Below are 288358 nucleotides of genomic sequence, written 5' to 3' on the forward strand. Positions count from 1 at the left end.
TCTGATCACTAAAAACTACAAAATCAAAAACAAACTGACTTTCTACTTGCACTGATCCCGCAGTACAAGTTCTGTGCAATACAATCCGGCCTAGGTATTTCTGTCAGTACCGTTCCATTTAAAGGAGTATTACTGGATACGTATGGTTCCGGCTTAAGAGTCTTCTATACGATTCAATGGAAAAAATTTTTTCTTAATTTTGCGAATAGATTGCTTGTTGCCATAACAGGTCTTATATGACTAACGTGATATTACTTGTTATGTATTACATGGAACTCTATGGAAAATACATTTTAAAACATTACCCGTTCAATTAGTAGAACATTTCATTGCGATTTTTCGAAACTATGAAACAATGTGTCTGGAATTAGATTTAAAAAAATAAATAAGCAAAGGTGTTAAGAACTACTTGTGTATATACGAAGCACGTCGTCTATAACAGTGTAAGGTTATTAAAAAAAACTCGTATATAGAAACGTAATACGCCAGAATCAGTTTAAACAAATATTGTGTTTCAAACGTGTGTATCCTCGGGGGCGGAGCTACGTCACGGACGTTCTACGTTGCTAAGACGCGCACCACTGTACCATGCATTTCTATGGGCTCTGTGCGCGCTGCTGTGGAACGCCGGTGGAGCCGGTGAAAACTGGAGTAAACAACACAAACTCAACTTTGAAGTAATCCTGAACAACCAAATTCAAAAATCTTACACACGTAGGGCTAATCTTGTTACACTGTTCAGGGGACTCTCAACAACCATCGCAAAGTACCGTTTTCTGCGAGTTTTTGGTCTTTGTTTTCACCGCAAGGGTTGCCAGGCGGTAGAAAATGCCCGGATGTCCGCCCCCGAGAATACATCTCATGCGACCCATATGGAACACGACGACACATTATCTGTACTCCGAATTGTTACATATAGCAATGAATACAAGCAAAACAGCTGTGACGTTTTCGTGTTATATTGTGCAACTTTCCTGTAATATTTATTATACCACGCCGAGAAGCAAAGATTTGTTGGGTGAAAATGTAAATAACAAAAAAAATATTCATACCTGTATTTCTGCCAACGAACGTTTCTTCTTGGCTCTCAGACCAGAGTAAACTAACCTAGAGTTTATCGCGTGGTATAAATAGTGTAGGCGCTTCCGTCCTGGGGTCCACTCGCCCAACACGCTATCATTTGTCACGTCATTTTTTACGACTATTTTTACAATCCCTTTCTATTTCTAATGTAGTAAATTGTGTGGTATAGCACTCCTAAGGGACGACGTCAAAGAATCGATGTCAAAAAGTTTCCATCCTACAAAAACTATTTTTTTTAATGAAGTCAAAACAATTTTGGAGTATTTGTGGTTCGTTTTTTTTTTCTATCCAATCATGGACAAAAATAACAGAAAATGAAAAAAACACACCCAAGACGAGAAAATGGTTTAGTCTCACAAAATGTGCATACTGAAATTGTGCAGGTTGACTCTATACTATAATGAGCAACTTTTCAATATTCACGATGTAAAGCCCGTCGTACACTGCCCGACTGGGAACGTCCCACGTCCAAACTCCTCTTCACATGCCCAGTTTAGGCGAGTCGCAGCAGTGTTGAACTTCGTGGACGTACGACTACGAATGCACAGTGTTTAATCAGATTCAAAGATTCATCATGCTAAAACGTCTGAAGTTTTGGATGTGATGAGATGCGACGAGCAGTTTATGCGTGCGTTAGTTAACGACTGCGTCAAACTAGTCCAATGAGATAGCGGGTTTAAAGCAATATTTTCAAACTGTCCATAATAATAGAATTGTAGCGCGAAGGTATACTCGAATAAATACTGACAACAAACGAGTTCATCCACGCATTCTCTCTATAGAAGAGACGTTAAGGGGCGACGTCAAAAGATCGATGTAGGATAAAAAAAACTTAATTCCTTTAGTTTTTTTCAGACTACATTCACCATTAAATACAAATTGATAATCAGACAGTATTATGGCATAGCAGTTGGTTGTTGGGTGGGTGTAAAAAGACTTTACAAATGCACCAATAACAAAGAAAAACAAGCTTTATTTGTACCTTTCATTTAAGAAGTACATTTAATTTACAAACTAAAGTAGGTAGTACAATGAAATTGTCATTACACATTGTACTGCATAATCTCACGTAGTAAATGTCACCATTATCTTTCTTATTTTTTAATACTAATCCAAATTGAATCTGCATAACTTTTTTTTAAAAAAAGTCGTTCAAGAGGAAATAATGAAGGGGAATATACGCATGCGCAAACTACTTTTCTGGGTTCTGCGCATGCTCTAGGTTCATGCCCTGAAATTGACCTCATTTGAAGCACATATTTACACTCGGACCAAATCATTTTCTCGTCTTGTATGTTTTGTTTTTTTTTCATTTTCTGTTGTTTTTTTGTCCATGAGTGGAAAAAAAATACGAACTACAAATACTCCAAGATTATTAGACTTCATTAAAAAATAAAATCGTTTTTGTAGGGTGGAAACTTTTTAAGATCAACCCCCACCCCCAAACTAAAGCACATTGACGTCGATCTTTTGGCGTCGTCCCTGAATGAGACTTCTCCGTGGAACGCCCGTGCATGTTCTCATTCTGTACGTACTGCAGTATTTTGTCGATGCGTTTTGTAAAAGGTGATTTTCCGTTCATTGCAACATCTCGCGTAGTACTGAAAGGTGAGAACCGAAGTCTGCTGCAAACTGAAAACCGAATGATTTGATTTTGAAATCGAATTTTTGTTTTTGTAGTTCAATGTCAAAATCCCGTTATTCAGCGTGATTATGACGTTGGAATACACTTACTCAAGCACAATAGACCATCATCAATGTAAAGCATGGGTATACCAAAACAAATCCCACGCGATGTTTTTACGCCACTACGACCTTTGTTTTTTCCTTGTTTTTACGTTCGATTTCATACTGTCAGCGGAAAATGATCGATAGAATAACACTCAACGTATTGTGAAATAAACATGTATACACGAGGTGCAACATATATTGACGCGCTTTGTATTATTATGACGTTATCACAAGGATACAGACAGTGCGTCTTCGCATCGACCTCCGCTGCGCGTCGGTTGATACTGCCGCTGTACTGTCTTCGTGCATACTTTGAGATATCCTCGTAATAACCTTATTATTATACATATTTTCCTTTCAAGGATACATCATGGGAATGCCGAAATCCAACAAGTTTAGAACGGTATCAGCGAACTTCTTTTTGTGGAGACCGGACAAATCCTGGTGGCAGCCATGTTTGTTTTTGATATTAGATTACGCTTACGCGCGTGATCATTCCATATTGGGAATTCGCATTTCCTTATATGGTAGGATTACGCAAAATTACGGCACGCTGTAACTTATAACGTTACGGTGACAGGCGTATAATAATATAAGATTATTACGAAGATACCTCAAAGTATGCACGAAGACAATACAGCGGCAATATCGACCGACGCGCAGCGGAGGTCGATGCGACAGCGTACCGTCTGAGTGCATACTTTGAGGTATCTTCGTAATAACCTTATTATTATACATCTTTATACATATATTTATTTATTATACATCTTTTCCTACTAAGGTTACATCATGGGAATGCCGAAATCCAAAAAATTTAGAACAGAATCAGCGAACTTCTTTGTGTGAAGTCCAATCAAACCCTGGTGGCAGCCATGTTTGTTTTTATTATTAGAGGACGCTTACGCGCGAGATCATTCCATATTGGGAATTCGCATTTCCTTATATGGTAGGATTACGCAAAATTGCGGCACGCTGTAACTTATAACGTTACGGTGACAGGCGTATAATAATATGATATACGTATTTTCTGTGCCTTTCAACTACATCAATATATCTAATATCAAAATATATTATACTCCAGACAAAGCTAACGTGTAAGCAATAACGATATATTCATGGTTACGGGCACTGCACTCAGACATTCCTACCAGTATGCTGTCAACATTCTATAGCTGTAAAAATATTTTAAAAATAAAACTACGACATTAACACGAATTTCATTTTTACACTTTTTATAAAACGCTATATTTTGTTTGTTTACGCGAGCGTTTTGTAATGTAAATATAACAGTCGGTATGTAATCATGATATTGCAACTAGAACAAGGAATTCTTTATTTATTTAACTTGAATATCTTATTATCTGTACACAGGGTTGACCAAATCTTCGCCATACCCGCTATTCGTATATATATATATATATATATATATATATATATATATATATATATATATATATCTGTTATATTTTTTATAGAAGAACCTTCCCAAATAAAAAAAAATTCTAAAATTTAAAAATATAAGAGGTAGTCACTAAACCATGTACTTTCACACTCAAGCAAGAGAATAGACATGTTGGTGAACTAGCCTTGCACTGTGAGTGTTTTATTGTTTACACTCCAGTCTTTTTCACAAATAAAAAAAAAAAAAAAAAAAGAACTGCAGACCACACTTCTTTATATTTTTTAGTGGGCAAGCCATGTTTCCACATACAAAAATACACATAATATTTCTATTTAATTTATTTTATTTAAAAAAAAAATATTTTAGAAGCATAACAATACAACGACTAGATTTGGTGTCACAGTTTGCTCCCAATTCATACTGGAATATTGCCAGCAATAATTAATAAAGCTTGTTCAGAAAACCATTTATTCCCGACATCATATTCAATGGCTAGTTCTCAGGATCTACAACAGTAAATAAATAAACAGAAATCATTTTGATGCGTGGTTTTTAGATGACACTGCCATATCGCACAGATATTCAACACTACCATATCGAATTTGGATTTGGACCATATCATTTCAAGCTGCAGGGTGTCTAAACAATGACTCAACAAACAATAAACACATCTTCCACCCACCACACAAATTTTAGCCACAATTGAACAACCAAGAAAGCAACAAATATCAGGCTGCATCTTGAAAACAACGAGATACCACATTACAACCAGTCATTACAAACATGAAATCCTCCACCCCTCCCAGTACACCCTACAGCATTAATGGTAGTTTATAAATAAAAAACCCCATGGTATTAACAAACAGTTCAACTCATTTGTTGAGCTCACTACCTAAGGCGCGTTATTTGTTCTATTGTGGAATTTTTTGTGATTCTAACTTATAGTTCATGCGCGTTCTTACGTTCCTATGTTCTACCTGTACGTTATCACACTTGCTTCTATGCTATCGATAAAGAGCCATTGCTCGAAACGTCTAGCTATTTTTAATAGTTATTTAGGACTACGATTACCAAATATTATCTTCAATATAGCATTAATGGTTCCTATACTCATTTGCATCTATGTACAACAAGCTTAGCCAATCGATGCACCTGACTCATCAAACTTTTGACCCAACCACTCATTCTAAATATTGTGGAGTGATTTTCCAAGAAGGACTTGGAAACATTAGTTTGATTTTGTTCTTATTCAAATTTGAAAAGAAAAGGCACAATTAGTTATGCCAATTGACCATTTTCCGTTCACTGCGAGAATCACGCGTTATGCGTGAAATCGAACGTAAAAACAGGACAAACAAAGGTCATAGCGTCGTATCGCGTCAAACATCGCGTGGGATTTGACAAACGCGAAAGTATTTCGGGGATATTTCCATGCTTAATAATGTGCTGTCCACATTTGATGATAGGCAATTTCGAGTAAGTAAGAGTATTCGAAAGCAATATTCCTCTGTCGAAGATCGGCCGGTCAATGTAAGCTGCGAAATAAAGAAATTCTAGTTCAAAATCAAATCGTTCGATTTTTTGCGGCAGACGTTCGACGCGCGTCTTTCATGCATCTCGCGAGATCTCGCAATTGTACGGAAAATCACCTATTATCATCACACCCATTTATATGTGCAATGTACAGCTACAGTGCAACTGTTTACGTAATGTTACTAATAATGGACATATTGCAGGTTTTCGTGTAAGCTGGCATACTAGCGAATTATACCACAGAAACCATATTCATTGTTCAGGACTATACTCTAGCGGCATTATGACAATTTAATGCGATATAACGGAGTATTAACTCAGGCTCGGTCGAAGATAAGCATCTTAACTAAAGCTTTCTCCAAAGACGCACCCAAGCCAGTGAATACTTTTTGACAAGTAGTGTACGGGGGGGGGGGGGGTCGTCACATGCGCATGCGCTAAAAACGCAAAGGTTCATGGGTAACCGCTTGATTGTAAACAATGACACGCTATGGCCATCTCACGCATGCTCAAGTGACGATTCCCCCGCTTTAAACACTAACTGTATATACTTTGTATTTTTGTAAGTAAAATTGTTGTAGGAGCGAGTGACATACCAATATAAGGAATATTGCAGGTACTTTCTCTACGCATGCGCTAGCGTAACTAACAGGCGGTTGAATGCATGACAGAAATTCACGCTGTGGGTCTCAAGTAAACACACCAACTGCACAACATTATACGGTTACTGTATTTATAAATGAGAATGGAAATGAGAACAGGAAAAACGCTCAACGTATTATGAGATAAACATGTATTCACGGTGTGCAATAGATATTGACGCGCTTTGTAATATTATGAGATTATTACGAGGATACCTCAAAGTATGCATGAAGACAGTACAGCGGAGTATCGACGACGTACTGTCTGAGTGCATACTTTGAGATATCCTAGTAATAACTTTATTATCATACATCTTTTCCTTCCAAGGATACATCATGGAAATGCCGAAATCCAAAAAGTTTAGAACAGAATCAGCGAACTTCTTTGTGTGGAGTCCGGTTTGCCTTGTTTGCGTTTGCCTTAAGTTGAGCTTGGCGTTGCGAATTCAAACAAAATCATGATTTCTGCTAGTATTATTATTTCATTTTTTTTAAATTGCGTATGAGAGCGAAAGTCTCTGAAACACTACATTGCATTCAACTTTTTACCAAACATTTTGCATGAATCCGTTATTACATGTTACCGATCATCAGTTTGAGTATTCTTCAAATAAACAGAAATTATGTTATCAACCGGAAACTGAAGGAATGTACCGCGCTCAATTCAGCACGCTGCGTTACCCGCTTGTCGTGAAGCCACTCGACCATCGGAAAATTGGATATTATATAGGTGTTCAAAATAAATTGTTTGCTGTGAACAACGTGCAGTTAACCCAAATTTCCGTCCCGTGGATGATTAATTTATGACACCGTTAACCTGCTGGTATTTTAACACAGAAATATAAGCACGCTATCGTGTACGGGGGCTCGGGTCAACGTGCACAGACACTCCCCGTAGCCGTACGCCGCGTGAGCTAAGGGGTCCCACTCGAAGTTTATCCCTGAGAAAGTCATTGGTGGATGCAACACCTTGAATTCCCCACGTTTGGTCAATATTCCGCAAATATATATTTTTTTGTCTGGGAGGTCAGACATTAATATTGGGAACAATGGATAAGGGTCAGTGTTTGACTGGATTTAGTTAACACTAAATATTAAGGCTTTAATTTGCCGTAGTGTCATTATTTTGAGAATTTTCCAACATGAAATGTGGTTTATTTGACAAAATGCGCTATATTTATCACCCGTACCTGCAAATTTTACGCGCAGTAAGTAAGTAAGTAAGTAAATAAATATATTTGTTACTATGACAAATGATAATATTTATTTAGGAAAGTACATATTTAATATCTCAAAAAAATAGTATATTTCAGAGTAAAAGAAAAAACATAAATGATAAAAATCATATCGCAAAATAATACTAAGTTACAAGAAAAATATCACTTGTAAATTTGTGGGTGTTGCTGTATTTTTGGTTACTGAAATAGCTTAATAATTGGTCATTACAGTTTTGAAATTGTTATCATCTGGCATTTTGGCAAAATTGATATGTTTAGTCCTTTTTTCTAAACAGAACACATCTCTGTTGATTGTTGTTTTCAATTTCATTTTATTACGTTGCTCAAGGTCCACACACAACTGGGGTTCTGGGAAATGCGTGACGTGCCATCGCTTCTTACCCGAAATTCACATAGTTGTTCACGCAACCCTTCATGTTCATTCAATGTCAAATAAATAATCTAAATGTAAACGCTGTTTTAAATATTCCATAATTTCTTATTTTATTTGGTTATTTAGTGGTCTACATTTTTGTTTTCATTACTCATTTCATTTCATTGCTATATAAATGATACCGTGACGTCAGCGTTCTTGTTTAATATTTTACTTGTGTGTTTGAGATCTGTATTGATGTTAAAAATTGTTCCCTTTTACATGTCATATATATTCGAAGAATGTCAGATCATCCACTGAAGTGCTTATAAGAGTGTTTACTATGTTTCTAACAGAATACACATACACAAAAATCAGAGATTAATTTTTCAATACAAAAATATGATAATTTCATAGAATGTGTACGTATTGGTCATGTTCCAAGTTTACAATATTATATCCCACCGCATTGGTTAGTAGAATGTTTTACTGTAAGTGGCGGGATAGATACGAATACACAGTGATACAACGTGCAATAAAACATAACATAACCATTCAGCGAGGTGATATTCTAATTAAATGGTTGCTAGGGCTATTCAGAGATGTTGCGCTGTCACTAAAACCGCTCCACGTGTTGGTATGAACGACCAATCACATTCTATTTGGTATGAGCCCAAGTTATGTATATATTATGTTGTGATCCTTCATACCCTGCTATATTTACACAAGCTATATTGCTTTAACATTGCGTCCATGGAACTGTTCTAAAATAGCATTTTGTCGTACTGGAAGCTTCCTCGGTAAATAGGCCGTCCTTCATTTCTAGACGCAAATAGTCGAAAGAAGGCGTACATCTGATGTATTTCAAGTTCCATTTTCTGAAACATAGATTTTGTATAAGATGTGTTAAAATTAAATAAATTAAAGTTACAAACATTTAAACGATTCGAAAGATGATATTAAAATACATGTGTGCATAAAATTACATTAAATAAAATGAACATAATGTATAGCAAGGTATACCCTTGTTGTTTAATACTGGTAACCGTTCCGAGAGCGTATATGTTTTAAATACTATTTACTATAACAAGACCATCGTGCTAACTAGATGATATTTTACACGAAACGTAGCGATATGCACGTCATCGGGCTTTGTGTGCTCGTTGAAACAGAATGCATAGGGAACCGAATAGTGCCATAGTATGTGATTTATCGCTGCGATACGAGAATGTCTTATTGGGTAACAAACGATTACTCTAATAGCTCATCGAAATAACAACTGAAATTTAATTTAATTTTGAAAAATAAAATATCGCTAATAAGGGTAATATTTTTCCGATTTCGAAAACTTCAAATGCGCGTTCACATGCTTAGACGTCGCGCGTAAAAGCACATGCTTCGTAAGCGTAGTTCTGTGAAATCAACATTTTGCTGAGGTGTTGACACTTTGAGATGGTCACGTGATAAAAATGTTATGACGTGATAAACTCATAGTATCATAATATATTTCTTTACCTCAAATTTACATACTTGTATCGCCGCGTGCCATTGTGATTGGTCCTATAACGTATCTTACGTAGTTGACATGATTCAAAGAGTGTTATGCTGTCTGCAAATTTAAATTTTGTTTCACGTATGTTTTTCGTGAAGTCACTGTCACGTAGTTTTTCGGGTGCAGCCTTATCACAAATGTACATTGCCCCCTACTGTGCCACGGCAACTGTCACCTATTTGATTTCAACTTTGTTTTACTGTTTTGTATTTAAAGTGCCTGTGAAATGGCTGCTATTTTCACACCTAAAATTATGCATTGATACATAAATATTATTAATTTTAATGTTTCTAAGCATAAATTATTTTTTTAAGTGAAAAAATGCGTTTTAAACTCAGTCTACGGCAACTTTATTTTTGTGTATTTTAAAACGAGGCTCCTCATTAGCTTCTCATTTGCATACAGAAATTCCCCCTGTGACGTCAGCAAGGGAAGTTGCTGGGTAGCTTGCATTGCCGATACGTGTAAATAAGGCAAATTTCTTGTGCTGTTTTCTCGTCTTTGACTAAATTTTCACTTATGTACTTGTTCGTCGAGGAAGAATGGACCATAATGAACACATAGTATCAAGTTTCTTGCATGAGGTTGAGTCAGATGCGAAATATGTCCGGTCTGATGTAGCAATTTTCGTTAGTTTTATTTCAAAATGTATTAAATAAAATGCAGAATAGTTGAACATGTATATAGATTAATGTGTATCATAGATGTTAACAGGGAAAACGTGTTTTTCGGGTCGCCAATTCGTTGTTTTACTTTCATACACTCAAAAAGTTGCTTTGCGCCCTCTAAGTCCATTATGTTACCTAGTTCCCAAGTACTTGATAACACTGTCTGCATAATAATGAAATCATCTCTTGCCAAACAGTGTTTGTAGAATGTGTTCGGTACATACGTGTACGCACATGATATTTTTATTTTGAGTTTCCTCGGAGGAGGGTAGATTATTGGTAACGTACCCTAAAATGTAATAATATTATACTACTTTTTTCAAAGATGCAATACGGACGAACACAACACATTTTTGTCCCATACTACAGACCGAATCAGATTATGATTTACGATAAACTAAAAGTGTTGCGTTTGCAGGACACACAACAGTATTCGTTAAATGAAAAATCAAAAACACTAATACATGTGAGTGCACATGTCTATTAGAGAACTATATTGTTTCATCGAACGAATACTCGGGTGTGAGCTACAAGAACGGTGTTTTCAGTTCGAGTTAATGTAACAGACTCATATTTTGAACTGTTGAGGGTAGTGGTGATACAATCAGGATATTTATTCGTGGAGACATCAGATACAGTGATAATACAGTGAAGTGTAAACTTGGTTTCCAGGCGATGGCTTTACAGCCACGCCTAGAGACAGACCTCCTGTATAACCTCCGCTCCCGTATAACCTCAGCTATAACCTCCTATTTATAAGTGAAACCACGTTATATCGTGACGTCACTACGACGCCTAGCACAAATAAGGAGTGCTAGACAGTCATGGTGACGTTTGACACGGCGTGTATAAAAGTGTTTATATGGTTTCGGCTTTAAACAATACATTAGATATTACATATAGGTGTAGGAATGTGAACATTAAAGTAATAAGCATGGGAAAATTAACACGTATTGACATAGACAATTGAATGCAATTGTCGTGTCATACGTGTATGCGGGTACCACATCAGATTGGTGACATTAACCCATAATTCAAAGTATATGTATCTATCAACATGGAATATCAAACCGAGATAAGACGTTATTTAATCTAGATTAAATAGTGATTAAAAACGGATACCAACAGACGCTACATCAAAGAAAAGACTGTCTCGTGTCTTTAATCAAACAAACACTACTGACAATTATCAGGTTATCGTCCATATTGCCTCTTTATCAGACCATTTTCTGTCGGCTGCGAGATCCCGCGTTATGCGTGAAGTCAAACGTAATAACAGGACAAACACAGCGCTGTAGTGACGTCGAAACATTCATAATGCGCTATATATATTTGATCATCGCAGCGCCATATTCTTTTCGGGAAGATAGGAATTTCGACATTAAAAATCATTCGATTTTTGCGGCAGACGTCCGAACCGCGTCTTTCATCGTGACGCATTACGCGAGATCTCGCAGTAAACGGAAACTGACCTAATCGAGATCAGGCTCATATTTTCACGGCCAGTTTAGTTTAAGATAGAAAATATATAGCGCCTTACGCCATCTTCGCGTCAAGATTCGTTAAGTTGGTCATGTTTGAACCGGATTCGGATGATTCTATTGAGTTAGTTTTGCGCATGTTTGAGTGCTTTGTATAATAGGAACGGTATTTTGTGTCAAAATCTGTCTACAATTATTTGTTTTAATATTAGTCGACACTGTGTATACATTTTAGTTCACTGTCAAACTGTTTTTTTTTTCTTTTTTTGTTGAGAAAAACGGTAAAATAATGTGCGTAAAATTGTAAAAACAAATATCAAATATACCCTATTTTCGCAATATGTATTAGTGCAAAAGATTGAGGTATATTCATGCCACGGGAAACAATCGTAAAACGGCCCAAAGCACGTGTAGATACTACGGAACATGCTGTTTACATTTATATTGTATTTTATTGATTGATTTTCTTCGAATTGAGTACGATGACCCCATAATTTAGTTTCTTCATTCTTGTAACCAGGCATATTAATATGTAAAAATAAAGGAAATGACAATATTTTATAAGCATTTAGATATATGCGTCCATGATGCACATCAAAATGATGCGAAAACTATTATTCATCATGTGGGTGAACTCGTAATACGTCTTTTTCTATGAACGACGACGCGCGCCTTATGATCTGTAGTTTTTCGTCTATAGAAAAAAATAATGTTTTAATGGATTTAGAATATTCTAAATGAAGAACTACTACGAGACCAAATACAGTTGTCGCAATAACGGCATTGCTTACTATGGTACACCATTTTACGTCATCACTTGAGCTTTTCGTCGCTAGAGGGCGCGTATAATAAGAAAAGTCCCTGGTACGTAACTGTTCGCCGAGTACCCTCTCCTCTGTGAATGTGACGGTCTGGTGTCGCCTTTATTTTACAAAACAACGCATGTTCCAACTCCGTGAATTTACATATTATTGCTTTCTCTATCATTAGAGAATGTAATAAATGGAAAGTTTATTTACAAAATTTACTAAATATCTGAAGACAAACTGAATTTGTAAAAGTTACATCATGGAAATCTTTGCTATTCCTTGTTTGTTTTTTGAAATTAATAATTTTGTTAAAATGTCAATGCTAAGAAAATGGATTGAAAACCAAGACAACACAACTTGAAATAATTTCTATTAAGTAACAGTCGGAAAGTAATCATATCATAAGTAACGTGTAATTGTTTTCAATGAGAGAAACGAAATCCATGGGATGAGGGATGAGGTTCTTTTCCGGGGGTCCATTCGTGATCGCCGCCATTGTGACCAGGAAGGAAAGCCCCGCTCCATGCAGTGTCAGTAGATCAGTGATTTGATCAGCTTTATTTCACCACATATTCAATATTTAACCGAAAAATCACAGCCGAGTTATTCATCGCTCGGAGGCAATGATCACAAACCCAACACACACTCGCTGATCACGTTTTCTGGCTCTATTCAACACTTCAGTGTTTTTACGCTTTTGTTTGACGTTCTGGATGATGGTTGCGCCTGGCAAATAGGGCGTAAATGTTTATTCAGGCTATACTAGTACTCTCTTCGCAGTAGATCATTTGTTCAAATCTCGAGCGCGTTCAGATCGCGTGTCGTCTTTTAAAACACACTTCTGATTGGCGTGTAACAGTCGTTTTAGTCAAAGAGAAGTCGACTATATACCGTTTCTTCATCCGATCCACCACTATTTTCAGAAGAACCATCGAGTCGTAAGAATCGTGTTATGTCGAACACGCCATTTCGCGCGCCTGTGGAAGCTACAAATCATATTCGGCAGCAGGTTACGTCAAACGATCACCATCCATACCTTATTTAATAGCTGCCAGACTTAAACTGAAGTTATCACCTAATTTGGCAGACAAGCGAAGCGAGGAATTACTAAAAGAAATCAAATCGTTTTCAGGTCAATGTACTCAGCTGTACCGTCGGGTGTTTGTTCCTGTTGCTCAAGCATAGACTGAAAATATTGAAACCCGCGTCTGGGGCGTATACCCACTTTGGGTTACGTAACACGTGCCTGAGGGGCGTGGTCGTGTTGAGAAACCTACGTGGTCTGCATGCAGATGTTATACCAAACTAGGGGAACATTTCACTGTTCATCAAGATGGCGACTGTATGATGCTTTTCGTCTTTCATTCATAACCTGTGGTGATTCAAACGCAGTATACGATCGCCGATATTATTAGCACTTGTGGAAGCTAGTTGAACAGGTCTGCGTCCGGGAACTATCACATACGCCACCGAGAGGATACGCGATTATCATGGCGTCTGCCACGGAAAGCCCCACCATCAGCGTTACGGTGACGAGCTGCGGGAGTTGTTTCGAGGAAACCCCTCTCCCTCCACCGCCTCCGATGCCCACAGTTGAGGAATCCACCCAAGAGCACGAAATACTCGAAGGTGAGGACCAGTTTTTCGAAAAGGAGGATTTATCTGACAGATTTTCGCACCAGTTCACGATAAGAAAACAGACTTCGTACAGGTACGTCCCTCAATTTTGTTTTACACTTGCGCGATTTGCGCTTAAAAACAGGAAGTTTGCGATGATCATAAATTCGGGCGAAGTCGACTGTCGAGTTTTAAAACGGAAAACAAGCAAACAAAAAGTGAAAAATAAATGACACGGAAAAGCAAGTGTACTTATTATATTGCAGTGATGTTGTCCTGGTCTCAACCGCCTTCACTAACCGATATAAGTGATAGTGTATTGATTTAGGACCAAAACGCCCGATTTTAATAGCACCAATTAGTGTTGTATCTAAATGACCGTTTTCCGCAACAATGAGAACTAAACGCCCTGAGCTCGTTTATACGACGTTTTCTCTTACTTTTTGCTTGTGACAATTTATTTGGGAGTGGGGGAATGGGGGTCGCTTTTTTAATTGAAGGATTTTGATTTCAATATGCGACAGAGCGAGCGTGTGGGCGTTCCAGCTGATCATCATGATAGCGTGAATGGTTCCGACTAAAGCATTAAATATAAACCCTATGCATATGAATGAAGGAGTTCGGTCCCTTCAAATTTAAATCTTATAATAATGGTTATGAAAAAAAAAATCAAATACTACTTGAAAAAAATCAGCAACAACCATGTTACTTCAAGAGCTGGAAAACATAGCGAAATGAATATATGAACCAAAAATTAGCATTTAGTGTTAAATCAGTTTCCATGGTATTCACTAGAGAGGTGAGATAGAGAAATCAATTATTTCTATGTTAAAATCCAGCCCCCATTCTACCCCATCTAAAAGATCTGACTGCTCAATTTGTAATTTATTGTGACAGCTCAGCATAAGTGAAAGTGTGGGATGACGACAGCGAACTGGATCAAAAGAGTTAATGTAGAATGACATTGTCTGTACATCCCATTTGTTTAACTCTATTACGTGAAGGATGAAATTAAACACACAGAGAAAATGAAATTTTGGATAATTATAGAGCGATGTACGTTAACGTTGTTACACCTGAATGCGGGCTTGTGTTAATAATATCAAAGAGTCTGGATGCTTTTCAATTATAAAGGTTCAGTTTACATTCGAGTCTTTGTATGTTGGGAAAAAAGAACGCAGAAGAGAGAGTGGAGTTGTGATTATGGGATTACCTAATTTTCCAAATTCAATTTATTCCAGTTTACTGTGTGAGTGCATTATGAAATGAAATCTTTTTCTTTTCAGTTTGTATATTTAAGTCTCTCCAAATACAAGATTTGTCATACCTGTTCAACAAAGACCTCAGGGTTTTAAGCTTAAATTGTTATTCATAAGTTAAAACGAATAAAAGTATTGGGGTAAAATTGTACTTTTTTAGCTGATTTATGACATGCATTCATCATTCATGGATTTCATATCATACTCCTAATTTTTTTTGTAATTAAAAAATATACAGGTTTTTCATCTGTTAAACGTGAACTTTATATTCAGGGAACTCAGAATGAATGGCTGACTCATCGTACAGAAAACGATTCATATACATATGTGCATTTGGTCTTGGCTATGATTTGATTGACAGTCTTTCAGTTTCCGGCTTTTTATTGAATTTGTAAATTTTCGTTTTTCTCCTAACTAAATATTGTATAGGAAGAATTATTTTCTACTTTAAAAACAATTTTGTTTGTTAAATCCTGGTATTCAAATATTTTCTTTCAGTTTATTATTGTCGATTTGAATGTTCCACATTTTAGTAACCATGGTGATTGATGTCTGCAAAATGTTTTTTTTTTTACTACACTGAAGTGACTTATCTTTTTTAGTACTGCACATAAAAGAAAATTTTCACAAATTTTGTGAAGACTATCGCGAAATATTGTTAACAGTTGAATGGCTTTCAGTGTTATCTTTGTACATGAATGATGTACATAAGCAGAAATTTTCATGATCACTTCCTTTATTTTTTCATAATTTAAATTTTGTATTTAATTTTGGTGTTGATGGGAAAACAGAAAATGCTGTGTTTATGCTCTCATATGTGCTATGTAAATGAATCATAATAGTTTATATGCAATTTAGTCATATTAATCACTTTCATCCTTTTGAATGCCAAAATCAACTTTTCTCATCTTTAACAAAATAAACTTGCATAAATTTTGCCAGAAATGTTGAATGTTACCTGTAGCTAATAAGAACTTATATCATTTGGTCCACAATTAAAAAAGAAATTATTTAAAATTATATAAAAAAAAAAAATGTAAAATGTTGCATCTAAGTTTGGGGTGGAAAAAATTAATGACATTCATGGGGTAAAGGCAAATATTGATCCAAACTGACAAAAATCGATAGTGACTAAAATGATTAATGGAAAGTAGGAAATTCTATTTGGTAGATAGACTCACTGGAAATACAGTTTTTTGTTGATCAAATATTGAAATAAGATTACTAGTTGCTAATTGATTAAATTAATAATAGGATACTGAAATCCAAGTCTCAGTCAACAATTGCTTTTTTTCACAGACGAATTTATTATTCTCAGTAATTTTTTATTTTAATTTTGGTTAAAATATTGTTTTAATCACAATTTATCACCAGAAAAATTTTTTTCAATAAAATTCAAAATTTGGGGGACGTGAGCTTGTTTCTATGGTAACATAAATTTTGTGCAATTTTCCCATATTGTTGTCAGCTGTATTGAATTTGAACTATTGATCTTGTAGGCTCAGATAATTTCAAAATTAACCTGGCATATTTTCAAATATAACAACATATGAAAGAAAATATGTTTTCCATCAACCCAGAGTGCTGGTCATCTGACGTGACGTGTCATATTTGTTATGGGTTCCTTGTAGCATATGCAACTTGTGTAAAGCACATTGTTTACATAAAATTAAAATGAACAATGACCTCTCGTTCTTCAACCGAGTAAATGAGTAATCAATACAACGCACATATCAACATGCGGTAAATAATTGCTTAATGTACTGGAAAGAACCCCAACTTATTCCTAACAATGACTTCTATGCATCTGTAATTTCGTTCTTTTCTTCAGCACTTATTCAACTTACGTGCCTACACTTCATTTCCAAAAATATAAAAAAGAAAAATAACAATCTGAATCAGTGAAAATTCATGACAAAAATGGCCGAAAGTAAAATAGTGTTCTAATTTTTGGTGAGAATTAAGACACATGTCAACTGTGTTCGATTAAAGTACGGTATAGTAGTATGCGTAGTCGTAGATGACTGAATGCTTCCGGGCAACTATTTATTGTGTTCATGTATATTATAGTGATATCAAGTACACCTAGCTATCTTAAAATAAACACCATTAAACTATTTTGATAGCTCCCTATGTCAGTGTTAATAATGTCTTTGATGGTTCTGATGAAGTTTCTTGTTTTTTTGTAAAAGATTTAAGAAGACGTGTTCATGATCCCAAGTGTTATTAAATGGCTGTTTCCATGGCAACTTGTCTTGCCTTCTTCCCTAATTAGGTACATGGCCTGGTTACATAAGTCAAAGTCTAATTTTTGTCGGTAATACTACCTGGGCGTTGTTTGACTTGTTTTCACTTTATAAATGTTACATTGTTGGGTTCAGTGAATCACATTCTATTGAGTCACTGTCGCTTCTGAAAATAATCTAACCATAGTAGAGTGTTTGGAATATTCATATATGGTTCTCTCAGATTGGTAAATAGAAAAATATGCCTTTTGATAAGAGTAATAAATAACTAAACAAACAAAAATATTAATATATACTTATTATGTTTTTTCTGTTGAAATTCTAGGAAACAGTGGCCCCTCACTAAGTCGTGAGTGTTGGAATCCAAAGAAAAGTCGTGATATATCGAGGATTGCGACTTACCAAGGGGTCTCGTGAAAGGCGGGGTTTATGCATTGAAAATAGATAAAAAACACATATACATACATGGGTTTAATTCTAGTATGTTTTAATTAATGGACAATAGAGCTTATGAAAGAGGACCGAACGAGAAGTACGTAAAGTTGCGACTTCATACCCCCGTTGATTCAGGCCGACGTCACCCTTTGTATCTCAGTAATTGATGGCCAGTAGGTGTTAAGTTTTCTCCACCAGCACGTTAATGGCCAATTAAATACACGATGCGACGAAACATTAGTTCTTTTACTTCAAAATTGTTGACAAAACACAATAGAATTGTTGGGAGCCATCCAACTACCCATAACTTTAATAGCCAAAACCGAAACATACTGAGGCATGAATTAGTGAGTGGTCACTGTATTTCAAATTCTAAACGTTTTGAATAATTTTTGCATGACTGATAACCTCCAAAATGGCAAAATGGAGCAGCTGTTCTTGTTTGTTTTTTCCCATGAATAACTTAAACCATCACAGTAATGACTGCCTGATAAATGTTAGTTTGTTGGTTACTACTGATTGTTTTCAAGTGCCACTTGTGGGTATCTAAGTTATGTTGTTGCTATGACTTTGTTTTGAATGTAGTTGTAAATCACTTAGTTTTCAAAATGAGGATTTTTCGCGATTTGATTTTATGATTTTCGGGAAAGTGGAAAAATTTTCACTTTACAAAATTTCACAATTTTCAATGATTGAAAATTACAGGAATTAAAGCTTCTTCCGTGCATTGTCCTAATTTCCTGAAGGTGTACTCACTGATTTGTTACAGATTTTAGAGTTTATTCTAAGTGTGTTTTTATGTGATTTACTCTCAATTCAGATCATTTTTTTTTTTAATTTATGCTGAATTGTTAGAATCCTAGATCTCTTTACAATTGCATGTGGATATTTCAGAGACAAAGTCAAGATATTTTGTGAACTATAAAGCAAATAATATGCTAACCATTCATCTGAATTCTCTGTTACCTGTAAATTACTTTTTTAGCTGGAATTAATTTTCACATGAAAAGACATTTTGGGTAATTTGTGTGATGTTTATTTTCCTTGATATTTGATGAATTGAATGTAAAGTATCGATTAAAAAAAAAGGTATTTTCAATGGATTATATTTTCACCGAGTCATCCTTTCTGAGAAAATTAATTTTAAGTGAAAATAACGTACAGTAAATAGATTTCTATGTTTAAGCACAGATCAAAATGTCATTCATGACTCTGCTGGCAATCACATCATAACATACACATATGTCTCTTATGCATGCATTAATTAATTAATGTATGACACCTCTCAATATTAAACATTTTTTTTTTTTCGTAATATAAATTATATTAAGCATGCTGTGAATAATGAATATGTTCATAAAAAAATAAATGAATCCTTTATCTCTAATGTTTGTGGGATAATATTATGGCGAGCGAACTCCCGAAAGTAACTTGGATCTCTTTATTTGTATATTTCTTTTTTACAGATATGTTGAGATTCTCAATGTCACCGCAACTCCTAATTTTTTATAAATTTAATGAGCGCCCAATATAATATAAACAATGTATACTTTTGTCTGCTCAATCACTCATTATTGCATTGTTTCTAGTTGTACGGTGCCGCAGAAGACCTGTACATACATACGTCAGGGTAATGCCTTAGAGAGTAGCCAGTATGCTGATTATATTGGTAGCATAGGCGTGACATATACGCAGTTGAGACGTGCTTTATCACGGTCCCATCGTACTGGTGCCGAAATATTTGCAGTGCTGTAAAATACTTTTATTGGAATTCAATTTTGCTGATTTTTTTTTTGGATGTTTTGTTTTGAGTGTATTTTCTCTGAATTTTGATGAATAGAATGTAAACCACGGTATATGAAACAAGACATTCGCTGGATTATATTTTTCGCTGAATCACCCCTTAGTGGAAAAGAAACATTTTACAGTACATGTGCTTCAAATGACACCTGTTTATCATGATTATTACCGGTACTTCCTGGTTACTCGTAATTGATTAACGGTGTATTTGTTTTAAATAACCTTTTGACCTTTAACCCCCAAAGTCATTTCCTGTAATCTATCACAAAATCAAATTTAATTTTTTTTTTCATCTTTGTTCTGATCAAGATTTGTAATCGATGGGAAATTATTTCAATTTGGTCTAGAATTAAAGAATTTGCAGGAAAATATTAAAAGTATTGTAGCCATCGAAAACATTGAGTTATAAAAATGACCATGCCCATATTTAGAAATCACACCCAAATTATAACTTGCTTTTTAAAGGGGTTTCTAAATACTGACAACAGACTCTATGATGTCATACTTTACCTACAATCCTTTACTTGAGAATCAAGATGGCTGACTACATAATACTGATGAAAAGTTGAATATCTAGAGAATGAATAGTGATATTAAAAAAACTGTAAATTGCATTCTCCTACATTTGCGGAGCTTTTTTTTTGGGGGGGGGTCATTGTGTTGTTTGGCTTGACTTCCCCTTTACTTAACAGTTAACAGAACTTTGAGTTACGAAAAACATATATTTTTATATTAACATCCACCTTTAGTAACTCAAACTATAATTAACTGTTAACTGAACTTCGAGTTACGGGCAACATAGAATTTTTGTTTTGTTTAACATTCAAATTTAGTAACTCAAGTTTTTATTATCAGTTAACCAAACTTTGAATTATGTAACTCGAATCATTTTTGTAACTTGATGTTTATAACTCAATGTCCGAATCAACTCCAACAATTCATCATTATGCAAAAGTTCTGTATCAATAAACATATTTCCTTCGTTCCTCTTCTGTCCCTCTTGCTAAATTCAAAGGAGAATATGGCCAACCAAAATCTGTACCGATCGTTTTATGTCATGCTTCCGTTGGTCACATGGTTTTGAAGTAAAGCCGATTTTGTAGCTTGCAGTCATTGAACTTGAGGGATTTGAGAGCATATATGTACGTTTAATCTGTCTGCCTAGTGCAAAATTAAAAATTATTTTTTTTTTGTGCTGGCAAAAATTTGTGTTTTTATGTATTTTTGGACAAATTCTTTGTTCATTTTTTTACCTAATGGGTGTAATTTCTCATTGGCTGCTGATCAAGATCAACAATTTTATGGATTTATGATTTGATTTATGACAAAGTTGACAAAAGTTAACCTTGATGTTCGAAGAGATAATACAAAAATGAATGTGCAATAACCCAGTGTATAATAAAAGGTTTCGGTTTATGTGTACAATTTTTTTTTTCTGAATGCCATTTCTGATAATTATCTTTTAAAATTATGATCATAATAGAAGGGCAAAAAAAAAAAAAATGGAACATCGAAATAGTTGTACTGTAAAATACTTTATTTTAGCTGGATTTAATTTTCGCTGAAAATATTTTTTGGGTAATTTGTATGGGATTTATTTTCTCTGATTTTTGACAAGTTGAATGTAAAATATAGGAAGAAAAGTATATTCGCTTGATTTTATTTTCACTGAATCATTCCTTCAGCGAAAATTAATTTCAAGCGAAAAAAAAGTATTCTACAGTATACTGAATCATCAAAATGACCGTAGACACACCTTGAATTTTAATGTTTCACTAGAGAAAAAAAGTATGTCTGGTCCCCAGATAAAAGCAAAATGCTATGTTTGTTAACCTGTCAAGTTTGTTTGACCTATACTTATTATAGTTGTGTTTTGCCGGCGACCCATTGCCCCACTTACAAATATAAATAATTGATACCTGTCCCCAGGTAATGTATGGACACTGATGATTGGAATAGAAAAATGTATGTATTGCAATAATTGTGATTCAGTCCTTTTAATGTAATAGAATTTCTGGCCATGTTTTTGATGAAAGATCAGTCAACTTATTTCTGTCTATATTTTCTCATTCAGTAGCACTAAGTTTGCACTTGCCAGTCAATTCTTATATGCAAGTTGAATCATGGGTAGTCATGTGATGTTTACAGCATATAAACCACGATGCAAAGCGTGTTTTATGCGCCGGATTGATCAAGTGACGACCATGGTTTGACAAATTTGTACAAAGGCAGTCATGAATAGAGTAGTTTCGGCCAGTCAAATTGGCATTATGAATACTGTGGAATACTTTATTTTTGCTGGAATTAATTTTCGCTGAAAAGGCTTTTTGGACGTTTTGCTTGGAATTTATTTTCAGTTTTTTCATGAGTTTAATGTGAAATATAGGAAAAAAAGTATATTCGCTGGATTTTATTTTCACGGAATCATCCTTCAGTGATTATAAGCGAAAATAAATTCCAAGCGAAAATGAAGTATTCTACAGTATTTCTAAATACGATGTAATGGCAGCAACCAACATAGAATCATTTACTTGCTTAGGACTTGCTTCTAGTGTGTTAAATGTACATATTAATTGCTTTGATTCTATTATCCTCTGCACAGACACTTTCTTAATATTTCATATGATTGGGTTTATTTGTTGTAAAATAGAAATATCGTGATGAAGTACCGGGGTACATATAACCGTAGTCGTTAACGTTTTCTAAGGTCTGTGATATAACGTGTGTAAGTGATAATCATGGATTTGGGGAACGTGCGTTTATTAACGATTTCACACATGTATACAAATGGTGGGTCAGACTCTGAGTTGGTTTTAATCCATCATTGAATACTGTGTCTGAAGAGTTAAGCTCAGCATCAGGTATAATCTAGATTAGGTAAGGGGAAAACATCACGAACTGCCAGTCTATCTGAGGTCATTAAAATAAAAGAACGTTGTGTCACATTTTTAAAAAAAAATTTTTTAACAGATTTTTTTCAACAAAATTTCACTTCTAAAAAAAAAAAATTGTGTATGTATGTATGTATGTGTGCATTGATTTTGGAAAACAAATTGAACGGAAATGTGTTGTTGTTATGGGCATAGGTCATGTCTCGGGGCTAATAATGCTCTCAAGATTTAGCAGTCACGTCAGGATTGTAACACTGATGATTCTTGACTTGTACCAGCACGTTTAATCTAGGTAGCTTAAAATAAAATCGTGGAAACTGGAAATTGAAATCGTGAAAGACAGGTGAATGAATACTGCATAAATCAACTCTTAGCAACTGTTTATTTGCTTCAACTCAAGATAAAAAGTTATAACGACCTATACTGGTCAGAGAGAGGAGCGCATTGAGGAAAAAAAAAAGAAAAACAATTTCATAACAGTTTTTGCAGCACGTCTGTTAAATTCATTCACTAATACTCAAAGATGCTGTTAACAACGATATCAATTATAATCTCTTGTTCAATGTTTTTCATCACATTATGCATCATACTCTTTTCACAGGACCTTGAGGGCATTACATATACATATAAATTAATAGTATTCTAAACGAAGAATTATGACCCCGATATAAATAATGGTTAATCCCTAAATAATAATGTCGATGTCCTCAGTTCTGATTACTTACTTCCCTCCTACCTCAGGATGCAATTTACATATGTTGCCGGCCTATTCAAAAGCGGCTACCGAGAAAAAGTTATTTCCGTGCTAGTAACAAATAATGACACAAATTTATTTTGTTGAATATTTTTTTACCATTACCAGGTTTCGCAGACTAATTTAATAGTTTGATTAGATTCAAGTTTATAATAAGGATTATCTGATTTTAATTCCATTGAAAGTTGTAGTTTTTAACCTTTTTACCACCAGACTTTCCCTCCAAAATTAGTCTGCACTTTATCTGATAATCTTCAATAATTCTGGATGTGAACCCTAATTTTGGAGCCAACAGACAAAATTTTAGTCAATTTTCAGTTTATACTTGAAAAAATTTGGCTATTTTTGTCCCAATCTTCTGAAGGAAAGTGCACACCATGCAGGACTATTTTGTGTATTTGTAATGAAATAGGGAACTGGAGGTGAAAAGATTAAGGAGACCATTCTTTGGTAGATTTTATCTTGCTGAAAAAAAAAAGGTAAAATAATGAGCAAAAATAACTGGGACAAATCTGTTATCGAATTGATTTATTCTTAAGTGATTACATTTCAAACCAATATTGTGTATTTTCAATCTGACTTTTGATTTTATCTGTTCAAAAACAAATTATCCATGTGCATTCAGTGTAGTTTCTTTTCTATCATATTATTGTAGATTAGTTTTGAGTACTATATTATTTTCCCACCTGCTTGAATCACCTTTTTCATTGACATATTTAATAATCTGCTCATGGTGCTAATCTACCAACTTATTTTATTATTAACCTTCATAATACAGAGCTCTTTAGATTATTGAAATCATCTTTTGATGCATTCCATCTGCCACATGATGCACAATTTTATTCATTGAAGCGGAACAATGAAACAAAATTGTGCATCATTTCACAATATTCAATGTTTTCCCACGTTTGGATGAACCGTCTAAATAGTTACTATGCGTACCTCCATGACTCTTACGCTTCAAGGAGTTCTGGTTTGGAACATTACCATGAATGTGTTTACACATGTTGTTTGTACATGTATGTTATATACACAATTCAATCAAGCCTATGTTATGTTTCATGATATTATAATTGAAATAAAGGACTGCCCACTACCCTGTCCAATATTTGCATACTTTCCTGTTCATTAATTGCACACTTCCCTGTCCATTATTTGTGCACTTCCCTGTCCATTATTTGCACACTTTCCTGTCCATTATTTGTACACTCCCCTGTCCATTATTTACACACATCCTTGTCTATTATTTGCACATTCTCCTGTCCATTATTTTCACACTCCCCTGTCCAATATTTGCACTCTCTCCTGTTCATTATTTGCACACTCTCCTGTCCATTATTTGCACACTTTCCTGTTCATTATTTGCACACTCTCTGACCATTATTTGCACACTCCCCTGTCCATTATTTACACATTTACACACTCCCCTGTCCATTATTTGCACACTCTCCTGTCCATTATTTACACACTCCTCTTCCATTATTTACACATTTACACACTCCCCTGTCCATTATTTGCACACTCTCCTGTCCATTATTTACAAAATGCACTGTGTGTACCAATAGCGGGTATGCCAGAGTAAGGTTGTTATTATTTTAGCGAAATTCCCTGTTTTAGTCTGGTTGCTCCAGAATAAACCGTCTTCCCCACCTGTTGTATTCACTTAAGTATGTTATCAAGAGTAACAGTGATTTTCACTGGGGTCTTAGGGAGTCACAATGACTTTCACTGGGGTCTTAGGGAGTCACAATGACTTTCACTGGGGTCTTAGGGAGTCACAATGACTTTCACTGGGGTCCTAGTGAATCATAATGACATTCAACTGGGTTCTAGAGATTCACTGACTTACGCTGGAATCTCAAGATTTAACAGTGACTTTCACTGGGGTCTTAGGGAGTCACAATAACTTTCACTGGGGTCTTAGGGAGTCACAATGACTTTCACTTGGGTCTTAAGGAGTCACAATGACTTTTACTGGGGTCTTAGGGAGTCACAATGACTTTCACTGGGGTCTTAGGGAGTCACAATGACTTTCACTAGGGTCTTAGGGAGTCACAATGACTTTCACTGGGGTCTTAGAAAATCAATTTGACAAATAATAAATGGCCTCAACTTATTGAATCGGGAAATGAATATTTTTTCCAAGAAAATCTGTCGATATATATCTATTATATATATATATCGATATATCTATTGATATATTGATGCTTGTATTACTTCAATCCCCTACCATATTTTGTTTATCAGAAGTGCAATGCCGATAAAAGTGCAAACATGCCAAACATCATGCTAATTGTACATTTGCTATAGACACGTCGTCATTTTCGTAAAGCTATAAAATGTATTTTAGTATGGAAAGAAGGAAATAGCGGCCGAATGACTGGTATCGCTATCGAGGGAAGAGAGATTTAAATTACAAATTATTTCATTACTCAATGCTGGCTTTTTGTAATTCAATAAAATGCAATGTAATGCGCTTACCAGCAAAAGGAAACAGCAGCATATACGTTGTACGTATTGTCTTACCGATCTGAGAACGAAATCATTGTTAACTTCTTTGCCCCAAAGCTTTTAACGTTAGATAAGAAAATTAAGAGACTGCCAGAGGAAATGGTAACATGATTGGATCACTGCATATACGGGTAAGGTGAACGGGAAATGACATTTACTACTAGATGTATAATCAAAATACTGAATTGACTCCATGTAAAAAATAAATTTTCGAATTTAGTTTTCTGTAAATTAGGATAGTATGACTTTACTTCCTATTTTACTCGGCATTTGATTAACATCATTTCTATTACAACATCTCTTGCTTAAGTATGTCATTTATATAACTGGCGGGTTTTAAAATAACAGCTGTTGTATATATATATTAAAGCGATAAAATCTGTTGCCGTATAAATCTGTGTGATAAAAAGCCTACAGACTTGATAACATTGTATTATTACTGACTCATTGTCTGAGCTGTGAATGATGTGAATGTTGTACCATGTGATATTGTATTTTTATTTTTGAAAAAAAAAGCACAGAACATGTTTTGTTGTTTCATTTAAATTTGTTATATGTTCATTTTTTTTGTTTGGTATTCATGATTCATGAAACGCAAAATTAGAAAAAAGTACATGCCATTAAGTGCAGTGTTATTGTGTATTTTTAGATATTTTCGTAAATTTAGTTACGTATTTTTGCACTTTCTGTCTTTATTATTGACTATTGTATTTATGATTTTGAGATAATAAATTAAACTGATCTTTTCGGAAGTCTTTTGTGTGATGCTTCTGCGTTCCACCTGTCAATCAATTTTAATAACAAAAGTATTTTTTTTTTCAGACAGATCGCAGTATTATTTAGAAAACAGCCTTCAATTGCAAATTAATTTCATCAAATCTAACATTTGTTTTCCATGCCATAAAACAAAACTTTAAACTGTATGATGGTTGATTTGATAGAGGTAATAATTATTTTTGTCGAAAAAAAATGCAGCTTTTACAGTATCCATTAGACTGGGCACAGTCTTAGTGATTTTTTTTTTTAAAGTTTAAAGAAATAAAAAAATCGTGAATAGGAAGTGTTAATGTGAAATCTCCTGTAACGTTCTCATTCACCCCAAATTTTTTTTTCAAGTTTTTTAGTTATTATAATTTAACTGAAAAAAAATCACCACAGCTGGGCCAGTCTAAGTATCCATAGAAACAAGGATTACTGTAAGTATTAAAAAAACATGATGTGTATTTTTGATTTCACAAGATATTGTCAAATAGCGAAAAAAAAATAATTCAATATCAGGTCACTTTCATTTTCAAAAAATATAACAAGGCTGATGGATAACAGTGATAAAATTTCAGAATATGAAACTGACGTCTGCGAAAAAGAAACCAGAATACCCCAAAAAATCAAGTGACGTTTTGTGAATGAATTATAAAATGAAAATTATATATAAATAAATAAATTTTGTTTAGCATTGATATCAGGTAGTGAAAGTACAATGTACAACTGATTGTCAGATTGAACAGTTTAAAATTAAGATTTCAAGTCTGTGAGTTGTGTCAGGATGTCTCCCCATTATGTTACAATGTATCAGTCTGAATCAGCTTTTAATCAAGGTCAGAGTAGATTGACTGTGATCACATGCCCCGCTTGCTTGACTGAGCATTCCAACACAAGATAATATTTTCTAGTAGTATTTGACTGCAGAGCTTGTCTAGTAAGCTGAGTATCTTAATGCCAAGACCATTTACAATGGAATGTTGATGAGAATTGATACTGACATATCTCGGTACACAAGTAGAACTGTGTTTTTTTCTCATGCACAGATGAGATATGTGTTTTGCCTTGCATCAGTTTAAAGGGACAGTCACTGCAACTTTTTTTATTATTTTCCCCACAATCCAATGCTCTCTTCTAATGGAATTATGAGGAATTATACAATTAAGAGTTTAGACCTGGCTGAGACTAATTACCACCTTCGATACCTTGCAATCACCTAAAAAAATTACGTAATTAAATCTTAGTAATGTCTCAGTTTGTATTGGTTAATCTACGCAACAGTCGATAGCGCCGTATCTTGCGAATGTTTGCCGCTATGACTACTGCCCTTTATTAAAGTTGTGTAATAATGATTGACGTGAGTCTTGATTCAGGCCAAGTCTTTTTGAAAAATGGCCGTAGTGAAAACAAAAAACGTTGTTTTTTTTTAAATATTTTGAGAAATAATTTTGCATGCGTAAAATAAAAAAAAAAAACTTGGTAAAAAGTATATGTGAGTGAATCACTTGGAAATGAACGCGCTTTAGTGGAAAAGTTTATAGATTGAAAGTTTGGAAATAACTTGGATGCTTCCATGGATTCTGTTTTTTGCAAGTGGAATCCAAGTGCAAAACATACCGGTACTTGTACATTGTATACAAGTACTACCGGTACACACAGATTTATCTTTTTCCTCAAGTACCTCTTCATATCAGGTATCCGATGCCAGTCAGCATATGTATTAACATCAATGCAGACTGTTATTCACTTATTTAACAAATACATGTGTGTACTAATTTATTTATATGTAAACTATATAATTTATATATAAACTTGCGATATATCAGCATTCACTGAATGTGAGAGGGGAATTTGTTTGTACATGTATATGTGTTGCTATTTCAAAGTCAACCTCTCGTGCATACATTTCTGTTTTTAAATTGTTTTTTTCCGAAAATGTTGATCAATGTAGCCAATGAGCTCTTATGCTTGTTTGGTCTAAAATAATAGAAAAATGTATGCGAAAATCATAGTGTGCAATAAGAATGATTGATGGAAATTTTAACTATAAATTATTCCCACCTGGTAATGCTAGAATTGTCATTGATGGTAAAAAAACATAGAAAGTTTAACTTTTAAGTTGAAATAACTTTCAAACCTATTACTAGCTACAACCAATTCTTAACCTTTTCACGACCAGTTCCGTCTTTTCATCACAAATTTGCAAAATAGTCTTGTTTTTTTCCTTCAGAAGATTGGGACAAAAATAGCTAAATCTTTTGGGTAAAAACTGAAAAATTACTCAAATTTTGTACGTTGGCTCCAAAATTACGGTTCATATGCAGAAATATTGAAGAATATGAGAAAAAAGTGCAGAAAAATTTGGGAGAGGGAGTCTGGTGGTGAAAGGGTTAAACCTGCTACATACATTCTGTCACACAAACAGCGTATGTGTTCATTGTAGAAATGTACATCATAGCTGATACGTAAAAGCTGCATGTACGTCAAAGTTAATACGAGCATCTGTTTGTTGTTGTTTCATATATGTGTATTAAGTAATAAAAAAAAAGTTTTTCATCTCTGTAACAATATCATACTTATTTCATGGGCTAAAACTCTATGACTCAGGACAGACCACATTTGTTAGAGCTTTTGTGTAGTTTTACAAATATTTTAGTCAAAAAACATTTTAGTTTAACTTAATAAAATGAACCAAGGAGAGATCATTTCAATAACTTTGAAAGACTGAAATCTGATTGGTTAATCTAGATCATATGACTATAATCAATGATCAATTCTCTGAAGTATTCTTATTTTTTCTACTTTCTGACATGCCATTTTTAGATCGCTATGGAATACTGAATCTGATTGGATAATATAGATCACATGACTATAATCAATTCTCTGAAGTATTCTGACTTGCCCTTATTCAAAAAGTACAAATTTGTCTGTGTCCAACACCCACACAGTCTTACATTGTACATTTACATTTTGTATCTCATGAGATTGTCTGAAATCTGACAAGGGGGATGTACCATATTTGTTCTATTAGTAGGGCATACATTTTACATAAATTACAGAGGTGTTTCTCTGGTTAAAATAAATCATACTGCAATATTTGGCTCACATATGGGCTTCTATTAAAAATGAGCTTCTAATAGAGCAAATACTATTACCTGGGTATAATATAATTAGTTTGTGCTCTGCCTACAGGTTTATCTATCCAGCTCATAATCTATTTGAAAAAAATTCAAATTGAAAAAAAAACACTTTTTTTTGTGTACCTCCCATGCCACACTTGAACCTCTTTTCAAAGGAAGTGACACATTTTGACATATTTTCTGTGTCAGAAAAAAGCTTCTTGTTTTAAATTTTTTGTCTAAATTTCAGAAAAAATCAGTTTTCTTGAAAACAAAATCAATGACAGTTTCAGGAATAAATGTATACAACTGACAATCATCAGCGGAAATAAATATCAAAAAATTATTCGAAGCTTATGTGGTTTTAGTTTTTTTGCGACTTTCTTAAAATTAAATTTAATACCCCTTGTCCTTCAGCAGATTGCCATATTTACAAAAGTAATGTGGCATAAAGTTCAAATCTATTTCCTAGGGCATCGGTTTATTCAGGAATATTCACTGCAAAAATTACTAAGACGTATAGTGAATCATTATAATCAACAAGCGGAAATTGAGGTGATTCACTTTCTCTTTCATTCTGTTCAAGCTATTTTCTACAACTTAATCAATTTCAACTGCCAAATAATCTGAATAATTTTTTTTTTTTTTTTGGTAGTTTCTTATTTTTATTTTTTTTACACTGATCTCTTAAAATTATTACTTCATGGATGGTACCGGGTATGTTGTGGGTTTGTTGTACATGTACATTAATTTTTTTTTTTTTTTTTTACTGTGGATGGATTACAGGTTGTTGTAAGACATTCATAATTATTTTTTTTGTTTTCCTGAATTTTTGCATTTGTAAATTTATATCGTTAATCATATTTTTTTAGAGGTCAGTTTAATCAATTACAGGTGAATGTTGTATCTTTTTGAAGGTTTGTGTGGGTATATTTTTGTGGGTGGGTGGAAGATTGTTAAAAGCAACATATATCACTTAAATGAGAATGGAAATGTATTAAAAATAAAATATTCCCTTAGCAACCTACTTTAATACGCACACAACTTCAAATTTAGGGAAGATATCGTGACTATGCAGTCTTTTTTCTCTGAAACGCTTTTTTTTTTATATGGATCATGCAGACACATTTTAATTTATTCATCAAATTAATTCAAAAGATGAATTTCCCTCTACAGAGCATTATCAAAAATAAATACCTTGCAGGTCTACAGCCAAACAAAGAAATTAATTAAACTATCCAACCATAGAATTTGCTCAAGTACATGCTACTATTAATGCAGTAGGGGAACAGCATGAATAAATGTATACGATAATACACCCTTTGTAATGCAGTTTATTAAAAAATAATTCCCCTTTAATGTAATTTTCATCATTATTCGAGAATGAATGGCGCTATATATGGCTTTTCCTGATTTTTTGGCGGCAACTCTGAGTACGTATTAAATAGGGTGTCTAGTTATCTTTATAATGATAAGGCCATGTGAAAAATAAATTATGTTTCTCATTTTTGTATGACTAAATCGTTCATGATTTTTAGAACGTCAACTTTTAAAGCAAAGGTGGAAAAATAAAATGCTAGAATTTAACTGTTAGGACTTAGTTTATTACAGAGCAAACATCATTTGCACGTAAAAAAAAACCTCATGAAAGAGAACAATGAAGTTCAGTGTCCACAGTAACCTCACAGGGAATTAATTATATTTAAGAAAAAATATGAAGTTGCAAAGTATCGGTGTTTCCAGGGTATGGGTCAGTTTTGCATTTTAAATTAATCATTCCTGATATTGACATTTATAAATGACAAGGGTTACAGATTGAAATATCGCCTCGAATAGACTAGACGCGACTGTCAACGTAGTGCAAAGCAGCTGTTGGCAAATGGTGCTTTCCAGTTGTACATGTATCAATGTACCCGTAACGTCTTTGCCGCAAATTTAATAGTCCACCAAATGTAATTGAGATTTTCGTTAAATTCGCTGAATTAGCTGTCAATTTTAGTTTACTAGGATATCCACATGCATCAATCACCTATATAAGGAAAGTTGAAACAAACATAACATTATATTTCATGCTTTGAGTTTTTAATCAAAATATTGTTTCTAATATTTAAATTATTGACTATTAATAATAATATCCATATTAATTATTAACGATATAAATAAATATAAAATGGTAAGCTCCGAAGCACAATCTATGAGCATTCCAGTTCTGCTTGTATGAAAAAAAAAATATATACAACCCAAAAAAAATTTTTTTTTTTACTGATTATCTACTGTAGAATACTTTATTTTCGCTTGGAATTTATTTTCGTTATTTTCGCTGAAAGGATGATTCTGTGAAAATAAAATCCAGCGAATATACTTTTTTTCCTATATTTCACATTAAACTCATCAAAAACCAGCGAAAATTAATTCCATCTTAGAATATACGAGAATAAAGCCAAGTCCCGCAAAACGATTACGTGACTTCAAGATAGACAGGAGCTATAAACCACGGACAGACTTTAATTAGAATGTCTATAAACCGTGTCCTGGTAAAAAAAATGTTTGGAATGTCGAACGCCTTGGTTTCTACCTCCATGTCTACACTAGGTTTAGAACGGGCATCGGTTCCGACATCTGTCATTCAATCAGCCGAGACAGGACAAACATTGATAGTAATTATGGGGATAATGTTCAGTAATTTGAGGGCTGACAACCCAAATAATTAAACCAGCCAATTAATGATGTAACAAAGCGTTGCAGTTGTCAATGAAGGGTAGTCGTACAATCCCAACTCCGGTGTCGACTCAAGTAGTCTTTTGTTTTGCTGGGACAGTCTTCAAAGTTATTCACTCGAGAAACTTCGGCATATTTTGAAAAAGAGGTACAATTAGACCTCAGTTCAAAAAAAAAATAGTCTGAGATATACTCATGTCCACGGCGAATCAGTTTTCTTTGCAAGTTGGGAAAATAGATAAAGCAGACGAGGGTCGATGATTTTCAGTACCGAAGAATAGAATAGAATATTGCTTTATCACAACGTTAAAGAAAATTTGACATTTCTTTTTTGGTTTCTACACATGTAGAAGGTAATAAAGCTAAAAACAAAACAAAAAGTGTGACAAACAAACAAGAAAGAATATGATTTTCAAATTGTTAGTCGATTGGTAACTAAATATTAACGGCTACAACTAAATTTCTTTTTTTCTGAAGCCCAACAAAATAATTATGCAATGTAAGCTCTGACTTTCGTGGTATGTAGTCCGTTTTTACTCGAAAACATTTGATCGAGCTCAGCCAATGATCGTGACTTAATTTTGAAAATGTAATGTCGAATTTTACCTACTTGGCTATGGCATCGTTATTTTTTGGAATAAACCAACATTGTTTCTCTGCTCTCTGTCAAAACATGTTAGCAATGCCTTTTTCACGTAATTGTCTCGATAATCGTCATTGAAAGAAGCAAGCGGCCCTGGGTACAAACGGAACACACAGTCCCACTCCATCAGCATGTCGTGGAACACTGCTAAATTCACAGACTATTTTTTACCATGAAACTATTGGTTTCTCTCAACTTATCCACAGTCACACTTCCATCCTACATTTAGAACGTTCTTGAACGATAACAGAATTTAATAATAGTTAATATTAATTGTATTTTCAGAATTTAACATTAAAACAACCATTTCGACCAGTGGATTGGGCGAGCGGTCGGCGTTTTCAATAAGCGAGCAGTGGTAAAAAGGCGATTAAAATTTGGCCGTTTTCCGGTCGGAAAAGACCGTGCGGCTGGAAGTTAAGCGATAAGTGGTTGATTGAAAAGCGATAAAAAGTTGGGTGAAATGAGTACTATACTTGTATACCAAACATCGCAGCACTACTTATATTTGTAAATGGGATGATAATAAACTTGTTTAGAAAATACTAGTGTATTAAATGTAGTTAAACTTACCTAGTCTTTTATCAATAGATAGTTCACGTAATAACAGTTTCTAACTAAGACCTTGACTGGGCTGGTCTGAAGCGAGATTTTTTTTCTTTCGAAAAAAATAAAACTTGCTTGTTAGCACGGCCAGAAGCACCTAAAATGTCTCACAGATCTACACAAACGGTGACGTACGCGCTCTTTGATTTAGATTTTCTATTTTGATGTACCAACAGTCTGAAAATAAAAAAGTAATATTTATATTGAACAGTCAAATGTATTTGAGCTGGAAACAAATCTGAAATATTTGTTGCTAAAATAGGTTAAATAATAACAATACTATGTGTAGATTTTACGGTTACGTAAACTGTCAATCGTAACATCCAAGTACAGTTACTGGATTGTAAAGCCGGAACTGTATATATAGCCGTCTGCTTGGTACAGCTTTTTAGCACCAAGTTTAGTGATAAAATCAGCAAAAATATTGGTGCGTTATTCTTGTATACATTCACGAAAATGTTGCATATAATCTCACAATAAGTTAAAAACCAAATCAGCATGGCCTTAATGCTATAGGAAAAAATGCAGACGTTTGTACTCACCCTGTAGGAGCCAAGTTTTGACGTTCTAACCCTGCGTATTTACGCGGAACCTGACGTCATTGGCACCTGTCGGCACGTACGCATTGGCGTAAACACGCGCTGTTAAACCTTGTAGCAAACTGAAAACGAGGCATTGACGTCAGAATTTTCGGCATTTTGCGGCAATTCCGAATTCCTTCACGATTTATAGGTCGGTGTACATGTACATTTTGTGATAATGGGTTTTAACCTGGAATCTGATCACCCAGATGTAAAGAAATCGCTGAAATTGATAAAGAGTCCGGGAACAGACTTTGCATGTATTTTTTGGACGATAGATAAGCAGTTTGGTGTGATACCCAGGAAGGATTGTTTGCACCATGAAGACAGTTTAGAGGACCTTCTGTTTGGCGATGCCTTCCAGGCAATGTACGGAAAAGAGAAGTACGATGCGGTTTTTGTAACGCATGGTAAGGTGATTTTTTATATTCTGATTTTAGTTATTACAGTTTTTGTACAACGATAAAAGCCTGAATAATATCTACATCGTTTGTTTTTGTTTTGAATTAGTGGATAGTAATAGTTTTATGCAATCTGTATTATTTCTCGTTTATTTTTAGATAGCAATATAATTATTTGTAGATTATATGTTTGGTAATCTGTTTTACCGTACTAGTCCGACTTAGCACCTATGCTCAACTAAGCGCCCAGCCTACTTTCGGGAAATTTTATTTTGGGATAAAGTTCGTCTTAGCGCCCAACCCTTCTAAATTATGACTGCCTAGACATCGTCTGACTTTTCCGAATACCAGTACCCAAATTTATATAATACAGCGTAAATATCGACTGCTGCCAATGCGAAAACTACATATACCCATCGACGATGACCTGTTAAAATTCCAGTTTACCTTGCAATATTTTTTAATTACAATTTGTTTCTACATCATGCCATTTTTCGTCAAAATCAATTTCAACAGATCGTACTTCGACATCGCTTCTTCGAGGCTTCTTCATTGCCTTACCGAAATGCCTTCGGGAATTCCCGGAGAATTTCGTCGGTACAACCCATCATTCTGATTGGTTAATAACAGACTTGACCTATCAGGTCAACAGACGTTGTTGTAGGTCAAATCTCCTGGGTCAAATCGAGAGTTTGCGTACGATCGAACACATTCGACAACGAGGTGATAAAGAGTTTGCCTTCGACTGTTCTCCCTCAGACTAATAATTTTTACATCGTAAATAACATTGGAATATTAAAATGTGCGTTTTATTGTTACCATTTCTGTTTCTTCATTGTAAAAGTGCTGGGTAAATCAATGACGTCTAAACTAATTTCGAAATTTTATTATTGACTGAACTAAAATTGTCATTTGTTTAATTTTCCGAAAGCGTCATGTAATAGAACGTAATGGCTTATTACGTAATGGTTTATTTATGTATACTCTGAGTATTATTTAATGCAACAATGCCACAAATTCTTACTAAATAATGTCCCCAACTGTGTAATTCTACAACTCAATTATCTCATCATAGTTAAAATGAGACAACTTAGACATGGTTGTGTAAAAAAACAAAAACATTGTCTATGTGTAAAGTTATATATGTATTTTTCTGTTGTTTATTTAATTCATTTCAGTTTAACTGAAAATCTAATACTACAACTGATGTCAATGAGAATTTTAGTACACAAGAACATTTAGTAAATCCTGTTTGCTTTGTCATTAATGTTCAGTGATTTATTTATTTATTTATTTATTTATTTATTTATTTATTTATTTATTTATTTATTTATTTATTTATTTATTTATTTTTTATGTACAGGAAATGCTGTTATAGATCAAGCAAAATATCATATAATTTATCAGATAAATTTGTTTTTTCATCTTCAATATCATTTCTTTTATTTCACACATTAAGTTGTCCCTTTTTATTTTAAAACTTGGACATTGCAAAATAAAATGTTCAAGGGTTTCTTCGACTTTTTTCATAACATGGAAAAATTATGTCATCTTCACTATTATTTTCCCATTTTCTTTTTTCATATGCCAACCCAAGAGTACATGATCTTGCTCTGAATTTTAGCTGTGCTCCTTTAAAGTTATTTATTGACTGAAGATATTTTTAACTTTTCAAGCTAGTTTTGAATTATCTATAATAATTAAGGCTTGATTTTAACTTTATATCTTCTCTCCGCTTGGATTCATCATGGTTCAGAACCAACATGATTCAAACTATTATTACACAATGTATCAGCACTGGTTGTTTTAACAGGCATGAATCGTTAAATCAGCTCATATTTCTATTAATTACCATTTATACTAAGTGAAAAAGTTGGTATACAAAATATATAGTGCTGTATGCTAGATTTGATTTATTTGTCACATACTTGGGTGTTTATTTGAGTACCTGCAGCTTTTGTAACTTTGAGGCTTGTGTTGATATATTTGTTGCAAGCAGACACTTCAGTAAATCATATAAATTATATTCATTAACATTAGGTGCTAGTGAATCAGAACTGGTGAAGTTGGCAAAAAAATTGTCATCAATTAGAATCGTTAGAATCAGTCATGAAACACCAAACTCTGGTAAAAGACAACGCAAAAATAAACAGCGTGCTGATTTTGTGGATGAAGAAGACAGATCTTCTGAAGAGGAAACTGCAGGTAATGATCAGTTTTTATACATTTTCACAAGTAAGTCTGACATTACTTGCCCGTTATGGACTAGTGCGAAATTCTCATTTTTTTTCAGGTAAATTAATTGCCAGCTGCTACAGCGATAGCCATTTTTGAAGCGCATAGTCAAGTCAAATGTACAAACATCAATGTAGCTTTAAAAGTTGTTGCAAAATTATTTAAACTTAAATCCTTTTGAAAGCTTTGTTGCATTGTCCAATCACTGTGTTGATCTGGTTGTCAATCACGCTTTTGAGAACTTACCGACTTTCAAATCAATGGAACTTCTGAAAAGAAATGTATACATATTAACAATTTCCTACAATGTTAGTATATTATCTACGTTGGATATCACTTTAATTCCAAGACAAGGCTTATGGCTTTTATGGTAAAACATATTAAATTGATTTTCTTTTGATTTGTCTTGCACCTTCAGAGTCTCCAAGGAAAAAGAGAAAAAACATTAAGACAACTAGCAAAAATAAAGTTAGCACTAAAACATCTAAAGAAAAAGAAACAAAAGGTAAGATTGCATTTTTGGAATAATAATATTGTACTTTACGATCATTATTCCTCTCTCAAAGACTTAATATTTCCCTAAACGAGCACATGGTGAACCAACATTGTAATTAAGATAATTTTTAGATGTGGGAGGGTGTTCTGCTAGGTGCCCACTCCCTAAAAAAGATTTTCAAAACTTGAGTATCCTGGGTATGGTAACAACATACAGATATACTGGGTACGACAGCTGATTAAATGTTAAATTTATTATTGATGTGTTTTTTTTTCAGTTTTGATATATCTCTACCTTAATTAAGAAAACAACACTATAGTTGTACACTACAGTTTTATGGATTTTCTTGTGGTACATTTTATACAGTGCATGTTGTTTATTGAAAATGCTGTTTTGTTTAGCTTAATTTGTTCAGTTCAGTAGCACAGAATAATACTATGTTTGTAATGATAAAACCTTTTTCGTCACCAGAGTCGAAAGAAGCTAAAGAAAAGAAACAAAGAGCAACTCAAGCCAAAAAACAGGCATCACAAGACCAGGCAAAGGTGATACTTGGTGATCTTATCGATGTACGAACATCAGACCAAAACAGAAGATCCCCACCTAACCAAGATGACAGGTCCCCTCCCAAACATAGTGACAGGACCCCTCTCAACCAGTATGACAAAGCCCATCCAGACCAACAAGACAGTTCCCTTTCCAACCAACATAGCAGGTTTCTCCTCAGCCAACACAACAGGTACTCTTCCAACCAACATGACAGTAGATCCCCCACCCGCCAACATGATAGACCCCCTCCAAACCCATGTGACAGTAGATCCCCCACCTACCAACAGGACAGCCCCCCTCCCAATCAACACAACAGCTACCCTTCCAACCAACATTACAGTAGATCACCCACCCACCTAAATGACAGTCCCCCTCCCAGCCAATACAACAACTACCTTCACAATCAGCATGATGGATCCTTTTCCAACCAACACCACAGATGCCCTACTAACCAACTGATTGCAACCAATGACAGATCTGTCAACCAACATGACAAATCACCACCCCTTGAGGAGTACAGCAGACCACTTTCTGGCCAACATTACATTTCCTATCCTGACCAATGTTACAATTACGCTCCTGACCATCAATTCAGTTCTCTCAATGAACACACCAATACCAGCCCATCTTTCCTAACTCTACTTGGAAATTCTGATGTGTGTGCTGAATGCCTTTTAAAAGACAAACAACTGAAAAGCATGCAAGAAAAGCTTCAGAAAACAGAGATGGACTATCATCATATAAAAATTAAATACCAAGAATTAAAGGCTTCAAAAGGTAAATAAGTGCTTCTTTATGTGCTTGTAATGATTTCATGGTTTTTAGCACATGTCTCCTAAGTTTAATGATCTGAATCTCCCTGATGGCTTTATTGCTCCCTGTTGTAAAGGTATTGAAATATTGTTCATATGTGTGCAATTGTAATATATAAAAAAAAAATATGTTCAATACCATATTCTTTTTCTTTCAGCTTTATATTCATCTACAAGCATCTCTCACACTCCTAAACACTATGTACCAGTGCGTGGTGTACAGATTCCTGCAGCACCACATGTAAGCATATAACATTTTTAGTCTTGGATGAAGATGGTTACTAATAGATTTTGGTTGTTTTCTGTGTGTTTATCCTTCAGAAGCTATATCGCCTAAAGTCTTGTATCTGGTGTGATAGTGACACAGAATTTGAATGGCATACATAATACACACCATATGTATTCCTAATTGTTAGACATCTTGAGTGTCTAAACAATAGAGTGACTACATGTATAACCATCTTAAATGACAACCAGTGCAAAACACATACCATATTTTATACTGTCGTATACATTGTGCTACGCACAAATTATTCTGAAATAAATTTTGAAAGATTGGTTTGTTAGCTAGAATATACAAAAACAACTAACACTTTTAATTTGTATTATATGATTCTTTCAGGAATTTGTAGCCCTAGGGACCGATCCACCATTAGGGTTTGAGAGGCTGGGGAGTACCAATTTATGTGTACAAAGCTTATGGTTATCAACAGTCACATCTAAATGCAGAAACGATTCTCCATCACTTTTTATGAAAAAAATGATAGATGGTTTTTTTCTACCAGAGCAGTTGAGTGGTATGAACAGAACTAAACTGGCGGAAAATATAACCATAGATGCATTGATTAGTAAGTATCTAGATAGATTGGCTATAAAAAATTGGCATTATAATGATTTTTGAAACCTTTTCACATGCAATATCAGGCATATGATACATGTTACAAAACAATTGATTCTTGCATATTTAAATTTTACCATTAGGTTTTCTCTCTTTATTTGTAGAGTATGCCTGTAGTCATCTAAAAATGGCAGATAGGGACATAACTACATTGGTGAACCAGAAGTGTTGCTCCATGAAAAGAGCTCACCTCAACAGCATGAGAGGAAACAACACACAGGAGACCAATTAGTGCCTTTTTTTTTATTTAGTAACTGACTGGTCTTTTTCAATAAAATATTTTTTTGGCAATATATTTATCTTGCAGTTAATTTGTTGTTCACCAAACCCCAGTATACAGCTGGATGCATTTTGACGATGTCAGAATGTACAAGAAAGTTCCCAGTACTTTCTGCATAGTCCTTTTATAAAATCTCATTGCTGCATAAAGCTGAAACCTTCCCGATGCTTTCTCGCATAGTCCTTTCATCAAAATGGTTTGCTGCATAAAGCTGAAACCTTCCCGATACTTTCTCGCATAGTCCCTATTCAAAATAATTTGCTGCATAAAGCTGAAACCTTCCTGATTCTTTCTCGCATAGTCCATTTTTAAAATGGTTTGCTGCATAAAGCAGGAACCTTGCCGCATAAAGCGGGAACCTTCCTGATACTTTCCCGCATAGCTAATTTGCATGCGAAAAAGACACCTATCTGGAAGGTTCCCGATAGCTATCTGGTGCTGAGCAGGTACACTATGCAGGAACCCTTATATTTTTATAAGGGATACTTCTGATACGCTGCTACTTGTATGTATCGATTTTATACTAATTCACTTACGACATACTTTGACATCTTTTTCCCCCAGAAATGACCTTAATTGACAGATTTAGTACTTCATTTACTATGAAATTAGTAGTCAGAATCGATTCAGAATCCTTCAGCGAAAATCACCTCAAGATATTATACTACTACTAGTACTATCGACACAACAAACCCATTCCCTTTATTTTAATAAATATTTATAAATTTTAATTGCGGTTGAATTCAATCAGCCAATCAATGACAATACATTATGTATATGTTCTTCCATCAGCCAATATAAACTTCTCATTTCAGTTTCAATTGTGAAATTCCTAAATAATGATAAAAATAAAGGAAAACAGTTTCAGAAAGAGGGTTTCCTTGTGCTTTACTAACTCTGGTGGCCTTTCAAACTTCTAAATTGGTCAGAACTTTAAAATTCTCATTATTAAAAAAAAAGGGTTTGTTGTCCCAAATGTGTTTTTTAGACTTTTAAATGAACAATCATGGGGAGAATTTAACAAAATTTTGAAGTGTGTTAGTTTCATCCCTTCTCAACTTTGAAGAATTACAAATTTCATACTGTGTTGTATATCGCATCCAAAATCCCAAGAGGCAAAGCATTACGTGTACCTACAGTGGTCAGTGTGCATGGCACGATACACCTTGATTATCATGCGCATACTTCCTGTTTGTCTCTTGCTGAAAAAATGACCAAGCGGGAACACGTATGGTAATTACGTGCCCACGTTGCAACTCTCTTGACAGATGAATAATAGCTCGTCTATTTCTTCTTCTCATAATCGGGTGTTAGCTATACACTTGCCGTTGAAGGTCGATTGATGAATAATTGCTGATTGTTTTAACCACTGTGACTACTGAAAATACTGATGGTGTTTGCCTGCATGGTAGATGAATTCTCATTATACCTGCCATGAAATCTACATGCCATAGGAACAACGCTACTGTAACATACTTTATTTTCGCTCGGAATTAATTTTCGCTGAAGGAATGATTCAGTGAAAATAAAATCCAGCGAATATACCTTTTTTTCTATATTTTACATTCAACTCGTTAAAAAATTAGTGAAATTAAATTCTATACAAAAGACCTAAAATGTCGTTTCAGCGAAAATTAATTCCAGCGAAAATAAAGTATTTCACAGTATCTATATTTACTCACCGCTATAAATTTTTGGGAATTCTTGATTTAACTTTTGAACGCTATTTTTCCAGCCAAATCGTTGGAGCAACATTTTGCCTATTTATGTATATTTTTTTTAAATAATTTTGGATCAAAGGGATATGATACCTGATTGCTTATACTTTTCTTGATCAACATTTTTAGAAAAATATTAAAAAAATAAATAAAAGTGCATTCAGAAATTTTAATCAAGTGCCAGCTTTGAGAAATATTTTTATCAAGTCAAAAATGGAAAGAGAAATTTTAGAAACATATTTCAAAATGTTGGTCCCGAATTATGGCGGGAAAATTATGGCGTTTTAAAGGCGTTTTGTCTTTTATTAGGATGACTTTGATTTGATAACTTCATAGGACTTGTATAAAATACCTCTAAAACATTAACCTTTTCAACACCAGACTTTTACTGCACTTTTTTTCTTAAATTCACCAATATTTCTAGAAATAAACCCTAATTTTGAAGCCAGCAGACAAAATTTAAGTAATTATCAGTTTTTAATCAAAAAATTTGGCTATTTTTGTTCCAATCTTTTGAAGGGAAGTGCAGACTATAAATGGAACTATTTTGTGAATTTGTAATGAAAAGCGAGAACTGCGAGAAAAGATTAACTGCTACAGAATTTGTGACTTGCAAAATTTACAAAAATGTGTCTGTCACGAAACAGTGGTTAGTAGTTCACATAAAAAAAGTTGACTAAATAAATATTGTAACTGTTGTTATCCTAATAACTGTCAGTATTGTATTATCGTCAGCAACTTAATTTCCCTGTAGACAGCATAAAATGATATCATTTATCTTCGTTATAGTTTTTTAATCAGTGTGCGATTACATGGCGGGAAAAGTCCAAACTGATGAGACATGTTCTCGTAAAAAATCATGTGGGTGAAAAATGGTGTTAAATATCACAAACTCAGTAATATACAAATGTACCATACAAAGATTTTTAGAGAACTGAGCCTGAAAGTGAAATTTTTATCTAATTAATATTTTCAATATTATTTCTCCATATGGAATATGTTTTTCGTTATCGTGTGCATCAGTTGAAAACAGCACGACACAAATGCCTGTGTGCATGGATCTTGGAAAGAAAATTGACTGAAAACTGTTTCTTTTTTCCTGGTTCTTGTGTTAATCTGTTTCACCACAAATTCTCTCTTTTCGTCACAAATTCACAAAATAGTCCCATTTACATGTATAGTCTGCACTTTCCTTCAAGAGATTGCAAAAAAAAATAGCTAGTTTTAGGTAAAAATTCAAAAATTAACTCAAATTTCCATTTTCAGAAATATTTCAGATTATAAAAAAAAAATTGCAGACAAATTTTATCAAGAAAGTCTGGAGATAAAAGGGTTAAAAGTGTTACTGTAGAATACTTTATTTTCGCTTGGAATTTATTTTCGCTGAAAGGATGATTCGTGAAAATAAAATCCAGCGAATATACTTTTTTCCCTATATTTCACATTCAACTCGTCAAAAATCAGTGAAAATAAATTCCATACAAAACACCCAAATTGCTTTTTCAGCGAAAATTAATTCCAGCTAAAATAACGAATTTCACAGTATTTTATTTCTCAGCCAGATTTTACTTGAATTTACTTCTCTAAATTTATCCATAATATTTTTTGCCAACATTTGAGTTAATGGGAAGGCAATATTTTACATTTGTTGAAAAAATTATTTTTTCGATAGGTGACAAAAATTGACTTTCGCTTTCACCGTTATTGTGTAAAAGCCAGTGGTTGATATTTGTTCGAGTCCAATGCCTCAAAAACAGCTTGTTTGTTTATTTGATATTTGAATTAAGGAAATAAAATAGTATGTTTAAACAAAGATTTGGAATTGTGACCAACACTTTTTGTACATATTGAAAATAGTGAAAACATAGTAAAACTGTGAATGCCTTGCCTTGATTATAAATTTCTTAAGCCTTCGAAAGCAGTGGAAAAAATTTGTTGATGGGTGAACGAACGCATGAAAAAACATTGTAAACTTAATTTTCGCTGCTAGGAATTTGCATGATTTGAAGAATATTTGACATTTGCAAAGACAAAATTTCATTAAAGTAACTGAAACTTCATGTTACTCATAAGAATTGTTGACATTTTCATAACACTCGCTTAATTCTCAAACATTTGTCTCTTATGAAATCAGGGTGTGGGGAATATACAAGTACTCCACTGAAAGCGGTAGCTCTTCGGAAGGTTGTTGTATGATAACTCAAAATAATTTATGTAAACAGTGTATTGTAGGCCCAGAAACACATAAGTTTTTTTTGTTTTGTTTTTTTTGTGCCGGACGACAGATTTTTGTGTGTGCAAATTGCAAGTGCTAGTGCTGACACATGGTGCATGACAGGGCTGTGCGACCATCTTCCTATCCTGGTGTCAACACATGCACATGCGGACATTAACCAAGATTCTCCCAAAATCGCATTCGTTAGTGAATGAATGTCGGCAAGTGGAATTGGCCTTCCCATTGAGTCTGTGGCACACACTCACCCAGGGTATGGGTCGAACCTTTTGATATTCAGCCTATTAAAGGTAAGATTTGAACTTGGGTCTACCTATCATGTGTCTGATGCGACAACCACTATGCTACCAGTGACCAGAAACACACAAGTTAAAAATGTGTACTTGGCCAAACTCATATCTGAAAAGAAGGATATTTACAAGTTATTCTGGTCAGAGCTAGTTATATTGTCATTTATCGACTAAAATATTATTGTCATCACTACAATTAATGCTGTCATACATTGCTGTTTAAATTCAGCCCCTTGCTAAACACAACTAACTCCCATGTATTGCTAGATGTTCGCTTGGTCGCCCTGGTAACATGAGTAAAATTGTTGTCCTTTAAATTTTTAAAGAGAGGGATCTAATGACTACAGAAAAAATGTGTCTGGTGTGCATCTGACTAATCTCAATCGAAAATAAATGCTTCACATCAAATATTGATTTTGTAATTCATCGATCGTTGAGCTTATTGATTTTGTAATGTAGTTCATCTTCGATCGTCAAAAAAATAATCTCCTATTCCATTCGGTGACAAGATAACATTCTAAGTTGTCGAAAACTACAGAATCTGCTCAGCATTCAGCTATTTAGCTAAAAACTCCTGAAGCGATTATCTTGCAAAATCCATTAATTTATTATAGTATACATATTACTTTAACATGATATTCGATATCAAAACAGGAACAATGACTCTGACTTCACTATGTCGTTGTCAATTGTGCGTTTTTCATGACGTTGTTCCTTGTTTACTGGACATTTTTTTTCAATCATTGCTTTTTCTGTCAGGTGTATCAGTGTATTTGCTTTATGATAAGATTACAAGAAATAGATGTTCTTTGCATCGTACATTGCATGTATAATCGCAACTCCCTCATCAGAACTTTAATCGTTTCAGACTCAGCAAACGATTGAAAACACAATTCTCAGTTTGCAAAATCTAAAATTACCGCAGCTTTTTTAATTTCATGGGTCACTTTTTTTCTATTTTAATAAACAGTTGTTTTAGTAAAATTCCACTTGCATGTTTCCATGGAAACAGACACAAGGATCTCTTTCTATCATTGTGACCTATAACATTCAGCATATTGTTGATATGACATCATTAGATTAGATTCTGATTTTTTAATAATATGCTGAATATACTTGTGCCACTTCAAGCTTTCCGCTTCAAATTATTTAAAAAAAAATCCTTCAACTTAAAAAAAAAATTTATTATAAAAATGCATAATTTGTGTTATGCAACATTTCTATGTAAATTTGAAAATTACATGCAAACATGTTTCTTTGGTCTAAAAATTTAACCTAATAATAAAAAAAAAAAAAAAAAAAAAAAACCTTCCCGTAATTTTAAAGGTCATAGGTCTGTGGTACAATCTGATTAAATTCTGATGTATTATACAACGTGAATTCAATTTATTTTATATATTTTTATGATTTTGTAATTGTTTTATTAATATTACATACATTTTATTTTGTATACCCGCATTCTCGGCTTTCACAGGTAACAACAATTTAAAAAAAAACTGAGCAAATAAATAAAAATTCAAATAAAATAAAGTAAAGAAAGTGTTAGATAAAAAAAAAATGAGAAACAAAAATAAAGCCCAAATTAGGATCTTAATTTCCTCAGATTAGTCTATAGAATAACCCCATTACTACGTGCATCTTGTTGTGATGCCACTTTTTCACCAAAATAGTCCACTTATAGATGTACTTGTTTCTATAAAGGATGTTGAGAAAAATTTAAATACCAGTTGTCGCAATGACGAGATTTTTTTAATAGAATTGATGTAATCATGGAAAACGGTTCACTGCGTGAAATAGTTCGAACGCGTGCCGAAGATTTACACCCCAACTGCATTTCTTCTCGGTTGTTTTTTCGGTGATTTGTTGTCAATTTCCAGTTAGTTTATTGGCTGAATACAAAGCCCTTGAAAAAATATTCCAATGACGAAAAGTTATAAATATGTCTGTCACAACTTTCGTTTATGATTGCTCATTTGTTTGTTCAAAAATATAATGTTTCATGCATGATTAATTACATGAGGTTAAACTCAAATGTTGCATCACTTGAAACAAACTGTATTTTGTTATCACTTTTCTACGAATTTTAAATGTACAAATGAATGACTTTAAGTTTTGTTTTACAGTGACTTTCGTGGAATTATGTAATCACAAACTTCATTATTTAAATGGGTGACCATTGGGCAAATGACCCATCTTCTGATAGATGACTCCCTCCCCCGATAAATGACCTCCACCCTCTGATAAATGACCACTACCCTCTAATAGATGACCAGTAGTCTCTGATAGATGACCACCACCCTCTGATAGATGACCACCACCCTCTGATAGATGACCATCAATCTCTGATATATGACCACTATCCTCTGATTAATGACCACCACCTTCTGATAGATGACTACCACCCTCTGATAGATGACCATTTCCCTCCGATAGATGACCCCCACCCTCTGATAGATGACCACTCCCCTCTGATAGATGACCACTCCTCTCCGATAGATGACCACTACCCTCCGATAGATGACCACTACCCTCCGATAGATGACCACCACTCTCTGATAGATGACCACCACTCTCTGATAGATGACCACTACCCTCTAACAGATGACCAGTAGTCTCTGATAGATGACCACTACCCTCTGATAGATGACCACCACCCTCTGATAGATAACCACTATCTTCTGATAGATGACCACCACCCTCTGATAGATGACCACTACCCTCTAATAGATGACCACCACTCTCTGATAGATGACCACTACCCTCTAATAGATGACCAGTAGTCTCTGATAGATGACCACCACCCTCTGATAGACGACCACCACCCTCTGATAGATGACCACCACCCTCTGATAGATGACCATCAATCTCTGATATATGACCACTACCCTCTGATTAATGACCACCACCTTCTGATAGATGACCACTACCCTCTGATGGATAACCACTTCCCTCCGATAGATGATCACTACCCTCTGATAGATGACCCCCACCCTCCGATAGATGACCACTCCCCTCTGATAGATGACCACTCCCCTCCGATAGATGACCACTACCCTCTGATGACCACTACCCTCTGATAGATGACCACTCCCCTCTGATAGATGACCACTCCCCTCCGATAGATGACCACTACCCTCTGATGACCACTACCCTCTGATAGATGACCACTTCCCTCCGATAGATGATCACTACCCTCTGATAGATGACCCCCACCCTCTGATAGATGACCACTCCCCTCTGATAGATGACCACTCCCCTCCGATAGATGACCACTACCCTCTGATGACCACTACCCTCTGATAGATGACCACTCCCCTCCGATAGATGACCACTACCCTCTGATAGATGACCACCACCCTCAGATAAATGGCCACTACCCTCTGATAGATGACCACTTCCCTCTGATAGATGACCACCACCCTCAGATAAATGGCCACTACCCTCTGATAGATGACCACTACCCTCTGATAGATGACCACTGTCATTTAACAAGTGACCACTGCCCTCCAACCATTTATTACCATATTCTGTTTTTGACTCAAGATAGAAGAAATATTTTCAAGAAAATCTCCAAATGTTTGAGCCAATATTTTGTTGATAGAGAAATTGAGGAAATTAGGACACTAGCACAAGGTGCTAAAATCATGCCATTTTAAATTGAGGCTGTAGTTCTCTGGTATTGCTGCATTCCTTCAGGTCACACTTGACCTTAAATGAAAACAAAATGATCATTGCCAATAAAAATGCAAATAACGTACAGTCATGCATACTTGTATTAATTGTACATTCATTGCCTGCTCACTGCGCGTGGTTAATATGGCTATTAAATTTTACTGCATATCTAAGTCGAATCGAAGTAGAGCTGTTTTGAAGATTTGCGTGCAATGCATTACATGTATTAAAGTAATAATGGTTGTGTCATTTGTTTGTATCCAGCACAACATCCACCCACTCTTATATTAATCTATAAGAATTAAATGACTTCATCTTCTATTACTGAAATTTCGGCAGAATTGAAAATTATATAATATGTAATTTTTTTTCATGTTTTCATTATTATGGGTAAATGCCAATGGAATATCAAAAATAAAAACAAAATTTGGGTCAAAATTCACATTTTTGCACTGGTTGCTATGGTGAAATTATTTTCTTATTTTTCCAAATTTTGCTCAATGTCATGAGATGAAAGGGTGATCCATCATTATTAATATGAAGCATAATATTGTTAAAATATTTAAAAAAAAATTGACATTTAGGTTTGAGTGATAATAGTTCTCCATTTTGGAAAGTTTAAATATATTCTCTTGTATATATGCAATTATAACTTGCTCAGTTTGGCTTGATTACAGTAAATGCCGAATCAAGTACTAAGAATGTCATAAGGCAGCGTACCACTCAACGAACGCTTGTAGCTACAGTGTATATTATGCCAGTAGAATTTACGTCGTTGCAGTGTTTATTGAATAGTTTCTGGCAATGTAAATAATAATGTAGATGCAATGTAAATGATGTACGATGACCAATCACGCATTGTAAAAGTTAAGAATTCACATGCACAGGTTTTTGTCATGTTTAATGTGGCACAGTATTGCTGTATTAGAGTTGAAATAAAATAATTAAAAATAATGAATAATAATAACCTTACCACATAGATATCACAAAGTATGATTTAATGCAGTACATTGAACCTTGAAAGCGTTCAGTGCTGCTGATGAATTAAAACATTATAGATACATTTTAGAACTCTCTTATGATAAATTCTATCATTTTTGATCCTACAAATGTACTTTTTCTCAAATATCATCAGAAAGTTGGCTTTGACTTCCAAAAGGTCAAAGGTCAAATAGGTAATACACACTGACTGTCAACACACTATTTGAATAACAGGTAATAAAATATATCTGATATGATGAGCTGAAAATGAAAGTGATAAAATCTGAAATTGTCATTTCCTTGATTGATTGATTGACGACTGTCATGGGAGCGTGGCCATAATAGGATTTTATCTCTTCGTCAAATGCAATTTAATTTTCGTTGCTATTAATATTTGCCCTTGCTATCAAAACAAACACGTCTTATTGTACATTATAAATATGTTATGTTTTTTTAAGTTAATAGAGCGGGTTTTAGTCGTAAAGTTTTCATGCTTGTTGTCAGCAATTGATTCGTTATTCGGTGTATGCAAATCAATACAATCGTCTACTTTAAATGAAAGTGCTAATATCTCAATTCTCTATTGGACATCGATTTTTATTAAACACCGTTATTTCAAGTCAGATTTCAATTTTGGTGAAGCCTTTTCTCATATTTGAACTTCAAAGAAATCCAATCCGCAAGGTACTGTTTTTCAGATATAGGATATTGATATTTAACCATTCGAGTGCCAGTTATTTTTTTTTCACCCAAAATTCAGTGCAAATATTTTCTCATTTTGTAAAATGTTCACTAAATTTCATCATTATTTTGGCCCATACAGATGGTTTAAGATATTGCTTTTAGTTAGTCCCCGTTCGGACGCAGTCCGAAAACGGGGACTTATGTTTTGCCCTGTGTCCGTGCGTCCGTGCGTCCGTGATCACCTGTATCTCGAACATGCATGGACCGATTAAGTTCAAACTTCACTCATACATCACACATTATATGGGACATATGCACATGCATTTTTTTCATGATCCGATTAACGATAGCCGAATAGCGGCCATTTTAAGGCCGAAAATGCATCAAAATCACACATTTTCACCATTCCGGACCTGGATCTCAGTTATGCATGGACGGATTTTGATGCACGTCACTTTTTTTTTTGGATCGGGTTCGAAATGGCCGTCTGGCAGCCATTTTGTTTTAAAGAATTCAGTTCTGGATCCGTATCTGAGACATGCTTGGATTGATCGAGTTCAAACTTCACACACACAAGGTACATCATGTCACAAATATGTATGTGCATTTGTTCCATGATCTCATTAACGATAGCCAAATGGCGGCCGCTTTAAGGCCGAAAATGCATTGAAATCGCACATTTTCACCATTCCGGACCCGGATCTCAGTTATGCATGGACAGATTTCATTCAAATTTGGTACATACATTAAACATAATAGGACCTTGATGCACGTCATTTTTTTTTTCGGATCAAGTTCGAAATAGTCGACTGGCGGCCATTTTGTTTTAAAGAATTCAGTTCTGGATCCGTATCTGAGACATGCTTGGATTGATAGAGTTCAAACTTCACACACACAAGGTACATCATGTCACAAATATGTATGTGCATTTGTTTCATGATCTCATTAACGATAGCCAAATGGCGGCCGCTTTAAGGCCGAAAATGCATTGAAATCGCACATTTTCACCATTCCGGACCCGTATCTCAGTTATGCATGGATGGATTTTGTTCAAATTTGGTACATACATTAAACATAATAGGACCTTGATGCACGTCTTTTTTTTTTTCGTATCAAGTTCGAAATGGCCGACTGGCGGCCATTTTGTTAAATAATTCAGTTCTGGATCCGTATCCAAGACATGTCTGGATTGATCAAGTTCAAACTTCACACACACATGGTACATCATGTCACAAATAGATATGTGCCTTTGTTTCATGATCTGCTTAACAATAGCGAAATGATGGCCATTTTAAGGCCGAAAATGCATCAAAATCACGTATTTTCACAATTCCAGAACCGGATCTCAGTCATGCATGGATGGATTTTGTTCAGATTTAGCACAATGTGTTGTACATATGCAGGTGCATTTCGGTCATGATCTGCTTTGAATGTATATGTCACTCAAATATGAACGGAACGGGGACGTGTCATTGACAATGACTTGTTTTTTATCAAAAGGTTTGCCATTAGACCATTTTCCGTTCACTGTGAGAATCACGCGTTATGCGTGAAATCGAACGTAAAAAACAGGACAAACAAAGGTCATAGCGTCGTAGTGGCGTCAAACATCGCGTGAGATTCGACAAACGGGAAAGTATTTTGGGGAACATTTCCATGTCAATAATGTGCTGTACACATTTGATGATGGGCAATTTCGATTAAAGTGAGGATATTCGAATGCAATATTCCTCTGTCAAAGATCGGCCAGTCGATGTGCGCTACGAAATAAAGAAATTCGAGTTCAAAATCAAATCGTTCGATTTTTGCGGCAGACGTTCGACGCGCGTCTTTCATGCATCTCGCGAGATCTCGCAGTTGTACGGAAAATCACCTATTCTTATCAACATTTCATTTGAGGAGTAGCAGACTGTACACAATTATTTTGTAGAAGATGCCAACATTCGGTTGGCTGTATTGCATTTATTTGATGAAACTGCTCGCTCAGCAAAACATCCCGATTTTTTTATTGTTTTTAAATTTTCCAAGTTTTGCTCATATCTGAATTCGTGGCTGGTTGCGGTTTAACACAGTTACGTATATGTATTTTATTATTTTCTGTGATTGGCAGTTTTCAATTCTGAAGATGAAAATAGATTTTTAATTATGAACCCCAATTGTATGGGGTTCAACAGAGAAATTACAAATTGTTTCGAAAATCTTTTATCTGTTCTTTGTCATTTATTTAATGGTTTCTTTCTCTCAGCATAATAACAAGTATTGCTGCTTTTAACATGCCTACATTTTTTTACTTTTCAACCACTTTCATTCTTAGCATTCGTTCTTAGCTTCAACAATCTGTATCGTGTCAATTCAGTAATCTTGTCTCGTTAACACGTCATGTAGAATTACGTCACGCAATTCAATCAAATTTAATTGGTCTACGTACATTGTGTTTATACAGACACGCTGTATTGGACTCAAGTAACAATGAATTACCCGTATTTTAAACAGTGCATTCCATGTTCTCTGAGAGCTACTGCAGCTTGTGTGGAAGTAGAATAATTTGCAAGCCTCCCTTCTGACCCCCTAGCTAATACAGAATTATTCCAATTTAAAAAAAAAAATCAGAAATGTCAAATTTTAATCATTATTATATATTTTTGAAAAAAAAATCATTATTAACATGAGGTCATTTGAGGATATCCACGAAGTATGCTCGAAGACAGTACGGCGAGGGTATTGACTGACGCATGGAGGTCGATGCGACTGCATACTGTCGGCATGAGTACATGTTTTTCGATATCTTTATAATAAGCTTATTATTTTTACATCTTCTCGGAATTATGTGTTGAGCTCACAACTGAGCCAAATAGTGAAAGTTTTTTGCTGTGAACTTTTTTTCCCAAAATGTCTGCCATCTTGAAAATACCCTGTAATCTTACAATATGTTGAATTCATATTTCTCAAAGTAGAATGTGACTGGCAAGTTTTTGACAAGTGCATATATAGCAATAGCAATATTTTGTGTCAAAATCTACCTACAATTATTTGTTTTAATAGTATTAGCCAGCAGTATGTAAACTTTTTTCAATTTATTTTGAGAAAAACAGTAAATGAAATATATAAAAATGAAGTGTAGCATTCTACCTTAGTCTGGGATCCATTTGATGGCAAGAAAGTGGCTATGCTATAAATGTGCAAATATATGCTAATGATATGTAAATGGTATTATGAATAAATTAATGATATTCTCTTATGTTCATCTTTTTCAGGCCTCCAGATATAACTTTATAATTTGCAAACACAATAAATTTACGTTATTAAAAAATACATTGGCTAGAGGTCATTCGTGCCTTGTTGACAATAATGGCTATCAATCTCGCTTCATGTCACCGCGCTGACTTTAAAAGCTTTTGGTCAATATTTTTATGGGCTTGACAGGTGCAAAGAAAAAAAAAATTAAAAACATGCATAATATAATCAGTGTTTTCTATTGTATGAGGGGGCTGGAGTGATTCGGAGGGGGGGGGGCACAGGCTGTAATGCATTCCTTTGTGATACATGTAGATTTGATGAATTGAGGACTATTTTTATTACAACAAAGTAATTAAACTACTATTTTGTATCAGATTCCTGCAACTTTATGAAACCTACATGCTTGCTTTTATTTTCCCCTTTTTTCTGTCCCAGAATTTGCAATTGACAGCAATGTGTGGGGATCGTTGTCTATTTCTTGGTGTGTGTGTGTGTGTGTTAATTTCACACATTTTTTGTGTGTACATATTGAAGGGGTAATTTTTTCCCTTTTGTTTAATTATTCAGTGAATTTTAATACTCAGTGTTTACATCACCATGCTTGTTGTACCTTTAAAGTTTTATTCGTGCTTAGGCCAGACTTTTTTTATTCTTTGTTGCCAGGTTTTTATAAAGCAATTTTTTTGAGGAGGACGGAAACAAAATAAAATTAATTATTTTTTTCCATTAGATTTGTGTGATTCTCAAAGAATTGTAAGTGAGATCATTGATCGGAAAGGAGAAATGAAATAAAATGTTATTCCCTTTATAACCTTGTTTCTCATCTGCGCGAGACTTGGATACTTTGATCATGATACTCCCACGAAAATGTAAATTGGATTTGTTATGCGGCAGTCAGTAAAAAAAAAGAAGATAAAAATAATGTTTTTTTGCGCTTACAAGTCGGTGGGCGCCGGAAATTACGCTGAAATAAAATTTTATTTTTATTTCATTTTCGGCTCCTGTTCATTCCGCGGGTTCGCGAAACAAGGGATAATAAAAGTCTCGCCTTACCAGTGCATATGCACTCACTTTAGCGCCAGTTGAGTTGTTGATTTCTTTGCCAGCAGTTTCAGTTTGCGAATTTTAAGGACTCACCAGTCACATTTGCAACTACATACATGATTTGTTGTCATTGTATTTAAACTCCTAAATGACTTTTTTGTCTGAACTACACTTTATAAAATGATGTAATGGAAATTAACTAACAATCCAATATGTAGTTTTATACATATAGTATAGTCTAAGTGTATTGTAGAATGCTTTGTTTTTCCTTGGAATTAATTTTCGCTATTTTCACTGAAGGAGTGGTTCAGTGAAAATAAAATTCAGCGAATATACCTGTTTTCCTATATTTTACATTCAACTCGTCAAAAATCGGTGAAATTAAATTCCATGAACAACACACAAAAAGTCTTTTCAGCGAAAATTAAATCCAGCTAAAATAAAGTATTTTACAGTAATTAAAGCCTGCCAATCAACAAGCAGAGTACACACTGATGTAATTTGATAATACTCTAATCATGATATTCCACTGGCCAATAGAAATCTTTTGTTTCAGTTTGAATTGATATTTAGAAATATTTATCAAAATAAAGGAAATGAGTTTGCTGTGTGGAGAATACTCACTTTAAAATTTGTAAATTTTGTAAAGAGGCAAGAAAACTATACAGTCTGCATGGGATTTATATTTTGCCGGGCTCTAATAGGTGATTTTCCGTACAATTGCGAGATCTCGCAAGATGTATGAAAGACGCGCGTCGAACATCTGCCGCAAAAGTCAAACGATTTGATTTTGAACTAGAATTTCTTTATTTCGTAACTCACACCGACCGGCTGATCTTCGACAGAGGAATATTGCTTTCGAATACCCTTACTTAATCGAAATTGCCTATCATGATATGTGAACAGCACATTATTAAGCATGGAAATGCCCCCTAAAATACTTCGCGTTTGTCGAATCCCACGCGATGTTTGACGCCACTACGACGCTATGACCTTTGTTTGTCCTGTTTTTACGTTCGATTTCACGCACAACGCATGATTCTCGCAGTAAACGGAAAATGGTCTATTTACTTTAAGTAACAGACAATTCCAAAAGTACATGTACCCTACGTTCTCAGACGAATACTGTAAAAATCAATTTGGCAGCAGTTGAAATTTCTCTGGTCTTCTATGACTCAAAATATCAGTGACTGTTTGCCTCAAAAATGATCTTTTCTAACTCCGCTGTCAACTTTGTCGAGCGAAGCTTATCATATGAGTGAATTTCTGTCGGCATCCGTTGTCCGTGTCAACTTTTTACTTTTCCAACTTCTTCTTGGAAACTACAAGTCTGAATGCTTTGATACTTAGTGTATATGTACCTTGGGTGGACCTCTCTCAGATTTGTTCATTTCGTGATGATATCGTCAATTCTCTAATTCTCTAATGGTGAATATTTTTGTCATTTTTGTCATTTTTGGTAAAAAGTGATATTTTCGACTTCTTGTTAAAAACAACAACTCCAATTGCTTTGATAATATACATATTGTTCATTTTCTAATGATATCCTCAGTCAGTTCTTTGATTGAAATGTGTATTGCTAATGGCGGAGCTATCTCAGCCGAGAGGCTGTTTGTTTCAATATGGAGAGACACTTTTACGTTTCTTCAACACAATGAAGCGAAATATTACATTATTTTTATTTGGCAGAAACTAAGATTGAGGACAATAAACTAGATTACATGTCAATGTATATTGCATGCCAGAAGACTTTGATATACAAAATTAGGGGAATTCAATGAAAAAATTCAGAGAAAATGAACCATAATGAAAATAGAACAATCAACATAACGAAATTATAATATGATTGACTGTATATTGTAGCAAAATTTAAAGAAATCAAAATGTACACTGTATTACAGAATAAGGTAGAAATTTCTCTTATTATTAAAAAAAAAATTACCAATACATTGTTCACCAGACCTTGTTTTGAAAAATGGCTAAAAAATGCTAGGCAAGGGTGATTAGAAGATTATTAATATGGCCTGAATTGTGATAGTGTTAATCAGGTCTTGTTGGTTTTGAATAGCACAAGTGAGAAGGCGAGAGGAGTTTATCTCAAATAATGGAATTATACATTCGTAACATACAGAAAATAAAAATGTTGTAATGTTGCTGTACTGTTATGATATATTATGATATTTTATGGAAACATGATGAAATTCATGTTCTTAATTTTTAGCTCAATTTGACTCATGATCTGTAGTCTCGAGTTCAAATCCTACGTTAGGTTGAACATTAACAAAGGTTGTCTCCTCCCCGAGGAAGGAGAAGGCTACGTCTACTGGCCGAGATTCATTCGCAGGTGCTTGTGTTCCACCGGGCCTGGTTAATGCCAAGATATTGCATTATGATAGAAAGATAGTTTCGTAGTCCTGTCATGCCATGCCCAAACTATAATATGGTCTCTGTTTAAAAATGCACTGTATTTTAGCACTGGCACATAAAAAAAAAGTCAGGAGAGACGACATGCAGTGATACATAGTATCCAAAAATGTCACAAAAATATTTAAAAAAAATACATAACCACATGTATGAATGCGATATATATTTTGGAAACTAAAAGATTATTCACTGTAAATTATTTTTTACAATTTGTTTCTCTCTACATTGTAGCGTTACTGAATGATGTTTAAAAAATAAATGTTAACTGATAGTAGCTCGAACAGAATTTGTATTTAAGTTGTTCAATAAAAACAATGTTCGACAATTACATGTATTTGGGAAAACTGACATACTATGCTTAAACAAGTATGTTCCGTTATAAATCCTGTTTTCATTAACGCTTGGATAATGGCCATCTTGTCCGTGTTTTGTTGTAGAATTAGAAGGTAAGAAGCATGAAATTGTATGTGGCATCCACACTTGATTAGATGCCAGGGACCTTCCATGAACTATGTAAAGTCGCATATGCACTGTTGATCGTAGCTGTTATTGAAAACAACGAGTCTGTAATACCTGCAGTGTGTAAAACTTACATAATTATTATATAATTATAACAACAATTTTAAGATTAGGGTATGAAAGATTTGGTTGTCTCATTGTAAAAAAAGTTGGTTCTCTGGTAAATTTGTGAACTTAAAATTCCGTGAATTCAAAACATCAAAATAATAGTAAAATTAAATGTCAGTGAAAAATAAATTGTTTTACGGTACACAATCATAACACTCATATACCCTACATGTACTGGGTATGTGCAGAAATGTAAATGCCAACAAATCTCAAATCTGACAAATGTTATCTCCTTTGCATAATGTTGTGGACAGCCAATGACTATGTTATCTGCTTTATATGAGGTTATTATGAGGATAATGCAAAGTATACACGAAGGCTGTACACTGGAAATATCGGCAGACGCGCAACAGAGGTCGATGGCACCGCGTACTGTCTGAGTAACAACCTTACTATTATACACTTTTTCGTTCCAAGGATACATCATGGGATTACCAAAATTCAAAAAGTTGTTCACAGATTGAGCGAACTTCTTTGTGTGGGGTATGGTCAAAACCTGGGGGCTGCCATGTTTGTGATAACTACGGTATTAGAGGACGCTTATGCACATAATCGTTCCATTTTAGAATTTGCATATGGTAGGATGCAAATACCCAGTGCAATAACGCAAAATTACGACTGGCTGTAACTTATGGCGTGATGGTTACAGATGTATATAATATATAATACTCCTTGAAAATAATGCTTAAAAGACTAGACTATCCTAATAATCTATTACCGGTATACATGTGTACATATATATCTTTTGCTAAATCTGAAAACACGATTCTAATAACACATCAATACCTAATTTGTAACCTGAATCAAAATTTAATGGATTTAATACAAGTCTAATTATTCTGCAATGTGTTTTTTTTTTAACAAATCAAAAGTATGAACAAACAAAGGAGCCCAAGATCAATACGTGCAGTCTCCTGGGCCCATTTCTCTATAATCCTTGTTTTAACAAGAAACAAATCCTGTTCTCAGGAGATTGTCTTTTCACTCATCGGTGTAACCAAATCTAGGTATGTTTTCTTTGGAAATGTGATGGATGTACATTTCCACCCACGCATAATACTTCAATTCTGCAAACATGAATGTCGGAAATGGTTGCTATGGATATGGTAAAAAAAAAAAAAGACATAGATGAAATCCCCAGCTGGATGGGTAGGCAGCTGAATGAGTTTGTCTTAGCGGAGATTATTGCGACTGATGTTACAGACACATTCAATAAAAAAAACCTGAATCTGCGGCTAGAACAAAGCCATGTAATTTAAAATATGTGTTTTATGGGTCTGCGAAGTTAGATATTTTGCTCTCTTTGTGATAAGTTAATTTTAGGGTTTTTGTCTTTTTATAATAATTTTGATAATTATGAATAACATTACAAACATTTTCTCATAGGAAATTAATTATTAATAGATTTATTAGATTTGTTTCATAGTGGTGAAATATTTGTGATAATGTTGCGTTCATAGAATAAACTTTAATAAATGTATTTTTACTTTGTATCGATCAAGATATCAGGACTGTTGCTACATCACAATTGCAAATACTGTATTGCTGAATTTGGTACCCATTATTGTGATCAATCATTTGCATGCTGTTGAATATTCTATATTTTCCAATATTATCAAATCAATTTATTTGTAATAATCATCATAATCGCCATATGTTACAGCGTGTCATAATTAGCTTTCGCAGGGTATTTTTATCCTACCATATAAGGAAATGTGAATTCCAAATATGGAATGATTACCCACATGAGCGTCCTCTAATAATAAAAACAAACATGGCTGCCACAAGGGTTTGACCAGACTCCACACAAAGAAGTTCTAAACTTTTTGGATTTAGGCATACCCATGATGTATCCTCAAACAGTACGTTGTTGCATCAACCTCCACTGCACTTTGGTCAATACTCCCACTGTACTGTCTTCGTGCATACTTTGAGGTATCCTCGTAATAACCTCATATTATTATATACCTTGTATTGCCAGGCCTCATAACGTTAAGGAAAGTGTGTTCGGGACATTGGGGCAATAATTATGCACCATCATAATATTGGCAATTTTTCAATAGGCATAATGCACATTTACGTCTATGTTGTATGAAAAAAAGTTTTTATCGCTGGATATGCAAAATATTCCCAATTATGGATCAAGCATAAAACTATAATGTTTTTGGAATCAGGGTTGTGTTAGAATGGGAAACATAAAAGTAGGTTATAGTGGCCAACTCTGGATTTATTTCCAGGGGTTAAAAAAAAAATTTAAAATCATTGGACATGTTGGTGAATAACAGGACCTGAATTATTGTTTAAAATACAATTTTAATTGTAACAAGATTTAAAAATTCTGAAAGCAATTTTCTGAAGATTAATTAGCAATTTTGGACTATTCCATTTGGTCAGTTAGTAAGACTTGATATCTCTATTCATCTGTCCACATGGACAGACAATTTGTACATTTACCTGTCTCAGCTAAAATCTACATGTACATGTACCTGTCTGGAACAGGTGGACAGCCTTTAATTTTGACAACTTATTTCAGTATATTTCCCAACACCTACCTTCCCTCTTCAATCCCCAACCCAAACCAAAATATAAAATTAAGTTTATGAATAAATAATATAAAAATGTACCCCCTCCTCCTCCTCTCTGTTTTGGGTGCTTACTCAGTCATATACTACAAACTCATCAATTGTGTATGACACAAATCTATAAGATGAATGTACAGTATGTAACTTTCAATTTGATTTCAAATGCGATGAAGATCTGACGTAAAGTTAACTCTCTCATTTTGCGGATGTTTGAAAGCTGTCTTATTCATTGTGCCTAAATCAATTGCATTTCTAAACAGAAATGAGATCAGCGTAAAATGCAAAACACACATATTACTGGCTTTGCGATAAGGACAAGGACACTATATAAACGATCTGAAATGAACATGAATCGGTTCTTTCACAGATTCAATAATTAGCATTAGAAATTCTAGAAATGTACGTTTGTCATGCAATTTTGTGATAATCTTGCAATTCCCGTGAATTCAATTTATGTGAGATCATTGCATGCCAAATGCCTTCATACCCTTATCTATGAATCCTTTGCATGAGAAATATTGTTCAAAACAATTTATATGAAAATTATACTTCAATATATATATCCATCAAACAAAAAACTGTTTAATTGGCAACTGAACTGTTATCATTGTCTCAATTATACAAATTTATGATCAATGACTCTTTATTTCACTCCTTTGACAACTCAGAAATAAGGAATATTGCACACGCCAATACCGCTGAGGGTGGCTCATCATTCGATCACGCTTCGTCTTTCACACCCATGGATCTATTTCACTGCTCTAAAGAGGTGCCGTTATCTGCTGTATCTTGAGAGGTGGATCCATTAGCTTACTTGTTGAGACCTGCTACCGTCACCTGTTTGCTGTAGTAGGTGTGCAGACACCTACGCTAAGTATTTACGATTTAATGACGACACTTGCACGCACATGACTGTACTGTGTAACTTGACTTTGTGATTTGACTATAAAGTCTAGTTCAACCAATCAAATTAGTTGCTACTATCTGACCGTGTTGCAAAAGTTTCAGAGCGTAGAATGTGCGTATTCTTGTGAGCGAACATCATGCATTTTTACTACCTGGCAACCACACCGGGGAAAACAACAGTTGAGAACATGCACTGGGCTATTTGTTGAGACTCTCCAGGAAAAAAAAATGTAACAAGATTACCTCTACATGTGCAACATTTATGAATTCCGTTTGTGCTGTTTTCTCGATTTTACCTTCATTGGCTCTATGACTAACGTTCAACAGCAGCTCACGCAGAGCCCATTGAACATAAAACATTCTGTGATGTAGCTTTGTCTCAAGAATAGATCTATGCTAGGTTATTCCTTGTGCTAGAATTTATGTTTGAGTAAGTAGTTGCAGAAACGACACTTGCACTTCAAACTCAATTTTTTCTCCCATTATTACGGCTATTTGGGTTAGCCTCAGATTCAGATTGCAATGAGATTTCCGGATTCAAGATTTCATGTATATGAGAGTTTATAATACTTGGTATTTACAAAATGGTTCATTGGAGGGAGGGATGGGTCACAAAATTGTGTGATTCAGATTACAATTCATGTTATCAGGAGAACTATTGGTGATAGAGATTGAGCTAAAACTAGAGACCAAGTCCCAGTACCTTGAATGTGTGCATCTTTGAAATGTTTTTACTGAACAGTGACACTGTGTTCGTGGTGGTGAGAATTGAACAAAACCAACATACTTAGAGAATAATCAAACATTTATTTGCTAATCAAATTTGAAACTACATGTATCAATTGATTTTGTTTTGTGTCCAAGAACATTGTATCCTCTAACATGATCAATTTTACAGGGATATTAATAGTCAAGATGGAATCCCAAAAATAAAGTTGAGTCACCTTGGTAACTGCTTATATATCAATAAAAAGTATCCAAGAAAGAATAAAGATTGTATGTGACTGTCGGGAGGCACAAAGTGTCACCGTTATGACACCTAATATTTCATTGTTTTTCATACTAAATTTGTTTATAAATATATATGAATTTCATATTCCTTATTTACAAAGTTCATAACTGTAATTAAGAAGTTTGTGAATATGACTATATCAAGGTGATGATTTTCTGTTGAGTCATTAGTGTGCCAGGGAATGAGCATAACTATACATGTAGTTGTGTTATTGGTAGGCCAGGAAATGAGCATAACTATAGTTGTGTCATTGGTAGGCCAGGGAATGAGTATAACTATAGTTCTGTCATTGGTGGGCCAGGGAATGAACATAACTAGTTGTGTCATTGATAGGCCAGGGAATGAGCAAAACTATAGTTGTGGCATTGGTAGGCCTGGAAACAAGCATAACTGTTGTTGTGTTATTGGTAGGCCAGGGAATGAGAATAACTATAGTTGTGTCATTGTAGGCCAGGGAATGAGCATAACTATACTTTTCAGGAACCTATTGCTGCTTGCAGCTATGTTCAATAATAAGTTTCTTTATTCACGACTCTTGTTTTTAATTTAAAATTTTCATTTTTTTTTTCAAATTACATTTAATTTTTTCTCTAAATTCTGACTATAAAAAAAAATCCAAAGTTGTGATGGTCTGTAATGACCAGAAACATAAATGTCATCTTTTCTAGGCCATATCCTTGGTTTCCGTAAATGTCAGTCCCAGCTGTCGTCATTGCGTGTCAATTCAACTTTAGATAATAACACTTCATGCCATAATGAATATACCTAAAACATTTTATCAGGGTGCATGTTAACATTTACACTGACAATATTTATTTTAAGAATGCACAAGAGTCAGATGTGTGTTTTGTCAAAATCATTGCTAAATAGCCCGGGTGGCAGTTATTATATTTACGTTTTTTTTAGTCTAATCGTCAGTATAGGGCTTTATGTTGATTTGTCTCAAATGTATGTTGCCTATATATTTACTAAAGCTTGGTGAATAAATTATTAAAGTGAGTTACTATTCGGTTGTCCTAATGACAATTTTACTTGTCCTTGTCTACAATGTATATAGGACTGCCTTTAGTGTCAAACTCCGGAGTACTTTTGCATCTCTGTGTACTGATCCATGTACACCTGTATCTCAAAGATGTCTTGACTAATCACGATCCAATTTCACTCGTATATAGCAATTCTTGTCACACATTCGCATTCATTTGGTACGTAGTGATAAAAATGTCTGATCTCTGGCAATAGGTGATTTTCCGTTCAACTGCGAGATCTCGCGAGATGCATAAAAGATGCGCGTCGAACGTCTGCCGCAAAAATCGAACAATTTGATTTTGAACTTGAATTTCTTTATTTCGTAGCTCACATCGACCTGCCGATTTTCGACAAAGGAATATTGCTTTCGAATACCCTCACTTAATCGAAAATATTTACTGAACATTTGTTTAAATTTTTCCACACACTTTAAAAGTAATCCAATCTACATGGATCAGGGCTATTCAGCTTATTCAGATAATAGATCTGTCACGAATAATAGTCCGAAGACTCCAATAATGATCTCAGGGGGCTTCAAAAAAATAACACAATATTTTAACTGACTCCTCTGTCTATTAACCCCTCTCCCTCGAGAATCATATTTTAATTGAAAGATGGATTCCCATTGAAAAAGGTATTTACTCCATCTGAGTACTGGTACATGTACATTGCTAAGGTTCTGTGTATGAAAGCTGACACACACCTTATACTGTTTTTTTTCTCCTCAATGCTGAATGATATGATCTGAAGTAAATTCAATAATTAATTGAGTTGTGTGTACACTGATCATAAAAAAAAAACACCATGCCAAGTAATTGAAGCAATATGCTAGTAAATTATCTTTTCCGCGGTTATAAATGCCGCTTATTCAAAGTACTGCTTTATACTGTTTATAACTATACGCATATAAATCACCATGATGACTTCTGCGATAACACCTGATTTCGGAAACACTGTTCTTCGACTGCATCAGAGTAATTTAACGAGAGTGAAGCGTCGTTAGCGACGTAGATGACCTTCCGTGACTTCCTTTACACAATCTAGATGTGAGTGAACTTTACCAACATTTGTTTCATTGCTCCCAGATTAGTTGTGCTATCAGTGTTCATTTCAATACATCTACACACATGAAAATTTATTACTCATATAGTACCTCTAAGGTTAATAAGGATTATTTTTAATTAAATCTTGTGTTCTTTTCAAAACATCCACATGAGAAATGTATTAGTTGTTCAGAGTCTCCATGACTAATTAGGTTTATTTTAAATGAAAATCTAGACTGACAGACAGGTACATTATTTGTGTTCATATTAAACTTCCACACACAGAAATATATTACTTTTTTCAGAACCTCTATGGTTAATAAGTTTAATGTTCAAATCAAAATCTAGACTGGCCGACAGATCATTTGCGCTAAATTTATGTATCAATCATGTACACATAGAAATATTTGTTTAGGGCCTGTTTGTTTAATATGGTATATTTTTAATCTGTATAATATACCAATGTAGTTACTTTTCACCACCAGACTTTCTCGCCTAAATTATTCTGCACTTTATATTATATAAGAACCCGAATTTTGGAGCCAACAGAAAAAAATTGTGTAATTTTTCAGTTTTTATTCAAAAGATTTGGCTATTTTTAAAGAAATGTGCAGACTATTAACAGGATTATTTTGTGAATTTGTGATGAAAAGAGGCAACTGGTGAAAAAAGGTCAAGGGTCATGTTTTTTTTTGTATATTTTTAATAATTTTAATTCATGTAAAAAATGCAATGCAGACGCAGTTAGAAAATAAAATAAAATTAATCTTTCATAGATATTCATATATTTCTTAATTTCTTAACTGTTCTTCACAAAGAAATATGTTTTATCTTTTCACTGTAGGTGCTATGTACTGCAATCTAACAGATTGATGGTGTTGATAAATAGTTAGCTAAATTCAGTAATGTTTTGCTTGGGGTATCAAATAAAGTTTCCTTGCTTATAGAAAGCAAAATTTCCCTCTTGAAACTAATGATAAGAATTAGAAATGGATAGGGCTGGGTAGAAGCTTGAGTCACTCCTATTTTAATACAGAACTTGAACTTCACTGAGATATAGAAAGCAATGTCTGTGGCGGCCATTAGTATTCCTGATGTTGCCAAGTGCACATAGTATCCCATGACAACCTCATCACATTTGTGGCATATGGAAGTTATTTTCACGAGTGATCACAAATGTCAGGGCAAGGCCACATGGTTCTGTTTTTAATACATGTTCCCAGACTTTATGAAAATTGAAAGGAAAGTTGTAATCACGGCACATACAAAGTACGCGCAAGGGTTGCGACCCACTTCAATTTCTGACCTGTGCTTGGTTAACCAGGTGTTTCATTCTATTAATATGCAGAAATACTTACTGATAACTGCAGTAGACAGAACAATATTCGAGATTTTTTTCAAAATAAAAACAATACTGCGATATTGTAATTCACCTGCATTGCTTATCGAGAAATGACGACCTCAAACATATTTTAATATCGACATCAAAGAATAAACGTTTAGTTTGACAAATGTGATTTGCAAATCATGTAGTCACTAAATAAAATACTAATTTGTATATCGCCAGTGAAAAAATTCCAGTAGGTCAGTGCTTTACAGTCGAGTCACAATTATTATCGCAAACTTATTATTAAAATTCACTATTCTGTAATAAATTTGATATTTAGTTCCCGATGTTCTATAATTTTTAGCTCCGCTGTCGACGAAGTCGAGCGGAGCCAATAGTATTACTGATTGTCCGTCGGCGTCCGTTGTCGCTGTCCGTTGTCGCCGTCGCGGTCGTCAACTTTACATTTTCGACTTTTTCTTAAAAACCACTAACTGTATAGCTGTGAAACTTTCTAGGAAGGTACCTTGGGTGCTTCTCTCTCAGATTTGTTCATTTCGTGTGGATATGTTCAATTGTCTTATTTATAGCAAATATTTTTGTCATTTTTGGTAAAAAGTGATATTTTCGACTTCTTGTTAAAAAACCGCAAGTCCGATTGCTTAGATATTACGTATGTAAGTACTACATGTGGACCTCTCTCAGATTTGTTCATTTCGTGATGATATCTTTAATTCTCTAATTTTGATGAATATTTTTGTCATTTTTGGTAAAAAGTGATATTTTCGACTTGTTGTTAAAAACCGCAAGTCTAATTGCTTTGATATTATATATACTACATAGGCATACAGGTAGACCTCTCTCAGATTTGTTCATTTCGTGATGATTTTGTTCTTCAATTATCTAATTTTAATGAATATTTTTGATAAAAAGTTATAAAACGTCTGATTGCTTTAATACTATACATATTGTTCATTTTCTAATGATATCTTCTGTTCTTTAATTGCAATGTGCATTGATAACAGTGGAGCTATCTCAGCCGACAGGCTGCTAGTTTATATTTATAATGAAGTACTTTAATAAAACGTACATGAAGTTATTCCACAGCATATTACACAAATGGGATTATGTTTTATTTTCTCATTTGCATATCGATAGTGGAAAAAATATTATGTGTTATTATGCATCTGTCACCGTAACGCTATAAGTTACAGCGGTATTTTATGGGGTATTTTCATCCTACTATATTAGGAAATGCGAATACCAAATATGGAATGATTACATATGCGTCCTCTAATAATAAAAACAAGCATGGCTGCCTCCAGGCTTTGACCGGACTCCACACAAAGAAGTTCGCTGATCCTGTTCTAAGCTTTTTGGATTTCGGCATTCTCATGATGTATCCTTGGAATAATGTATAACAATAAAGTTATTACAAGGGTACCTCAAAACATGCACTCAGACAGTACGCCGTCACATCAACCTCTGCTGTGCGTCAGTCGATACTTCCGCTGTACTGTCTTTGTGCACACTTTGAGGTATCCTCGTAATAACCTCATATAATTTCAAGGGTGCAACAAAGTAAACTGCAGTACATATGTATAATGTGTATTCCCTGTAGTGTGACAGACAGTATTCCTCACTCGTTATTTTTGTGCTTTTCTTACAATAGAGTTGTGTGAATGGATTTTGATTAGGATTGACCTATTTTTTGTTGTTGGATCCTTGAACATTCCATTCCTCTGAATGAACTTACCGGTATACATGTTCTTCCAGCTTTGATTAATATTTTGTAAGTGGTTCCACGGTTAGACGGAACCCCTTTGTGCATGCAAGTATTATTTTTCTATTCCGCGTATCCAATGTCACTGTTTTGTATTAACGTTGTTCAGTGTTTATGAATAAAAACTCATATTTATAAAAAAAAAAGTGATATGTATTATCTTCTCTTTATTTGAAGGTATAATCATAAAAATGAATTTAGAACGGCTTTAAGATCATTATATCTATTGATAAAGCTGGCAGACGTAGCAGCTGTGGTTATGCTTGTGTTCATTATATGAACAATTTCTTGTCCTCACTGTTGCTATGGAAACAGTTTGTTATTCTTTAGCCTTTCAGTTATTTGTTGACACCATGTAACATACAGGTGTCATATTCTTTTAACCTTTTCACCACCAGTTCCTTCTTTTCATCACGAATTCACAAAATAGTCCTGTTTATAGTCTGCACTTTCCTTTAGAAGATTGAGACAAAAATAGACAAATTTTTTGTGTAAAAACTGAAAGTTGACTCAAATTATTTCTGTTGGATCCAAAATTAGGGTTCATTTCTAGAGGTATTAAAGAATATTAGAAAAAAGTGCAGACAAATTTGGGTGAGAAACTCTGGTGGCCAAAAGGTAAAATTTTGCAAAAAGTTTATTTTCACAAATTTTGAGTCGGTAATATTTGTAGCGGTTAAAATTTCTCTGTCATCCTACAATACAGAATCTCAGCATCTTTCACAAAATCTTGCCTACACAGATGCCATAAATTCCTGAAAATTTCTTTCAGGTATTAGGGAAATTTGAATATTCATTAATTATTCATTTACTGGATATTAAAACACAATTTTTGATGATGTAAGTGAAAGTTCCTAAATTAAAACACATTTTAACCCTTTTTTTTCTCTGCCAAGTTTGTAAACTTAATACCCAGTGAAATAGTGAAACTGCACATCAGTTCAAAATGTCACAACTTTTTTATTTAGAATTTAAAAAAAAAAAAATCAGTCAAATTATAAATATAATGACAATTTGTCTTAATTACAGTACAAGATGACAACTTTATGGGGGTTCTATTCTATTCTATTCTATTCTATTCTATTCTATTCTATTCTATTCTATTCTATTCTTACAAGATTGTCCTTGATTGGCTACCCAAACCTAACAGTCAGACCAATCAAACACAGGTTTTTTCGACGGATCATGTGAAAAATATGTACTGTATATTGTACTGTATACTATGCTTTGACTCGGCTACAAACCAGTGCTACATGTCAGTTACATGTTTTACATATTTAATAATTAATTCAAATCTTTTTATAGCCTTGGGAGGTCAATTACAGTTTATTTGCATCCTGTATAAAAACACGTCAGTAAATTTAAGTTTCATCTTAAAAAACCATTAATACAATTTACGGTACAGCTTTCACGGAACCTGTTATTATTTTCGTAATTGGGTCTGGCGTTTGCGTCGTGTATTTATTCGTATTTGGGTTGTGTATTTATTCCATTTCGATAAAGGAATTTATCGATTAGTATACGTACAGTCGAACTCATCAAGCTAAAGGGTGCCACCCAATCAATGAACACTTAAAATGTCAGTCCCAGCATGCATCTGAACAAATATTTTACACACCTTGCATTTCAATCAAAAAATATTTTTATTATTATTTTAATGTTGCATGAGAACCATGGGAACAGTCAAACATGACTGTGGTGCTTTCGTCTAAAACATAATTGCATCAATTAAATAAAAAAAAAAAAACTTTTTTTAACCACAGGGTAGAAAATAGGTTAATGGCAACTGGGGAATAATACGTTTGCTGTGTTTCCAATTTCTCGTGTTTGTGTGGTATTAATTTTACTCAAACAATAAACAATTCTAATCGGGCCAGTCAATCAAGAATCAAGTCAGTCAAGAATGATAGCACCGAATATGGCGAGGCTGAATATGACCATGATTGTTATGATTCTTTAACCTTTAAGTAGAAAACAAGACGATAACGAAATCTACACCAACATTTTTTGTTTGTTTTTTATCGCATTTAACTTTACAGTTGGATGGAATAGAACATCATGATTAAGTTCTGTTGTCTGGTGGTGCGTTCTTATGCTGTATTTCATGTAATCGCGTTTACTTTGGCCTGATATGTCAGTAATTTGATTTACTGTCGTTGAAATATGCAGCAGGATTAAATTGAATTTTAACTAAACCATACATGATATGAGTTTGACCCCTTAAGTTGATGCAAATTGGGAGCTCTATATTCGTAGTCAGATTTCACATCTGATGGTCATTGCACTTTCCCGTTGAATTTTGTGGCAATGTATACATGCAGTGTTTCAGTCATTCGATTTTCGAACAGGTGTTCGTTCTCACTGCTGACTGTGCGTGCTAAATATGGCTATGACGTACTTGGACTTCCTCTGACATATGTTGTTGCATATTCTGTATTTGTCATCAGTAAATACAACTTACAATAATTATAACAAAAAATTAAATGGAAATTAATTTTTGGTTTTACAATATTGGAGAAGTATAATGAACCGGTAATTTATTTAATGAAAATGTGAGTGTCTCTTCAATTTGTAATTTAAGCCATTTTTTCAAGCTGTAGTTTTAAAGTGTCATCTTTTATAAATAAAACCACATTATTCAACTTTTTTTCTCATTTTTTGTTTTTGTTTGTAATTTTCATTAAAACTTGTAGTCAATGAGAAATTATGTCTAATTGTTCCAAAATTGATGGAAATTTAAAAAACAACGTGCAGAAAGACATGCAAAATAATGTTTGGTGTGAAATATTTTGAAGTAAATGAAACTGCATTGTGTAACAGATGGTGTTATTCACAGCCTCAAAGTAGCGTATGATAAGTTGTCTAGAACATGAATATTTAATTAGACTTTTAAAAAGGATTTATGAGTGTGGCCTGTGAACATGAATATTTAATAGCATAAGAGGATTTTCAACAATTATCGACTATGACTGATGACATTTAAATCCTGTTTCACACTTCTGAAAAAAAAAGTGTCCACGTGCGTGCGTCAGATGAGTCAGATACACTCAGTATTTATGTTGAATACACACTCCCCCCTTATCCAGATTTTCTCTCAACGCTGTTATCAATGATATAATCAGTATTGATTATCAATCAAAAAGGCTGAGATAAATGATTCTGATAAATTATTAATTTTTAATAGGTATATTGAAATAAGACTTGCAGATTTTGAACGGGACAGTTTTAGACGACGAGAAGTCCAAAATGGCTGACACAAAATTAGTCAAGAATTTTTTGGTTGCAATTTTAAAATATGTGCTATATTCTGTGATAACCTGTGTATGTTTGTATGTAGATATTAATTTCTCTTCCAAGATGGCATTTGTCTCCCATAATATATTATATGCACCTGTTTGCATGCTAGAAGGGGTGTTATGATCATGATTGTGACAGTATTTGACGTCTTGAAGTCAAATTATAGTCAAAATATAATGGTGTAGACATTAAGCCTATGTACCATATTTGTACTATTAGTACCGTTAAATCTGTATTAGAAGCCTCATCTCTAATATAAGTCACAGCCATTCTTTTTGAATAATTGAGAACCAAAAATTCACCATTTCTCATATGTGTAGATGCTCCAATAGAAACCGCATCCCCTCTGTTGCATTGCACCATTTTAAATTAATAAAAACTGCAGCTTCTAATACAGATTCTACAGTTCTACATGTGTTTATCTAAAAAGCACATGTGACTGCGTGATCAAACTGTATGTTCAAAGATCTAGTGTATAATAAATGTATTTATTTTGTTTGAGTACACTTCTGTTAAAGATGCACTGAAGATGAAATTAAAATGATCACCTGACATGTGGGGCTTTTTTCTGTTACCTAGCGATTATCTATATAAATGAGTATCCATCCTGCTGTCTTAAAGTGATTTTCCAGCATATCAGGGACAATGGCTTTGTTTGTCTGTTGGGTCTTGTTGGTTTCACACGTTGTGTGACCTTTCACACAAGGCTCGACTTGAATCTCGAAGGTGTCTTTACCATACATGAGTCGTATCTTATACTGAATGATTAAGCGGGTTTATACGAACCGATTCACATCATCTGAGATAGCACGTACTTCATACATCAGTGGGTTAATTATCGCTGCTTAGATTTATCCGTGAATGTAATTCTGAAGGTGTTTATTTCGTCACTTAATTTCACAAATTGAACTTTACAATCGCCACTTGTTTCAATCAGGACATGTGATGTAATGATTATCGTTGATTTCATTTGGAATTACCATATAGATTAGAAAATATTTCTGCAATATTTTACCATAAATTCCCAGTAATTAGAGTTTCACCTGCTCAGTAATAACATCGATTTTACTTCTTCCATTTTTTTTTCAACTGCAATGAATTTTTTGTTTTGTTTTCATCAAAATCACAGAAAGGGATTGATCAGGTTCGTGTATGATTTAATTTTTCTATTGTGCCTGATTACCATATAAACTTGAAATTCTTTTTTTTATTGTATGTCTGCGTATATCTTGAATGCATTATTCATGAAGCCTTAAAATATAAGGAAATGTGTATTTTTTTTTATTCATTTGGTTTTATGTATCATACTTCAATCTATGTATAGAACCTAAATCTAAGGACCAATTGCCTATTTCCCGCCTTCAATATCTCCAAGAATTGATGCATTTCAATATCCCCCCCCCCCCCATTGTATTTTGAAAAAAAACAACTACAAAACAAGTAAATAAATAGATACTTTGCCGGGTGAATACTATGTTAAACATGCAGTACGTGTGTGACTCGAATTGACGCTTGGGTACTGAATCACCTAGTCACACGTCACGACACGTATTCCCCTCTGATCACCCAGCTTCTGCAGTTGTGTATGTACCTGTGATTCGAGTATAATAAAAAAAAAGTGATGCTCGTGTGTCGCCAATATGGAGCCCAGCTGATACATGCAGCTGGGAGGAAATACTTTTTGTAATCATTACAGATGGTGATTTTACACAATGCCAATCACCGAGATATGAAAGACATAAAATGAAATGTGAATTGTTTGAATTCAAGCGTGTTATGTAACATTATTAATGTCAGGATACGAAATAAAACAGCGTCGTTCATGTCATTCAATTCTGGTGAGATTTCTTAAGCTCTTAAGGTCGTTCGTGGGTGGCAAGTGATAGAGGCGAAGAATTTAAATTAACATGCACAAAATTGTTCCTGTTGATGCAAGTTTTTTTTAACAAACTCTGTTTGAAAATTGCAAAAATGAGCATTTTTTCAATTTATTAATTACTATTCCATAAAATATAAATATTACTCATAATATTACTTCCTAATTATTCACGGTAAGCGTAAATAGTGATACCCGGTACCCATACTATATCTACATAGGATTACACTATAGGATACGAAAAAATATTTTAAGATATGAGGAAACCTTGTCACCATTAAGTAACAAAATGAATCGTAATATTTCTTGAAAAATCTTGTCAATCATTTTGGACGTTTGACTCTGTTTTTATGTGAAAAATAGTTTTATTTTTTTATCCGGGTTAACAAGCAATCATAAATGAAAAACACATTGGCAAGTTATTGAAATTTGAGGATATAAGTATTAATGGGAGTCTAACCATAATTTCACTATAACACATAGTTGCTGAGTATGAACGCTCAGTCTAATTTGCAAAACTTATGAGTAGCCCGTGAGAACTACTGCATTCTATCAAGTATGTCCAAAACTTGACTCTCACATACTTCATTAAAATAGAAGTATAACACATAACCTTGGTTCGTCCATCCTAGTCGTTTAAATATTGGCCTTTTTATTGCTTTAGACACTAGCACTCTCCTCCTAGCATCGCCATTTGCTTTCCTGTCTGAAGTATCATTATAGCTGCTCTGCGTAGCGGAAATTTTCCCCAATGACTCCTAAAACATGTATTGAAACAAGTGCATTAAGCACGAGTTGAAAGTAGGTCAAGTGATCGGGAAAGTGTGCGCAGACGAATATATTGCTTCCCATGATATTCAATACAAATCCAGCTCTTTTATCTTGCTTCTTCCTTTCATTTAATCGTTTAAAATGGATTGGGTTGCATGCGTCGTGATCTGTGCTGCAGTAGTTTATGTGTTCCTGTTTCTCAGACCTACATTGACAGTGTGAGTTTCAATGATGCATGTGTTACGAGATGTTTCTTAGACATACATTGACAAATTAAACTGAAGTTTACCACCAGTTCCCTATTTTTATCACAAATTCACGAAATAGTCCCGTTTATAGTCTGCACTTTCGTTCAGATGATTGTGACAAAAATAGCCAACAATTCTCAAAAATTGATTTTGGGTAATCTTGTTGACTGCTGGGAAGAGAGGTTTTATCAATTACATGTAGTTATTTCATTCTCACACTTGTTAGGTTTATAAAATGTGAATTTTCGTTTAAACCAATTGTCAAATTCTTCAACTGTAGTAAGATATTTTTCAAGGTGACTTTTTCAAAATCTGATTTTCCATTGAATCAATATGAAATACCATGAAGTTGTGTCATGAAAAATCTTTTAGCTTTAGGGGGCACACTTTTCTGCATTAAATCTGTCAAATATACAGTAGATAAAAATGGGTCATTGACTTAAGTTGTTATACTGTAAATTAAACAGACTTTTTGCAATTTAATGGTGTCCGTGACAACAAGTGACATTTTCACTGCTACAAAATTTCACAATTTTAGTTTCTCATGAAAAATTGAAATTAAAATGATTCACGTGAACATGTATCTGCATTAAGACTTTTCTACAGTTCTATTAATGATAATTGAATTTCAATGACCTCGTTAATGACCTCATTAGTCATCCATTGTTTTATGAAGGATGCTTTTAAAGATAAATTATTATAAAAGGATTACGATTCCCCAAAGGTGCTTCAACTGTTACCGGAAACTATTTATTACCAGTGTGTGCCTTTCTGTAGGCGTATCTTTACAACTTGAAAGATGTAACAGTAATAATTTATTCCTAGCTTTTAAAGGAAAAACATCAGACAAAAATTGACAGAACAAAATCTAGACCAAAATATGAACCAAAATTTATACAAGATTATTAATTTCATATTGTTTTCTTAGGGGAAAAGCATTTAAATGAACCTAAGATGGACATAGTTCTTTAAACCTATCTAAACTGAACCTTGTGTAAATGGGGAACCTGTCTAAACTGAACCCTGTAACTGAACCCTGTCTAAACTGAACCCTGTCTAAACTGAACCCTGTAACTGAAACCTGTCTAAACTGAACCCTGTGTAAACTGAACCATGTCTGAACTGAATCGTGTCTAAACTGAACCCTGTAAACTGAACCCTGTAACTGAAACCTGTCTAAACTGAAACTCGTAACTGAACCTGTCTAAACTGAAACCCGTAACTGAAACCTGTCTAAACTGAACCCTGTGTAAACTGAACCGTGTCTGAACTGAATCGTGTCTAAACTGAACCCTGTAACTGAAACCTGTCTAAACTGAACCCTATGTAAACTGAACCCTGTCGAAACTGAACCCTGTAACTGAAACCTGTCTAAACTGAAACTCGTAACTGAACCTGTCTAAACTGAAACCCGTAACTGAAACCTGTCTAAACTGAACCCTGTGTAAACTGAACCGTGTCTGAACTGAATCGTGTCTAAACTGAACCCTGTAACTGAAACCTGTCTAAACTGAACCCTATGTAAACTGAACCCTGTCGAAACTGAACCCTGTAACTGAAACCTGTCTAAACTGAACCGTGTCTGAACTGAACCATGTCTAAACTGAACCCTGTAAACTGAAACCAGTCTAAAATGAAACCCGTAACTGAACCCATAACTGAACCCTGTCTAAACTGAAACCTGTCTAAACTGAACCCTGTAACTGAAACCTGTCTGAACTGAACCCTGTAACTGAAACCTGTCTGAACTGAACCCTGTAACTGAAACCTGTCTAAACGAAACCCTGTGTAATCTAAACCCTGTAACTGAAATCTGTCTAAACTGAACCCTGTAACTGAAACCTGTCTAAACTGAACCCTGTAACTGAACCCTGTAACTGAAACCTGTCTGAACTGAACCCTGTAATTGAAACCTGTCTAAACTGAACCATGTAACTGAAACCTGTCTAAACTGAACCCTGTAACTGAAACCTGTCTAAACTGAACCCTGTAACTGAAACCTGTCTAAACTGAACCCTGTAACTGAACCCTGTAACTGAAACCTGTCTGAACTGAACCCTGTAATTGAAACCTGTCTAAACTGAACCATGTAACTGAAACCTGTCTAAACTGAACCCTGTAACTGAAACCTGTCTGAACTGAACCCTGTAACTGAAACCTGTCTGAACTGAACCCTGTAACTGAAATCTGTCTAAACTGAAACCTGTCTAAACTGAGTCTGTACATGTAGTGAGCTCTATGTAAACCAGAAACCTGTTTGAAATTAACCCTGTTTGAACCTAAACCTTGTATAAAATGAATTCTCCAAAAAAACAAAAAAAAAATTGTCTAAGAATTTGTGATAGAACGCATTGCTGTATCATCTATACTATATTAATAGCCCATGTGCGTTACATAAATAACAGTGGTAAAGTCAATAAGTACATGTATCTCATATTATGCACGTTTTGATTTACCTATATACGATTCTATTAGAGTTGCGCTTCTAATAGAGTAAATACAGTACCATACTTATATGGGTAAGAGCCCATGCCTGGACAAACGCCCACCCCCCACTTTTGACACAATAAAGAAGTTGAGGTCATATCCGGGCACATGCCCAGGGGGTCTTTTTCTACACAAAACAAAAAACAAAAAAAACTATTTTCTATTCGTTGACTGTGGTTGTATTAACAGTTGACTTTCTTGAAGTCTGTCATGATACTTATAAAAATTGTTAATTGCGTAAAACAAGGGGTGAACTCAAAATAGCTGTAACAGCTTTCTGCCTTCAGGGCAGCGCGTTCACCGCTGATTTTTTTCAGAATCATAACAGTCAGCAAGTCTATAAAAATAATTATTAAAGCAGAAACGGTAGTTCTCTTTTTGAAATATGTTGTGGCCCTAAAAAGGGCCGGCCATTTGGTTTGTGCTTCCTTAGAAACGATTCAAGCAAATCGTATAAGGAGAGCAGCTAAGCAAGTGTCGCACTCGTTCGGCTTTAGCGTCGACGACAATGAAAACAATGTTGCAATATTGTAGCCACCCGTACCTGGGAGAATGGTTGAAATCACGTTATTTTGGCTTTATAAATATTTTGTAGCAGCTTGTGAATCCATAACCGGGGCCAGCAATTTTGCAATGTCACGCCGAAGACTGCCAACTTTTTTACCATCTTTTATCACCGCTATTGCATTTATGTCATGAAAACTATTCTTCTGTCGTTGGATAAAAAAAAACTTCCTATTTCAAGTCCACCGCGATATCCATACAGTGAGACATTCCAACCGCCGGAACTTGCTGAATGATAACCGTGATTAATAAGCGTTGAGTCTGATAAGAAAGCAATGTCACGATTTGACCTTTATGATGAAATACTAGTAGTGATGTCATTCTTAGCCAATCAGTAAAGCAGATGCATAAAGATCAAAGATGATTGCTAGACTGTAAACAAAAGCATCGTGTGCAATCACAGCAGAGCGACCCCATTTTTCTTGTCTCTTTATTATGATTAGACATGAATGAAAAGTGCCAAGCTGACAGACTGCGAAATCCGTGGATTAAAAGTCCAAATTGTGTGCGACGATATTGACGAACTTCAGGAATAAGTTGTAGGGATTTTGTTCGACAGCTACAGTGACGCCGACTTGGACTTTGAGGGTTTTGAATTTGACGAAGATGGCAATGAATGTACAAATAAAGATCTGAGAAGTTTTTTCAAACAGCTATGAATTTTTATAATTGTTACTGTGTAAATTTGTAAATTATTATTGATCTTGTATGACGGTTGATTCGTAATTTGTCGAGACCGGAAATCATTTTACGCAGTTTAACCCCTGACATTTTAATTCATTTTAAGTTCACGCGTATTGGGCGTGTTTGTCGGCAGGGAAATCCTAATTCAAATGATTCCTCACTGTCGATTTTTATTATTTCTGGTTTATTTGTCACATTATAAGCAATACATTATTTTTGTTATACTTCTAGTGTTGCTTATTGTTCATTTATTTCGGTTGCATGTTTTCATTTGACGTTCTATTCCTTGCCGCAGTTCATTCTGCGTGTTGTCAATTTTCGTTTTTTTTGCCGGGGATATCCTGGCAAACGCCCACCCCTTCTTTTTGACAATTTTCCATGTTCAGGACCCTGGGCTTATACCCGGATAAATACGGTTGATCTACAATGTTCAGTTGTCTTATCATATTATTCTCGATGCACTCAAATACACATAGCTATTAAAAGTTTTTACAATGTACCAGGTACATATAATTAAAAAAGAAAATTTTTTTCTTTACTTTTTATTCAAACAGTCTTGGCTATAGACTGTTTTATAGAATTGTGAATAGTGGAACATACTCAAAAAACGATTTTAAAATATAGATAACGGGTGCAAACATTCTCTCTTTTGAATGCTTAGCAAGATTTAGCAAGGCTGTACATAAATAATAAAAAAGAAACATGGTGAAAAAAAGAAATGACAGGATCTCCATAATATGCTCTATATTTAACTTTTAACAAAACGATAATGCATTTAAATTGTAACTGTTACAGCCATTTTAATTATGAGCATTAGCAAACTTCTTACTATTAAAGTGAATTGTTATGCAAATTAGCAATTATCTCAGCTTCTTTTTAGTGTACATCTCAGAACTTTTAAAAAAAAATAGCTCCTAGACGCTTTGACCTTTTGTTTTGAAATTTTCACAAATGATTGACAATGTGTTTATCTTCAAAACGCCGTCGGGGCATTGTTTTTGGTTGAACAGTGTTACAACAATCGTACAGACAACTAGCCTGGGTGTTAATTTATGCATAAACTTGAAGTAGTGAAATTTGGGCTGCTGCCCTGCAAAATTGACAACTGGTAGACAGTTTTCAAGACGGCACTTTTTTCATAGTAAACAGATGTACCCATAAACCAATTTTGACAGCAAACGGAAGCATGGTTTAGAAGCTAATTTTTTTTAAATCACTTTTAACAAAAAAGCACATTTTTGTGCATATTTCAAACTACAGTGTCCATAACAAAAAAATACTAACAAAGTTTTAAAATTCATACAGTAAGCTTTCTGAAAATATATAGTTTTGTGGACAAGGGAGGTCATCTTGGGTTCCTAATTAACTAATTAAAATACTTGTCAGGTAAACTGCATCTCTACCTTAAGTAAAATGGCATTATGTTCTCCAAACAGACACATTAAATGACTGTATCATTACTTTTAATTTCTCATATACAAGGTATTCAAGATGGATCAGTACTACATAAAACTAGCCGTCATACTGACGTCTTCGTACTGCAACGGTTTCTTCAAAAGAAATGTGTGAAATTTTATTATATTATTAAAAAAATGCTGAATTTTGATAAAATTTCTTTTCACTGTAAATTGTTGATGTTATACAAATATCAAAACACTCATTTTATTTAGACTTCTATATGCATTTTAAAATTTAAATAACGAACACCTCACTGGTGATATTTGCAAGGCCTTAACAGTGATCATTGTGCTACTCAATTCGTATAAAACAAACAATTGTACAAGTGTCACGTGGGGCCGATAGCGAACATGCAGCTTCTTGACCACCACTGCCTTTATACACGTATGTGTTTGTTAAAATTTAACCAGTGAGCATGCTGTAAACATATACTGAATTATGTATGGCCCAAGTGTATTACTTTTACGGTTGCTATAGTAGCTGGGAGACGTTGACAAAAGTATTTGTGGCATGGGAGACTATAAGTTGAAATAAAACTATGTCTCTAATATGACAACATTATTGTTGCTGCGTGTCCAGCTTTAATGATTTTTTGTCTGACTAGTTTTTTTAATGTTTCTCGCCCACACAGTTTGAGTCCATAAACTGGTCATCCATGAAAAAGTGACAGACAATCTATCAACGATTAGTTTCTAGTTCAATCGATATATTTTGTCATAATTATTAGCCCACTCAATTTTTAATTTTTTTTTTTCAAAGTGACATATATTTGTTATCAATCTTTATTCAAAAAATACATTGGTGTTTGAAATATTTTTTGTTGTTATATTATTAATATTGGCTGATAGTGTTAAATAGTCTACCCATGAGCCTTTGTGTTTTTAGCGCATATTATCAGCACTCAATTCCTGTGCACGTGCAGGTGACAACCCCTCTGTTTTAAATTACTCTAAATTGTTTAGTATCAATACTAGGAAATTCACAATATGAGAATTTAAAAGATAAAATTTGCTTAAGTGACTGACATATAGTACCATGTTGGATGACTACACAGAAATAGTCCTGAATCTTCAATACCTAAACACATAGGGTATGTTGTACTCATGAGTATGTGTTAAATTCTTCAAAACAAAGTTCAAAAAAAGTTTAAAAGAAAGCAAAAAAAAAATTAAAAATTCATTTGAAGAAACTAACAACTTGGCTCATGCATATGATTAATGATATTATTCCATAATATTTCTTTTTTTCGTTCAGCTTGGGAAAATACTCATTAGTGATCAGAGCTGTTACGTCACTCGTATTTTCCCCAGTTAAACAAATCTTAATTTATGTGTAGCTATAAACTGAGAACAGATTTCTCAAGGTTCAGTGAACCAAGTGAATATTAGTCACCAAAGTCAGGTGGAGAATAACGCACAAGAGGGGAGCACTTGTAACTAAGATGTTTAATACTGAACCTGCTAGGCCTGAAACTGAGCCCAAGTCCTTACGAGATGTTCCATAGATTGTATTTTTCTTACCATACATTACCCACAGATGGAAATTGTTGAGTAATAAAGTAATTATTATTGTATCAATATCATTATGCAAATACCAAAACTAAACGTCATAGCCTCAAATCATCCCAATGACCATATTTATTGCATGATAATAATATTGAAGTATGATTATGATAATAATTTATTTTGTATGACTAACACATTTTAATAATTGGCATGATCCTCATTAACAAAAACTTCATTATATTCATCTGTCTGTTTTGTATGTCAGTTTTCAGACTACATCACGGGCGGTACATGTAATCTGGCGCATAATTGAAGTACAAAATCAAAAATTCAGAAAACAGACTGATAGATCATTGATTTGATGTTTTTAATTTTGAATATTGACAATTAATAACACATGAAATAATAATAATGTATAACAAAATATATGGCATTATAGCATACTGTAGAATACTTTATTTTCGCTTGGAATTTATTTTCGCTATTTTCGCTGAAGGGATGATTCCGTGAAAATAAAATCCAGTGAATATACTTTTTTTCCTATATTTCACATTAAACTCATCAGAAATCAGTGAAAATAAATTCCATACAAAACACCCAAAAAGCCTTTTCAGCGAAAATTAATTCCAGCGAAAATAAAGTATTCCACAGTATATGTTCCTGGCCAGAATTAGCATTTTGAATTTTGTGGTCGGCTCAGTGTCCACTCAGCAGTGAAGAAAGACAATATACTCCACACTTGTCATCTGCTTGGCATTGTTAGTTTGTGTGGGTGTCCAGTCGAAGGGAACATTACTTTGCTTTTTTTGTTCGCAAGTACATGTTCAAAATTACAGCATCACGAAATCAGAATCAGAGATGGCTGAAACTTTTTCTCTGGGAACCTCATAACTCTAAGTCAACTTCTATCCCTGTTCACACATTTTGACGCCATTTTTGTCATATTTTTTCAACAATTTTGATAAAGACTTCCAGCCAATAAAGGATTACATCCACTTGATCCAAAGTTACCAAAAAAATGATTGAAAAATACGTAAAAGCAGACTAACATTGACACCGGAATTTTGTCGGGAATAATGAAAGGGGAAAAACTATTTCTGAATTATCATCACCGTTGGGTGCTATGCGAAATTGTCTCGACTAATTAGCATGATACGAAGAGGTCACATTATCTATCTCCCTTCAGATGTCTTACTGTTAAATTCATTAGTGCAAACACCTTTCCTACTGTTTGTGTTACCTCTGTTGCACTGCACATGGACTCTATACACAAGAAGTGTTGATAATATATATGTATATAATTTGCTTTTGTGCAAAGATTGATAGAACCTCTGAAAAAAAGAGAAAATAAATCTATGAATCTCCTTCGCTTGCAACTCTTTGCTAATCTGCTTGATAGCTTGAAATTTCTTTTCATATGAACTGCGTGGGTGAATTTGTCAAATATCGAGTGATTGATGATGTCATTGTTTCCACGGCAACACAATGCTAAGGCGAGGAGTATTCACAGGGTGGACCGTGGTGAAGGTCTGTCGTATGTGGAGGATGTTGCTGGTTGGGGGAATCCTGTGACTTTGTCTTAATGGGTGCAATGCATTGTTCAATGAAGCTGTCAGTTTACAGTCTGCCAATCTCATTTCAAATTATGACACTTTTTTTTCTTCTTCTTTTTAAATTAATGAAATTTATTCATGATTATCATGTATTCATCTTTAATAACACAATACAATTTTAATAAACACTTCATTCACAACAAATCAATTTATTTTTCCTTGAAACCATGCAATATTAGTTGAATAATAACTTAATAAAAAATATTTGTTCATGATTATGAAAACCGTGCTCATAACAAACAACGCAGCCGTTTTATTTGATTCCCAGAATGCATCAGTTGCTCAGAATCCATGATTCTCATAATCCCTTGTTTGCGTAACTACTATAATCTACATGAGTAACTCAGCCAACACCTTGTGCTCTACACAATATTTTGCCAACTTTCCATACAATTATATTTTTGGCAGAACAATCACACCCACACAAACTGAATTAATGACTGATTGAACTTTAAAAAAAATAAAGTCACCAATATAATTACTCAGAAATGAAATTCATAACAGTATATCATAGTCGCTATTTTAGTAGTGTCGCCATGCGAGTATGTAAATGACTGAGATGCATCTGTTGTCAAAATTTAATATTTTAATTATCCAGTATACAGTGAATGCAATTTTGGGATTTGAAGCTTTTTCTACATGTATGTGTGCTTACTTTAAAGATACGCTGATATGCTACATTGGGTATTGACATACTGTAAAATACTTTATTTTAGCTGAAATTAATTTTCGCTGAAAACTCTTTTTGGGTGTTTTGTATGGAATTTATTTGTTTTCTCTGAATCATTCCTTCAGCGAAAATAGTGAAAATAAATTCCAAGCGAAAATAAAGTATTTTACAGTATTCAATTACTTGTACTGAAAATTGTGGGGTGGGTGGAGGATCTTTTGTGAAAAAAAAACAACATGATTTGCTGTGAGTGAAAGGAACAAATTAGAAAAATTATTTGTGGTTGCATTACACAATAAATATTCAGAATCAACTGTGAATACAAGTAATGTTATGCATGAACATTCTTTGCCCCTCTCACCCTTGAGATTTCAAATTTGGTGAATCCCAAATCAAGAGACAAAAAATATTGGTTGACATGCTGCTCAGCATCTTGCGAATCTAATTTGTGTCTGTGACATAAAATTTTCTCCTGTACATTGCACCAACAGTATTTGATGAAATTATTGGTAACGTACACCTGTTTTATATTGACAATTCTGTCATGCTGAAATCTATAGTACATTCAATAACTATCGATTTCAGATACATCAGAATCGGTGAATCTGTTTAGATAATATTGTATGATCTCATCAAAAGAATGTACATTTCATTTTTTAACAATAGACGAGTTCTGATGATCACCTGTCAGTCTTCAATTTACAATACAGAATTTGATATGTTGAAAAAGTCTGTCAACACATAAGCTGCTCTCTGATTGGTCTGATTATTAGGTGTTAGGCTTGGACAGCCAATCAGGTGAAACATTGTAGGTAGTTTTGCATTGAATCATCAGTCTCCCTTTAACCTTTTCACCACAAGCGCCTCTTTTCATCACAAATTCATAAAATAGTCTCGTTTATAGTCTACACTTTCCTTCAGCAGATTGGGACAAAAGTAGCCAAATTTGTTGAGTAAAAACTGTAAATTGACGCAAATTTTATCTATTGGCTCTAAAATTAACGTTCATTTCCAGAAATATTGAAGATTATAAGAAAAAACTGCAGAGAAATTTGGGTGTGAAAATCTGGTGGTGAAAAGGTTAGACATGTGAAAAGAAATCCAAGATTCGTTTTCTGAAAATAGTTTTTGTTATTAAATTACTTGTGTTATTGCTCAGGAACTCACAATACAAAAAAAAAATATTTTAGAAATATGCACTATGCGCAATTGAAGTTTCAGCATAAAATTAACCAAATAATGCATTCACTCATGTGTAAGGTTGTATATTTAGGTAACCAATGGATGTCTAGGTCCAAACTAAACAACGTGTTTCGTGATTGGCTCAGGTGTAACCAATGGGTGGCAGTCTTTAGATTTTAATGATGTATATACTTCAGGTATGTTACCTATTTAATGGCCATGCGATCTTTGTGTTAAGTTAATTGTAAAACAAATCTCCGAAACAGTTTTTAATACAGTCAACCCAATCTGATTAAACTCAGCAATTAAAATCTATTTTTTCTGGTTTTATTTGTTGTTCCACTTTTCAGTTACTATTAATATCTCGGTCACTCCAGAATTGAACCTACATCTCTCGAACAAGCAAACTTAATGTTCACCACGAGAGGGCGGTATCACATGTTCAGATCAGACATGTACTTGATTCTTTTATTTTGATTTTTAAAGTGATCAACTTGTGACAATCTAAATTGTAATCTTTACATTTTTGACCTTCAACTCTTTGACCAGCAAGGTGAAAACTCTTATCACCTTCTCCAAAATAAATTTGCATAATCTTTCTATATCTTTTTACATATTTTGATCAAGACCTGGTGGAAGAAATGTATGTCCAGGTTGTCCAGAATTAATGAGAATTTGTTGTAAAATTTGGAAAATGTCACATTTTTTATTAGAAACTAATCTATCTGAAGTGCAAGGATATTTTTGCGCTGACAAATTTGTTCACATCGTTATCAAGTTTCTTCTGAAGAATGCAAAATGTTTAACATAAAGACAGTCATATTTCAAATGTTAGTCTGCCCTCTGTAGGTCATTTTTGGAAATCCTTTCTTTAGTCTTTCTTATGTTACAGTGTCTCCCGGTTGTTTTTAACCTAATAGCTAATAGCGCCCTCATACAAAAAGTTTGATAAATTCTTCTGTTTTTTTTTTTTTTTGTTAAACACAATTTCACAGTTTCAATGTGATTATCATTTCTTGAATAGTATCTATTCCAGTGCTCTGTTTCACATGTTTCCATTACATTTTAGGTATCTGCACTATTACAAAATAAAATAAATAAATAATGTGGTGTACTTTGCAGGTTGCATAAGTGCTGCAAGATGTGAAAACACTATAACATATGTACCTGAATAACAATGAACAAACAATAAATATACCTTAGGCATTGCAAAAGAAAAAAAAAGTGTTTCTGGTCAACCATTTTTAAAAAAAAATGAGGTGGTGGGACGGGCGATTCAACAGTTCACAAATTTGTCAGGTTTCGTCAATCCATCAACAGAGGGCGCTGTGCAGAGGTGAAATACCACTGGTAGCAAGTGAAAAAAAGAAAATGGGCTGAACTTTTTTTTTTGTGGTGTGCATGCTGACCTGAAACATAACTTTTGCAACACTTTATGTTGTAAAATATTATTATGTTTTATTATCCTCTCGTTTCTCAAATTATTTACTTAGCTAAGTTTATTATTAATTTTATTATATTTTAAACATACACAAAATTAAACATGTAAAATATTCCGCATGATTTCCACAACCAATCCCCAAATGCCAGATTGTTCCATTGCCAGGGAGGTCAACTTGTCTGTGCAGTGATTAGCATATTAGTTTTGAATTCTGAATGTCATGGACTCAAATCGTGTACCAAGCAACAATTGGTGAGTGGGACCTAGTATCATGTTTGACATGGGGCCCCACTAGGCATATGCAAAGCATGTGAATACAATGATGAATTTTTCATTGTTATTTTGGCGAAAAACGTTTTTTATATCACATGCAGGAAAATTATTTTCTGTCTTAATATGCATAAATATCTTGTTCTTTATTACAAAGCAGGCAAGATTGCAGTAAAAGGTATATATTTTCATTTAGAGTTGTGTTCCATGTGCCTCTGATATCTCGAGACTTCAGGTAAAATAATTACAAAATCAATTCTGGGTGTGGATATTACCACAGTTAAAACAATCAGATAATCCTGATATTGTAAAATTCTTTATCGTTGATATTCTCACTGAAGGGGTGATTTAGTGTAAATAAAATCCAGCAAATATACATTTTTTTTTTTCCTATATTTTAAATTCAACTCATCAAAAATCAGTGAAAGTTAATTCCAGCGAAAATAAAATATTTTACAGTAATACTGACAAAGAGCTACTTGTTAGTGGACGTATATGAATTGAATTATAACCTCGCGGTGGGTGGCTACCATTAAAACTGGTTATTATTGGACTCCCTCAACTTTTTTAATGGGATTTTATTTTTATGTTGTTAGACACGCATAACCCAGATAAAAAAAAAGTACAATCACCGAACTACATTTCAAATAAAAAAAATGGTCAAACATTCACGAAAAATGAGATTTTTTAGCAATTTATATTGCAGTGGTTTTTAATAATAAGGTCTTGCTCAATATATCTCATGTGGTGAAGAAGAATTGTATATCGGTATTAATCATAAAAATATATACGTACCAGGAATTATTAGAAAATTTTGATGAATACAATATTCAGTTTTCATGTATAAAGTCACAACTTAGATTCCTATGAAAATCATTCCAAAAATTTACCATTTTTCATATTTTTTTCCGTATTTTACACAGCCATGAGAGTAAAAACACAAAACATGATTAAATAAATATTTCTATTATAATTTTTTAAACAAAAAATAGGGATAAATTGTCTGCATGACTTTGAATGACCTTACCAGTAATTTAGCAATGTTTATGCCAACAATAGAATAATAAACATTATATGTCTTTGCTCCTTATTTGAAGTGATAACAAATCCATGTTGTAAAATGTACATTGTAAAATTTAATAAATCATTTTATTTATTTTTTTTAAATACAAACATCATAACCAGAAACTGGATTTGATACTTAATAATTATTTGAAAAATGACCAGTTTAGACTTGAAGATGATTAATGTGAGAGATTTTTTTTTTAATTGATTTAAATCCTTTTGGATTGTAAATGCAAATTTGATGTATTTTTTAAGCTTATAAATTATTACTAAGTAAAAATGACAACCTAGTTGTTGGGTCAAGCATGTCGTTGGATACATCGCTTAATCTAGCGCTATTTTTAGACACAACTTAACTTCTAAATACATAAAGTACACAAGGAAGTTTGGCACCTGCAGGGTGGGTGTGTTATATTCTCTCAACTTAGGGGGTTCTTTATGTTGACCTAGAGTTCATTATAATGGGTGTAACCCCCTATCAGAGTGTGAATAGACCCAGGAAGTTTCCGACCTTATTTTTTGGAAGACAAAGTTTAAAGTGGTTCTCTGCTGTGTTGTCTGTGCAAATACGGATGGATACCCCGACATAAAGATGAATATTCGGAATGTGAAGCGCTTTGGAAAGTTCAGGTGCGTTCAATTCCAGTTTAAATCTCTGCGACGTGCTGCGAAACATATGATCATTCAACTCCTTCTCTGATAAATCACAGTTAAAAAATTATCAATGTTTGAATGATAGTCTTTAGTGGAAATTTTCAGTTGACCTAAGGAGTATTGCTTAGCATATCAAAGTTTCAACAATATGCACAATGCCTGACCGTCAGTGGTTACACTGGTTCGTGAGTGGTATACTACAGTCAACGAGTTTATCTCTGCTCATGTACATGTTCAGATGTTATCTGTGTGGCTTTTGTTTCGAGAGGGTCACAAATGGGTTACCAGCTTGATAGTAACAATGCTCACACCGAGCACGGCGGTAACAAGCTGATTAGCTTGCATAGTACTGTTACTGTGTCTGTCTCGTCGCCGTGTTCTAAGGTTCCTGGCTTTTATAAAAGCGATTGAGTACAGTATGATCAAGCATGGGGTAAGCCTGACAGACAGACATTTCCGTTAATTGTTATTATAATTGGTTTGAAATGACAACAGTTTGACTTGTATGCTAACCATGGCACTGTAAAGGTGTTAATTATTCACTGGATTTTAATTTTGCTTATTTCGCCGACGGGAAAATGCGCCAAATTAATTAAAGCCCAGTGATTATGTAAAATTTAGCATGCAACACATTATCTAAATGATAAAACCATGAATTTAAAACCTATTGAATATGCCTGAAATGGTAAATCAGCGAAATTTAAACGCAGTGAAAATTAGTCATTTTACAGTACTTTATCAAGATACAGTGTCGACCATTTTATATCAGGGATGAGTGGCACTGCATTACTGTACCTAGCAACAGTTGTCATAATGTCACATAATGTAAATGTGCAACACTTAATGCATTCCAACTTATATTTATCGTTAACTGTGGTACATGTATGTGTTTTTCGAAAAAAAAAAATATAGTAAATCACATTCTTTATTTTTTTCTTTATACATTCTAACATTTAATGTAAGATGAAGAAAAAAAAGATTATGGAGTCATCATATTGAGTTCATCATGCATGTGCTTTTTTTAAAACATCATACATGTGTACGTAAAATGGCATGAAAATAATAGCGTGTTTTGTCATTTACGTTACACATTGCTGCTATGTTGTCATAACAGATCTATGTTTATACATTTTCAGCGTCAAAATGAGTGTTTCATTGTGTGAACTATCGATATAGAAAAAAGTTCTTCAAATGTCATGTTGTTGTTATGGTATTACTTAACAGGTTTAAAACAGAATAAAAGTGAACAAAAAAATGTTAGGTATACAGAATCAATTAAAATGTTGCGACGACCGTCATACTTCGCCATGTTCGCCATTGTTTACATATACTGTAAAATGACTAATTTTCACTGGGTTTAAATTTCACTGATTTACCATTTCAGGCATATTCAGTGGGTTTTAAATTCACGGTTTCGTCATTTAGATAATGTGTTCTATGCTAAATTTTACATATTCACTGTGTTTTAATTTAGCGCATTTTTCCAGTCAGCGAAATAAGCTAAATTATAACACAGTGAATAATTACCCCCTTTACAGTAATTCGAGCATGCACTGTGCGATGACCATAATCTTTTATTTATAAGATTTTGACATGTCGCTGCTACATTCGCTAAAATATGTAAAAACCGCATGACTATAGTATTATTTCACTTTAATGCCTACTCTACATAGCCATGCACCACCATGATATATATATATACATATACAAGTGTTTTCCATGCCAGATTTTGAGCTTTAGAGTAGATTATACTGAATAATTTAATTTAGTCATCAACCCCCAGACACATTATACATAGGTAGCAACCCAAATATGCTGAACGAAATTTTCCCCCTGTTTAGCCACATCTGTAATAGTGTTAATTTTAAACTTAAATTACGTGCATCTGAGATCAGAAAGCTATCTGTGGACTACCTGTATTATATGTGTTCAAAAGGTATGCTTTTTGGAATATCTTCTTGTTTCTGACTTCTTTGTATTTTTGTACATTGTCGCGTTTTGTTCATCTTTTATTTCCCTCTGCCTTATCTTAGCCTTGTATTTAACTCACATTCTAACGCTTTTCTTCGTTCACCGCATCGTAGCAACAATGTAGTGGTAGTGCGTGACTGAGATAGAAGCATGTGTCACTGAATACAAATATATTGTAGAGGTACAAGCACAAATCTTGTAAATTCTTTTGATAAAATATGGCTAAGTTTTATAATATTTTCTTATTGGGGGAATACCAATGCGTAGCTTACTTTATGGTATTTTCATAATAACTTCATATTAAATGAATTACAATTTAAAAATAAATAACAAATTTCATAAAATAAAATGAGTAATAACAACAACAAAAAACAACACAAGTCATAATTCATTTTTTTCCCCATTCAATTGATATAGGAGTCCTCATACTGTAAAAATGCATTAAAAGTTTATTGCATTTTAATAAATAATCCACTAAATTTAAATGCATATAAAATAACAATATACCTAATTGTTTCCATGACAAACTAGTCACTTCAAAATGCAGTGAATATAATTGAGAAAGCGAAATTAAATGTCAGTGAAAATAAATGGTTTTACAGTACATGGAAGTTTATCACAACAAACTTTAATTTCAAATATATAGAAATCAAAGGTCTGCCTTTCATATATTTTTGATTTCAAAATGCCTGAATTATTGTTAACACGATATACTACATGTATGTTCCATAATTTAATCTGCTGACATGATACAGCAATACGATCTCAAAATTCCAATTTCCGTGTTAGTTATTTAAAATTACAGATACCAGTATATTTACCTGTTACTACGATATGTGACTCTGTAAATAATAGTAAACCCCTCCCCGTCAAAGTATGTTGCTTATTATACTCTAGTTGCCAAGTCATATACGAATGATCAATTGTCCACTTGGGAACACGAACATGAAAAAGCTGGACTAAATAAACATAGCAAGCCGGTCACCGGTAGTGGTTGTTTGTGTATGACTGGGCTTGGTTGACACTGGGATAGCACATTTACATTTGTATCATTTTATAAATTAGTGACCTTGAACATGAATATATGTACAGGTTAAAAAAACTTTAACTATAAATTAATACAAGCTCAATCACCGTATTTAATCTATTAGAAGCGCATCTCCAATAAAACTAGAAGCACATATTCGATATATGCTAAATAATATGAAAAAAAATATAAAAAATATTACTAATTCTGTAATTTTTTATTTATGTAAATCATATGCCTTACTAATAGAGCAAATATGTTTACTTTTACAAAGTTTTATCATATTTTTTCTTTGCCATAATTTTTCTGATCAAATATTGGAGGAACATTTTTACATATTTTTCTCTTGCAAGTGATGAAAAAAACATAAAAATAGTAAATGTTAATTCAGACAAGAATTGTCGCTGTTTCCTAATCAAATTGTTTTTTTTGTTTTTATGAATTTTGCTGATTCGTTATCCATTGCAGTATTTTCATAACCCATTATCGTTATAAATTTGATATGTTCTTTCAGATTTCTTTCTTTGATCGCAGTAAAAAAAAATTTTGTTCAATTAATTTATTTATTGAATCAGTATTTGTTCGACAGGAAGTCACAAATTGTTTCCATGCATGTACATACGAACATGTCTAATTTCTGTAGCAAAGTATGTATGTATGGTACACATGTAGCAATAACCAAAACAAAATCGGCAGAACAGATTAGCTTCCACTTCAAGTGTTATGGTGCACACTGCCACAAGAGGCAGTTAACTAGTAATAATTCCAGTATTTTGATTGGTCCATCCCGTTCTAATTATTTGCTGTGTTTCCCTTGATTATGTGACATGAACGCTTACGCTCGTTGTCCTTTCGTATATAGATCAGGGTTTTCTTTTTACTTTCAAAAGTTGCATGAATATACAACTTCTTCTTTTATTATCGCTTTGCACACAAATAGCGAGAAACACCAGAACCATCTCAAATATGAAGTCTCAGCAGGCAGATTGAATGGGCATGGTGTTAGTACAGTAATACAGACTTTTTAACGAAGAACGAAAATTAGAATGTTTTAATATTATGTCACTAATATAGTCAAATAAAGCGAACGCTGGAATCCCGGTCCAGTGGAACAATATGGCCATCACTAGTTACCTGCGTCCTATGTGCAATTTGCAAGTGACGCTGGGAACCAGTTAACAGAGAAGATAACAGTGACACCTAGTGTTCTGGACTGTCACCTGTCATGAAAAACAGATACAAACATTTCAAACTTTTAACTTTGCTGTGAAGCCCATAGTAGTTTAGTGCATAAACAAAATTAATCACGTATGTTTAGTGACATCATTTTGTAAGGAATGCTATCAAAATGTCACAGTCGAATTTTGTATGCAGTGTGCATTAATCGGTTAACATTAAACACAAAAAATCAAAAGTTCCTTTCTAAAGTTGTATTAAATATGCATGAATTCCCTCATTGAGAAACAGTATTCAAACACAAAAAAATCAACTCGAAAATTCTTCCTCAAGTGTGTAACATACAGTTTGGTTTTATTTTGTATACCAATTCATTAACATTACCAGCTAACTTGCTGACTGATTGGCAATCCGCACTTGGAGATCGTTTTGTGATTGTTTTAAATGCGGGCAGTGTGAATTCGTAAATTTTCTCCATAGTCTTTATAGGAGAAATTTCAAATCTCCGTTTGTAAGAAATGAAGCGAATATTTAGGGAATATAATAAAATGACTGCAGCGGCAACTTCATCACATTCCCTCTATAGACTACCTTTAGAGGAAGTATCGGTACTCTCAATTCTCTGTAGAAGCACCTGGAGTGTTATATGTAACTCTATCTGATATGTGACACGTACAGTACAACACTCTATACGTATGAGTAACATGAATTATAGTAAAACGTAGTTATATTTTGTGTGTTTTTCACAGTATTAGTTTAGTGTCTTATTTTGCTATTTGTTTCACGAAACAAGTTGCTGTTCATGGGTGCGGTGGGGACAATAATAATTATTTCATTATTATTTTACAATGACAGATGGCAGGAAAAAACAGGAACAGATCGGCCACCGTCGCCGCAGGTTTCTGCACCTGCGTAATTAATGCGCATATTTTCCTCCATTATTTATTTTATCACGACCGTTGATAATCCATGTCTAAACCTTCGTTATCATAATTAATATTATCTTATTAATATTAATATCAAATAATTAATAAAACTGTTGATTTTTGACATAAACTGGTATTACAAATTACATCAAAAATCATAAAGACAGAATTATTATTACTATATTTTTAGTTCTTTTATTAATAATGACACTTGTGATATTATATGTCGAACATTGCTACCCACTGACCAGATGTCATCGGTCCTCACACAGATGCTACCAACTAATACTTCCTAGTATGAGAAGGCCGTGTTCTAAATACTCCAACTGATGTGGAAATCACAGTATTTCCGGTATAATATAATGCCCTCACATTTATGCAAATTAATCTCTGTGTATTATGTGATTGAATTAATATATGTGATTTTTTCTTTTTTTTTCTAAACAATTAACAATACTGTGGAATACTTTATTTTCGCTGGAATTAATTTTCACTGAAAAGACTTTTTGAGCGTTTTGTATGGAACTTATTTTCACTGATTTTTGATGAATTTAATGTGAAATATAGGAAAAAAAGTATATTCGCTGGATTTTATTTTCACGGAATCATCCATTCAGCGAAAATAGCGAAAATAAATTCCAAGCGAAAATAAAGTATTCTACAGTAACATGTATTAGAACTACATGATTTATTAACTGGAAAATAAAACTTCTCAGAAAGAACATTGGTCCAAATCCTACCAAAAGCTATGCTATGATGGAAACTTAATGTTTTTTTGTTTTTTTTTGGTTTTTTTCATCTGGAAGTTTTATAATGAAATGGTCTTGACAAACTCTCTTGAGCTTCCTTTCTCACTTATTAAGATCATCATGTAATATACCGGTACATGTAATTAATGAATGAATGAATTTTGACAGATTCTGCTTGAATAAAAAATAGCATGATTACCCACTTTTTTTTCATTCTTTTAAGAAGTAAAAAAAAAAGGTATGCTAAATAACTTTTAAACTGACTTGAAGACTGTTGACATGTGCAATTCATGAAAAAATGAATATTGAATGTCGCTGAATTCTGAAACAAAATTTTTGTTGCCCATAGAACTCCTTTGTTTTTAAAATTATTTTGTTCATAAAATGTGAATTGCATTTCTACCAAATATATTAATAATCTCTAGTATGATGTATTTACAAAATTACTTAAAAAATAATATTGTCAGTGTATAATTTCAGGAGTAAGTATAACTACCGGTATTTGTGTTAAAAAAAGTCTCTATGCATCAAGTATCAGTTTAGAGTTGTTGGGCACACAGATTTTAAATCAGTCAAATGATCAGCAAGTTCAAAGTTCAAAATCTGACCTGGATTTTCAAAATCATTAAAGAGTCAGTAATTCTAGATTGGCTGGGGACACAAATATTCTTTTTTTAAAAAAACAAAACAACTTTTTTGTTTTTTTTAAATTAATTCTTGTATACTTTTTGAATCGAGTAAGTGCAATGAATTATTTCTGTGAAAGAAAAATTCAATCAAATATGGAATCACCGAGGTTGTCCAAAGTCTATTTGATTGGCGCCAAGATACACCTTGAAAATATGATAAGATGTTAAATTTGGGACGAGAATGCTATAAATGCATGAATATGCTTGTTAGGTTGGCAGTAGATGTACAACCACGGACATAATAGTGTGTGCATTGCGATGTACATTGCAAGTCTGGAAGGAGACATATGAAATATTTTGTACCACGGCTGTATTAAATTTTAGAATTTTTGTAGTTATATTCTACAGGATATAGTTATAGGATTCTGCCGTAAATTCACCCAGGGCCGTTAAACGGCAGTTCGGGGTTTTAAAAAAATAAAATGGGACTAAGAAACCGCCCAGGGCAATTTTTCGGCAGATTTTTAAGGTATAACATCTTCAATCTTTTCTGATGCCTAAAAGTTTCGCCGTAGTCATTGACACCTATTCAAGAGTATTGATATTTATTGTGACTAGCGTGAATGGGTTAGCTTCGTTTCGACGATGAGCTGTTATCGCTGTAAACAATGTTAAATTATTCTTCAAATGCTCAGTTTATCTGTTGAAAACAACTAATTTTTTATTTAAAAACAAATCATGCCGCTTTCCCATCAAAATCCAAGCCAAAAGATCGTACTACAACATCGGCAAATCTCTTCCGCATTGCGTTCAATAACATTAACATATTTAAATGAGCTATTTTAACACGTTGGCATCATCCATTGTTTTCATTGGTTAATTATTAATTTGACCTATCAGGTCAAAGAACACCATTTCAAGTCGAAACATGGCTGATATTCATTTCTACAGCATCGAATTGATGAAACAAATTGAAATTTATTTGCATTTCATAACAATTCAACGAATTTATTTTTTGTACGTTATTATAATCATTATTAGGTAATAATCAACAATTGTGAAACGCAGCCTGACCGGATTAAGCTACCACAATTATTTGCTACTAAGGAATGCAGTTGTGTTCGTTGTTATTTTAAACTTTAGTTTTAGAATATACTTTCGTTACTAATAAAATGAAACAAATTAATTGTATTTGGCGCACAAGGTTCGTTAATGTGATTTTTTTGGAAGAAGATGCGCCGTCTACTTTTTAATTCAGCTAGAAAAAATGTATACAATTTTAGATTACCTTCTGCTATAGTGTCTTTCGTTTTGGGTGGTCCAACTGCCGGTCTTGAGAATCGTAGGTGGATTTTTCAATGAAAATATAAGCCCCCTAAAAATATTTGATGATAATTTTTTTTTAAATTTGAACCCCAAATAAGGGCCCACCAGCTGTGAAACTGCCCAGGGTGATTTTTCGAATGGGCGAATTTACAGCAGAATCCAGTAGTACATGCTTGGTACAAATTCATAACTGAATTTGAGACAAAATTGACTACAAAGTAACTCTTTCACCACCAGTCCCCTCTTTTCATCACAAATTCCTTCAGAAGGTTGGGACAAAAATAGCAAAATTTTTCAGTAAAAATTGAAAATTGACTCAAATTTTTTCTGTAAGCTCTAAAATTAGGGTTACTTTCCAGAAATATTGAAGAATATATGAAATAAGTTCAGAATAATTTGGTTGAGAAAGTCTGGTGGTTAAAAGGTTAAGCTACATATGGGGACAAATAATTCTTGACTGCACAAAATAAAGTTCCAAATTTCGATAAAGAAAACAGTCAGAATAAATTCATATTAATTATGGCAAACCATACACTAGCACCAGCCTTAGCTGTCTTCTTAAAACACAGCTATGAAACAAAACAGCAACAACTATCAGTGTATTAGGTTACAATTAGTGATTATTTTCTATTCTGTATTCACCATTGTTTTCAATTTTTTTTTTTTATAATTTTTTTTTCAATTTCTTTTTGTAGACCCTTTCTATCGTTTCCTAAGGATTTTTATGCGTTTAATAAATATTTTTATTATTATATTATTATACAATCATACATATAATCACCAAAAAAAATGTAATTAAACACAACTTTCTGATTCACAACAGCCATGTTACAACTTACATGTACTTACATCAGGGTCATTTGATGGTTACAGCACATAAACCACTCTCGTTTGATGTATGCATTTAACAATCACGTGACTATATACATATTCGTGATTTTTGTTTTTTACAGCCATGACTCGTTTGATGGCAGCGTGTTTTAAATTATTACTGTGCAATGCGTCAACCACAGTTGATGCAGACACAACAAACAATTCATTACCCAGCATGCAATATGCATATACAAGAAAATGTCACGCTTATTCTGTTGTTCAGTACAATAATGTTTTTAACATGACTAATACATTCATAGAATGAACTTTAACATTGCGGGAACGTGTTTTGATCAAAGACGCAGAAATGAAACATCTTCAAAGCATATTTTTTTGATTTTGACCTGTTCTTCGTACTCTTACAATTTATTTATTTTTATATCACGTCTAAACCGACTGAATCATAACAAACACGCAGTGCCCTAGTTGTTCGGAAAGTAGGTTGTTTCTCGAAATCGATGATAACATTTATGATGTATTTCAACACCTGCCACTTACTGTAGAATACTTTATTTTAGCTTGGAATTTATTTTCGCTATTTTCGCTGAAGACATGATACCGTGAAAATAAAATCCAGCAAATATACTTTTTTTCCTATATTTTACATTAAACTCATCAAAAATCAGTGAAAATAAATTCCAAGCAAAACGCCCAGAAAGCCTTTTCAGTGAAAATTAATTCCAGCGAAAATAAAGTATTCCACAGTAGTACATTTCAAGTAATTGATCAGCAGCCATGCAATAATACAAAAATACGTCAGTATGTGTGCGTGGGCGACTTTTGAGTGTATACAAGATACACTTGTTTGAAAACATGGTGATGATTTCAATATGGAATATTTTCCTCAAATTGGTGATTAGTCACATTTTTATAGTTTTGTTCAAATATTACAACCACTTAGCCTAGATTTCGCCTCTTGACCGCGATAATTTTTTCCACTAGTATTTTAGTGCAAGATTTTGCACATTTCTACGTAACTCTATTCTTTCTTAATTTTTGACCAAATAGGCATAATTTAGCATTAGCTTTACAAATGTAGGTCTTGCAAAATTTTAACTGAAATGTGGAAAAAAATTATTTTTTGTAGTTTATTTGCGGAGAGGTACTGTAAAATACTTTATTTTAGCTGGATTTAATTTTCACTGAAAAGAATTTTTGTGTGTTTTTCATGGAATTTAATTTCACTGATTTTTGACGAGTTGGATGTAAAATATAGGAAAACATGTATATTCGCTGGATTTTATTTTTCAGCGAAAATAACGAAAATTAATTCCAAGCGAAAATAAAGCACTCTACAGTATTAGAAGACGCTCAAAGCCATCCTATCTTTATTTATAACTACAAAGATCAACAGATAAAAGTATTCACTTACTATAACTTATTCATAAAGGCCTATTAAAGGGAAGCGGTTGACGTTATGTCACATCCAGTTCAAAATGAGACTCATATCGACGTTCTCAATGCATGAAAAATATATTGTTTGTTTACATGAAATTTGAACACTCGTTGCATGATGACCACCACTCTTTAGGTGCCTGGAATCCCCTTGCAAAGGGATGATACAAGGAGGAAGGAATTAATAATCTACTTTTTGTTACGAGGATCTTAAAATGTGTTCTGAGGAGAACACTATGTGAGATTGACAGCTGTTCTTTCTCATTGTAACCTAAGTACATTTTTATACAGCATTTATAATGCTCCGGTAAGAGAATATTAAACTTTACACTGCCAAATAAAAAAAAACAAAAAACAGTCCAACCTACTCATGATTTTAAATTTTTCTCAAAACTGTTGTTTCCAAGCAAGTTGCAGTCTCATCATTATTTCCCCCCAATGTTGCTCAATGTTTGGCATCGTGATGGAGAATTATTTTCCTGAATGAACTTTTCATACTCCCATGTACAATGAATATTAAATTAATATAAAATCATTATAATAAGTGACTATTTTCACATATCAAATGATTTTTCGGAAATTAATCAAATCAAATCAATAACTCTACTACAAAAAAAAATTGTGATACAGAAACGTTGAATACAATGTAAAAATATTTGACATTTTCTTTGTATAAACTTAATGTCTATACATAATAGTTATATTGATGCTCATCAATTTGACAAGTACTTTAATTTGTATATTTTCAATATTTTTTCTGCTATACAGACTTGTGCTGTATTTTTATGTATTTTTCTAAAATTTCTTTTTGGACCAGATACATCTTGTTGGCTGAACATTAAAATTATTCTATGAAAGTGATAAACTTTGACTTTGTGAATGTATATTATGAACAATTTTTACTGCTCAGTGTCCAATTCGCTCTCCTTCATTTCTGAAAGACAGTCATTTCGTTTCACAGAGACGTTTGGTTGAATTTGTAACATGGGACAGCGCCCTCTTCATTTTATGTTATACGTGTACCTGTAGTAGTAAAGAGAGCCCTCTAGAGGTGATTGAAATATTTAATGAATAGGAAAAACAAATGCTTTTACAATGTTTTTAGTTAAAATAAGAATAGGGTCTGATTGTTTTCTTGAATATCTCGTCTTTCAAAGATTAAAAATATTGCATTGTGGAAATTTACTCATCCAGTCATGTCAATTTTATCATTTTATATGATAATTCCTTCAGAATAAGTTTGTGGAATCTTTCGCATTGACGCGAAATTACCACGACTGGTCCGTTCTGCCGCGCACTCTATAGTTGTCACCTCATCACCATGAATATGCAGCAGAATCGGCCAGTCATGGTAATTTTGCGTCAGGCCACGATTTAGAAAAAATATATAAAATTGGCACAGCTGGGCCAGTCTAGGCAACCACCACACTTCAACAATGACACAGTGTCATATAGTATTTTTTGGTTAATTTTAGTACATAATTTTCCATTTTCTACAAATCTTGTTTAAACCTTTTTTTAAAAAATACATGTATATGTGTAGGTTTATTTTGTGAAAGGCAAAAACTTTGGCATCTAAAAGATCAATGGTCAATCGTTGGAAAATTATACTGGGTGCAGAATAAAATTTCTGTTCGTTTATTATTCGCATACTATCGCAGAAAACCGGAATGTGTCATTAAAGGTTACCTGTTTGCTCTGTAGTCTTGTGTCTTTTATTAATATTCATGTCAGCACTTTTAGTATCACATTTTGTTATTATTGCGATAATTTACGATGATTGACGAGGTGATGTCAGCTAAAAAACGCTATTTGCGAACCCATTAATCATGATAAATAATTGCAATAAAAACATATAGTTACACGCTATAATATCCATAATGTACACTTTCAAATAAGGACATGTGACTCAACATTTTCATTGGTTAAGCTCAACACAGATCGAATACAGTTTAATTTTGAACAATGACGTTCGTGCTTAATTGAAAAAAAAAAAAAAAGAGTTATTTTTAACAGTTCAATCATGATATTGAATTTGTGAGTTTCCGGTATACTTAATCTGTTAATATTAACAATATACATTGACCGTTTAACCTGTTCTCTCTCTCTCAACTTTATTTGAAGTACGGTGGTACACCATACTCGCCCTGCGTTGTGTTTCATATGAGGTCCATAGTGACATATGCAATATTTGTAAAATAAAGTTAAAACCTACTCGTATATTTTTTTTATTTTTTTCATTCAAAATTAAATATTGTTGATCATATTATTTGATCAATATCTGCAAGCAGGTTGAGAATCACTGGGTGTGAAAGACTTTCCCTTTTTCAAATGCTAAAATAAATATTATATTATCAAATTATGTTTTTGCTCTAAATTAAATCAACAATAAAAATATTGAAAGACTCAAAAACTGTTAATTTTTCACTACTTTATAATTTGTTAATATTGACATTTGAACGCAAATGCCGATTCTTGTTACAATTCACAAAATAAATCCACCTAATTTTTTTCATATTTAATTTTTTTTAATTTGATCAAAATCTGCAATTAGAATTTATGTTTTTTTTGGTCCGTTTTTAACAAAGAAGAAAAAAAAATTAAAGAAAAAATTATTATGATTGAATCATATACTGAAATTCGCAATTTATTGAGCCATTAATTATTATTAATTATGTATACTTATATTACCAAAACTATTTATAAATTCCTGAATATTAATTTATTAAAATGAATTATGGATGTTGAGAAGAAATCATCATCAAAAGGAATAATTTTTCTTCCTCATATTTTTAGTTATCTTTACCAACTCTCAAGCATAACTAAATAAACTAAAAAAATATAAAACAAGATTTGTTTCAAGTGGACATTCTTTATTGAGATTTACCTTAATAATCTCTATGAAAAGATTATATATTGAGTTTGAAACGTGTTTATTTTTGTTTTGACTAACAAGCTGTGTCAAATTTCCAAAAGTTAGATCTAACCTACATTTGTATGTGGCATTTTATGTCACCAAAAAGCACTCCAGTACGAAAATACTATTTATAGAGATATTTCACAATTACGTTGAGCCCCCCCCCCCCACAAGATTTTCTCAATCAATTTGATTTAAAATTCTGTTTTTATTCTCAAAATCATGTAAATTATGCTTTTGTCAGTATCCCTGACAACTTGATGACTGGCAACTCATTACCAGCGTACAGTCCTTCATCTATTTCAAAATGAAATGATTACATCATTGAGCAATGAATTAATTAAATCATTATTTTTATTAATAGAAATTTACACTAATATATGACCTGTTTGTAAAAGGTGTGCGTAGGCTATTGTATTTCTCCAGCAACTAAACGTTTCATTTTCTTTGTTTTCTTTGGAATATTCAGTCTTCTATTGTCCCACTATACAGTCGTGAATTTCCTCAGTTTGTACAAAAGAGAATTATTTACGTCACTTCTCATCGCATTGAGACATGAAGTAGGAGACACCCCTTTATATGGTGTTGTTTTTTCTTGCAATCGTTTAATGGAGAGACAACGTACATCTCAATGACTGTGTCCCGAGGTAACTGGCCGAACCCCCATGGGATATGTACACTCCAATCGTCGAATATCACCGCCGTATTTCATCATGGCAGCCTCTTTCTCCAAGTCTAGTCTTACGTATTTCCTGGACAGTCGGAAAATGATAAGAAGTTATGGTTACGTGTAAGAGCAATTTTTTTTATTTTTTTTTTATTTTCATAATTTTATTTTCTATACATTTTTTATTATACAGGCATACTCGACGCGTATAAATAGAGATTTAAATGCACGGTGTAATATTCAAATTAACTGTAGAATTTTCCGCCCACGCAGTATGCACTTTACTATTAACACTTTGTCTCCTCCATAGAAAAGCAAAACGAATATTATATAACTGCATCAGCATGCAATATGATGAAGATCTGATTCATTTCATATAAAAAATGCTCAAAAAAAAAATATATTAACTAATTTGTGTACATGTATTTGGAGTGGTGGATGGAGGATGGGGGGTCTTTGAAAGTGGGGTGCACAATGTTTTTATTATTTCATGATTGCATAATGCGTCTATAACATTACAGATCAATCCCTCAGAAGTATGCAAGTTTATGAAATCAATAAACTATTGTGTAAACGTTATACATGCTCAGTCACAACGCTTGGTGACGTGCTTAAAAATATCGGGCAAATATTGATGAAATCTAGGTGATCTAGGTCATGTGACATTATGTACATGTATTAAAACTCGGGTGAAACATAAAACTGGATGATTTACTGGAATTGATGAAATATGATATGAACATTAAGATAAATATGAGAATGGAACTTAAAGTGTTTAATATAAATATTAATATGTAATGTATTTGAGTATTTGTGTGCTTATTTGGTCGTTACTTCTATGCTTGTGAATTTCTGATACTTGCAAGTCAGTTTGAAAAAAAAAATGGTCAACAGTACAAAATTTAACATTGATACAAAAAAGTATAATGCATTCATTTGGTCCAAACTAAATTCTCAAATCATTGCCAAATTTTTTTCAGGCCTTAGTAGATATTTTTTTTCGTAATTTATTCACACACTTCATATACTGATTACAGATTAGTTGAAGTAGATTAACTCAATTTGTATCTGCTCTTCAAATAGAAATACTGTAAAATTGTAGCTGGTGTTTTGTATGGAATTTGTTTTTACTGATTTTAGACAAGTTGAAGGTAAAATATAGGGAAAAAAAGTGTACTCGCTGGATTTTATTTTCACTGAATCATTCCTTCAGCGAAAATTAATTCCAAGTGAAAATTAAGTATTTTACAGTAGAATTTGAGTCTTAATGCTGTACTGTGAAGCATTATTTTAAATTCAACTTGAGTCACTTGAACCAAAAAACACCCATGAAAGCATTTGCAAGTTATCTTGATCAAAACTTATAACGTATGTTGACGTGTATCAACCCTGGAGTTACTTGTGTCTTCAGTAAATTTTATCACACTGATTTGAATTCTATGTCTGGTGTACAATAAATGCAACTATATTACCTAGTATACATCACGGTAACCATGGATACATGTAATGTTTGAATTTCAACCAGATGGATGAAATGTTTGGCAAGAATTTATTAAAGCTTCTTGCATGTGTTACATGGATATCTTCCATATATGAATGAATGAATGAATGAATGAATGATTGATTGATTGATTGATTGATTGAATGAATGAATGAATGTGAATGAATGAATGCGTGAATGAATGAATGATAGAATGATAGTATGAATGCATGAATGAATGAATGATAGAATGAATGCATGAATGAATGAATGAATAAATGAATGATAGAATGAATGATAGAATGAATGATAGAATGAATGTATGAATGAATGATAGAATGAATGTGTGAATGAATGCATGAATGAATGGTAGAATGAATGAATGAATGATTGAATGAATGATAGAATGAATGCATGAATGAATGCATGAATGAATGAATGCATGAATGAATGAATGAATGAATGAATGAATGAATGAATGAATGAATGAATGAATGAATGATTGAATGAATGAGTTAGAAATGTGTTTTTGTATCTCCACCCTATTGATTACCACGGCGGTAATCGATAGGGTGGAGATAACGAAACCATTTAAAATACCAGTAAATAGCTTGACTATTTATACTCTATATTATCATGTTTATACAGAGTTATTAACTACATTGGAAGTTTTGAAATAAATCATTCAACTATTGTTAATATCTGACAATTGAAATAGTTACTACATAGTGTATTTGCATTGTGTATGAAAAAAAGGACATTTTTTTGTTGTATTCAATATGATTTTCAAATTAATATTTTCACCACCAGACTTTCTTGCCCAAATTTTTCTGTATAATTTTTTTACCCTAATTTTGGAGCCAACAGACTAAATTTGGTAAAATTTTCAGTTTTAAGGAAAGAAAGTGTAGACTATAAATTGGACTATTTCGTGAATTTGGGATAAAAGAGGGAACTGGTGATGATAAGGATAATGGTCCAGAATGCACCTAGGGCTGAAGTGTGTCCATTGGTTTATCTCTATTAGGCCACCTTTTTATTTGTCTAAGTTACCATTGATATTATTTGGTCATAAAATGCTTCTCTTTTAAATAAATTTTTATTTTTAAAATTCATGAATTCAGGCTAATTCATTGTACCAGTACTGACATTATACTGTAATCTGCTTTATAATAATCATTTCACCACCAGTTCCCTCTTTTCATCACAAATTCACAAAATAGTCCCGTTTTTTATAGTCTGCACTTTCCTTCAGGGGGATGGGACAAAAATAGCCAATTTCTATAGCCAGTTAAAAACTGAAAATTTACTCAAATTTTACCGATTGGCTTCTAAATTATAGGGTACCTTTTCAGATGTATTGAATATAAAAAAAAAGTACTGGTGAATGTATTTTAAAATAACCAAAGCCTTCTACTTACATCAGAATGAATATAATGTATGTTGTATTTGTAGAAATCATGCAATACATATAATAATGCTGTCATCTACTGTTGAATGCTGGTAATTTATGATATCTGTTGTGTATTAAGACATATGAATCCTAATGAGAAAAATCTGTGTGCTTTTTTTTTTTTTAGTCGTGTCTCTGTATTTGCAGAATTCTGTTGCCCACATCCATGAAACTCCTTTATTTGTTTTTCAGTCTATGCAACCGTGCAAGGTTATATTGACAATCTTGTAAGGTCACATCGACCTATGTTATACATCTGGTGCTATCATCTATTTTTCTTTCTTTTTTCTTCTTGTCTTTATTTGTTTTCTTCTTTTTTTTTCAATTGTAACCCTTTTCATCTCTTCCCAGGGATGTTTACTACCTTATACTAAAACATATTTGAATAACGAATTCCAACTTATGGTCCGATTAGATTTAACATACACCATGAATATTCACTTTTGAGTTATAATTGTTGGTATGTGTTGGTTCTTGGATATTTAAGCTTTGTCGCTCTGTACTTCGTTTAGTAATTCGAACTTCCCAGTTTGCGTAAAAAGGGAGAGTTTTGCAATTTTTACATCAAAAATGCCTTTGCTTCATTATTTGCTAAGGGACAGCCGCTTAGGTATGTGCTCTGTAACTTGCAGCACATGAACCTAAAAACATTAGGTAATCAAACAAAAATGACGTTGTACTAAAGTCCAAAAAGTACGTTCAAGGTCTTAAATTTTTTTTCGTAGCATAAAAACGATTTACTCCCTCGCTTATTGTGACACCCTCAAATCAACCGATTTCCATTCCCCTCAAGAGTCAAAATTGTATGTGCCTCCATTTTTCGCTACAACTGGTATGTGTTATTAAATAAATAAAATCATAATTTCTATGTATTTCTGATGTACATTCGTCATGCGTATTATGTTACGTTGTTTTTTTAAAGGGCGATGGTCGTCATGCGCAGTACGTATTTCACATTGTATTTTACTCGTGTTACATATGTCACTATGGAAATGAAATTGAACACCTGGTGTACGATAAATGCAACTATATTACCTAGGATACATCATGGTAACCATAGATACATGTGTTACATATGTCACTATGGAAATGAAATTGAACACCTGGTGTACGATAAATGCAACTATATTACCAAGGATACATCATGGTAACCATAGATACATGTGTTACATATGTCACTATGGAAATGAAATTGAACACCTGGTGTACGATAAATGCAACTATATTACCTAGGATACATCATGGTAACCATAGATACATGTGTTACATATGTCACTATGGAAATGAAATTGAACACCTGGTGTACGATAAATGCAACTATATTACCTAGGATACATCATGGTAACCATAGATACGTGTGTTACATATGTCACTATGGAAATGAAATTGAACACCTGGTGTACGATAAATGCAACTATATTACCTGGGATACATCATGGTAACCATAGATACATGTGTTACATATGTCACTATGGAAATGAAATTGAACACCTGGTGTACGATAAATGCAACTATATTACCTAGGATACATCATGGTAACCATAGATACATGTGTTACATATGCCACTATGGAAATTAAATTTAACACCACGTGACATGGCGACCATCACTCTTTACCATTATGTATTATGATGACATCAACGTGGTGAAACCGCACTTCAATTTCATCCATTAAAGTTTATCTCTTGGTAAACAATCGTCTGTCTTCCGCTTTGCATATAATTACGTGATAATTGGCTAGTAATGAAAAACATCTCAAAATATAGTACTGTAAAATACTTTTAATTTCGCTTGGAATTGATTTTTGCTATTTTCCTATATTTTACATTCAACTCGTCAAAAATCAGTGAAAATAAATTGCACACAAAACTCCCAAAACGTCTTTTCAGCGAAAATTAATTCCAGCTAAAATAAAGTATTCTAAAGTAACAACTGATGGCGCTGTTACAACCTTGAAAAGAAAAACACTGTATTCAAATTTCAACAACCAAATTCCTATTTTTCAGTCTGAAAAACAACACCAGTAAATTCATTCATTAAATCACAACTAAAAATAAAAAAAATTGAAAAATTGAATGTTATTGTTTTTCCTGACATGCATGCTGTACATGTACGTTGGAATCTATGTATATTTGAAAGGGTAATTTTCTGAGAATGAAACAAAAAAATACGTTGTACCTCACTCATGAAAGCATATATAGATGTAGTTTATTATGAGGATAGAATCAATTTGTCGTAAATCGCTGTATCGACGTGTTTGAAAGTCTTCTTAATTTTTCAATGGCAAAAAACAAACCCAGTACAAACAAACTTTGACAAATCGATATAGAACAAAAAAACACGATACTAACACTAAAACGAGATAAAAATGAGCTGACGTGATCGACATGACCACAAGAAAAAAAAAATTTAGGTGGGTGGGAGCGTGAAAATAACCCGAACAGAAATCACTGGGCACGAACAGCGTGCGATGTGAACAGTACATGTGAACAGTACGAGTGGGCAACAATAACCATGCGCAGTGGAGAAATAAAATAAACCAGCAAATCGTATGCAAATGAAAATTATGCAAATGAATAATTAACAATTGCTTACAAAATACAACTATTTGATAAATGTGCATCATATTTACCAGGTACATCTCATTCAAACATTTGCTTTTGTTTGCAACAGACGCAAAAGCGCAATAGCTTTGTGACGGAAATAGAATTTGTTATGTAGTCACAGTGATTTCCATAAAATTTCATCCCAAGTCAAGTCATCAAATTGTGAACGTATATAACTGTGTACAGTTGACCACAAACCACATGAAAATGTGGAGATGGTCCCTAATTATGGCAACATTGAAGCTAATGAATGTGTATGCTAATCAGCTACATGTATATGAAAGTACAAACCATATGAAAATAAATTGTGGAGATGGTCCCTTAGTATGACAACATTGTAGCTAATGAATGTGTATGCTAATCAGCTACATGTATATGAAAGTACAAACCATATGAAAATAAATTGTGGAGATGGTCCCTTAGTATGGCAACATTGTAGCCAATGAATGCATATGCTAATCAGCTACATGTATATGAAAGTACAAACCATATGAAAATAAATTATGGAGATGGTCCCTTAGTATGACAACATTGTAGCCAATGAATGCATATGCTAATCAGCTACATGTATATGAAAGTACAAACCATATGAAAATAAATTGTGGAGATGGTCCCTTAGTATGGCAACATTGAAGCCAATGAATGCATATGCTAATCAGCTACATGTATATGAAAGTAGAAACCATATGAAAATAAATTGTGGAGATGGTTCCTTAGTATGGCAACATTGTAGCCAATGAATGCATATGCTAATCAGCTACATGTATATGAAAGTACAAACCATATGAAATTGTGGAGATGGTTCCTTAGTATGGCAACATTGTAGCCAATGAATGCATATGCTAATCAGCTACATGTATATGAAAGTACAAACCATATGAAATTGTGGAGATGGTCCCTTAGTATGGCAACATTGTAGCCAATGAATGCATATGCTAATCAGCTACATGTATATGAAAGTACAAACCATATGAAATTATGGAGATGGTCCCTTAGTATGGCAACATTGTAGCCAATGAATGCATATGCTAATCAGCCAAGTATATGTACCGGTACCAACTATTGTCAGTTTTAGACAAATGACTCATTTCCTGTACAATTTAAAAAAAAAAAAAAAACAGTAAAGAGATATACTTGAGAATATTCACATTTTAATGGTTGTTGCTGTTCGTCTGTTTGAGGTTTCGTTAATGACATATTTTCAAGTTTTCTCCTTATATGGAGAGGTTATTTTTAGATTTACAAGAAGACTTGTACGTGTGTACCATAATCATCAAATAGAGTTCAACCACTTGAAAAAGTACAAAAAACTTTTTGTTATTTTCAGTATGATCTACTTAGTGAAAATGCTTCAATCATTCACTGGGTTTTTATTGTGCTATTTTCGTTGATAAGTGAAATCTACTAAATTAAATCTTTGTAAACATAAAATAACATAAAATGACAAATTCATGAAATTAAAAAAAAAAAAAAACAGTAAAAATGCTCAAAACATCAAAATAGTGAAATTAAATGTCAGTTAAAATAAATGATTTTACAGTATATTTGGAGCTAAAAGTCTAAATACCGGTATTAACATTTTTATTTCCTTTTTTTTCTTTCATTACAAATTTATTTTTTGTAGACATATTTTTACTCCACCTTAATTTTTTTTATGCAACATCTTGTTCATTTTATGTATTTTTCTGTAATTACTATATTTTGTTCATGATAAGTCGTGTTTTTTTATGATTCATTATATAATTGACAGAATTTCTGATTTACGTTCACTTCTAACCGAGTGTATGGAGAAAATACAGCTAGTTTATTTTGTGTAAGAAAATAACCAAAGTTAAAATTGACATTCCGAGGGATAACACCGGGAACATCTTATAATTATAAGCTAGTAGCACTACCGCACTATTCGTTATCATAAAAGCACATGTAAGATGAAGTAACCATTAAATGAAAAATAATGTTTTTCTCTTCTTTTTTTTGATTTGATTATATTAAAATTAATCAACAGCCCAACAACATGAATTATTATAATTTATTAAATAATAAAATCATATTCATGCATTAAAAGTTTTATTTGTTTCAACAAAACATCTGAAACCGAAAACGTACATTTCCACCATCCTACCATATGTGAGCGTGCCACGTAGTTCGAAAAAGAAATGTGTGAGGCACAGATTCAAACTGATGTGTGCCTGTACTGAGGAATCATAAATGTATGCTATTATTTAAAACATAGTTTGCTTCATAGATATGGCTAATGCTACCTAAATCTGATCTGATCTCTTAGTAGATCATCACAATCACTGAAATAAATATAATCGATTTTCTGGCAAAAAAGGTTAATTTTGACGAAGTCTATGAAAATGGCTGAATTAGACTTAAGCGCCCTCCATGGTGACATTTGGGAAGAGAATGCTAATTGAAAATTGAATTTCCAAAATGTCAACCAGCATGAGTGCTTCAGAAAAACGAAGGATTTATAAAAAATTGAAAATATTAACGAAATCCTGAGACATCCTCGCTTAGATGTATTCATCTCTATAGTCTAAATTTGTCAAGGTCAATCAAGTTTAAATTAAAATTATGTTAAAATATCACAGACTACATTTATTTAAATGACACTGACAAAATGCTCCACTTGTTCATTTCAACAACCGTCCCTAACTATCCTCATGCATGTACTATTCAGTGAAGATGCGTGCGTGGATGTAACTAGGTCGCGTCCGTATGCAAAGCAATAGAATAAGCTTTAATCTGTGTTTGTACTAGAGTGTTGTCTCAACATAACTGAGTTTACCTAGTTAATCTTTTAAGAGCAAAAAAAAAAAAAAAAAACGCTATTCTCAGTGTAAATGCCGATCGGCAACTACTGTCGGTTATTTCCCCCTGACCTTCAAGGTAATCAGTGCTCTTCTATCGCGAGCTAATGAGACGTCTCTGACAAGTTTAAATTTAAATTGCGGTGATTGAATAGGTGGCCAGTGAAATTGATTCTGTGCATTGCTCATTGCAGGAAAATCGTGAATGTTTATTGGCACAGGTCATTTATATACATGTACTGAAGAAGACATGTTCGGTGCAAAATGAAAGGATATTCATCTTGAATACTGCAAACATGAATGAATTATACATGCATTTGACCTGTCTGACAATGTCTGTTTTTGTTATCTTTAATCTAATAAATGGGTAATAATATAAAAAATTAACAAATAGATTATAAAAAATACATAAAAATATAATAAAATATAGAAATAAAATCTTAGATTATTTGACTCAAGATAATGTGTTGATGTTCCAATATAAATGCATAAAGATATAAATAAAGTATGGAGACTAGTACAAATATTATTTTGATTTGTTGTAATTTCTAGATTTTAGGCAAATTCTGAGAAAAAGAATTCTGTTCTATACAGAAGTGCATTTTGGCAATGTGATTGGTCATGTGGTGTCAATGGGAGAATGTAATTGGTCATGTGGTGTCAATGGGAGAATGTGATTGGTCATGCGGTGTCAATGGGAGAATGTGATTGGTCATGTGGTGTCAATGGGAGAATGTAATTGGTCATGTGGTGTCAATGGGAGAATGTAATTGGTCATGTGGTGTCAATGGGAGAATGTGATTGGTCATGCGGTGTCAATGGGAGAATGTGATTGGTCATGTGGTGTCAATGGGAGAATGTAATTGGTCATGCGGTGTCAATGGGAGAATGTGATTGGTCATGTGGTGTCAATAGGAGAATGTATATCTTATTTAATATGCATATACATGATTCTAATCACTAGATAATATTTATGATACAAAAGGACTGTAAGACTGCTATGCCTTGGACACACCAAGGTGTTTTGCATCTGATTACACAGCATGGGCTCAGTCTGCATTTCTGTGATATTTTCAACACTACATGGAGTTCCTTCTTTTCAAATTCATGAAATAGTTTATAGTCTGCACTTTCCATCAGAAGATTGAGACAAAAATGGCCAATTTTTTTGAGAAAAAACTGAAAATTTACGTAAATTTTATCTGTTGGCCGCAAACTTAGGGTACATTTCTAGAAATATCAAAGAAAATATTGTAGAATATTTTGGGCAAGGAAGTCTTATGATGAAAAGTTTAAGATGTTGATGTTTAAATGGTAAATTTTATAGATATTAATGTTAATGAAAATAAACCATTCAATTTCTAATGCTCAGATTTTTTCATAAGTTGAATACATGAATGGGGTTCATGATGATTTATGAAATAAATTTAGCTAATTTTTTTCAATTTTTGAACATTTTGATAAAGATCCGTTGCTAATGAGAAATTCTCTCCATTTGGTCCAAAATTATCAAACAAAAAATATAAAAATACATAAAAAAGTACAAAATAATGCATCAAAATTTTGGCGGGAAAATTTATGGTGATCAAAATGTTGTACTGAGAGAAAATTCAAAAACATATCTTTTCATGCATTGCTACTCCATCATGATCATGTTGTAGTACAAAAACACTTGTACAGTGTTCATATATCACGTACATTTGATATTCAATCATAATTTAGTATTTTCACTGACATTTTCCATATTTTGTTTTCACAAAATAATAAAAACTACTCAGAACTAGTACACGTGTTTGTATTTTGACGTGATGGTTTTATTGTCACAATAGCGGGAGTGCTATATGCAAATATCGTGTGACAATCGATATGTTGAAACGTAATGTTAATATATGACAAGCTGGGACATATGTGTATGCACAGAGGCTAGGCAATTGGATAATGGTCAAGTGGCAGTTGTATTGGTTGTCATGGTAATTTACATGAAATCTCCCACTCAACATGTGTTGGTTAAAGAATCCTAAATAAAATATACCGCCATCTTGTATTACATATTATTTTTCATGATTAATGTAAAACTAAACGTGGTGTTGAAAATAAAATAATTGTGTTCCCATGGTAACACAACGATTCATGCAGTAACATGTGTGAGCCATATTGTTGCCATGATAACGGCATTGTAATCTAATTTTCATTCGTTGACATCATTCGTAGTGTCAATATTGAATTCTTATTCTTTTCACATACAATAGAAAACACCTTTAATCGTTCTCAATTTTTATCTTTTGTTATTGAACAAAATTAGCAATAATCGAATAATTGAATATGCAAATGAGCTCGTTAATTAAATGAAGTCAAATTTCATCCGCTTCTTGATCAATGCATACCAGATTATGAGAAAAAAAATTGTCTATGCTTTACTATAAATAGTCAGTAAAACTAAAAATCGGGAAATTTTTGTCACAGTGATCTTCACGAAATTATGACTTCATGAAAGATTATTATAATCCACAAAGAGTTAAAATTCCAAGCAGCAAGAAACTACCGGAAATGGTTATATATAGTCTATATAATATTTTTAGTTCTTCTTTTTTTCGCATCTCCACTAAAAAAATGTTCCCAAAATTAAATCATTTTTCTGAAAATGTTATACTACCGTAAAAACTGTATTAGAAGCCGCATCCCAAATAGAAGTCGCACACATTCTTTTTGAATAATTGAGAACCAAAACTTCATCATTTCTCATATGTGTAGATGCTCTAATAGAAGCGACATCCCCTCTGTTGCATTGTACCATTTAAATAGAAGCCGCGGTTTTTAATACAGATTTTACAGCAGTACTGAGTATATGTTATTGTAAATAAATTCTTGTATGAAAATAATTCAGTGTTGATTTCATGTGGCAGTGATGGAGTGCAATGTATATATGTGATGGAGTCGGAAGCAGGCTTTATGCCACATGGAGTCGGAGCCTGAGAAAAACTCCATCAGTCCATCAGGCTCTCAGGTTGTTTTTATTTTGGCACCTGCATGCCTATAATGTGATGAAAATCTTGTCATCATCCTCCCACCATCACCCCCACCCCCATCCTCCCACCATCACCCCATCACCTCAAATCTACTGACCACTGCGTTAAATGTTCCCCTCGCGGATAATAAATCATTTTACCATATTTGCTCTATTAGTAGTGTACGCATTTACGTAAATGACAGGGGTGTCTTATATGTGTATGTATGCATGCATGTATTTTTGTGTTTACACGCGATCTATAGAGATACACTTCTAATGGAGTATGTAGTATATTTCAGTACCACAATTACCTTAAATAATCTTACATATTCATAACTGTTTATGAATATTATAACTGGCACTTGTCTGATATGTGTAAAGTGATCCCTCATATCACTCTTTCATTCAGATAATTTTAACAAAGCTAGGGTGACTAATTTATAATAGTAGCTAGGGGGTCTAATTAATAATGGCTGCCCTTTGGTGTATTTCATTATGGATATTAATATTTCATTAATTTTGTATTCGTGTTGGTATTCAAACAGTTTGTATTCCTAAATCTCCCGACATGATGTTAGATAAAAAAAAAATTGTATTTTTTTTTTTTTTTTAATCTCACACCATCAGGTTCCAGGTGTGCTTGATAATGCTTGTTCAGCGATGTGCATGTGTGCGATCGATGAGATGTGCTTGTTCATTAATTCTCACTGAAATTACCATACTGCAAATATATTCACAAATTCTCAAATTGTGCATTTACTTTTTAATATTTAAATATCAAGTCATAGTGAAAGTGTATTGAATGAATTTTTTTGAAAATAAGACTCTAAGAAAACTAAGCGATTCAAGATGCATTTGGATTAAAATATCACACGACATGAAAACTCGCAAATTAGTTACGAAGCAAGATGGTAATTTCATTTGATATTTGACATTCAAGACGTACTCGAACTTAATAATAACATGACACGAAAAGCTGCAAATAGTCTTTTACCCAAGGCATAGTTTTATGCTGTATTGCAAGTTTATCGGTGTCTCGAGAATTGTTTGCCTGTTGGACTGCATATCAATCAATTCTGTACGATTCGTATAATTTCTGTCACGTAATGTAATTAAAATGAACCGTTGACAAAAAAAAAAATGCTTTTTTATAAATTTAAGAATAAAATTTGCTAATACATGGTTTAAAAGAGAAGATGATTCCATTGTTTTTGTTATTTTCTTGTTGACATGACAACTGGATTATTATGTGATGATGTGCTTGCTGTTTTGCCTTCATCTGTATCTAGAAAGATATGCATCAACGTCTGACACTTTAAATTGGTTGTCGTTAGAAACCCATGCTGAATGATGAAATATCACTAAAATTGGTCTGTACCCCGATTCCTCTGTGAAATATCACTAAAATTTCGTGATTCTCCTCAGACTTGTGCAGTTTGCAAGAAAATTGTCTCATAAAAGTGGAGTGACATAATTCGTAGTAGATATACAACCGTTTTGAAATGCCACGCCATAAACCTATTTAGAAACAATTGGAAACTGTATTAGTTTTGTGGCAAAGTATCATGAAAATGAAGGGAAATCACCAAACTTTCACGAAATTCTGTAAATACTGTAAAAATATTAAGTCCTTGGTAGCACCACGTAAATGATGCAACCAAAAGCGCGAGAGTATGTTCAGTATTGTTCCAACACCTGCTGCAATATGTATACCATATTCACTTTATTAGTTACACAATAAAAAATAGTCATGCACTTTGGATAAATGGTGCGTGGGTATGGTTAAAATAAGTCATATTTTAATAAGCCAGTATACAACTACTAGTATACAATGCATGCAACTATAATAATAATTTTCTATATGTATAATGGTGTGAATATGAAAATATTTTAGTTAGTCGCTCAGAGTGAATCTCTATAAATTCTTCCACATCTGAAGACAATTTGTTAAAACTTGGTTGTATCCGTTATAATGGTACAAAATTATAAAACGGAACGTCTCCAGCCAGACAACTTCACTTGTTGTTGGACGTGTATGTGTTTTATTCAAAACATACTAAGAATGAATATCGCCTAGCTGTGTTTGTTTGCCCTGTCTGTTATCTTACATCTGAACCTACGGTATGCTTAGTAGAAAATTTAGTGTTTACCTAAACTTTGACAAACTACGAACACATTAAAAAAAAATGAAAAGTTTTAAAATAATTTAAATATATGAAGACATAATTAAAATTAAAAGAAAAACAAATTGACATAAATGTGGTGAGGAAAAATTAGGTGATCAAGCAGAAGGTGGTTTCCATAGAAACTGAAGACCTCATAAAAGGAAATTTACGAGTACGAGTGTTATTTTTTTATTTATAATAAAAATTCTGTTAGAAGTTCATATAAGCAGATAAGAAAGGGCAGTGGAAAAATCACCCATATCAATTTTAATATGTAGACTATTACTGATCTCAGATGAGAATCTCGGTGTTTTACGATAGTGTTTTGTTATGATGGGTTTGATATTTGCTGGGTTGTTTTAATTAGACTCACCTTGTGCATTGATTCGACAAAATCAGTCTGTAATTAGTCTGATTTTAGGAACTTTTTTTTTATATATATATATATATATATCCATTATGCACGTTTTTGTATTAAATCACGGTTTATAGTAGTATTTATCTTAGTTATTAGTGGCAAAAGTGGCGTAATTATTTTTTTATCGTTTTTTTTTTTTAGCTTAATCTATGATTAATTGATCATTGAATCTCAGCTTGTTTATCATTTTCTAAATTTGAAAAACTTGTTGCAACTGCCTGATACTTTCAAAGTAGGACATAATCTATCAGAGAAAAAACAAATTGATTGCAATAATTTGGCAGTTTTATCTAAAATCTAATATTTTTTTAATTGCTACATGTATGCTTGCTTTATTATTCTCCAAATCACCTTTAAATTGGCATGGCGGTATTTCAACTATGGATAAACTAGAAAACTATCAAAATTTATCTTGAACCCAAACGATATTTATTTTCCGTGTCTGTCCCCTCTCACAGATGTGTGTTATCGTGTTTTTATAGGAAGCGACGGAGACTGTCCTTCGTGCAATTATTCTGAAATTTAAGACGAATACCATTTTTATACGAATAATTCGTTCATTTTTTGAGGTCATCAGGAAAAAATACATTTCAAGATAATAAGTTTGTGGAATTGATGAAGACGTTTGACAGTAACATACTACCGGTACAATCCATGGCAGCTTATTTGTATCATTCCTTAAAACTAAGATATGAAATTTACAAAAAACATTGATTGACTACCGGTATACAGCATGTTTTATTTATTTGTTTATGTAATCTGAATTTTTGGGCCACATGCCTTAAAATACGCTAAAAAACATAATAGCATATGAAGTATTAACTTTACAACGTGTTGTTATACAAATAAAACATACTGTGGAATACTTTATTTTCGCTGGAATTAATTTTTGCTGAAACGACTTTTTGGGCGTTTTGTATGGAATTTATTAGTCCCCGTTCGACCAAAGTCCGAAAACGGGGACTTATAATTCGGCCTCCATCCGTCTGTGCGTCCATCCGGAGTCATATCTCAGAATCCCTTGGACCGATTCTGTTCATTCTTTGCATGTGCCTAGTACTTTATGTGGGACATATGCACATGCAGTGGTTTAGCGATTCGATTCAAAATGGCCGACTGGCAGCCATCTTGTTTTTTGAAAATGTTATATTTTGGACATGCTTTGTCAGTTTTCATTCAAACTTGGTACATAGATTATACATGTTAGAATACATGTCCATGACGATTTATTTCACAATTTGATCAAAGATGGCTAACTGGCAGCCATCTTGTTTTTTGAAAATGTTGTATTTTGGACATGCTTTGTCAGTTTTCATTCAAATTTAGTACATAGATCATACATGTTAGGATACATGTCCCCGACCGTCCGTGAGTTCCTGAGTCTGTCAGTCCGTCCGTGTGTCTGTCCATCCATGTGTCAGTCTGTCCAGAGTCATATTTCAGAATCCTGTGGACCGATTCCACTCATTCTTTGCATGTGCCTAGTACTTTATGTGGGACATATGCACATGCAGTGGTTTAGCAATTCGATTCAAAATGGCCGACTGGCAGCCATCTTGTTTTTTGAAAATGTTATATTTTGGACATGCTTTGTCAGTTTTCATTCAAACTTGGTACATAGATTATACATGTTAGAATACATGTCCATGACGATTTATTTCACAATTTGATCAAAGATGGCCAACTGGCAGCCATCTTGTTTTTTGAAAATGTTGTATTTTGGACATGCTTTGTCAGTTTTCATTCAAATTTAGTACATAGATCATACATGTTAGGATACATGTCCCCGACCGTCCGTGAGTTCCTGAGTCTGTCAGTCCGTCCGTGTGTCTGTCCATCCATGTGTCAGTCTGTCCAGAGTCATATTTCAGAATCCTGTGGACCGATTCCGCTCATTCTTTGCATGTGCCTAGTACTTTATGTGGGACATATTCACATGCAGTGGTTTAGTGATTCGATTCCAAATGGTCGACTGGCAGCCATCTTGTTTTTTGAAAATGTTGTATTTTGGACATGCTTTGTCAGTTGTCATTCAAACTTGGTACATAGATTATACATGTTAGGATACATGTCCATGACGATTTATTTCGCAATTGGATCAAAGATGCTCGACTGGCAGGCATGTTTTTTTTGTTTTTTTTATGCGGTATCTTGGACGTGCTCTGTTAGTTTTCATTCAAATTTGGCACATACATGCACTTTATACATGTTAGGATGCATGTCCATGACAATTTGTTTCAAAAACTGGTCAAGGATGGCCGATTGACAGCCATCTGACTTTTTGGCCTTACTACTATATTTCCACAGTTTATGTACCCTTTTCATTCGATTTTGGCACATACATCATGCATATCAGTGTGTTTCATAATCAGATCAAAGATGGCCGAATAATGGCTGTTTTTATTTTTGGTCATATTACTACTACACGGAACACATGTTTTGATGTAACTAAACAATCTGTTGTATACGCCACTTGGAACTCAAGTTTCAAGGACACGCTCGCAACAACCCCTCCGCTTTTAATATGATGAGCACTAAGAGAACTTTCAAAAATTTAACGGGGACTGTGTCATTTTCAATGACTTGTTTTCACTGATTTTTGACGAGTTTAATGTGAAATATGGGGGGAAAAAATATTCGCTGGATTTTATTTCCACGGAATCATCCCTTCAGCGAAAATGGCGAAAATAAATTCCAAACGAAAATAAAGTATTCTACAGTTCTAAGTCAGATAATCACCAGTGTGATAAACCCATCTTGTTTCTATCCATCCTGATGTTCTATTTATTTCATAATATCCAGATACTCAATAGACAAGGTAGAAACAGTTTCACTAAGTTTTATTTTATGGTGTGTTGATTAATTATAATAATAATGCTTCGGCACCTGTGGTGTGTGTATAGTCAGACTGAGTTTGGTTTATTTAACGATACATACAGTGAGCAAATGTGGCTCTCATGATAACATGTAAACAAAATGGCGAAATAAATTTTGAATAATTTATTTCTCATATAGATGATGCATGTGATTGAAAGATAGTTATCGGTGTAATTAGTGAAACTGAATATTTGGTAACATGAAACCAATGTACAAGTATCAGATAAAAATTGTGAAGCTATTTTTGAAATTACTGCACAGAAATTTAATTTAAACATGTATTTCGCTGTTAAATGATTATTTTCAGTAACTTAGGGGGGACTTTTACACTTGAATAATTGTGAATTGTGTCTTTAACAGTAATGGTGGTTTATTAGAGTGTTGTTAAAATAGACTTAAAAAAAAGATTTAAAGACATGCAAATTATGTCTGCTGTGCTAAATTTAGATCAAAACTCGGTGATAATTATGCCGCTGAAAATGGCCTGCACATTTAACGGTTTTCTTAATGTGCCTCTCTTGTAATTGTTTTGTCTTTTTCTCGTTTAGTCTGTTACCTAATTAACAACATCGTAAGCACCTAGGGAGTTCCTATCGCTGCATTTTGACTAAGTTGACATATTATTATTAGAAGCACCTTACCTGTCTTTGGTTACCTGCTTGTAATACAGTAACTGACTTCTGAGAACGCTATTGACAAATACGATGATGTGTTCTTGTGTCCATTACGGCGACATCTAAGTGGAGACATCACGGTACAGCAACGATCAGAATCTAAGTCCTCTACTTTGGGTGATCATACTGGGATGCACTGGAGACTTGGTTGCCATGACGCTGATGGCACAGTAATTTGATTTGTGACATTCTTCATAGTTCTGCATTGGCTTCTTCTGCGTTATCAAGTTTTCCAAACAGAAATATATATTTCGTTATTTTGTCCAATCGGCAGCGTGTATCCTCTGGCTATATCTCCTTATCAAAGGTTTGGCACATTTAGATGACTAGTCCTAGCACTCTATTCATTGCCATTTTATACATTTTTGCACTCGGCTCGTTACCTGTGTCTATATTTTCTGATTCTCATTTTCTGTCATTTCACCTTCATCGTGTTTAATCCCCTGCCAGAATACCTGAAGGACATGCAACCTGAGAACTGAAAAATAAAGCAGGTATTTTTTCACTTTTTTTTTTTTTTTAGTCTAATATTGTTATTTTTTTTTCTCTTTTTTAATATTTTTGCTCTGCCTCCATGAATGCCTTTAGATCTTATACTGTAGTTTTCTCAAATCACTGTGTTTGGCCAATTAAAATTCCACCAACAATCAGGGCGGAAATTTTCATTCAGTTGTCATGACGATAGTCATATGACCCTGAGGTTATAGTGATTGGATTTCCTCCATTGGTAGGCTCCCGTACAAATGTTGCTGATCCCGATTCTCTCTCCCGAGATTGCTATCGCTTGATGTGATTGCTGTCTATAAAGTAGTCCAGGTGGTGCTGGAGACGCCCGCTTGCTGAAACAACATTGAAAGGCGCTACAACGAGGGGGATAAATTGACCTCCCATCACAGACAACAGCATTAGAACTGATCGACCATTGCTGATTCATATCCTTTTATGCTGATGTGTGTATTTTAATTTTTTTATTGTTGTCCCCCATGTGTGGCAGGTATACTTGTTCTCAGCAGTAATTGTCGGCTTCAACGACTAGATGTAATTATAGGTAACGTAGTCACTTAAATCATTACCTCGACTGTTTCTAACATATCCAGCTGATGAGAAAATCAGTGTCAATAAATATGATATTTTTAGAAACATAATCTATTTTTATTCACCATAAGGGGATGGACATTTTCCTCGCGTAGATCGTGTCTCATTTATTCTCACTTACACTGAGTTTGACACCATCATCATCATCATAATATTAATAACTGTAAAATTGAAATTCTTTTTTTTTATTTTTTTTAAATAAAATAGCATGTAATATATTTTTATAGCTGTGTGGAAATAGATATCAAATTCCATTTTATTTTTTAAAATGCATTTTTAAAAAAAAATTATTTATTCATGTCTAGTCATACCAACTCAGCTGCAACCGCCAGACCATAGTATTCATAATATTTTTTATACACTGTGAATTTTTTATTGTGTTTTCATAATTTATTCCATAGATTGTAAATAACAAACTTGGCTCAGAATATTTTATCAAATATTTAATTTATATTTAAAAAAAAAAAAATTCCACGTTTGTTTTTATATATACTGGTATATTTATAAAATATGGCATTTAAAAAATGTAGTTACATGTATGTTGTAAATTTCACTAAACTGATCACTAAGGACTTCTTTTCCCAGATTTGTTTTGGGATTTCCATTTTCGTCAGACACAATGTCAGAAATAGGCTGCAAATATTCTAAAATTAAGAAGTAATTATTTAAGTGTTTCCTAGTGTCAAAATTAGTGTCAAATGCAAGTTTTTCTAGAATGTGATGTAAAATTGTGACTAGCATGAATGGGTAAGCCCTGTTTTGACAATGAGTTGTTATAGGCTTCTTCAATTATCAGTTTATCGTTTATTGATTTTTAAGCAACTAGGAAACAAGCTTTTTTGCCTGTGAAATAGCATGGTCCGTTTGCACTACTGTGCTTGATTTCTGCTATGAAAGCAATGTACTCATTAATTTGAAACTGTTTCTAAATATTTATTTACATCATTATAACAATAAAATCAGTATTTTTTGTCATTAATAGAAAATGGCAAAAAACGTTCAAGGGGGAAAGGCCCGGCTGTAAATTTTTGATTGTTAATGACAGATATTTCATAACTACTCAATGTTCGTTTCATCTCACCTGACTCCTAATTTTGAATACTGTTGGCTATATTTTTCCAACCCCTGCCATTGCTTGTGTATTTAGGTCTTTTAAATATAATGGATAGAAATAGCAATAAAAAGAGTGTACCAAATATGACCAAAAATTTGCCCTGTGCACCCACGCAATATTATAACAATAATGAAAGACCCATAGTGCCTTATTGGATGAGAAGTTGATCGGAGGCGAGATTGTATGAGAGCTGCAGGTGGGTACGCTATCATGCGTAGAGTTTTCTTCTGATCCAATATGGCACAGTGGGGGAGTTCATTGTTGTCATGGTATACATTCGCATTTGTTATCGTATATTTTGGCTTGTTTTACAACATAATTCAACTTGTTTGCTAACTCGTACATGAACATATAACTGTGGCACGCACCAAAACCCAAATCACTCTATGCTGAAACACGCAGATGTAATCCGTCGTATCGTGAACAGCTATTTTGATCCACCTGGACATCCCAGTATCCTCGTTACCTCGGGCATGCGCATTCGCATTTTTCTGATTTGGAACGCTTATGCGAGAGCGAGATTGTAACGGGATCTTGGTATCATGTCACCGTAGTTGCAAACCCCAAGTAATGTACCTCTGGTAATACTTTATCATCAGATTATGTATAGCAATATTATAACGCAAATATTGACAATAATGTGATACCCGTTAGTTATAATAATCTATCTGTCTCTCACTGATAACACAAAATAATATAATATATGTTTTTTTGTAAAAATGTGTAAATAATGATTATAAAGCTTTCATTAAAATTAAAATGTTTATTGTTGAATCACTCAACATTATCTACACCGAAAAATAAAATTCTTTCAAGTCGCTGTCTGTTTCAGAACAATTTTGTCGCTATCCGTACATTTTAACAAGCCCAAATACCTCTCAATAGATTCTATATAGTGAACTTTAACAGCATTACGATGGCTGAATGCCACTTTAATCAGAATTCATGATGATATTACAATACCATTTCAGGATTGGTCAATTTGAAATTTAACAGCAATTTTGAGTTTTAAAAAAAGTTTTTATTGTAACATCACCAGGTTTCTGCCATTCACTGTATTTATTTTTTACTGGAATGATAACAGACTTGTAAGGGGTGTTCACAAACTTGTCATTGTCATAAAAGTATGTCGTCTTTGCAGCGAGAAAACCTCGGTCAAACACACCTTAAGTACTTTTCTTCAATTTGGCGCCACGTTGTTACACTTTTATTTTATGGTAGCGCTTATTTGTGGTTAAATTTGGGCGAATTTATAGACTGATATAGACCGATTTTTTTAAATTTGTTAGAAACAAATCTAAATTTTTTGCATTAAAAAGTGTACATCCTACAGTAGTAGCAGTGAGGGAGTTCCGCGATCGCGTCTATCGCTACTAATCAGTAACTGGTAGTCGATCGGCCGGCGCCCAATTCACGATCATTGCGTGCCTGGCGCTTAATTGGGGTGTAAAATACGATTTTTTCGTGGCACTGGCGCCCAATTGAAGGTGGCGCTTAACTGAAGACAAATACGGTACATTTTAGTTATACAGTACCTTGCAAATACTTCAATCAGCATGTTTCCCTTTTGAACCAATCAATGTACTTGTCACACTAATGATCATGGCTCTCATTCTAAAACAAGCATTGATTGGTTATTTCCTTCCATGACATTTACTGTTATGTTTGCTCTATTATTAGTGTGAATACGTAAATCATAAAGGTGTTTATATGATAAAAATAAGTAATATTTTATTGATTCAGTACACAACATGTTTTTTTAGTTAGTTCATGTTTGCTTCCATTGGTACTCATGAATATGCATTAGATTCCACCTACAGGTGATGTTGGTGTATTTTATAAATTACAGTTGTTGAGGAAATGTTCAATGTAGAAATGAAAGCATTCAGTAGTTATCATGTACGCACATGATTTATGTTAATTAATAAACAGTAATTTACCCATAGTTCAATGCTCTGTTCTGGTGGAAAGCATGAATGTGAGTTCTGATCCGGTCGCGACATGCTCTAAATACCGACTTTAATTTCAAGAGTCTTTTCATGTGTTCTAATCATCCCAGTAGTCACTTACCGTAGTAGTTAATTATAGTTTTAGTTTGTGCTGTCTCCTTTTTTTGTTGGCATAGATACTTAATAAATCTTAATACATCTTTGTCTAATGTTGGACTCGTGTCTGGTACCAAAGCGGCATGGCAACCATCAATCTTAAGCTTTAATACTTAAACATCATTCAAAGCATCAACAGTTCTTTTATAAGAAAAAATATAAAACATTTTGAAGTTTGTCATCGACATAAAACAGCACTTTGACAAATGTAACTTGAAAAATAAATAAACATATGAAATGTATAGTTTTTTTTGTAAAAATATATATATAAGGGTGAAATTTGATTTAGTCAACTCTTGTCACGCTTCACGAAATAAATCTATGTGATTTTTTTCAATTTTTTTTTTTAAATTTAATTAGGAACTATAGGCAATAAAAAACGATGTTCATTTTGTTCAAAATTAAAAAGAAACTAATATATAAATAAAACATAAAAAAAGGTTAAAATACTGCACCAGAATTTTGTCTGTATTAATTTAGTCACCCTGTAAAATATTTGTCTTTACTGTAAAATACTTTATTTAGCTGGAATTATTTTTTCGTGGAAAAGACATCATTTTTACTGATTTTTGATGAGTTGAATGTAAAATATAGAAAAAAATGGTTTATTCGATGGATTCATTTTACTATTTCACCTCTTTAGCAAAAATAAATTCCAATTGAAAAAAATAAAGCATTTTATTTACAGTATGTATTTTTGTGATCTTGCAAAACTATATCGTCGGATTGTGTATAAAACGTGATTGCACATCACTGTTCATTTGTTTCGTGCTACGTATTCGGCAGTTCAAATATTTGGTTAAATGATTTTCCCTGCACGAGTCAGTGTAAGCGCACTTTGGTATGATGATACTATTCGTATATCGGTATAATACAATGCTGATTAGTTTGGCGTCAGCTTGGTAGCTCAGGTGAATAATTAAGTCAGTAAGGTCAAATTTTGTCATGACAATGATGAAATTTCAAATCCCTGATTTCAAAATTGTACACCATCTATAAAGTATGTCCTTGCTAAATGTTGGTGTAACATTTTTTTGCACATTTTTTGTTTTTAATTTCAATTTTGAAACCAAATGAACGTAAATATCCAATGCCTGCATGGTCAAAGGGATGTGGGATTCATTGAAAAAAAGAGTTGATTTTGACGCTCTGAAATTTAAGAAGCTTATGTCATGTGATTATTAATGATTTATAAAAAAGAGATCAGTAAACAAAAACTAGAAAAATTACAGTTGTTTATATTCGTTGTGGCATTTGTCAATGAGTAATTTAGGGCTCTGTTCAATAACAAATCTTTCCAAATCTGCGAATTTGACTCACTGCATGGCTTTGAGGGCAATAATATATATGGAGCTGTAAAAAATAAAAAAATCTTTCCAAAACGGCAAATTGGACTTACTTGTACTACTTGGCTATGAGGGCCATCATTTTTATGGAGCTGTAAGTCATGTGACTGTAAATTTCATGTCACATGACCCGGCCACACTAAAAAGCAGGCATTTATACAACAGTTATATTTTGAGTGCTTTATATTACCATCCCCCTCCTACATAGTGTAAAATAAGAGAAATGTTTTTGATTTCCCCTGTGTTTAAAAACGAATTGCATTTTTTTTTACCAACATTGGAAAACTGTCACTCAAAATGAACCTAGAGTTTGCTGTTGGACTGTTCTAAATGTGTACAGACCTCACAAATCACACGTTCTCGGGTTGTCAAAAAATGTCTCTGTATTAATCTAGTGAATTTTCTAGATATGGAGATAACTTCCATTTCAGGAAAAAATTAAATGCTTTGCTGACTTTGCATTGTAATGAAGTCCGGTATGCCGGAACACGCGTGTGCCGTGTAATCTTGTTCATTTATTCAGTCACTATCAATCAACAAGATAAAACAATGATAAAATCTTCCATTTTACGCATGGTAATCAAATTTCTGATTATTGGTATAGATGACACACGAAATATAAAATTTGATTTTAATATCAATATTCGAATGTCCCGTCTTCTGTATAAATGCAATTATGTCTTCAAATTAGCGGTATTGACGACTCACAGTCGGTGTCACTTTTGAAGTCGTATTTGGTTTTGATATTTAATTACAAGTTTGTATATCTACAAGGTCTCAGAGAGTAACTCGCATCCCCTTGCTTTTAATCATTTCTGCAGGTTTTCATTTTTATATGATGATTTACCACATTTTACGAGACACAAATTTTGTGAATCGAGAAAATCGCAAAATGTTCTCAAAGTAATTTTCCAATACATGTTTGATTGTCAAGTAAAACAATGTAATATATACTATACTGTACATTTCTTTACTCAAACTTTTCACTACCAGTTTTCATCACAAATTCACAAAATACCGTAGCCCCTTTATTGTCTGTATTTTTCTTCAGAAAATTGGGGAAAAAATAACCCAATTTATTTATAATAGAAACTGAAAATTTATAAAAATTTTGTCTGTTGGCGCCAAAATTAGGGTTCATATCCAGAAATATGGAAGAATATGAGAAAAAATTTTGGGGAGATAGTCTGGTGATGAAAAGATTCAAATAAAACTGTCATAAAACCATAGACTATTGTTCAGTTCGTAAAACAGAATCAGATTCAGACAACACTTGCTTTGATGATAATATTTTAAACCTTAATGACACGTAAATTATTTTGTAGTGGTGTTTCAGTGATTTTTTTTAAATAAAACCCAAGGTAGCCGAATGCTTTAATCAAACTCTTATAAATGTAATTCACCACAGCGTCTATCGTTATTCCAGTTTGTGTTTATTTAATGTTCCCTAGAATCAAATATTTAATTAATCACATGATGTAAATGCTTATGGCGTCATTTTTCGACATACGTTATTAGCATGTTGACGTTTATTGTCACTGAGCCTATGATAAACAGTTTCTTCGTTAATTAATATAATGTATTTGTACCAAATCTGAATATGAATAAACTTAGTAATTGTGTTCTCAAGTTATAAGCGAAAAGAACAAAAAAATGTATTTTTGATGAACAAAATGGCTGTCAGTCACCCTTTTTAAAAAAAAAATGGAAAAATAATAGATGCCAACAAGTGTTACCCATATTCTAAGTTTGAACCAGCCAGCACAATCATATGAAATATGTTCTTTAATATAAACTTTAATGTTCCTTTACATCAATATCCCAAAATGGATTTGATTGCAATAAAGATATTATTATATAAAAAAAACAAACAAAGTTTTATTCAAGCTTTATGTCGAATATTAAAAATAACATCAGTTTTTAATCATTAAATGAAGACAAATCTGTCTGATAGTACCAATACATTTGTAGGTAAGTTTTCAGTTTCTTGCGGTGGCAGAACCATGTGACTTTGTGAGTTGATATCGTCTATTTGTACCATTAGTGAATCTGGCTTGATAACCCCTTTTGATTTCCAAAGTTGACCTTTGTAACCTTTTAAAAAACACAAAAATATCTTGCATACCGGTACTTTTTTTTTTTTTTTTTTTTTCACAAATTTTGACCAAAACCTTGTAGCCGATGGGAAATTTGGAACATTTGATCTAAAATTATCACCAAAATACATCAAAATAGATAATTGTACGCAATGTAAAATTATGTTCATTTGATCCAAAATTGATAAATGAATAAACAAATACATAAAAAGGGGCCAAATTTTGATCAAATCGTGTAAGCACTGTGATGGTACATGTATGTTCATTGATCTAAAATTGATAATAAAAGGAAAAATATATTAAAATGTGCAAGATTGTTATCAATACCTCCAGGCAAAGTAAAATTGTTTGATCCAAAATTAATAAAATGATAAAAAGATACATAAAAATATGCAAGATTTTAATTAAAACCTTGAGGCAGTTATGTTAATTCTTTTTTATAATTGACATAAGAATGCTATAAAAATTATGACTTTAAAATTACTGTATAAAAACTTTGAAATGATTTTTCACAGGATTTTGATGATTTATTTCTCTTGTTGTAGTTCCTCTATTGAAACATATTGCTCTTGTTTAAAACATTGGTTTATTTTCACCCAAACTTTATTGTACATTTCCCATTTTTACATTCTAAGAGAATAAACTATTTTCGTGTTCATTTTTTTTTTTTTTTGCAATATTTTCATGTCTCTGTTTACCTTGATTGCACTACAGTGTGGGGGTGTAATGTAAAAAGATATAATAAGTGTGGCTTACAGCTATATATTAAATACTTTATATATACCGGTAATAATAGGTGTGTTCTTATTGGGTTTTCAATATGGTACCAGTTCTGTTGTCACACCCGACCACAGTGTCTTCTAACAAGTATTCTATTATTGCATTCAAATTGGATTTTTCGCGATTGGGTTGATTTACTAAAAATAGAACTGCTGCAACCATGTACGTAACTGTGTTCAGTATGCATGCAACATCATTTTTTTTTCTCCAGTCTTCGTTCGTTTTTATTGGTTAAAATTGTTATTTTGGTATTTGTATGTTCATTTGATAGTTTATATATCATGTTGTGTCTAATATATACGCATTTTTTAATATGATTGTGTCTGTTGATGAAGAGTTAAAGTTGATTGGTGGTCAGCATGAAGTCATTGTGATGCTACTCACAAGATCATGCGTGATTGGCTACTCAACCCTAATACTTAGGAGTCAGACCAATCAGAGAGCAGCTTACTTGCTGACAGCATCTGATGTAGTGTTTTGCAATACCATTCATACATCCTTTGAACCACATGGTTTTACAAACTTGACAAAAACTTACCCCCCCCCCCACCCCACAAACTCATGCGTCATTCTACGTAGAGATCACATACTTTACCTTAAGTTGGTAAAACTAGTAAATCTGATTGAACGCATCTAATGCATGCACCTATGGGAAACAAATTAGCAAGATGTAGATACCAAAAATGACAATGGCTAAATCACACTCGGTACTGAACAGAATCTGCTAGTGAAAAGTTGCAAGGCATCCTCACTGTTCGGCTATATGACTGTCGGATTTGTACATGTTTAAATCATGGTCCACAAAATCTCCTATTGGTCAACCCCCAATTGTGTAATATTGTACGTGGATTTGCTCACTAATGGACATGGCTTTAAGGAATCTTGGTCCAAATGTGACATTCTGACCTAGTTGACGTCACTGACAGCATATCACATTACTTGACATATAGCCATTCGTATGATTGAACCTACCCGGCATATCACAAAGGCTCAAACATGGAATATGATTTGGGTGTTAAGTTGCAATATACGTACCGGGTATGTACCAGTATCACTATGCACAGTGAAAAAGAAGACTTTTATTTTTTCCCTGGGATTGGGTTATACATGTATATTACTATGATACATTACATCTACTGCATATAATTCATCTTGTATGAAAATTGAATCCAGTCAATATACATACATGTATTTCCCCTATGATTAACCTTTTCACCACCAGAATTTCTCGCCCAAATTTTTCTGAATTTTTTTCAATATTTCTGGAAACACCCTAATTTTGAAGCCAACAGACAAAATTTCAGCCAATTTTCAGTTTTTACTCTGAAAATTTGGTTATTTTTATCCCAATTTTCTGAAGGAAAGTGCAGAATACTATGGGAGTATTTTGTAAATTTGTGATGAAAAGCTGGTGGTGAAAATTTCACTAAGATAAACTTGTTTCATCCCTTTATGTAACGTCAACAGTGTTCCCGCTAAGCCGATATAAAGTGTCACTGACACACACTGAAATTTGTTGTGACACAGATATTTATGTTTATTTCCTAATGTGCCAATGACGTAACAGAAAATCATACGTTAGTGATCCCGAAAAACCTCTATTAAAAGGTACTGTAAAAGGGTTAATTATTCATTGGGTTTTAAGTTTGCTTATTTCGCTGACTGGAAAAGGCGCTAAATTAAAACCCAGTGAATATATAAAATATAGCATTAGAATACATTATCTAAATGATAAAATTGTGAATTCAAAACCCACTGAATATGCCTGAAATGGTAAATCAACGATATTTAAACCCAGTCATTTTACAGTAGCAACAGGGAAAAAATGAGGTAGTAATTGATTTGTGATTTTCTACCAGTTTCTGAGCATGCTCCTATAAAAACCTATATATCTTCTGAAAGCTTCATTATAGGTCAATGTAGTTGTACATGTGCCGCTGTTGTGCTTTTTTGATTATTCTGACTATTGAATGACTGACTTATAACTGAACAGGATGTTCCTAACGCTGCAGGCTAGATGTTGATGTCTCAGTTTTTCTTTATCTGTCTCATTTCATTATAGCCTTTTCTTGCTAGAACCAAATAACCACAGACAAGCTACTTACAATCCGTTTTCTGTAGCATGAAAATAAAAACTAAGTGTAAAAAACAAGGTCAGTTGCTACAATACTTTTACTCCCCTACAATAACAGACTACTGTAGAATGCTTTATTTTTGCTTGGAATTAATTTTCGCTCTTTTCGCTGAAGAAGTGGCTCAGTGAAAATAAAATCCAGCGAATAAACCCGTTTTCCTATATTTTACATCCAACTTGTCAAAAATCAGTGAAATTAAATTCCATGAAAAAAACACAAAAAGTCTTTTCAGCGAAAATTAAATCTATAAAATATTTTACACTATCTTGTTTTTTTTTAATACAGTATCTGTAAAATACTTTATTTTTGCTTGGAATGAATTTTCGCTGAGGAAATGATTCAGTGAAATTAAAATTCAGCAAATATAATGGTTTTTTTTCTATATTTTACATTCAATTCATCAGAAATCAGTGAAAATAAATTCCATACAAAACACCCTAAAAACTCCTCTCAACAAAAATTTATTCCAGCTAAAATAAGTATTTTACTGTACCTCTTCCCAGCATTCGATCACGAAGATACATGTAGTTTAAATTTAATTCCATTTTAACTCAACTTCCTGACAACATTAATCCTAGGACGCACTGAATATTTCCCCCTCCCTTAAACCAATGATGTGACCCTTTAAAGCAATGTTCAGATACTAATCATATTGTAAAGCTATCGTGTATAAAAATCAACTCATCACACATTCAATCTACTGAATAAAAGGTTGCAGTGTCCTGTCAGTTGGTCTGTTTTATTGACAGGAAATGAATTTTTTTCTTCTTTAATCTCATGAGATATGTGAGTCAGTTCTTCAATGATTGTTCGATCAGATGGACACTTTGTCAGACACAGAAGAAAAACTGAAATTTAATCATTGCATATCTTTGGTTGCTATGGTGTGCAGTGAAATTGAGAAAACTGTTCTGCGCATAAATGAACATTTAGGAGTAAGGTTTCGAGAACACCATGAAAACACTTTGCAGACAGAAACTTCTTTTTCACTATAATGTCAACATTTTGGAGTAATGTGCTGAGAACACAATGTAAACACTTGAACACTTTGCAGACAGAAACTTCTTTTTCACAATAATGTCAACATTTCGGAGTAACGTGCTGAGAAAACAATGAAAACACTTGAACAATTTGCAGACAGAAACTTCTTTTTCACAATAATGTCAACATTTCGGAGTAACGTGCTGAGAAAACAATGAAAACACTTGTACACTTTGCAGACAGAAACTTCTTTTTCACAATAATGTCAACATTTCGGAGTAACGTGCTGAGAAAACAATGAAAACACTTGAACAATTTGCAGACAGAAACTTCTTTTTCACAATAATGTCAACATTTCGGAGTAACGTGCTGAGAAAACAATGAAAACACTTGTACACTTTGCAGACAGAAACTTCTTTTTCACAATAATGTCAACATTTCGGAGTAACGTGCTGAGAAAACAATGAAAACACTTGAACAATTTGCAGACAGAAACTTCTTTTTCACAATAATGTCAACATTTCGGAGTAACGTGCTGAGAAAACAATGAAAACACTTAAACAATTTGCAGACAGAAACTTCTTTTTCACAATAATGTCAACATTTCGGAGTAACGTGCTGAGAAAACAATGAAAACACTTGAACAATTTGCAGACAGAAACTTCTTTTTCACAATAATGTCAACATTTCGGAGTAACGTGCTGAGAAAACAATGAAAACACTTGTACACTTTGCAGACAGAAACTTCTTTTTCACAATAATGTCAACATTTCGGAGTAACGTGCTGAGAAAACAATGAAAACACTTGAACACTTTGCAGACAGAAACTTCTTTTTCACAATAATGTCAACATTTCGGAGTAATGTGCTGAGAACACAATGAAAACACTTGTACACTTTGCAGACAGAAACTTCTTTTTCACAATAATGTCAACATTTCGGAGTAACGTGCTGAGAAAACAATGAAAACACTTGAACAATTTGCAGACAGAAACTTCTTTTTCACTATAATGTCAACATTTCGGAGTAACGTGCTGAGAACACAATGAAAACACTTGAACAATTTGCAGACAGAAACATGTTCAGTGCGATAATGTATATACTTATAATTTATTCATTCATGACGCAACCAACACTATACTGTACAATGTATGTATAGAAAGCCAATTTCTTACATACTGTAGAATACTTAATTTTCGCTATTTTCGCTGAAGGGATGATTCCGTGAAAATAAAATCCAGCGAATATACTTTTTTCCCTATGTTTCACATTAAACTCATCAAAAATCAGTGAAAATAAATTCCATACAAAACGTCCAAAAAATCCTTTTCAGCAAAAATTAATTCCAGCGAAAATAAAGTATTCCACAGTATTCACTCAAACTACAAGTATTCAACACAAATCAAAGCGTAGATTCTTTGCTGATAATGAACAGCTTGCTTCATTGACAAAAAAGAGGACAACTTGCACAGTTTGAATTAATTTGTAAACATGTATTCAACAAGATAAGTCAAAATGACCCAAGACTTGTTTTTTAGCTCCGCTGTCGACTTTGTCGAGCGGAGCTTATCATATGAGTGATTGTCCGTCGTCGTCGTCGTCCGTGTCAACTTTTTACTTTTCCAACTTCTTCTTGGAAACTACAAGTCTGAATGCTTTGATACTTAGTGTATATGTACCTTGGGTGGACCTCTCTCAGATTTGTTCATTTTGTGATATCTTCAATTCTCTAATTTTGGTGAATATTTTTGTAATTTTTGGTAAAAAGTGATATTTTCGACTTCTTGTTAAAAACCAATAGTTCAATTGCTTTGATATTACATATATAGATACTACATGTAGACCTTTCTCAGATTTGTTCATTTTGTGATGATATCTTCAATTCTCTAATTTTGGTGAATATTTTTGTCATTTTTGGTGGAAAGTGATATTTTCGACTTCTTGTTAAAAACTGTAAGTCCGATTGCTTTGATACTATTCATATTGTTCATTTTCTAATGATGTCTTCAGTTCTTTAATTGAAATGTGCATTGCTAACAGCGGAGCTATCTCAGCCGATAGGCTGCTTGTTTAAGTTTTATTTTGAATCAATATTGTTGCAAAATTTTTCCTGTTTAATGGTGACAATCACAAAAAAAGGACAATCTGCAATTTTCATGGCTTAAAGTTCTCATCCTCATATCTGCGAAGAACAATTTTATTGTGTTATAAAAAAAAAACACCTTGTCATTTGGTTGTCAATAAAGTGCTTTTAGAAAATTAGATAGTTTGATCTGATCACCTGATATGGCTTAAAATGTTGTTATCTGCAAATTGTTCATTTGACTTTTCAGATACAGTATTTGCTTTATTGTGTCTTTTATGCTCAAGCTCAGTTTATATAATAATAATATGTGTATATGTTATAGTGTACAATACAATTAATGCCTTATGTATGATTCTATTGGAGTTTTGCTTCTAATTGATCTAGTATGGTAACTATAATGTGGTCTTAATTTAAACACTCATTTGTTTTCAAGATTGCTCACTACATGCACACAGTTTGTATTATAACATCAACAAAAACATGTGTAAAAAAATAATGAGGTTTAATGGTAACTTAAAAAATATATTTTTAGGTTAACACGAAGAATCCAAAGTGGTAGTTCAGTCTGTAAAAAAGCTTTAAAGCATAAATAAACTTATATAGAAAATCATACTTTTAACACCAAAAATGGATCTATATATGTTGTACCATTACCCTTGATAACTATGCCAATGCCTAATCTGGGTATTAGTGTGCTAAGGCCAAATCTACTGTATCCTGGGTGAGTGTGCCAAGGCCAAATCTACTGTACCCAGGGTGAGTGTGCTAAGGCCAAATCTACTGTACCCAGGGTGAGTGTGCCGAGGCCAAATCTACTGTACCCAGGGTGAGTGTGCCAAGACCAAATCTACTGTACCCTGGGTGAGTGTGCCAAGGCCAAATCCACTGTACCCTGGGTGAGTGTGCCAAGGCCAAATCGACTGTACCCTGGGTGAGTGTGCCAAGGCCAAATCAACTGTACCCTGGGTGAGTGTGCCAAGGCCAAATCGACTGTACCCTGGGTGAGTGTGCCAAGGCCAAATCGACTGTACCCTGGGTGAGTGTGCCAAGGCCAAATCCACTGTACCCTGGGTGAGTGTGCCAATGCATAATCCACTGTACCCTGGGTAAGTGTGCCAAGGCCAAATCCTCTGTACCCTGGGTGAGTGTACCAAGGCCAAATCCACTGTACCCTGGGTGAGTGTACCAAGGCAAATCCCCTGTACCCTGGGTGAGTGTGCCAAGGCCAAATCCACTGTACCCTGGGTGAGTGTGCCAAGGCCAAATCCACTGTACCTTAGGTGAGTGTACCAAGGCAAGTCCCCTGTACCCTGGGTGAGTGTGCCAAGGCCAAATCCCCTGTACCCTGGGTGAGTGTGCCAAGGCCAAATCCCCTGTACCCTGGGTGAGTGTGCCAAGGCCTAATCCACTGTACCCTGGGTGAGTGTGCCAAGGCCAAATCCACTGTACCCTTGGTAAGTGTGCCAAGGCCAAATCCACTGTACCCTGGGTGAGTGTGCCAATGCATAATCTCCTGTATCCTGGGTAAGTGTGCCAAGGTCAAATCCACTGTACCCTGGGTAAGTCTGCCGAGGCCAAATCCCCTGTATCCTGGGTGAGTGTACCAAGGCAAATCCCCTGTACCCTGGGTATGTGTACCAAGGCCAAATCCACTGTACCCTGTGTGAGTGTGCCAAGGCCAAATCCACTGTACCCTGGGTGAGTGTACCAAGGCCAAATCCACTGTACCCTGGGTGAGTGTGCCAAGGCCAAATCCACTGTACCCTTGATAAGTGTGCCAAGGCCAAATCCACTGTACCCTGGGTGAGTGTGCCAAGGCCAAATCCACTATACCCTGGGTGAGTGTACCAAGGCCAAATCCACTGTACCCTGGGTAAGTGTGCCAAGGCCAAATCCCCTGTACCCTTGGTAAGTGTGCCAAGGCAAATCCCCTGTACCCTGGGTGAGTGTGCCAAGGCCAAATCCACTGTACCCTGGGTAAGTGTGCCAAGGCCAAATCCACTGTACCCTGGATAAGTGTGCCAAGGCCAAATCCACTGTACCCTGGGTGAGTGTGACAAGGCCAAATCCACTGTACACTTGGTAAGTGTGCTGAGGCCAAATCCACTGTACCCTGGGTGAGTGTGCCAAGGCCAAATCCACTGTACTCTGGATGAGTGTACCAAGGCTAAATCCACTGTACCCTGGATGAGTGTAATGAGACCAAATCCACTGTTTCTTGGGTGAGCGTGTCGATCACAGAGGACACTAATTTTTTTTAAAACAGAGATAAAACTAAGATTTTCACTGCATCAAGAACTACATTTGTCTCCTTATTTGGTGAAAATAATTTACGTTTTTGGAAAAAGTGCATTCCAGACAGACTCCGGGAACTGCCATGTAATATCCAGGTATATGTACTTACTTGTGTACAACCTGTCCTGATTAAAGTAACACAGTCATATCACATGGGATCCATATTGAACTAGACGAGGTACAACGACTATATGGTTCTCTGAACAGACATTATGATTGGTGAAGAAGAGCATTATGTTTATTTTTAAATTATATTTTTAATCATTTTTCCAATAATGCATTCACATTGCTTTTTCGTTAAATAATGTATTTGGCGTCCCTATTGAAAGTAATCAATGTGACGTCAGTGTTGCTGTCATTTCCGAGAAAAGCGTAATTCATCGTAGGTTTTGTAATTTCATCTTATCAAAATAATTCATTACACAGCTATATTTAGATATATTAATGCTTTCATTGACTCTTAATATCTTGATTATGTTCATTGTGCTTCTTGTCATCTTCAGAGAATAATTGAGCTATCATGGAAAGATAAAAATCTCATTATTCGCCTGAAGTTTCATTACTTCGATAATTCTCAGAAGGTTTCCATTTTTGAAATTTGATCTCGGGCAAATTACTTTTCAAAAGCACCAAGTTTTTTTCTTATTTCTCTATTTGAATTGAATCTGTTCCAATTTCCATTTAAAAGCTTTCAGTGGCTATACTTTCCGTAATTTGTGGGAAATCTCACTTGAATTATGCCACAATTCACACAATTGAGTGTGCGTGTTTATTCAAAGAACATTTTTTTTTTTTACGTATTCTCGTGCCTTATTTGGTTCACAATTTTCTTTGATTTTGATGAAAAGTGATTTTAATAATTCAACATTTCTTACTCGTTTAAATGTTAACATTTGCTAATTGTCTTTGATGTGAGTGTTATATAACATACCTGTCTTTTTAAGGCAAGCAATTGCACGCAAGCAATTTACTCACACATTTTGGTTAAGGGAGCTAGAAAAAAAAACGTTTCAAAAAAAAAAAAAAAACTTTTTTTTTTTTAAATCTCACATATTATCTGAAATCACTCACATAGCATAGCTCAATTCTTTTACGAAAATTAAATGTATCTCTCGCATCCAAATACGTGTTGCATAATGACCTTTGCCCTTTAAAGGTGGTTTTCGCGCCATGCATGTACCAGATACAGCTCTCATACGATCAAAACGTTGATAAAATTTATCGCTGTGACAATGCAATGTGCGCACTTTGAATATTGCACAGTTCAAAGTTTACAAAAGGTTTATGTAGGTGAATTACAACCTGCTTCTCTAACCATGTACTATCAGCACTGTGTTCATTTCATTTTCGCACAGACTTGCCACCATATTGTTAGTTGTACGTGGTGGGAAAAGTTTGAAAAGTTTGAAAAAGCAATGTTATTATCAACATAAATGTGTCCCATGTGTTGTGCGACAAAACATGTTTTTGACAGGAACATGATTATGGAACAAGAATTGCCTGAAACATAAATCATTCTTCGTTATTGACTGTTTTGTAAACCTATGAGTTATGAACCTAAATTTTATGTATTTTGTCTATTTTCTCATCCAAAATGGCCACCAGAATTGGTTATACAATTGCTACCATGATTGTATAATACTTATTTCCATAGAAACAATGTCAAATTCCTTTCTCTTAATTGTTATTCGTTTTTGCCATTTATTTGTTGGAACTTTTTACTGAGAAAATTTGAAGAATTTGTACTGCTTTCAAATTTTTTACTACTGATACAAATGTATTTAGCCAGGCCGGTCCTTAAATCGTAAATTTTGAACTTAAAATGCTATGAAAATAGGGAAAGCATGAATGACTGTAAAGTAAATGAATGCCAAATTGTTATCTCATTGAGACAAAAAAATACTGAAAGTAAGTAATTAAAGTTATCACACTGGTCAACTTTGGTGAAAGTCATAAATATTGAGAATGGTGGTAAAATCCATAGTCTTGTCGGTGGTTTAATTTATGAATTTGAATTTGTAGATCAATTTAATATTCTATAAGCAGTCAGTGTACATTAATGGTTTTATGGAGCGACTCGTTGCTAAAAATGTTGTTATTTTAATCATGGAGCTAAAAAAAGTTTAAAGAAGTCCAAAGACAATGTCGCAAAAAAGATTAACAATTTAATTTTAGCATTTAATCCTTTTAATTTTTATTTTGCCTCCTTTTTTAGCTCCATCTATGTTTTAATATAAAAAGCTGAATAGAAAATGATGATACATGATATTATGTTTTTTTTTGCCATGAGGTGATCTCAGTTACCATAATTCTACCAGCAATGGTACACTAATAAACATCGGAACATTAAATAATTCCATCAGAATCATTCAGCCATTTTGTTTTGACTGCTGTGGTACTTTTTCTTATCCCGAATTTCCAAAATCAGGGTTTCAAAAAATTTGTCTTTCTCATTGTGTTCTATGAAATTTTTCTGTAAATACTAATGAAGCAAATACAGTATTATGACTATTGACCACACCTCTGTCATCACGTAAGTGCCTGTGCTACTAATAGAGCAAATACAGTATTATGACTATAGACACACCTCTGTCATTTATGTAAGTGCCTGTTCTACTAATAGAGCAAATACAGTATTATGACTATAGACACATCTCTGTCATTTACGTTAATATCTGTGCTACTAATAAAGTAAATACAGTATTATAACCATCGGTGCATCTCTGACATTTACGTTAGACCATAGACACATTTTTGACTCCCATGTGCGAAGCACAAAATGGGAGTCTTTGCAGTTAGTGTGTCTGTATGTGTGTATGTGTGTATGTGTGTGTGTATGTGTGTATGTGTGTCCGACTGTTCCACTGCTATCTCAAGAACCATACATCGGTTTTTGATGAAACTTGGTGCATAGATGCTCTGGGCCAATGCGCAGATTTGATTAGGTTTTGGTAAAAATCCATGCTCGTTAATTACCTAATTTGCATGATAATTAGCTAATTTTTAGCTGTTCTATGACTGTTCCACTGATATCTAAAGAACCACTCATTGGATTTTGATGAAACTTGGTACATAGATGCTCTGAACATATGCGCAGATTTGATTAATTGTTGGTAAAAATCCGTGCATATTAATTACCTAATTTGCATGATAATTAGCTATTTTTTAGTGGTTCCATGACTGTTCCACTGATATCTAAACAACCACTCATTGGATTTTGATGAAACTTGGTACATAGATGCTCTGAACTAATGCTAGGTTTTGATTAGTTTTTGGTAATAATCCGTGGATACTAATTACCTAATTTGCATAATGATTAGTCAATTTTCGGTTTTTCCACTGATATCTCAAGTACTAATCATCACATTTCAAATGAAACTTGGTACATAGATGTCATACGACACTGCACAGACCTGATAGTTTTTATGGTAATATCAGTACATATTAATTACCTAATTTGCATAATTAATTAATTTTCAGCATTTGATATAAGTAGTTAGCATTACATTTCAAAGAAACTTGGTACTTACATACTCAAGGACTATGCAGAGATTGATTGTTTTCGATAAATATTTGTGCATATTAATCACCTAATTTGCATAATTAGTTAATTTTCAGCTTTTCCATGGGTATCTCAAGTACTAATCATCGCATTTCAATGAAACTTGGTACATAGATCCTTTAGGACTATGCAGAGACCTGATTAGTTTTAGGGTAAATAATTGTACATATTAATTACCTAATTTGCATAATTAATTTTCAGCTTTTCTACTGATATCTAAAGTACTAATCATCACATTTCAATGAATCTAGAATTATGCAGACCCAATTAGTTTCCGGTAAATATTTGTGCATATTAATCGCCTAATTTGCATAATTAACCAACTTTCACACTGATATCTCAGGTACTATACATCACATATCAATGAATGTACATGGATGCTGTAGGACAATAGACAGACCTGAATAATTGTGGGTTACAATCTGTACATATTAATTACCTAATTTACATAATTAACCAATTTTAAGCTTTCACACTGATATCTAAAGTACCGTAAAAACTCCAAAATTTCGACCGGTTTTAAATAATTTGTGTTAGAAATGTGACATGTTTTTAGAGTCAAAATTAAGGTGCATTTTCGGACGGTCGAATTTTTCAGAATAGAAATCAGCAAATGAAAAAATGGGGATGATAGACAGTGTGCTTCATTAGTTTTTAAAAAATGTAATGTCCATCAATTGACGTAAACTTCCTCATGTTTCACGGTAAAAGCAAAGGTCGTGGCCGAGTTGTAACTCAAAATCTAAACAAAGTCATCAATCAGTATTATGACAAGCAAACCAAAACATCAAGACGCGGAGAAGAGGTCAGCACAAAACTAATAGGTCAAAAGACAAAGCTGTCTCGCACTACCTAGGAAAACTTGCGAATGTTCGAAGTACAGGTACCCATTGGACAAAAGATACATGGAAGTTTAGCAAACTATCTCCCCGACCCAGTGCAATGTATCCGGTTAGAATCAAAGCTCACGTGTCCCTTATTTGAGGGACCAAATTCTGCCGTAAATTCGCCCTTGGATTAAAAAATAAAATGGGATTTAAGAAAATAAAATGGGACTTTTAAGGTGTATTTTGGCGTCATTTTTCGGACATTTCAATCAATCCTGCCGGCTAAAATAGAGTCTAAGTTTTACCGTAGTCATTGACGTCTGTCTATTCAAGAGTACACGTGTATGATTTTTATCGTGACTAGCGTGAGCGGGTAAGCTTCCTTTCGAGAATGAGCTGTTATCACTGTGAACAATGTTAAATTATTCTTCAGATGACCAGTTTATTTTTTAAAAACAACTAATTTTTTTATTTAAAAAAAATCATGCCGTTTTCGCATCAAAATCCAAGCCAAAATATCGTACTACAACATCAATCTCTTCCGCATTCAATAACATTAACATATTTAAATAAGCTATGGTAATTTGAACACGTTGGCATCATCCAGCTTTTTGATTGGTTAATTTGACCTATTTGACCTAAGAGAACATGGCGGATATCCTACAGCATTAAACGTTTATACGAGACCGGAATCATTCGCTTACAATGAAACTAAGTTGACTTTTATTTGTATTTCATAACCATTCAACAAATTTATTTTGTGTACATTATTATAATCACTACTGAGTACAGTAATAATCAACAATTCAGAAACGCAGCATGCCGAGATTTTTCTGTTCGTTTTTATTTGAAACTTCGTTTATTTAGAATATATTTTCATTACCAATAAAATAAAAATCTCTCAGTCAATCAGAAACCCGGATTCATGCCTTTGAGGAAGGTCCCGTTTGAACGCTCACATCGTTTTTTTTTTCGTTTGGGGGAAAACTAAAACTGGTCGCAATTTTCGAATAAGAATGAGTCGGCAATTTTTAGTGGAGTCGAAAATTTGAAGGTAAATAAAACACCGAAACCTGGCAAATAAATAGGCGTTCGAATTTTTAGAGGGGTCGAAATTTTGGAGTTTTCACGGTACTAATTATTCCATTTCAATGAAACTTAGTACAAAGATGCTCTAGGACAATGTACAAACCTAATTAGTTTGGGGTAAAAATCTGTTCATATTAATTCCCTAATAAGCATAATAATTCATAATTTTTTGGTTCTAATCACATTTCAATTAAACTTGGAGACATAGATTTTCTGTTACATTGCGCAGACCTCATTAGTTTTACACTCAAATCTGGTCATATTAATTTTCTGATTTGCATAATTAGTTTTCAGCTAAGTAATTTCGAATTATATTTAATGTGTCTCCAATACTCTCAGCACATGGGAGTTCTTTCTAAGCTTTCTTTGATTGTCATTTACGTAAGCATATACGCTACTTATATTTTAGCAAATACGTATTTTGACTCGACACACTTCTTTCATTTACGTAAATACCTGTGCTAAAAATAGAGCAAATGCGATGTACTTGACCATAGACACATTTTTGTCATTTACGTAAGCACATGCGCTACTTACAGTATTATGACGTATGAGATACGTGTACATATCGAACACAACATAATGTAAGGAATAGTGCTTTGAACAATCACTGACTGGAGGAATGAAGAAATAAACAAATAAACTAACTGACAAATATAATTTATAACATTATAACAATTGTATGTCAGTTTAGTGAATATTTTAGATAGAAACATATATTCAAAATGTGATTCTTGAGATTGTCTATGACACTTTGACATGTGAGCAGTGATAACAAGTTATTTTCCTTGATAGACAATTTTCCGTTCACTGCCAAATCTCACGTTATACGTGAAATCACGACAAATAAATGTCAGTTTCATAAAGGTGCCACTACATAGCATAGATTTGACACAAAAGTATTTTGACATAATGTTCACGCTTAATAATGTGCTATGCGAGTCAATTTTAACGCCGTAAGGATATCTCATCGTAAAATTTGTCAACTTTGAACTATAAAAAAAAAATTTTATTCCAAAATCAAATCGTTTGATTTTTGTGGCAGATGGTCAATGTGCGCTTTTCACGTATTACGCAAGGTCCCGCAATAAAAGGAAAATCACCTATTATAATATTTGTTCAGTTTGTAAATGATGAAAGCATGAACTGTTGTGCTTAATTCTTCGATCACCAAAGTCCACTTTTGTCACTTTCAAAAATCTAATTTACATAATTATTTTACCATCTATACATGTAGTTAATCTGAAATTATATCTGTTAACCTTTTCACCACCAGACTTTCTCACCTGAATTTTTCGGCACTTTTTTTCTTATATTCTCATTAAATATTTCCAGCAATGAATCCTAATCTTGGAGCTATCAGACAAAATTTTAGTAAATTTTCAGTTTTTACTAAAAAAAATTGTCTTTTTATCTTTTATCTTATAAAGGAATGTGCAGACAATAAACTGGACTATTTTGTGATAAAAAAAAATGGTGGTGAAAAGGTCAAGTCCAAAATCAACAAAAAAAATACATGTGAAAATACATGAAATCCTTCCACCAGGATTCAGGTGGAAAAAATAGGACGCTCAAAAACTTAACAACATTTACTCAAGATTGAATGGTATTGGCACTGAAAATGGTGTATATTATTCAGAACTCAGAAACTTCACCCCCTCCCCTCTCCATTTGTGAATAAAACATGGTTTTATTTTTTTTAAATATGGCTGTGTTGAGCAATTTCTTTTGCGAACAGCTCATTTAAATATTCAGGACCTGTTGATTTATACATGTAGTACTAAGTTACTGTTTTCATGAACGACCTTTTTTTTTTTTTAAAGAATAACAAAATATAAAGTGGTTGCTTGTTGGATATGTTTTAGGCTGGAGACCCACTTGTGGATGTTAGAGTTGTCCAATTCTATATGTACATGTACATGTAGTTTACAATTGTATATTGCCTTAAACCTTACGCACAGCGTGCAGGTCTGGTTTCGTAAAACATACGCAGCACATTATAAACACATGTACATGTATGTTTTGAAGCATGTTCATATTCTACATTTAATGTATGTACTTCAAGGTCAAACCCCCACCCCCACCCCCCAAACCCCCCGTACCATGCAATCCTTAAGGGACAACATCAAAAGTTCAATGTAGGATAAAAAACTTAATTTCTTTAGTTTTTTCCCAAACCCCCCACCCCCCACTAAAACTTAATTGATAAATATTGGTCATGGCGTCAGACTACATTCACCATTAAATACAAATTGATAATCGGACAGTAGTATTGCATAGTAGTTGGTTGTCGGATGGGTGTAAAAAAATTTTACAAATGCACCTCATTTGAGGCACATATTTACACTCAAACCAAACCATTTTCTCGACTTTGATGTTTTTGTTTTTTTTCATTTTCTGTTATTTCTGTCCATGATTGGATAGAAAAAATATTGAACTGCAAATACTCCAAGATTTTTTTGACTTCATTAAAAAATTAAATCGTTTTTGTAGGATGGAAACTTTTTGAGGTCACCCCCCCCCCCCAACCCCCAAACTACAGCAAATAAGTTTTTTATCCGACATCGATCTTTTAATGTCGTCCCTAAGATATATACATTTCTCATTTTTTTTTTTTTCTTTTTTTTAATTTTGAAATTTTACATATACCTATCTAATGCATAATAACTTTTAATACATAAAATTACAAAAATTGTGAATAAAAAAAACATATAATCACATTTAATTAAAAAACAATAGATCTTCTTTCACATATAAAATTATCATAAATACCTGTGAGCTTGTAATTAAACATGTAAAGAGCTAAGAATTTCTACACACTTTTGTGATGTTTTTTTTAATATTAAAAATATGTATGAATCTGTACTGGTATGTTCATAAGTATATTTAATGTAATTTGTTATCATGACAGGCAGTATGATGCAATTATTATACTTTCTTCTTTGAGAGAATGAGAACACACTGTTAATTTATAAGAGTTATGAATGTGTAGTACACTGCATACAAATGAAACGGAAAAGCCTTTCGAAATAAAAAAAAAAAAAGTAACACAAGGCTTTTAACATATTCTCTCTCTCCTCCCTGCTGTACTATTTTTATCAGTCTGTGCGAGGTTCTCTGCACAGCCTTTGTGTCGGCGTAAATAGCCCATTGTTATATTTACATTGCTGTTCTCCGTGTCCTTTATGTCTATTTTAAATGTAGTTGCGTTAGAAATTTCCTTGACTCAAACATACATTATATATAGATGAGCACGTTTCTACACTGTGAGGAGGAAGCCAGACATCTTGGATTAGACGTTTTTGTATTTGCAATGGTACGATGAGAACTCGTAAAAGCTGTCACTGCTGAAGCAAACGTAGTACATGTGTGCATTTACTTTATAATCTCGGTTTGTGTGCATCCTTTGTGCTCAGGATTACTGCATCTTTTCAGGGCGACACATATATATATATATATATATATAGTCAGCTGTTGTTTTTGTAATCGTTTGCAGTACGTTTGTTTTATAGTACTTCGCTGCATTTAAAACCCAATTGTGGAATGAATTCGCAGACTAAGCGTCATCGTTTGTGAGACTTTTCGTTGGTATTTCTACTGCGAGTATACATATATATCGGAGTAGACGTTAGAAAGCTTCCTGAAATTGGTGTTTATAAAATCGGTGCAGGCACTCAGTCAATGTGGATTATACTACGCAGTAATTACAACAAACGGTGCCACCGCTGATTGAAGGCAGACAACCTAATTCTGGAATATATTCAATGCTTATATCTATCTGAATTTTCATACACGCTAAAAATCAGGTAGCGAGATTTGAAGAGAACTACCGGAAAAATGGATTGTTTATGTTAATGACGGACATCTTTTGAAAATGTGATGATCAAACTAATTTAGATGTAATGAGAACTCTGCTTCATAGAAATGGATGATGTCGATATGATGTATGTAATCGCTGTTCGCTGAAGGATGCGTGACGACCATATAGTCTACAGAAAATAAGAGCTTTCTGCACCTGAACCACCGATTATTTTTGAATATTTTTGTATATTAAGCTAGAAGTGTCTGTGATGGCTCTCTGCTGAGTCAAATATAGACGCATATTGACAAATATTGTAGCGTGTTAACCCTTTGGGACAACAACCTATGATTGGCCAACTCTGTTAGACGTTGATGCATTAATGTACTATTTCATCATGGATTCTCTTCGTATTTGTCATCTCTCTCATTTGTTCACCACCGCAATGCGTTAATTTATGCTGTCTTCATGATATCTGACTAGGAAAAAATACGCTATTACAGAAAGGATCTTGATATTATCAGTTGTATATATATATATATAATTACAATCGTTCAAGTATTTATTCAAAAAAAAATAATGCGTCGGAGTCATTACTACATACGGAAAATGAAGCCCCGGTCGCATTCGCTCGATGTCGGAGCAAGTGGGTGTTCAGGATTCGAACACCTGAGTATTGACAGGGGTGCAGACAGCGATACTGAGGCTGATCAGACCGGAGCTGAAAACTGTAATATTGCGCGGATGCCGCAAAGCTTCAAGTGAGTCAAGTATTCCAATTTACTATCAACATTTTTCGATTTTCCTTAACCAATTTCTTAATCAAATTTTGTCCTTGAATTTATGTTTGTTTTAAATACTAGTGACAGCATTGTTTGTAATGCTACTAAATTAAGATAAACACTTTCTATTTTTCGTCAAAATTTGGGTTTCGAACTCCTACATTAAATGAATGGTTACAGGCCTGGAAAATGTTACAAAATTTTTCAATTGGATAAGTGTTTAAGAATACAGAAATATTACTTCTACTGTTCAATAATTTCCATATTTTTTTTTAAGATCTTGTCTCAAATATTGTAGAAATCACTAACGAATCAGTATGATGATTATCTAAATACAAAAGGTGTAAATAAATGTTAGTACAGAAAATTATTGGTAAAATGTAGCTACTGGGTAATTTCAAACTGTTGAAACCAAATCCTGACTTTGTAAAATTTTTTTTTGTTTTTATTTGATGTATTTGATGCGCTTTTTTCTTAAATTCTTCAATATTTCTGAAAATAAACCCTAATTTTTGAGCCAACAGACACAATTTGAGCCAAATTTTAGTTTTACTCTGAAATATTGGCTATTTTCTGTCCCATAATTATGCATTTTCAAAATAAACATGCAAAAATTATTTTCATATTTTTACAAAAATTTCGATCAAGATTTGTGGACAATGGGACAATATGTCCATTTTGGTTCAAAATTAACAAAGAAATTCTGGAAAAATTACGTAAAAATGTTAATATTGTGGTGCTGATGATGGCATTGACAGGGTTACAGACCTGCGTAACAAAGATGGAGTATTACAAAATTCTTCCTAACTCATCCTTTATTCCCTCATACAACAATCTGGCAAATCACTCTCAATATATCCTATATAATATCGATGCAAGTATTCGTAGAGATAGTATAGAAAACCACTTAATGCAGTGTGTCACCATGGTAACAACATCTTCCAGAAATTCCAGAAGTACATACATTAACAGTCAGCCAATGAAATTGAAACTCTAACTGGATCAGCATTATTGTAGTATTAAATGGCTGTGGTCACTGTGTCGCATACAGTTTAATACGGGACTCATATAATGATGTACACATCACGTGTGAATATACATTGTTCACTTAAAATTTCTGAATACAGTCGCCTTTAAGTTGTTGAAACTGAAATAGCAAACAAGAGTAATTGGCATAATTCTCACAATTATCGGTTGGTATTGCCATAATATGCATCTCAATCAGTAGATTGTTCCAATGTGATTAGATTTACGGAAGTTGCTCAACAGAAATGCATACAGTTAATAATAGAATTATTATCTGAATTTAATCATTAATAATTATTCTTCACTAATTAACTTTAATTTGAGAAATTTGACAAAATAAAGATAATCTTATATGGAAATGATTATTACAAAACACGTAAACAGTGTTTGACGGTTTTTGATTTCATTTTATTTCATTTTCAACCTTCTTCTATTATATTATATAACAATATTAATTCTCTCCTCGAGGCATGTACAATGTATATTTTACATCGTTATTATTCATTTCATTGCCTGCCTTATGTTTTGTGATGATATTACAAGTCAGCGGCGTTGAAAGACGTTCATCAAAACTACAATTTTTATAACGGAATAATATGGCTGGATTCTCTGCATTATAGATTTAATTTTTCCACCTTTTTGTCTTTATGTATAAATGGTACTTTACATGGATCTGTATTGTGAACATCTGTTTTATAGTTTGAAAAAAATCCCCCCCCCCCAAAAAAAATGCTGCGTATTTTATTTCATATTTACACAAAAGTAATAATCTGGATAATGAAATGCACACCTCCATCAGAAATCCAAAGCATAAACAAATTTACTACGCAGATCCTTGCCTTCAACCATTTTTAACATGGTAACTGGTACTGCCATTTCCCAGATGTACCAGAGTTCCAATGAATAGTATTAGGTAGTAATCTCATTAACTGTGTAATTTGGTTTTCATGGCAACATAAATATATACATGATAATAAGTTATATCAGTTGAAGTCAACCAGATGCAAATTAGATGTAAATCCTCTCCAATCAGATTCAAATCATTTCTGATTACTGGGCCAGGGAAGAAGAAATATTGCTTCTAAGTTTTATAATATGAATAATTATTAATAATTTATGGGTTATTACAAGTATATCGACTGATGTATAGTGTAGGTTGATGCGTTACCATACTGCCTGAGTGCATACTTTGCGGTATCCTTGTGATAACATTTTTCTCTGCTTGTAGTAATAAGTTTATGAGAGATAACAACCAGAAATGGAGTGAAGAATGTTTTGCAATGTGTGAACATTTGTAGTCAGTTAAAGGAATCAATTTCCAACATGTGCAGATAGTGCTTCTATGTCTGAAATAAACAAAAAAAAGTTTTCGAGTGTGACTAAAGCATAACATATAATTAACAAATACGGAAGACATTCAAACAAGTGTGTATAAACAATTTTGAACATGTGTGTAATACTTTTGCACACATGTGTGACATTTTCGAACATTTGTGTAACACTTTCCAACACGTCTGTACATAGTTGTCATGAGTTAAAATTTGAAGGCATATGTGCTTGTGTGATGCAACCTTTAACGGCGGAGCTCATTGGTTGTCTACATAAAATGCCCTCAATTAAATTGTCACAGTGGGTTGCAGAAAAGTCACAATGCATTGCAGCAAATCACAGTGGGTTGCAGAAAAGTCACATGGGTCGCAGCATGTCACAATGGGTTGCAGCAAGTCACAGTGGGTTGCAGCAAGTCACAGTGCAGCAAATCACAGCGAGTTGCACCAAGTCACAGTGGGTTGCAGCAAGTAACAGTGGGTTGCAGCATTTCACAGTGAGTCGCATCAAGTCATAGTGGGTTGCATCAAGTCACAGTCAGTTTCTGCAAATCACAGTCAGTTGCAGCATTTCACAGTGGGTTGCATCAAGTCATAGTGGGTTGCAGCATGTCACAGCGAGTTGCAGCATGTCACAGTGGGTTGCAGCAAGTCACAGTGGCTTGCAGCAAGTCATAGTGGGTTGCAGCAAGTCATAGTGGGTTGCAGCAAGTCACAGTGGGTTGCAGCAAGTCACAGCGAGTTGCAGCAAGTCACAGTGGCTTGCAGCAAGTCATAGTGGGTTGCAGCAAGTCATAGTGGGTTGCAGCATGTCACAGTGGGTTGCAGCAAGTCACAGTGGCTTGCAGCAAGTCATAGTGGGTAGCAGCAAGTCATAGTGGGTTGCAGCAAGTCACAGTGGGTTGCAGCATGTCACAGTGGGTTGCAGCATGTCACAGTGAGATGCAGCAGGTCACAGTGAGTTGCAGCAGGTCACAGTGAGTTGCAGCAGGTCACAGTGGGTTGCAGCAGGTCACAGTGGGTTGCAGAAAGTCACAGTGGGTTGCAGCAGGTCACAGCGAGTTGCAGCAAGTCATAGTTGGTTGCAGCAAGTCACAGTGGGTTGCAGCAAGTCATAGTGGGTTGCAGCAAATCACAGTGGGTTGCATCAAGCCACAGAGGGTTGCAGCATGTCACAGTGGGTTGAAGCAAGTCACAGTGGGTTGCATCAAGCCACAGTGGGTTGCATCAAGCCACAGTGGGTTGCAGCATGTCACAGTGGATTGCAGCATGTCACAGTGGGTTGCAGAAAAGTCACAGTGGGTTGCAGCAAGTCGTAGTGGGATGCATCATGTCACATCGAGTTGCAGCATGTCACAATGAGTTGCATCATATCACAGGAGGTTGAAGCAGGCCACAGTGGGATCGCTGCAAGACTTTCTAATGCCTGCTATAACAATTAGAACTCAAAAAAAAAGTAATAACATTAAAATTCATGCGTCTATTTAATAAATGAAAATCCATTTATTAATGTCCATTTATTAATGCAGTGTTGTTGATTAGATTGCGCTCTTGTTGAATAGACCCGAAGGTCAACATTCTCATTTGTTATTGTGTGTATGTAGATTTTTTAGTTTATTTTTAGAGCTGTTGTTGTATATGTACATTTATACCTCAATTCAATAATGAATACCTGTCAGGAAATGTAAAGAAAAAGAGTTGAATGTGGAAATACGTTAAATTAATTGTATTCCCCATAATGCATTGCAAATCATTCAAAGCAAACATCATTCTACATAGAACATAGTATCGTGTGAATCTATATATTAATTTAAATTGTTAATTATCGGGAAATTATGTTTCTAGTGTTGTATATGTACATGTGCTACATTGTATTTAATTCTGTAAGCAATGAAAAAAAAACACTAATATAGATGTACAACTGGTCAAGATCAAATTGTGAAGTAAGCTAGTGATTAAACAGGAGCAAAAAGGCGCTACTACATTATGGTTTCAATTTTCACTTTTAATTAATTTACATAATTATTAAATAAATCTATTGTAACAGTGACTTGAACTTAAAGTGCCTGTGAAATGGCTGCTATTTTCATGCCCAAAATTATCCATTGATACATAAATATTATTAATTTTTATGTTTCTAAGCATAAACTATTTTTGTTACGTGAAAAAATGTGTTTTAAACTCAGTCTACAGCAACTTTATTTTTGTGTATTTTAAAACGAGGCTTCTCATCTGCATACAGAAATTCCCCTTGTGACGTCAGCAGGGGATGTTGCTGGGCAGCTTGCATTGCCGATATGTGTAAATAAGGATACACTCACGACATAAATGTAGTGTAGGTGTGATAAAACAAAATTGTATTTGCTTTATAAAAACAACGCATATATTTTGTAACATTTAGCATGAATATCATGTTAAAAATTGATTATGAATGTTCCCAGCGCAACAGACAAATTTATGTTCACAACGAGATCCAATGCGTGAAAGCGAACATAAAACCATGACCAAACAAGGGTCATAGCATCATAGCTGCATTAAAGCATCTCATAAGGTTCGGCAAACGCAAAATTATTCTTGGGGTTTAGAATAGTAAAATATGAATGTAAATTTGATGTATAGGTACAAAGTAGTCCTACCATATGTAAATGATTCCAATATGTACAGCAAGTGAAACTGATATCCATGTATGTGTTTTTATATTGACAGGAAAGCAATATCTAAGTCCAGCGCTTACAGTACGGAATTACACGGCTTTCCCGGACACCATATTGCTGCCAGTGATTACAGAGAAACAGATAGAGAAATAAAAGCCACGGTAGACTGGAGTGTAAGTGTAGATTAAAAACTGCATTTGTAGGCCTTACATTCTTGTGTCTATTGTATCTTGTATCAGTCTCCTCTATTTCAACTCATCCTCCACCCAATCTTGCCCAAATCCTTCTAATCTCATCACAGTCTCCTCTCCTTTGTATAATCTCATTATTTTAGCCCAACTCCACCCATCGCATTGTATCTAATCTTGTCTCGTCTGCCCCTTGTATCATTTCATCTCATCTTCCCGCATGATCCTGTCTCATCATATCTAATTACCGGTACTCTTGGTCTCCTTTTGTCTAATCTCATCTCATCTTCCGCCCAATTCCATCTCATCGTCTCTAATCGCATCATGGTTTTTTTTCGTCTCATCTCCTGCCCAATCCCGTCCCATTATAAATATTATCACATCTTCCTCCCAATCCCGTCTCATCCTATCTTGGCCTCTTCTTGTCCCATCACTCTAATCTCATCTCAGTCCTTCCCAATCTAGTCCTATCATATCTTATCTCATCTTTTCTTGGATTAGTTATGTTTGTGGAGTCATGTGACGCATTATTTTCATTTTTATAACCAACAGGAAAATGCTCACCCCGGTGACCATGTGTGGATTGACACGAATGCCTCAGGTGACTTCTGCTATGTTGGAGAGCAAGACTGCATGGTCAGTGACCTCAAGGTGAGAAAACAGATAACGGAAACGAATCTGTGTGAATTTGTTTTCCTTCACGAATGATAATAGCATGGATTGTACATCACAGATACATGGAAAGCAATCGCTTTGTTGCCCAATAAGTTTAACTTGTTGCTCTATGATATTTTCCATGTTATTTCTATATGCTAAGGCAATTTTAAACATTTTGGTCTTGATGAGTAGGTGTCATCTCAGCTCTGAAGCCTTGGTGCCCAACGAGTATTTCTCGGTACCATCAATATTCTCTATGTTATTCCCAGGGCTGTTTTATAAATGTTGGTCTTGATGAGTAGGTGTCATCTCAGCTCTGAAGCCTTGATGCCCAACGAGTATTTCTCGGTACCATCAATATTCCCTATGTTATTCCCAGGGCTGTTTTATAAATGTTGGTCTTGATGAGTAGGTGTCATCTCAGCTCTGAAGCCTTGGTGCCCAACGAGTATTTCTCGGTACCATCAATATTTCCTATGTTATTCCCAGGGCGATTTTAAACATTTTGGTCTTGATGAGTAGGTGTCATCTCAACTCTGAAGCCTTGGTGCCCAACGAGTATTTCTCAGTACCATCAATATTTCCTATGTTATTCCCAGGGCTGTTTTGTAAATTTTGAGTTTAAAACAATAACAATAGCAGGTTGCTCTTGTTTCCATAGTAGTATAATAATAATGTATTTCACTATAATGGATGTAAATATCATTTTAAGTTGAAATGCAATAACTTTTATGTAAATCTATACTACTAAAATTTAATAACGTGAGAATAATAATAAAAAATGTTTCTAGTAATACTGGTCCATTTTTGAAACCAATCAGGTTTTATCGTAATTGAAATGAGAAAACAATGTGAATGGAAGACAAAATGTTTTCCAAGATGGATGTTCCATTTTGAAAATGGTTTCACTTTTGGAATTCTCATTTTCTAATCTATCTGGTGATAAGCATAAAAATGAATAAATAATCTGTCATCTGATTATTTCATGTAATTTTATATTTTGCAGAAAAATGGACCGAGAAAAAAATGCTCAGGATGTAGAATCGTGGTGCATACGGCTTGTATGGGGCAGCTCGAAAGAGTGAGTTTGACTCTTTTTTGTTTCACCTTTTCACCACCAGACTTTCTCCCCCCAAATTTTTCTTATATTTTTAATATTTGTGGGAAAAAAACCTAATTTTGGAGCAAACAGTCAAAATTTTAGTCAATATTAAATTTTTACTCAAAAAATTTGGCTATATTTGTTCTAATCTTCTGAAGGAAAGTGCAGACTATAAACAGACTAGCTTGTTAATTAGTCCCTGTTCGGACGAAGTCCGAAAACAGGGACTTATAATTCGGTCTCTGTCCGTGCGTCTGTGCGCCTGTGCGTCCGTCCGGAGTCATATCTCAGAAACCCTTGGACCGATTCTGTTCATCCTTTGCATGTGCCTAGTACTTTATGGGGGACATATTCACATGCAGTGGTTTAGCGTTTCGATTCAAAATGGCCGACTGGCAGCCATCTTGTTTTTTGAAAATGTTGTATTTTGGACATGCTTTGTCAGTTGTCATTCAAACTTGGTACATAGATTATACATGTTAGGATACATGTCCATGATGATTTATTTCGCAATTGGATCAAAGATGGTCGACTGACAGGCATTTTGTTTTTTTTATGCGGTATCTTGGACGTGCTCTGTCAGTTTTCATTCGAATTTGGCACATACATGTACTTTATACATGTTAGGACGCATGTCCATGACAATTTGTTTCAAAATCTGGTCAAGGATGGCCGATTGACAGCCATCTGACCTTTTGGCCTTACTACTATATTCCACAATTTATGTACCATTTTCATTCGTATTTGGCACATACATCATACGTATCAGTGTGTTTCATAATCAGATCAAAGATGGCCGAATAACGTATATGCCACTTGGAACTCAAGTTTCAAGGACACGCTCACAACAACCCCTCCGCTTTAATATGACGAGCACAAAGAGAACTTTCAAAAATTTAACGGGGACTGTGTCATTTTCAATGACTTGTTTTTGATGAAAAACAGAAAACTTGTGGTGAAAAGGTAAACTCATCACAAGATGACGCCATTTTATCCCATTCATTTCAGCTATCCGTCGAGGCTTTGTAAACACAAATGTGCAAAATATATATATATTTAGGATACGAAATATATATATTTTTAGGATACGAAATATATATATTTTTAGGATACGAAATATATATATTTTTAGGATACAAAATATATATATTTTTTTGGATACGAAATATATATATTTTTAGGATACGAAATGTATATATTTTTAGGATACGAAATATATATATTTTTAGGATACAAAATATATATATTTTTAGGATACGAAATATATATATTTTTAGTATGCGAAATATATATATTTTTAGTATGCGAAATATATATATTTTTAGGATACGAAATATATATATTTTTAGGATACAAAATATATATATTTTTAGGATACAAAATCGATATATTTTTAGGATACGAAATATATATATTTTTAGGATACGAAATATATATATTTTTAGGATACGAAATATATATATTTTTAGGATACGAAATATATATATTTTTAGGATGCGAAATATATATATTTTTAGGATACGAAATATATATATTTTTACGATACGAAATATATATATTTTTAGGATACAAAATGTATATATTTTTTAGGATACGAAATGTATATATTTTTAGGATGCAAAATATATATATTTTTAGGATACGAAATGTATATATTTTTAGGATACGAAATCTATATATTTTTCGGATAGGAAATATATATATTTTTAGGATATGAAATATATATATTTTTAGGATGAGAAATAGATATATTTTTAGGATACGAAATATATATATTTTTAGGATACGAAATGTATATATTTTTAGGATGCAAAATATATATATTTTTAGGATACGAAATATATATATTTTTAGGATACGAAATATATATATTTTTAGGATATGAAATATATATATTTTTAGGATACGAAATATATATATTTTTAGGATACGAAATATATATATTTTTAGGATATGAAATATATATATTTTTAGGATACAAAATATATATATTTTTAGGATAAAAAATATATATATTTTTAGGATACGAAATATATATATATTTTTAGGGAAATATATATATTTTTAGGATATGAAATATATATATTTTTAGGATACGACTTCAATAAAGACTATTATTATTATTTTATACACGTATAACTGTATTTGCTCTGGTGTATGTCTTATTTTATGCAAGTTTCCATTGGTGATGCACATCTAATAGAACAAATATGGTAGAGCCAATTATACTGGGAACACAATGTGGGATGTGTATTCATCACAGGTGTAATAATAAAAACGTTATTTCTGAATTTATTCAATAACACTCTAGTATCTCCTGAAGGGATAGAAATGATTACACAGAAATAAGGATAGGAAACGAGAGAAAAAGAATATAAAGCTTTTTCATACCCTAGAGGGTTTGGAAATGATACAATAGAAAAAGAAGAAAAAAATTGTTTATGTTTCTTGGGATTTCCAATGTGTTATACATAACATCAAACATTGTAAAATACTATATTTTTGTTATTTTTGATGAAATGAAAATAAAATCCAGCGAATATACCCTTTTTCCTTTGACTTTAATATAAATCGGGCAAAAAATCTGTGAAAATAAGTCCAATATAAAAATTAGTGCAAATCAGTGAAAATTATTTCCAGCTTGTGTTTTACAGTGTATTAAAGACCATCAAAGGCAAAATTGTGTTTAATATTGAATGTACAAGATACTGTATCACCTACATGTTGAAACAGCTACATACAAATTTGTAGCGAATCTGACTCAATGCATGAGTTAACTGAATTCTAAATTAGCTGAAGTAACATTGTGAGAATATTCTGTATGTGTTAAATTTGCTTCATCTTGAATTAATAGCAAAATTACAGATTAGCTAAATTAGCTAAAATAACAAGCTAACTATAAAAAAGACATGTTTGACTGCAGTATCTATAGAAATATCATGAATATTAATATTCCAGTTCATATTTTTGAGTTATTATCATTATATTTGGTATTATAATGATAGCGTGAATAGCCATGTATTAATATATAAATTATGTTGATTTGGGTCAGTCTACGTCCACACATGGTCGGCATTGACCAGTCTGTTCGAATTCATTCGGTTCATATTACCGGTAGTACCATGTTCCTGTACCAGTCAAACTTCGTTACCGATGTATTAGTGGAGTCGTTTTGGGAAATAAACAGTACTGTTTACTTTAGCTGGAATTAATTTTCGCTGAAAAGACTTTTTTGGGTGTTTTGTATGTTTTTCCTGATTTTTGATGAGTTGAAGGTAAAATATAAGAAAAAAGGTATATTCCCATGATTTTATTTTCACTGAATAATCTCTTATAAATAAGTGAAAAATAGTACGTTACAGTTTACAGATTGTGTATTGTATTGCTATAAAAAGACCTAACCCTTGTCTGTACTTCAGTGATGCTATTCACACAAAAAACAAAATTAATTTTAAACCAATATGAGGTTTAATAATAGTTAACAACTGTCGTCCATTTTTGTTATGGATTACCAATTATTACTGTTCACTACTTTTATTTTCACAATAGAGAAATTTTCACAAATTTCATCAGATCAGAAAAAAAGCAAAATACTTCAGCATTGGGATTTGCATAACAATGCGTGTTCACAAAATTGTTTCTCCTTTAATGACGTCGGTTTATTGTATTCCAAAAAGTCAATAACAATGAAAATTGAATGATTACAGTAAATTTGTAACACTTTGGATAGGTGAATATCTAAAGCAAGATTATCATAAGATCAAATTACTCTGTCTCCTTTGATGGTTGCCATAGTTACTCATCTTCATAGTCTTGAAGGCTTATCCACAGGTTTGTAAGCACTCACTGTCCTAAGTTGTTTGCATTTTATAAACTTCAATCACAATTAAGATAATAAAACTATAATTTTAATTAGTAAAATATATGGATTAATTAACAAATTATTGTTCAGCTTTCGTCAGTTTCAAAATGAGATGAGCTCACATCTCTCTGGCCGTGTATTATATTTGATAACTTTTTTGTGCCATTATTTGAGTGATCAGAGTGTGAATGGGAACTCTAAATCATGTAGTTTTCAGCTAAAACCTGTTGAGTTTGCTTAATTAGTGTTTGATTGTTGTTCATGATATTCCTTTGGATCGCATGGATGAAATTTTCAATGCTATCTAAGACGTCAATTCACGCAGAAATCACACGCACTGCCATATAGCAGGAGAACCATGTTCATCCAGGAGTAAAAATGCCCGATGAACCAAGCCTAATTTACTACAAGCCAAGCATTCAAACACAATCAATACAAACGACTATTTTGATTTTGCGACCGTAAATGTCGATTAGCTGATGTGTGAGTTCAGGTCACAGGAAGTTCTGACGAGAATTCAGATTTGGAAGCCTCTGTCTGCCTCATTTCTGTATACCATAGCTGTGGGACCTGTTAAATAATTTCATATATACATATTATATTTACAATATTACAAATGAAAAAAATAGATTGTGCATTACATTGTAATAATAAAAATAGAATAATACAACTACAGTACCGTAAAATCTGTACTAGAAGCCGCATCCCTAATAGAAGCCGCACCCATTCTTTTTAAAAATTTCAGATCCAAAAATTCACAATTTCTGTTATGTGTAGATGCTCGAATAGAATCCCTCGCATCCCCTCTGTTGCATTGAACCATACAGAAGCTGCGGCTTTTAGTACAGATTTCACAGTAATAATAATTTACTAGGGAGGAGGGTTGACACGTCGCATCTAGATCTATACAGGACTCATAGCAATACAAGACATGTAAAATACATTGTTATATGAAATTTGAACACACGCTGTGCTTGAATATAATCAAATGTACACTTATACCGATAATGCTGTCTTGATAGTTGAACAATTATGCATTCTGTGTACTCGCTTCATGTTCACTGTTCTGCCGTTCTATTTGTTTTCTTAGATCAATTTTAAGTGTAAACCTACATTCCGCGAAGCTGGAATTCGCAACTACAGGGAGGTAAGAAATGAGATTAATTTTATCATTTTGATGTTTAGTTATATACTGTAGAATACTTTATTTTCGCTTGGAATTTATTTTTGCTATTTTCGCTGAAGGGATGATTGCGTGAAAATAAAGTCCAACGAATATACTTTTTTTCCTATATTTCACATTAAACTAGTCAAAAATCAGTGAAAATAAATTCCATACAAAACGCCCAAAAAGCCTTTTCAGAGAGAATTAATTCCAGCGAAAATAAAGTATTCCACAGTACATGTTTATGATAAAAAGCATGTACCTCAGTTATAGTGTCATGGTTTATTGATATGGATCCATGCAAAGTTATGTATATCGGGGTACTCATGTAAAAAAAAAACATTTGTTTTAATACACACAATTTGAACATGTAACACTATAGTCAACTTCGGTAAAAATATGTTGCTATAATTTTTATGAAAAAAAAAATGTTAATAATTTTTCCCCCAGAATTATTCAAACTCTGTAGCAAATAGAAAATTACGTTTGAATAAAAAAAATTTAAAATGCCTAGAAATAAGTTGCACCACAATGCTCCAAGAGTCAATTTAAGTGAAAACTTTTGATAAGGTTTATAAGGTCAGATCCATTGTTTATTAGCTAGATTGAATATTCATAAGGCCAGGTCAAATTATTAATGATTATTATGAATTTGTATTGATATTTCAAATTACACTGTATGGTATAATAACTGATAATGATTACAAACAAACCATTTGAGTTATAAATATTTAAAAATTCAAAATCTTTGAAATTTTTTTTTTTTTTAAATGTTTTTGTGCCAGGCGACAGTTCCGAACATTGAATGTCACTGTTGTCTCTCCTGACTTTTTTTTGTAAGTGCTAATTGCAAGTGCTAGTGCTGACACATAGTGCATTTTGCCGCAGAAGTCATATTCATGTTTGGGACTACATGACAGGGCTGTGTGGCCATTTCCCTATCAAATGACAATTTTAATGCGCTATCCTGGCGTCAACCAGGCCCGGTCGAACACAAGCACCTGCGGACCTTAACCAAGGTTCCCCCAAAGTCGCATTCATTAGTAAATGAATCCCAGCCAGTGGAATTGGCCTTCCCATTGAGTCTGTGGCACACTCACCCAGGGTAGGGGTCGAAATTATTTTACTTTTTCTAATTGAGGGTTGTTGTTGTAGGAGGGAGGGGGGGGGGGGGTATTTAATTCGTCATTTCACTGCAACATGGAGCCACATTGTAACTGATTCAGACTTGCATAGTTGTCATCGCTCACATTCTTACAAAGCTGACGTGATAATTTGATGCATACTCATGTCCACCTGCTTCCATCTACTACCTACTACTATTACTATTACTACTATCTACTAGTAATTGAATTAAAAAAAACTTGCTGTATTAGTTCTGCCGCACTAAATCCTATTCAAATTTAGACTTGACTCTTTGAGTAATTAGTATTCTGCACCAGAGGTATGTCAACATAATTCTGTGTGTGACATAAACACAACATATTAAAACCTGCCACTTAACCTTTTCACCACCAGTTCCGTGTTTTCATCACAAATTCACAAAATAGTACCGTTTATATTCTGCATTTTCTGTCAGAAGATAGCAACAAAAATAGCCAAATTTTTTGAGTAAAAACTTAAAATTTACTAAAATTTTGTCTTTTGGCTCCAAAATTAAGGTTTATTTCCAGAAATGTTGAAGAATATAAGAAAAAGTGTGGGACAGTCTAGTGGTGAAAGGTTAAATTATTATGAGGCAACCTTTCTAAGACTTATTTGTACTAGTCAAACAATTATTCTGTATCATCATCCATTCTACGCGAATTTGGTCGTATTTAATCACAGTTTTAACGATACAGTTGATTTTAGGGATGTAGGATTTCAATATTATAATTAGGCCAAAAAAAAAAACTTATGTTGCCATAAAGTCGAAAAATTGGGTCGTCAGTCGGCCGGATTTTTTTTTTTTTTTTTTTTAATTTATGAAAACTAAGAGTATCTTAAATAGCCAAGGTATATGGACTTCATAGTATTCAGAACATGTCAGAGAAATACAGATCAACCCGACAATCAAAGTCGCCACTTACAGGGACTCTGGGGATCAAACAACGGTCCGGGATCCATCATTTTTAGAGGAAATTTTTTACTGCTGTTTTTAAACCGACCCGATATATAATATTTTGCGGTCGGTCGCTGAGGGCAACAAAACAATTTTGTTTTTTGGCTTATGGCAAACAAGCTCTTATCCCCACTTTTGTAATGATAAAATCTTTGTAATACTGACAAAATGGCCACTTATACTTACTCATCTATAAACCCCTTGCGGTGACCTTGAACTTTTAGGGGGGTAGGGTTTCTGACACCACATCACATTTGATATGGATTCGTAGTAACATATACAACATTATATTGTTTACATGAGATTTGTACACATGCGGCGCAACGTTCACCACCCTTGCACAAATGAATTGTTTCTAATATAGCTAGGTGTATTTTTAATGCTCAGTTCGTATAGGGTTTCGAAATGTCATGTGACAGCACGGGCCTGAAGCCGGTCGACAATAGTTAAACCTGTTATAAGTAAGTTGAGGGGGATGCTATTAATTATGTTAAATGATGAAATGTATACCTAAGGGGTATACCATGCAGACAGACTGAAACCAGTCCCCCCAAGCTGGGAATAATTTTGATTCTATTTATAAATACTTTTCAAGCATATACACCTATAGGGGTTTTCGTCAATCAATCTCGTATGCCGTGGCCAACCTGAACTTTCGATCATATATTTCACTTAGGTCGCAATAGCTTCTGAGCCGATCAACTGCCATCAGGATAACATGAAGAGATAAAAGCAAAATTATTTTTGCAATTCCATTTTAATATAGGTAACATTATTTCTATCGTAAAATATCTATTTTATATGACACAAATTATATTTAATCATGAAAATTTTCCTAACTGTAAAAATATTGCTATCAGACCTGCAATTTCCAGGAAAAAAACAAAAAAAACCTGGGGTCAGTTGGTAAATGGTTAAACTTTTAGAAATTTGTTACCAGTAATTTTTTCAAATTTATCAGTTCAATTTAATATTTATTTGCGAGTTTAATGTTATAGTACTTTGAATTAGCCAGCATGTTCTTATATGCCAGATGTGCACTCTGAATAGAATGCCAAAGCTGCAGCGGTCTCTTTGATCTAAAAATAGGCATCAAATCCGAAAATAATTAAAAAATTTATAAAATAAATTTTTTCAGGTTTACCTACATCTACATGTAAATGTACGTTTAATCATCTTGCATTTTCACGAAAAATAATGGACTTCAGAATCTTTTAAATAGTCACTAATAAAATAAAATCTGTATAAATTGGCTGATTTTGTCAGATTGTATGATGATTTAAACTACCATGATATAAAAAAAAATATGCTCACTGTTCAGGCTGTTTGTTGATTGTTTCCTCCAATTTAAAACAAAATCATAACCAATCAAACACCGTGGCAAAATCAAAATATATTAATAAAACGATATCGTACGACCATATTTAGTGGTGTATGTGGTAGTTTATGAATATTTATGCTTCAAATTAATATGAACCTTTCATCTGCAGTATATATGGGTGTACAGCTGCTGTGGGGATGGTGAGCTGGTGATATCACATTCTATATCTGAACCAACCTGACACTTCTGAATATTCATCTCCTATGATTGTCTGTCCATGTTCATGCGATGTATTCTTATGATATTTGCATAAATATTGCGTTACATAATTATGTTACAGGAAATAACAAACTAACAAAAGAAAGATACTGTATGAGGTAGTGCAAGGGAAATAATAGTTGCCTACATTGTATTTCAGGGTATATATCATTGCACGAATGGTTTTACTATTGACATTACTTTGTCTTTACATTAGCCGTTCCTAATAACCAGCAAATGTGTTAGAAAGTGATATATATACATTTGAGTGTATTATCTATGTCTTCTTTATTTACATAAATAGCCTTGTAAATAATTACTCTGACCTTACTAATAATTAACCTTTCCACCTTGAATAAATATTAACCCAAACGCATGGATATTCAATTCACCTTATGGATAATTGATCTGACCTCATAAACAACTTGGCATGGCCCCATGAATATTCAACCCACCTCATTAATAATTGACCTGACCCCATAAACAGTTTGACCTGGCCTCTTGAATATTCAACCCACCTCATGAATAATTGACCTGACCCCATAAACAATTTGACCTGGCCTCTTGAATATTCAACCCACCTTATGAATAATTAATCTGACCTCATATACAATTTGACCTGGCCCCATGAATATTCAACCCACCTTATGAATAATTAATCTGACCTCATAAACAACTTGACTTGGCCTCATGAATATTCAACCCGCCTCATTAATAATTAATCTGACCCCATAAACAATTTGACCTGGCGCCATGAATATTCAACCCACCTCATAAATAATTGATCTGACCTCATAAACAATTTGACTTGGCCTCATGAATATTCAACCCGCCTCATTAATAATTAATCTGACCTCATAAACAATTTGACCTGGCCTCATGAATATTCAACCCACCTCATAAATAATTGATCTGACCTCATAAACAATTTGACCTGGCCTCATGAATATTCAACCCACCTTTATGAATAATTAATCTGATCTCATAAACAACTTGGCATGGCTCCATGAATATTCAACCCACCTCATGAATAATTGATCTGATCTCATAAACAACTTGATCTGGCCCCATGAATATTTAATTCATAACTTGACATATTGAAAAATATTAACTGAAACTCATGAATATTTAAACCACCTCATGAATATTTAAACAAACCACATGAATAGTGAAACAAACCTCATGAATATTTAAACAAACCTCATGAATAATTCATAACCTGGCCTTATGAATGCTTAATCTGTTTCATGAATAATTGATCTGACCTCATAATCAATTAACCCAAATTAATTAATATTTAACTAATCTCAAGAATAAAATGAAATGTCATGAATAATTAATAATTAGACTTCATAAACAATTAACCTAGTATCATGAATAATTAAACCAACATCATATCATCAAAGTTAGCATTTAATGGTGACACAAATTTTCTTCTCATTTGCATATTTTTGTGAGCAGCAACAGACGATAGTTCGGCATCACTGGGTGCACAGGAGAAGACAAGAAGGCAAATGCAAACAGTGCGGAAAATCATTTCCACAGAAACTTTTTAACACAAAAGAAATTATAGCAATCAGTTGCTCATGGTGCAAGGTTGCAGTAAGTATTTCTGTTATGAAACAATACATTTAATTTCATATTATGTTTGTCATGTCAAGTTATTTTAGTAATGTATGTGATCAGCCTCTTTCCAGGGTCAGTTATTTCATGTCATGTATGTCATCAGCCTCTTCCAAGATATAAGTTATTTCATGTAATGTATGTGATCAGCCTCTTTCCAGAGTCAGTTATTTCATGTCATGTATGTCATCAACCTCTTCCAAGAAATAAGTTATTTCATGTAATGTATGTCATCAGCCTCTTCCAAGAAATAAGTTTTTTCATGTCATGTATGTCATCAGCCCCTTTCCAGGAGTCAGTTATTTCATGTTATGTATTTCATCAGCCTCTTCCAAGGAGTCAGTTATTTCATGTTATCTTTGTCATCAGCCTCTTCCAAGAAATAAGTTTTTTCATGTCATGTATGACACCTGCCTCTTCCCAATAACCTTTGAACGACCTTTTATATGTCACAAAATTTTCTTTTGGCATAATTATTTTTATTAATTATTCAAATTCTTATTTTTTTCAGTATCATAACAAAGTGTCCTGTTTTATGATGCAACAAATAGAAGAGCCCTGTACCATGGGTATTCATGCGGGTGTAATTGTTCCTCCATCTTGGATTATTAGATTACCTAAACAAAAATTGCAGGTAAGTGATAAAACAGAAGAGCCCTGTACCATGAGTATTCATACAGGCATTTTCTTACTAATATTATCTCACCATACATTTATTTATTCTCTTTTATCCTTACAGGGTTCTTTCAAATCGGGTTCACAGCGGAAAAAGAAGAGGCCATCATTTAAAAGACGCTCCATTAAAGACAGTAAACCCAAACCTTTTATAATTAAACCAATTCCGGCACCACAGATGAAACCAATGTTGGTGTTTATCAACCCAAAAAGTGGTGGCAACCATGTAAGTATAGTGGCGCCATCAATGTCGAATATGCAAGATTTTTTTGTTTTTATTACCCATGATGAAAATTCAAGTTTACATAAGTAATGTGACCAAATCAGTTATACACACTAGCATTTATGTAGTAAGTTACGTAGTCTTACAAGATTTAATGAGCTCTTCGAAGTCAAAGACTTTCTATTTTGATTGTAACTAGTAGTAGGCTTCTCATAGTTAAACATTTTAAGGGCTATACCGTTTTCTAAAAAAAAAAAAAAAAAAAATACGCACTTGTTACCCTAGTGGGTCAGTTACAATCCAAGTTTGGGAATGGACATACACACTTTTGCAATTTTTAAAGGCAAAGTTTTCAGGGTGAATCCAAAATGCCCCCTTGATAGAACCATTGTCGATTGGGATCTGTTATGACCTAAAACAAGTTTGATAATCTCAAATTTCTCGAGTACGTCATGTTGTGTTACTATAAAGGGGTTAATTATTCACTTGGTTTTAATTTTGCTGACTGGACATGGAACACATTATCTAAATGATAAAACTAAATATGGCTGAAATGGTAAATCAGTGAAATTTAAACCCAGTGAAAATTAACCATTTTACAGTACATGCTGCACCCCCTGTCATTGTGAAAGCATGTTAACCCAGGGATATGATGTGAAGGGCAAAAAAAAAATAATTGCGGCTCTCTCACTCAGATAGGCACTTGTGTCCTAAAGGTGGATGTTAACATTTTCACCACCAGTTCCCCCTTTTCATCACAAATTCACAAAAAAGTTTTGTTTATAGTCTGCAATTTCCTTCAGAAGATTGTGACAAAAATAACCAAATTTGTTGAGTAGAAACTGAAAATTGACTCAAATTCTGTCTGTTCGTTCCAAAATTAGAGTTCATTTCCAGAAATATTGAAGAATATAAGAAAAAAGTGCAGAATAATTTAGTTAAGAAAGTCTGGTGGTGAAAAGGACAATATGAAAGGCAACTGTGATCTATTAAAGTTCAAAAGTCGTTGTCTATTTCAGGGTGCTAGGCTTCTGACCAAATTTCATTGGTTGTTAAATCCACGGCAAGTGTTTGACCTTTCTCAAGGTGGTCCAAAGGAAGGGTAAGTATGTGGATAATATTGATTTGAAATAGGTCATTATCACCTCATGAATATGCATGAGATTTGACCTTTGACCTGTTTATGCAGGCGGTTGATAAACCAGCTCTATGGAAAGAGCATCGCGTCAGATTGTAGATGTCAGACAAGCTCATACAAGCAAATGTAACTAGGGACACTTCAAAGGTTGCAGGTGATCATGTTAATCCTAAGAATCATAGAAATTAAGTTAAAGCTTTAATTGTGAAGGGTAAAACTAGCTATTTTATTTCAAATATTGACAGCGAAAGTGTAATAAAGACATGTATATATATTTACGTAAGCTCACTCGACCTAATATATGCAAAAATCTTACTTAAAGCAAAGGGGTTATCACCTGCGCATGCGACGAAAACAATGCATGCTAAAATGCAAAGGCTCATGCCCATCTTACGCATACGCTGGTCGCTTTAATAATATTTTTAATATTTGACAATTCGTCAAATACAGGATCATATCTTCACAGAGAAATATATAGGATTGATAATACAAACTTTTACACGTGTGCTAATAGGTTATATTATAATTGTATATTTGGCAGTGAAAACACTAGACCCCAGGGTTTCACTGATTGACCTCTGCTGCATATCGGTCACCATACTGCGCACATACTTTGCTATATTCTAGTGATAACCACATATTAATTTTCAATCTTTGTACAGTCTAGAGATGTATCGCAAGACACCCAACTTGAGGATACTAGCGTGCGGCGGAGACGGCACAGTAGGATGGATTCTTTCAGAGTTGGATGCTTTGAAAATAAAGCCAACACCACCAGTGGCGGTGCTCCCTCTCGGCACCGGCAATGACCTTGCAAGGACCTTAGGATGGGGAGGGGTAAGAAATGTTGAACTTATATTTCTCTGAGCGTATCTTGGATTACTTTACATATGGTAGCGAAAACGATAAAATTCACTCATTTGTAAAAGTGTTTGTTTAAATGTCTTCCGTATCTCGAAAATGTCGAATACATCACATTTGAACACTTTTCTTCATTAACCTTTGATGCAGCAGCAATCTGAAATAGATTCACATCACTAAACACGATGACGAAAACATGAATATTTGTCGCTGGCATTTCAGGACACTAAATTTATACAAACAGGAAAGATGTATAATACAGTAATAAGGTTATCAGGTGATATGCTATGTGTCAGTAGTCAATATGATCACCGTACTGCCTTAATGCGTACTTCGCAGTATTCTCGTAATAATCTCATAATATCTGTTGCAGTTCGATCGACAACAGTTTTATTGTCTCGGTCTTGCATCATATTTTTTTTATATTTCCGAGTCATTTTGTTTTTCAGGTTAGTTTACTCTGAAACAAGTTTCCCACAAGTGATAGCTCCTACTTCCTGTAATGCCTTTATTCTGTCAATATAGTGATAGATGTGAAAAAAACAAACACGTTTACTGTAGGATAACATTTTAACGGCGAGCTTTAACCTTTTCACCCCCAGGCTTTCTCGTCAAAATTTTTCTGCACTTTTTTTGTTATATTCTTCAAAATTTCTAGAAATAAACCCAAATTTTTGAGCCAACAGACAAATATTGAGTCAATTTTCAGTTTTTACTCAAAAAAATTTTGATATTTTTGTCCCAATCTTCTGAAGGAAAGTGCCGACTATAAACAGGACTATTTTATGAGTTTGTGATGAAAAGAGAGAGCCGGTGATGGAAGGGTTAACGTATATTTATTTGTAATAAAATAATAAAATGTCTACTCCATTTGAATATATAGGGATATACCGATGAGCCAATCTCCAAAATATTATGCAGTGCCGAAGAGGGACCTGTTGTGCAATTAGACAGGTTAGATTTATGCATCTATTTTGACACAATCGTGCTGTACATTTTATAAATATTTCATCAAGTGATGTAGTCAATATTTTTTCATTTGCTCTAAAATTAAAAACAAACAAAAAATATCGAAAAATACAAAAAATATGTGCAAAATGTTGTACTCATGTTTCAGTGAAAAAATTTCTGGTTTTCAAAGGGTTGAGAAATTAAATGATAATATTTATTTGTAAATATTAATTTCATGATATCTGTATTTTCACTAAAACAAGCAGTAATGTAGTTCTGTCCTTATATGTCCAATTTAACCATATTTTAGTAACCCAGGTACTTATACAAATACAAGTTTGTATCTGTGTATCTTCCAGTACATTTCACCAAGACGCAGAGTCTGTCATTGGGTAAATTTTGGTTTTACCCATAATGCACCATGATAATATTTTCTGCTAAAGCTTTGGTGCAAACTTTTGCCAAATTATAATTTTTTATTTCTATAATTTTTGATAATTTTGAACCAATTGGACATACATTTCTATTGGCTACAAGTCTTTATCAAAATTTGAGAAAAATTATGAAAAAAATTACATGATGGTGAAAAAAAGTTAACATTGGTACTCAACTGGTTACAGTCTTTCATGGGAAAAATTGGTTTTAACTTTTTTTTATTTAATATGCTATCTGAGAGAATTATACTAATATATGTTACTGGGTATTGCAATAATATAGAGGATTATATTTCATATTGTACACAATACCATATTTGGAGGTAATTTGGTCTGTACTTTGTGTCATATATTTTAACATCTATGTTATGCTGTCTTACAATGCTCTGGTTTCCATGGTAATTTGGTTGTTTAAAAACCGTTTCGTTCTGGACAGAGATGAGTACAACAAATCTACCAACAAATGGATTATATTGTTACGTTAATTTAATGTATTCAGTAATAATTTGCACCAACTATCAGCTGTTTTTTGAATTTTTTTTTTTTTTTTTTTCACTGGAGCATATTCATACAACTACTGTAAAATCTGTATTAGAAGCCGCAGCTTCTATTAAAATGTTACAATGCAACAGACGGGATGCGGCTTCTATTAGAGCATCTACACATATGAGAAATGATGAATTTTTGGTTCTCAAATGTTTAAAAAGAATAGGTGCGACTTATATTAGGGATGCGGCTTCTAATACAGATTTTACGGTATTATATAAGTCTTTTGCTCCACTACTGTACAAATGTATTGTTTCTTAGTTTGTGTCTGAATGCCATTGTTTCTCACTGTTTAAGGCCCTTATACAACTATTTACATGTATTCTTTTGTTTTTTCAAGCTTTCATACAACTGTTTTTTTTTTTGTTTTTTTTTTTCAATGTTTGGCACTATCACACATCTACAAATTCTTCTTTTTTTTTTTTTTCAAGATGGCATCTTCAAGCTGAAAAGAATCCTGATGCTGATACAGAAAGTGACCCAATTGTAGGACAAGAGAATCCACCACTAGATGTTATCAATAACTATTTCAGTCTTGGTGCGGATGCCCATGTAGCGCTTGAATTCCATGTTTCAAGAGGTGAAAATTTAGATTTTTCATTTATTTTGCAAACAGACCTTTCTTTTCACAGTGAGTGATCGCCTACGAGCATTTGGTTCGCGCAAAATTTAACCCCAGGGAGTTAAAAAAAAACTTGTCTCGTTTTTAGTCCTTGTTTGGATGCAGTCTCTGAACAGTGACTTATGGATTGTCCTTTGTGTGTTCATTCATGTATATCTGTGCACATAAAATGATCGCTTTCATTTGGAAAATTGAAACTCGTTGAAAATTCAACATTAAGTACATATTTCTTACAATTCACACAAATGCATGCCAACAATTTGCTCACATAATTGTCTCAAGATCCCTCCAAAACTTAAAAAACTCACAGTGCAGTTTTACGGTTTTATACATTAAAATACATAAACATTGAAATGGTAAATTATGACTTTTTTGTAAACTGTTAAAAACGCGGAAATCTGTCTGGTCTTGCTTTATTTATGGTTACACTTTCCTTAATCACAGCGCCCTCTGTGTCCATACATACAGATTACTTTCTTTAATTAATTAATCACTAATAGCTCAAATTTATATTTCCATTTTTTTTCCAGAGGCCAATCCAGCAAAGTTTGACAGTCGGTTTCGCAATTTAATGTTCTATGCTAAAGCGGGTGGCAAGGATTTTTTAAAAAGAAGCTCCAAAGATCTCACAAAGTATATAACAGTAGAGGTATGTTATTTCTCTACTCCAATAAAAGCAAATCTATTTTAAGGTTGATGCTATTTTCACCTATTAAATAGATTGAAATGTTATCACATTATTTTATTTCAAGACTGCTACTCAATTTAGTTCATTGGAAAATACACCATATCCTTTACAAAATGGTAAAAATGGATATTCTTAAAACTATTTGCATAGTAATCCATGTAAAAGCATTATTTCAAGATAAATAAATAATATTTTCCAAGAAAGCTCATCAAACTTATGCTGTCTGAAAGTAAATTAATTATACTTAATGTACCGGTATTTATTGTCTGTTTTACTTCAGTGTGATGGAATTGATATCACTCAAAAAGTGAAGGACCTCAGAATACATTGTCTACTCTTCCTGAATATTCCCAAGTAAGTGCATATTAATTGCCTAATTTGCATAATAGTAATTTCCAAAAATATCTCAAGTATTAATTTCTCACCTATCATATGAAACTTGGTACAGACAATGTTAATGCTCTCGGGTTCAAGCGACCATCTCACTGTCAAGTTCACTGTCTATCGAGTAACACAAGTGTAGGAGGTTTAATAAGGTATTGGGTTGGGGGCATGTCCTTGTTAATTCATTAGGATATACTTGCTATGCACATGTAGACATCACCAAGACAGATAGAAGTTAATTCTTCTAAACCGAACATTTTTCATTTACTGCGTAATCTTGCATTATGGGGGAAATTGATTGTAAAATCAGAACAAACAAATGTCATAGCATTATGATGACGTCAAATCATCTTGTAGGATTCACCAAATGCAAATGAGTATTTCTATACATATTAATGTATTTATACATTTAATGAAGTAAGATTTCTCATCGTCATATTTTTCTACTGAAAGATTGGCATTTTAACATTGTACTATGAAAAGAAAGTTGAAAATCAAATCGTTTGATTTTTTTGTGGCAGATGTTTGGTTTGTGACTTTAACACAATACACCTATTGTATCTACATGTATTGTATACTGAAATGGGACATGTAGATATAACCTCTGTTGTTTATTAGTTCCTATTGGGATTGACCTGTGCGTGCATGTATATATTCAAACCTATATCTTAGACATGCCTGGACCGATTACATTCAAACTTCACACATACATCATACATAATATCAAACATAGGCAAATCAATTTGTTTCACGATCTGATTCAAGATGGCCGAATGGTGGCCATTTTTGTGCTGAAAAATTATCATAGCATTTCTGGCATTCTGGAACCGAATCTCAATATTTTTTAATATTGCTTTAAAGATATTGATTTAAAGATATTTATCTCTAATTGTCAACTTTATGCATAAATCTAATTTTGTGTTCTAAGGTATAGTGCGGGCACTACGCCATGGGGTAATCCAAGCTCTGCTAGCTATCCTCAGTTTGAGGCTCAGAGACATGACGATGGTTTTCTTGAAGTTCTTGGATTCACACCTTCGCAGATAGTAAGTAATGCTCGTTTATTTCAAATTACATGGATTTTTATTATCATTTCTGTATTTTATTTTATTAAAAAAAAATTATCAAATATTCCAAAATTTTAATCTTATTAATAATAATAATAATAATAATTTATTTAATGAGGGTAACAGACAAGTTAAAAATCATTTATTAAATTTGAACGTTTACACCAGACTCAGAAGCCTTATCAGTTATTGATGTCAATAAAATGCCGTCACTGGACTCCAACGTTTGCACCGCACGCAACGATCTTTAATGTTTTTTTCTCATTATATTATTGCTACCAGCAGGGATAAAATGTACAGCGCTATGCGTCAGTCATACGACCACTGTTCTGCCTTTTTGTATACATTGCGGTATTCTCGTAATAGCTTCATAATATATGTTTTTGTCCATATTGCATCTCCAAAAATACTCAAAACAGGGGCTGAGCTGAGAAGAATATGACTTTGTTCATTTATCTTTTGAAATCATTTCTGCTGAAACCAAAAATAAATTACTTAATTTTTCTTTCAAGGCTTTTAATCAAGTTGGTGGGCATGGAGAAAGACTGTGCCAATGTCGGGAGGTAGTTGTGACAACGTACAAGACGCTACCGTGCCAAGTAGATGGGGAACCATGCAAGTTGGCACCCAGTATTATTAAAATTGCATTACGTAATCAGGCTAATATGATAATGAAGCCAAAGAGAAGAGGTTCTATGCCAATTAGTAATGAGTAAGTGTGTTTGTGATTTATGGATTCTTTTCTCCCATAATGATCTTTGTACATCCTGTTTGTGTATGCTCCCAAAATGTTTTGGTAGTGTTGTGTATCTTGGAGCAAGAGTGTCTTCTATGCTACTGTAAAATACTTTCAAAATGTTTCACTGAAAATGATTTTTTGGTGTTTTGTATGTAGTTCATTTTCACTGATTTTTGATGAGCTGAATGTAAAATACACGAAAAAGGTTACTTCACGTGATTTTATTTTTACTGATTCATAATTTCAGCAAAAACAGCACAAAATGAATATTTTAATTTTGTGTATAGCTCGATATCACACAATACATGCAAGTGAAAATGTAGTGAATAAAATAAAGAACTTTACAGTAGGTAATCCAAAGGGGTATTCTTCCACTGTTTGTACCACACAAGTACAATATCTTCATTTGTTTCAGCATCTGTGTTGATAATATCCAAGTCTACTTGGTTCGTCCTATGTGCAGATGCCAGTAGAGTGGAATATTGACATTATTTGCATAAACTGAAAGAGATTTGAGATTTATTTCATTCAAACTGACCATCTCTCTGCCACTTGACTTGGTGTATTAGAATATGAAAGATGACAATATAACCATAGATACATCTCTGTGATTTAGTGTAGAGCATGTGTCAACAACTGACCAATAATATATGTCTCTATTTGTTCAGCGGTTTGCGGATACATGGTTATTTATCCTACCTATTGAAACAAGTTGGGATAACTTATTAAAACCAGCTACATGCAAATACTTTTTCAGTATTAAATTTAGAAAAAATGTTTTTATTTTAAATTAATTTTGTAATTTCCACAGTTGCTACCTTAACTATAATTGATTGTACCAGTCCAATACACTGTGAACGTTTAATTGGGACAATCGGGTTGAACTATTTTATACCAAACTAAAAATTCAAAAGATATCAAGTTAAGTCAGTAAAGCATTGAAAGACAGCGCCATCAGTAAGAGTTTATTGTAATCTTTTGTTTTTTTAAATATCAACACAGTCTTGTCTCTTTCAGATCATTGGGTTATTCTGACAGGTTACGAGTTCAAGTTAGTCGCATTAGTATGTACGACTATGAGAGACTCAATTATGAGAAAGAAAAACTGAAAAAAGCTTGTAAGTATTGCTTTTTCATCATTTTTCAGATATGAGATTTAATGGGACCCATTCTTTGTTTTTGTTCAATTTTTAAGCAATGTAGTACAGAACCAAACTGAACTACTGTAAATGTATTAATTATTCACTGGGTCAATAAAAATAAATGTTTCCTCATTTGCTACCACAAAAACAATTTTTGCTGTTGTATGACATACTGTAGAATACTTTATTTTTGCTTGGAATTTATTTTCGCTGTTTTCGCTGAAGGGATGATTCTGTGAAAATAAAATCCAGCAAATATACTTTTTTTCCTATATTTCAAATTAAACTCATCAAAAACCAGTGAAAATAAATTCCAAGCAAAACGCCCAAAAAGCTTTTTCAGCGAAAATAAAGTATTCCACAGTATGCAATTATGAATAAATCTGCTGCTAATGGCCCTTCAACCATTATTTCCATTGTCATTGACTTGTAACATTTCATGTTTATTTAATTAGTATCAATTTAGGAATGTTTGATTGAATAAAAACAAAAGTATTGTTAAATTTTGACATTGATGGCGCTGCATTAATTTCTGTCTATTTATCTAATTCATCGTAATTCTTTTTCCAGCTGTTCCATTGGGTATTATCGTCGTCGATAGCGACAGTGATTTAGAAGAAATCCGAGCTCATATAAATCGATTGTTAGAGGTATTCATACTGCAGGATGCTGCATCAGCCAATGGGAACAAAGTCAGTTTATCACCCATGTGGTGCTTTCTAGATTGTAAGTCAACCTCCAATCACAGTGCAGTATAAAGTCACGTGACTCAGGCAGAAAACTACAGGGACTGTAATTAACAGCAGAATACAGTGTCCCATTGATAAATCGTATTCTACTACATATATTATTAAGTTTGCGAGAATTTATTAGTTTAAGTTCTTTTCCATTTACCATAAACTATTTGATTTTGCTGCCCAAAATTTTGAACGTTTTCAGGATTTCATGGCATCAGCAAAAACAATATTCCACAAAATTCACTGGCACATTTTTTCGTAGGATCCTGGAGAAATTGTAACTGCTTTTTGCATTAAAAAGCGTTTGTCTCTTGTGAATTTAAATTGAAGTGGTTTACAGTTTGCACAAAATAAATTGTCTTTTATAGTCATATAGTAATCTATTTCATTAACAATTAATGAATATTTATAGATCGACCAATATTACATAGCTATTTCCCTTCACACCCCCTCACTTGATGTACATGCTTTATTTTTTCATTTTTTTTTACTTTTGCTCTTTTGCTCGATAAATAAAATCTGCTAAAATAAATCTGCGTGAACATGTAAAATAAGTCTGTGAACTTAAAGTGCAGTGGTCGTCATGCAGTATGTGTTTGAATTTCATGTAAATAAACAATGTATTTTACATGCGTTGTATATGTCGCTATGAGTTCCATATCGAACAGGACGCGGCGCGACGACTGTCGCCCTTTAAAACCTAGTGAAATTGCTCAAAGCATCAAATAGGAAAATTAAATTCCCATGAAATTAATTGGTTTTAGAGTACTAATTGGGATTCCAATTCCAATGTGGGTAAATTTTCAGTTTTCATTCAATAATTTGGCTATTTTTATCCCATTCTTCTGAAAGTGCAGACTATAAATGAATTTGTGATGGAAAGGTTAATATCAAGAGAGACAAATTTTCTTTCATGGCAAATTGTTTTTTAGTCACAAATGCCACAGAATCATCAATGAATAAAACTTCCCATAATGCATTGCATATATGTCCAATCACATGCTCAGTGTTGCAAATCATGATGAATTTAACACACACTGCTATAAATAAGTATGGGGAATTTTTTTTTTCATTTTCCAGCTACAACAGCGGATCGCTTCTTCCGAGTTGACAAATCCCAGGAACATCTTCACTACATCACAGATATTTCCTCTGATGATCTGTATGTCTTAGACCCCGAACTCACCATAGCTTCCGCTGTTACCCAAGAATCAATGCCTGATATACTTAATACCGATAGTGCTGCCATTGAGAATGCTGGGAATCTTGTAGCGGTCGGGAACGGGGATGCAAAGTATGTTTTCATTTATTAAAATCAGTTTTAGATTATTAAATAAAATATGATATCGTTTCAGCTGTATGTTTTTTTTTCAAATTTATGTAAACGTATGCTAATCTCTTCTGAGTGTTATTAGTGTGTTTTGTACCTGTTATTAGTGTAATTTTTTAACATACTGACATTGAAATAGACTCAACTCAGATCATAGATTTTAATTAAGCTTTATGAATATAGCGCCCTCTATAGTTCAAATTATTAATTATGGAGGTATTCCAACAATTGCATTTTGGGAATCGATTTTCAATTTTGACCAATCAAATTAAATAATGACACAATTTTTTTGGGAGACATTACGGATATTGCGCTATGATTTATCATGACATGAAAACACTGTTCTTGTAGTACACATCAGAGTATTTATTTGATGAATGTGAAATTTTCTAATAGGCATGTGCACTTAGGGACGACGTCAAAAGATCGATGTCGGATAAAAAACTTAATTCCTTTATTTTTTTCCAAACCCCCCTACCCCCACTGAAACTTAATTGATAAATATTGGTCATGGCGTCAGACTACATTTACCATTAAATACAAATTGATAATCGGACAGTAGTATTGCATAGCAGTTGGTTGTCGGGTGGATGTAAAAAGATTTTACAAATGCACCTCATTTGACGCACAGATTTACACTCGAACCAAACCATTTTCTCGTCTTGGATGTGTTTTTTTTCCTTTTCGGTTATTTCTATCCATGATTGGATAGTAGAAAAAAAACGAACTACAAATACTCCAACATTTTTTTTACTTCATTAAAAAATAAAATCGTTTTTGTAGGATGGAAACTTTTTGAGGTTAAAACCCCCCACCCCCAAACTAAAGGAAATAAGTTTTTTATCCGACATCGATCTTTTGACGTCGTCCCTTATTCTTTTTGAACGTACAGTAACAATCACTACACATGCATATTTGTAGTTTTTTTTCTAACGAATACTGTTGTGTGTTCCACAAACATAATATTTTTAATTCATAATTAATTATAGTCTGATTTGGTATAATAAAAAAAATATATAGGTATTTTCGTCCTTACTTCATCTTCAATAAATTGACACTTTCTGTTCCCGAAATTGTTCACTGTATGCATCCACCTTTGTTCCATGCTTCTATCGATAATTTACACGTGTTGCATTTTATGTACAATGTATGTTGCGTATACCGGTACTAGTGTACGACCTTTGACCCCATAGCAGCCTCTACTCAGTAGGTGGCTTTCTTTGTTTTTATATTTTAAGTATTGAGATTAATGATTGACTGTTTGAACTTTGACCTTTGACACCTTTCTGCTAAGCACCTATTTAGAATTATGTAGGGTTTTTGCTAAGATTTTGATCAGAAAATCTCAATCAAGAAAGCAGGCAGCTAAATTGTATTTTTCCACATGAAGTATTTAGTATAGTAAAGTGAAGTGAACACCTAGTAAATCACTATGGACAAGAGTATCCTCGGGGGCGGAGCTACGTCACGGACGTTCTACGTTGCTAAGACGCGCACCACTGTACCACGTATTTCTATGGGCTTTGTGCGCGCTGCTGTGGAACGCCGGTCGAGCCGGTGAAAATTCGAAAAAACACCACAAACTCAACTTTGAAGTAATCCTGAACAACCAAATTTATATATGTTACACACGTAGGGCTAATCTTGTTACACTGTTCAGAGGAGTCTCAACAGTCATCCCAATGTACCGTTTTCCACGAGTCTTGCGCCTTTGTTTTCACCGCCGCGGGTTGCCAGGCGGTGAAAATGCCCGGATGTCCGCCCCCGAGGATAAGTCTTTGTGATCGCTTTTTAAGAAAACCCCTGACGAGTGTGTGACAAAATGGAACTGGCTAATTTACATAATCTTAAACAGGAAATGACTTCGGTGGCAAAATGCGCTATGTTTCAGCACTAACACTTGCAATTTGCACTTACAAAAAAAAAAAAAAAAAAAAAAAAAAAAATTCGGGAGAGACAACAGTGAGATTCAATGTCCGGAACTGTCGCCTGGCACAAAAACATAAAAAAAAAAAAAAATCTTAATCAGAAATCATTATCACATGTTTTCTCTCAGCATATTTTTTTTATTTTAAGACAGAAGACTCCCTATGTTTCTGTATGCAGAACTAAGTACTCCCTAGCTCTAAGATGTCTTATTTATAACACAATGTGACCTCATATCAATTGTACATGCATCTTGAATATTTAAATTCCTATTTAGTTGCCAGATTAAGACGTGAAATCCATCAAAAGATGTTAGGTGGGCCATATTTTTGGATTAACTACTGACAACTGGACTACATAAAAACAAAGCAAGCCACTGAGTATATGCACAAAAACATTGTTAATTCTGTGTTCCTTTTTCTCTATTTTTCATTGTTCTCTTTCTTGTTCATGCCGTCCGCCATTGTACAGTACTGTGTTGGAAACGATTTGTGAACGCCCCATCACTCTGCCTCTCACGCAGGCGGAGCAATTGCAGATCGCTAGCGCATTATCGTCACTTGCAGACAGGTACAGTATATATCCGTAGCGATGAAATAAAAGCATATCTTTTCTTTTTCTGTCAGTAGTGTGTGCTTCTTAATGGCAGACAATCATATATTGAACTTGTCGGCCATCTTGGATTTATGTTAATTGTATCTACATCGTTTACTTTTTATTCGTTATTTTTTGTATTTTGAAATAATGCTGTCATCAGAATTTGCATTTGCACATTCTAATATTCTTTTTTGTTACTCAGATTTTGGTAGTTACTACACTCACATACAATATATGACACTAAGTGTCATAATTCATGATCGTAGCTACCACGTTATCTCACAGAAAAATAATTTGTCTAGGTCAATGTATCCGGTACTTGTAAAAGTGCTCTGGCATATTAGCAACCTATCAAATTGGTTGCTATGGAGAAATTCATGTTGACTTTGTTGCTTGACTTATTGCCATGAGGTCATTAGGTACAAAATTAACATAATCCATCATGGCTACCCGAACATGACTGCATTGCACGCTTTTTTCCCCCCTATTTCACCATGTAGTGTAGTGTAGTGTGTTTATCTCTCGTTTTTTTTTGTAGGAAATTTAGAACAGAATGATCAGCTGTTTTCTCAGTCACACCATTTTAACCAATGATATTTCATTTTTGAAATATCTTATGATTAAAACCCCCGACCGCTACTTTCCTCAAAAAAAGTCCTTTGACTAACCACTAACCCCTCCCTACACTCACCCTGAAATAATATACATAATCTGTTCATCATACCGTTATTTTTTTTACCATGGTTTTAATATCCTTAGCATTTTTTGTTATCATTTATGTTATGTTTTAATTGGTATGAATCTCTTTCAGTGGTAGTGAGCCCTCGTTGCTGGCTTCACCAGTCACGCCGAGAAGGGAAGTCTCCACGCCGACTGGTATATCTGATACAGCCCATCTTAATCACAGTGACAAAAGTAAGTGCATTTCATCATTTCAAAGGGATGAACCATATTCTGAGCTGTGTCAATTGAGTATCCAAGAGTGACAGGAACTTTAAACAAAATTTAAATTTAAAATTATTCATCCTCAATGATATCAAGTGAAATGTTTAAACTACCAATGCAGTACATGATAAAAGTTTTTGGAAACAAAAGCGTATTTTACACGTATTCTTTTCATTGCCTGAGAGCGATATTAACGCATTAATTATTGATCTTGTTCATTATATTCAGTGCTGATTGATACTTCCAAAAGAGGCGATCTTTTGAAATTTGCAGAGCTCCATAAAACTGGTGCAAACATTTTCGCCACAGACCAGCACGGAATGTCTGCCTTACACCACGCTGCTAGATTTGGGCATAAAGACATTGTCAAGTACATAATTGAACAATGTGAGTACCAACCAATCAGAATAGTGTGATCACGTGATATTTATTGAACAATGGCTATTTGAGTTATCCTCGGCCAATCATGGTTCATCACCACATATACCTTTCCTCTTATATCCCATTCTGTATATCCAAATCTCGAGTATCCTCTGGGTTGAGGTACGTCATAAGACGTTCCTCGTCACAAGACGCGCACTACTGTACCCTGTATTTTCATGGGCTCTGCGCGAGCTGCTGTGGAACGCCAGTCAAAGAGCCGGTGAAAATAGCTAAATTCTTGAATTCTAGTAATCCTGAACAACCAAATTTATATATGTTGCAGATACAGGGGTAATCTTTTTACACGATTCACGGGAGTCTGAACAATCATCCCAAAGTACCATTTTATGAAAGTTTTCGGCCTTTGTTTTCACCATGAGGGTTGTCATGCGCTGATAACGCCCGGATGTCCGCTACTGAGAATACACATCTAAAAGAAGGAAATATAAGATGAGCAAGCTTAGATAGTTTTTCTATGTTTTTAAAAAAATGTTTTGTATACTTCAGGTGATAAATCAATACTGGACCTGGAAGATCGTGAGAGATGTCAGACTGCACTTCATAAAGCAGCCTGGTATCAAAGACGTACTATCTGTCGTATGCTGGTTGCAGCCGGGGCATCATTAACGAAAACCGATTATCAAGGAAACACTCCACGATTACAGGCATTGAGGGCTGAGGACACCGACCTCGCTGCATTCCTTGAAAGTAAATACAATTGTCCTTTTACACCTTTCTAGGTATTGTGAGAAAATTATTGGGTTTGAATTTTTGAATGGAATTGTTGTTTTAAAATTACCTACAATTTTTAAAAAGAAAATTGAGAAAAAGTGTTAACATCAACATATTGGGTAGATTTGCCATGGTTTAATTCAGTGTATTTTTTTTTTTTTTTTTTTTTACAAAAAATGACTTGAATGACGTTAAGAAATGTCTGTTTTCTATCTTTTTTTTTCTTGCTAAGGTCAGGAGCACTATCAGCTGGTCGCGACTGAAGACCAAGAGACCGCTGTATAGCATTAGTGGTTATTGCCATGGCAATTGTGGTTACCATGACAATGGAAATTAAAATAATCAACATGAGAGCAATGAATGGATATGATGATTTGTACATGATTTGAGATATTCTATGAGATATTCCATGATTGTGAAGACGTGAAATATATCCTGAAAATCTTGATAAAATCATCCTTCAAAGCTAATACTGTGTATTTTTCGGAATCGTGATACTCATTTTTACCGAACGTTAGAATTCGTGGGACGTTTGTACTTTGAGGTGATATTTGACTTTTCAGCAACATGTAATCGAACGAACAAACTTAATATTCATTTATACTGAATTTTGGTGAACAGCATCTTTCGGGCTTCACGCTGGCTTGGGAAAAGTCATTTGCTAAGAATGAACACTGCATGTTGGTTTGGACCTGCAAGCTGAATACTTAACCTATGAAGAACTAACCATACATTGTACCACGTACGTTTCATCAGTCGAGACAACGAACATTTTCACGAACCAACAATGTCACTGTACGACACACAATCTGAAAGTAGAATGAGTATTCCAAGATTATCAAGCCCCGGAACATGTGTATTTTATAACAAATGATTTACAAGTGGTGGCTATGACAACCGTCCTTCAATGTGACATTATACACTTTATAGAAGGACCTGGAACATGAATTATGTATGAATACCACAAATGGTCAGCATTCAGAACCAACAAACTCTGCAAACTGGTAAATGAAGGCTCATAACATGAATAATATATTCATGTTTTACCTGAATATTTTATGTATGAACCACTAGGCAACAATTAAAACTTATTTGTTTGTTTTTTTCTATTTACAAAAAAAAAAGTTTATTATCTATAAAGGTATAAATCGATACTATTATAACAAAGATATAGTATATATAAATATTGTATTGTAGTTTCCTATTGCCTAAGAATTGGATGCACTGGATGCATATTTTCAAAGCAAAGGGCTAATTTTTTTTCTTTCATTTTAATTGCGAGACTGTATTCTATGTATACCTGATTGTATAATCTAGTCATGGTGAGGGCGCCCTCAGTGGCAGTATAAAGCCTGGTGTACTGCCACTGAGGGCGTTTTGTGAATACATAACCAGTATTTTGCATTGTAGCAGGAACTATAAGTTGAAAAAAAAAATGCATTCTTCTGAAATCTTCCAAAAGTTTTGTCTGGGAGAAAATGGTTGATACTTCAAGAATTTTTTTTTTTTAAATTCAGAGCATCATATTGGTAACAAATTTGCATGTTTCATTAAAAAAAAAAAAATCGTTTTTTCTATGGAGTTTTAATTCTCATGAACTAACATAAAGGTCAAAATGAAGTGTGTATTTTATGTTCGTTATACATGTTTGAGGTCCTATAGTCTGTATTTTATGTATATTATACATGTTTAAGGTCCTGTGGTTGGTATGCCTAGAACCCTGTATATATATATGCTATCATAAGTATGAATTTCACCTTGTAAGCAATTTGGAAATGCGTACTGGGGGTTGGTACTACCCATATGTTGGTGAACCAGCTTACTAATTTGTTACGTCTAAATGTTCTTTCCATTTATTTCAAAGAAAGTTTTTCTTTGAAACAACTGGCCATTCTTGTTGTCTAATATGCAAATGTGGCTCTGATGGCCAATCAAGTTTTACATAATCAAGGTGGCCAGTCCACCTTGTTATTCCATTAGCCAATGAGAATGCTTATTTCATAGTGGTCATGTGACTATATTAGCCAATCACACCACATCTTTTTCATCAAGCTATCACATTTTTTTGGGAATACAAAATTTGTTGTTATGGTTTTGTTATTTGTGTCATGTGCATGCAACTGCACCAATCAAAAGTGTTCTTACATATTATACATGGGATTTGATCACAGTGTGATGCCATGACCAATCACATTACATTTGATATCTCATATTCTTCTCCTTACAAGGGCTTCCTGTGGTCACATGTCATAATCTGGCCAATTACATTACACTTTGATAGCTAGTACATTCAGTTATATATAGTTGTATATTTTGTTCCTTACAAATTACAAAGTGGTCACATGTGATGCAATGGCCAATCACATTACAGATTACATCTGCAACATTTTTCCTTATAAGGCCATGGGCGAGTATTAAGAATTTTTAAACTTGAGAAAAAAAAAAAATTATGATATTTGTCTAGAAAAGTGGTTGACTCTATTTGCTGTATAATTTATTTTAAAATATTGAGTTTTTGTGCGATATTTTTCAGCGCAATGAATGAGTTTTAGATATCAGATTAGGAAACCCCCAATTATGTAAATTAATTGTGTCAAACATCTGTCTTATGTACAATTTTTTTTTTTTTTTTAAATTGGTGCTTTAAATGAATACGCAATGCTGAAGTATATTCAGCTGTCATATACAGCACGAAATCCATTCGTGCTCTTTCATTTGACTTTGACACTAGTGCATGACATTTTAATGTTTTTGTTTTGCATCACAAAATTTGTATTCCTTGTTTTTGTCTGTTTATCCATATTCCTGGAATCAGGGATCTGGAAAGTCGGTGTCATGTATGCAAAATCTTATTTGAGCTAAAGTTACATAAAACTATTATAATCGGGCTGTATGTATTAGTTGATATAGGTCTCGTAATGTAGAGCAGTGAATTGTTGGACGGCAGTCGTCAATTTCGTCATTTCACTTTACAGGTACGCGATTTCTATGAATCTCTGATTGGTTGAATTCTTTCTAATGAGCAACTTTTACGATAACGAAATAATAAAACTTGATCCATTATGCGACAATGGTTGTGAATTACTTTAGTTGACTCAGTTGTTGGCAGACTTAAAGCAGGAGGGGTGTCACCTGCGGACAGGCGGGAATCGAATCCCAAGTGACGATAACAACACACGCTAAAAAAAAAAATGCAAAGGCTCATGGGTAGACACTTGTTTGTAAAACATGACACGCTATGGCCATCTGACGCATGCGCAGGTGACGACTCCCCCGCTTTCATTTTGTAATTGTGCCTACAGTAAAGTATGAAGTAATTAGTGAAGTATGAATTATTAATCCTTTGAACAAGGAAGTTGAATTTTTTTATTTACGCAAAATACACATGCATCATCTCATTTTCAAAAAAAGGTTATGAAGACCTTAAAAATTGAGTCTATTTGGTAAAAAAATTGATGACAAAATTAGAATATGCAAAATGGTGTACCAAGGGTTAATGTTAAATGTTGATTGAAATATTATTCACACACCTTTAGAACAGTACATGCTTAGCAGCATGTAGTAAAGTATGTTCTAGAAAGTTACTACTAAGGCCAGACTTTTTTTATTTCTTGTTTCTCGAGTTATTATAAGGCAATTTTTTTGAGGAGGGCGGAAAAAAATAAAATTAATTCATTTTTTCCCATTAGATTTGTGTGATTCTCAAAGAATCATAAGTGAGATAATTGATCGGAGAGAAGAAATGAAATAAAATTTTATTCCATGTATAACCTTGTTCCTCATCTGCGCGAGACTTCGGTACTTTGATCATGATACTCCCATGAAAATGCAACTTGGATTTGTTATGCGGCGGGCGGTAAAAAAATTAAGATAAAAATAATATTTTTTTAGTATTTATTTTTGCGCATCCAAGTCGGCGGGCGCGAGAAATTTTGCTGAAATTAAATTTTATTTTTATAAACGACGACCACCGCCCTTTAAAGTATAAGTTATGTGTGTGGAGTTTGTATGTGTGTGATTGTCTTACAAACGTACTGATGACTTTTATTTAACCTTGTACCTACCAAGTGACGACCCTCACTATTTTTCATAATTTATATTAGTATTTAATCAAATTTAAGTCAAATTTGTATAGCTTAGGGCTAATAAAGAGAGAAGGTATGGTTCAGTTTATATTAATATAACTGTACTATACCTACCCCCTTTATTAACCCTAAGCTATCTATGCAAATATTTCTATGTTAAGACACAGGATGTATAATTTTATTTCTACTTTGTTGCATTTTTATTTACTTAAACCATAGACCTTAAAAGACATTTGCGGATTCAGGATTATAACCAGCATAGCACGCAGGAAGTAGCATTTTTCTTTGATGAATACCGCAGTTGCCTGTCCCTGTCTTTTAAAGTCTATGATTAAACTTGAATTCAAATGCAATTCTATATAGAGTCTACATCCAACTATATTAAAAAAGTTAATTCAACTATATTAAAAGTTAATCCAATGCCATGTAATCACAATGACTGTAAGTAGTGTAGGAGTGTGTGTATGTTTGTCCGTTCCACTGATAGCCCAAAATAATTATTGCATTTCAAGTGATACTTGGTGCAGTGAACAGGAAATTTATTTATAGGTTTCTTGTGTGTGTGATATTTTGTTTGATTGTAATTACAACGGTTACCTAAGTTTGGTCACACTTGTTTTATGATCCACGCGTCACCACTGGCTCCGGGATCAAATCAAATCTGTATTGGGGTTGCGCTGTGATATTCGAAATACTACATATTGTAATGCAATTCTGTACGGAATACTGTAAACAAAATGACGAATGTGATGACTTACCCTGACATCAAACCAACAAGTTTGGAGGATGACTATCATTGTTAGAATTACACTACCAGGTTATTTTGTTAGTTATTCATCAAGAAGACGCTTCTTCAGTTTAAATAAATAATTTTATGATGGTGTTTTGACTTTTATGCACTTCCAGTTTTAAATATTTATTGTGTTATTTCTTTTATATGTAAGAAATGACGTATTTTGTGGTTTGTGTTGGTGTATCGTTTACAAAATATAAATTGAAATGCTCCATGAACGAACTGGCTGCTCACACTATCTCTCTCTTATAAAGTCTGGGGTACATCATTAAAGCGCGGTGGTTGTCGTGCAGCATGTGTTTGAATTTCATGTAAATAAACATGTATACGTTACAATGTACACGCGTTGTATACGTCGCTTTGAGTCCCATATCGAACAGGACGCGGCACGACGACTGCCGCCCTTTAACTATTTTCACTAGTCGCTGAGTTTATTTTCAAGTTGTTCGAAACTACGCAATTAACTTCGTAGTATCATGACGGTTTCTGTCGATTCAAGTACCGAAATCGCGGAAAAGTAATTCGCTGAGAATTGTGTGTAACACAGCCAAATACGACATTGCGACCCATGGGCATGGCAAAATCAGCTGCGAAGAGAAGAAAAATGTGATGTGATTTTCTCTAATCTCGGATGGTTCGAGTGTGCAGCTGTATTTTAAAAACGATGAAAACAAAAGTGCACGTAATTCTTGATCACTGGTGGCGCTATTCGTAGGATGTTCCAACAGGCAGCCTAAGTCCATTGTTCGTTCACGGTGATATCTCGTTATGCGCGAACGAACGTCAAAACAGGACGTACGAAGGTCATATCGTCGTATTAACGTCCCCGGGGATTTGACAAATGCGAAACAATTTTGGGGGTATTTTCACTCCTAATAATGTGCTATACACGCCTTTGATGATAGGTAAAGTATCGATAAAGTAAGTTAATATAAACGTAGTATTCCTTTCTGAAAAATACTAGTAGACATTTCTACATTAAACTGCATTATTATTTATACATTCTAAAAAATGGGCAAATCAAACTCAAAAACAAATAATCTCATTTTTGCGGCAGACGTTCGATCCGCGTTTTTAACGAGATTACGCGAGATCTCCGCAACCACCTACTAGTATATTGTTGTCTGATCTTCACAATGCGTATCTCATTGTCTCCGCGGACAAAGCTTCCAAAAACGTAGTGTTTGTATGAAGTCGTATTATTATGAGTTCATTATTATTAAAGAAATTGCGCTTACTGGGTATAATAATTCTATACTAATAAACAAATAGCTTTTCGCAAAAATTCATTCATTAAATAATAAATACAACTATTCTAATCAAGGGAAATGAATGACTTGCCTAGCTTGTACTGGATATTCAAACCCCATAAAACAGCATATAATACTAAATTCATTGCTGGAACATTTAATGGGCGGCAGTCGTCGTGCCGCGTCCTGTTCGATAAGGGACTCATAGCAACGTATACAACGCGTGTAAAATACATTGTTTATTTACATGAAATTCGTACACGCGCTGCGCGACGACCACCGCGCTTTAAATATTCAATCACGAAGTTGGCTATTTTGTCAACTGTCAAAGAGGGACCTCAAAAAATACTGTATATCAATATCACTTTCTTAAAAACAAGACTGATGCAAAACTTTTCGACATTGAAGAGGATATTCTCAGAGTTGGAATTTTTAATTGACAACTTTCTTGCCGAGTTTGGAGAATTTATTTTTCAACAAATTATCGGCCTATCAATTGCAACAAACTGTGCTTCCTTGCTGAAATTAGTTAAAACAAACGGCACAAAAAAGATAATTTTTTTTATATTCAAATATATTGTACTTTGCATCTAAAAGTATAAATTTATTTATTGTATTCAATGATATATCTAGCAGTATTCTAGGCCAAAGACTAGGTGGAATTTGGTAAGAGTGTCATCGAGCAGGAAACTGAGCGACGACCACCGCCCTTTAAAACTATTTCTAGAAGCCACCCCCAGGAAACACGCCCATCGTGTCGCTGATGCAGCATGTACATGTAAACTGTGGGCTTTCTTTCACATTCATTGTTTTCGCGATCATACGCTAAAACAGCCAGAGTACCGACTTTGCCAGCCCACGTGTGTGGTTGAGATGACATACCTGATACGCGGAAACGACTAAGAACTATAGAGGGCGAAAACAAGATGCGTACGCGGCGGTGTTAGCAAACTCCACAGGAAAGTCCCAATGCAATATAGCGAGAGACTTATTGGCGCTATCAAACGATTTAATGTTATGAAAAAGGTTTTCTTCATTTTGTGTAAATCTCGCTTCCCCTGGCACCAATTGATTTATGGCTAGTTATTTTTGTCTAGGTACGTACTGTGGCTAAGTCGGTTGTTGTCTGTTTTCATATTTCATATTACAAAATTATATCGTTGTGATTTCAAAAGAAGTTGTAAATTTTTCTGAAAGGTCTCTTCAACTTGTTATTGGAACATTGATAATGACTTCCCCCGGGGAGGTTGTAAGTTACTCGTACGAATCTCTTTAGTACGCGCAGTAAGATTGTAGGAAATGTTTATTATATAAGTCCACTCAATCATGGAAAATATCCTGATTTTTTTCTCCTGGTCAATAAAGGAATATTGACTTTAAATAATTCAAAAGTGGCTTTTGACGGATATCATCAAGTGTTTTTTTTTAGTGCATAATTTCTTGTTTGAAGAATATCTGCCTAAGGAAAAAATACTAACATTGAGTTCTGCCGAGTGTGATTTTTTTCTACTAGTAGAAATAACATGATTATATTTTGAATAATATTTGACCATTTAAAAAAAAATACCGTATCATAGCCAACAGCAGAATGACATGCCGTGTTAGTATCAAGAAGCTCCATGATTCCACGTAATAAATAATATTGAACGTGATTTGTGGCCAACTTTCATAATGGTGCAAATTACGAGTTGACTTCTTCTTTTGTCTCATCAGATTAACTTATATAGTCTGTATTTGTTGTATCTATAATTTTAATAGATCCTAATTAATCTGAAAATTATGAATGTGGTTTATGATTATTTTAGTAGATGCCTTTGTGGAGCAATTAACCGTAGTATGGTTCTTCTTTGTGATAATAGTTGCGGGCAGTGCGGTTTCACAATGTATTTCACACGGTCGCATAGAACCCACATCAAACACGAAGTGGTTCGCTGACTGTGGTGTTTTAATGTGGAAGATTACTCATAAGTTTTTAAAAATTGTGTCACTGAATCGCAATGGCAATAGGTATATTGTCTCATTTAACAATACAGTGAAATTTTGTGTGTTACATTGACGTTTTTAAAAAAACTTTTCCGTACTTTATGAAGCTAATATTTTTCAAAAATTGCTATTAATTTGTCGAACAATTCCACAGCACACAATGTAAAAGAAAATTTGCATTTTTTCACACGTTTTATAAACCAGATTTTTGAAATAATTCAGGACAACAAAAATTATCCGTCATTAATTATGTATAAATTTGCCACCCTTATAATGTCTTAAAGTACAATTTATTGCAAAGCGAATGAGTATTTTCATTTATAAGTAGCCTTCGACGTCACAATTAGGGATTTTGAAGCTCCAAACTAACTCAGGTTTGTTTATATTTTCGTGCGACTGTGGTGCTTTATTATCTTTTCAGATGGCTCAATGAATTCATCGACAAGTACATTGTGTATCATAACAGTTTTCCTGGAATGATACAGTGTTGTGAACGGATGAGTCTAACCTTTAGTAGGCTTCAGTTCTTTCTAAGGTAAATGATCTAACTATCTGTTTTACAGAAATAATAATTATACACCGGAGAATTTATTTTATTGCCTGTTATTATAATTCACTTTTGTGTTGTTTGCTTTGTTTTTATAGAAACGGGGTTTAAGTTGGCGTTTTTCCAATATTCACCGTCCTATTGTTAATTCTTTGTAAATCACCTTATCCCACGTTAATGAATTACTCGTACCTATAACACCATTTATGAACTTGATAATTGATAGTTTACTATTAGTATGTATATAGGGTATCTATTTTAAGCTTCTGCACTTGAAAGGGTGTATAATTTCACAAAAATAAGTACGTGTTTTATGGCTTTTTTGAAAACTTGAGCTATACTTCAACATGGGTACCAGGTCTGACTTGGAATACCACCCCTGGGAGACTGGGACTCCAATATGAACCTTTGTATTGGCCAAATAACAAGGCTGAAAATAAGAAAGTTAAAAAAAATAAGGAAACAATAAAATTAATGTTGTTAGATGGTTAGGTGCTACTGCCTTTGGTCAAGACAATTAAATACTGGGCAAGAGAGATTGATTGATGAAACCGATTTATTAATCTTCGTGAAATTTGTTTCTTGTTTATCGGCTTCAATGAATAATTTCGTTCTTTGGTGATATGTTTTGCAGGGTATGACTGCATGTAATTGTTCTCATTTTGTTTCGAACCATCTTATGCAGTGGTTCGTTGAAGAAATACCTACAGCTGACAAAATGTCACGAAGGATTCATTTCGCAACTAGTATATCATGTTGTGTTTGTGTCATTTACTGTGTGATATTGGCTGAATGCACTGTGATCATGCGACAAGGTGCAAGGAATTATATGAAGTCACGCCAATTTTATAAAATTACGTCCGTGATTGATACATGAAAAAATACAACGCAATTATGTCTTGCGAATGTAAAGTAATGTCATATACATCTATAAATGATCAACTGGCTTTCAGAACCACACCACTACCCACAAGTCAGTTCGGCGGAAACGGAATTAAAAATTGTCACGTGACTAAAGGTCTGGGGAGGTGTTTCCCAAAATGGCGAGAGAAATCGTTTCCTATTTGTTCCACTTTCTTCCAACTTTACCGGGTTAGAAGCTATTCTCAACGATTCTTCAACTTTCCAGGGAACATACTACGCAATATCTGTGGAACTGTCTTCTGCCTGCTTTATTAATGAGCCGTTTTCATCGAAGTACGTTCACTGTTTTTATTGACCAAATTCGCGTACAGTACGACAAAAGCCTGTACGTTGGGTAATGTCGGTACATCGTGGAGAAGACGAAACCTAATATCGCTCTCCCGGATCGCTCTCTAGTGATTTTTAAATCGATAAAACTGCCGGAACCTCGCAGGATTAAGCGGTAAACTGGAAAATTAGTTTGTACGAGTTTGCCGGGATATGAGGAGACAACTCTGACCTAATAACCACCTCCCTCTTTGCTTGTTGTTTTTGTCGCCAGCTGTGTGTGTCCATTCAAATATGGGTAGGTCGACCTCTTTATTATTGTGTTTTTATTTATCCCGAATCATGTGCGTTACGTCTTAAAGTTGTCGCCTTCCGCTTGAGGTCAGCTAAGTTTACGATGACGTCGGTTTTGTTTGTTTGCTGAAAAGGATGGGCCAAGTAGTCACCCCATTTGTTCATGTATTGTACCATAGAACCGCGGTGAAAGGAGTTTCCTGTTTTTATCACTTCACCCACATCGTGCGTCTGTAGTCGAACTGAAATACCGTATTTTGTTCACTCTTTTGTACCAGGAAAGATTGAAATCGTGTAATTCTAAGAATAGCAGTAAATGATTTTCTTGGTGACCTCATCACGGATAAACTTACCAAATTCAGTTAGTGTTGCTGGCTGTAGTGGTTGCGGTCACACCCAGATTTAAATTATCAAATAAATGAACTTTCAAGAGGACAAGTTTATTTATTTACAGTATAAATCCTCCATTGCAAACATATTTTTCTCACCTTGAAATAAATATGTGGGGCACAATTCTAAAAGTTCCAATAAAATAAGACAATGAATCACTCATCTAGGTGGGATTGGAGGTTGAGAATGGAGGTATTTTCTCATACCAGTAAGTTATATAGAGAAGGTGCATTTGTAGTATCCTCAAATGCAGTTTTATGAATTGTCCATTGTAAATGACCTGGTAACGCATGTTTATTTGTAATTACGCTCATATTTCATTCATAAACCTCAATATTTTTATCTCCTTATTTTTTCAAGAGACACATTAGAGTAAAAGAAAATATGAATGTCTCATGTCTTGTGAGATCACTGGTACACTGTATTTACCAGACATGTTTCCCCAATGTTTTGACTGTTAATGCTTGATTTTCCGTTGCTACCTGTAGGAATTCTCAGGATTTGAGGATTTAATGAGTTTCGCCTTGATTCTTTTTCTCAAGGACCCCTGGTGCAAATTTTCTATTCTGGAATCTTTCAGTGAATTAATTTTAGGTTGTTTTTAGGCATGAACATGCATTTTTTATGTTCTCCTTATACTAGTATGTTATCCATGTACATGTATACCATATGTATACAAGGTCTACTTGTAAATTGTAGATAAATAAAATTTTCATTCTTGACTAATCATCATTTCATGATTTCTTAAAAACTCTGAAAGTAATTTTCTGGGCATTTGCAACTTTGAACTGTGTCCCATTTTGACGGTTTAGTAAAAATTGCATTTTTTTTTTTCATCTGTCCAAAGTGACAGGAAATTTGTTCATTTACCGTTCCCAGCTAAAATCTGCCTGTTTGGGACAGATGGGTACGACTTAACTTTGATCCCTGATAAAGCTAGTTTAACGGTTAATGTCTTCCTCCGACATCTAATAACAACAAACAGATAATATAGTGTAAGATGTGTTCCGTGTTTGCTAAAAATACTTTTCTATTCTCGACCAGCATTGCAATATTTGCTTCCTTGTTCTTATCAATATTGCCATCACCACATTGACAGCTGTGATTCCAGGCTTGTGTGGTACACATTACGCCATTGGATAGCATTTTGAGTGAGACTATAGGAGTACCAATATTGTCAAATAAGAGAACAGTTTACAAAACAGTGTGTGCTCATGTATGTATACAAGTATGGACAGGTCGCTTCGGGTTGCAGGAATCAAATCTTCTGAAACTAAAATCTGCTTACTACACATGCTGACCTATATACAGAGTTAACATGTCTGTTTTCAGTGATCAGGTCAAATATTAGGCGACAAAATAAATAATATTCCATGGACATTACCAATAAGCAAATACATCGTGTGAGTAACATACTATCTAATTCTCATATCACTGCAATAAAACAGTACCATCACATAATATCATGACATTTACCATACAATATCAGTGGTGATATTTTATATTGAAAATGAGTGCCTCATTCTGTGATATAGAGGTTCAAAATAAAACAAATATCTTGTTGTGTAGTAGGGCAACCACTCTGAAAAACTAGATGTCCACATGTAACATGTATTTAACTATTTAATGCTAGTGTCAGGATTTTGTAATTTTCTACAAAATAGACAAGAATAATTGAAGGCCAAATTCATCTTCTTTTCAGACAATTGATTGGATCATGCGATATTTAAACTATATGTTTGTTAATACTATACCGAGCTACGTAATATTGAGTCAGACTTCTGTATTTACTTTGTTTCACTGTGCAACTATTTTTTAAAATTTGGTTGTTCCCATGGCAAACTGGTTGTCCAGACAACTGCCACTTGTCAACTCCTGGTTAATGATTAATGTCCTAGCATATCAACTAATTTGCATAATAATACAATCTAATTTGCATGTGTATTTTGTAACAAAAAAAAAACATTTAAAGGGAAACCGCTCAATCCCTTGGATTGCACCAAGTGCTCATGGGTAATTAACTCCGCTTCTGTCCACTGAGTAAATGAATGCTTATCTTTCCCCCTGTACCGCTAATCCCACAAAACAACAACTGATATAACCATCCTAAGAACAGATTATAATTTGCTTGTTTAAATATAACATAGCAATTGAATTTCAAACAAATACAGAGCAGTCTTCATGTGCCATGATTGAAACATCGCGCGCTCGGTAATTTATACATCGTCAGAAAAATATGACGCGGAACTAATTCAAGTTGATGATGGCCAACAAGAAAAGGCTGCAGTCCACCGGATACACACGACCAGATTGTTGGTAAACGGTTGCGAAGAAAATACGCCGACTCAAGTTTATTTGCCTGTTTCCGTTGCGTCGGACTATTGCCTGTACTGATCTCGTATACAGTAAACCTGAGAACGAAACTTCCTATGCACATTCTGTATACATACTACTCCTCCAGACTACTAATATAACAAGTGTGAAAACACGAAGTCAATGACTTCGGTTTTCATATTTCTGTCACAAATCGGTAAACAGAACGTGTATTTACTATTGCCCTCAAATTTCCATATAATATTGACTAAATGGTAGAGGCGACAATGAAAAAGTTTACTGTATATTATAAGTACAGGTTGAACGTCGGGTTGACTTTACAGTCAAAATCAAATGAGCGGTGAGGGGGAGAAGAGCGTTCTGTCAAAACAACTTTACCGTAGACTCAATTTTAACGACCAATCTGCAGCGTTGTATTTATTATAAATAAAAATCCAAAAATAGAATATAAATACACACATACACTCGATTAAATTTTCTGGACATATATGCGACGCATGAACGAAAACGATCTATTGTAAAAGATATGAATTGGAACTGCCTGTGACGTGTTGTCTAGGCGCCGTTTCGTCCTACAGTCAAATACAGAAACAAAAACTGATATTTTCTTATGCCAAGACCTGGTTGTTCATGCATTTCAAGTATGGCGTATTTACTTCTTGTACTCTGTGGTGTGTGCTGTGGAAACATATGATTTCGCGGTAACACTATACGAAGCAGTCAGGCCAATGTCTTGTTGATATCCGAAACTTGGAACCTCTAACAGAACGGTTATTTCCTGCACGCCTACCAGTATTACACAACTACCATTTGCAGCTCATTGCAGTCTGACACTTTATTCACTGTACCCCTTCCTTTTTCCAGACTGTCTAGAAAGTTATGCAAAAAGTTTCATCCTTAGGAAACACAAGTCTTTGCCGTACGATCAAAAGAAAAATGTTCACATAGTAGTAACCAACATCGTTCTGGCGTTCCTAAAAAAAACACTGCATTGCTTAGTAGCAAATAATCACGGTAGCGCAATCCGACCATGCTACATTTCACAATTATTATTATTACTTGGTAGTGATTATTAATAAAGTACAAAAAGTAAACTCGTTGAATTGTTCTGAAATGCAAGTAAATTTCAATTTAGTTTCATCGATTCCGGTCGCATGCAAATGCTCGACACCTTATAGGTCAAATCGCTAATTAGCCAGTCAAATACTCGGTGATGCCAACGTGTTCAAATTACCAAAACGGAGGAGATTTGCCGATGTTCCAGCTCCATCTTTTACCTCTGGTTTTGATGGGGAAGACAGCACGTTTTTTTTTGAAATCAAAACATTAGTTGTTTTCGATGATAAACTGACCATTTGAAGACTACTGTAGAATACTTTATTTTTGCTTGGAATTTATTTTCGCTATTTTCGCTGAAGGGATGATTCCGTGAAAATAAAATCCAGCGAATATACTTTTTTTCCTATATTTCATATTAAACTCATCAAAAATCAGTGAAAATAAATTCCAAGCAAAACGCCCAAAAAGCCTTTTCAGCGAAAATTAATTCCAGCGAAAATAAAGTAATCCACAGTAATTTAACATTTTTACGGCGATAGCAGCTAATTGTCGAGGCGAAGCTTTTCCCATTCGCGCTAACCACAATAAACATCGTAGTCTTGAATAGGCATCAATGACTACGGTAAAATTCGTAAGATTGTGGGTCAGGAGTGAGTGTTGTTTTGACTTGGGTATTGTGTTTTACATTCCAACAGGAAATTTTTGCGTGTTTTTATTTTCGTGCTTTGGGACTCACCGCGAAATTTGAACCACGCAAATGATTTCTACTTCTACATTTAATTTATTGCAATGGATATCCGAAAGCCCGTAACCTCATGTTATTGACATTGTTTACTGTCTTACATTGTCATGTCCCAGTGTTACTGATGGTTAGACCATGGAGGTGCTTAGACATAGACAAACTACGTAACAATAATGCTGTTTGTAAACCAACAAGCTTTTTAGATTGAATAAACATCTAGGGGATTTACATTTTCGTTTACTCAAACTGTGATTGACAGGAATTTTGCTTACATTAGCCACCATTTTAAACTCGTAATTTTCACTGGTCGCGGCACGTTTCGACCGAAAATAACAACATTTATACATCAAAAGCCCAACCAGACGAGTGTAATCGCTAGCGTACATATTCATGCCTCCGTGGATATGTATTTGGGATCACAGCTTGATCTCCAAACATCGTAAATGGCATATTTCACGGAGCACCCGCTACGATGTTAGCTGCTTGGTTCGGATTAGCATACTAATACGGTGGCCATCTTGACCCTTATTTATAGTATCGGTTCCCATTTAAAGTATACATACCTTCTAATATAAGTTGACATTATTAAGAGTAAAGTCATATTCGTAAAGTGGGGGAGTCGCCACCTCAGAATGCATCAGATGGCCATAGCGTGTCATTTTTTACAAACAAGCATCTATGTGTACCCATGAGCCTTTGCATTTTTAGCATGTGTTGTCGTCGCTCGGGACTCAATTTTCGTGCGTGCGCAGGTGACTATCCTCTCGCTTTAAACTTTTATAATTTCCAAATATTACCTTCATGCAATCTGTTGTTCCAGAAATATTGATTTGAAAAGCACTCCAACTATACATATCAGCTCACTGTGTGGTGTGATTTGCATATTGAAATCTGGTTGCCATGATTTCTTTTATGTTTCCTGAGCTACTGTATACAGTAACTGTAACTGACAGTGGTATACAGTTTTGAGTGAGTGGGAAATTTCAGTCAATATCTTGACTGAATACATGTGTTTTTAACACTCAATTCAGGGCTCACAATTAACAAACAATAGCCCTAGGCAAACATTCTTTAAATTTAGTAGCCCCTATTTTTTGTTAGTACATGTACTGGTAAACTGTCGATATCCTACACTAATTGAGCAAAATATACCGGGTATATTTAATTATTATTTATTATTATTCACACTTTTTTTCATTGGTAGATACATGCACCTACTAAACCCCAAATGCACCTACTAAACTTCAAGGGACTATGTTGTTAATTGCCCTGGTCAATGCTCCATACTGTTTTAACCCCAAACCAACCTTATTGAAAACAAAGTAATAAAAAGGTGAAGCTTGGTATTCCAATTTGGTGACCTCTGACCCCAAGGTCACAAAAATGTAGGTCATTGTGCTAAATTTGTACATATATTTGCTGTTTAAATGGTAGTAACATGACCATAAAATTGCTGTGATACATGTACATATATTGAGATGAAAACAAAAATGGCAAAAAACTTTTTCTCATGCCTGGATTTCTGTTAAAGCTTTACAACATGGCAAAAGTGAATTATATAGGATTTGGTTTCATTGTCGATGAATTACTTGGATGATTTGTAGATGATTAACTTAAAATGTTGCTACATTATACATGAATTTCTTCAGATTTGGCTACATTGTACATGAATTACATCAGATTTCGCTACATTGTACATGCATTACATCAGATTTGGCTACATTGTACATGAATTACATCAGATTTGGCTACATTGTACATGAATTACATGAGATTTGGCTACATTGTACATGAATTACATCAGATTTGGCTACCTTGTACATGAATTACATCAGATTTGGCTACATTGTACATGAATTACATCAGATTTGGCTACATTGTACATGAATTACATCAGATTTGGCTACATTGTACATGAATTACATCAGATTTGGCTACATTGTACATGAATTACATGAGATTTGGCTACATTGTACATGAATTACATCAGATTTGGCTACATTGTACATGAATTACATCAGATTTGGCTACATTGTACATGAATTACAACAGATTTGACTACATTGTACATGAATTACATCATATTTGGCTACATTGTGCATGAATTACATCAGATTTGGCTACATTATACATGAATTACATCAGATTTGGCTACATTGTACATGAATTACATCAGATTTGGCTACATTGTACATGCATTACATCAGATTTGGCTACATTGTACATGAATTACATCAGATTTGGCTACATTGTACATGAATTACATCAGATTTGGCTACATTGTACATGAATTACATCAGATTTGGCTACATTGTACATGAATTACATCAGATTTGGCTACATTGTACATGAATCACATCAGATTTGGCTACATTATACATGAATTACAACAGATTTGACTACATTGTACATGAATTACATCATATTTGGCTACATTGTGCATGAATTACATCAGATTTGGCTACATTATACATGAATTACATCAGATTTGGCTACATTGTACATGAATTACATCAGATTTGGCTACATTGTACATGCATTACATCAGATTTGGCTACATTGTACATGAATTACATCAGATTTCGCTACATTGTACATGAATTACATCAGATTTGGCTACATTGTACATGAATTACATCAGATTTGGCTACATTGTACATGAATCACATCAGATTTGGCTACATTATACATGAATTACAACAGATTTGACTACATTGTACATGAATTACATCATATTTGGCTACATTGTACATGAATTACATCATATTTGGCTACATTAAACATGAATTACATCAGATTTGGCTACATTATACATGAATTACATCAGATTTGGCTACATTGTACATGAATTACATCAGATTTCGCTACATTGTACATGAATTACATCAGATTTCGCTACATTGTACATGAATTACATCAGATTTGGCTACATTGTACATGAATCACATCAGATTTGGCTACATTATACATGAATTACAACAGATTTGACTACATTGTACATGAATTACATCAGATTTCGCTACATTGTACATGAATTACATCAGATTTCGCCACATTGTACATGAATTACATCAGATTTGGCTACATTGTACATGAGTCAGATTTGGCTACATTGTACATGAATTACATCATATTTGGCTACATTGTTCATGAATTACATCATATTTGGCTACATTATACATGAATTACATCAGATTTGGCTACATTATACATGAATTACATCAGATTTGGCTACATTGTACATGAATTACATCAGATTTCGCTACATTGTACATGAGTCAGATTTGGCTACATTGTACATGAATTACATCAGATTCAACTACATTGTACATGAATTACATCAGATTTGGCTACATTATACATGAATCACATCAGATTTGGCTACATTGTACATGAATTACATCAGTTTTGGCTACATTGTACATGAATTACATCAGATTTGGCTACATTGTACATGAATTACATCAGATTTGGCTACATTGTACATGAATTACATCAGATTTGGCTACATTGTACATGAATTACATAAGATTTGGCTACATTGTACATGAATTACATAAGATTTGCCTACATTGTACATGAATTACATCAGATTTGGCTACATTGTACATGAATCACATCAGATTTGGCTACATTATACATGAATTACATCAGATTTGGCTACATTATACATGAATCACATCAGATTTGGCTACATTGTACATGAATTACATCAGATTTGGCTACATTGTACATGAATTACATCAGATTTGGCTACATTGTACATGAATCACATCAGATTTGGCTACATTGTACATGAATTACATCAGATTTCGTTACATTGTACATAAATTACATCAGATTTGGCTACATTGTACATAATTACATCAGATTTCGCTACATTGTACATGAATTACATCAGATTTGGCTACATTGTACATGAATCACATCAGATTTCGCTACATTGTACATGAATTACATCAGATTTGGCTACATTGTACATGAATTACATCAGATTTGGCTACATTGTGCATGAATTACATCAGATTTCGCTACATTGTACATGAGTCAGATTTAACTACATTGTACATGAATTACATCAGATTTGGCTACATTGTACATGAATTACATCAGATTTGGCTACATTGTACATGAATTACATCAGATTTCGCTACATTGTACATGAATTACATCAAATTTCGCTACATTGTACATGAATTACATCAGATTTTGCTACATTGTACATGAGTCAGATTTAACTACATTGTACATGAATTACATCATATTTGGCTACATTGTACATGAATTACATCAGATTTGGCTACATTGTACATGAATTACATGAGATTTGCCTACATTTTCCATGAATTATGTCAGATTTGGCTACATTGTACATGAATTACACAAGATTTGCCTACATTGTACAGTTTGTACATGATCAGATTTAGCCACATTGTAGACAAATTATTTAAAATTTGCTACATAGATGTATTTGCTCTATTAAAAGTGCTTGTGCTAATGTACATGTAAATGACAGAGGTAAGTCCATGATCAAAATAAGACATACATTTGTATTTCAATGGTAAAGCAAATAATGAATGCAATTTCTGGTTTATGTGCATTTTTTCTTGGGATGACCTTCTTAATAGAGCGCATGTGAAAATACTTGCTGTCATGGATAAAACTATTTTGCCCTTAGCAGAAGATTAGAATGACTGAGTGTATACTTTGTCATACCTTACAGGTAACTATTCTGTATGTTTCTATAACACCTTAAAATGTCATATGAGTATTGGCACAGCTCATAACACCTCTCTCTAAATGTACATGTGTTGGGAAAGTGTTTTGGGGATTTTATGATATCAGTTTGTAATCCTATTACCGTGGTTGAATTCAGGCATATCGCTGGCATAATCTTATTACGATGTTATTGACAAAAACAAAGTCTAATGCAGCAAGCACCATATTTAGATGTATGGTTTTTTTTACTCATCAGGATTTTTTGTTCTTATCAATAAGTACACTCTATAAAAATGCTCTAGTTGTAGAAGTGTATGCAGACCATAAATTGTATTTATTGTATAGTGGTTTCATTATAAAATGACTTATTTTGACCATAGACACGACCCTGTTATTTACGTCAGTGCATGTACATGTACAAATGTCATAAAAAGCCAAAGTTTTTTAAGCTACCCATTTTTCTACCTGTCATTTTAGACAAGCACTCCACATTTCAGACAGGTACAATTTAGTTTATTTGACAAATATCGTAAATAATCACCAAAAAGATAGACAAAATGTCTGTTGCAACAGACGAGAGACTATTATCTGTTATGAGCAAAATTTTGCAAGACTTCAAAATCTCATTCACTTGATCAGATAAGTATTCCTTGTCGTAACTGATCAAAATGTATCTGTGAAAGAGATAATGGCTTAAAGTTTGAAAAAAATGGGGGTCATTAGAAAAGTCGGCTGCTATTTTAACATTGAATTAGTCAGTTCTTTAAAACATGGTATTGTAATCAATATCCCATTATGTCGCAAAAAAAGAAAATTTATTAATTAAATAGGAAAAAAAATACCCCTCGATTTCAAATGGTCAACCCATACACATATTTTGTTTCAAGAAATTTGTTTTTATTTGTGAGCAAAGTTTCACTAATCTTTGAAGGTAGGAATACATACTTTTGTGAGGAAGGTTCAAATTCAAGAATATGTATATTATGTTGATCATTATGAGTTCATACTATCATGATACTGAAAATGAAAACAAAATTAGAATCCCCAGACCTTTTATCGAGATACCAAGTTTCATAAAAAATAGCCACATTTTTTTATCAATTTTTTGCTCAGTGAAATAACATAAAACGTCATATATATTATTATTGACATGAATATCGTGAAAACATCTAATTTACAGAGTTTCCAGGGTGATAATAGTTTTTCATTTTATACAATGGGAAGTTCTCTCCCAAAATGCATTGGATGTATGTTTGGTAACATGCTCCGTAGAGCAAAATTTGTATTCGTATTCAGCTGCCTTAACTTTGAATATTCAATTGTTTAAAAGGTCGTCGTCGTTGCGCCACGCATGCGTGAGATATATATTGGTCTCGTATAAACAAAGATGGCGACTTTGACTGTGGCACAGATCAACAAGTACAAAATGAGACGTTACCAAGCTTAAAATTTGGTAATTTTTAGGTGATTGGAAAGTATCGAAGGAGTCACTGGCGGTAATTAGTGCAAGTCGTGCCCAGGTCAAAGCTCATACTTGTGATTTCCATTAGAAGAGCGCATTGGATTGTGGGAAAATCAATGTTTATCAACACAAATGTTGCACATGCTCGGCACGACGACCACCGCCCTTTAAATTTAGTGCATTCACATGTTGCTGTCAGTGAAATAAGCAGAAATAAAACCCAATGAATAATTAAACCCCAGTCAGTATGTCACAAATGTATGAACCGAAAGTACAGATCCATTGAATAAAAGTAAAATTGAGAAAACCTAAAAATAAATTTATGATAATCGTTGCAGCAGAAAAAGAATGGGCCCATTTACTGCAAAAAAGTGTTTAATGACATCACGAGCTGCTGCCTGGATAGTTTAACAACTAATTATTTCTCCGGTCTGTTTTTTTACAGTGCATTAATGTCAATAAAAATGTAACATACTGTAATTCCTAAGGCTTTAATATATAATCACTGTTTTTAATACTCTAGCGGTTGGTTTATCCTATCTCATTAAAGCTTATTTACATGCAAACAGCTCCCAAAACTAAATGTTGATAACCAATAATTGGAATGTTACACCTTTCAAAGGCTAACATGTCTGTTTTGTATTCGCATTAAATTGTGTTCTAAAAGTCCTTTCCCAGGGGGTCTTCGCATGCATTCTCTTCTGTATATTTTCCTCGTAAATTAAGTCCTATTGAGTAACAGTGCATTTTCCTCACTGGCTGTTATATTGGTTTAAAAGCATCTACATTGAAATACAAAACAGTTACTAACTGAAACTGACCGAGGGGTGCATATATATGAAGATTTATATGATGTTATTTATTCTGTTTTTTGACAGGAATGTTTTTATAACCATGGTTGTGTTTGTTTATGTTTTCAGCACCATGGTTGTGTTTGTTTATGTTTTCAAATTGTGCATTTCATTTGTTGTTGTTGTGTTACCAGCGATTAGCGTGGATGCAATTTTGACGGCTGCTCACGTAATACAAGTGAAATAACATTTTACTATTCTTCATCTGTATTGAATGTGGTAATACATGTAATAAGATTTGCCGAACCTGTCTGTAATTTTGTACTTTGATGTCCAAACTTGCTTCAGCGGATTTGCCAGCAGACAGTATATGTTTGTGTGGTATTTCTATGCATATATGCCATGAAAATGGAATGTTGGGTAATTTGTATATTGTGATTTATTCGATTCCTGTGATCAGTTCTCAAGAAAGTGAGAGATGACAATTTGTTTTATTTCAGTGAATTGGACTCAATACATGAAGTATCTTAGTGATACTATTAAAATCAAATTGTCATCCATAGTCGGTTCATAAAATGTACATGTAATATTGCAACTTGGAAGATTCGTTCAAAACATCAAGGTCTGGGTGTACTGTAAAATCTGTATTAGAAGCTGCAGTTTCTATTAAAATGGTACCCGGTACAGTGCAAGAACAGAGGGGATATGGTTTATATTAGAGCATCTACACATATGAGAAATGGTGAATGTTTAGATCTCAATTATTCAAAAAGAATGGGTGCAACTTATATTAGAGATGCGGCTTCTAATACAGATTTTATGGTAGTTCTTGGAATTCACATTCAAGTCAACTGCCATTAAACATTGACTGGTTAAAATATGTTCGCTTTTGTCGTTGACATACCGCTGTCATTTACACATTGACATCTGAAATCCTTCACAGATATCAGAAGTGAATCAGAAAATACACTGTGTGGATAGGCAATGTGTTTAATATTAACTGCATGTGATAGATACATGTACAATGTATAACCAGACTTGAACTTGTGCAAAATAGTGGTTGAGGTTTGTGTCTATTTTGAAGCGCAGCATCGTGGCACTTAGGCAGTTGTCTGCACGGTCTCTGTCACAGGAATTTTGAGCTTCTCAGTAATTCAGAACAAAGGTGGGCCAAATGAAGCCTGAAATATTTCATGCAATTGGCACATATTCTGACTCTTCCAATTTGTAACATAGCCCCAATTAAAGCTTTAGGAATTACCTCTTAATTTTAAGGACACATAGATTGAAGCCTTTCATGATAATTCAAGGCATTTCTGAGCAGGTTCAATGAAAGGTTCACCAAAGACTAGAAAATATCGGTAATAAATCTAATATTGAAGGGTCTTTCAGGAGATATCTAGGTCATCTATTGTTCAACACATTTGACTGTTTCTAAGTCATCTCTCATGCCATTCTTCCATTTCTACATGTGGGTCATCTTGACTGTTTCTACAGTTTAAAGTCATCTATCATATCACCCTATTTGGCTGTTTCCAGATCATCTCTCGTCTGTTTGACTGTTTCTAGGTCATCTTTTATCTATTTTGATTGTGACTATGAACCAATTCTACACAGGCTTAGACATTCGAATAGTTGCAAAAATACTTAGTACATGTGTCATTAATTTTGCAGCATATTGATAACCTATTGCCGAAAGTAAATTTCATTTTGTATTAAACCACAATAGAGAGCTAGTAATTTCAAACATTGAATTATTCTGCGAAAATATTTATCCATCAAATCACAGAAAGGTAAATTTTAAGAAAGCGAAAGATTTATACAGTCTGCAGAAAAACCAGAGTTACAAAAGGCAATTTAAACATCAGAAAAAAATACTGCATAATATATTTGCTACATTACATGAAGAGCATCTAATTTTAAATCTGACAAATTTCATGTTTTTTTCATTTCTTCCAATGTAGTACCGGCTAATAGCCGATGTGGCTTAAACTGTTTTATCTTTCGTGGACACCCAAATATATCTTTTATTGATACATTCAGGAGTTCAATTTATTATGTGATTGGATTGAGACTCTCTCAAAATTACAATATATCACATTTCAATCAAAAAAAATACAGTGTGGCTTTCCTTGAGGCTTGTAAATAAAAAACTGTTTTGTTGTCTCAAACCGCTTGATATACTTTTTTATGACAGATATGTGATGTGTTTAAGTCGTTGTGAAATGTGCGTTTATATATATTTCGTCAAATGCAGGAAATGTGCTGTCACAGGAGGTGCATGTAGACTTTAAAATTGATTGCTGAGTCCAGACATGCATAGTAAATGCCTCCTGTGGAATCCATGTGGTTCTTTATAATGTTGTCATTGTGCACTGTTCACTTACAGGGTAGGTAAAGCCCAGAAAAAAATAATTATCCTTTTGGCTTGATTGTTGAACAATATAACCTGATGTGTCCTTTGCATGAAGGAGATTGTGTGCGTTGTGACATTCCGTCTGGAGCTAATTTAGCAGCTTCCCTGTTTTGTAATCAGTAGGAGTTTTTATTATTTTGTTATTGATTCAAGATGCCGATATATTTAATGTTTTCTGAATTTCAAAACCCATGTGCTTTTGTGCAACATCTTTGGCAGCTGTATTTGATGGCGTTTCTCAGTCGGAAAGCCTTGAATGCGCAGTTCATTTAAGAGTTTGAAAAAAAAATCCAATTCAGTTTCCCTGAAAAAGTTCATTGATTTTTCAGGGTATACTTAGAAGCGAAAATGACGTTGTTGCTCATGGATATGTGCACTGTGCTTCTGATAAAGCGAAAATAATTTTTGTTTCTCAAATATTTTCCAAAACAATTTAAGTTATTATCAATTAAACATACCCCGGTAATAAAAATAAATGTATTATTGTTATTAGAAGTTATTGCTGTTATAATACCCCAAGAAATTCCAGGATGTACAAATGTATGACCTGTAGGGGTCTTGCATATGGCTGTGCTTCATTTTCATTGATCCAATATACATGTAGTACCGGGTAATTTCCCTAATCCCAAATCTGAATTATTTAATACTGCTTGGTTTATATGTAATGTAAATGAGTAAAACTACAGGGGAAATACTTTCTATAATCAAACCTAAAAGGACATATATTAAGTCGTAAAAGGTGATGTGTTGTCATGGTGATCTTGCATTCAACTCAGGAAATGTAAGCGACATCTTTTATTCATTGGATTGGTAATAATTTGTTTTCCTCTTGTGACCCGAGCATAGTGATATATACAAATTTTTTAGTTCTCAGAAATGTCACCCAGATCTACTTTCTACTTGGATCAGTGGTTTGACACTAACTCAGGCTTTAATGAAATGTGTTTAATCACCGCCAGTGATCTTTTTTGCTTTCTGACATCAAATAATATTTTCGTAATCACATGATTTCTACTTTGAATAATTAACCTGTTCAACAAAATTTCGTATTCTCAAAATCTATAGATTGAAAGTGAGTTGAGATTTGATATTTTTTATGGTAGTGTGTGCATTATTCTTTCTGGAAAATATTTTTCACCCAAAACCCCCCTTCAAAAAAAATATATTTACTTGTATTTTCATTACTAATGTAGAAGTGCACATCAACCAAAAATGTTAATTATGATTTCCTATTACCATTAAAATATTATTTATTTGAAACCAAAATTTTCATCTTGAGGTGAATGATGATTTCAGTTTCAACAACACCTGGGGAAGTGTTCTATTTTCTTTGTGTAATGAGGTATTCATATGCAAGGGATTTTTTCACATTTGGCCGAATTTTGTTAGCGGTTGGCTTTATATTACTTCTTATGGATCATTCGGCTGTGACAGATTGGTATTTTTTCCTGATTTGTAGGAATCTGAACAACTTGTTTCTCATGCATGCAATGGAAAATTAGATTTTTTTCTGAAATTAAAGTGTGATGCTCCTCGTGAGTTTGAATATTGTGTTAACAAAACGACGTCAAACATAATGTGTTCGTCGCCTTTTTCATCAATATGTTGTGCCGACATTTTCGTGGAAACAAGTTGAAAGTTTTTGGGACACAAATTATTGTGAGTCTCGATTCAAGAAAAACACTGAGAAATATAAGACTGCTCTTTCTTGAATTCCAAGTATATGGCTACACTACAGTTTGTGTGTGTGACGTTAATTGATAGGTGTAGTCCCATGTGTGGTGTGAAGAAAATAGCCTGTTAGCTGTGATCTGCTGCAGGAAGGGAATATCACATTACTGTGGATGCCAGGAATTCAATTCCCTATTGCATCATTACGATATAACTATGTGCTTGTACAGCTGATGAGTTTCAAGAAGACTATGTTACTATGGCAACCCATTTCATATGATTTATGAAATATCATACGGTTCAAAAATGCTGTTAAAACGAAATTACTTTCAATAAATTTTGCAAGGTTTATAATAAGGTCCTCCCCATATTAAAACTAAAAGCAATATGTAAACTGTCTGTATGGCTCCAAATTGTGAAGAAATTTACTGAAATTTTGACAAAATGTGAACATATTTGCATTGATTTTTTTTTATGGAGGAGAAAAAATCAAAGGGTTAAAACAAACTGGTAGTAAATTTTGTGAATTACCGGTAACCCCCCACTTATTCACTGTATAGTATCAAGGTAATTACTTGCTGAATCTCCTTTAGTGAGTTAGATTAGAAATTGAACTCATGGCAGTTAATTGTAACCAAAACAACTTGGCTCATCATGTAAACCAATAGCCACAGGTTGGGTTTTTAATTCCTTCAATAATTCAGCAAATTTCAGAATTTTACTGAAGTCAATGTGTGTTGGTTGTATCCATCCATAAACAGATTGTGAAAATTATCTAGTGCAAACACTGTACAAATTTGGTCCTATTGAGGGCTCAGACCATTCTGCAAAGATGCTCGTTCTATATTGTACATGTAATACTGGGCCATCACTCCAGGTCTTTTGGCCCCTGTCTTTGGATTGGAGTTTAATGTACAGGTGCATTAGTTTCTGTGTAAAGGAATTTTAGTTGGAAAGATTTAAAGTATGCATGTAATAGATACAGCTACTATTTATTAGACGCCATATGTTGAATTATGGCCAAAGTTTACAATTTGATTTGGTCTGGTAGATTTGTAGGTATGTGTTTCTATCACTCATTCTGAACACTCCTTGTATTGGCTTGTATGTATAAACATGCATGTACCGTAAAACATACAAACTCACCTGAACAAAACAAATTTGTGTTTCTGTGATCTGAAAAAGAAACTGGGTAGGAGGCAGCGATTTTTATTTTAGTGTTTTTATTCTATTTCATGTATCATATGTATGATTATTGACAACATAATCATGGTTCTAACTACAAATGTCAAAAATTATATCTAAGTTAGTTTCAGAATATACGTTTATTTCAATATGTAGAAGGAAGTAATTGAATTTAAAAATTACAGCATTGGTGGAATGACCATAGCTAATTCGCTTAGAGAGAAATAATTTTTGAGTTCATTAACATTAGATTTCAATTTGCGATACCGATAGGTACAATTACCAGAAACATGGAATTTATTTTATTTAGCCTAATTTTGCTCATCTGTGAGTACAATAAGTTATAAACTTGTACATGTAGTAGGCAGCCATAATAATTTTTTAAATAGACTCGGTTGTTTGAACTTTGCGCAGCACTTGTCTCTGAGAATTATCAGAACTTAGAAGAAACTTGGATGTAAAGAACATATCAAGACCCATATCAAACCATCCTATGACGTTTTGAGACTACTTTATTGCATGCATCAGGATATATACTTTTGTAATGGTGTTATATGTCACCTAATCACCTAAGTGTATTGATATGTAAAAAGTAGTGTTGCTGGTGTAACTGAAAATGGCTGAATAAACAGAAAGTTCAACGTGAAAGCTCTCTCTGGTTTCTTTGCTGTTTCGTGTGTACCTGAGTCAACACATCACGCACATTTTAACTTCTTTATGAATTATTGTCAGTCTTTTAAAACATAAAATGTTTGGTTTGTACTACCGGTACTGCAAATCGCTTAATTATTGCTGCTTGGAAATTTTCTAAATTTGATAATTTTATAATATTTAAAAAGTAAAAATGTAGTGGAAGTCACTTAAAGTGGGTAATTGTCCTGCAAATTTTGTGATTATCTCTAATTCATAAAAATTGTTAAACTCTGTCTCTTGAAATAATTAAAGCATAAACTTTCTTAATTTTAAAAATAAATTGATTTGCTGACCCCTCTGTAAAAATCGTTGCATCCAGTAGTGTTTACGTTTCCTGATTGAATGTATTCAATTCAAAGCAAATGCTGCTGGCAGTGTTTCTAGGAATATTCCAAAATAGCAGAGTAATTTAATTTTTATGATTGGCCTTTTTCGGAATTTAGTATGAATGAACATTTTGTGTAGTGCTGAATTTCGATGGACTCAATTCATATGGCCATATCAGCTGTGTTTATTGCCAATGTGATTGATCAGTGACGTGGTGTTTAATTTATCAGTGAATTCAATCAAATCTGAAAATCACTTATGTGCAGTGAATGATCAATTTACTTTTTCGAGGACTTATCGTTTGCGTGAAGGTTGTCTTGACCCTGGCGCAATGTCACTCGCTGAAAAATTATTTCCCTTGCCAAGACATATTAAATAAATACAAATTACAGTTTGTATATGCATTTTGAGTCAATACTAGTAAAGAAAAAAAAAAAGAAATATTGAATTTTTTTTCCCTGAAGTCAAATCGATGAGTTGCCACCTCAGCATGTGGTGTGAGGTATTTTACACGTATTGTACAGTTAGTAAATGAGATGATACACTAAAAAATTGCCAGAGGCATTTTAAATAAATAAAATGAATTTTGAGTCATTACAAGCAAGGTACATGTATATGGGGAAAAGAGACAAATATTGATTCTATTTTTGCCCCAAGGCAAATGATCGGCTTTACATTAGTTTATGATGAGAATTTTTTTATGTGTAAGTACATGTATACCAGCTGTTAGAAAATGTTATGTGATTTTAAAAGCTTTATATATTTTAATCAATAATATCCTTGCATTACGCATTTCATATTCTGTCTCAGCTTTCGAGGAGAAGTCGAAAATACATGTACATTTGTACCATTTTCCACTAAATATGGCAAAAATATTCACATAAAATTGAGAATTGATAATATTGCCACGAAATTAACAAATAAAAATCAAGGTCCATCCACGGTACCTCCATGTAACATATCAAACAATCAGACTGGTAGTTTTCAAAAAGAAGTCAAAAGAGTAATTATTGACAGGTGATGGACTGCGATGTTCACCTACAAAAAACTCTGCTCTGCTCTGTCATAAACGATGACAACACAGCAGAGCATATTAAAATGGTTAGATTTTCTTTTGAAATGTTTAAGCATCACATATACTAATTATATGCAAATTAAACATACTCCATAGAATTCAATTTATCAAGAACACTTGCCAGTTGATAGATGATCTAAAGTGGTTTTGAGTTTATTTGATCAGAATATACATTGTACATGTAACCACCATTGTAACTAGGTCAGTTATTTATAGTTAAATTTTTCGCAGGATTTTATTTATTTTTAGATGTTTGATGTACATGTATGTTGCTCAAGCCGGATGTGGCATTAGGCTTTTGTGTATTGTTTTCTTGTAATTTCCTTTTTCAAAAGGGAGGGGCTCCATCCATTAATTAGGTCATGTAGATGGTTCATTTTGTGGAGGTTACGATGTCTTACATGTAGGTATAGGATTCAGTATCTGTGTGTAGTAGTGTCACCATTGAAACATCATTTTTAATTTTGTTGATTAAGAGTATTTATGGGAGTTGGGATATAAGGTTTAGGGGTTCGTAATATTACTTGGGTTTTGGTTCAGCTAGTATTAAGATTTTCAGTATGAAGTTACATAGATAGGGGAAAATGCATCCTTATGGCATGAAAAAATATTGATTTCTTTTGTCAAAGTTATATAATAGATTCTCTAATTATTAATATGTACACATATCTAATAAGTGGTGTGAATTGTCGAGCCAGTTGATAAAATTGTGAACAAGTTTTTTAGTAAATAACACTGACTGGGAAATACGCCCTTGAGAAGTATCAATGATGAAATATTTATATTGCAATTTTTTGCAATTTTAATTAGTTGTATTTCAATTCATTGGTAATAATTAAAATATATATCAATTTCTTTATTTCATTGCTGAGAGTTATACATTTGTTTTGTACTATAATTTATCTATTTTGGAAAATTATAAACAATATTCAACTGTCCTTCTGCAACATCAATAATATCATTACTTACAGTATGTCACTAAGCAGTATAAAAAAATGCATGATACAAATCCCATTTTATAAATGGTCAAATGTTTCTTTGTCTAAGAAACTAGGGGCATTATCAGAGCAAAGGTCTTATTTAGGAGCTCCTGCCAGAGCCACTGCACAAATCATAAGGACAAATTAACAGCTCCTAAGGATGGTATTCCCAGAATAGCACCAGTTGTTAAAGACACATAAAACTGATTCTCAACAACAATGAAAGGACCAGTTACTGCGATAAACCCCTACTCCCTGCAAAAGTTTCCCACTACGAAATCCACTCACCATGGAAGCCACTCATCACAAAGCTACTAATTTGATTATTAAGAAGTAGTGTTGTACATATAAAATGTGGAGTGTAGTACTGTGGTATATAGTGTAGTGTGGTTTGTATTTGTGTGTGGTTGTGATGTGTTAACTCAGAAACACACAAAACATCAAAGAAACCAGAGAGCTTTCAAGTTTAACTTCTTGTTTATTCCGCCATTTTCAGTTACCCCAGCCGCACTACTTTTTACATATCAATACACTTGGGTGATCAGGTGATATATAACACCATTACAAAAGTATGTATTCTGACGCATACAATAAAGTAGTCCCAAAAACGACACTGGTGTTTAATGTATATAGTTAATACACATGTTGTATGTATCAGGATATTCATAAGAAATCTCATAATGGCAATACCAGTGCTTCCTCAAAGTCTGACATGTTGTTGCATGTTGTCTCTCTGTGAAAATTTGCGTTCGCTAACTGAAACAACATACATTTGTACAGTGTACATGTGTATCCGCTGTGGTTGTTATATAGGTTCCATGGGATGTATACAACATTGTAAAGTACATGTACATTGTAAATGTTTATATTTCTTCTGTGTTGCAACTGTTGCACTTTTACTTAGTGTTATTGTAACCTGAGAATGTTTTCAATGAAGATGAAAACTGAAGACGACTTTTTGCCATGTACTGCGATTTTAACATAACTGTTGCGTACATGTAACACTATTTTTTGGTTTTCATACACCAAAGAATTTTTCCTGGTGGAAAAATAGAATATGTTTTAAATGTAGCCTCAAGTATTTTGGTTGTTCTGTTGTATAAGTATATGAGTAATTGCTTGTCAAATGTACATGTATCATATTTTTTTACAAGTCCACCAAGCTGTGTAAGTGGTGTAAAAATAAAAAAAAAACAGCTGTGTATATACAATTTATATAAATATTATGCTGTGATAGTGCATGTAGCCCCGGTAACTTGATAATAAAAATATCTGTTAAGTTACATCATGAAAAATTCTCAACAGGGAAAATGTAAGCAGTGTTGCAATAAATGGTCCACCTGAGTCTTCATACTCTCTGGAGATCTTAGATCAGGTTACCCATGTTTAGGTAATCTCAGTGCATACCATGTTATGTGTACAGAGTGCAGTTAAGTGCCTCTCACCATGGTCCTCATTTGGTATTTATATTGAAGGAATAATTACACAGTAACTGCACATGTTCTTGTTCTGGGGCATCAGCATGTGCTTATTCTTGTACTGGGTTTTCCGCTAATCCTTGCAGCATGTTGATGAATCTCTCGCCAGTGGCAAATTTCATTTACATGTACAGTGTAGATTTGCCTAAAAAAGTTTATGAAACTTTTACCACCATTGACTAAGTGTAATTTTCAAACAGTTATCCTGAGAAAATGGTACCCATGTAGCATGTGTATAATTTCTTTTTATACCCTGACTGTACAGCTGGTCTAATAATATTAATGTCATAATAAAATAGACAGGCTATCAAGTTCGCAACTGGAATAATATACTCATGAATGACTAAGCGCTATGTGTACACTGTCTGACAAAAAGATGGTACTGTGCATGTATACATTGGATAAAATGTACATTATCATGGTACGTGGTTTGTACACGACTAATAATGTTTATTTTCCCAACGAAATGGACAGGTTATCGAGTTCGCAATTTGAATAATATGCATGTACTCGTGGATGACTAAGAGATACATGCAATGTGTACACTGTCTGACGGAACGATGGTAGTGTGGATAAAATATGTATCCTCGGGGGCGGAGCTACGTCACAGACGTTCCACGTTGCTAAGACGCGCACCACTGTACATGCATTTCTATGGACTCTGTGTGCGCTGCTGTGGAACGCCGATCGAGCCGGTGAAAATTTGAGAAAACGACACAAACTCAACTTTGAAGTAATCCTAAACAACCAAATTTACATATGTTACACACATAGGGATGTCCGCCCCCGAGGATACATGTACCTTATTAGATAGACAATTTTTGTTCGTACATACTTCATGAATATGAATACCGTATTTTCTATATTAGTATATAATGTAGCTCTTACATGTACATGTACGTAAATTATGAATAATATGTTTCTAAATTACAGTTTGACAAATACGGTACATGTATCAATTGTCGTAATATATCGATTGTTTTTACTAGGTGCTGTTGAGCTAGCTAGTTTAAAAAAATTCAAAAACACATCACTATACATGTAGTTGTACTAAATTAAAAGTAGATCATATTTCATAACTAACTTAGCATTTTCTGGATTTCTGCCAAGGTGAACTGATTTTCCCATACGAGAAACTCAAAATTTATTCTGTTTCATTTCAATGTACATTAAGGCAAAACTATTTAGTTTGTAATTGCTAGATTGATTTGTAAGTGTTCCTTATCAGTAGACTAAACCTGCTTTCTGTCCATACATGTATGTTGCAGCAGTTTATATTTAAAAGGCAATGGTTGTTACACAGCGCATGTGCGACATTTGTGTTGATAAACATTGTTTTTCCCACAATCCAATGCGCTCTTCTAATGGAAATCACAAGTACAAGTGTCGACCTGGATGTGGTCGATACTAAACACTGTCAATGATTTCTTCCATAGCTTCCGATCACCAAAGAAAATTGGCTTAATGTATCTGTTTGTACTTGTTGATCTGCGCAAAGTAGCCATCTTTGTTCATACATGCACAACACAACATTGCGCAACAACCACCTCCTTTTAACTTATTGTTCACACCAATTCATACCCTAATCACATACTATTTGGTTGTGGTAAGAAGGCATTGTTTTAACCCCACAGACCTTTTTCATGCGTCTCTCATCTCAGGGTTAAACACCAGCAATCTGACTCTGATCTACATGTATACTAGCTCAGGTCAACACCGGGTTAATCTATTCACACATGTTTTTCAACACTGGGTTAAAACAAACTCTGGGTCAAACCCCTACGTTTTTCTACACAGTAATAGTAACCACATGGTTTGTACAATTTTAATAATGTTGATTTTTTGTTATTAAAGTAATGCACAAAGTATATTCAGTGAATGCTGTCATGTGATAGTACCGGGGGTAATCCCATGATATCACTTTTGTAAAAGTTAAAGGGCGGTAGTCGTTGCGCCGTGCATGTGTGACATTTCCCCACAATCCAATGCACTCTCCTAATAAAATCACAAGTATGAGGTTTGACCTAGGCGTGACTTCTACTAATTACCGCCTGTAACTCCTGCAATACCTTCAAATCATCTAAAAAAATATCTGATTAATAAAGCTTGGTAACGTCTCAGTATGTACTTGTTGATTTCCGCAACAGCCAAAATTGCCATCTTTGTTTATATGAGACCCATATATCTCGCGCATGGGATGGTTGTGGTCATCATGCTGTGCGCTTTTCACATTTTGTGTAGTTGTTTAGGTCATCAAGTTCATTGCCTTCAAGGCCTTCAAAAATTTTGATTCCTGAGTATCTCTTCAGGACTGCAGATTTCAGATACTGATCACTTACAAGATAACGAATGTTTTATCAAGCAAAGTTACACATTATGAAGATTGTCATTTGGTTTGTTGATAAACCTTCAATAATATACACACACACACACTGTAGTTACATGTAGCCTGTTAATCGTGAAATCTGTACTTTGCTCATACATGGGCTGATTCTCTCTTTCTCTTTGCTTGTTTTAGCGGAGGACCTTGACCCAGAAGCTATAGCAAGAGCCAATCGAGAAAGAGCTGAGATTGTCAATCGCTATGATAGGGTGAGTAAACATCATTCATCGATGTCAAATTCAAAGCCAACTGGCCTGTTGATTTGATTGCTACTTTCAGAACTAACATGTATTCACATGTGCAGGCAATCAGTTAGTGCTCAAATAATGTCAAGGCTCATTTTTTTTTCAGAAATCTATGCGGTTACAGGGTGTTACTCAGTTATTTCAGCCGAGAGTACACTGATTAAAACAAATTTGTATTTACAAATTTCAACAGAAAATTGCACTACTTAATCACTAACCTTGAAATGTATTATACATGTACATGTAGCTGTAATTTTCATCATATCTAGGTCCTGTCTTACTAATAAGTCAACTTTTGTCATGTTTTCCAAAACAAACACGTAATTATATTTTGTTAAAAGTTTTAGGCAAAATTTAGGACTGTCTGGTTCAAAATTAACAAAGAAATTTTACAAAAATATAAAAAAATGTTTAAAGTGTGGTACCAACATTTTTGTGGGACAATTGATGGAATTTAAATCGTTAAAGTAACACAGTTGTATTGTACACCTCATACTAATGTAGTTTGATTGCTTACTGTGCCAAGCTTTTTAAACACTAAAAAAATGGCTGGTGAGCTAGTTTTCAAAAATGCAATCATGATTACCGGTATACGTATTTGTGGTTTCAAAAATATTTTCTTTTCCAGATAAAAACAAATGAATCATGTACCACAACTCTAGAGGGTGCTATGATGGCAATTATTTCTTGCAAATAGATAAATTTTTTCATGTGTTGCTGTGTCCTATTTTGTCGCATGTGTTCTTTTTCAGGGTAGGGATGATGGTGCTCCAATTGACCCGTGGGAAGATGCTGGCTTTAGAGTTTATAAAGTTACAGATAGATTTGGCTTTCTGCAGTAAGTACATCCCAGACTTTTATAGCTGAGAGATTTATTCGTAACACCATAACATTTTTGTAAACATTAACTGAAAATATTAATTACACAAACTTTTATTTGTGTTTTTTTTTTTTTTTTTTTTTTTTTGACAGTGAACATGAACTTCCATCTGTTCCTGATGAAGAAGAACAAAAGGTAAGGCCATACAAAATGAGTACTGTAAAATCTATATTAGAAACCGCTGCTTCTATTGTGATTCCATGCAACAGAGGAAATGCGGCTTCTATTAGAGCATCTACACATATGAGAAATGATGAATTTTTGGTAATCAATTATTCAAAAAGAATTGGTGCGACTTCTATTAGGAATGCGGCTTCTATTACAGATTGTACGGTACTTCTCATTCACAGTTCATCATGATGTATTGGCATAGTAATTGTTATTCATTTTTGTAGTTTGTCATGTTTTGTTGAATTTCAGTGATCAAATAACCACTGACACTTCATAATGTGGAGCATAACTAGTAAACTTGATTTGTTTTGATGTGATTTGTGTCCTTGTGTCAGATCAGTCACAGAGATATTATACCTTTTCACTATTTCAGATGAAGACTGTTGAAATGGATCGTCTTCAGAAATGGTTAAAAATGATGAAAGCATGGGACAAGTATTACCCAAGCGAAAAAGTAAGTAATCAAAGATAAAATCGGAAATAAGTGGAAATTATCAAACCTTTTTTTTTTGTGCCAAAACCACTGTAAGAAAACGGTCTCGAAAATGATGGTACATGACCCGCAGTCCATTCAACTACCAAGCCAGTCTTGACTATAAAGGGCGCTATTCTACTAAATCCAGGTGTTATTGAATACCAAAATGTGTCAATGCTCTTGATAATGTTTTTAGCTTTTTCTTAATATCTCAGTTGCAGCGTAGAGTATACAAAGGGATCCCACACTCGATACGAGGTGATATATGGTCTAGGCTACTGGAACTTAAAAAAGTCAAAGACGAACAGGATGGCATATACGAGGTAAGTTATTAGTTACTTTGCCAATATCAGTGGTGATTGTTTGATTGCTTAAACTAGTTTATTAAATTCACTAAAGTCATGTTCGATATGGGTTCCATACAACGCCTCTTTTCGCACTAAATTTGATTATGCCTTGTGCCACAAACACCGCATTTTAAGCGAATTTACCTTTATCACAAGACTAAGCACACTACATGTCTTGTGATTTTTTTAGTCCCCGCTCGAACGCAGTCCGAAAACGGGGACTTATGTTTTGACCTCCGTGCGTGCGTCCGTGCGTGCGTCCGGACCTGTATCTTAGAAATGCCTGGACCAATCACAATCAAACTTCACACATACATCACACATGATATTATACATATGCACGTCAATTTGTTTCACGATCTGATTTAAGATGGCCGAATGGTGGCCATTTTTGTGCTAATAATCATCAAAATCAAGCATTTCCCAGCTGTTTATACCGTTAAAGTCCTATTATAAACCGCGGTTTATATTACAATGTATCAATTTAAAAATTGGGATCAAAAGCTCAAGTTCGGGGTGCGGTTTCTATTACGTACATATTGCAATCACTAAATGGGCGTGGTCATTTTTTGTCCACAACACATGCACAAAACAAACAAGAGTGAAAGGCCTTATTTTGGTTCTAAAATAGGCGTTACGAAATGTTGAAAAATTACAATCAATCAAAAAAAAATTCTATATGATACAAAAAATACTCAGTATTTTTAACGTAATATGCATTTATTTTTTTTAATTTTCTTGGTAACGAAAAGTATATTCTAACAGAAGTTTCAAATAAAAACACGAATGCACTGCTTAGTAGCAAATGATCACATAACGGTAGCTCGATCCGGCCATGCTGCGGGTCACAAGTGAATAACTTACTTGTTTTCGAAGTGTTGATATTGGTGATTATTATTTAGTAGTGATTACAATAACGCACGAAAAATAAGTTCGTTGAATTGTTATAAAATGCAAGTAAAATTCAACTTAGTTTCCCCGTAAGCGAATGATTTCAGTCACATGTAAACAGCCGATACGATATCCGCCATGCTTTTGAATGCTCACGTGACGTATTATTGACCGGATGGGTCAAGTCGCTAATTAACCAATCAAAATGCTGGATGGTGCCCACGTGTCTAAATTACATAGCTCATTTAAATATGTTAATGCAGTTCAGCGACCTCATGGTGAACGCAACACGGAAGAGATTTACCGATAATGTAGTGCGATCTTTTGCCTTTGATTTCCATGGGAAAACGGCATGATTTTTTTTTTAAATCAAGAAATTATTTGTTTTCGAAAGATAAATTGTTCTTCAATGCTCAGTTTAACACTTTTACGGTGATAAAAGCTCATTGTCTAAAACTTACGAAACACAGACGTATTCAGAAAGAGTATTGACAGAGGTCGCCGCCAGAACAAAAGCAGTTTCATTGCCTGTCTGACATCTTATCACCGCTGAACAATAAATAGGTGTGAATATTTTTAGGCATGTTGTCGAAACAAAGAATAGGATTAGGAACAATGCCGTTTTGGAACAGCTGGTTGAAACAATGAAGTCAGTCACGGTCTTGTTGAATTGGGGGTGCGGTTAGTAATAGGTACTTTTCAAGTTTTCAATTTTTGTTAAGAACTCTTTAACCCCGAAGCCGGAATTGGGGGTGCGGTTACTATTACGTATGCGGTTTATATTAGGACTTTAACGGTAGATGGATTTTGTTCAAACCTTGTATATACGTTGGACATTATAGGACCTTGATGCACAACATGTTGTTTTACGATCTGATTTAAGATGGCCGAATGGCGTTCATTTTTGTGCTGAAAAATCCTAAAAATCCAGCATTTCTTGGCTGTTTACAGATGGATTTTGTTCAAACTTTGAGGTATGTAAGGGTGCATAAATACGCCAGTTGCGAGTGGTGGGTTGCGAGTAGCAAGTAGCAAAATGTGTCAGTTGCGAGCGCTCGAAAGTGGCAGTTGCTAGCGCTCGAAAATGGCAGTTGCTAGCGCTCGAAAATGGCAGTTGCTAGCGCTAAAAATAGCAGTTGCTAGTGGCGATTTGTATGTAGTTGCGAGTGCTAGCTACATCGGCATTGTGTGAAATAAAATTAAGTCCGATGTCCTAGCCACTTGTTTTCAAGTTACATGTGTTGAAATGTAGCGAAATTTTGAATGTCTACGAGGCTACACTGAGCCATGGACGTACTAACGTAGCAGTTGCGAGCGAGTCTGGCCGCTAGATCAATCGGAACTATGTGAAATAATAAAAATAAGTCCTCGCCCCCGATGTCTTAGCGGCACATTTTCTTGTTGCGAGTGTTGACATGTATTGGTATTCTAAATCTCTATTCATTGAAATCGACGATTTCTAGACATCTCGACCCTTCGCATCGACGCGACCCTATCTGTGTTTCTTGTTATTGTTTTTTTTTTGTGTATGATTATTGACCATGGTTAATGTATTTCCAATTCATTAATTTGAGTCAAATAAAATTTACTATACTATATAAAATTGAATGTTTAGTTTGATGATTGATAAATACACATAAACAACTTGTCTTTTCCGGTGTTTCTTTTCCCTTGCCATCATATTCAATATACGAAAATAGCACGTGTGTCTGTCCGTTTGAATGAGCGAAAGACGCTGGTGAGACTGTGTCACAACGTGTTCTATATATTTCTAACGCCCGTGGTCGGCGCCTTTGATTGCATTTATTTTGGGTTTTTTATTCGCGAAATATATCACTGGCAGCGATTGTTTTGACATGTATCACAACTGAATGTTCACGCTACCTTTGTTGTGGCTATAGGTGTAGGTGGGTCAAGATGTCCAACGAAAAATGGGTCGAGATTTTTGGGGGTCGAGATGTCCAGTACCCGAAATCGCCGATAGCCCCGACATGCTATAAATCGATTGCCTTTATTCACGGTCAGGCGATTACATGGAAATTCTGAATTGCGTCTTCAAGTATTAAATTGAGGGAATTGTATGTAATTCCTACTTGAACTGAGTCAATATGTTTCGTCTAAATCACGAGGTCGGTTGGGATGGAGGTGAAGCCGACTCCAGGTGTGAAATCCCGGTGTCTCCATTCATCGAGACTTGTGTGACACGCATCTGGTTGTACCATGGAGCTAAATGGTTAAACCAACAATGTAAGCGTTTTGGTAATTGTAAACTCGCAACAATCTTGAGAGGACAAGAAAAAAAATAACTACAGCGAAGTCAGCAAACGGATGGAGTCTCACGAAGGTGTATAAAACACATCTTGAATGTGTGTCCACGCGCAGTCAATGTGAATGTCTTCACAGAATAGAGATAACAGTCCCATGACCTGATCGCCAAGTTGTGGCGCCAGTGTCTATAGGACAGAAACAGACAATGAATAATAAATAAATGCGTTTAGTCCGTGCGATTTGCGTCGATGTGCCAAGTCCAAGTGGGTCGTCGGTAGGATGACAGTAATATCAATGAAATAATGCATGTTTTTTTCCGTGGTTTAATGGAAACTTTAAAGCATTTAATAAGTGTGTGAGAATACACACTTGTTGACAGAAAGCACTTGTCGAATAAATACAATGGGGCGTGGGCGGCTTCAGTTGTTGAAAGAGAATAATTATCGACTGGATACAATAATGTTGTCACAAAATATGTAGGACCTTGATTGAATCACAGTCCCTCTATCCCCGGTCTGGAAACGACTAGCGTTCTTTTGTCTCAAACCGTAGTGCGGGTAAACAAACCGTTCACATGCAGGCCGAGGGAGTCAGGAAGTCAGACAGATTACAATACCTTCAAAAGTTACCGTCATGCAAAGCGATACCTCATTGTATGACTTCACTTTGACTTCAAATTCGGGCAACCACAACGTAAACAAACATGTAAACAAAATTATCACTATGAAATTTGGGTTTTTTGAACCCTGATATGCATCACCACCAGCCTACCAACTCATAAACATCCAGTTCCTGCAATAGAGGGACTGTGATTGAATACAATGACCGGCGAAAAATATATATTGAACGCAATGAAGCGTAATCAAGTCACCCACTGTCGTTGTTTAGAGTATGTCGCTTTTTGACGTTTTACTTCAAGTGTGTCAAAATAATATTCTTTGTTTATATACACTGTACTAATCGGGCTCTGGCAAAACAAAGCATTTCATTACAAAAAGGGCATACATAAAAAAACGCAATGTGGAACGATTGTTTCCCGTTGTGGTAGGTTCACTCCCAACAGCAAAATTATGTGTGATAAATATGCATGTATATAAATTGTATTCAAAAACACCTCGCGTTATTTTTACTGCAACAATTGGAGTTTAATGTTTATTCCTAAAGTTTGATGAGTCGTCAGTCACTTCATGCAAAATTTTGCAGGCGAAGCGCGGGCGGAGATTGACAGCACATCGCGTTTGTTGTTGTTGTGCTGTTTAGAATTAGCTTTTTTCAGCATTTAACCGATTGCCACTTTAACCTTTTGTGAAGGCGTCAACTGTTGACAAACAATAAAGACTCATAGTCATAGCGGCTTCATCAATAATATGCATGCTGGTCCAAGATAAAATGCCGTCGGTCTCGTCGTTTTGCGACCTCAGACCACAATGCGATTAATACCACACCAAGGGACTAACATGGGATCAGTTTTATCTGTTATATTTTCCCGAACATGACACCTACCTACGTTCTGAATGTGTAACAGGGCCGCCTTAAAATTGCATTCCAATGATTCGTCACTTTAACGCAAAATAAGAATGTTAGTGAGAACATGGATGTACTAACAAATATCACTGTTACTTAAAATCAGAGCATTGTATCGTCCGCTGTACATAAAACTCAAACAAAGGTCAATTTGATATTTCGAATGAACCGACGATATGACGCTGTTTACAGTGATTTTGTATTTTTCTCGGTTAAAAAACGGCGATTACGGGAACGAGAGTACAAGTCCGCTTTAAATCCTCGCAACAAGAAAATATGCCGCTAAGACATCGGAGGTGAGGACTTATTTTTATTATTCACACAGTTCTAGCGGCCCGACTCGCTCGCAGCTGCTACGTTTAGTCACCGTCCCTCAACACAGGAGGGACGGTAGTTTAGTGTACGTACCACACACGCACAAATAGCATCGTAGACATGCAGAAATTCATTTCAACACATGTACATGTAACTTGAAAACAAGTGGCTAGGACATCGGACTTAATTTTTTTTCACACAATGCCGATGTAGCTAGCACTCGCAACTACATACAAATCGCCACTAGCAACTGCTATTTTTAGCGCTAGCAACTGCCATTTTCGAGCGCTAGCAACTGCCACTTTCGAGCGCTCGCAACTGACACATTTTGCTACTTGCGACTCGCAACTCACCACTCGCAACTGACGTATTTATGCACCCTTACATACCTCAAACTTTGTATATACATTAGACATTATGGGCCCTTCATGCAAATAATTTTGTTTTTCAGATAAGATTCAAAATGGCCGGCTGAAGGCCATTTTGTTTTAATGAATGTGGTTCTCGTGCCATATCTCTGACTTGTTTTGACTGATTATGTTCAAATTTTAAATATTCATTATACATCATGTCATAGATAAACAGATATATTGGTTCGACGATCATATTCAAAATGGCCGAATGGTGGTCATTTTTGTGCTAAAAAATCATCAAATATCAAGCATTTCTGGCATTTATGGATGGATTTCAGTCAATCTTGGTACATACATTAGACATTACTGGTTCCTGATGCAGGTCATTTTATTTGTCAGATTGGATTCAAAATGACTGACTGGTGGCCATTTTGTTTTAATGATTGGGCTTCTAGAGCCATGTCTCTTAAATGCTTTGACTGATTATGTTCAAATTTTATATATTCGTTATAAATCATGTTATATATATACATGTATTCAAAATGGTTGATTTTAAATGCTGTTCCAGAGCAATATCTCTCAATATGGACAAGTACTTGTTTGACGATCAGATACAAATGTCAATCATTTTAATGTTAAAAAATCATATTTCTGACATGGTTATATTCCAGCTATATTACTATAAACAAAACTATATATCTTAAATTTGATAACTAATGGGGACTGTGCCATGCATGGCTTGTTTCATGTGAAATATCATTGCTGATAGAGTTCTGTAAACATCATTTGTCCAAAGTTTGTGGAGGAAAACAAATCCGACATTATTATAGCTGGATAGGATAGTTTAAAATTGAATGATTAATCACTTAGTGCAATGATATAATTATGATAAAGCCTTTTTTTGAGCGGAAATAGAAAACCATTGACAACAATAACTCAAAATGTTTGTCTGTTATAATTAGACAGTAGGTCTAATTAGCATAAATCAGTAGGCAATCATGAGACGAGGATAAAAAAGTTGTATATTGCTCCTGTTGCTTATTGGTGGAGCTGGTATCATCCACTTGAAGACATCACTCATTCGATCATACATGTATCTTACAAACAAGTTGTATCAGATTAGAGATGTTGCTTTATATTTCTTCTTCTTTCTCAACAGAAAATGAAATCCAGAGCTAGAAAAATGTCGCCAGATATTCGGCAAATAGATCTGGATGTGAACCGGACATATCGTGATCATATCATGTTCAGAGATAGATATGGCGTCAAGTATGTACCATTAAATTTCTGCAACAAACGTTGTTCTTGTTATAAATAAGTAATACAAACATAGCCAGAATAGTTTGAAATCACTGTACTAGATCAAAATTGTATTTATATAGTTGGAAAAAATGGTGTGCAGATTATATTATATTATAAGAACCATCAGTTTATGACATGAAGTAGTTTGCCCTCTGAGATGAGTGATTCTTTCGGGATCTTGAGTGAAATTGGAAGTTGAGTGGCGTCAGCTTGTTGACTGCGAGGAAGAGGTCTGGGAAAAAATATTGAGGTTGTACATGTATGACCACGTAAGAATGCAATTTGTCTACTTGGGTTGGGTCAAGTCTAAATCTGGGTTATCGACAATGGCTGCAAGTTGCGTATGGTTTGCATGAAAATTACCTCTCTTTTCAATCCAAATTACACCATTTATTTTGCATTACTTACATCCACAGTCTCTCTCCTCTCTCATGTTAATTTCAATGAGAAACAGTTTAATCTTTTTTTTCTTGCAAATTTGTATAAATGTATGAATAACTTATATGGAAGGTTCAACATTCATAGTCCATGAAAACCATAGATACATAATTTTCTCACAATTTCACTCAATATTTACATGTAGGAGTTAAGTTCGGGCATATTAATAGTTTTGTCGCTGAAATTGAATATCCTCTGAAAACTACATGAAACCCACTACTGTAGAATACCGTACTTTATTTTCGCTTGGAATTAATTTTCGCTATTTTCGCTGAAGGAATGATTCAGTGAAATTAAAATCCAGCAAATATACCTTTTTTCCTATATTTTACATTCAACTTGTCAAAAATTAGTGAAAATAAATTCCATACAAAACACCCGAAATGTCTTTTCAGCAAATATTAATTCCAGCTAAAATAAAGAATTTTACAGTGTACCATTAACTTACTGTCATTTACTGTATGTCAATTTACCATGCTATAAATGCAATGTAAATATTCACATATTTTGCATTGTTTTCAGACAACAGGCATTGTTTCATGTGTTAGCTGCCTACTCAATGTACAACACGGTAAGTGGAGTGTATGTACAATGATGTGGTGTATTTATTTTAAAGGCGGTGGTCATCGCCCTACGTCCTGCTCGATATGGGACTCATGGTGACGTATACAGCGCGTGTGAAATACATTGTTTGTTTACATGAAATTAAAACACAAGCTGTGCAATAACACCACCTATTAAAAGGAAACCAATACTATAAATAGGGGCAAGATGGTCACCGCAATTAGTATGCTAATCCGAACCAAGCCGATACATCGTGATGGGAGCTCCGGGAAATGTGCCATTTACAATGTTTAGAGATCAAGCTGTGATCTCAAATGAATTTCTACGGGGGCATGAATATGTACGCTAGCGATTACACTCATCTGGTTGGGCTTTTGATGTATAAATGTTGTTGTTTTTGGTCGAAACATGCCGCGACAAGTAAAAATCCTGAGTTTAAAATAGTGGCTAATGTATACAAAATGTCTGTCAATCACAGTTTGAGTAAGGGAGCATAATAAGCGTTCATTTACTTAGTGGACAGAGGCGGAGTTAATCACCCATGAGCATGTGGTGCAATCCATGGGATTGAGCAATTCCCCTTTAAAGACATAAAATGCAATAAAAAATGTCGTAATTAAAAAGCACTACATATTCTCACTTCAATTGAAGTAGACATTGTCGGTTCTTGCGTTCATAGATTAGAATTTTAATTCCTGTAGGAGGTTGGTTACTGCCAAGGGATGAGTCAAATAGCGGCGCTGTTGTTGATGTATTTAAATGAAGAAGACGCATTCTGGGCGCTATCACAGTTATTAACAGATACCAAACATGCTATGCATGGTAAGTAGTTGATATTGTATACCGACTATAGAGGGCCTACTATTTTTAAGATTTCAAAGTGAGGCTATGTGGGTAGCGTATTTACTCTATCACTATTAATACATGTGCTTACATTAATAGAGTGTCTATGGTCAAAGTTGGACATGTGATTAATAATTCATATTTTTGAATAATTCAACATACAGTAAATGTAATTTTTGGTTCATGTCTGCTTTTCTTGGAGACAGCTTCAAATAGAGTAGACGATATGCTAAAATTTCCACCATCACTGAAATGTTGAATATGTTATATTCACCGAGAATAGAACTGACATAACCATGCACCGTTACAGAGTGTGTGAAACAGGTAGATGTGTGTAGTAATCATTAGGGTTAAATATGTAGAGCGCCCTCAGGAGGTATTGCTCACTCCTGCCATAGAGGGCGCAAACATAATACAACATGAGCATATAGATAATGAGTAGGTTTTACCCTTTAATATCAATAAATGTTTTGAAGAAACACATGGAAACTTCTACCAAACTTCTACCAAGTTTAATTTGAGTCCAGCTACCCTATTGCCTCACTATAACGGTATCCAGACATCCCAGAAATGATGGCGCACAACATCTGACTGGAAACAGTCTATCCTGGGGGGCAGAGCTGCGCTACAAGACGTTCCACGTTGCTAAGACGCGCACCACTCTTCCATGTATTTCTCTGAGCTCTGCGTGAGTTACTGAGGAACGCAGAGTGAAGAGCCGGTGAAAATTCGAGAAAACAACAGGAACTCAACTTTGAAGTAATCCTGAACAATCAAATTTATATGCGTTACACACACACGGTAATCTTGTTACACTGTTCAGGGGAGTCTCAACAACCATCCCAAAGTACCGTTTTCTAAGAGTTTTCATCTTGATGGTTGCCATGCGGTGAAAATGCCTGGATGTTCAACCCCCCAGAATTGGCAAATTGGGAAACTACTGTATCACATTTCAAGCCATTTACACAGAAATTTTCACTTTGAATGTTTCTTGCTCTGTTTGGGATACGTTGAAAATTACAAGTTTTGGCTACACCAGAAAATAATTCACAAAGAAAATAGGGTGTTGTATTCATTTAGTACTTCTTAAACATTGAGGGATATACTGTTTGTCCCCTACTTTCTGCACTGTTACTACCTCTACAGGTGCTACTTAGCTTTTTGTTTCTTCAAATAATTATTCCCTTATGATTACGATATATATTTGATAAATAGACATCAGTGGGATAAGACTAACTTGCCTCACGACGGTCTAATCCAACTTGCGTTCCTTGTTGGTGGATGAATAATCCAACGCTTGGCAAATTCTGCTCGCAATGAAGAGCCGACAGACATCAAAGGATCAAAAATATTTACCATGATTTTTTTCCTATGCAGGATTTTTTATTCCCGGTTTCCCAAAGCTGTTAAGATTTCAAGATCATCATGATAAAATATTAAAGAAATTTATTCCTAAAGTCAAGAAACATTTTGTAAGTTGTTTATAATTTTCCTAATATATATATTTAATGAGTATGTTATGTGTTAGACGCAACCTGTTATCATTTTCACATTCACACTGTACATTGAAAGATTAGATTCACTTATTTGTCAAATTATCTGAGCGCTAGAGAATTTAGGTTTTAGGCATGAGAAGGTTGTTTCTCACACATTGAAAACACACTCATAACTCATTTTTGGTGCTTGTAGGAAAACTATTTGTCACGCTCCAGCCATTTACAAAAGGCAAGGCCTGATTTATTGGTTATGGCCACATCTGTCTGGGTCATGCATTTGTTGCTTTCCTGCTGCCCATTGCTGTTCCATTGTACTTATCACACAATTTAATCTCTTCACTGTCTCACCTTCCAAATGTGTAATGAAACTTTGGTAAGCATCTTCTGCTGGAACAGGAAAGCAAGTTTTAGAAAAATGTCTTCACAATAAAAACCAGTAGAAAATCACTACACTGATTTACTCCTCTCTAACCAGTAGATCCCTTGTTTTAATTATTATTATGTATTACTGTTACAGGCCAGGTATGAAATCTATCCTAGTCTCTATACTATGAAGTGGTTCTTTCAGTGTTTTCTGGACAGGGTAAGTTTACTGAACATGAAATTCTACCTCAGCATCGCCTGCTGAAAGTCTCCATAGATACAACGTAGCTGATATATTTCCATCAGTAGGGGGGATGTGTTAACAAAGATCGCATTAGTACATTTGTATTTTACGTAGTGAAGGAATAAACAATCTTAATCTTTGTGACAAATGAGATCTCATCTCTCAGTTATGTAGCAAATAAATAAAAATTCCTGGAGTTTCTGTTGCCTTCCTGAAGGCCGTTATCATTGAACATCTTTTATAGTCTTTGTATGTCTACGTTACTTGTGTATCTACACATATTTACAGGGTTGGGTTGTCTTGGGGTTAGGTTTGAAGTCTGATGGCTTGTAAATCTCATAAACTGCCTCAATTATGAAATTTGAAAAATTAATGATATATGTATGTGTAAAAAGTACTGTACCAGCTACTGTAGAATATTATTATATAATTTCACTGTTTTGTACGTCATTTATTTTCACTGATTTTTGATGACCTGAAAGTGAAACATAGATGGAACAAATTTCACTGGATTTTATTTTCACTGATTTATCCCTTCAAATATATAATCCAAGGGAGAATAAAGTATTTCAAAGTACTTGCTCTGTTTTAATGATGTACTTGTTTTTCATAGGTACCATTTACACTAACGTTACGGACATGGGATATCTATATGCTAGAGGGTCAGAAGATTTTAACTGCCATGTCATATAACATTCTTAAAATGCACAGAAGTAAGTTTAGTTTGATTATATCCTTTGAAGACCTGTTTGGTTTATTCTTGCTCTAGCTTGTGAATTTATAGTTGTTTCATGATCTAATGCCAAATATGTACTATGTGTCAGGTGACACTCGCGTGCTGTGTGTCAGGTGACACTCGCGTGCTTTGGGTCAGGTAACACTTGTGTGCTATGTGTCAGGTGACACTCGTGTGCTATGTGTCAGGCGACACTCGTGTGCTGTGTGTCAGGCGACACTCGTGTACCGCGTGTCAGGCGACACTCGTGTACCGCGTGTCTGGCGACACCCGTGTGCCGTGTGTCAGGTGACGCCCGTGTCTGGTGACACCCATGTCTGGTGACACCTGCGTGCCGTGTGTCAGGTGACACCCATGTTGTGTGTCAGGTGACACTCGTGTGTCGTATGTCAGGTGACACACGTTTGCTATGTGTCAGGTGACACTCGTGTGCCGTGTGTCAGGTGACACTCGTGTGCCGTGTGTCAGGCGACGCCCGTGTCTGGTGACACCCATATCTGGTGACACCCATATCTGGTGACACCTGCGTGCCGTGTGTCAGGTGACACCCGTGTGCTATGTGTCAGGTGACACACGTTTGCTATGTGTCAGGTGACACTCGTGTGCCGTGTGTCAGGTGACACTCGTGTGCCGTGTGTCAGGCGACGCCCGTGTGTCGTGTGTCAGGTGATGCCCGTGTCTGGTGACACCCATGTCTGGTGACACCTGCGTGCCGTGTGTCAGGTGACACCCATGTTGTGTGTCAGGTGACACTCGTGTGCCGTATGTCAGGTGACACACGTGTGCTATGTGTCAGGTGACACTCGTGTGCCGTGTGTCAGGTGACACTCGTGTGCCGTGTGTCAGGCGACGCCCGTGTGTCGTGTGTCAGGCGACGCCCGTGTGTCGTGTGTCAGGTGATGCCCGTGTCTGGTGACATCCATGTCTGGTGACACCTGCGTGCCGTGTGTCAGGTGACACCCATGTTGTGTGTCAGGTGACACTCGTGTGCCGTATGTCAGATGACACTCGTGTGCCGTATGTCAGATGACACTTGTGTGCTATGTGTCAGGTGACACTCGTGTGCCGTGTGTCAGGTGACACTTGTGTGCCGTTTGTCAGGTGACACTCGTGTGCCAGTATTACACAACAACTATTTGCAGCTCATTGCAGTCTGGCACCTATTTACTGTATCTTTTATTTTAAATACTTAGTAAATAACGTGTTTGCAGACGGTCTAGAAAGTTATACAAAAACTATCATCCTTTGAAAACATAAGTGTAAACCGTCGATCAACGAGAAAATGTCCATACAAATCGATCAGTGGTTTGTCATTGATGATAAAAAATACTCATATATTTAATGTAATATGCATTTATTTTTTTTAATTTTCTTGGTAAGTAGTAATGAAAGTATATTCTAAAAGAAGTTTCAAATAAAAACACAACTGTATTGCTGAATAGCAAATGATCACGGTAGCGCAATCCGGTCATGCTGCGTTTGACAATTGTTTATTATTACATGGTAGTGATTATTAATAACGTACAAAAAGTAAATTTGTTGAATTGTTATGAAATGCAAGTAAAATTCAACTTAGTTTCACCGTAAATGAATGATTACGATCGCATATATATGCTGGATGTGATACAATATCTGCCCTTTTTTGTCTTTAATAAGTTGACCTGATAGGTCAAATTGCTAATCAACCAATCAAAATGGTGGATGATGTTCAAATTACCATAGCTCATTTGAATATGTTAATGTTAATGAATGCAACACAGGAGAGATTTGCCCATGTTTTAGTACGAACTTTACCTTTGATTTTGATAGCAAAACTGTACAATTTTTTTTTAAATGGAGAAATTAGTTTTCAAAAATAAACTGAACATTTGAAGACTAATTAGTCCCCGTTCGGAAGCAGTCCGAAAACGGTGACTTATGTTTTGACCTCTGTGTGTCTGTGCATGTGTCCGAACCTGTATCTTAGAAATGCCTGGACCAATCACAATCAAACTTCACACATACATCATACTTGATATTATACATATGCACGATTCAAAATGCCTGAATGGTGTCCATATTTGTGCAAACAAATCATCAAAATCAAGCATTCTTCAGCTGTATACAGATGGATTTTGTTCAAACTTGGTATATACATTAGACATTATAGGACCTTGATGCACATCATTTTGTTTTACGATCTGATTCAAGATGGCCGAATGGCGGCCATTTTTGTGCTAACAAATCATCAAAATCAAGCATTTCTTGGCTGTTTACAGATGGATTTTGTGCAAACTTGGTTTGCACATCATTTTGTTTTTTCAGATAAGATTCAAAATGGCTGACTGGTTGCCATTTTGTTGTAATGAATGTGGTTCTGGTGCCATATTTCTGACTTGCTTTGACTGATTATGTTCAAATTTTTATATATTCATTATACATCATGTCATAGATATACAGATATATTGATTTGACAATCCTATTAAAAATGGCCGAATGGAGGCCATTTTTGTGCTAAAAAAACATCTGATTCAAATATCAAGCATTTCTGGATGGATTTTGTTCAAACTTGTTTAACATTGTTTACGGTGATAACAGCTTATTTTCGAAACAAAGCTTTACCCATTCACGCTAACCACGATAAACTTCCTACTCTTGAATAGGTGTCAATGACTACGGTAAAACTTGTAAGACCGTGAGTAAGATCAGGAGTGAGTGTTGTTTTGACTTGGGTATTGATGATTTCAGGACTTAATTGCATAAATGAAGACAAACGTTTGTGAAAGTCACTTCAATCTGTGTCATAGGACACCAGTGAAAGAAAATTCATGATTTCCACTGACTTTGTCTTGTGAAATGAAAGCAGTTTATGGTGTTAAAACAATGAGACTTTTGGCATCATTTGTGAAAGATACTCTACAATATCTTCATATGTCTGAGCACTGGGATGTGAAAATCATTAGTCTGAAATTCATGCTAAAAAGTCAAATGTGGTTAACTATGAACCACTGGTGATCGGGATAATACTGGTGTCACCGTCTGTCAATTCTATGTTGTTTTTATCATTGGAAGAACATTGTAATTTGTGAGCCTCTCTGCCTTGATACTTCATTCTGCTCCATCCAGTATACGTCTCAAATGAGTTCTCTATTTGTTACAGAATGTATGCTTCTTTGAAAGTCTAATTTATTTATTTATTTTTTTTTCTCAGGATCTATTTTGAAAAAGAATATGGAGGAAGTTGTGTGGTTTCTGCAACAGGATCTAGCAAATGACTTTGGGTTCAGGGACGATGAGTGTATTGAGTCGCTTCAGGAATGTATAGCTGAATTACGACGATCAAAATTGATCGTTCCACAAACCCCTAAATCAAATATTGAACTTCCACAGCTGCCATTTGGACTCTTACGACATACTAATTATTATCAAGCTACGGGTGTGCGGCAGCCGCTGAGCGAGAATGAAAAAAGTCAAATAGACAAAACTGACCGGCCAGATGTAACGCTTTCTGTCAGTGAAAGTAATTCTCAAATGTCAGTTGCTCAGTCAAATATATCCTCATTCACACAGATGTCGTCGACAACCGACGGACGGTCACGGCGGTCTCCAAACGGCCGGTACTCGGCACAGACAAGCGTGACAAGTATGAGCACAGTTGGGACGATGGAGAGCAGGAGCGATGCGCACCGGATACACTTGAATAGAGATTCCTCCGATGAGAGGATGGAACATGTTTCATTACCAATGCAGCAGAGCCCACCTGAAAGGCCGACCAGTTACCCTTCTGCATCAGGATCAAGACCAACGTCGCCAATCACCAACAAAGAAGTGAGACACATATCACATATGTCGACAGGGTCTTCTTACGACAATGTCGAGGATACTTATGAACGTTCAATGGAAGATTCATTAGAGAATTTAGGTGTCAACGGACGTTACAATATGCAAGGGAACTATGTCTCGTACCCGGCCACGCATTTACAGGAGGACCCTCAAATGCCTGCTGTTAATGGCGTTCAGGCGTTCCATGTCAGTAGTCAGGGGCAAGCTGATAGACAGGAGCATGTCATTCAAACACCATATACAGACAGTCACATGTACCACGACAGACATGCTGACACGCACAGTGGGAGACCTGTATATACCGAGAGCCCATTGCCTGTGGAAGGGGCTGCGCACAATGTGAGCACAATTGAGGTAGAGGTCAGGGCTACTTCCAAGAGCCCCACACCGGAAGTGTCTGGAGCTCATAATAAAAAACAAAGTCCACGGAGAAAGAAACATAACAAGCGTTCTACTTCAAAAAGCAGCCCCAAACGAAAAGAACCTGCTTACAATGATGTCTTACAGAACGGTGAATTGGAAGACAGTCCAACGCATCATCATTATTACAGGAAGCCAATTGATGGCCAACTTCCAAGCCCACCTGGTGTCAACAGCAACTCTAGGTCGAAACAAGGAGTCATGGTTTAAAAAAACCCTCTTAGGGGGCCCATTAAAACTAGCATACGTCTCCCTAGGTCTGTGTTGAAAGTGGTCTTCTTACCCAAGAAACTAACTAGTGTGAGAAAAGAGCTAGTTGTAGTTTGAGTGGATTGAAAATTTTGATTTCAGAAGAAAAAGAAAGCAATGGTAAATAGGAAACACATTGTAAATATATTAAAGTATGATGTCATCAAGTACTGTGACATCATCAATTACTGTGATGTCATCAAATACTGTGATGTCACTGATGATATACAGCTTTCAATGATGTCATCAATGATGTGATACTTTCCCTCGTTGGACTGTTGAAGCTCAAAACTGACATGAACAAATTAACATTTCAGAACTTATTGACGATATTTTTTACATAATATAGGAATTTACCCTTTTTTTTGAATTTGTTTAGCATTTTTTTTACATGGCAGCTTAATATGATGTAGGTAATAATTGGTTCTCTCCAACTCAGTAGCTTCACAGCTAACATAATAATGGTCACAATAATTCAATTTGCATTAAAGGAGTCTGATTTTGCATTAAAGGAGTCATTTTTGTGATGTAATAAATTTATCAAGTGATGTCATCAATGTTGCTGAGTGATGTCAGTAGTTGTTACTTCATGATGTCATCATTTTGTGCCATTGACACTATATGATGTCGTCAGTTTGTGATATTGGCAATTTATTATGTCATTAGTTTGTGATACTGGCAATTAATGATGTCATCAGTTTGTGGTATTGACATTTCATGATGTCATCAGTTTGTGATATTGACACTTCATGATGTCATCAGTTTGTGATATTGACACTTCATGATGTCATCAGTTTGTGATATTGACACTTCATGATGTCATTAGTTTGTGATATTGACACTTCATGATGTCATTAGTTTGTGATATTGAAACTTCATAATGGAACAATAAAACTGTCATCATTTGCATCATCAATATAAAAAATTGTGTTTTTCTAATTAAGATAATTTTCCAGAAATGCATTTCAAAGTGCCAGTCTTCCAATTTCTTTGTGATTATTTATCTTGTTTATGTGCTAGAAGACACACCATAAGCATTGATTACTGCCGTCGAAAATGAACAAAGAAAATTTCTGACATAACTTTTCTGTAGAACATCGCTACCTTGTATAGTCTTCTATAAACTCAACTTTGATCTAGTATATCCAAAACAATTTTTAATAAAAAAAAAAGTTTTTTAATACTAAAGCAGATATTTATATTTTGACCTTTGAAATAAATAACAAATAACTGAGTGCTAAAAATTGCCCATACTTGCATAACAGCTGCCCCTATATATATATAAATTGGGTTACCTGTTGAATGGGAAATAATTGGAACGTACCATTGACATTATGGGGAGGATAAAAATCTGAATTTTCTTGTTATCCATAATATCTTGTACTATCCTAGAGTCACTTCTTGATTGGCAGACAGTTAAAAAGGAAATGATAAAATTGATTGACATTTTTTTTTGGGGGGGGGGGGTTAACCTGAACTTGTTTCCATGGGAACAATGACTTTGTGATTTACCCCATAGTGTTAAACTGTATGCTCTTGTGGCCATCTTCAAATTACATGCAATTAATTGTCCTACTTTAAACTTTCACAAGATAGCCATATGGAATAACTTGGTAAAATTCACTGAATTTAGTGATTTCGCAATAAATTAAAAAAAAAATGTATATATCCTAACTGATACTGTGCTTTTTGTTATCCTGAATTATTTAAAGCATCTGGGTTTTACAAAAATATAAAAAAAAAGATGTTTTGCTTCAACATTGTGTTTCATGGAACTGTTCTAAAATAAAATTTGTTGAATAATATTAGCTTGGCTCACAACAAAATGCAGTTTCATATTACAGGCTTCTTTCTTAGTGTCACATTACCACTTTGCAAATTTATGTGGTACCATTTCTATATATATGGGAAATTAACGAGATTAAAAACAAAATTGGCTTGCAAATATAAACTGGATTTATAAACACTGAGTTAGAAGGCTTTGTTTTCTACAGTTGCATTGTGGGATTATTGTCTGAGGAATAAATTTGCAAAGTGGGAATGCCAAAGACTGTCGTGAATAAGATCATATCATTGACAAATGCTGAAACTGACTTTTCTAAATATATTCAGAATTTGACGATTGTACTAATTAAATCTTCGTTGTGGGAAGAAAAACATAAAAAAAAAAAAAATCGTAAACACACTTGTTTTCATGGAAACATGTCATTTTTGTTTATGCTTCAGAGCAGCAGCCATTTTGTGAATATATCATATTATATTTCATATATCAGGGAAGCATGAGATTATTTTTCTACCAGAATGCTGCATTTTGCATATATAAGCTTGTTTTTTTTTAGTTATTTTAAAATGTTGATTTTTTGGCTTTGTTATTTACATGAATATTTTGATTCATTTGTCAAAGCAGAGGGGTCATTATCTGCGTACATGCTGGAATTGAAGCGTAAAAGACGACAACTCGAGGTAAAAACACAAAAGCTCATGGGTAGACGCTTGTTCGCTGAACAACAAGCTATGACCATCTGTCGCATGCGTGGATGATAATTCCTCTCGCTTAAAATAAAGCATGGCCCTTAACATCATTCATTCTCTGTTTACTATCTATAATGTGGATATATTCAAATAATAGCCGGTCGTGCCACCAAAAAATTACTGACAAGTAAAGTTGTTGGCTGACATTATGTTACTTGTATGTAATATAAACCCATTACTAGTTAAGTGATTTGTATATTTCACATAGCTTTTTAAATGCATATTTTTTTAAATCCTTTTTTTTTGTGTGTGAAGAGAACATGTATGTACATTTCTGTGTGATCGTTCTCTGTACATTATATTGTAGTACAGGTATTTATGTCAATTTTCTTCAAACGCAAACATCAGCATTCATTTCAATTAAGTATATTGTGGTGTTCTCAAAATGGGGGTCATTGATGGACTGCCTTAATGGGGTTGTGTACTCATGACTGCCGTATTGTAGTTTATCCTAGTTTAGCCTGTAATTTTAATAACGTCATATATGAGAAACAAGGGAATGTCTGTATTGACATCTTAGTGTCACGGAGATGAATATTCATCTTCACTCATTTGATGAGTGATTATTTCATTTGTTCCATCATTCTCAAATCAAGATTTAGAGAGTTTATTATCATTCTACTAATTCATATCATTTTGTCTATAATATCATAATCATGTGCATTACTCAGAAAGTTTCAGAGAAGAATTTCTAGCTAGGCAGCCATTTTGAAAAAAAAAAAAAGCCTTCAAACATCGTTCTAATACATCACACTGTGTTCCCCAGACTCAAATGCCAAGCAGTCTACATTATACGATTTAAAACTATTATATTATTACTTCATTTAAACAATTCGGAAATGTTCATTATACATTCATTTTTTTTGTTTTGTTTCAATTCTATTTTGCATAACTTGTTGACTTTTGCAGGCTGTCTATTATAAAACATGGAACCAAAATGTATCACTGGAAAATTATTATTGAAGTCTATGGTGGCTTGTTAGGGCCATTCACCTGTATTTTTCGGCTTCATTTCTAATTTCCGACAATTTCACTTTAATTTACACCTCAGTGAGAATATTTAACCGCAGTGAAAATATTTTTCTCCGCGGTGAGAATATTATTCTCCGCGGTGGAATTATTCAAACCGCGGTGAGAATAATTTTCTCTGCGGTGTAAATATTTACACCATGTGTAAATTCTTGAAAAACAGTGAACGGCCCAAACAAGCCACCATTGTTGTTGAATTTCATTGAAATTATATTTAAAGTAGATACAGTTTAATTGAACTATGATTAAAAATGCATTCATATTTGGATTTCATTTTAATTGAGTTTAATTAAATTGCATTGCATTGATGGAATTAGAAATAAATTCAAATTGAATGCAATGAAATTTAAGTGAAGGGTTTTCATTTTCATCAGAAATCTATACGTGCGTGTTGCCCGACAGATTCCTGTTCCTGTTCCAGTTCCGGTTCTGCGATGTATAGACAACATATTTTGCAACTCTTTTTCAAGTCATGCCTATGTTTATATATTGTTTAGTGTTATGTCAGTTTGCTACTGCTTTTCTTTCACTGCTATGTTCAATGCACGTGCCTGATCGTTTCATAACTTGATGTATATTTTTTGTTCACAAGTTTAAGCTGCAAATACGTGTTGTAGTTTTATGCTGACTATGTTGCTTCTTTTTTTGCAGCTGTTGATTTTAAATGTACCTATGTTTTACATGGCTTGATATGTTCACATACCTATGTTCAACATAATTTTATGTGGGCTATATTGCTTTGCAGCTGTCACTTTCAAATTGATATTGTTATATTTCACAACTATGTTCATTTCACATACATATGTTCAACGTAGTTTGATGTTGGCTTTATTGCTTCTTGTTTGCAGCTGTTACTTTCAAATTAGTCTATGTTTTACATAGTTTTACATTGTTATATTTCATATACATATGTTCAACATAAGTTGATGTTGCTTTCAAATGTAGAACTATACACATGCTCAACATATTCTGATATTATGTTAAATTTCTCACATTTTATTGTTTATCTCACAACTATGTTTAACATAGTTTGATGTTGACTATGTTGCATACATCCTGTTTTGCAGCTGTTGCTTTCAAATACCCATAGTTGTTATTATGTTGCGTATAACTTATTTCACAATCTTTATTTTAAATACTTATGTTTGACATAGTTTGTTGACTATGTTGCATCATTCATGTTTGCAACTATGTTCATTTTAAATAAACAGGTAGTTAATAATGTTATTTCAGAATGATGTAATGGCAATAAAAATGATTAGGATATTTTTTGTTCAAGAATGTTGTTTTTCACCCTACTACCCTACTACAAAATGGTTTGAACCAATCTCCGGTAAATGGACATAATGAAATCTTATGATATATAAACCTCTAGATTATGAGATGTATTTACTGTGTGAAGTATTAACATTTAGGCAATGCGACATTTTCAATATTAGCTTTTATGTCATTTTTATCAGACATAACTTTTATAAGAGAGCAAATTCAAGATTTCATCATGTACATAGATTTCGAGGCTTCCTTCTTTGGTCGGCCATTTTGGATTTGCAACATTTAACCTTTTTTTTGTGTTAATTAAGGGTCAGATACAAAACAAGGCTGATCTGGATGCAAAAAAAAAATGGCAGCTTTTTAGCATCGTAGTTTAGTATTGCATTGAACATTTTCACCTTTTAACTGTTTATCGGTTGATTTCTTCAGCAATAATATATCTTTGGTATGAATTTTCTTTCTTTTTAGCAATAATTTATATCAGAATTTTTACAATCTATTGTGCTTGATTTGCCAAGGTTGTTTATGTTCTGATGCACATGAGCATCTCTTGTTAATAATTTGTTAATATCTGTACAAGTTTAGTTTATGTTTGATGCTGGCTATGTGAAGATCATATCATTATCATATTTGTTAAAATTAAAGTAATTGTAATCCATGTATACATATTGTGTTGAACTCATTTCAAAGTCAATACAAGCTAAGTTATATTATCTTAGAGCGGGAGGGTATGTGCATGCGTAAGAATTGAACGCCAATAACAACATAAAGCTAAAAACGCAAAGGCTTATGGTTAGACGCTTGTTTGTAAACAAAGAAGGTTATGGCCATCTGACGCATGCACACAGGTGCCAACTCACCCGCTTTAACTTGAAAAAAAATGGAACCAAAAAATTTCCAGAAATGTTATAATTATGGTGTGTGTAAGCACAATTACTTATACCATGATGTCATATAAAAGTTCGTAGTTTCAAGAATTCAGATCATTTTTACTTCCTTTGTGTTTAAATCATATGTGAATTGTGTTCTGATATATGTGAATTGACAAAGATTCCCCTTGTGATGAATAAGAGAAAATCCTGCATTGTCACAGAAAACAATTTTTTTTTTTTACACTTTAAATACGTCGCATCAATTAACTCTAATACTGGAATGCCATAAGATAAAGAAACGAGGCTTTGCTGTAAAGTGTAATTATACTAACTAATTATTATCAATGCATGTTAATTTTGTTTACCTATGCATTTCTTTCTTTATACTATGCACTTAATGTCGAAGTACGCTATGTATATTAAAAATTACAGAAGTATGTCTGCCTTGTTATGTTGTGTACACTATATATTTCTTGGTACTCTATTTGTTACTATAGCCAGGCACCCTGTACTCGATTAATGACACCTAGGCATATCATGGTGCTGTGAATTACAGTGTGAATCATATGTACAGATTCTCTAATTCAGAGTAATTTATTAGGACATTTTTTGTAATTGTCAAATCTGCATTTGTCAGGGTGTAGAAATTTTGAATCGTATGTTCTGAAAAGGTACTGACTATTCTTGGTGAAGACTTAATCTATTATGTTTACAGAAAACAAATTTATTTGATTTATTTAAAAAAAATACGTTTATAATTATAAAGTTACCATTAGAGTATCCTTGTAACATTCTAATTAAGTGAAAGAACATTTGTTTTCAATGAAAAGAATCTATTTCTACTGCGTGTCGTAGTGCTTCTCCATCCAATATTAACAAACGAAAGTGTTCTGGTATGACCTGGAATACACTCACTGTTGGTAATTCCAGGTTTTACTCAATTTTGACTGAATTCTGTGGAAATTTTTCTAAAGCTGGAGGCTACAGTTGCCTAGCTATGTTTTAATGTAATTTATGCTAAATCTTGCAACAATTTCTTCTGTAAATATGCATATTAATGAGCGTCATACATGTTTATGCATATTAATGAGCGTCATTCATGTTTATGTTAATTATTTGTTTGCAGCTGTTTAATATTCGATTCTCGGTGTATGTTGTAATGTGAACAATATATTTTACATGGATTATGTAAATCGCGTGGGACCCACACCATGGTGCATATGCACTATGTTAAAACCAATGTGGAGTGAAATGATAGTGGCTGCAATTTTAATTTGATATTTTAAGCTGTTTATCCTGTCTGATTTTTTTTTCATGCGTAATGACATATTTGAATGCATATTTTCATGATTGTGTTTATCAAAGCATTCATTGTATTTACAATAAACATTTTATTTTAATCATATTTGCTTCAATTGCTGAGCCGATATTTGCATGCTTTTTAATGTTCTGTTTTATTGTCAGCATTTCAGATATTCAATTGTTGGGGGTTCCTTCTATATTATATATTTTGAGTTTGAAAACAAAAGCTGCCATGTGTCAGGAAATTTAAACCGTGCGTTTCCTAATGATGCAAAATACACAAACCGCCTTTTCATGATAGCTAAAAAAAGTGAAATTTCGTAGCAGTTACAATGGTTGATTGCAGTATCTTAGATTTGTAGTTGAGTATATGCATGCCCCACAAAGGGTCAGACATCCTGGTACATTCTTGGTGTACAAACACACTACCAAGGAAAATGCCACAATAAACACCCCCTCCCCCCAAATTATTTCAGTTGGCTGAAATACAGTTTAACTTAACAAAAGGTGACGTATATAATAATTATTGCCGTTCTATAGGACAATACCCACTCCAAGTGACAGGATGTGTGACCTTTATAAGTCATGCACGAGTTCAAATTAAGAGAAAATGCCCGATGTTGTTAAATTGAACAGTATGTATTCTATTATGCACTGCATGAACACTCAAATGTTTCTTCTGTTCGGGGACTGCGTCGTAAATCATGTGTAGTTATGAAGTATGATGACCGTACTATTTGCTGCAGTGTTCAGACGCAATATCTTGTACATGACGTTTAATATTAACATTGTCTATCCATCACTTCACTTTGAGGAGTCACTTTATTAGTTGTAAATATACCTACTGAATTTCAGCTGTCAATAAAATTACCCACATTTAATAATTGCTCGTTTGTGTGCTTTATTTGATTTATGTGAACTTTCAACATGCAGCATGTATGGAGTAAATCTGTCTTGAATTGTCCAATGTAGAGTGTATGTATTCATATGCAGATTATAAACACAACACCTGTATTCATATGCAGGTTGTAAATACCATGCCTGTATTTATATGCGGATTGAAACATCATACCTGTATTCATATGCAGATTGTATATACCATACCTGTATTCATATACAGATTGTAAATGCCATACCTGTATTCATATGCAGTTTGTATATACCATGCATGTATTCATATGCAGATTATAAACACCACACCTGTATTCATATGCAGGTTGTAAACACCACATCTGTATTCATATGCAGATTGTAAATACCATACCTGTATTCATATGGAGATTGTATATACCACACCTGTATTCATATGCAGGTTGTATATACCATACCTGTATTCATATGCAGATTATAAACACCACACCTGTATTCATATGCAGATTGTAAATGCCATACCTGTATTCATATGCAGATTGTATATACCATACCTGTATTCATATGCAGGTTGTAAATACCATACTTGTATTCATATGCAGATTGTAAATACCATACCTGTATTCATATGCAGATTGTAAACACCACACCTGTATTCATATGCAGATTGTAAATACCATACCTGTATTCGTATGTAGATTGTAAATACCATATCTGTATTCATATGCAGGTTGTAAATACCATACCTGTATTCGTATGTAGATTGTAAATACCATATCTGTATTCATATGCAGGTTGTACATACCATACCTGTATTCGTATGTAGATTGCAAATACCATACTTGTATTCATATGCAGGTTGTAAATACCATACCTGTATTCGTATGTAGATTGTTAATACCATATCTGTATTCATATGCAGGTTGTAAATACCATACCTGTATTCATATACAGATTGTAAACATCATATCTGTGTTCATATGCAGATTGTAAATACCACGTCTGTATTCTCATGCAGATTGTAAACAACACATGTGTATTCGTATGTAGATTGTAAATACCACACCTGTATTAATATGCAAGTTGTATATACCATACCTGTATTCATATGCAGGCTGTAAACATCATACCTGTATTCATATGCAGATTGTAAACAGCATACCTGTATTCATATGCAGGCTGTAAACAGCATACCTGTATTCATATGCAGGCTGTAAACAGCATACCTGTATTCATATGCAGATTGTAAACAGCATACCTGTATTCATATGCAGATTGTAAACAGCATACCTGTATTCATATGCAGGCTGTAAACAGCATACCTGTATTCATATGCAGGCTGTAAAAAGCATACCTGTATTCATATGCAGGCTGTAAACAGCATACCTGTATTCATATGCAGGCTGTAAACAGCATACCTGTATTCATATGCAGATTGTAAACAGCATACATGTATTCATATGCAGGCTGTAAACAGCATACCTGTATTCATATGCAGGCTGTAAACAGCATACCTGTATTTGTATGCAGATTGTAAATACCATACCTGTATTTCTGTATTTGTATGCAGATTGTAAATACCATACCTGTATTTGTATGCAGATTGTAAATACCATACCTGTATTTGTATGCAGATTGTAAACACCATACCTGTATTTGTATGCAGATTGTAAACACCATACCTGTATTTGTATGCAGATTGTAAATACCATACCTGTATTTGTATGCAGATTGTAAATACCATACCTGTATGTGTATGCAGATTGTAAATACCATACCTGTATTTGTATGCAGATTGTAAATACCATACCTGTATTTGTATGCAGATTGTAAATACATTACCTGTATTTGTATGCAGATTGTAAATACCATACCTGTATTTGTATGCAGATTGTAAACACCATACCTGTATTTGTATGCAGATTGTAAACACCATACCTGTATTTGTATGCAGATTGTAAATACCATACCTGTATTTGTATGCAGATTGTAAACACCATACCTGTATTTGTATGCAGATTGTAAACACCATACCTGTATTTGTATGCAGATTGTAAACACCATACCTGTATTTGTATGCAGATTGTAAACACCATACCTGTATTTGTATGCAGATTGTAAACACCATACCTGTATTTGTATGCAGATTGTAAACACCATACCTGTATTTGTATGCAGATTGTAAACACCATACCTGTATTTGTATGCAGATTGTAAACACCATACCTGTATTTGTATGCAGATTGTAAAAACCATACCTGTATTTGTATGCAGATTGTAAATACCATACATGTATTTGTATGCAGATTGTAAACACCATACCTGTATTTGTATGCAGATTGTAAACACCATACCTGTATTTGTATGCAGATTGTAAATACCATACTTGTATTTGTATGCAGATTGTAAACACCATACCTGTATTTGTATGCAGATTGTAAATACCATACCTGCATTTGTATGCAGATTGTAAATACCATACTTGTATTTGTATGCAGATTGTAAACACCATACCTGTATTTGTATGCAGATTGTAAATACCATACCTGCATTTGTATGCAGATTGTAAACACCATACCTGCATTTGTATGCAGATTGTAAACACCATACCTGTATTTGTATGCAGATTGTAAATACCATGCCTGTATTTGTATGCAGATTGTAAATACCATATCTGTATTAATATGCAGATTGTAAACACCATACCTGTATTTGTATGCAGATTGTAAATACCATACCTGTATTTGTATGCAGATTGTAAACACCATACCTGTATTTGTATGCAGATTGTAAACACTATACCTGTATTTGTATGCAGATTGTAAATACCATACCTGTATTTGTATGCAGATTGTAAACACCATACCTGTATTTGTATGCAGATTGTAAATACCATACTTGTATTTGTATGCAGATTGTAAACACCATACCTGTATTTGTATGCAGATTGTAAATACCATACCTGCATTTGTATGCAGATTGTAAACACCATACCTGTATTTGTATGCAGATTGTAAACACCATACCTGTATTTGTATGCAGATTGTAAATACCATACCTGTATTTGTATGCAGATTGTAAACACCATACCTGTATTTGTATGCAGATTGTAAATACCATACTTGTATTTGTATGCAGATTGTAAACACCATACCTGTATTTGTATGCAGATTGTAAATACCATACCTGCATTTGTATGCAGATTGTAAACACCATACCTGCATTTGTATGCAGATTGTAAACACCATACCTGTATTTGTATGCAGATTGTAAATACCATACCTGTATTTGTATGCAGATTGTAAATACCATATCTGTATTAATATGCAGATTGTAAACACCATACCTGTATTTGTATGCAGATTGTAAATACCATACATGTATTTGTATGCAGATTGTAAACACCATACCTGTATTTGTATGCAGATTGTAAATACCATACCTGTATTTGTATGCAGATTGTAAACACCATACCTGTATTTGTATGCAGATTGTAAACACCATACCTGTATTTGTATGCAGATTGTAAATACCATACCTGTATTTGTATGCAGATTGTAAATACATTACCTGTATTTGTATGCAGATTGTAAATACATTACTTGTATTTGTATGCAGATTGTAAACACCATACCTGTATTTGTATGCAGATTGTAAACACCATACCTGTATTTGTATGCAGATTGTAAATACCATACCTGTATTTGTATGCAGATTGTAAACATTATACCCGTATTTGTATGCAAATTGTAAACACCATACCTGTATTTGTATGCAGATTGTAAATACCATACCTGTATTTGTATGCAGATTGTAAACACCATACCTGTATTTGTATGCAGATTGTAAATACCATGCCTGTATTTGTATGCAGATTGTAAACACCATACCTGTATTTGTATGCAGATTGTAAATACCATACCTTTATTTGTATGCAGATTGTAAATACCATACCTGTATTTGTATGCAGATTGTAAACACCACAAGATAGCTGAGCAAACGAGATGCCTCGTTATTAAGTTGCGTCACTCAACATGCACCAGCTAACCCGTGGATGATGTTTATTATCATTTATCGCGAATCAGTACACTCATAAACCTGCATCATATTCCAGTCTAGCCACGATAACTAACTAATATTCCAGAGAGTAAAACATCCTAGTTCATTCATCGTCGGTTATATATATGAACAAAAATCCCCGGCAAACGTCTCTCCATTGTCGACCCCGTCCTTTATAATACAATCGCCCTTTATATATTCCGAGTTTTGTTTTTACAACTCCGAACCTTGCCATCCTAAAGTGTACCATATATTACGTTAATTACTTCCAAGACAAGTGTTGAAATATACTAAATAGTATTCAATTGTACCAATCACTTGTATTATTTTGGTTGTTGTTTTGATCTTATCGAAAGTTCACATCATACCTGGGGTTGATCAAATTAAATAGATTGACTTGTATTCTCGGTGAATGTGCAGCAGTGTTTGTTTAAGTTACATGCTCTCTGTGTGAGCTCTCTCATGAAGATGGTGTAAATGTGTCGACACCGGGATAGATATTATATGTACCCGACATGATATGAATTTGAAAATTTCATATACAAGAAAGCTGACCACAAGCTTTTCAGCTATAGATGAACTGCATGTTGGCATTCCGTGACGGTAACTGTCATAAAACGTATTTGAACAAGTTTTACATTTCTGCCGATTTAAGCAACGTGTCATTCAATAATCAATCATTCAAACCTAATTTTATAGCTCGAATTTGATTGTTAGACGTAATTCTGTATCTAGTGTTTTTGTGTTATTTTTATGATTGCTGGTTGGCGTGAAATTGAATGACAAGGTCATTACTGTGAGAAACATTGAGGCTAACGTGTTTCATTAATGACGCGACCAATCGCGTTACCTTGGCAATGACAGTGACCGATTTGTATCACCCTTTGCCCAAAGGTTTCACAGATAAGCGTGACAATTACTATATCACGTTTGACCGTATTTCAAAAAATTTCTTAAATATACATTCACAAGGGATTGGTCTACATATTACCTTGGCAATCGGAGGTGTAAACCACATCACTGTTTGTTCATTATCGATGAATTACACAGATTGTGCACAAAAAGTGGCGATTACTAAACACCTGCTTGTTGAAGTCTATATAAACGGGTCATGTTCTGTAGGGAGATACTTCAAGTTGCCGATCATCTGTGCGTCCCGCTGGATTCGTCTTTTGCTGGGGTGAGTACTCGCTATAATTCAGTTTGGTGAACCCGGAATATTTTCTCTCGAAATGAGTGTATGTTATTCACGTTGTCTACCCGAATCATTATTACGAATAATCATATCATGCAAATCAAAAAATTCAGTCTATAAAAAGTCTAGTTAACGTCGAGGTATCAGATCCGACTGAAAATATGACAAACTTTGGCCAACCGAACTCGTGCTCACCTACAGTCCATCCACACTGTGACTCACCAAAATATCGAAATAGACAGCAATAACGAAACAAGAGTGAACCGAATCATTCTTTGTTGTTAAATACTGTTACTGTTATCCCGCCACAATCCCATCCACAGCATATACAATGAACTGGGGACAGTGACCAATATAGCATACACAAGGCAGCCATTGTTCGATTGCATATTCAACTCATCTGCCGTGATATACTAGACCACAGTATTACATTTATATGTGCGGTAAAACTTGATGGCAGAACCATACACTTGTGCCGTATTTTAACGCTAGCTCCTGTCAAGAAACAGCTAAAAAATACAGACGGTGGCTGTACAAACGTGGAAAATTTATCGCGATTGCCACAATCCGCTTCGAACGCCCGAACTGTCGTCACATATGTAGACAAATTTATGTGCACAATCATATAGAAGGCAGGATGTTGACCGATAGTTTCAAATAACGTCGACCATCGAGAAGTGTTTTCATTTATATAACATTACACGGTGAAAATCTAATGAAGGCATGACTCAAATTTCGCCCCACTTTCATCAATAAACGTCGGTTCAAAAATATTAGTATTTACGCCTCCGATAATCAATAGAAATGTGAAACGTCCGTTCAAGTTTCGATGCTTTGCTTACTCACATCTATTTTCGTGCAAACACTTCTGATTTATACACGCCGAGATAACTAAACCCCGAGGGAAGGGCATTTCGCGAACGCTGCGTCGTTTCTAAAAACAAACAAACAGTAAACGTTGTGTCATTTATTATAATTAAGCAAAAGGATTGAAGACAAATACAATTGTTGGAATAGGGGAGCTCAAAGTAAACGACACATCATAAATAATACTTGAGTGGTGATTTATCAAAGCCTCGCATCTTACAACACATTGTTTCTTCGGTAGCCGCAAACATCGACAAAACAGTAACCGGACAGGGGATTTCCTTCACTTGGAAATTACGTTCTTGATACACCGTAATAAAATTCAAACGTACGTTCAAACATAACATGTACACGCATATAACTTTACTGAAACCTGGCTCGATGTGAACACAACAGATTTAATCCAACACCATAAGAATACTATGCATTACATGAACTCAGAAAGAAGGCAAACAGGGCTTGAAAAAATAGCAGTCGAAAATACAAAACTTTATTGCTGCCTCATTGAGTCAATGTTATGGCACTGTCTGGTGAGATGAATTACTGTAAAAACTTCAAGGAAATATGATTACTAAACCAGCATACAACATATTCAAGAGCATGTAGTCTAATATGAAATCCCGTGTTAAACGTGATGACCGATTAACTTACACCGATTAACACAACACTAGAGAAAACTAACCAATCTTTAATACCAATGGTTCATTGCTCGAAACTATGGAGTGACTAACTGACAAGACCAGGAAAGATGAAAAACTAATTGCTAACATTTACAATCCATGCCAATCATTTTATATGCATTAGAAATTTAGGGTATATCAACAAAAACGGAAACATGGGACAAGCCAGCTACAAAAAAATTCGACTTGAAATTGTGTAGGCATAACTTAAACGTCAACAACAAGTGCTATTGGGTGCAGACTCGAAACAGGCGTCGACTACTAATAATTGCAAACATTCAGTACCAGGTTATAAATTACTGTTAACGGTTACAAAACAATGGGCCAATGAGATTTAAATACCATGCTATAAAGGATATGGAACAACATTGGTACAAACACATCTGGTTGGACAAACTGAATCCCTTGCAGATCAAAACAAAATAAAAAAACTAACATCCAATCAATAACCAAAAATGTGTTCCAAAATATAAAAAAACAAACAATGATATCATAACCTGTGGATCAAAGACATTAACAGATCAGATTCCAAACTCAGAACATATTAAATTATTATTTCAACTCCGAGTTAGTAGTCACAAACTCCAATTGAAGAAAGGCTCTGCAAAAAATGCAACTACCTCGAGGATGAAATCAACTTTCTAATCCCTCGTGTCATTTACAGAGGAAAAAGGGAGAAACTAAATTTTGAATTCAGCAATAATCTTTTGGATTTTAATAGCATAAACACATATGTTACCCAATCTGATTAAAATCTGATGTAGTGTACGGGCTTTAATTATTTTGGTTATACATTTATTTTTATTTTATTTTTTATTACTTTTGTTATTAATGCCTGTTTATTTCATTATTTTACTTTGATTTTGATTTTGTGTTTTTTTGTAATTCCGCCGTACATGATGGGGATTTCGCGAACGAAAAAAAAAAACTCGTAGAAAGGAATGAAAACAAATATATTAACAAATAAAACAATAAACAAACAATAATTTTAATAAAATGAATGAAATATAAACATTTCCCCACAAGGATCTTATTTTAATCAGATTGATATGTTACCGTCATTATTCAACGGATTACATATGAGCGATGTCAATTGGAGTAAGTGACAACTGTTTCTGTCAATCAATCGCATTAGCTGTAGAAAACAATTTATCGCAAATGAAGGAAAATTCTTGCGATTTACATAGAGAAACGATGTGATGAAATGCAACGAGACATGTAATTGGAGGTCCAAGAATAGCATCGCCGTAGATTACGCTTGAGGGCGAATGGCAAACAGAGATATAAAACACATCAGAAAAACAGCACCAACGCTTACAGTCGGCTCTATCGCCTTAGGCCGGACTCGGTGACTACAACTCATTCAATGAATCACACTATATATCACATTCGTAAAACATTGAGTTACACAAATAAAAAGCGGTGAAAGTGTTTGTGTTCATTATTTACATGTCTTTTGTGTTGGCAGAGTCAGGCAATTGCGTGTGTATGGTTTGCTTTATCGCTACTTCCATTGAATCATTCAACCATATTTACTGTGAACGTGCAATCCCTGTTGAAAGGTAAGTTAATTTTGCGACACCGTGTTTCATTCGCCGTGGGCTGTACAAACACTGTAATTGAAAATGGGTTGTTGATTTCATATTTTTGAAACGATACATTAGTTTTCATTTCACACAGAGTTCAAATCACCCTACATTGTTAGGTCACAGTCGGTATATGTGGCAGTGTATGCTTCTTACATCGGGCAGTAAATTATTGTTCTTGTTGACCTTTCTCACGAATGTCAGACGACATACCTATTTCCACACCCTAATGATTTTTAAAGTATTTGTTGCTGTACACTTTCCAAAGCTGAACGTAATTCCATGCATACTGTTCTACCACTACACACGTGATGAATTTGTACAATTAAAACCGCGGTTCTGGGTGTATAAAAGGAAAGACGGCCGCCGGATTTTAGTATGTAAATTGCACTCAAGCAAGTACATCAATTCGTGGAGATGTTTGTTCAATCTCTGGGCGTATTTATGTGAGCATTGTGCTAATAATGTAAATTATTTGTCCGACCACTTAGTAAAGACTGTGGAAATAGAGACGACTTAGTCGCTGTTCAAAAAGTACATTTACATTATAAATGGTTGTAAAAGTTAATTGAATGCATGAATGAATGAATGAATGAATGCATGCATGCACGAATGAATGAATGAGTAGGTGAATGAGTGAGTAGGTGAGTGAGCGAGTGAGTGAGTGAGTGAGTGAGTGAGTGAGTGAGTGAGTGAGTGAATGAATGAATAAATGAATGAATGAATGAATGAATGAATGAATAAATGAAATTTATTTCACCGATGTAGAAATTATACAAGTAGTAAATATATATAAGTAAATCATTTCTACTTTCTTTTGGTGGGAATAACAGATATAGTTCACCAGAACTAGTCGCGGTCGGTAACCCATGTATATATATGAATGAAAAATATTACAAATCAAATATTGAAGAGATGGTGTTTTAAATATGTGTCTCTTAGTGATGGTTTTAAATGCATCAGGCAATGAGTTCCAATGTTTTGTTGCAGAGTATTTTAGATTGTTTTGGTTGAGTGTAAGATTCAGTTTTGGAGTATAATAATTCAAGCTACATGCTAAACGGGGTTGATAATTACTGGACGATGGGTCCAAATAGTTGTAAACATAACGTACGATATTATTGACATCAAAGACAAATAAAAAACAGGTTTGTAATTTGCAGAGAATAAACATGTTTAGTATTCTTAGTTTTTGGAAAAGAGGAGCGGCATGGGAATACGAATCAGAGAAAGTGATGAAGCGAACTATTTTTATTTTGTAAGAGATATATTGGTTGAAGTAGAGTTGCATATGCATCACCATTAGATTTCTAGCGGCAATATGTGAAAGAATTGAGTTGTATAAGAGAGTAAGGATATGTCTACAAAATGACGTAGTTGTGATTTAAACCAATTTTTGGTGCAATAACTTTGCAAATTTTATCAACGTGGGCTTTCCATGACATATTCTTGTTAATATATCGTCAATGTAATTGTAGACGGCACATACGCCCTCTATCGATGACTCGTCCGTGTATGATCATAGCTCTTCATAGACGATATAATCGCATTCTCAGCAATGAAGAACATCCTAAAGCTTGGGACATTTACAACATCACTCCAATCCACAAAAAAGACTGGATCCATATTCTCACTCTTCATACATTAGTGAAAAAATATCATTAAAAAAAAGAAGAATTTTATAGCTGCTTCATTGACTTGAAAAAAAAAAATTGACACTGTCTGGCGAAATGGATTACTGTAAAAACTTCAGGGAAATAGGATTACTAAACCAGTATACAACGTATTCAAAAGCATGTAGTCCAATACAAGTTTCTGTGTAAAACTTGGTGACCGATTAAGATTCAGACAAATAATGGAGTAAAGCCAGATTGTCCTATGCCCAACTTGTTTTCAGTATCGTCATCAATGACCTTGTAACAGTGCTAAAATAGCAAATGCTCAACTGGTATTAAATGATGTATCAATATCCAGCCTATTTTCCACAGACGATATTGTGCTCCCATCAACATTCAAGGATACTCTATACAATCAACACTGAAATCTTTTTATGATTAAACCATGAACTGGGATCTAGAATTGAACACTGACATATCAAAGGTCGTGATACTTACATCAATTACCACAAATTAATCAACTCACTTTTACAGAGAAATTCCACTTGAAATGTTGTAGGCAGATCCTTAACGTCAAAACAAGTCAATATTGGGTGTAGATTCGAAACCGGTCGGCTACCATGAATTGCAAAAATTCAGTAGCAGGCAATAAAATAATATCAACGAATACAAAACAATGGACCAATGAGTTTCACTTACCATGCTATAAAGGATATGGAACAGCATTGCTACAAAAACACCTGGTTAGACGATCTTTTGCAGATCAAAACAAAATACATAATTGATTGATCCAATCAATACTCGAAAATGTGTCCGGTCCGAAAAACAAAACAAAACAAAGGAATATTATCATAACCTGCAGCTGTGGATGAATTATTATATTATATCGTAACTGTTTTGAACAAGGTATTTGTGTGTGTGTGTGTGGGGGGGTGTGTGTGCATGATGTTTGCATTACATTACCAAACTGTTTAAATTCTATAATTTCTAATATTTCGAGCACGGGTAAGGTTCTGTACCGGTACACAGTCGTTCCGCCGTCATAGGCGTCCATGTATTGACATGAATAGATCGCCAGGCTCGTATGTCACCTCGTATGTGTAACTGGTGGTCAGTCAGTTCGCCCCAATGCACATTCGCCCCAGACCAGTTCGCCCCACAGTCAGTTCGCCCCAAAGTCGGTTCGCCCCAAGTTTACTGGTGTTCGTTTTCGCGGTTATGCGTGCAAGGAAATGTGGTTTTGAAATATTTTAAAATTATACTAAAGTAAAGCCACATCGAAGGACGCTGATCGCCGCGATTCATGACTGTGAATCGTGTAACTCATAGAGTTACACATACGAGGTGAAAAGTGTTTATGTTCATTATTTACATATCTTTTGTGTTGGCAGAGTGAGGCAGTTGCGTTTGTATGGTTTGCTTTATCGCTAATTCCATTGAATCATTTAACCATATTTACTGTAAACGTGCAATCCCTGTTGAAAGGTAAGTTTACGCTTCTGCAGGGTGACCCGTAGTCTACATGTGAATATGATGATACTTATGAATAGATCGCCAGGCTCGTATGTCATCTTGTATGTGTAACTCATAGAGTTACACATACGAGGTGAAACGTGTTTATGTTCATTATTTACATATCTTTTGTGTTGGCAGAGTGAGGCAGTTGCGTTTGTATGGTTTGCTTTATCGCTAATTCCATTGAATCATTTAACCATATTTACTGTAAACGTGCAGTCCCTGTTGACAGGTAAGTTTACGCTTCTGCAGGGTGACCCGTAGTCTACATGTGAATATGATGATACTTAATGGTTTACATGTTTTAAATTACAATGTGAAGGGCTTGAAATTTTGTGACACCGTGTTCCACTCGCTGTGGGCTGTATATGCACATTGTCATTGAAAGTGCCAACAACAAAACCGTTAAGTAGCGGTAGGGTTGTTTTGAAATGATACATTAGTTTTTATTTCACGCGGAGTTCAAATCACTCTACATTATTAGGTCACAGTCGGTTTATGTGTCTGTGTATGCTTTTTACACCAGACAGTATTTTATTGTTCCTGTTGACCTTTCACGACTGTCAAGCGATAAAAATAAACTAAGTATTTGTTGCTCTACACTTTCCAAAGCTGAAATGTACACGCATATCTTTTCCACCACTGCACACAATGAAACCGCGGCTCCTGGTGTATAAAAAAGCAAGATGGCCGCCAGACTATCATCTCCAAAGAGTCGAAAATGAAAGGATTGATAGAATTGGCTATATTATAAATATATGGACCTGGAATCCATCCTTGCGGAACCCCGAAGATTATAGGTCGGGGAAACGATGAAATGTTTTCAGTACTTACAAATTATTGGCGATTACAAAGATAGTTTTTAAACCAAAATAGAAGACCTCTAATATCATAGTGTTGTTTGCAGTACAGATTTCGTTATATGTTGTTGATGCACTGCACATTGTATTGCATTCCTAATATGTAAAAAATTCAATCGACACATGATTCTTTGGAGTATGTGTGCACATGCAGACATTAGAGGTTACAAGGCTGGAAAAATTGAACTTTGGATGACTCCATACCCATAATTAAGCGATAATATATTTACGTCATTTTGCACTTTGGATGACCCCATGAAATGTGCAGTAACGAAACAATAACATATTAACGACACTTTGAAATTTAGATGATCCTATTATGCAAGGGAATAATATATTTACGTCAAACCCAATAACGGACAGTCCCGGCAGATTTGCGAAGCCCTGTGTGAGCCGACCGGTGTTGAAAGCAAGGTTGGCGGCATGAACAAAGGGGGAATTCAGATTTATATGTCTTTTAGTTTTGCCTGGAAGCTAATGCTATGAACGAATGTCTCGTGGTGTTTTGATCTTTTTTATTGCGTTATAGTGGAATTCAAAGTAATGTACGAATTTAAAGGCCGTAATTTAAAGCGTACCTACATGCTGTATTCTGGGGGACAAAGACGCCCAGCAGAACAGGCATGACATTAGTTCCACTTTCGATAGACGTTCAGACGGGGCCCACTGCGCTCTCCTTCAAATCCGCAACTCGTAATATTTCAAGCGTTGAGTTGAAGTGAAAGACCCAAAATCTCAAAGCCAACGTTTAAACGCCGGGTTATCTGCTGATTACAGTCCACCATATACCCTCTTCCCGCTGTTCCGCCAATAATCCACTATAACCATGGAACCTGCCATGCTATAACGTAGATGTATATAAACCACGAATTAAGTAAAACTGTGAGAAAAGAGTAAGGATTGCGCGTAATTGTTTTCACGTAAGGAGAAGTAACCTTACAACGCTCTCTACATCTCTCAGTCTTTCCAGGTGAAACATGTCCGCTAAAATTCACAACCTGCTCAACTTTTTCAAGAAAATAGGCTCTGAAGGTCATGAAGCATTCGTAGTGGGATGGAGGCATACAGCCGACTTGGTAAATCAGAATCCTCACTTCATGAGAACGCAGCTTCACAAAAACCTGGACCAAGAAGGTAAATTTACACTTTTTTTCCGCACGACAAGATATAGAATTACTGACTTGTACCACGGCAAACCAGAGAAACTCGATTTTTTTTCAGTTTAGTTAGATCATGAGTAATTCAATTTGATTAATTCAATCGAATACCCAACACCACAGACCTGGGGGAACTGGGCTGAATTTATGTTAGACAGGGAGAATGAGAAGAAATTATTTCACTTTTCATAGCGCCCGATTAACCTTGCACTGTAAAAATTCGGTAAACCTCACTAAACAGTCTCGCAATATTTTCATGAGCCTCTATAATGAAGAACGTATGTTGAGATCAATAGAGCTTGTTTTTCCCCTCTAATGATCACATAATAGTTAATAGTAAATAAGCGAGACTATACACACACACACACAGGAGTTTTCTTTGGTACACTCGGGATAAGCTCTTTGATATGCTAATTAATTCGCAAACAAAACAAACTGAAAGAGGTGGTAAGGAAGAAGTACTGGACATACTGGTACCTCATATAGGTTGACAAGTCACTGTTAATGATATATGTACGGTGGCCCACAAGTGACAACATATATTTAGTTCATCGCGGCAAAACTCTATTATTTTACTGTAAAACTTTAATATTTGACGGCAAAACAATATTCTTTAGGGCAAAACTATATTATTTCACTGCAAAACACCACAATTTGACGGCAACACACGCCAAATCTCCACATTTTGACAGCAAAACTGTAATTAGTTGCGGTTAAGCTCTGTTACTTCGCAACAAAACTCTATCACCTGTCGCGCCAAAACTCTCCGCGTCACGGCAAAACTTTGCATATATACGGTGGCAAAATGATTATTTCACGTCTCCGTCACCACTATCTCGCAAAAATGTCGCCAACGTCTAGCGTGGCAGCTTCCAGTGGTATACTGAGTTTTATTTTTTTCATTTGGGAGAAAGGCTTTCTCGCATTGTGGACGAAACTAAAATTGATTTCACACATTTTTTTCTCCAAAGGCATTCAACACTGAAATAGTCAGGTATTATTAATGATAATTTTCGTTTCGTTTCGATCAGCGTGCTGATAGCATTGCGAGGCAATGGACAAACACTACAGTGAATGCTGTTGCTACCAGCGTAACTAACTTGTCAGTTCAAAATACACAAAAGTAAAATCCTCGAGTAATTGAAAATGAAAAAATACCTTGGAAATTACAGCAAATTCGGCAACGATATGGTGTTTATAAAACACCGCGGACAAAATTAAGTACTCTGCGACGCCATCTTGGTTACGTTTGATCGGGAACCCCTTTTCACCTAGCATGCATCGGACGCGATTCACAAAGTTCGTTGTATAGCCGTCTATAGTTAAATGAAACCTGCCTCGAATTACAATAATTTTTTGTCATCAGTGTTTGAGCGATTGAGTGGTAAACACCGAGAATAGCCGCCGTGTAGCAAAATATTATGCCCATTTTATCGGAGTTGTCGAACTGAAACTTGAATATGGTCGAACTCTCACGTTTCATTTCACCGGAGATCGCGAGTCATAAAAAGTATTTTTTTAAGGGCATGAGAAAAGATAATATCGATCACTATGTTTATATAACTGTATGAATATCTCATCGGAATTACGTAACCGATTGTGCCCTTCCGCAGTGAAATTTGATTACACAGCGCCATGACAGTTTCGTCCGTTTGTAAATATTTTTATTTAATTCTTTTACGTTACAATTGAATATCAGCAAGCGTGGTGTGGCGAATTTTGGCATTTAGTCGTGATGCGATAGCCATCTTTGTGGACGATAAACGTCATTTTCATAAAACGTGCACTATCTCTGCGTTACCAGATGGTTGACTAGGATCATGAATTTCCCGAATTTCATCACAATCGTTTTTGAGGATAACACCAAATGCTCTGATTGGTTATGTAGGGGCATATTTTGTTCAAATCTACCGGCCATGATTAATTTCAGTCAAGATTTGTTGTTCAACCTTGTTGCGAAAATCTGGATTAGTAGCTTAAGATTAATTATTCATATGAGCCCCTTTTAAACAAGTAACAGAATTAGTCATGTGAAAAACCAATAGTGATGCCAGAGATCGAGAAATCATGGTCAGAGCTGTCAGTCAGTTCAGTCATCCAATTAGGAAATTAATGAAGGGCGATTGCTGAACTAGGAAGCTAGAAATGTTTGAGATTAATTCTCGTTTTTTTGAATGATGGGTCTGTGGCTGAGCTTTAGCACAGCCCGAGAGAATACATGCATGTGCATATCTGCATGACTCACTAAACCGACAATCTTGCACTATGGTGAAGAACTTGCTCCCTTTCCACGGTTCTTCCAGTGTAGACATAATCTACAATTTCAAGGGGTTTCTCACCTCTGGAACTTATCACATATATGGTCGGGCCAATATCTGCTCTTGTGCAGTTGTTGGCCTGTAGAGAGTTTAGGACGCTCTATGCTGTAGATGCTCTCTTCTTCTAGGTGTACACGCGTCCTGTAGTCATTGCATTTATGTTTGGTAAGAATCTATATGGACTTCGATGAAAGACCATACCTTGTTGCTCATTCGGTTGACTGTAGATAATGCTAGTCTTGATTAAAGTCTTTTTTGTGCAGACTTTTGTGGAGTTGTTTCAGGAATCATGAAAATAATGCTATGCTATGCTCAGGCTGTGAATGTGTCTACTGATGAGAACCTCTGTATTCTGCTTAAAGAGTGATACCTATGCAATGATTGAAGTTGCATAATTTTAGAACAAAGCTGTTGATAATCCTAAGACAAAGGCAATTGGTAAAACCAGGGAGCTGTAAAATCAGGGAGCTGTGAGCTGTAATGAGAAGGACCTTCTCATTACAGCTCCCCTCTCTCATTACAGCTCCCTGGTGAAACGAAGGAAAAACGATTGAGCTTGCTAAGCAGCATGGATTGAGACACACATGTAACATTCAAACTTACACAATATTTATACTACCCTAAAATAATGTTCAATTCCCTCTCGCCGTCGTGTATCGCAAATCGTGGTTTAGTTGTGACCTTTCCATTTATGCGAAGACAGTAAAAAATAGAGCACTATTTGGATGGTGAGGGATGGGCGCGAAAGAAATCGCGTAGCTCTCTCGCTCTTAACGAGATCTCGTCGGTTTCTAACAAACTGTTGATTTAAAAGTTATCGTACCAGTTTCTTTTAGAATGTTACATTAGACATAACTCTCTATTTTCTTTTAACCAATATTCTACTGTACTCACGTACGGTGGAGACGTGACTCTTACCTATAGACGGCAATATAGTAATAATTTTCAGGTGTTTATTTTTTTAATAGATTGTTGTTCCCGTTGTTACTAATACGATTGGATATTAATATGACTGTAAAACATACTCACCCACACAACGATCATTTAGCGTTAGTTAAATAATAACACATGCTTGTGAGGGTAATATCACGTTTTGTTGCCTGCCCAAGGGATGGTGGTCATGACCATAGTATTGATCGGCTCTGGCATCATCAATATTATGGTCATGACCAACAACCCGAGGGCAGACAACAAATCGTGACATTGCCCGAATAACCATGTGTTATTTATTTTATCACATCGAACAGACATCCACCATGACAATCACAGCTACCATGCATCACTCACACCAGCTCTCCCACAAAATAACAACACTTATATTGAAGTATGTAATATTATATTTTATCTATTACAACAAGTTTCACTTTACTCAAAAACATACATACATTGTTTGCTGAAAAACAACGAAATACACGCAGTAAATGTTATTTTCAGCCATGGATAGTCTTTTTATTTGAACCGTGTTTCAGCAGTGTGGATCACTCAAATTATCGAGAATAACATTTTTGAAATGAATTGAAAAATTCTTAAACGCAAGTTATTTGATCACTATACAGATAAAATTGTCAGAGTGCCATGGAAGTGACTGAAATTACTTTCTCACGAACGTACCACACCTATTCACAAGCCACACAGCTTTGTTTAGAGTGTTTTCGGTTAGCATCGGCGTGGAACGCGTAGAAATGCTCACAGCGTAGAACGCGCTGCAGCGACCCCGGGCCGGCTGCGACGTTTCAGTGGCGGCTTTGCCGTACATTTTCGATCCATATAAAAAATACCCTATACATCAAAACAGAGTATCTTACTTAATATCCATTCTGGCACGTTCACTGTCTATTTCGGATGGCTAAAGTTCCTTCAAAACCCTGAAATCAACCCCGAAAGCAACAGCGGCCAGAGCAGCACCAGTGCAGCGAACGACAATTTGTTATGCGCAGTATCGTTGCGCAGTAGTTTCAGTGACGTCATCCATGTGATATACCCATGTAAAATCCACTTGGCGGGCAATATACCATGTAATATCCAACTTTATTCCATGTCATGTGACCGAGTCTCAACCAATCATAGCATGCGTAACAGCAGTGAGATGTGATAATCTAAACTAACCAGTCTTAATTTTGTTTGCAGGTGGACTGTACAAATACGTCAATTATGCCCAGTTCAACAGTGACCAATTTGCTGGTTTTCGGCGTGAGTTGGCTACGCCTGAATGGAGAGAAGAAATGAAAAAAAGCGTCGCGAGCGGACGTGAGGCAATACCAGGTAATATTGTGCAGTGAAATTAAACACTTTTTTATTATAAAAGAGAACCGCGTAGCTATCATCATATTCTGTCACATGACCGGTACACGCTATCTAAGGGAAGAATTGATATCGTCAGTAATTTTGACTTCCACTTAATTACGTCTTCAGTGTGTATACTTCGAGGTAGTACTTGTCAACACGGTATTTCTGGTATTGGCCACCAAAGACAGTTTTTTTTAATGCATTCGCAATATTAAACATTTCATGGCAGAGAATGGTCATGTGATCAATCGTGTGAAGGACTGATGTCTGTGAGAATGGCAGAAAGCACATGCGCGCACCCGAGGAAGCGAACTTGTAGTGTTGTGGAATAATCTAATATTTTACGTGGAGATTACTGTTGAATGTCATACAATTTGATTCGTCTTGTCAAACTTCAGAATCAGAATAGACCTTATAAATCCACAAAAAGAAATTAAATCACCCGACACTGTTGTCATGGAACGATGTAATGTAAACAAGACGTCGTCTCACTCACGCGAGAGTTGGTTCATCGTGTTCACTGTTCCCCTGACCCATGATACTTGTACCAGTGGTCACAAAAAAGAATTGAACAATATTTGAGATACAAAACAAGTCTCGTGGTTTTCTCGCTCTCAACGAGATCGCAGCGGTCTATTCGCCAGGATTCGGCGAATAGTGATCATAATTTGCAACTCATTAAAAGTAATGTAATATTTATTGTACTTTGTTAAACAGGTGGGTTTTTCGAAATTGCAACATTCAGCGGTCAACCAATGACGCCAGCGAAACCATTGAAAGATACATCAGTGTTTCTGGTGTCGACTTACCAGGTATTGTTGCTGCATACAACAATCACTATATCGTAAACTGCTTTGTGTAATTCGAAAACAAAATATAACATCATAGGATGTGCTTGCCGATTATATAATATAATAAAAGAGCGGTGGTCGTCCCGCCGCGTCCTGTTCGATATGCGACTCATAGCGACGTATACAACGCGCGTAAAATACTTTGTTTATTTACATGAAATTCGAACACGCGCCGCGCGAGGACCACCGCGCTTTAAAATCGAATTGTTCACATATTAAACCGCAACAAATCGTATTTATTCGTCACTTAGGGTGAAAACATTGACGTCAGTGAGATGGAGTCAAGCTGGAAAGAATGGTCTGGAGCAAGTCTGATCAAAGAACAGTCACCTAAAGAAGCCGGTTTTCATGACATTGCTTTGTACAAACCGTTCACCAACAGCCCTTTCCTGTACGTTACACGTGCAGAGTTCACAGATTTGGAGAAAGGTTCGAAGTTTGCCTCTCAACTACTGGATGCAGTAAGAAATAATGCTTTGCCGAATGGTGTGACTGCGAACAGCGACTTCTACTGTGTGATTCCGGAAAGCATTCTGGACAAGACTGAGTAGATGGCTTATACGTAATAACAACATATTTAGTGTTTGTAATATTATATATGCAAGTACAAATAAAATTCGTTGATTAGAATACAGATTATTTTAACATTTTTGATCACATACAATGTAGATACACAAGAAATATAGGATATTTAATTTACGTACAGTAGAATTTTAAATAACTATGTTGACAATCCCTATAAATTAAAGAATATCACACATCACGCTGATCAGGGAAACGCCACCATCAAGTGTAGAACAAAGCAAACACTATCTTGCTGCAAAGGTTGTAAGTCATCTTGAACCGCTCCAACCTTTGAATTTTATTGGGGGAGTATGTAAGACTATGAAAGAAACGTTACTTAGCTGTCTGTTTTGAGAAATAAAGCTCGACTATCTGTAATTAATTAATGTGTATTCCTCTGGGTTGAACCTGGTAACTCTGCAGTGCTATCTCCCAAGCTAGTCGACGTTCCATACATTCTACGTTTTTTTACCGTAGCATACTTCGGTGAATTTGCGAACAGTGCCCTCAATCACGTTTCGCAGAAATGTGTATATTAATGACACTATAGATAATTGGTGGCGACATTGACCTTTAGGTTTATAGGTTAATTGGGCATTGTATACCAGAAACACTTACTCCAATTGACGTTGTGAAATAATTGTGAAGTAGAGTAAAGGTTATTACAGTGATAGTAAAATATAGTTAATATATATTTTGGAAAGAGGAATTCTATGAGAAAATTTTCAGAACGCCTATCTCCCAAATGGACAAGCGGAAATAAAATACAATGCAACAACATTTGTAAGAAAACAAATCCATCCCAAACCTAAATAAAAGACGAAATGATTTTTATTTTCTTGACTGTGTGCATGTGTATATGTATCCCACGGATATCTCAAGAACCAATCAGTGTCAATGAATCCTGATAATATTTTTGGGTACAAATCCGCACATATGTATTACCTAATTTGCATAATAATTAAATTTTCGACCTTTCCAATGATATCTCAAATACTAATCACAACATTTCCATGAAACTTCGAACATAGATGCACTATGACAATACACGTACATTAGTTTGTTGTTAAAATTATATTCTTAGTAATTACCGTAATGTTATTGACTGGCCCATTGTGATTGTATTTAGATATACATGTTAAATTACATGAACGTTTATTGTAAAAGTAATGTAAACGATTCTTGATGGTGATGCAACATTAATTGCATTTATAACAACTATAACTAATCTAAATTGTGTGTGTAACATTTCAGACATAGCATGCAAACTGGGTGCTAAATGAAAGAAATGTTATACAAAACATTCATAGAACACATACCACAATCGAACTCTGCCTAGATCTCAAACTTGGATATTATATTTATAGTTTGGGAGAAATTGGATGAAAACAGTGAGTTAATGTTATCACAAGAAAAAGTTGACGAAGTCAATAAAACAAGGCCAGCCTCTACGTACACATTGACATTCATCTACAATGATACGGACAAGATAAACATACTCAATACAACAAACTGAATTAAAAACGTGTTTTAATGTCTTCTACTGAATATGGCCAGACGTATATACCACCATCCTGTACAATGATAGTGATGAAATTATTTGTATTTGAGAAGAAATGAAGATAATTCCTTTTTCCCCCATATTTGTTTATATAACAATTTCTTGTGTATACAAGTACTATATAGTTGATAACCAATTCTTTATAACAATGGTATATAAGCTATGCAAATCACTGAGCACTCCCACTGAAGGTCAATTTGATTTTTTCTTAAATTCCAGACTTCAAATTGTGTGATTCTGATATAATTACCATTGTAATGATATGGTTTAACACCTACTTTAATTTAATCTAATGATCTAAGATCGATTACCCAAAAATATATATGTTTTCACGTTGATAATTGTTTCTTAGTATTTATGTTCGTCACTCTCTATACTTATCTATGTTGAATTATGGCTGTTAGATATACACAACTTTGAATAAGTGATAGTTTTTTCTGCTTGCCACATTTAAAGCGGGAGGGTCGTTACCTGCGCACGCGTGGGAACTGAGTACCAAGCGAAGATAACATCATGAGCTAAAACGCAAAGGCTCATGGGTAGACGCTTGTTTGTAAACAATGACACGTTATGGCCATCTGACGCATGCGCAGGTGACGACACCCCCGCCTTAAAGGATACTCATTACACACCTTTCAGTTTGCATAAGTCAGTCCCAATGTAACTGGTTGAATGTGTTCATTGTTGTTTCAACTCATTTGAACTAAAATATCTGAACAAGTTTTAATATATCCCAAGCTTATTCAAAGCACAGTAATGTTTAATCTGTCAGCTTTTACTTAAATTCAAATTCAGAATGTTCCAATATGATGTTTGTTGTGTAGCATGACATATCACTTGTATTTCAGCGTTAAATATCCTCAAACCAGTCTGCATGCCAATTTCAAATAGACAATGCATCAATTGGTGTGCTATAATTTGAAGTTGTAACAGTGGTATTTTAAATTTTCCAATCATATTATCTTTATTTTGTAAAATATTTGTTTTTTTACTATGGGATATGGGTAGAAGTGGATCTAGTTATACAGAAATAGTCGTTGATAACTCTTATTAAACACAATAGACATAAACATACCAACATATTCATGTAAACTGTAGTACATAAATCCACACAAATGTGTACATTATCAAAGAGCTCTGATAAAAAATGGAAAATATATTTTGGGGGTGGATAACCAATAACATGGAATAGTCATTTCATGTAGGCCTTGAAAAATGCCTCGGGTTAAGTTAAGTTGAAGAATGTTTGTACTTATTATAGTAATTTCTACACATGTTGACACAAACACATGAAATTGTTAATGCTTTGAATGTATTTATTAATAGTTCATAAATAAAATATAAAAATAAAATAAAAAAAAAAATATTTTGACAAAGGGGGGTGAAGCTAAATTCAAATTTTGGAAATCAACCCCAGGATTTTGAAATATCCTCCTCATATTTTGCCTGTGTGATGATCATGGGTGAAATTAATGTAGTTGGAGAATGTTGTATAATTGTGCGATTTAAGGTTTGGTGATGCAGTATCTTTTTTCGTATATTTCAGCGTGGTGTTATTTCTCAATTTAATTTTTAATGAAAACAGCCAATTTACTGATATTGATAACGGTACAATATAATAACAATAATGAACTTGCCGCCAAACAGTAACTACAACTTCCCAGGATATGAAAACATAAGAGTCAAGCTGCATTCCTCATACCAATTAAATTCATGACGAATGGGATGTAACTGAACTGGGGTAATGTAAACTAGGTGGCGAACGCTAGTCTGATTTCTAGGATCAGGGTAATATAAACTGGGTGGTGAACGTTAGTCTGATTTCCATGATCAGGGTAATGTAAACTAGGTGGCGAACGCTAGTCTGATTTCCAGGATCAGGGTAATCTAAACTGGGTGGCGAACGCTAGTCTAGTTTCCAGGATCAACTGACTGACCTCATCTTTTCTAGCGTACGGACTTTACTGTCTCGACTTACTATGGAAAATATTCTTACATTGTTATGCACCCTAATTCTTCCGTGCGTATGTCATGCACGTATGACTAGTGAGTACAGCTTTATATTATACCATAATTCATATTATGTATAAAATCATATTAGATGTATACACAATGCGTATAATTTGTTGGCTATTGTGTGGCGCTGGCGATCACCATCATTTTTATTTTAGTAACACCAGCTATTTACAATTCAGGGGCTGAATAAACTAACATAAAATAACAGCCCAACTAATGTACCGTGGATGAAGTCACTATTGACATGTTAAAACAGTGTAGAATGTAAATATAGACGGCATGGTCTGAGAATATAATAAGTACGTAATTAATAAGATCATGCGACTTACTAATGTCTTGACTAAATACGTTCATCCACATGAATAATATCCATTTAGTAGTAAATGCCCATTTATCGCAGCAATTTCATGTAGAGATAAATCGCTGAACAGTATGCATATTTGCAATAACTTTCTGGCAATTAGTAAGATATGACGTCATTAAATATGCACATATGAGGATATGTTCGCCCAACAGCATATTTTGTGTTATACTTGTTACTTATACAAGCATCTGTAATTATGTACACATAAAACACTTGCTATCATCTCTTAGAAAAATGGCTTCCACTCGAGTTACATGTGGTCCAGCGAGTTAAGACCTCAGGGAACAAACTAATTATGGCTTTTGCTCTGATTTATAAACATGTCATCGACTTATTTGGAAATTGCACATTCGATGAGATAAAATCATTGTAACTGAAAATCAACTTTCACTGAGAAACACACATTATTAAATAACAAAAATTATAGCTTTTAAACAAATGGTTGTAAACAAACTGTTGAAAGTTGGAACACCATATGTTCAGTGTCATTAATTATCATGGTCTGCTCACAGTGGAAATATACACTTCACAGTTCTTAATAGTTTCACGTGTTAGTAATCGAGTCACAGGTTCTAAGCTTTATATAAATATGTCATTTTTATACAAAACTATCCCCTTATGTTTACAACTGCAAATCTTCATACAGTTGTTTACTCTCTACAAGCAAAATACACTACAATTCAGTTAGTTCGTAAATACTTAATTAGTAGCCAATTGACACTGATTACCGAAGAGTGTAATCAATCTGATCAGATTATAATAATAATAGTATTCCGTGCATAAACGTAGATAAATGTAATTATTTAAATTATGTAATTTACATGACAATAAATAATGCAGTATTGATGACCAGATTACAGTTGTTTTATGCCAGGTCTAAAAAGAGGTTAACAATCATAACATGGTATGGCGGCCAAGGCAAGGATTTTATTTAAATTCTATAGTAAGAATCTGGATTTACTACAAAATGTTCTTATCGCAACTAATATGCAAGGACATATTTATAATAATTTTTTTGATCGGCTCAGTGGTAAATTGTGGAAAGTGTCTGTTGCAGCAGACCGGAAGTAGGTATCCTCCATGAATAGAAGGGTTCCAGCTTTGTATATAGGGATACCAATATCCCTAATGTTATATACAGTCATCGAACGATGGTTTATTTGTCGGTGACTGTATATAGCTTAAAGTATATGTTTAAGCTGTTTGCTGCTAAGCTTTTTTGACTAACCAGCGTTAGTATATTGTCTGCTTTATTTATTCTCATTGTAGATAAGCAGCTTGTAATTGCTTTTGTGAGACTATAACTGTGTCATCATTATGTGAGATCTACAATGAATTGATACCATAGAATTTTATAGTGTTCACAGATTAATATAGACACGCATTTTAATTTAGAAAACATATATCAAGCATATTAAAAAGAGTGTATAAAATCATGTTTACTATAAAAAAAAGTATCAAACAGGCAGTGAACCTCTCGGCAAATAATATTTATAGTTCTTATCTGCTCATTTGGTTTTGCTAAGGTTAAATGGCGTCACTGAAACATCATTGCGCACTATAACTTAACATGCTTGACTTATACTTGGCAGCCGGTGAATCACTCGATGCAATTCAACATATACGATCACCATCGTTTTCTTGAAATACAGGTTGGCTGGTGACTACCACAATTATTTAAACATTCAATTAGATAGCTTAGATCTACCCAGTAGCTCACTTTCCTTATGCAAACTTTTGTTCCCCCATCCCGTTAAATTAAAACGAAGGGTTGAAAGATTGCTTGCATAATATCTAACTTGAAAGAAATGTCAATAATAGCGCACATAAAACAAATAAATTGAATTCACTGGAAAATACAAATACAAATTATTTCGGCCAATGACAAACTAACGGTGCTGTGAATACGGATTGTTCTTTTGCCAAAGAATTACATGATTCAACTCAAGCGTTTAATAGTTAGTAAATAATGTCACTACAAAATGTTTACAATTACAATTAACATCATCAAGCGATCGTTTTTGTGTAAAGCTACTAATGTACCACTCAGCCATTTCCACGAGAAACCGCATATTTATGTTCTGTACTCGACACAATTGGTAGCTTTAATTTTACATTAGATTTGGTCACACTCTTATCCTGTACATGGAACAATTTAATTATATATTTCATTCAAACAAACATGACACTATCAAATACTAGCTTGTCTTAACATCAGGATCTTTCATGTCTATCTCAATTCTGCCAAATTTCTACAAACATGTATCTCATGAACATTTTTCAAGAAGTTCTTTGCAAGAAAAAAAAAAAAACAGTTTCCATACCGGTAAATGTTGTTGTCCCTGTACTGCGTGCGTTTCATGCTTCTATAATTTTAGACACAGAGTTAGAAAGAAATAGAATGAATAATAAAAAATCAATAGAAAATCCATGCTATGCTCTCTGCAAGCCTAATAATTCATTTATATATAGTGACCCATTTTAATCCGAAATGATGTACTTGGTAGCGTCTGTTGGTTCATCAGTGTTTATATTCTCAATGTTAAATTATGAGGCCCTACTGTAATACTATATACTTTGCCAGATGGCACATTAAAAACATTGTATATATGTTAGATTACATCACATGTTAGGGTCATGCAACATTTTGATGTCGTACAATATTTATTTGTCACCTTTTGACTCCAATGCGATGTATACATACATATCAGTTTACAAATGTTCACCATCTTTAACATAGTTTAGGGTTTCTTTTGTACATTAATATATCCCGACTTCACGCCATAGATAACAAGTAGTTGTGAAAGTAACAGTTTTATCATCATTGACTATCATTTATTCAATTGACACGATGAGTCTAAATGAAACTTGAATAAAAATATTTATCGTTATTATGGTGGAGAGTGAAACAGAATTAAATCATTTGTAGTAAGTTTGTTAGTACTGCAATATTTACACACTCTTCTGAAAGTCATTGTTGATTACAGATAGTTTAATTGCATCATAATCATCATCATCATCATCATCATCATCATCTTCAAAGGGACATTTATTCGTAAAATGTACTAAATTACAAGTAAATATTTACAAAGTATAAAGTGATAAATGTACAAATATAAACAAACGAGTAAAACTAAAAATCATTATGTACAAGCAGTGATTACGTCTACGGGCTGGGAGGGCAAAAAGTAACGAGTAAAAACAATAAAGTCGATATGTATAGCAACGATGGCGTGTTCGCGTGGGGGGGGGGTAATATCGAAAAAAAGGTGATTTATATATTTACATATTATATGTACAAACATAGAATTAGAAATTAACTTCAAGTTCATTGTTCGTTACTGTGCATAGTGAATTGTTGATGTCCCATATATCACAGAAAGTTTGTATATCTTGTTCAAGTTTGTAGTATTCATATTCCAGCTGTATTCTTGATCGCAGTCTGGTTTTAAATATTTCGAGGGGGTCTACAATTGCCTGGTGCTGCATTTTGTTTCCTCTGCTCAGGTGTATTGCCATCTTAACTGTACTGGTGATGTAAACGAATTGGTGAAGAGCATGTTTGTTAACAAATGTCCTGCACTTCGGTGGTGGGTTAATAAAGTACCAGGATACTGGTATGATTTTGTCTGGCTTAATGAGGTGTGCCGTCAGCTGTGTCAGGAAAGTGAGTAAGGGTTGGATTGCCTGACATACAAAAAAGATATGTAACAGGGAGTCGTCGTCCCCGCAAAGGGGGCGAGTGTCCGTGGGGTGGAAGCCGGCGTTGTAGAGAAAAGTAGCTGTTGTATACGCACCGTGGATAATCCGCCACTGGAGGTCGCCCTCTCGCTTAGTATTTGGGGGGTAGTAGCATGCTCTAAAAATGGGTGTTGTACAGTCCGGCAAGCTGAGCAAGTCTCTCCATACGGTGTCTAATCTTTCGGGTAGGCGATTTGCGTAGTTTACAAGGGTTATGTAACTATATATGGCTCCCCTTTCCAGTTTGTATAAGGGGAGGTTTAAGTCCGTTGAATGGTGTAATTCGAATGTATACCGTGCACCTGGTGTGTCGATTGGTTGTTTGCGTCTAAAGTGGTTATTAATAATTGCTTTTAAGCCCATGGGTATTGCATTGTGGGTGGTTTTGAGCGTAAGGTCGAGAATACGTAGGGATTTAATTCTTATTTTTCCTACAAAGTCCGCAGTACCTAGCCATCTTTTTTCCTCCATGTTGACAAGGTCTCTGATTTTGGTAATACCGGCGTCGGCTAGATGTGTTAGAGTAAAGGGGCAGCCACGTATTGGGTGTAAGATCATGGGGTTTTGGAAGAGCGGTTCATTAAGGGCAGCTTCGAGGTTGGTGGGTTTGTCTTTACGTATTTTTTCTAACGCGTTCCAGCATTGTAGTAATTCAAAATAATAGTCAGGTATTTTCATTTTGCAGTTACTGTAGTCTATTCCTGTTGTAAGCAAGAGTTCTTTCTTGTAGTGTAAGTCTCGGACCAGGCTGAAGTAGTAGTCCGTGAAGTGAAAAATGGGATGATCAGAGTCCAGTGACGTAATGCGCAATTACAGGTGAACTAGTCCTTGGCCCCCTTTGTCTAGCGGTAGGTAGAGTGTTTCTGCAGGCGTCCAGTGTCGGCCCTGCCAGACAAAATTGTTAAACAGTGACTGTAGGTGCAGGGTGATTGGCTTGGGTGGGGAGAAACATGCAAGACGGTGATGGAGTTTCGGGGCAATCAGTTGATTTATCACAAGAACACGCCCTCTATAGGACATGGATGGAGCAAATGCGAACCAACTTTTTACTTTTTCCTCAATGTTTTGTGATAGTTGTGACCAGTTTTGTTGAGCAAAGGTGTCGTTTTTACCCAGGAAAACCCCTAGAACTTTGAGTCCTTCAGTATTCCACGATATTCCCAGTGGGTTGTCTGTGCGTCTGCGCCAGCTACCAGACCACAAACCTTCCGATTTTTCGAGATTGACTTTCGCGTTTGATGCTTTTTCGTATACTGTAAAATGACTAATATTCACTGGGTTTAAATTTCACTGATTTACCATTTCAGGCATATTCAGTGGGTTTTAAATTCACAGTTTCGTCATTTAGATAATGTGTTCTATGCTAAATTTTACATATTCACTGTGTTTTAATTTAGCGCATTTTTCCAGTCAGCGAAATAAGCTAAATTAAAACCCAGTGAATAATTACCCCCTTTACAGTACTTTGAGGCAGTCTTTTAACTTGTCGAAGTGGTCATTTTTTGTCAGTAGAACTTCAACGTCGTCTGCGTACGCGGCTAAACTTGAGTTGGCTTTAGGCGAAGAGGATATTGTTGGTGCGGAGATTTGTTTTCTTATGTTGTTTTGAAGTGGTTCCATTCCGATGACGTATAGTTGGCCCAAGAGAGAGAGCATCCCTGGAGTATTCCTCGATGAATGTTAAGCGGCGATGTAAGTGAGCAATTAATGCGGATAAGCGATTCTATATCTGTATATAGTATCTTGATGAAATTAATAAAATTATTTCCGAAGCCAAAAGCTGCGAGGATATTGAACAGGTGATGGTGGCACACACGATCGAAAGCCTTTCTCTGATCCAAAGCGAGAATTGCGAGGGGTGTATTGTTGGTATTGGCGAAGTATATGTTGTCCCATATGTAATGAATATTGTCGGTGATCTGTCGTCCTGGTATGCTGCATGTTTGACTTTCATGAATGATTGTTGCCAAGAATGAACGGAAGCGTAGTGAAAGGGCTTTTGCAAGTATCTTGTAGTCGCTGCATAATAGACTAATTGGTCGCCAGTTTTTGACTAAAGTGTTGTCTCCTATCTTTGGGTGTAAGCAAATGACTGCTCGTCTGCTAGACAGTGGGAGTTTTCCGTTTTTAATTGACTGGATGAGAACTTTATGTAAGTCCGTGCCTATGATAGGCCAGAAGGTTCGGTAAAATTCACACGGTAAGCCGTCGATGCCGGCCCGGGGGGTGCGGTCTTTTGAGAGTTGGCTAAGAGCTTTGGTAAGTTCGTCGAGATCTTCGAGATTTTCGCGGTCGGTTTGATCGAGTTGTGGTAATTGGTTCAAGAGTTGTGTCTGGCATGTGTCGTTAACGATATCTGGGTGTACAAGGATTGATAAAAGTTGTATATTATATTGCGTATTTCATGTGGGTCTTCTGTTAAAGTGCCGTCGGATTTTTTTAGGTGAATGATAGGTTTTGATTTTGCTCTTATACGTTCGAGGTTGAAGAAAAAATTGTTGGAAATATCACTGTTCTCAAGTAGTTGATAGCGGGTCCGTACAGCCGCTCCTTTGCTTTCTGTTTGGATTATTTGTGTAAGAGTTCTTTTCTTTTCGTTGTATTCGTTAAGTATCTCATTATTCAAGTGAATGTTTTTTTCAAGCTTTTGGATCTCTTCTTCGAGTTCGTTTTTTTCTCCTTTAAGTCGATGTGCTAAGATGTGCAGTATTGCTGGGTAAGCAGTTTAATTTTCCACTTTCCAATTTCCCACCACGTAAATAAATTATCATGGTTGCCTTCCTCCTTCCTCCTTGCGCCCAGAAATGTTGAGTAATATCTCTGTATTCTTTGTGTTTCAAGATATGTATATTCATGTACTAGTTTAACGAGTGAGTGATCGAAAAATGCGAGTGACGAGTTTTTAATTGCCACTGTTTTCATCCAGGTGTTTATGTAGATTCGGTCGAGGCGTGCTTTGCTATTGTCTATATGCCAGGTATAGTTTCTGTTGTTGCCATGGTGATAGCGCCAGCTGTCCGTGAGTTTATGTTTACTTATGAGGTTGGATAAATATCGTGCTGTGCGAGGTGCGGGTTCGGTGCTGTGAATTCTGTCTTGGTCTGGTTTAATAGTGCAGTTGAAATCTCCGCCGATAATTATTGGATCTTCGTTCAAGCCGGAGAGGAGTGTAGAAAGTTTAGTGAAGCAAGCAATGCGTTCACCAGGGTCCGTAGGTGCGTATATGTTGATGATGTTGGTTTGGATATCGTTGATCCTTACATTAGCGTGTATTAAGTGTCCGAGGATTGGTTCAGATTTGCTGGTTATTTCTATGTTGGAATTTGGAGCGAATAAAATAGCTGCCCCCGCACTGTACGTAGTGGCGTGCGATAGAATGCATTTTCCCCTCCATATCAACGGCCAAGTTACCTTGTCTCTAGGATTCGTGTGAGTTTCTTGTAATAGGTAGACGTCTGCTGTGTTGTTATGTTTTAAAAACTCAAAGATTTGGGAACGTTTGAGTGAGTCCCTACATCCACGCACGTTAAGGGTTAAACACGACAGAGCCATGGACGTGACTAAAAGTATATATGATGTAAACTTTGTGTATTAACATGTTGGTTGCAAAGGTGGCGTGTTGTCCTCAACTGCGGTGGCTCTTCCGGTTGATTTCAGGTGGCTTCTTATTTTAGTGATCATTTTGTAGATTCGAGCTTGTTGTGATTTTATTAGTGACTGTGATGATCGGTATTTCATTAGTTGTTTTGAAGTTCTCTGAGGTTTGGGTTGTATTTCATACACTTTTCTATGAACCTTTTTGAATGTTTGACGTCTTCTAGAAATTCTATAATCGATGTAATAGATGCTTCGCAAGATTGTGATATTTCTGACAAATCGGACATTACTGATTCGTTGTCGTCTGTTTCCTGGGTTGTGTTCTCAGATAGAGTGTCGATGTTCTGTGTCGTAAGCGGCGAGTATCGAGTACTGCCGATACTGTCCGGTACAAACCCAGGCTCTACCAGTGGTGGCGTGGCAAGGGGCGGTGGTGATGGAGGCAATGGCGAATCGAAAAGGAAAGGTGCAGAGGGGGTGTTGGAGTAGGGGTTAGTACCCTATCTCTTTCGTCATCATCATCATCATCATCACGGTGGTTATTTTCGGTATCAGTATCGTTGCTAGTGGGTTGTTGTTTGTAATCAGTGTTGTCGTTGTTGTTGGTTGCTCTTTCGGTGTCAAAACTAGTATCCATTAGTTGTTGATCAGTTTCAGGCTGGTCGTTTTCGGTGTGTACGTCCGGGGTATTGTTGTGTGCATTTGGCTCGTGTGTTATAATAGCCTGATCGGTTACGTCATTTGGTGTGCTTTCGTTGCTGTTGATTGACTCGGTGTTTACTTTGTTGGTTATCTCATTGTTGCTCATAGGTTCCGAAGCTGGTACACAGTCATTGGTTGGCTGTTGATCTACGTGGGCAGATGTTTTGTTGTTCGGGTGCTCAGTGGCATCAATAGTAGTATTGTTGTCAGGTGTTTCAATTGACTGTCGTAAGTTTGGACAGTTTCTTTGTATGCGACCTGTTTGTTAGCATTTAAAAACATCTCATTTGGTCTGCTGACAAATAAACTTTGTAGCTTTTTTCTTGGAATTGTATATCCGTTTGCCCATATAGTTCACCCCGTAAGTCAGAAATCAGTAGTACAAATGCGTATCTCCGGAAAGATTTTACATGTTTAAGGGCCTCGTTCTTACATCCCAGTGGTATAGATCGAATAGTGCTTATAACTTTACCAAATCGTGACAATTCATTATGAATAAGCGCGTCAGGTATAAACGGTGGTACACCGGAGACCAGGATCTTTGTTGCAGGTTTAATTAGTGGCTCTACGTGTATCACCTCCAAACCTCTAGTGCAGATGTCATTCACCCAGGTGACCGAGCTAAGAAAAACAATCACGGAACCATTCACACTTGATGCCGCTACAATATTCTTAGGTCCAGTAATCCCGGCAATAGCTTCTAAGTAAATTTCAATCCTAGTCCCATCAATCGATTCACACTTAATGGCGTGTTTTCTTGTTAGGCCAGCAAGCGACTGGGTTGGTCTATCTTCGGCATCGGGTTGGGACGCCATCTTGCTTTTTGCCAGTACCGAGTTGATTTTTCTTTTTTGGAATTCAATAAAAATGTCAATGTAGCTCACCTATGCAGAGTAGTTGTATTCACAAGTATACTATCGCTGTGTTTTAGCGTGTACGAGTTCTACAAACTTCGGAAAGGCTTGTAAAGCGAGAGCACTGTGACGCCACATTCTACTCGGGTGACATCATCATCATCATCACCACCACCACCACCACCACCTCCTCCTCTTCCTCCTCCTCCTCAGCCTTTCACGCCACTGCTGGCGGATGGCCTCCACAGAAGCTTCATTGTGTTGTGGGGTTGAACCGTAACTCACCACGCTGGTCCAATGCGGGTTGGTTTAATTGTATAGTTCGTAATAAATATGAATAAATCAGTATCATCGGCGAATAGTTGAATATTAAACACATTGGCAGAATTAAAAATATAATAGATGTAAACAACAAACAAATTATGGCCCAGAATTCATGTGGAATTTAACAAGTAAAGATGATATGCTTAGATGGAAGATTGTAAATATATATTTCGTTGATTACTTTCCACGTCGTATTAGTGGTACCAATAGCAGCTGAGATCTGATTTCTAAAATACAATTGTTGGACAACTTAAGGAGCTTGGTAAACATGTTTCTATATTGTTTCCATTTCAGTGCAAAGCCTTTGTGCAGTAATAATAGATTTAACCATAGCTTTGATTAGCCATGGTTTGCGAATAGAATTAGGGCGTTTATGAGCTGATTTTATCTTAACGTACTTTGACGAAAGTCGATTAAAGATATCATAAAATGCCGAACCAAACCTGCAATTTTCCCTAATTCATATTATGTCAATTTTGGTAATTACTTTCAACACAGTTTTCAAGGACACCAGAAAAAAAAAACCATTCACATATTTGCGATTTAATATTTTTTATTTTACCAAATTGACTGCCAGTCGATTAAATTTCATCAAAATTAAGAAATAACCGAAGTGGCTGTACAACCCATTATGTTTTGACGTTGTATCAAATTTAAAGATTGCCTGTAAAAGAACATTTCGAGAAACGGATATAAATCGTGAGTGATGTTAATATAAGTTTGAATGAAATCGATCAATGCGTACCTAGCAAACAGTTGGTGACATGTTGAATATGAATTTTAGGCGTTTTCTTGAGGGGGGGGGTCTAAATAGGCCACAAGTCGGTCGTACGGTAACAGAATGGCAAACTAATCGACAGATATATATTACGTACTATATTTCTTGTTATTGTGCCTACTTTGAAAAAAGTCCGATGAAGCATGGTAGAAGCATGGCATATTAAGAAGACATGGAAATGTGACAATACACAACTGGCGGTAAACGTCGCTTGACTACGCCTGCTCGATCACTATTGCTAAGTAACAGACTGTATTGGGGCCTTGGTTAGGTTACAGTCTTGTTTTTTGGTGGTTTTGCGCACCTCCGACTCAGACCTTGAGACTAGAACAGTCTGTTGATAATTATAGTGTATTTTTAGTCGCATAAATCACTAAATATCATACTTAGAACAATGGACACGTTACATAGGGTTCTTCAGCGTGTACAAATCCAAAAAAAACAAATATATCATTTTTTGTTTTGTACGCCACATTTTGCACATGTTCACACCAGCGGCAAATCTGAACAAGTAAATTCTGAAAGTAGTTTGATACCATATCGCACACATGTACTTATGTACTGCATATCACCGCAGTATGACGTCACAACTTGGTGATAATGTGTCCACGTGTATGATAAATTATAATACCCAAATTTTCAAGCATAACATTTTACATCTGAACGTGATTTTTCAAACCCATAGATTGTTCCATTACATTTGAAATAGTTATATCATAAACACAGTTAAGTGATCGCTTGTTTTCATTTTATTAGGTATATACTTATACGTTTATAAGGTTTATTGATATTTTCGGCCATTCAGTTATCATGGGAAACTAAACCATATAATATAATATATCAGCACTATAACGGTCTCCAAAAAAATCGTTTTTTTCTTCTTAAAATATCTTTATTGCAGATGTTCCGTTCTCTGAAACCCCTGTCAACATATCTACAGTGACAGGGGAACGGTTCCTGTTAAGATGTAAAGGCAACCATGGTACAGCAATATATTGGAGGAAAGACAATACCAACATTGCGAGAGCAAACGCATATAGAGACGACAGAATGTTTTTTTCTCCTGAAAACCATTTATTAGTACTTGACGCTAAATTAGAGGATAGCGGAATGTATACATGTAGTCGTTGTATCAGAAAGGCATGCAGCCAATATGATAAAGCTGATGCATGGGTCAACATCATCGAGCAACCTGATCGTCATGTGACTGGTGAGTGTATTTTGATGCATGACAAAAACTGATCATAATCATCTAAACTATCACACCAAATAAAATGGATTGACAAACAAATCATAAACTGATTTTTTTACAGGTAAACAAAGACTGACAAATTAGGAAGCACATCTCAATTTCTTAAAAAAAAAATCACAAGAGCAAGACAAAACTACAGAAAAATACACCACAATACACAGCAGACAAAAGATATCCTGTCGTCAAGGTATACATTAAGTGAGAAGACGAATGCATGCAAGCCACAATGTAATCATAATTACCAAACAAATCGGCAATATAGCACACCATACGTGGGAGAGGGCGAGATAGATACATGGATAGAGGCAAGACTATTCATTGTACTGATCAGTCGAGCAATCTATTAGTAGAGATAAGATGTACAACACTTCACAATGTATCCCACCCAAGAGGTTTGTCTGCAGTTTAGGCTATTTGGAATAATAAACTCTTGTGCCACGTTCACCCACATGATGTGACGCATCAGACTATAACAATGATACCTTGGTATAAAATCATCGATTTTGTTGGGAATTACAAGACTGGGATATTTTCTTTTAACATGCACGAGGTGTGGGAGTCGCAAGAGATATCGAACACAAGTCATTTTGTTAACATTTTTGTTTCTAGACTAAAATATCGTTTATACTTAGATTGGCAAGGAGATGTCACAACTTTGGACAAACTTAATAATTATTGTAATTTTAAAACGCGGCTTGAGCCCGAGCGTTATTTGTTTGCTGTTTCTATTCCCTATCATAGGTTTATGTTATCCCGTTTTCGTTGTTCTTCACATTGTCTTAGGATAGAAACCGACAGGAGAAATGATATCCCAAGAGATGAACGCCTTTGCCCACTTTGTGAAAACGTAGAAATTGAAGATGAATTACACTTTTTGTTGATTTATCCCTTCTTTGATGAATGTAGGAAAACGTACATCCCTAGATATTATTTTACCCCGCCCTCATATGAGAAGTTATTAACCTTGTTATTGACTGAAGACAGAAATGAATTCAAATCTCTTGCAGCCTTTCTTTTTCATTCCCTTAAATTACATTATGAAATTTATAAACACAGTGTGTGACATTACTGTTTTTGTTACTTTATATTTTATTCATAGTTTATGTATTTTGGGCCACAGGCCTTTGATTGCAATAAAGACCATCACACTAAATTAACAAGACTGGGAGGACTGATAATCTGCCAAGAAGCAAATATGATGACATTAAACCCACTCAAAATACAAAATACAAAGTACAAATTTGACTATAAAACTTGGTATAGAGACAGCTTGCAAGAAGGACTTGGTATAGAGACAAGAAGTGTATTGGAAGAAGTGTAAAAAACGTCCATTGTTGATGTGAAGTAACGTGTCAATGTTCATGAAGCACCACCTGTTAAAGATGGCAGTGCTTCAATAACCATGGCTAATTCAAGTCTAGGAAGACGAAATTTGTAATATGTGTACGTTTGCATTGCAGAAAGAATTAAAACGGATGGATGGCGTGTTAATGTAGATAAATCACCTGCTCGTATGGGCAAGAAACCACGTGTAAGTGATGGTAAGTAAAGCAAATACGTGCTCTGCACAATAAAAAAATCACATGGTCTACCATAAATGAAAACATTCGTCACATGTTACCAAGTAAAACTACTAAAGTAATGATTAATGTATGACATATATGGTATCACATCTAAAGTACATGAGGTTCAATGTAGCCTACCTCACAAAACTGTCTCGTAACCAATCATGCCATTTATCGTAGGTTACTATTAATATTCCTATATGTTCTACTACTACTACACCTGAATCGTCATTAATTGATGCTTTCGCAGAGTAGAGAACTTTTAATATGTAATTGGTAAAGTACTCTAGAATTTAGTAACACACAGATAATGCCCTTGTTTTTTTTCTTCAGGGAAGTGTGGCATTGCACAAACGAGAGCAAGAATAGTTGGCGGACAAACGGCGGAAAAAGGAGAGTGGCCGTGGATGGCAATGTTATATGACACGAGAACAGAGAAAGCATTTTGTGGAGGGGCTCTTCTTAAATCTAAATGGGTTGTAACTGCTGCCCACTGCATTGTGAAAAAGGGTGTAACAAAGAACACTTTGCGATTATATCTTGGCAAACACATTGCCGACGTGGTTGAAGACGGGGAGATTGAGGTCGAAGTTGATAAAATCACTATGCATCCGAAATTTGACAAACGAACGTACAACGCAGACATCGCTCTCATTCGACTGAGAAAGCCTGTAAATTTCACGGATTATATAAAGCCAGGTACTGTGCATCAGTTTAGTACACAAGATATGTGTACGTCACAAACACATGGTGTCTATGTTAATTAATATATTATTTTGTAGGCAGTACTCGAAATAACGTGTGGGATTGCATGTAAAAGTTTGGATATATTTTGAATGTTTGTAGAACAAACTCAAAATAGATCTTTAACAAACAAATATTGAATATTCTAATTTTTTTCTGTATGTAAAATTTTCGAACAATTTTGAATGCCCCTATATCCATAATTGGCATTGCAAATTATATGTTTCGTCAGATAATAAATAATATCACCATATCTGGTATATTTAGGCAAAAGGGTTGAAGTCTTTACATGGTAGTGATACAATTCTAAGAATATAAAGAGTGAGCAAATTCTGCTCCGCGCCTGCCATAAGGCGCCGCTATATATCAATATGAGTCATTATTATACATCTGTCACCGCAACGCCCTAAGTTATAATGTGCCGTAATTTTGTGGTATTTTACGCGGTATTTTCATCCAACCTTATAAAGAAATGCGAATTCCAAATATAGAATGATTACGCGGGTAAGCGTCCTCTAATAATAAAAACAAACATGGCTGCCGTCAGGGTTTGACCGGACTCCACACAAAGAAGTTCGCTGATTCTGTTCGAAACCTTTTGAATTTCGGCATTCCCATGATGTATCATTGGAAATAAAAGATGTATAATAATAAGGTTTTTACGAGGATACATCAAAGTATGCACTCAGACAGTACGCTTTAGCATCGACCTTCGCTGCGCATCGGTCGATACTCCAGCTGCCCTGTCTTCGTGTATCAAAAGACCATCCCTTGGCCAAAGGGGAATCAATAATTCTATGTTTGAGATTTCAAAAATTATGTGTAATAACTGTGATATTTTGAATAATGGACTTTTTGGAAGAACATGAAATAACCAAATTTACATGTATATAAAAATATCATTTGCGAATTTAAATACATCTATAGTAAATGAAATTAAAGTTGATTGCATGTAGTCTGACAGAAAATAATTATTACTTGACTAAGCTGGCATATTAGGAAAACAAATGCAAGCTGTCCCAGGAAAATCGTTTTACTGGACGCAAAATTTAAGTATTAAGGCCAGTTTTTCTCTACAAAACCTTTGATTTGATAGTTTTAAATGAAAAAAGATTGAAACAAGTCTACATATGTATCACAGGTACATAGCAAATGGGTTGGGAAATATTTACCCCAGAGGTAGGCAAGATACGGATGTGAAAGTAAGAAAATAAAAATAAAAATCATCTCTCTTGTCAAATAAAAAGCTCCCCCTTTCGCGGCATTGATCGAAATATCTAGCAGAAGAAGCATATTTCGTAGCCTCCTAAATCAACTGCATTTATCATTGGAATAAAGTCACTAAATTCAAGATTGTTGATGGAAAGTTACACCATCAATCTTAATGTGGAATTCAAGGATTTGATTTGTTTTAAACTAATTACTGTAAATAAAATCAGCTGTAAAATAATATTTATGTTCTCGTGGAAATGCTGATACTTATATAACGCCCAAATTCGACAAATAAGTTAATAAATATTCTAGCTTACTGATAATGCCCCTTTCATCAAGTAGCGGGTCACATGACCTAAGTTGAAATTGTTAGTATAAAAAATGTAAACTGATTACACTTCGTCATGTATAACGCATCTAGTTCGAGTTCTAACTTAACAACCGAGTTGCCTTGAAAACTTTGGTATTGGATTGTTAATATGCAAATTAAAGAGCATTCACAAAATCATTTTATGTATTTTTCGACTTAGTCGTTGTCCTGTGCTACTTACTACAGTATGTTAGTTTGTTAATTTTGAAGCATTTGATAGATTCAATATCAATGTGCATGAACAAACAAACTTTATTCTACCACAGTACTTTGTGTCACGCAAAATAATTAACATATTTGTGACAATGCTTTCAAATTGCAGTTTGTTTGCCATCTACAAACCTAGCCGAAGAGATGTTAAAAGCTGGCAAATTCGGCACTGTGATAGGATGGGGTGACACAAAAAGTGAAGATACAATGAACGAGTTCAGTGAACTGCGTGAGGTAAGATTAGTTTGTAAGTACATCTGCGTTTATACACAGAATTTGTTGGTACATCAGAATTTGATCCACAAATCTGTAGTGCATATACTGCTAATTTTATATGCACACAACCATGATACTACTAATATCTATTGGATATTGCATGCCATATTTGGTCTTATAGCCATATTTGGTCTTATAGCCATATTTGGTCTTATAGCCATATTTGGTCTTATAGCCATATTGTCTATTTTGCCAATATCGTTTACTCTTTGATAGAAAAGAAATACAATTTATATTGAATACTGCCTCGTCATAGATCTTTGTTTGCTTTTATTGTGTTTAGCAGACAAATGAGCCAAACATTATTATGTTTCAGGTAGAACAGTGTATGGGGTCTTGTGATAAACAAATAAAGTTTATTATTCGTCGACGGGTGAATGTGTTTTGACGTCACATGTGAATTATCGTTACATAGTGCTATTTGTATCTTAGTGTTATAATACATGTGTTTTACCATTTTAGTTTTGGTCACAGTTATACGCCAGTTAGGTTATGTGATGGATGTAAATCTTGCGATGTATAATATATAATAATTTGAACAAATATCTTACCTGAATAACTATGGTTGATGCCTATACTAATATATGTGAATATACTATTCACAGCAACTTGTGTATAATACTACTATGTCAGCACAATTTTGCTGACACTCTGTTTTCCACACTCTCCTTCAGGTTCAGCTGACAATACATGGCCATGACGACTGCAAAAATGCTCATATATTTAACGTGACTAATGACATGTTCTGCGCAGGTCCACCCCCGGGAGAAGAAGAGAAAGATGCATGTCAAGGAGATAGCGGTGGACCATATATGGGAAAGGTAGGACACTATCTCAGCACATTAAAATATTAGTAATAATAGTAAAATCACAATGATTTGAATATGTTCCGTCAAATTAGCTCAATTGTACCTCTGATAATGTTTTTGATTTTGTAATAAGAATCTGTATAGATATAGGTGGTTTAGTACATTCCGGAATGAAAATTGCGGTTGATGACGAGTGGCCGCATCCGTCGCACATATATTTTGCGTCCAGTAAAGTGATTTTCCCTGGGACAGCTTGCATTTGTTTCCCTAATATGCCAGCTTAGTCAAGTGATAATTATTTTCTGTCATGCAATCAACTGCTTGTAATGACACCTTTACTATAAATGTATTTAAATTTGCAAATGATATGTCATGTTCCCCCGAAAAGTCTATTATTCAAAAATTATTCAAAATATCACAGTTATCACACATATTTTTGAAATCTCAAACATTGAATTATTGATTCCCGTTTGGCCAATATCTATGTTCGCTAAATACAATGAGGTTATTACGGGGATACCCCAAAGTATGCACGAAGACAGTGTACCTGGAGTATCGACTGATGCGCAGCAGAGGTCGATGCGCGGCGTACTGTCTGAGTGCATACTATAAGGCAACCTCGTAATAACCTTATTATTATACATCTTTTCCTTCCTAGAATACATCACGGGGATGCTAAATTCTAAAATGTTTAGAACAGAATCAGCGAACTTCTTTGTGTGGAGTCCGGTCAAACTCTGATGGCAGCCATGTTTGTTTTTATTATTAGAGGACGCCTACACGCGTAATCATTCCATATTTGGATTTCGCATTTCCTAACATGGTAGAATGAAAATACCCCGTAAAATACCGCAAAATTACGGCACACTATAACTTAGAGCGTTAATTATTACTAGTTGTTACTGTAACATTTGTGATGAATATGTCATTTTTATATGACGTCCATTTCAAAATAATTACAGGATCTTCATCTTCACCAGTGGTATTTATTGGGACTAGTGAGTTGGGGAATGGGATGTGCTACGCCAGACACACCAGGAATATACACAGCTGTTCACATATTTCATGATTGGATTACAGGCATAACATCTGACGAATGTATCAACATTTCAGGTAATATTATTCACTGTTGTAAATATTGTGCACAAGTAAAGACACGTTTACTTTGAACTATTTACTATAAGGTATATTTGTATTATTTTGTTTAGATGCGTTGTATATTAAATACATAATTTGAATGGGCAATTAAATGAAATTTGGTTTATATAGAGGTTTATATCATTTACCATTGCTAATGCCACTCTTAGTAGTATGTGACCCATGTTTCTGGCCGTTGGTATGTTTCCCTTCGTCTTTGCTAATTTTAAACCGGCCACAGTTCATATGCACCAGTAATTTCGCAGCTTTATTCAAGATGCATCTTCTGAGTTGACGAGGAGATAGAATTTTTTCTAAATTATTTAAAAAAAATGCCCAAGAAAAGGTTTCAAACCCACAACAACAAATACAGCACATGTATCAGCCAGCGACTAAGCTATCTAACAGGTATTAAAAATGTCATGTAAAGTGTTATGCATTTAATTATTCACGAGGAAATGACAAAGCGTACAATACATCTTTTGTATTTACATAAATTAACATACATTCAGCGCTGTATTCTAGCAATGCAATCGATTGCTAAGTCCATGTTATGATTATTTCATGATATTTGTCTAAAACACTCACTCGACAGTGTGGCTTTACAGGTATAAACAACATTTTTGGCCAGTCACGTAAATTGAACGAGGGCGCCGTAACATTCAATTGCGCAAATGTGTACACTTTGGTGCGTCATTTCTATACATAATAACCCAATACCTTAATACAAGGTATGTTGGTGTAATATGCATGAAGTTGAAAAGAACATATATTACTATGAAAAATCCGGTGTACAATAAACCGCATTTATGGAAGCATGTATGTACCTGAAACAATTGTCCTATAATTTTCCTCAGTGTTCAACAATAATAACTGACGATTTATCGTTTTACCAATAATAAACTCCACACAGTGCCATACGGGATTAAAGAGCGACACCACGCTCGATAATGAGTGTGCCAAATATGTCGCATAGGAACGATCATCATTCAATTTATTGACACGTTGTTGCGTATAGCTCGTTGTTATAGTACTGATGCATTTATTATTGTGTTTTGGTAATGTAACTTAATGATGGTTTGAGCTCAGTCCATATTTCGTTATTTTTAACAGACGATTCTTGGGAAAAGACCGCAAATGAAATTTGTACTTTAAATAGCGAAAGAGGTAAGAACGCATAGCTAATGTTTTACCATGTGTTCACATAGTAATTGAATAAAAATGGCCATTGAACAAGCTGTGAGAGTCCACTTGTAAGATATAATTATTTTACTTATGATTTTTTAATAGAATTACTAAAAGTAAATTATTATATTACATATATTCAAACTATATCCACTAACTTGGTATATACAACAATATATTATTTAATCTATATCATGTGACAGAAAATACATATCAATCATTCTAATTTCTAGCCATATTTCAGTCTTATTTCTTATCGAAGATCTACAGTGTAATAGTTAGGCTAATAGTCGACGATGTTGAGCTCAAACTGTATGTGGAAATTGAATCTTATGTCGTATATGATGGCTGACTAAATGATAATACAAGCCGGTAGGCTGGTTGGCGATCCGCTCCGCTCAAAAACAAGCAACATGTTTTTTGGCTGTTTCCATGGTGACATAAACGTGAAGCTGACGTCGGTTTATAACTAATACGAAGTTCGCAAACACAATTCAGTCTTTAGAAGTCACTTAGTTTAGTACTAGGACCACAGTTACTCTCTCCTAGTAGAGTTACTGTGCTAGGACGTATTCTGCTGTTACATTTATTATTTCCAACCGTTTTGCGATAGCATTTTTTAGAATGAAGCGTTTCCCGGAAATGCTGGAAAGCGAAATAATGAAATAACGAAATGGTAAATATTTACCTAAATTGCAGTGTGTTGACCTTCATAACAATATACTTCATAATGCAAAACACTATTCACAGTGAGTAATTTAAATATACGACTCCTAATCGAAAAATATGACCACAGTCCAGAATTTCAGACGGATATTAAGCAACCTAAGAGCATATCAGAAGCATTTACTCTAAAATATAAAAAAAAGAACTGCAGTTAAAAGTCAAGAATGCCAGCAAATAAAGGACTCTGTCCCACAATCCTTTGTGCGCGTTATTACGGACACGCGCAAAAAACTGTACCACTACCACGCTTGTCAAATCTGGGTCAAATATACAGTACGCTACTATCTTGCCACAGATTGTTTAGTAGTGGAGTGTTCGGTGACCATTGAATTAGCCCGTGATTCATATTTTATGTGTATTAATTTATTCATCAATTTTCGTGACTGACAGTACTGCCCAAATTTTAGTCAAAAAACGCAACTGGTGAAACGGAAGAGCATCGCCAGGCGATGGACGCAGGGCTCTTTGGCAACGACCACATATAGAGGTCAAAATACGCGTTCTATTTTTACGCGTTAAATTTGGCTCTTCCCTTTCGCCCCCTCCGGAATGTTCTACTTTTGCAGCCTAATAGCAGGTTTTTCGAAAAACGTCTAAAAAACACAAGAATTAGTAGAAATGTTCCTGTTTTGGGCGGATTATTGATAGAGAATAATGTCTTTATTACAAAAATGCTGAAAAACCGTGAGTGGTTGCCTTAGTTATTTTTTTATTGGCGAAATCTGCGAACTCGGCAAATTTGGTTGCACAACTTCCCTTTATCATATACACCCAGGGACACCGATGCCAGCTGACTGTGTACAAAACTGGTAGGAGGTAATACATTTGGGGCGAAAGTATTCAAAAATCAGTTTTTGGATGTTGCAATGGCAGTGGTGGGCCAGGATTTTTTTCCAATTAGTGACGGCACGACCTACCTGTGAAGTATGAACAAAACCAGCCGAGCCGTTGCTGGTGAAAAGTTACCACAACTTTAGGGTCAAATTTCTCGGTAATGAAAACAGATATCAAAAATTCAAATGGTAACTTTGTGCCCATACTCAAGCTGAGTAGAATGAGCTATGTTTGAAGTGTTGTATCCCAAATTTGTAGAAGGAGATACATTTGGCGCGAAGCTATCCAAAAATCAGTTTTTTGGCTGTTGCTATGGCAACAGTGGTCCAAAAAAAAATTTCAGATTTTTCCTTATAACTAGGGTTAAGGTGTGACCTACCTGCCAAGTTTGAACGAAATCGGCCAAGCCAAAAAAGTCACAGAAGAAATAATACGTGAACACTGAAACACTGGAAATGTACACACACAGACACACACACACACACACACACAAAACGACAAAAGTGATTATAAGGGCAATCCTAGCGGAGCGGATCGCCAATACTTAAGGTAGTGTAGTTACTGACGAAAAACAATGTAATACTAGTGACGTTAATTTCAGAAAACTCTGTTGAAGTCATTAAATTAAATAAAGGACGCGCGTATTTTAATTAAAAAAACACATTTTATTCGCAGATTGTGACTCTGTGCGAGATGATGTCGGTAGCTACAGCGGAGTGTATCAAATGAAACTTAGTGAAACGGTCCAACCCTTTGTAGCGTACTGTGAGATGACCGAGTCTGGTACATGGACCATCATACAACGAAGATACAGTGGCTGTGTAAACTTTGAAAGAAACTGGTCTGATTATAAAGCAGGTTTTGGGAATGCCAACAGTGAATACTGGATAGGAAATGATAATATATATGGATTGACAAACCAATATTCGTACAAGTTGAGAATTGACTTGGAAAAGATTAATGGTGAAAGTGCATATGCCGAGTATGATTCGTTCTGGATTGAAAATGAAAGCTCTCACTATATATTGCATTTGGGACGATATTCAGGGACAGCAGGCGACGCAATGAGACCCCATAGTTTAGATGGTCAACCCTTCTCCACCTATGACAGAGACAACGATAGTCATGATGGTAACTGCGCCAGAGACTACCACGGTGGATGGTGGTTCTATTCATGCAGTTATGTGAATCTAAACGGGGTATTCCCACGGGATGAAAAACATGATAATGGTGTGGGAGTGTTTTCATGGAATTACTGGCATGTCCTTAAATCATCCACAATGAGAATACAAAAAACTGGGTAACTCGAAGAGCATCCAAACAACTTGTTTCATATCAAAATGATTCGGTTGAGTAATAAAAACAATATAGTGTGCAAGTAAATCAGATTACTGTGGTTGGATGATAGTTTCAGTTATTATTACATATGTACTGCAGTTTATTTTGATTTTTATTTCCACAACCCGTATGCAAATGAGGTCCGAGAGCAAACAAAGTAGTCCCTTCAGGAGTACAGTTTTTCGGAATAAACAATATTTAGAAGTACGATATTTTCCCCTTGGGGTACATGAATATACTTGCCGAGTGACATGAAATTTGAACAACAGTAATGGTACTTTTAGGCAGTCACTTATTTTGGCACAAACTAATTTGCATATCACCCATGCAATAATGTTTTCGGGTGTATTCGAGATGCGGTGTATTCTGCTGTACTTTCACTCGCTTCGCTCGTGAAAGTACGGCCGCAGGATACACCGCATCACTCGTGAAAATAACTTCCACATGCAACGAAATCCACGGGGAGGGTGTGGGGTTCTGTCATAGTATGTAATGCTTAAAATAGTTATGCCATGAATTATTCTTTTAAATAATAAATGTAAACTTCGAGCAGCTTGATGGAGTACATCATCAATGCCATTACCTTTTTCACATAGCAGTGTTGTGTAATATGTCACACAATATGTAATTTGTTGAAAATAAATGTGTAATTTGATTCATTCCAATGCACGTGACCGGCTTTCCTCCAATCGGCTTGGTGTGACATTTAATCGAGACATGAACATTAGGACAAATGGTAAATTTTAGTAGATTTGTTATGTTCTTCCTAGTAGTTTGGCGATGTCTGTAATTAAGCGTTTCATTTGTTTAAGTTTGTTTAGCTGGGGTTTAGTCTCGCTTGATGACCACAGTCTCTTTAGAACAGCGCGGGATCTAGCGACTTCAATCCATTTTTTTATAGTGCGCCATCAATGAAACAATTTTAGTTCCCCCTAAAAGAACTTAACATAAACTGTGGCGCTCGTCGTCGTGCGTGAATTTTGTTAAGACAAATAATGCATTCCACCCGCGTTGTGTACGTCACTACGAGTCCTAATTCAAGTTCAATTTGAGGGAGTTTGAACAAATTCAAATTGTGCACTAATGAGCACGTGACTACACATATATGCAGAATTAATGTTTAGGATTAATATCAATAATAATATACGACTCTCTCAGCATGCGTCCTAATTTTGAGATATTATGTAATAATTTTGGACTTTCGTTTTCCCAATAATAGTCTGATGACCCTATTTTTTTGTTTTCAGTATCTCAATGACTTTATTACACCGTAATGAAAGAATTAAGAAGATCGCATATAATCTTCAATGTGCTTAACAAATCCATATATATACTACACTGTATATTTTTGAGAAATAAGAAACAATATCCTTGTATTTGTAATAACTGTTTGCAGTCCCCAAACGCGCACTAAACTGTACACTTCAATTGGTAAAAAAATCATGACATGACTCCATAAAATAAAGACAAATTAATAACTTTTTCAAAAATCGTTTTCGGTCAGCTCAATATTTCGGGGGCAGGTTTCCAGAGCGGGCCATCGCATATCCTTTAAATTCCAACCACTCTTCCTTCGTCAGGAACCTCCCATAGAGGGAGACCATACTGAGTTCATTCTTGAGATTCGTCTCATTCCTTCTGGGGAAACACTTTGGGCAGCTGTGGAAGTATAACAACCATAGTACTTATACATGGTTTTGGTAGAACCATCATACCTGCCTCTGTAATATGGTAAAGTTTCATTTCTCTTCTACAATATGATGCATGCTTGTGGTATTGGCGTTTGCCATCAATCTCATGGCATCTGAATAAAACATTCATTCGTACACACCGATATCACGTCTTATATGTACGGTAGAGTGAGTGAGTGTGTGTGTATATGTGTGTGTGTGTGGGAGGGGCGATATCAAACAATAAAAAGATGTAACAGAACATCCGCAAAGTTCCTAAAAGAACACTCGTGGGTGTGTAAAACAAGGGAATAACAAACATATTAAATGACAGGAGCGATTTATTTTGGCGTGTTCGGCTATCATGTGCCGAAATACTGAGTTTATAATTATTGATATTTACATGATATTTATAGTTTATCCGATGTTGCTTGAAATTTGTCCTATCATTACGAACAAGTGCTATGTAATTTTTCACATCCACAATTTTAGTTTAGACCGTAGTAAAGAAAAACAAATATATGCCTATATCATCTAGCTCCACAAACAATTGCCTCTATGAATTTCAAAAAAAAATTAGACGTGCTTGTGTTGGTTTTAAATTAAGCAGTCGGGAATAGAACAAAATAATACTATTATGACTCTATGTGTGTATTTTGGATATGGCCTAAGGCAATGTAAATTTCTCGATTGGATGAACAAGCATGAATCATTGGTTATAAAATCACAGAGACGGCGCCATTGGGACAAAACCATACCAAGGTCATATATGTAAATAAGTAACAATTTCGTTAATGCGTTATTTTGCGTACTTTGCCGATGTATTTTGAATCAATCATACCAGTGTGCTGAATCCGGTTTGATATAGAGCAAACAGCAACAAGCACTTGAGACTGACCTGGAGAACGTGGACGAGCACGACAATTAAAGGTCTGACATCTGTGGTAATACCAGAGAGTACAGTGTGCCACTTAATATATGCACATTTGTATGTGTACGTGGTATAATATGTGACGTGGCAATTACTGTACAACGTCATACGATTTGAACTCCTGACTCAAAGTAGATTTTAAAACTGGAGAATGTCAACATGATAAATATATTAACTTTGTATTCAGATAGCACGTGTTATAACACGTTTATTTTACCGATGGCTATTGCAGATTATATCAATTAGTATAATCGTACCAGTACGTCATTTTAATTCAAATTATATTGACATTGAAAAAAATATTATGTCACTCGGGTCAAATTCCGATCATTTTATTAATTATAAGTGTCATATTATTTAAGTTTAAGCATAAGAATATAAAAATGTTTATTTGCTTTGTATCTATCTATTTATATATTGAAAACATCAGTTGCATTGACGTAGTTGAAATAGAAAAAACTATGATAACAAAACAGAGTTTTATATTGTTACACTTTCTTCGGTCAGTGTGGAATGTATATGGATATTAGATATTCGTATTCTTTAAGGTTTAGTCTTTGATATTCTAAATGATGATGTTTTGTTTTGAGGTTCTTGTCTCTCAATTGTATACATTTTGTATGGCTTCAATTGAGACTAATGCTGGTGAAAACAAAATCTGTATCACTATATCCAAACTTTTATTATATTTTCCCGCTTTCAGTTTTATTTTGATGTAATTCATGCACTATGAACACGTTGTAGGAAAGAGGAAACTATTTTCATGAGAACTTGATTGAAAAAAGTAAACTGCTGTTAGTTGATAAATTATGACACATTGTGCATCACTGTGTACTCAATATGGACTAACCAAAATGTTAGGGTTTAATCACTAATAAATTTTCAAGGATGATAATTTTTTTGCAATTATGAACACATCCAGTGTTCACCAGTTGCATTGATAGCTACCTTCAGCTGGTTGTAGGTATAATAACCGGACATTGAATGAGATGAATGCATGAACATCATGTCCAATGATGTTTAAAATAGGTACAGGATTATGTATGTCGTATTAGCAGCAATATTTCATGATAGTTTTGCTTTGAAATATATTTGATATGTTCTTTAAACTGTACTTCATGAAATCATTTTGCTATTTACTAAACCAGCCTCTTCAAGTCAGGACCATCCATAATTTGACACTATATTGTGTATTACTGAATAAAAATAAGCAATATAAATTCGACGTATATTGGCGTGCAGATTTGAATAAAAAGACATGTTTACACATAGACATTCAAGTCTGTGAGACTATAGTTCTATCAGGTGTTACAACTCAATATTTATATACACTAATCACAATTAATAACAAGCCATTCATATAGAAATAGAATTGAACAGACTTAAATCCCCTGCTGATTTAAAAAATATACGTTTTGGAAAGTATTTTTTCGTATTTTTTTTTTTAAGAATTGAATGATGCCCATCGTTTTAAGTTTTTTTGTTAGAATACACAATGCAATTTACCAATATTAATGATTATGACGTTTAGATACCGCCATACTTTATACTTTTTAAAACAGTTGTTAAAATACTTATTGCTAAAAATGTATTATAGATGGACTCCATCAATGTATATGTTTTAGATAATTTTACGAATATTGTATCACAACAAATATAAATTTGTTGTGACCCTAACTACAGTTTAATTAGGGTTAAACATGAGACGTGCACGCTACTTTGGAATTTGATGTGAGTTTAGCGAATTAGCTAATTTGCATACTCAACATTTTTCAGCCAGTTTGCTCTACAACATAACAGTAGTTTCGATATACGTACTGTGTATGCAGTTGAATATCTGACACTTTGAATATTGTTTATACTGTTTAATGTTGTATCTTAACAAAAACAGTTTGTTTGGGTATATTTGAATGAATGAATGAACGAATGAATGAATGAATGAATGCTACCAAATTTACTATGTCAATACTATTTGCTTTAGCGACAACTATCAAAACAGGGTATCTGAACGTCTGCCAGCTTGAATTGCATTTTTCCATAGAGAGGAACGTGAAGTCTTTATTTCATCAAAGTTGACCTCATTAGATGTGTATAGCACATTATTGAGTGCAGGAATATCACAACAATAGTTTTGCGTTTGACGAATCGTTGCTTATCACCATGTAATTTGTTGTCATTTGTTTACTTTCAATTTCAGGCATAACGCTTGATCTCACGGAAATTGGTCTATTGGTAAAGTTGGTTTGATGAAAGTCATGCAATGCAGTAATTGAGCATAAAGGTTGTAGTAGAACAATCGAAATTTGAATATTATAAAAATAATTGTCAGTGAAATATGAATCTTTACAAATAGGTGATCATGCAATATTAAGCCCAAGGATAGTCAATAAATGTACATGCAAATGACAAACAATGTCTTTATTTATCCCAACAAACATTTGTCTTTACATGACTGCCAAACCACCCTCAATACCATCGCCACCACAACAATCGCATTTACGGTATAATGCAATCGATCCCACTTTGATTTATTTGTATCACTTATACACCAGTATTAATATCAACAGAATTATTAAATTTGCTTATTTGTCGATTGAATATTTTTCGAGCAGCTTCGTATATTCGAATGTCGTAGTATAATGCATCATATACTCTTGGATCGGACTTCAGTTCCTTTATCTTCTCATCTTTATTTCTGACTTGTTCGGGAGGAGGTGGGTTTCTCTTAGAACTGTTTTTACACACCTGATACACAGGCCGCTGATATGCCCTTTCTATCATCTGTAAACTTAATACAATCTCATCTTGCATTCCAATTACTGTAAACCAGTTTTCTAGATTCTCAATTACGTATTCTAACAGTTCCTCCTTTTGGCTTTTGTTCAAATAATACTTCAAGTATGCCATTGTTCTGAATGTAGAGCAGGATTTTCCATGGGGCTTCCATTGTTGTGTAGTTGCAGAAAAGGCATATGCTTCATCACTTTTATTTCCTCCACATATGCTAGGATTGGTCAATACCTGATGGAAAAAGTGACTGCCTGTATATATTGCCAAGTCTGTAATGGCCAGCTCACTGATGTCCCACCGCGAGCAAATCCAATCTCCGGGGCTTTTATGACAGTGGTTGTACAAGCTATACATACGATCATATGGTTCTCTAAGTATGGTGATATACGAACACGGGTGATGGCTTTGTGCAAACTCACATGCCCCAAACGCCATGCCACCACATACGAGAAGTTCTATGGGATCATTAGTGTTCGGCGTCCTGCTGTTGCGCCATTTCTCCCAATCTTTCAGTGTCAAATGAGCAAAACCTGTAGGGAAAGGCATTTTATCATGGGCTGATGTCAAGCACTTGATCATGTATTTGCCTCCAGCTTTATGATGGTGTAAATACACCATTGTTGTCTCGTTGTTGAGATATTTCTTTGCATCCTTCGGACTTAACTTAGTGTAGAAGTTAGGTATATATGTACGTATGTCCGGCAATGGGTAGTATGTGTCTGGAAATTCTTTCTTCTCCTGCACCGTAACAGTTTGTTTGTCAGGGCGAGTTGGTGCGTTTGTGTTGTCTCCATTTGATGAACTTTAAAGAAAACAAAAATGGCAATAATTAAAATATATCAATCAACATTAAGTAAATTATGGAAATAACCTAACATATCACTATACAATATACGTTTGGATAATGTGAAGAATATTGGTCACGTTAAGCCAAACACGTCGGGCGTAGTGGTAGTGGTAGATGTGTTTGTAGTGATGGTTGAGG

At 34.4% G+C, this 288358-nt stretch overlaps 5 protein-coding genes across 12 annotated transcripts in view; 4 read left to right on the forward strand and 1 right to left on the reverse strand.

The window, feature by feature from the left end:
* LOC100375828 (C-type mannose receptor 2-like) overlaps positions 1-1103 on the reverse strand; it is a 9014-nt gene extending 7911 nt beyond the window's left edge. The window contains exon 1 of the mRNA XM_002737263.4: positions 1053-1103. The gene's annotated coding sequence lies outside the window, so the exon portion shown is untranslated. The remainder of the gene's footprint in view (positions 1-1052) is intronic.
* Positions 1104-13801: 12698 nt separating this feature from the next.
* On the forward strand, positions 13802-180233 carry LOC102810424 (diacylglycerol kinase zeta-like). 6 transcript variants are annotated; one of them, XM_085506481.1, is made up of 24 exons: positions 13802-14201; positions 148778-148898; positions 149466-149564; positions 150577-150651; positions 155625-155681; positions 160841-160981; positions 161514-161636; positions 161742-161903; positions 162920-163002; positions 163701-163875; positions 164783-164853; positions 166262-166410; positions 166983-167101; positions 167421-167494; positions 168453-168570; positions 169104-169303; positions 170348-170448; positions 171043-171198; positions 172290-172503; positions 174937-175035; positions 175874-175977; positions 176236-176394; positions 176938-177138; positions 177395-180233. In XM_085506481.1, the coding sequence occupies exons 1-24, from the start codon at positions 13981-13983 to the stop codon at positions 177445-177447; spliced, it is 3075 nt and encodes a 1024-aa protein (XP_085362607.1). In that variant the 5' UTR covers positions 13802-13980; the 3' UTR covers positions 177448-180233. The 6 variants fall into 6 exon arrangements, with proteins under 6 accessions (XP_085362607.1, XP_085362605.1, XP_085362602.1 ...); XM_085506479.1 differs by lacking the exon at positions 174937-175035; XM_085506476.1 differs by lacking the exon at positions 174937-175035 and having other exon boundaries at positions 161514-161903.
* LOC102806178 (uncharacterized) lies at positions 34608-40115 on the forward strand. Its single transcript, XM_085506266.1, has 7 exons — positions 34608-34839; positions 36871-37035; positions 37484-37570; positions 38033-38887; positions 39081-39163; positions 39545-39770; positions 39925-40115. Exons 1-7 carry the CDS (start codon positions 34608-34610, stop codon positions 40050-40052), a joined length of 1776 nt encoding a protein of 591 aa, XP_085362392.1. The 3' UTR covers positions 40053-40115.
* A 6597-nt stretch (positions 180234-186830) lies between the features above and the next one.
* LOC102810319 (USP6 N-terminal-like protein) lies at positions 186831-236847 on the forward strand. The gene is made up of 13 exons (XM_085506482.1): positions 186831-187309; positions 211146-211219; positions 212008-212093; positions 212228-212270; positions 212680-212760; positions 212997-213104; positions 219639-219748; positions 220742-220790; positions 221485-221605; positions 223004-223098; positions 223640-223705; positions 224343-224442; positions 227656-236847. Exons 1-13 carry the CDS (start codon positions 187306-187308, stop codon positions 228915-228917), a joined length of 2199 nt encoding a protein of 732 aa, XP_085362608.1. The 5' UTR covers positions 186831-187305; the 3' UTR covers positions 228918-236847.
* An 8288-nt stretch (positions 236848-245135) lies between these two features.
* On the forward strand, positions 245136-256769 carry LOC100375229 (uncharacterized). Of its 3 annotated transcripts, none has more exons than XM_078011382.2 (5): positions 245136-245196; positions 250173-250345; positions 254814-254948; positions 255690-255784; positions 256075-256769. In XM_078011382.2, exons 2-5 carry the CDS (start codon positions 250189-250191, stop codon positions 256372-256374), a joined length of 687 nt encoding a protein of 228 aa, XP_077867508.1. In that variant the 5' UTR covers positions 245136-245196; positions 250173-250188; the 3' UTR covers positions 256375-256769. The 3 variants fall into 3 exon arrangements, with proteins under 3 accessions (XP_077867508.1, XP_077867507.1, XP_006819660.2); XM_078011381.2 differs by lacking the exon at positions 245136-245196 and adding an exon at positions 248222-248321; XM_006819597.3 differs by lacking the exon at positions 245136-245196 and adding an exon at positions 248481-248583.
* The last annotated feature ends 31589 nt before the right edge of the window (positions 256770-288358 follow it).

Source organism: Saccoglossus kowalevskii, chromosome 12, assembly GCF_978046115.1.
Source record: "Saccoglossus kowalevskii chromosome 12, keSacKowa6.1, whole genome shotgun sequence".
NCBI classification, from domain to species: Eukaryota; Metazoa; Hemichordata; class Enteropneusta; family Harrimaniidae; genus Saccoglossus; species Saccoglossus kowalevskii.

Excerpts from the sequence above, each read along its gene's own strand:
- LOC102810424 (XM_085506476.1), top strand. The coding sequence starts at position 13,981 with ATGGCGTCTGCCACGGAAAGCCCCACCATCAGCGTTACGGTGACGAGC. Across the intron at positions 150,652-155,624 it reads GTATGGGGCAGCTCGAAAGA|ATCAATTTTAAGTGTAAACC; the intron begins GTGAGTTTGACT and ends TTGTTTTCTTAG. Across the intron at positions 167,102-167,420 it reads CAAAGTATATAACAGTAGAG|TGTGATGGAATTGATATCAC; the intron begins GTATGTTATTTC and ends GTTTTACTTCAG.
- LOC102806178 (XM_085506266.1), top strand. The coding sequence starts at position 34,608 with ATGGGTTTTAACCTGGAATCTGATCACCCAGATGTAAAGAAATCGCTG. Across the intron at positions 37,036-37,483 it reads TTCTGAAGAGGAAACTGCAG|AGTCTCCAAGGAAAAAGAGA; the intron begins GTAATGATCAGT and ends TTGCACCTTCAG. Across the intron at positions 39,164-39,544 it reads AGATTCCTGCAGCACCACAT|GAATTTGTAGCCCTAGGGAC; the intron begins GTAAGCATATAA and ends TGATTCTTTCAG.
- LOC102810319 (XM_085506482.1), top strand. Across the intron at positions 221,606-223,003 it reads TACCAAACATGCTATGCATG|GATTTTTTATTCCCGGTTTC; the intron begins GTAAGTAGTTGA and ends TTTCCTATGCAG. Across the intron at positions 224,443-227,655 it reads CATTCTTAAAATGCACAGAA|GATCTATTTTGAAAAAGAAT; the intron begins GTAAGTTTAGTT and ends TTTTTTTCTCAG.
- LOC100375229 (XM_078011382.2), top strand. The coding sequence starts at position 250,189 with ATGTCCGCTAAAATTCACAACCTGCTCAACTTTTTCAAGAAAATAGGC. Across the intron at positions 250,346-254,813 it reads CAAAAACCTGGACCAAGAAG|GTGGACTGTACAAATACGTC; the intron begins GTAAATTTACAC and ends TTTTGTTTGCAG. Across the intron at positions 255,785-256,074 it reads TTCTGGTGTCGACTTACCAG|GGTGAAAACATTGACGTCAG; the intron begins GTATTGTTGCTG and ends TTCGTCACTTAG.